Below are 218,676 nucleotides of genomic sequence, written 5' to 3'. Positions count from 1 at the left end.
GAGACCAGGTGCATAAAGAAAGACAGAGACAATCTGAGTCGCGTCAAGGTCTCTTTTATTGAAAGCAGAGCAGGGTTTATATACCCTGAAAAGAGGAGGAAGGGGCAGGGTGGAAAGGTCCAGGGTTGGGTCACACTGCCCTTTTGGCTGTTGTGCTAATCTTGAAGGCATATCTTGTGGTCCTTCCGGGAAATCCTTTGAGTAATGGTTTCTGCCAGGTGCTGTTTACTCAGGACTGAGTTATTCGCTCAAGGCTACAGGATGTTGAACTGCTCCATTTCATGACCTCAGTCTCCAACAGAAAACCTTGGTTGGAAAATTCTGTTTGTCTTTCTGATTGTTGCCATTATCAGTTTCCTCGTCACTATTGTGGTCATTCCAATGATTTGCATATTGGATGAGTGGGGTTGTTTGGATAAATCGTTTTGTGCTCTAACAAACTAATATTGTGTCTGTATTTGTTGTCTGTGAAACGCTACTGTATCTCTATTTGATCCTGTTTAAAAATGGGTCAAACTACTTCAACCCGTCTCTCACTAACCCTCGACCACTGGTCGGAAGTTAAGAAGCGGGGTCGTAATTTATCCCTTATTGTGAAAAAAAAAAAAGGGTAAGTGGCAAACATTTTGCTCGGTTGAATGGCCCTCTTTTAAAGTTGGATGGCCATCCGAAGGCTCCTTCCTCGGTTCCATCCACTGTCTCTCTTTGTTTTTCTCCCCTCCCCAGGACTGAGATGTTACTGAGTCTTGTCAGAAATGAAAAACTCTTTTTTTTTTATTGTAATTAGTAAAAGGGTTACATGATATTTGCCAGATAGAAGGTGCATTAATTCACATACATTGATACCCTTTCACATGTCTTGGTACCCATTTCCCTCCCCCCCCGCCCCCCAAGAAATGAAAAACTCTTGGCCCTCTGATAGCAGTTTTGCAGGTAGGATGGCCTTGGCCAGGCCGCTGTCAGAGAATGGAAGTCTCCACGGGGAGGCACCCCCTGAGAGTTTGCAGGGCCCCAGGTGCCTTCCTCACTGTGACTGCTGCCAGGCATGTCATCAAAATTTGGGGATAGTTAAAGGTCTCTGCTTCTGTCTTGTTTTGTGTGGTGTTTTTTATGCTGTCTGGTTTTGTTTTCAAAATTTGTACCAGTCTTAAATATGGATCCTTGAGATTTTTATATGTGTATAGGTCTTTGTTATTTATTTAAATATTTCTGGGCCTGGTGTGGCCGCTCCCGAGTGCCTGCAGTTGTAACAAGCCCTGGAAAAATAAATTCCAGCTAAGTTGTCTTGTAAAAAGTTTTGTTTTGAACCTGGTTCTCACCTGCAAGAGTAAAATTGGCAAAACTCTCTTGACACTAAAGCTTCCGGAAAACGAACGGCCGATATTAATTTTGTGCGCTTTAAGATCTTTGAGTATGAATATGTGTGAATGAGTGAGTGAACATGTTCAAGGTTAAATTGTCAGCATGCTGTATAAAACAATGGGTGAATTGATACTTAAAAACAAAAAGGCAATTGGGTAAATCTAAGTCTAAACTTCAAGAAAATTATTAGGTTTAAATGTTTTACAATGTTTCAGACGGTTATTGCATTGCTTTAAAGAGAAACTGGTAAAAAGTATTTTTCTAAAGTAGAAAAAGTATTTTCTAAATGAAATTTGCATTAAAAATAATTTGATATTGTAATGCATAGAGCTGTTTACATTATAAACATTGTATCCTGTTTAGTCCAGAGGCATTAGGGAATTTGGAATTTATTTCCCTAAGTTAAAATTTGGAGATAAATGTTAGGAATTGAAATGTGAATTTGTTTATCAATGTCAGAAACTTTACCTATCTTTTAAAACTGTTTAGGTAATCGAATGCTAAGAGAAAGGACGGGAAAACTTAGGATAGTCCTGTGTGACCATCTTTGGGGGTGAGAGGTGAACTGGCAAAGGTGCAGCTCTGGGTTCCCATGCTGGAAAAGGCCCTAAGGGAGGGTCTGTAAGGGTCCGCACTCAAGAAAATCACCAAGAGACACTTCATGCAACAACAAGAGCAAGCTTTATTCGGGCATGCTCGGGCTCCCAGGTACACTTGACCTCGAGATCCGCAAGGTTCGGGTCAGTGGCCGAGAGCCCCGAGGCCTTTTGGAGAAGAGCTTATATAGGGCCATACCGTCCATTACCACAGAACCCACTCATTGACAGCCAATAATTTTAAAGCATTACAGTGAGGTCTGCACGTAGGCAGCCAATCCATTTGGAACAGATCATACATGTTAACCAATCATTTCGGGTAGGAATGCATGTCCTAATATGGGCTAGCGGGGGCCTACGTGTTGAGTTGCACATCTCAATGGGCCCGCGATCTTGGGGGAAGTGACCCTTGTCCTGTTATAGAATTAGTTCCTTTTAAGGCCTGGAGGGTGTAACTGCCGGCCAGCTGCAGATTACAGATAACAAGGCAAACAGGACGTGGGCTTCATCCCAGGACCCGGGGGGGGGGGGGGAGGGAGGGAGGTAGTCTAATTTTTATTTCTATAGCAAAGCATATTCATACAGAAGCCAAAAACAGCTTGGTTAGACTGAGGGGAAAGAGAACAGAATTTTGCTCCCTTACAGGTCCACACTGTTGAAAGAAAATAAGCTGGCATGAGACTGTTCACTAAACCTGGTCAGACTGACTGAGTGGATCATCTTCGTCCTTTTTCTTTGCAGACTGACACTGAAAATCTGATGGTAAAATCTGGGTAATATGATTAGTATTTTAAAAGGAATGTTTAAAAGTTTATCTCTGTATGATTTGGGTTCATGCTACTGGATTGCAATTGGACGTATTTTAGATAAAGAAGGAAACTGAGTCCAGACTTAGACTTTTGGTGCACTGATGATGTTTATAGTTCTTGCATTGAGGAAAAACTTATTTGGGTTTAAACTGTGGGAGTTCTAGGCAGTAATCTTAACTGCAGGAAAAAAAAAAAGGCCTCTTCTAAAAGGCAAAGGGAGTGCCTTGAGCCCTAGGGGGCCTGGAGGCAAAGGGAGTTCCTTGAGCCCTTAGAGGTTTTTCAAATGCAAATAAAGACTAAAGTGTTAAGTGTTTAAGTTAGAAAGTGTAAAAGTCTTAAAGAACATTAGAAATGGACTTTGAACAAAATTTGAAAGTGAAGTTGTCCTAAATGTTTGTTTCGAGAAAGAAGGAAAATTAGGACTACCAAAATGATTGCTTAATTGCTATTTAGCTTGCTCTTGTAAGTTACTTTATAGCAATCTCCAGCAGGCCCATGGAGAAGGACAGCAGATCCTCATTCAGATGTAATTTTGGCCCTCACCAAGTTCCAGGTAAGATCATGCTTAGAGACTATTTCTGAGTTGACCACCTTGTTGCTTCTAATTGGAGTAAAGTGGCCTTTTGTAGGACTCATTGATCTGAAAGCTGCAGTTTTGAGCCAGCCCGAGCAAAGCAAAGTCCCTGTGAGACTGTGGTGTCTAATCTGGCAATAGAGTACTATTGAGGCAGAGTTGCTTTGGAGCTCGAAGCGGCAGAGTGCTAGCTCTGAGCTGAAAAGCTGGGGGACAGCACTCAAGCACCAAGCTCGGAACTCACAGTGGCAGAGTGCAAGCCATGAGCTGCAGAGCTGAGGAGTGGCACCCAGACCCTGAGTTCAAGTCCAGCAATCAACAAAGTGAAATGCCAATGGAATGTTTATCCCTGTGTGGAGAGACACTACTGGGACAAAAAGCCTCTGCTTGGATGGCAGAGATGGTGTCAGGTCTTAGAGTCACTTGTGCTTGGCCATTCAGTATTAATCAGAGCCGGGAGGTCATAGAATAGTTTGTAAGCATGCCTTACTAATGCCCGTGCCTTTCATAACTGGGCAGAAACTTGTCAATCATCTGTGATAGTGGGTAGTTTAAAGTCCTAACTGAGCGAATTTGATTTGACACCAGCCACAAATTCAGGGAAGTTTGTGGATCTGAGGCTTGTGAACCCACTGATCTGTATATAGGCCTACATGGACAACTGAAACATAGTTAAGCTCTCCAGAAAATCAGGAAAATGCCTTTTGCAAATGGGTGTTAAGTAAACTACATTATTGTGGCTAAAGAAAAAATTTGTGCAGTTGTTAAATGTTTCATATGATCTTCAGTTTAGAGTAAAATATTGCTCCTAAAATGTAATCTGGCAACCCCTTGGTAAAATTAGGCTAAGCTTTTAGGGTCCCCAGCTAAGCATAGAGACAGCGCCCCTGAGTCAGCCTGAAGAAGTTATAGAAGATGGATCTTCGCCCATCAACCCCCTTCAGATGAAGGGACCAGAGTCATTTTTGGAAAGTGAGACAGGATAAATTAGAGGTATGGGAAAGAGTAGTAACAGATGTGCAAGAGTGGAGACTGCACTTGTGGGGAATGGCAATGACCACAGGTTCAAGTCTTCTATACCTGTCTAGAGAATCCTAGCCTCATTTAAAGGAAATCTGGTTACTACTTTGAAATTTCAACCCTATACCACCCTGAATACCAATGGGGTGCCAGCCTGCAAAAACAAGTGTGCTCAGGGAAAGCAATTAGGAGACCATTGGGAGAATTCACCAAATTCAGGCCTTAGGTTAAGCTTCTTTATTCAGCATGCAAGAATTTGTAGGCAACTTGGGAGGTGTGACGTTCCATTGGAGCTGCTGCGAGAGACAAGGCTGCTGCTATATACATCCCGTACAGCCTGACTGCACAACTCTACAACTGCTTCCTGACTGGAACTAAACCCTTGGTGGTGGGACACTATATCTGTGCTAAGTTCAAAGTCCCCCCCTAGGTCATGGGAGAGAAAATAAAGTGAGGCTGCCCCTAGCCTGTTGCAGCCATGGCCATCGTGGTGCCTATGGCTTTGTGAGGGGAATTCTCCACCCCGTGATGAGAAGTCTAGGGGTGAGAGGTGTTAAATGTGAATGAGGGCTATGGTCAAATAAAAGAGAGAAAGGTTAGTAAAGGTTTTGGGAGAGGAGTTGAAAAAAAATGGTCTATGAAGGATAAGAAAGGATCTGAAAGGAATTGTCTTCAAGAAATGTTCATGTGAATTATAAAAGGTTTGAGTATGTAGCTAATGGTATGAATATGTCTTGAGTAAAGTTGGTATGCAGTTAATGCAGTAATAAAGTGCACTGATGTGGGAGGTTACTGTGCTCGGATGTATATTTCCTAATTGTGAGGGTTTTTCTTGGGTGCAGAACTAGGAGGGTAAACTGTATGCTCCTCCAAACCAAAGAATGCTGTCTACCTGAGTCTGATAACAATTGTTGCCCCCCCCAGCCATGTGTTATCTCAGCTGGCACTGTTAACCATGATTCAATCCAGTCCTTACGGGCCTTATGGGGACCCACAAAAATTGCCATCATGCACTGTCCCAGTCATCGAAAATGGATTAACGCAGTGACCAGAGGAAATATTTGGCCGATCGAGTTGCCAAGATGATTCTGCCTCTGTGCCTACCCTCCCATTTGTTCAGACCAGGCGACTGGGTGCTCATCTGGAGACACAATCCTAAGACTCTGGAACCATGGTGGAAAGGGCCCTACATGGTGTTGCTGACGACCCCCACAGCTCTCAAAGTAGATGGAGTCACCACCTGGGTCCATTACTGGCAAGCCAGACCGGCAGATCCCTTTGCCCTAAAAGAAGATTATCATGGAGATAGCTGGAAGGCCAGCAGACACCTCTCCATCCCTTTAAACTCTTCTGTTTTGTCTAGTTAATGGCAAGACAGGAGAGGGCTAGATTTATTACCATGCATACTTAATAGGATAGTAAACTTTTTTGCAGGGACAGATTCGAAATGTTAAATTAATGCTTATCAGGCAACAATATTCAGTCTTAAACGACACAGAGAATGTCTAGGATTAGAGATATTCACAAAAAGAAGTGGGGAATGAAGGGATAAAAAGTTGTAAGAAGTTTCAAAAGCTGAAAAATGCAGGCCAGCCAGAAGTAACTGCCAGCCTAACCTGTATGTGTGAATGGGTTTCAAGAATTAGTTTGTTTGTGCAAATGTCAGCCTGTTTCAGGAAAACCCACAAAACGATTAAAGCTTTACAAACTGAAAATTAGGCAGTTTAGATTAAAGTTTTACAAACTGAAAAACAGGCAGAGTTTCGAGAAATGATCGATTAGGAAATTTACTCAGGGTTCCGGAAAACAGTTGTTTGTGCAGATGATGTGTGTAGATAATGATCCAGCCCCCTTCAACTCTGTATGAAGTTTGTTGTTTGTAAAGTATTATAAAAACCCTGCCTGCTTTGTGTTCGGGGCTCTCTGTTCCTGTGTGTTCAGTGAGCCCCATGCATGCTTGGTGAATAAATCCCCTTGTTTTTTGCATGAGAGAACGTCTCTTGGAGTCTTCATTTGTGCGGCGAGCTTCTCGACCCTTATAATACATAGAAAAAAAAAGCCGGAAATGGTGCTGAGGCTCAAGTGATAGAGCTCTAGCCTTGAGAAAGTCCAAGGACAGTGCTCAGGTCCTGAGCTCAAGCCCAGGACTGGCAAAAAAAAAAAAAGAAATTCAGCTGGGTTTTCAGTGGGTCTCTGGGTAATCTCCCTGAATTTATCATAATTGACTGCACAGTGGGCTGCCTTCTGGAGGCCAGCTACCAGGCAGGTTACCATCCTATTTCTTTTAGCCCTTCTAGGAGCATTATTTTGGTAATCCCAATTGGGCTCTTCCCTGGGCACAGCTGTTGCTCTACTGGGAAAGTATTGTCTAGGTGGTGGGTTTCATCAGCATCTGCGTGGGCTGCAGCCCAAACCCTTTCTTTTTCTTCAGAGGTAAGGGTGGAGGACAGGATTGCATATAGGTCATGCCAAGTGAGGTCATAAGTCTGAACAAAGTATTTAAACTCTTTGGTGTAACTCTTTGGGATCTTGGGAGTAAGATTCTAGTCGCTTCTCAATCTGGGAAAGATCTGTCATTGAAAAGGGGGCATGCACACGAATGACCCCTTCTGCCCTGCCACCTCCCGCAGAGAATATAAGGAGGCTGGTGGAGGCTGTGAGCTACCAGTACGAGATCGAGTATGAGTAGCAGGAGGTGAGTCAAAAGGAGATAAAGGAGGAGAAGGTGCAGAAGGTTTAACACAGGGAGGAGGAGCAGAGTCCTCAATGTCAAATGAGGGATTGAACACTTCAAATTCGGAAAGAGGCTCCAGGCTCTTAGGCGATTTGGCAGGGACAGGTTGCCCCCGTGCCAAGACGATAGGGAAAGTTGGGCAGGACTGGCAAAGAGAAGGGCAAGCACGAAGATCAAAGAAAGTCTGAACATACAGAACTTCTAGCCATTTACCATTATGTCGACAGAAGCTAAGCCCCTGAGAGTATTATAATCAAAAGTCCCATTTTGGGGCCATTGAGACCAATTGTCTAGCCTATACTTTTGCCAGACTCGATTGCAATAAATGATGAGCCATTTTGGCTTTATGGAGGCCCTGAGTAATAGAACATCTAGAGATTGTAAGAGATATCCCAAGGGGATAAGACCCTTTGTTGTAAGAAATCGGAAGAGATGAGTAAGTCTAGTGTGGACCCTGGGGGTGGTAGTGTGGCTGGGAGCATGTGTGTGTGTGCGTCGGGGAAGGGTCCCTAAGGATGTAGAGGGAACGGTGGGGGGTCCCTTTGAATATAGAATGCGGGGAGGCTTGGCAGGGAGTCCCTTTGAATGTAGAATGGTGGGGAGGGTGTAGGCAGGGGTTCCCTAAGGATGTAGAGGGGGGTGGTCGGCAGGTGTCCCTGAGGCCGTAGAACAGCGAGGGGAGGGGTTAAGAGGTGTCCTTGAGAATGTAGAATGGCGGGGGGAGTGGTTGGCAGGGATCCCTAAGGACGTAGAACGACCGGGGGTCAGCAGGGTTCCCTTGGGGGGGGGGGCAGGTGTCCCTAAGGACGTAGAACAACAGGGGGAGTGGTCTGCAGGGGTCCCTAAGGATGTAGAACGGGCGGGGAGGAGTGGTAGGATGATGTCAGGGGCAGAGTTGGAGAGTAGGTAGGGGGAGGAATCCACAAGGGTGTCAGAGGCGGGTTTAGTGAGGTCGAGCAGGAACTTAAGTTGAGCAGGAATGTTGAGCGGAAAAGTCAGGGTGGAGGAAAAGTGGGGTAAACTAGACAGGAGAGAGATCTTAGGAATTACTCACCAAGTGCAGACAGAAAACACTGTAGCAGAATGTGCGGCCAGGCCAGCCATAGGAAAAGCAGAGGTGTCGGAATGGAGTTTCCTTTCTTGGTTCGAGGTGGGGGAGGGCAGAAGATTGACCGTCTGAGAAATGGAGGGGATCCAGCGACTCCTGACCCTCGTCACCAAATGTAAGGTTTGCCAAAAGGAAACTCCACACAGTTCAGAAGAGGGTTTATTGCGAGAGGGAGAAAGGGAGAGAGAGAGAGAAATCAGACCTCCAGCTGCACAAGATGGAGTCATGCGGAAGAAGAAGGATTCGTGGCCAGAAATGAGACACAGCGGAAGCGGATGTGACCTCAGAGGATGAAGAAATACTTCAGACTGGGGGACCTCCTACTGCCTCCAGATATGCCAATTGCCAATGTTACAGATTTCCAGGGTGCACAGCAGAGCGCCAAGGGAAGGAATCATTTCTCCCAGACAGACCTAACAAGTAGGAGGATTGCAGCCCAGATTGGAAGAGCATAAATCCTAGACCCTGCCTCAAAATTAACCAGTGCAAAAGCGGCTGACAGTATGACTAAAGTGGTAGGGTAGAGACCTAATGAGAATCTCAGGGAGTCTGTGAAGCTTCTATCTCCAGTTAACCACCAAAAGCTGAAGCAGAGCTGCGTCTCCAGTGGTAGAGCCCACAGCCTTGAGCAAAAGAAGCTAAGGATCAGTACCTACCCAGAGTCCTACCTTCAACGTCTCTCCTCACTCCCTCCCTCTCCCTCTCTCCTTCACCTCCTCACCCCCAGTCTCTCTCCCTCTCCCTCACCCCCAGTCTCTGTCTTGCTCAAAGGCCTAGGAAAACATTTTAATCTTCCTGGAAGATTCTTAATAAAATACAATTTTGTTGTTACTATTAAGATGTTATATAGAGAAGTTGCCTTTTCTTCCCGTCCTGGGACTTGAACTCAGAGCCTGGGCACTGTTCTTAGAGAGCACTTTGCTCCAGGCTAGCACTCTGCCATTTGAGCCATAGCACCAATTCCGGCTTTTTCTGTGTACGTGGTACTGAGGAATTGAACTCAGGGCTTCATGTATGCTAGGCAAGCATCCTACCAATAAGCCACATCCCCAGCTGAGAAGTTAACGGTTTCAAACATCAATCCCTGTTAAGAGAAGTACACAGAAGATAGAACGTCTGAGAGGGAGTTTGCTTGTTTACTATTTTAAAAGCAGTACACAGAAGATAGAACGTCTGAGAGGGAGTTTGCTTGTTTACTATTTTAAAAGTTCTGGTTAAATACATATAAAATAAACAGTACCATCTTAACTACCTCATTACCTGGCCCAGTGTTATTAAGGACACTGGTTGTGACAAACAGTGTTCCTACTACTATCCACAACTCCATACTCCTTAATTTAGGGTGTGTGTGGGGGGGGGGGTCTGTCTTCCTACCACTTGAGCCATACCTCCACTTTTTGCTGCCTTATAGGAGATAAGCATCTCAGGAATTCCTGGGCTGGCTTTGAACCTCAAATTTCAGTCTCCTGAGTAGCTAGGATTATAGGCATGGTGCTTGGCTTTTTTTTTTAATGTTTCAGCACAGCAGCTATATCCACAGAGTACATCCTTGCCCACACATTGGAGTTTCTTAGGTTATGTTTCTGTTTTTTATTTTGATGGAAGCCCTCCTAGTGGCTTTGACTTGAATTACATGGTGGATTTGATTTGCATTTCCTTAAAGCTTAGTGTTATTGAGCATGTTCTCACTAGCTTCTTGGCCTTTTGTATTTCTTTTATGGGGGATGATAGTAGAGTTTGAAGGATGAATGAATCATTTATTCAGCAGAAAGAATAAAGTAACAAAAGCCCCATGTGTGTGTTTGTTGAGGGAACAAAGAACATAGAGCAAGGGGTGAATGAAGTCAGCTTTGGAAGCCCTTCTAAATCTTTGCAGGGGTTGTTTGTTGGCTTGGACCACCCAACATCTACTCCTAACAGCTGCTTACAGAATGGGTATTGTCACAAGCCAGACCAGGGATTATAAGTGGCGAGGTACTATGTTTGCTAGGATTTTGAAGGTTGACCCAGGGTCTGATAAGAATAAGAATCCAGGAGTTGATGAATAGAGTTTTAGTTTTGTCAAATATGAGTTCTGTGGATGGGGGCTAGTGATTGCTCCACACCTGAATATGGTCTTAATGCCACTGAAATACTAGTTCCTTTTTTTTTTCTGCCTAGGTGTGAACTCTGAAGGCCTTGCTCTCTAGCTCACCTGCCTTGATGAGTTGGTGCTCTATCACTTGAACCATGTCTCCATTTCAATATTTTGTTTATTAGGATATATGAGTCTTTATAGATTTTTCTGCCTGGATGGGCATTGAATTGCCATCCTCCAGATCTCAGCCACCTGAGCAGGTAGGATTATAGTTGTAAATTGCCAGTGACTATGTTTGACTTTACATCACTTTGAAATAGGATATATACACACAAATGTGCATATGCATGCAATACTACTTTTAGCATTCATTTCGACACAGTAGCTGATCAAAATATCTCTGCTGCAATCCTTGTTCCTTAAGTTACCTAATATAGTAAATTACTATTGTTTGAATAACGAAAGGGGTGACATTGATTAAGACTCATGCACATATTAACTGATTTGTTGAGTGGTAACATCTTTGTACAGCTGTTTAAAGATACTAAAAATATTTTTAAAAATCCTTCTGTTTGCAATTGGAAGACACACACAGTAGCTGGATTTAGTTTCTTCATGCTTCTATATTGCTGACATAAAATTTGTTCAAGCTGGGTGCTGGTGGCTCATACCTGGAATCCTTGCTTCTCAGGAGGCTGAGATCTGAGGATCATGGTTTAAAGCCAACCGGGCCATGAAAGTCCATGAGACTCTTATCTCCAATCAACTACAGCTCAAGGTGGTAGGGTGCTAGCCTCGAGGTGAAGAGCTCAGGGACAGTGCCCAGGCCCAGAGTTCAAACCCCATGACCGTCAAAAAACAAAAACCCCTGGGACTCATATCCTGAAGTGACTCACTTTTGGAGACAGTGGCAGAGAATGAAGTTTTACTTAACAAAAGGGCATCCTTGGCTAGCAGAAGATGGAATAGAAAAAGGAAGAACCTGAGAGCTTCAGAGACCGCAGCTCTGTCAATACCTTGCTGTTGGTGTCTTTGCATTTAGCACTGTGAGCTCAGAATTCTGTTATTGTTAAATGTGTGTGTGTGTGTGTGTGCACACATGTGCGTGTGCATACACACATGTACACACGTGCTTCTGCCAGTACTGGAGCCTAACTATGGTACTCTAATTCTAGCTTAGCTTTTTCACTCAAGCTCTCTGCTGCTTGAGCCACATCTGCACTTCAGGCATTTTGTTAGTTAATTAAAGAGTCACATGGTTGTTCCTGCCTGAGCAGGCCTCTAACTGTGACCCACAGAGCTTGTCTTTCTGAGTAGCTAGAATAACAGGCATGAGCTACAGTCACCAAGCAGAATTGTGTTAATTTTTAACTTTATTTTGGCAGTGGGGATTGAATGCAAGACATTGCACTTGCCATTCAAATGCTTTGTCACTGAGTAGAGCTGGCCCAATTCTGTTATTTTTAGTACCCAGTTTGTGATCGATCAGTACTGCAACCCAAGGAAATGAATGCTGATGGGAAACACCTCTGAACTCATTAGCTCTGTCTAAAGAGATATGAGATGAACTGAGAGTCTCTGCTTGAGCATCCAGATCTAGGCCACATACTACTTGTGGAGCTTGGGCATACCTCTTCTCCTCTGTTTCCCTAACCTTTTGAAAAAGGTCATTGAGGAGTCCATGTTCCAAAAATATAGCATGGATGGACCAAGATAAGGTATTTCAATGATTTTCCATGGGTTATGAGCAAGCCTTCTTTCAGTCATTTTGTTATGTAGTTTTCTTTTTTTGTCAGTCATGGGGCATGAACTCTGGGGCTGGGCGTTGTTCTTGAGCTCCTCACTTCAAGACTATTGCCCTACCCCTGGAACCATAGCGCCACTTCCCATTTTCTATTGGTTAATTGGAGATGAGTTTCCTGTACTTTAGTGCCCGGGCTGGCTTTAAATTGTGATCCTCAGATATCAGCTTCCTGAGTAGCTAGGATTACAGGCATGAGTCACAATACCAGCTTGTTTAGTTTTCTTGTTGTTATTTTATGCCAGTCCTGGGGCTTGACCTCAGGGCCTGGGCACTGTCCCTGAGCTTTTTTTCCTCAAGGCTAACACTCTACCACTTCTAGCTTTTTTTGTGTGTGTGTTTCAATTGGAGATAAAAGTCTCATGTGACTTTCCTGCTTGGGCTAGTTTTGAACCACGATCATCAGATCTCAGCCTCCTATCTAGAATTACTTTTGTGGTTTATATCACTGTTATGAATAATAGAAAGTTGACAGAGTTTACTCTGCTCCTTACATAGTCCATCATGGGACAACAATTCCATGAGGGAGGTGCCATTTGTCCCCATGTTGTATGTGGAGAAATGAAGCTCAGAAAAGTGAAGTAACTTACCCAGAGCCACCATTGACAACTATGCCATCCTAACACCAGCAGTCCGGTGCTCAATCTCTCCCCCATGTTGCCTGACCTCCCCTTCCCCACCTCCTCCAGCTTCCAACCACCAGAAGTGCCCTTTCCTCCTCTTGAGTGCCCTCTGCACTCAAGAGCGGGACATCCTCTTTACATGCACACATGATGCCATGTTCCTCAGTAGGAATTTCTTCAGCCCCTTTCACAGGTCCTGCCGAGTGACAAACCCACAGACCAGATGTCAAGAGGGTGAGGCCAGGAGTATCTTCCACCTAGACTGTGAGCTCACTTAGACAGAGACCTGATGGAGAGCTCTGTCCTCCAGGGCCACCCTGAACTGCAAGCACTTGTAGATTAATCTATGCCTGCACAGCAAGAGTGGCTTCTTCCCACCACTCTCCCCCAAGTCAGAGCCACTGAGCCCTACCCTCCCCCTGGACCTGCCTGGTCCTTACACTCTTCCTTTCTGCTCTGGAGCCTTCTCTTCTCCCCAGGAGGCAGATGAGGAATTTGGCTGATGCAGGACTAGACTGTTTCCGTCCCCTCCCTCACCAGCCTTTTCCAAGTCACCAAAGCAAGGAGACCACAAAGCTACCAGCTTCTGGATATCACTGTGTCCCTGGGACCGCAGAGGTGTTCCCCAATTCTTGTAATGGACAAAAGTGTATCCCTGCACTCACATATTCCCATGATCTCCTGAAGGGCCACTCCAAATCAGATGCAGTGTCATCCAGTTACTTGGGAATTAGAAATGGGGAAATAATGATTTGAGGCCAGAATGGGCAGCTCAAACCAATTTGTGTGTGTGTGTGTGTGTGTGTGTGTGTGTGTGTGTTTGTGTGTGTGTGTGTGTGTGTGTGTATGTGGCGGGGGGTGAAGGGGGGAGTCATGGGGCTTGAGCTTGGCCTGAGTATTCCCAGCTCAAGGCTACCACCCTACCATAGAAAGGTCAGCTCAAACCCAAATTCTGAGGCCAGCTTGAGCAAAAAAAAAAAAGTTTGAGAGATTTCATTTCAACTGTTGGCTTGCTGTAGGTCAGTGCACACCTGCTATCAGCTATGGAAAAAACAGAATAACCAGGTACAATTGTGCATGCCCATTATCTCAGCTACCAGGGAAGCATAATGGCTAGACATAGAGGCACATCCTTGTTGAAGTAGGAGTAGGAAGATTGCAGTCTGAATTGGACTGGTCAATAAGGCAACAATCACACACACACACACACACACACACACACACACATGCACGCATGTGCACGCACACACGCCTGCATGCACGCTGAGATCTGAGGATTGCAGTTCAAATCCAATTATGGCAGGAAAGGCAGCTTGTGAGACTTACCTTCAGTTAACTACTAAAAAGCTGGAAATGGCGCTGTGGCTCAAAGTGGTAGGGAAATAACAATGAGCACAAAAGCTCAGGTCCCTGAACTTTTTTTTCAGGCCCTAATGCCTCAGACCTGAATCTAAGCCCTAGAACACACACACACACACACACACACACACACACACACACACACACACACACACACACTTGAAGGTGTAGCTAAAGGGGTAGAGCACCTATTTACCAAGCACAGGCTTTCAGTTCATTCTCAGAATTGCTAGAAAACTAATCACTAAAGAAGTTTGGCATCACTAGTTCATGCCTGTAATTGTAACTATCCAGAGGACTGAGATCTGTGTATCAAAGTTCCAAGACAACTGGGGAAGAACATCTTTGAGATTCTTATCTCCCATTAACCACTGAAAACAAGACTGAAGTAGAGCTGTGGCTCAAGTTATAGTGTATCAGCCTTAAGCAAAAGAGGATAAGGGACAACCCTTCCCTCCCACACATACCTGTATTTAAGCCTCAATATTGGCACATAAAAAATATTGTCATTAATTTAACAAAAGGACTGCCATTATTTTCTAAGTGAATTGAGCCACAGGAAACAGGCTGGGAGTCCAGATCACCAATGCTAAATCCACTTGAGAAGGAGTTCCCTTAGGCCGCAGGAGAGCCACCCTCATTCTCAGCAGAACACTGCTCCCTCCCTCCTCTGGGAAAGCCAGCACTTGTGCAGAATTGGCAAGAAGTGAGACTTTCCTGCAGGCAGGGGTCAGCATCTCATTCCCTTTGCCTGTCAGTATCAACACCAGGGCCCAGCCCAGAACAGCAAGCCAAGGAAGGAGGGAAGGGAGGGAATAGGCCACTCACAATGGTCCTGGGATACCCTCCACCCCCCTTATCATGCTTGCCAGCAGGCCCCAATCCCTAATACTCCTGCAGCCAGTGAGGGCAGATTTACAGGAGTGCAAAAATAGCCTTCCTTGCTTTTCCTGTTTTATTTCTTCTGGGTCCCAAGCTGCACCATGGTGCCATCCCAGTTAAAGGAGGGCAATAATTTTAGAAAAGAACTATGGTAAGTTTATTTGAAAGGCGTTTAATTTTTCAATAAAGAAGTAGTCGATATCTGCATTTAGAGATACTTTTCAGGAAGAGCATATTTAAACTTAAGGTACATACATTTGAACGAATGTGTATAACAGCCTTGGTTTTAATAGTTCCTCATTTGAAATAATCCAAAGACTACAATTTATAACAAATTATTGTACTTCCTTAAAGTGGATTTGTACTCTGTAATAATAGCATAAACTATAGCTATTTGAAGCATTATTGTTGATTCAAAAATCACTATTCTGAGGAAAAGAGGCAAGAGAAAGGGAAATGATAAAAAAAAATGGGATGTTTAACTTGACAATTTATGTGCGCAGATCAATAGGGGAAAGCAAAATTGCAGAAGTACCCAAGGACTCTCAGGGATAGAGGTAGCCACAGTGGCTTACACACCTCCAATCCTCTTTGCATAGGAGGTGAACATTACAGGAATATGTTTCAAGAAAATCCAGGGAAAAAGTTGACAAACTTGCTGCTGTCTCAAATATCAGGTATGTGTAGTGATTGTGGATCAGTCATCCAGTTATGAGGAAAGAAATAAGGTGGTCTAGACAAGCCCTGGAGAAAATGGAAGAGAAAAAAATCAATCAAATTTTGGAGATGATGGAAACGTGATTATTGTGATACAACTACACTTTCACAAGTGGACATTGTGAAAAAAATTTTTCTGTCAAAGTATTTGACTTTCTTTCTGTTAATCTTTGAGAGTTCTTTTTCCGAAAGTTTCTGGCGCGGTGGGTTGGACCTTCTTAGTTACATGATTTCTTCCGCTGTTGCATTTTAAGGCATCCTATTGGAAGCTGAGTTTTTGGTACTTCCTGTAGTGAAGTCACATGCTTTTATAAATTGTGAGCAATTAGGAGCTAATGTGACAAGAAGGGTGGGACCTGCTGGGTTAGAGATAAAAAGAGAGCCCCTCTGCTCTGTCAACATCGCCAGCTATTTCTAACAGACTTTTAAAGCTCATCAGATGATACTTGTTAAGGTATACAGATCATTGTGTTTCAAGAGGGGTTCTATAAAGTGGTTGAAAGAAAGCAAAACTAAATAACAAAATATCTATTTGGGGGGGCTGGGAATATGATTTAGCAGAAATGTACTCACCAAGCATGCATGAAGCCCTAGGTTTGATTCCCCAGTACCACATAAACAGAAAAAGCCAGAAGCAACACTATGGCTCAAGTGATAGAGTGCTATCCTTGAGCAAAAGTAGCTCAGGGATAGTGCCTAGTCTGTGAGTTCAAGCCCCAGGACTGACACTATATGTATATAGGTTTTGTGTGTGTGTGTGTGTGTGTGTGTGTGTGTATGTGTGTATGGGTGTGTGTGTATTACTAACTACAAATAGTTGTCTCTGGAACTTTCAACTTAACATGTCCTTTCAAATGTACAATGCATCTTTATCAGCATCTTTTTCTGCACTGAAGGTTCAGAAGACAGCCTTAGGCTAGGATTAGAAGCATTTCAGAGGACAGAGGTTCATGACAGGACACACAGAGGCCAAGGCCCTGTACCCTACCACTCCTCTAAGACAATCCTTCACTTTGTTTGCAGTGGGAGGGAGGGAGTAAATTCTAGAATCCTGCCAACAACTTCTTCTGTATGAGCTACAATGACAATACCTGGTAAGGTACCTGTAGACAGGTGATGTCCCCAGATGCAGCCCTTCCCAAGAGCAACAGAGAAGTACAGGAGAGGAGAGGAAGACAAGAAGGAGCACGGGGCTCAGCCCCAGGCAGGGCTACCACCCCATGTCCTGCAACCAAGCCCACAGCACCATAGAGACTCCGGGAGGACAGAGAGACCACCCCCGACAACTTCCCATTGTTCACAGAATTCTGGGCTCCAGATCCTAGCAAGAGAGTGAGGCACGCGCCAGCGCTCGTATACCTAGGATCGTGTAGCTGTGGACTGTGAGTACTGTACAGAGTTAAAAGACCCATTTTCTGTCCAGAAAGTCAAGGCCTACCACCGCGGACACCAGGGCCCAAGAAGAGCAGGGCCCTGTTCTCCAGGGGGTCCAGGACAATGGGGCCCAAAGGACAAGACAAGCGCCTCTCCAGTACCACCCGGAGCCGGCGTGAGCTGAGTGCCCGCAGAGGTGAAGGCCGAGCCACCAGGCCACATCCTGCTAGACCTGTGGCTAAGAAGGAGACCCTGCATGGGCCGTCCTCCATGGGTACCACTCGCAGGAAGCGTTCTTCCATCAGCTCCCAAGTGGAGAGCTGGACGGCCGAATCACCATCTCCTATTGGGTCCTCCACGCGTCAGGAGGAGACCCAAGAGCACAGGCCCTCCTCAGTGAACCAGAGGCCCGGGGTGGTGGAGGGCAGGGACCCCCGACCTCTATCTCGTGGGGTCCCTGGCACTGCCATGGAGGGGAAGCAGCCCAGGGCCTCCAGTTCCACCAGCAGTATAGATCACTCCTCCTCTCTCGAGGTGGTGGAATGGGGAGGCCTCCGAAGACCAACACTCCGAGTTGAGTCCACTACCAAGGATGAGGAAGTGAACCTGGGCCTGTTCTCAAACGCCCTCAAGAGGGGCCCTTCCTGGGCTGTCCACCCACACAGGACCCAGGGCCGGCTGGCCAGGCCACTCCACTTCAGGGATTGGCCCACCATTGAGCAGGAGTCGTTGCCCGTGATCTTCCCAATTATCACCCAAGCTTTGCAAGCCCCTGTGAGCCCCCCAATGGGAGAGTCCCTCAGTCGACCACCTGCTGGGGGTACCCTCAAAGTGGAGGATATCAACCAGGGCCAGGACTACACCATCTCGATGACCCCCGTGATCCAGCATCTCCTCCAGGAGCATCTGGGAGGAGATCTCCCCATCCCTAAATTCCTGGCTGCCAGGGCCAGTCTGTCAGCCCAGGACACAACAGAACGCAGGGTCACCAACAGTGTGTTCCCCTCACTCAGCCCCCTAAAGCTGGGGGGCCGGGGTGGAGGCCATGCATCTTGGCCTGAGCCTGAAGCCCAGGAAGTTCAGCTTCCCAGGCCTACATGGACCCAGGGGCCTTCCTACACTGTCCATCTCGTGGGAAGCCCCCGGGCAGCAGTCCACACTGCCAGGGCCAATTTCAAATGGGCAGATAGCAAACTGCACCGGCCCACCATGAAGAACGCCGACACCCTGCAGCCCTCCGAGTGTGCCCAAACCATCCATGGCCGGCGCATTAAACAAAACGCTGCCTTGGCCAAACTGGCAGCTGAGAAGGCAAAACAACACAGGAAGGACTTGGCCAAGGTGGAGAACACCTGCCATCTCACAGTTAACGGGGTCAATTCCTCTGAGAGCAAGCAAGAAGCAGGGACACTGCAAGATCTTCCCAAGCCTGATTTCCTTCCCCATCGCACCCCTGATCCCTGCCACCTCTCTTCCCAGTTCTCGGTGAGTGAACTGTATCCATTTCTAGATGGACACTCGCACACCAGGGGTGACCCTGGGAGCTGTGCAGGACCATCACCCCGACGACCCCAGCTAGAAATGCACCCCAAACCTGAGCCCAGTTTCAGGGCAAAGACTATCCTGGCATTGAAGAGATCGGGCCAGCAGGAGAGAAAAATCCAAGTGCACCACATTGATAAAGAAATGTTTGTGAAGGGTGCAAGAAAACCCATTGCAGGAAACATCCACAATACAGCTCAGGAGAATCATGATGAGGAAAAGAGGAGACGACCAAACACACAAGACCCAGCTCTCACCAACAAAAAAGAGTGGGAGGACCGTCAATCCCAGCCACCAAGTCCCAGAAAGACCCAGGTGCATGTGAAGCAAGAGGGAACACCCAGGCAACTAGTGGCAGAAAGAAACTTCCTGAGAGTTCGGGCCACACAAGCTCGCCTGAAAACTGAGATGGAAAACATCATTAGGTTAGAGCGCAAGGCACACAGTCAAATGATTCAACAAAGGTGTTGCTGGGAAAATAAAGATACTAAACTGCTACCACTAAAAGCAGAAAGTAGGAGAGCGAGGGAACAGCCTCAAACATCTGAGAATTACATTAGAGTGGATATGAGGGCTAAACTGGAAGGTGATGTGCAAAACGAACTTGAGAAACTGATCAAACAGTATGAAAACTCCGAGATTACATGGAGACAATTTCTCAAAGGAAAAGAATGTTTAGAAGACAGACGGGATCAACTGAGTTTAACCACACGGAGGTTCACAAGACAAAGGGTACAGACAGCACAATGATCCTCCTGGGAACCCGAGACCAAAGTGCGGTGTCTTTCCTGAACAAGGAGACAAGAGAACTTTGAAAATACGTGAGGAAGACAGTCCGGAGCAGATGGTGGAAAGAGAACTGGGAACCAAGAAAGCTCTTTCCGAAGAACAGCTTCACAGTTCTGGTCATCGGGTTCTCCACATCCAGAGTCACTCCAGATAAGCTGTACTTATACAGAGATATACACCAACGAAACACATTACACACGGTCTAAGAAGACAGAATTAGGTGCCCTCTAGCCCGGCCAGCCCAGGGAGTGTGTGAGCTGCCCCTGAGCTTTCCATGTCCTTTCAGTGGGAATTTAGCCGCCAGGACCACCAGGCCCCAGCCCAGCTGGCCACAGACAGAAGCAGAGGCAACTGGTCACATCACAGAGGGCTGGAAACATCAACGGAAAGCGTGAGTACCCCAGAGAAGACACCCACCACCTCCCCAGAACAGCCTGTGGAAGGAAACCCTCCCCCTGCTGGAAACCTATTTGCACTAGGAGTTTGGCCATTTGGGGAAAGGCAGAAGGAATCTGATACAGTTGCACCATCTCCCTCTGGCAACAAAGGAATGATTCCTTGAAGGAAGGGAAGCTCTGCCCAGGGTATCCAGCTCTGCCCAGAGGGCGGAAGTTCCGCCCACAGAAGCCAGTTCTGCCCACAGGGAGGAAGTCCGGCCCACGGAAGCCAAGTTCTGCCCACAGGGAGGAAGTCCCGCCTATGGAAGCCAGTTCTGCCCACAGGGAGGAAGTTCTGCCCACGGGCAGTCAGTTCCACCTACACGGAGGAAGCCCCGCCCCTCAATTCTGAGCAAGGAGGAACTTGGCATTCCAGGTATATTGTTTGCTTGCAGCAGCCAAGCATCTTGGAATTTCAACTTCAAAACCTCACTGAAATTCAAGAACAAAGAAACTGGACAGGTCGTAAAAGCTGAGAGGGATTTCAGGCCGGGCTAAGAGAAGGATCTCCGGAGCTGGCCCCCACCATATGGCAAAGGAGATTCCAGATGCACCACAGCCCCTCCCAAACCGAAGGGCTCTGCAGAGGCACAGGTGGCAGGTACCACACATCTGCTTCCCCCCGCCCCACACACAGCCTAATCTAGGCAGAGAGGAGGCCCATAAAGGCTCCTAGTTAGTAACACAGAACTTTATTCTGGCCATTCAAACAAGCTGATTAGAGAATTCATTTGAGTTATTAGTAAGGTTCAGCCACACTCCTAAGAAGGCTACTCATTCCAACTATGCCCCAGTCCCGTGCATGGAAGCAGTGCAAATCTCAGCCTACAAACACAAGAGACAATTCCCACTTGTGAAATAGGGAACTCCCTCTCCTGGTGTCACCCAGATGTATAGTGTGTTGTAACAAGGAAAGCAGAAGCTCTATAATAGACTGTATACCAGACATCAGGAGACACAAGGCCTGCCAAACTGGAGAGCACAATTTCCAGCACCTGACAATCACATGAGAGTGAATGAATATGAGGGCTAAACTAGAAGGGGATGAACAAAACAAATTTGAGAAACTGACCAAACAGAAGAAAATTTCTCAAAGGAAATGAGTGTTTAGAAGACAGATGGGATCAATTGAGTTTATCCACAAGGAGGTGCCCGAGACAAAGGGTACAGACAGCAAAATGAACCACCTAGAAATCAGAGACCAAAGGGCAAAGTCATTCCTCAACACAAGAGGAAACACAAGACTTTTGAAAATATATGAGGAAGCTTTTTCTTTTGTTTTCTTTCTTTTTTCTTTTTTGCCATTTTGGGGCTTGAACTCAGGGCTTGTGTGCTGTCCTTGAGCTTATTTTGCTCAAGGTTGGTGTTAAACCACAATGTCACTTCCAATTTTTTCTGAGTAGTTTATTGGCAGTAAGAGTCTCATAGATTTCCCTATCCGGACAGGCTTTTGACCTTGATTCTCAAGTCTCTGCCTTTTAAGTAGGTAGGTTTACAGGTGTGAGCCCCTAGTGTTCAGCTTGAGGAAATTTTTTGACTGGAGATAATTTCTGCAAACTTTGCATGGTAAAAGGTAACTGAAGTTTTCCATCCATTTTTCTGAATCTATCCAGTTAATGATATTTCCTCATAGGGAAACATTGTTGAAGAATGGATTTTTTTCCATCATGGAGCTTGAACTGTGGGCATGGGTGCTGTCCCGGAGCTCTTCAGCTCAAGGCTACTGTCCTACCCCTTGAGAAAGTGCCACTTCCCATTTTCTAGTGACTAATTGGAGATAATAGTTGCGCGCTTTTTTTGGTGCACTAGCTTTCTTTAAATTGTCATCCTCAGATCTCAGCCTCCTGAGAAGTTAGACTTACAGTGGGACTTTCTCAAGGGGTAGGACAGTAGCCTTGAGCTGAAGAGCTCCGAGACAGCACCCATGCTCTTTTCCCATACCTAAGAACATTGCAGAAGTACTGAATCCACCTAGTCCTCTGTCATGGATGCACAAATGAGTTTGGATCTATGATAGATCGAAGTATTTGTGGGACTCACAACTCCTGCTGGGTGTAGGTTCTAATATTTTATTAGGGCTCTGGAGCAGGAAAGGATGATCAACCTTATGTATCCCCCAAATTGAGTCATAATTTTTTTGCCAGTACTGAGGCTTGAACTTAGGGCCTGTGTGCCCCTGAGCTTCTTTTTTTGCTCAAGGCTAGCACTCTACCACTTGAACCACAGCACCACTTACAGCTTTTTCTGTTTATATAGTACTGAGGAATTGAACCCAGAGTATCATGCATGCTCTGCAAGCACTGCACCACTAAGCCACATTCCCAGCCCTCATAAAAAATTTTTTAAGTGTGAATTTCCAAACTTTCCTTTCTGAATTTTTTTTGCTAGTCCTGGGGCATGAACTCAGGGCCTGAGCACTGTCTTTGGGCTTTCTCAAGGCTAGTGCTCTACCATACCACTTTCTGGCTTTTTCTACGTATGTGGTACCGAGGAATTGAACCTCGGTCTTTATGCACACCAGGCAAGCACTCTACCACTAGGCCAAACTCCCAGCCTCTCCTTTTTTACATTTTTATCTAAAATGAATATTTAGGATTATTCTAAAAATGAATACTTCATTGTGGCTGTTAGGGTATAGCCTTACAGTTCAGAAAAATATTTTTTAAGAATATGAACATAAAAGAAAACTTCAGAATTGCTGAATTTTTCTTTAAATGGTATGAAACAAATTATAAGCAATAAATTTTGCAAATAACTTTCAAAGATATGTTATTTTTCCCATGTAATGAATGCATGCCATATAGGATAACAGATACAAATCTTGTAATGTTTTTCCTTACAGCATTAGCAGTGTGGGAAGCTTGGGTCTGGGTGGGAAACAAGGCCATGCCACAGCCACCATCTCCTGGATATCATCTGCCTTAAGGTTCTGGCCTGGCAAAAGCCTGCGCAGCATGGTCACCCTTTAGTTTAAGACCCAAAGACAGCACAGGCTCAGCAGAAGAATTGAGCCAAGTCACCTGGCCTATCCGGGCTTCCCACAGATGTGTTGAAGGAATGAAAGGTAGAGCTATGTCCACGTTTTGTCTGATAGCCTAGACCCCAAATCCGGTTGGATGTGGAGAAGGGGAGAAGCCAGGCATTGTGTTCAGACTATTGGGTAACTCACCTCTCATCCTCACAGTGCCCCAACACAGTCTCATGCCTGAAGTAGGTGTGCTTCAGGGTTCCAGATATGTTATATTTCAGAGATGTGTCACACACAGAAAATATACCATGTAGTATGTCAACATTCCAGAGCATCAGATACCTGTGGTCAAACACACAAATACATTAATGCAGTGAAGTATAAAAATATTCACCCTCAGACAGGTCAGGTATTAATGGCTATTCAGGAGACTAAGAACTATGGCTCACAATCCAGCCAGACAGGAAAGTCCATGAGACTCCAGTTAACCATCAGGATGGCAGAAGTGAAGGTCTGGCTCAAGTAGTAGAATACCAGTGGTGAGCGATAAAATGTCAGTAAGTTGAGTATGTGGCTTAGTGGAGTAGAGTACCTGCCTAGCATGCATGAAACCCAGGATTTGATTCCTTAGTACCACATAAACAGAAAAAGCCAGAAGTGGCTCTGGCTCAAATGGTAAAATGCTAGCTTTGAGCAAAAGAAGCTCAGGGATACTGCCCACACCCTGAGTTCAAACCCCAGGACTGGCAAAAAAAAAAGTTCTCAGGCCCTGAGTTCAAGCCTCAGCAGTGAAACCAAGTAAACAATGATGGTGATGGTGATGATGATGATAATGATAAGAAGAAAGAAACAGCTGCCACCACGTACAGGTAGCTCACACCTATAATCCCAGCTACTCAGGAGGCTGAGGATCTTGGTTCAAAACCAGGCCCGGTAGAAAAGACCCCGTGAGACTCTTCAGCCACTCAAAAACTACATAGAAGTGGAGCTGTGACTCAATGATACAGAGCACTAACTATCCTTGAGCAAAAGAGCTCTGGGACAGTGTCTAGACCCTGAGTTCAAGCCCTATAACCCACGAAAAATAAATGCCTTCAAGAAGTGGGACTTGTCAGGTTCTGCTGTCAAGGGATTTTGTTACACATATTTCTGGTTTTCAGAGGGTAGGGGTAAGGAGATATGAATGCTGTTTCTGAGGATTATAGATGGGAAGTCAGGTACCCAAGTTCCCTTACCAAGAGAAACAGCCTAGGTCAAGGCATAGCTATGGTAGACCCCCAAATCCTTGGTCTTATAGCGTAATTCTGTACCACTTGTCTGTGGCCAGGGAGAGAAATGAAGCAAACACTAAATCTGAAATCAAAACAATGCCAGTGACAGGAATTTCTGAAGCTGCAGTGTCTCCATCTACTGGACATATGTGGAAATGACAGTCATTTAGCTACAAAGCAAACACTGAAAGTTTTGGTAAAGAACCTCAAGGACAGCTGAGTTCTCTTTCTTACTGTGAACTGCAAATGGAATTTCAGGGGCCAGAATGTGACCATTAAATTGCTCCTGCATGTCTGGGAGTGTGGCCTAGGCAGTAGAGTGTGGCCTACCAGGCATAAAGCTCTGAGTTCAATTCCTTGGTACCACATATACAGAAAAAGCCAGAAGTGGTGCTGTGGATCAAGTGGCAGAGTGCTAGCCTTGAGAAAGCTCAAGGACTGTTTCCAGGCCCTGAGTTCAAGCCTCAGAAATGGGAAAAATAGCCTTTTCAAATGTCTGATTCAAAATATTGAAAGACAAGTCAGATACTAGTGGCTTACACCTACAATTCTAGCTACTCAAGAGGCTGAGATCTGAGGATTCTAGTTCAAAGCTAACCCAGGCAGGAGAGTCCATGAGTGTTGGGGTTTTTAGCACTCCTTGCCTCCTGACCCACAGGAAGGGCAAGGAGAACACGTCCCAACTAAGACGAGACCGAGAAAGGTTAGAGCCGACTGGCCGCCTTCACCCAGTCCTCCCTCTCCAGAGGGAAGACACAGACGTGCCAGGGAGACTGTCACAGCAGAAACTTGTTTATTGGGAAAGTACAAGGGGCTCAAGTAAGATGCAGGAGTCTATCAGCATAAAGGTGGGTAGGGTAAGGGGAGGTAGGTGCGGTCAGAGAGGGCGGCGGGGCCAATCCCAGAGTTCGAGGTAGCCTTATTTTACATCACAAACCACAGCCAAACCTCCCAACCAGGCGACAGGCAGGTTGGCCCATTTTCTTAATGTGACATTCCCCACACATGAGACTCTTTAAAAAGCTGAGTACATTTTAATCATTCTCAAAACAATCCTAGATGCTTTAGCTCTAAATTTCCAATATCCCAATTTTCCCACACCCTAGCCTCTAGTAACCATGAAATTCTGCTTTCAGTTAGGCACATTTTGTATCAACAGAACCATGTAGTAGTGTTCTATGAATGTTATTTTTCACTTAGCATAAAAAGTTTCAGGTATATCATCATATGGCATAAATCAGGACTTTTTATGACCTAATAGTATTCCATTACACAGATGTAGCACAATTGGTTTATTCATCAGTTCAGAACCATTTGCATTGTTTCCACAGCCGCTGTTAGGTGTATGCTGCAATGAAGATGTATGCATAGGTTTTTTGAGGACAAATGGTTTCACTTTGCAGGGGAAGGGGTACATCTTGGGTAAACACTGAGCAGTGGAAACTGTTGGGTTGATTATACACACATGGTTATTTTTCTTGTCACATTACAATCCCTAGCCTTGTGCTAAGCCCAACAAGGCTCATGAAAGGTGTTTTAACTAGGCCAGGTGTCAGTAGGTCACACCTCTAATCCTAGCTACTCAGGAGGTTAAGATTTTAGGATTAGGGTTTGAAGTCAGCCCAAATAGGAAAGTCCATAACCAGTCAGCAACTTGTTGTAGGACTTGCTTAACATCAGAAGAAGTTGGATTCGAGGGTCCTTGGAGTAATTGATCAAGGGTTTGAGCTGTTGGGTAGGGAGATCCATAAAAATGTGCACCCAATTTATAGGTTCACATAACTGCTGCAATTCAGTTAAAGTATATTGGGGCTTAATAGCGATTTTTGGCCAATTTGGGGTAATTTTGTTTTGATAGGAAGGTGCAATTTATTGTTAAAAATAACTTCATTTTGGAACTTTTACTTCAGGTTTTTCCATGTGTAACAAACACCTGACTTGGATCACATTGTAGGGAGGACAGGATTCTTAGGAACTGAGGTATAATGGGAGAACAGAGGCAGGTCTGAGGTATTGTGATGGAACAGCATGATCAAGGCCCTTACCACAGAACTTCTAGCATACAGAAGTCCTCAGGTATATTTTCATTGTAGAAAGTCTTCCACTAAATTGTTGAATTCTTTTGCAAAACGTAAGTGCAGGTTGTGTTTGCCTTCTGGCATCGGATGCAACCATCTGGCAGATGTTTAAACTGTGTTATGCCTTCCACCCATTTTTCCCAGGTTCTCGCTAGGTAGTCATACCCATATAAGGACTTCTAGGTGCTTCCTTGCTTTCTCACTCCATTTAGAAACATCTTGGATACCCTGATAAATCCTATCATCTTCATCAGTGATGCAGGCATTCGCTCTCCAAATCACCATCTTGCTGATGTAAGATGGGTACTTTGCAGCAGCAATGAGTGCAGTTATGCCACCATCACTCGAGCCCAGCAGGGAAACTTGCTCAAATCCCAGTGCCTTCATCAAGTCAACAGCATCTTTCACATCTCTTTCAAAAAAGTCCACTGGGCAGTCTCGATCTGGGGATCTAGAATGTCCATATCCTCGGGGATGCCAGGCAATTACTGTGAAGAGCTTCTTATTCAGGCTGCTAAGCTGGGGTGCAAAATCAGTCCCTCTGCTTCCAAGCATCCCAGGAAGCAGCAGGACCGCATGAGCACCCTCTCCTGTCAGCTGATAATGCGGGTGGACACCATTCACAGCCACTTTGGCAGAGGTCACAGTGGTGCTGACATTGGTTCTGCAACCTGAGATCCCTTCAATTCACAGCTCCCAAGGTCCACTGAAGACATCCTGGGCACTTGGCTTGGGACTGTGCCCCTAGGTCCAGGAGTGTGTGGATGCCAGGGGACTTTTCTCTCCTAGCTGCGGGAACTAAATTGAGTTTCTTCTTAAAAAATCATGGTTTGCCTCCTGAAACACTGTGAGACCAGAACATGTGTTCAAGGTGACTTAGCAGGCGCTTCTGTTCTTCCTGTGAGGAAGAACAGGTGGAGTCTCCACTCTGACACTCTTCCAATATCACTGTCCGGCCATGGGGACCAGCGTGGCCCCAGTCAGGCTGTGGCTCGTGGTACAGAGCTCACAGCCCCACATAGGGCAGGAAAACCAGGGCCACCAGTACCAGAGCCACTGCCTGCAGAAGCTGCTTCTCCTGCTGCCACGTCAGGGCCCGCCAGCCTCTACTTTTCTTGCTGCAAGATGGAGCCAATCCACATGTGGGCCAAGGGACTTGGAAGAAAGCCTGGGGTATCCGAGATAAGCATAAGGGGCTTTGATTTGAACTTTTTCGGGTACAATGTGGAGGCCCAATATTGCGAGGTTCTCTTTAAGTAGTGTTAAGCAGGTTTGTATGGTAATAACATCTTTATGCGCTGGCAAAATATTGTCCATATAGTGGACGCAAAAGCATTTAGAAAGTAAAGGCCTAATTGCTTGAGCAACATACATCTGACACAGTGTAGGGCTATTTTTCATACTCTGAGGGAGAACTTTCCATTGATACCGGTGAGTGGGTAATTGACAGGCTTCCATACCGAGAAGGCGAAGTATTCCCTATCATCAGGGTGTAAGGGGATGGAAAAGAAGCAGTCCTTAATATCAGCAATGGCAACAAGCCAACCTTTGGCTATTGCAGAAGGGTGTGGGAGTCCAGGTTGGAGTGTTCCCATCTTTTTCATGTGACTATTAATGGAGCGTAGGTCCTGGAGAATTCTCCATTTTTCTTGAGCCCTTTTTTGGATGACAAAAATAGGAGAATTATGGGGGCTGGTGCTAGGTTCTATGTGTCCTCTTTTTAATTGTTCCTCCACTAGAGCCTGGAGATGGAGGAGCTTTTCAGGAGAAATAGGCCACTGTTTGACCCAAATGGGTTTGGTGGTATCCCATTGGAGTGAGATAGGCTCTGGTCACATAACAGTGGCCGTTAGAATTGGGGGTACTGAGGGTAATTAATGGCTCGATCTGTTATGATATCCTCATAAAAAGCCCTATCATCTGTTAGCACAGTGCCCATATTAGTTAGAACATCTCGTCCCCAAAGATTGCATGGGAGGCCAGGGGCAACAAGAAGTTTAAAAGCCCCGCTGTCTCCGTCACAGTCTTCCTATTTCACAGGCATTGGACCTGGAGGGAGGCAGCTTTTCCACTGACACCCTGTAGACAGGCTCTGGGAACTAGGTTCCATCCTAATCCTCAACTTCCTCTTTTCTAAGGACCGTATCAATGATGCTTTTTTTTTTTTTTTTTTGCCAGTCCTGGGCTTGAGCTCAGGGCCTGAGCACTGTCCTTGGACTTTCTCAAGGCTAGAGCTCTACCACTTGAGCCTCAGCACCACTTCTGGCTTTTTTCTAGGTATATGGTACCGAGGAATCGAACCCAGGTCTTCGTGCATGCTAGGCAAGCACTTTAACCACTAGGCCAAACTCCCGGCCCCCTCAATGATGCTTTTAAATTTTGTTCCATTTATCATAAGTTCCATTCTAGCTTTTCCATTTTGGATGGGGATAGTCCATAGCACTTGGGGGGATGGTTGCTGCTGTTGTCCTCTTGGAGTAGGGGCTGAGAACTGCCCCTTATCAAGTTTAAAGGCTGAGGCTTAGAGCGGCATTCAGAGGCCCAGTGAAAATCTTTTTTGCATTTTGGACATATGGACGGGAGTGGTTTTCTTTTTGGAGGCCCCCAGAGTGAGGGGCAATCTTTTTTGAAATGACCAGCTCCACCACATCCCAACAAGCTCGGGTGCCACTAGGGGGCGCGTGGGTGTTAGTGGTCATAGAGGCAAAAGCCTGTGCAAGCTCAGTCATGGCATGAGTTGAGGTCCCCAAATCCTTGGTGGCCATGATCCCATCAGTGATTTTCCCATATCGCTCTGGTGCAATGGCTTTTCTACATTCCTGGGTGGCTCCCTCCCATATTAGAGTCTTAGCCATAGCATCTCGGGCTACTCAGGAGATTGAGATCTGAGGATCTCAGTTCAAAGACAGCCCAGGCACTAAAGTTCAGGAAACTCATATCTCCAATTAACCACCAGAAAACCGGAAGTGGCACTGTGGCTCAAGGGGTAGGGCAATAGCCTTGTGCTGAAGAGCTCAGGGATAGTGCCCAGGCCCAGAGTTCAAGCCCCAAGACCAACCAAAGAATTTTTTTTAATCAGTTAATAAAAATGTCTTCTAGTTGGTCACGGTGGCTCATGCCTGTAATCCTAGCTACTCAGGAGGCCGAGATCTGAGGATTGCGGTTGAAAGCCAGCCCGGGGAACAAAGTCTGTGAGGGTCTCTTATCTCCAATTAACCAATAGTAAACTGGAAGTGGTGTCATGGTTCAAGGGGTAGGCGAGTAGCCTTGAGCTGAATAGCTTAGGGAAAGTGCTCAGGCCCAGAGTTCCAGTCCCATAACTGACGGGGAAAAAACCCAAGTGTTTCCTGAAGAAACTTTTATCCTGATGGGTTCCAATTTCTTTTTTCTTTCAGTCTTGCTTACATTCAGCTTGAAATGCACAGAGCAAAGAAGATGTTTCCTGTTTGTGAATAAATCTCAGATTACTGAGTTTTATTGCAAGGGTCAACACCCTGAAGATTCCCAGTTTGTGTTGACATTTGACAGTTCACTGACATGTATCCTGCATGTTAGCTGTTACCCACAGTGTCTAGGGATAGGTCTCTTCAGACTATGCATGCCTTGTCTTCCAGCCCCCACCCCTGGGCACACAGGTGACAGGATTTGTACCTTGGAATGGAAACCTTATTTGAGAAAAATAGTCTCTTGTCGAAAGAACCAGAGCTAAGAGTGGTAAAGAGAGGGAGAGAAAGATCTAACCCTGTAGGGGTTGGAGATGTGGCTTATTTGATAGAGGGGCAGCCAGTAATGAAAGTGTCAGGTACTCATTACCTTGGACCTAAAAAAAAAAAAAATTGAGAGGTCCCTGAAGACTGATCAGCCCCTCCCCTCCCCACACACCTCAGACACTGCACCCAGGAAGACCTGTAAGCCCTTGGAATCTAAGCTAGGCAGTACCCAGGAGCCATAGCAAGGGACGTCCACACTAGAATCCCGTACTGGCTATTGCTTTGTTTTTGTGCCTGTACTCTGTCCCTTAACTTGGCCATTCAAGGCTGGTTCTCTACCACTTGAGCCATACACCCTCAGTTCTGACTTTTTGCTTCTCAATTTGAAGATCACGCTCATGGACTTTCCTGGCCTGACTTGGAACTATGATCCTCAGGCCCCATTGCCCTAAGTAGGAGGTTTACAGGCTTCAGTCCTTCCACTGGCCTTGTTCTTTTTGACAGGAGGAGGGAGGCAGGGAAGGGAAGAAATCCAGTAAGAAGAGAGAGAAGAAAACAATCCAGTTAGAGGTAGAGAGAAGATGAGGGTGTATGTGTGACTATTTCTTGGATCAGAAATCCAGAGGATCAGAGAAACAAAATCATCAACAATGTTCCCAGTCCAAAAGTTGGCAAAACAAATAGCTTCCTTTTTTTAAACTGAACTTTGTAACAGGAGGAATCCTCTCACAGGGAGGGGGAGTGTTCCTGAGCCAGGCTTAGGCCGCGGAAACGTTTGCACTGCAGCCTTGGGGAACCAGGCGGCCAGTCCATAAAGGAAAAGCCAGCGCGCAGGAGGACGGGTGGGGACCAGCCCGGAAGCCTTGCGTGGAGAGCTTTAAATCCTTGATTGGCTTCCCGGCGCCACGTCGGGGACATTGGGGTCTCTTCTAGCCCCTGCCCAAGGACGTTTCCTGCTTGATGTCTGGAAGTGCAACGAGAAGTTACAAAGCTTCCTTCTCCCAGTGCCCAGCACCCCTTGCTGGCTTCCCGGAGCCTGTGTGTGTCCATCAGTGGAGCAGAGGAGGGAGGGACTGGCTGAAGCAGGTGGTGCCTGGCTTCCCCCTCCACACCATCCAGGTAGGTCTAGTCGCAGCTTCCAGCCGGGATCTGCCAGGCTAGGATGTGTGGCAAGAGTAAGGCAGGTCTACCCCCATGTTTGTCTCTCCTTCCTCCCTTTCCACCCTGGGGCCACCCAGGCGTGCGTTTCCTTCGGTGGAGTAAATGTGAGTGGACCAGAGCCTAGATGGTGCCCAGGCTTTCCTAGACCAGCCCATCCACTCACCGACCAAGACACCTGCCTTGGGTTTTTATCCAGGCATGGCCCAGCACTGGCAGCGTCCTGCACAACCAAGGCTGTTGCTGAGAACTGGGCAAAGCTTCGGTGGCAGAGGTGCCCGGTGCACCCAGAATCCTGCCTGTGACCTTAGCTTGCCTTACAAATGTGCTCCCCATAAACTGGCAGAAGGGCCAGCTTTGGCAGTGTACCTTGCGACCAGTCCCAGGATGTCTTCCAGCTGTTTTTGTTGTTTGGTTTGGTTTGGGTTTTGACACCCAGACTTCTCTAGGCTTGGGGGTGCTATCTTTGGCTTTTTATTATTCAAGGCTACCATTTAAGCCACGGGTCCATGTCTACTTTTTCCTTGGTTTGTGTTGCTTTTTGCTTATTTTGGCTAATTGGAGTTATGAGTCTCGTGGATTTTCCTCCATTCTCATATCTCTGCCTCCTGAGCAGAGGACTACTTGCATGAGCTACTGATTTCCAACTGGCCTTTTTTATCTGTAGGATACATTTTACTCCATTAGCCACATACTGTCTTGCTTTGGTTCCTGGTGGGTTAAATCAATGAGCACAAGTAAAACAGTGCTAGCTAGGGGTCTTCATGCAGCAAGGAATTTTTCCCGAAGTGGTCACGTGCCAAGCCACGAATATCAGGCATTATCGATATTCTCATTTTGCCTGAGGCTGTAGACACAACAGTTAAAAGCAGAGGAGAGAGTTGAACCGAGGCCACTTGGAGTCCCTGCTGCCAGACTTAGGTAACAGGAAGACTGGAGTTTGAATCTGGTAAACTGTGTGGCTTTAGACAATTTCTTTTTATTGCTTCTCAGCCTTTTGGCAAAGAGTAGGTCTAGACAATTACCTCTGTCTCCGTTTCCTCATCCTGAAACTGACTCCTGGCTGCTACTCCCACTTTCTGTGGTGTGTAATGGAACTATTAAAGGGGCTCTTCTGAGAAGCCCCAGAGTTCTGGGGTGCCAGAGGTGCCTTTTTGAAGGAAAGACAGGTCAGAACTCAGAGTCTTACACTTGCTATGCAATTCAAACTGCATTCCCAGCTCTTTTACTTTATTTTCCAGATAGAGATGTTTTTGCCCTGGGTTGGTTTAGACCATGGTCTTCTAATCCATGTTTCCCTCTATAGCTAGGATCAAATGCCTGCACTACTTCCCTGCCTCATTTTCTAATAGTGCCTTGTTAGGGTTTGGACATTCTGTAAGGGATGTTAGCATACATTTAGACTGAGCTTCAGAAAGGTGGGTTTTGTCATATGTCACTTAAATGCTTTTCAGGGCGTAGTGGTAGAGTGCTCACCTAACATGCCCAAAACCTTGGGTTCAATTCCTCGATATCACATACTAGAAAAAGCTGGAGGTGGTACTGTTACTCAAGTGGCAGAGTGCTAGCCCTGAGCAAAAAGCGTCCAAGGACAACGCCTATGCCTTGAGTCAAGCCCCAGGACCAGCACAAAAAGAAAAAAAAAAAAAAAAGCTTTTTTGAATCCAGGAGTGCGGTCTAGTGGTAGTGCTTGGTTTTGATTCCTCAGTACCATAAACATAGAAAAAGCCAGAAGTGGTGCTGTGGCTCAAGTGGTAGAGCTCTAGCCTTGAGAAAGCTCAAGGACAGTGCCCAGGCCCTGAGTTCAAGCCCCAGGACTGGCAAAAAAAGAAAAAAGAAATGCTTTTCTGGGTAGTGATGATTTGTGCCTGTAATTCTGACTGCTCAGGAAACAAATCCTGAGGATTACAGATTAAAGCCAGCTCAGACAGGAAGACAGAATCTTGTCTCCAATTAACCACCCAAAAGCTGGAAGTAGAGGTATGGCTCAAGTGGTAGAGCTGTAGCCTAGAGCAAAAAGCTTGGGGACCTCATATGTACCCTGAGTTTAAGCCACAGTACTGGCACCAAAAACCAAAAAGAAATGCTTCTTAAATGTGATGTGAGAAGCTCCATGTGGCTTTTTGAAAGGACACCATGCATGTTCCAGACCCCCTCGCCGGCCTCCGTGTATACACTTGCAAACACACATGCGGTTAACTGGAGACAAGGGTCTTAGTCCTGGAATTTTCTGTCTGGGCTGACTTAGAACTATGATCCTCAGATCTCAGCCTGAATAGCTAGGATTAGACATGTGAGTCGAGTGGCTCAAGCTTTATCCCACTTGTGGGTTGAAGTTCTCAGTTGAAAAAAAAATGTTAATTTGCAGAATTGCTGACCCCGAGACAAAGTAGTACTTTCACTAGACTGAAAATGACTGGGGTTTCAATCTTACCCCGTCTCTGCTAGCCTTGGCTCTCCCATTGTCTCCCCCAGTAATCATCTGCCCTGGGGAGTGTGCTGGAGGTGGCAGGCTCAGGAAGCCAGCTCTTCCCTTTTAGATATACTGTCCCGTAACGTGGGGACATACAATGGATAGCTCCCTGGAGAGCATATATGAACACCTGGCCTCCCTTGCAGTCTTTTCTTGCAGGGCCTCTGTGGATGGAGCTTCCAGTTACAGACATATCATTGATCAGAGTAGCTTATTAAAGATCCCTCCTATTGATAGCAACTTACTGTAATGCATAAATTAGTGCATCTACTTCTCACAAAAGCTCTAGGAGGCACAATCTCTAAAGGAAGAGACTTTAATGAATGACCTGCCCATGGGCACTCATTCACTTAGTGGTGACTGTGAGAAGAGGTGCCCCAACCCTCAGAGTCTCAGCCACAGAATCTTGAACACTTGGGCAGCCTTGTTTGACAGAGGCAATAGGATATTGTGCTATAGGGTTTTTTGTGTGTTTTGGCAGAGAATGCTGCTGAGGAAAGGCTGGGAGGAGCAGGGTCACAGGGCCGGGACAGAATGTTCTGTGGAAGGAAGTGTGTTGCTATGAACAAGTGGGGTTTGGACTGTTTTCCATATGTCATCCCTCAGATTTCATGGATGAGATAATGTCATTAAGTAATGACTGTGCCAGTACTTGGGCTTGAACTCAGTGCCTGGGCATTGTCATTAGCTTTTTCACTTAAGGCTGGCACTCTACCACTTTGAGCTGCAGCTCCACTTCTGGGTTTTTGCTGGTTAACTGAAGTAAGAGTGTCACAGACTCCTGGCTTGAGCTGGCTTCAAATCTTGACTCTCAGATCTAGCCTTCTGAATAGGTAGGTTTACAGGTATGGGCCACCAGCACAGGTGAGATGGGGTCATGTTTTTATTCTGCATTGCTGAGGATGAAATCCACAGTTGCTTAGCCCCTGCTCACATGTGTTCACCCTAACCCAGGATGATACTGAGAGTTGAGAAAGTGCCATCTAGCTGCTCATGCACATCCTAGCTCTGCCACACATCCGAGAAAAGTCATCCTGGGCAGGTAACAAGAACAAAGTGTCCTGCTTTTGTTCTTATTCTTTTTCCTCCTTTTTTCAGTGAGCAACTGCTGTTGACCAGGTGCCATTCCTATTTCTACATATAAAATGTAGCTTATTTTTTTAATAATGAGGCTATGACTTACAAAAGAATTTTGTGGCGCTTGCAAAGAACAAATCTGGAGCCTGGGAATGTGGCTTAGTGGTAGAGTGCATGCCTAGCATGCATGAATGAGTTTGATTTATCAATACCACAGAAACAGAAAAGGCTGGCAGTGATGCTGTGGCTCAAGTGGTAGAGTGTTAGCCTTTAGCACAAAGAGGCTCAGGGACAGTGGCCAGGCTTAGAGTTGAAGCCCCAGGACAGTCAAAAAACAAAAATAAAACTAAATTGAAAAAAAATGAACCAATTTGAGAGTATTATCTGTAAGTTAAATTGATAATGATTTGGGATTGGAGATGGAATTCCATACTGGAGTGCTTATCTAGCCTATGTGAAGTCTTGACTTAAATCCTTAGCATGGGTAAGGGGGGAGATGAGTGCAAAGACTTACCCCACCTTTAGAAGAAAAAAGGCTTAGGGATACATCCTAGAGAAGGAGTGCTTGCCTAATGTGGGCAAGGCTATAGGTTCGACTTCAGTAGCCCCCAGTATTGATACATATATACAAAAAAATATAACTCTATACATGTTTGTACTTAATACATTTATTATATATACTATAATATACAGTACATATTTATTATATTTAATATAACATATGATAGATACTACATATCAATTTTAATATGTGGTATATTATATAGAACGTTATATATTATATGCTTATATATTTTTATATTTGTATGTTGCACATGTTTCAGAATATACATGTACATATATGCATAGGCATCTTGATACTGGAATGTATCAGTTTGTCAAGTGAAAACATACATATATACTCAGGGCAGATATAAGTCCACGACTGCTGTTTCTCATGGGCCGCCTTGGGGAAGGCACTCCCTATTTTGTGATATTATTTGGGTGGTCTCCAGGACTGCCTGTCAGGTAGCCCTGTTCTCTTCCCTTGGTACCACATACACAGAAAAAGCCAGAAGTGGTACTGTGGCTCAAGTGGTAGAGTGCTAGCCTTGAGAAAGTCTGAGGACAGTGCCCAGGCCCAGAGTTCAAGCCCAATGACTAGGGGAAAATTGCTCCAAGGCCACAACGGAGGATTCAGCTCCTTTATTATGCAATTTAGGACTCTCCTAGATCTTTGGAACTTTCCGTAGTTTAACTTTCTGGCTAATTATTACCATCTGTGTGGTTGCTGGCAGCTGACTCTTTGCTGGGGCTGGCAGGCCTTTGTTTGACTCCTTGCTGGCCAGCCTGAGGTTTACACACCAGCTGTAGCCAGCTGCTAAAGTCCCCCGAGGTCTTAAGGATGTGTGCCCACTGATTCTTGGCCAGCTGATGGTAAGTGACTTGCTTTCTTGCCTGCTTCCTGACCTCTTGTAGTCGGCTCTCCAGAACAGGTCTGCTTTTCCTGGTTTCCTTTTCCAGCATGCTTGTGATGTGTGTGTACAGTGCACATGGGAAAACACTGCTCTTCCCCCAGAAGGGCTCCACAGCAAGCATGCATTGCATGTGCCTGTGTAGATGCTGATATGTATGTAGTGGAAAATGGCCTGGATGGACTTCAGTAAACAAACAGCTGTCAGAACCTGAGGCTCATTTTAGCCTAGTTTGGGAAGGCATTTAGTCAGTTTCTAGAATCGTAGGCATCAAAGCTCAGAAGGATCTCGGAGACTCTATCCTAAACCCAGTACCAGTATTGTGTAGAGAAAAACACCTGCAGACAGTGAGACCCTAAAGCCACAAAGCCAGGGACCCCCCCCTCTGTGTCATAGCCCTGAGAAGGAATTAAGGTTACATGCCTGCTGGATATTTCCATTTGTCCTGATCTATTCTCCATTTGGCATTGTGCCCAGTGACCTCAATGTCGAGGGGAAGAAAGATGAGCATTCCTCTTGCTCTCGCTCTGCTTGGTTCCCTGGACTGCTGGCTTCTCCACTGGGCTCTCCCTCTTTCCTTCTTAGGCTAAGGTAGTTACAGGGTCTCCCCTCTCTACAGCCAGCTCTGGGGTTCTGTACTTTTGTTGTTGCTGTTGTTGCCATCTTCCAAACAATTCCTTTATTAAACTCTCAAAATAGGGCATTCCAACCTCAGGACACAAGACTGGCTTTGTTTATTAGAGAAGAGGAAATGTAAATGGTAGCTTTACATCATTAGGATTAAATGTTTGCTATTGATCAGTTTCAAGGAGGCTTATTTTGCCTTCCAGTCCCTGGTCTACGGTGAGCTGGCTCCATTATGGTTTTGGACCTATATGGTAAGGCAGAATGGGTGGAGAGGAGTGTGTGTTAGTGCAGAGCTGCTCACACAACAGCTGAGAAGCAAAAAAAAGGGGGGGGATAATTTGCTTCAAAGCCATGTGCCCAATGATTTAACTTCTATTAGGCTCTACTTCTTAAATTTTCCTCCATCTCCTAATAATATTAGAGACTAGTGACCAATTTCTTACCATATGAGTCTTTAGGGGACTTTAGAGATCCAAAACAATTGCTATGAAGGGGAGTTAGCCCTTGTTGTGAGCAGGTGAAGTAATTCACCAATAGGCAGGTAATATGATGCAACACGCTTTGTTGATTTAACATAATTTAGCAGAGTCAACACATCACAGTTACTGTATTCTAATCCTAATTTATCTAATCCTAGCCTGCCTATCCAGCACACCCACTGGGCTCACCTCTCTGACCTCTTTTGGTCCTGAAGTCAAACTGGGCCTACCAGTTGGTTGTTGGACACAGCTCCCAGTCCTGTCATGCTGTGAGCTCCGGAGTCGGAGTCACAGGTCGAGTCTCAGTCCTCCTTAGTCCTCTTGGGCAAGGCGCAGCCTCAGCGGACCAAGGCCCACAGAAGTGCTGTGTCTCAGTCAGAACCCTTCACTTATATCTGTCTTTGGGTCCTTCTTTCTGGCCCAAACTACTCCTTGCTTGCTTTGGGTTGGTTATGCCCAGAAAAGTTGCTTTCTGATTGGTTGTGCCCAGGGGTGTGCTGGTATCTTACTCTGTTCCTCTGTCTCCTGTGGCCAGGTGTCTGGGCTCTTAACGGTTTTATGATTATTCTATCTTGTGTGCCTGGGTTCTGGCTATTACCATGGATACTATATCTTTTACTGCTATATGCCCTCTTCTAGTGGATTTATCTCTTATGGCCACATGCCCTTAGATACAAGTTTGCATTGACAATAGAAGTATTTTAGCTACATTTCAGTCCATTACTTTTCATTCTAATCATATTCATTATGTTAATATTTTCCCATATAGTCATTTAGTAGTTTCACATCATATTCATTACGTTAATATTTTCACATGTTAGTATCTTCCTCCACCTGTTCTACTTTCACATCTTAATTCCCATAACAGCCCTGAAATTTAGGAAGATGGAATATTAGTTTCCTGTTGGTATACTGTAGTAACAGGTGACGGTGAACTGGATAGTTTTAAGCAACATGAATTTATTCCCTTACATTTTATGTCAGAAATTTAAAGTCAGTATCGTTGGGTTTGATTGGCATTGGCAGGGCTGCATTCCCTGGAGAGGCGATAAGATAACCTGTCTTTGCCTCTGGCCTCTGTGAGCTTCTGGTGGCTGCCAGCATTCCCTGGTTTGCAGCTATATCACTTTCATACATTTTGCCATGTTCTCTATGTTGTGTACATTTCTCATGCTTCCCTTTCATAAGGTGTTTGAGATTATATTTTAAGGCCCACCCAGAAAATCGACAATAATCTCCATCTGAAAAATTTTAATTTGCCTTAATAAGGTAACACAAATAAGATAAATTGTTCCAAAAAAAGACTGTAAGGGTTCCCGAGAGAGGAAAGACATGAGGGTAAGTAGAGGTAAAGGAAAGTTTATTAGAGCATGCTCCTGGTAAGACTCCCTGGTCAGGATCAGAGAGGTTGCACTGGAACCTGAGCAGGTTGGATTTTTTTTCCTTTTTGCCAGTCCTTAGCTTGAACTCAGGGCCTGAGCACTGTCCTTGGATTTTTCTCAAGGCTAGAGCTCTACCCTCGAGCCACAGCACCACTTCCAGCTTTTTGCTATGTATGTGGTGCTGAGGAATCGAACTCTGGTCTTTGTGCATGCTAGGCAAGCATTCTACCACTAGGCCAAACTCCCAGTCCCTGAAACATGTATTCTTGAAGATGCTTTTCAACTCCTAATTCTCTTTGGACTTGGCAGCTAGATATTCTCATGACACAATACCATGATTCCCTGCCAACAGATTATTACCAAGCAAAATACCAAGGGAGATAAAGACGGCACATCCCAGGAAAACCGTAGTAAGCTCAGTACAGGGACATTTAGGGTATGGAAATCATTGGATTCAGAAAACTGAATCTTGTACCATAAAAAGTGATAGAGCTGGTGTGCCAGTGGCTCACACCTATAACCCAGCTACTCAGTAGGCTATGATCTAAGGATCACAGTTCAAAGCCAGCCCAGGCAGGAGAGTCCATGAGATTCTTACCTCCAGTGAACCCCCAGAAAACTGCAAGTGGCATTGTGGCTCATAGTAGTAAGAGCACAGCCTTGAGCTAAAGAGCATAGGGACAAGGCCCATGCCCTGAGTTCAAGCCCCTTGACTAACCAAAATAAAAAAGTGTCAGGTTCTCAGAAACAATGGCTGTATCATCTTTTACAGGTGAGGCCTGGAAAAGGGAAATTTCTTATTTACAGCCAGCCAGTGATAGGTACAGGACTAAAATAGAAGTCTTGGGTCCCAGTTTTTTCATCATGCCTCCATCCCTGATGACTGATTGACACGTCACTGTCAATGCGGAGGGCCAGACCACAATGAGATAAAGAGCTTTCAGGAATTCAGACCAACACTGAGCTTCCCTCACTGCGGCAGTCTTGCTATGAAATGAGTCAGCAGGACTAAGCAGGCACTTGAATAATATACATTCAGCCACAGACCCCCCTACAGCACAGAGGTGATAGTCTCTGGCTAGAGCACATGGAAGAGAATCACTTCCCTGCTACATGAGCAAACCCACCCTTCAAATGCGTGGCAGCCATGAGTGATGGGATCCCACTGCACAGATGATGGGTAGACAGTAAGTCCAGATATGGAGCCAGTCTCTAGGAGGAAGCACAACATTGCAGAGGGCTCCTGAGCATAATTTTATGATCGAGGGCTAGGAATGTGGCCAAGTGGTAGAGTGCTTGCCTAACATACATGAAGCCAGAAGTGGTGCTGTGACTCAAGTGGTAGAATGCTGGTCTTGAGCAAAAGAAGTTCAGGGACAATGCCCAATCCCTGAGTTCAAGCCCCAGGACTGAGAGGGAGGGGAGGGAGAGGGAGAGGGGGAGGGTTTCAGAAATACCTGCTATTGTGTATGGCACATGGTAAAAGCACTACCCTCATAGAAAACATCATTTCTACCATGTGTCATAATCGAAGAAAAGCATGAAGAACCCAGAGATTTTTCTGCATAAAGAAGAGAAACCAGGATGGGTACACATTAATGGTTTCTTATGCAAAAATAGTATCATACATATTTCTTAAAATGCTCCTGCTTTCTGGCTGCCTAAAACAAACAGGATGCAGGGAGCCTTCACGTGCTGTAGAACAGAGCTAAACATTGAGAGGAAATCTCTGGAGAGAAGCAAAGTGGAAACTTGTCCTTAGAGGTCATGCACAAACCTTGGTGCTTTATTTGAGGACATTCAGAACCAGAAAGAACTGCCAGCTTAAAAGAAAACAAAAACCAAATACAACAGCTTTTTTGCCTGAAGCAGAAAAGAAGAGGAGCTGCTCTGTCTTTGGCAGTCTGCAAGTTACCCGTATTCCTGTGGAGAAAGCAGCATGGCACTGGTACAATCACACTTGCTGGCGGAAACCCAGGGCCTCTCTGCACACAGGTGAGGATGGCAGAAAATAAAAAGGCCCTCCCTTGCCAGATGTGGCCTGTGCACAGATCAGGAGAGAGTGGCTGCTAGTTTTTGCTTTCACAGGTTCCTGTGGGAGGACACTTCAGTTATTTTTCTTAGTTTTGGTTTACTGCTGTTACTGGCCCTGCACTCGGGGCCTAGGCATTGTCCTTTTGCTTACTTGGCTCAAGGCTGGTGCTCTGCCACTTGGGCTTTAGCTCTACTTCTGGCTTTTTTGGTTATTAATTGGAGTCTCACAATTTTCTTGCTCGTACTGGCTTCAAATTGGGATTTCCTATAAATTTTAGTTTCCTGAGTCCCTAGTATTATAGGTATGAACCACGGTTATCTAGTTCACTCACATGGTTTTGACCTCTGTTCAGCTCCTGGATTCCCATTGCTGTGGATACCATAACCATTTTCTTCAAGGCTGGGGATCTGATGAAGTGTGAACAACAGTAGCAAGCCCCCCCGACTCCATGGAGGGTTCTGATTCTTCATTTACGACTTAGTAAGGTCAAGATGGTCAAGCGGAAGCATGAGCTGACAGTGAGAAACAGAATACTAAGAATATCTGAGCCAAAGCCTGCCAAGAGAGCCACTAGGATCATGTCCAGATCTCACCCAGTGCAGGAATCCTTTCAAGATCTATAACCAGGGTTAGCCAACCTTTGCTTGCAACAATGGAAGATATTTCTGGCTGACACAATTGACTTAGCAATCCATCTTCACAGTGAGGTTAACTAAACCTCACCTGTCATGGTGCACCAATCTCCCCACCCCCCCTTGTCTGTTTCAGCTTTGGAGCTGAGATGGATCTTCTCAGCAGAGCCCACCAAAGCTGAGCAAGGCAGAAGTATAAAGTCTGGGACATTTTTGCCTAGGCTAGGACTCCTCAAAGGGGTATCTTTGGTTTCAAGCTCCCTACAGGGCTAGCAGAGACTTTGTCAGACCTGTATTATAACCTGAATGTTCTCTTGCCCAGTCTTTTTATTTCCTGCTATAGTCTGGATGTAGAATATTGCCTGAAGATCCATGGTGCTGTGGGAGGTGGTAGAATCTGTAAGAAATGGAGCCTATCCTCAGTTTCTCAAAAGACTAAACATAGAGCTTCCCTATGACCCAGCAATTCCAGTACTGGGCATTTACCCACTCGTCTAGAAACAAGGACATACTAATCCACTAGGACAACGATGTGCATTGTAGCACTATTTACCATAGCAAAGATATGGAACCAACCCAGATGCCCTTCAGTTAATGAGTGGATCAACAAGATGTGGTATTTATATACAATGGAATTCTATGCTGCTGTCAGAAAGAACGACATCGCCCCATTTGTTAGGAAATGGAAAGACTTAGAAGAAAAAATATTAAGTGAAGTAAGCCAGACTCAAAGGAACATAGGCTCAATGGTTTCTCTCATTTGTCTTAATCAGTAGAAACCTTGGGCTCTCCTAACAGAGATTTACAATAGAACAAAACCTAGATACATAAGGCCATATAGTATGATGCTAAATGAAAGGACCTCCAGGATATAGAAACAAAAGCCATATAATGAGTGATTGTTGTCTTTAATGTACTATGTTATCTCTCATCTCTTTTGCTGCCCCTTGGTTATCTCATATTGTTACAGTATTTCACCTTGTTATCTGATATATTGGATATATTTGTATTTGGTTATTTGAAATTGGATAGGGAAGGGGGGAAAACAAGATAGGGGGGAGGGAAATGGGGACCAAGACATGAGAAAGGGTATCCATGTATGTGAAGTAATGCACCTTCTATCTGGTGAATATAAAAAAGGTATGGAAAAAAAAGAAATGGAGTCTATCCTGCTTTACCTGACTTTGTACATCACTTTACAATAACCAAAAAGATGTGGAGCCCAGTGGAAGGAAGTTAGGTCATTGCAGGGGGGATGCTTTTGGTTTTGGCCAGTACTGGGGGCTTTGAACTCAGGGCTGGGCTCTGTCCCTGAGACTTTCTATGCTCAATGATAAAGCTCTACCGCTTGAGTCACAGCACCATTTCTGGCCTTTTCTGTTTATGTGGTACATCAAACCCAGGGCTTCATGCCTGCTAGGCAAGCACTCTACCACTAAGCCACATATCCAATCCTGGGGGAGGGGGATACTCTGGAATGATGATTTTAGAGCTCAGTTCCTCCTTTTTTTCTCTCTCTTATTCTGGTGCTCGTCCTAGGGCCTGAGCACTATCACTTAGCTTTTCTATTCAAAACTGGCAATCTATGATTTGAGCCACACGTGCACTTCTAGTTTTTTGATGGCTAATTGGAAATAAGATTCCCCTGCCCAGGACTGGCAAAAAAAAAAAAAAAAAAAAAAAAAAAGCACCCTAAGGGCCAGGCACTGGTGAGTCAGGCTATAACCCTAGCTATTCTGGAGGCTAAGATCTGAGGATCAAAGTTTGAAGCTAGCCTGGGCAGGAAAGTCCGTGAGACTTTTTATCTCCAATCAACCACTCAAAAGCTGGCTCAAAGTTACTGTGGCTCAAAGTGGCAGAGCACTAGTGTTGAGCCAAAGAACTCAGGAATAGCACCCAGACTGGAGTTCAAGCCACACCAGTGACCAGAAAAAAACAAAAAACAACAACAACAACAAAAAAAACACCCTAAGGGTTGAGTGTCAGTGACTTATACCTGTAATGCTACCTTCTCAGGAGGCTGAGAATTTGAAGGACTGCAGTTCCAAGCCAGAATTGGCAGAATAGTCTTTTGAGATTCCATCTGCAATTAGCTCGCAAAATAGTAGACTGGAAACATGGTTCAGATGGTAGAGTACCATCTGTAAGCAAGAAAGCTGAATAAGAAACCCCAGTCCTGGACGCACACACACAACACACACACACAAACACACACACACGCACACATACACGCACGCACGCAAAATGTCCTTGAACTGTTACTTGAATTGTTATTGAGAAATGTAAATGACAAGAAAATGAAATATAAAACAAAAATGTGTCCTTAGAATGAAGACTGAACTTGGGTACTTGATAGTAAGAAACCAGTGTTATAGGTCTGCATTACCAGCTTAATTCTGAAAACTTCTAGGAACTTATAGGATATGCGACAATTACATCACTTTGAAATGAGAGAACAAAGACTTAAAAAAATCTTTTTTTTTTGCCAGAATTTGAGAAGTGTTAGGGAAAAGTCCCACAGAAACTGAAAGGCAGAAAGATTGCTGAGAATTTTCTCCAGGCAAAAGGGGCTGGCAAGTTTCTCTGAAAACTTACCATTTTTCACCTGACTTCATTCTCTTCCAGTCCCAGAGTGTCCAAAGCCAGGAAAAAAAAGAAGAAAAGAAAAAAGTAAGGTCTTGGTTGTGCTATGTTCACCCTTTACAGTAAAGTGAGAACAAATTCAAGGCAAACCAGTAAAGATAATTCCCCCAAACATGATGTAAATGAGTTTTTTTGTTGTGCCAGTACTGGGGCTTGAACTTAGGTGCTGTCCCTTGGCTTTCTTTACTCAAGACTGGTGTACTATCATTTAAGCCACAGCTGTACTTCTTCCAGTTTTCTGGTGGTTCACTGGACATAAGAATCTTATGGGCTTTCTTGCCTGAACTGGCTTTAAATAGCAATCCTCAGATCTCATCTTTCTGAGTAGTTAGAATTATAGGTGTGAGCAACTGATGCCCTTGGTCTCCTAGTTTTCTAGCTTTGAGTTTTCACTATGTTTAGTCAGTGCCAAAACAATAAGTGAGATGGAGATAGAATGTGGGCTTTCAAATATTTCCTAGAGGCTACTGGTAGGCCTCAGGTCTTGCCTACTCATCTTTGTAAAGATGAATCCAGAAGAAGACACATCATGAAAGACTAACTCAGGGCAGACTTGAAGTAGAAGGAACTGGAGGGCTTGTATTAGAAGCACAGACAGAGCCTGGATTTGCATAGTGTCTATGGCTGGAGTGGATTTATGGACAATTTTTCAGCTGGGTTTAAACTGGTTTCCTATCGCCATCTAGTGGTACAACGGGGTAGAGTGCTAACTGGCAGGGCTGCTGCATACAATTCTGCATGTATTTCTTCCAGGCCTCCAGGTTTTACTTCAAGACAACAGATGTTTGTTTTTTTCATGCCCAGTTCAATGATGAGACTATTACATAGGATTTGTTTTGGCTTAACTTCTTTTGTGTGTCAGTCCTGGAGCTTGAAATCAGGCCCTGGATGCTGTCCCTGAGCTTTTTTGTTGTTATTGTAATTAATAAAAGGGTTACATGATATTTGCCAGATATAAGGTATCCCTGAGCTTCTTTAGCTCAAGGCTAGCACTCTACCACTTGAGCCACAGTGCCACTTCTAGCTTTTGCAGTTTATGTGGCACTGAGGAGTCGAAGCCAGAGCTTTATAAATGCTAGGCAAGCACCATTCTACCACCAAGCTACATTCCCAGCCCCTTGGCTTAATCTTATATACATGAAATAGTAATTGCTATATACATATTTTTTCTACATAAATGTATAGTCTCAGGAAATTATTGGAAATAAGTGGTGCCTGTATAATGTAGGTATGTGGTATCGGGGATTCCAGCTTCACCCTTAGTACATGGCTGCTACCACTTTGAGATTAAATATAGCTCCTTGCAATCAGCTAGCTCACCAACATTCCAGTCAGCAGGAAAAAGAAAGTACACCCTCCCCAATAAAAATACATTCCCCCTCCCTAATAAAAAACTCACCTCAAGGCCTGTGAATTTGGTTTAGTGGTAGAGTGCTTGTCTAGCATGCAGAAAGCCCTAGGTTCGAGTCCTTGTTTGCCACATACACAGAAAAGCCACAGATGGTGCTGTGGCTCAACTGGTAGAGCACTAATATTGAGAAAACTCAAGGATAGTGCCCAAGCCCTGAGTTCAAGCTAGGACTGGCAAAAAAAAAAAGACTCACCTTTCCCTTTCTCATTAATGGTACATCCAAGAAATGGAACTTGATACTTCTATTTCTATACCATTGGCTAAGACTTAGAAGGTTTTTGTTTGTTTGTTGTTTTTGTCAGTCATGGGGGTTGAACTCAGGGCCTGGATACTGTCCCTGAGTTTTTGTTTGGCTAAGACTTTAATAGCATGGCTGCCTATCTATAATGGAGAAAAGAAAAGGTACTACTATTCATAACAGCTATGTTTCTATACGGAAATAAGTGTTTTGCTTGTCTTTACTAATAAGGAGAGTACAGCTATCAGGAGATGTATTGTCTATGATTGAAACTGGGTGTTTAGACTCAAAGCCTAAAGTCCAGGAGTCGGAAGTTAGGTTCAATCACTCACCACTATATACCAAATAAAGAGATAAAGTGAAGTGCAGAGAGGGACTTATTACTACATGGAAGCCATGGAAGAGAGCGCGTCTGTATACTTTCAGCCATCTTCTGGTAGGACATTAGCTTCAGATTAAAGGGAGGTGAGAAAGGTATGGACAGTTATAACATTTCCAAACCACAGGTGTGGGCTGGTTGACCTTTAGCTTAGTCTTTGTCCTTGGAGGACATCCTGAGAATTACTATCACTCTATCACTGGACTCAACAGAAACACCCGCTGAATGACCTCCTGAATTTGGGGTTGCCTGTTTAAGGGGCAGTTTACCTTCCACACAAGATGTCTTACAGTGAAACTTTGATTGCAAAGCTACAGTAGCAGAAAATAGTTCAGATTAAAGGGACTTTTTAGTTAATTCACAGGGCTCCACCAAAACATCTTTTAGGTCCCACTGTGCATGACCTTGAGAGATCCCAGACTCTAATCATTCATTGTCATTCCCCATTGCTCAATTCCTTTGGTTTTGTAGTTTATTGAGGTATGGGCTCTGGAGTTTGAACTTAGGGACTTGTGCATTTTAGGCAAGTGGTATGTATATTACTGAGGGATACCCCGGTCCTAGTACAGGTTGGGGTTTTATCTCTTAAAATTCCCTTCAAGTTCCAAAGCAAGTTATTGTTGGTAGTCTTGTAGTTTTGATATTTCAAGTCATTCAGTTTATGTACAGAACCTGGATGGTAAGTCTGGATATTACCATTCCATATGAGCCTTATAGCCCGGGTTCTGCTTTGCAGTTTTCCAGACTATTCTGCCATTCCTCAAGAAAGTAACTTTAAGATGAACAGAGCACTGAAAGTGACTCTCAGGGTTGTGAAGAGGGGCAGGGCTATTCAGCCTTGGCTATTATTGTTTGGCTCGGTGGATTAACAGGTGGAAGTCTGGCAATGGCCCCACCTCTGTGCACTCAGTCTGTCGCTCAGTAGAGACCATACAAAGGCTGTGGGTCCTGGGGAATGAAAAGATGAAGCCAGGACCCCCAAACATGAGGAATCCAGAAAAGGTGTCAAGGAGGAGATGCTTGCAACCATATCTTGGAGATGGAGTTTCCAACTTCAACAAGAAAATTCTCTTGTCTGAAACAATGGAAAAACAAAACTTACCAGAGTAAAAGAACAGAAGCTGGTATCACCACAATTAAGCATTTTATTATTCAAGATTTATTCCTGAATTGCCTGACCTGGAAAGAACAGACACTGAGCAAAAAGCAGGATATTAAGAAAAAGTCTGACCAAGAAAAATACCAAATCTGTTCAAGAGGTGAACTTAAAAGACAGAGGTTTCGGGCCGGGAGTTTGGCATGGTGGTAGAGTGCTTGCCTAGCATGCATGAAGCCCCAGGTTCAATTCCTCGGTACCACATACATAGAAAAAGCCAGAAGTGGTGATGTGTCTCTGGTGGTAGAGCTCTAGCCTTAAGGAGAGCCCAAGGATAGTGCCCAGGCCCTGAGTTCAAGCCCCAGGACTGGCAAAAAAAAAAAAAGACAAAGGTTTCTAATTTGGGTTCAGTGGCTCATGCCTATAATCCTAGCTACTCAGGAGGCTGAGACCTGAAGATCAAGGTTCAAAGCCAGCTTGAGCACAAAAGGACCTGAGACTCTTATCTCCAATTAACTTCTAGAAAATGGGAAATGGGGCTTGGCTCAAGGGTAGCCTTGAACTAAAGTGCTCAGGGACAGTGCCCAGGCCCAGGGGTAGGATTGTAGCCTTGAGCTGAAGAGTTCAGGGACAGTGCCTAGGCCGAGTTCAAGCTCTATGACTTACAAAAAAAAAAGGACAAAGATTTCTTAAGTGTTTTTAATGGTATTAAAGGGTTTGATAACTGTCCTTAATGAAGAAATAAAAGTTTATTTTTTTAAAGCTTGTTTTTGATGAAGCCAAAGAAACTGGAAAATAAGTAGGATGTTTCATTCAAGAAATAGGTAAAAGGAAGTCTTCTTTTCTTGCTCATTTCTGTTTTTAAGATTTTTATCGGGCTAGGAGGTGAGATTGTATTTGTATTTTGGTGTTTAGTATCTATAAAATTCTAACTTGTATTATATTTAGGAAGTGTTTAGTGTTATTTAATTTCAATTTTTTCTCTTTTATTTTCTTCTCTTTGGAGAAGAAAACACTTGTGTTTAACTGATAATTGTGTTCACTTTATTTCCCATCTTTTCCCTCTCTGTTACTAATTTTGAGTAAGTTTGATTTATCTGTTTTAAAGTTTACTTACTTTCTTTTACCATTTCTATTTGACTACTAAAGCCATCTGGTGAGTTTTCTTGCAGATTTTGTGTAGAATTTATGTGAAGAAGCATATTATCAACTGCAAATGGGCTGTGAAAAAATTACAGATGTTGCCAGACTCTAGGGGCTCATACCTATAATCCTGCATATTCAGAAGACTGAAATCTTGAGGATCACAGGTCAAAGCCAGCCCAGGCAAGAAAGTTCATGAGATTCTTATTTCCAATTAACAACAACAACAAAAGCCAGAAGTAGAGCTGTGGCTCAAGTGGCAGAGTGCTAGCCTTGAGCAAAAGAAGCTCAGGGACAGTGTCCAGGCCTGAGCTCAGGCCCCAGGACTGGCAAAAAAAAAAGATTCAGGGCTTTCTATCAAAGGTCAGGAGGAAGGATTATTTGTTTGCTCTTATTGCTTTCACTTAAGTTTGTACGTGTGTGCCTTTCTAGTGCAACAAGCAAGAGGGAAAGCTATACAAATGAAAAAGAAATGCCTTGAGCTGTTCAGTTACAAATGTGTTTCCTACTCAGTAAAAAACCTAAAGTGTCCAGCTTTCTTGCTGACTCCACCTTTCCTTTTTCCTTGAACCATCACTAAAAGAGGCCGCCACACCTTTTTGTGAGAACCTTGCTCTGACAGCAATGTTTTCATTACCAATGATAATTTAGTCATGTTATCACAGTATTGTAGTAAGGAAGTGTGAAGAATCTAAACTTCTTTTGAGGGTGGGTACTGGGGCTTGAACTCAGGGCCTGGGTGCGGTCTCTGAGCTTTTTGGCTCAGTGCTGGCAGTCTACCACTTGAGCTTTTTTTTTAAAGTGAAGCTAAAAGCCTCATGGTCTTTCTTGCCCAGTCTGGCTTCAAACCACAATCTTCAGATGTTAGTCTCTTGAAGAGCTAGGACTATAGGCATGAGACATTTGTGCCTGATGAGAATTTGAATTTTTTTAAAAAAATTGTTAGCATTCGTTCTCTTCCGCTGTTTGAAATATTTTCCACAAAATTTCAGGTTCAGTCTCATGTTTTTACTAAATAGTACTTACCCCCTCCCCCAAGTACGTATGTTCATCTGTGTTCACTGTGGCAGCATTCTGGACCTTTGGGACTGGCTGACTGAGCAGGCTGAACATAATGAAGAAGGCTGTTAAAATTTGACGTTCAACAGGGAGATTAGTTGTGAATATGTCTCTATTATAAACTTTCTAACACCTTTGATCTTCTATAGCTTCTAATCAAGAAAAAGTTAATATAGAACACAATTCTAAGTGCTAGCCACTACCTATTTCATTCAGTTAATACTAATTGTATATAAACCCTGAAACAGGCACTAAAGTAGAATACACAGATAGGAAAACGTTATTTTAAAAAAAATCATTTTTCTGAGTGTTGGTGGCTCACTCCTGTAAATCAGAACTACCCAGGAGGCAGCCGGAGTAGAAAAGTCTGAGTCTCTTATCTCCAAAGTAAAAATCCAGAAGCCAGAAGTGGAACTTTGGTTTAAGATGGTAGAGCACTAAAAATTTAGGGACAGTGCCCAAACCCTGAGTTCAAGCTTCAAGACATACACACACACACACCCCATCACCACCACCACAACACAAAACAACCCAACTCATATAACCTGGGTGAGGATGGCTCAAGAATTTGAGATCACAAAGATCTCAGTTCAAAGCCAGCTTGGACAGAAAAGTCCTAGAGTCATCGCCAAATAACCAGCAAAAATTGGGACTGGAGGCGTGGCTCCAGTGGTAGAGCACTAGCTGTGAGCAAGAAGCCAAAGAGCCCAAGGCCCTAAGTTCAAACTCCAGTAACTACCCAGTAGTGCTGGCATGCATGTCTGTATTCACAGCTATTGAGGAGGCTGTAGCAGTAAAGATCAGCAATAACAAGTTGGATACCAGCCTGGGCAAAGCTGTGAGACATTGACTTCAAGGCAAGAAAGCAAGCAGACAGTGACAGAACAAATTCACTGACTGCATGAGAGACAATGACAGAAGAAGACCGGGTGGGAAAGCGGCAGTCAGCATTGTAGACTCTAGGTTCGCAGTGGGTCTGGAAAGATGAACAGATGTGCGCAGAAAAGAACATTCCCGGCTGCTCCATCAAAAGCTGGGATGAGGACAGATGGCCAGAGGTGGGAATGGCTGAGCGTGGGCCCGAAATCCTCCCAGAAAGGCCCTGGGGTCGCCGGGCAGCAGCTGTGATGGGACAGGTTCCATTCTTTTCCTAGGACAATTCCTTCCTTGCTTGTCAGAGGGAAGTTGCCCGGCTGGCTGGAGGGTGCGAGCGCGCTCCCGGGGTCGCGCTAGGAATAACCCCGCTTTCTGCAGCCCACGCCAGGCTCCCGCCCCCGTGGGGCCTGCAGGGGAGGCCACGCCCCTTCCAGGGGCCGCCGGGGCTCCGGCGCCCGCCCGCAGCGCCCCCTCCCGGCGGCCCCCGGATGACACTGCTCCCCCCCCACCCCTCCCAGCTTCCGAGCCTCAGTCGGTTGCTGACTCCGGGCCCCGGGACCCCGGGTGCGCGCAGCCTTCCTGGCCGCTACACCTGTTGTCCCCCGTCGAGGGCCCCTGGCTGGGAGAGAGGGGCCGATCTGCGGGGCCCACGGCGTGACCCCAGCACTGCATCTCGAGGGCGTCCCCGCTGCGCACCCGGGGCGGGGACGGGGTGGCGGCGGGGTCAGCGCCCGGCCGGCCCGGATCCCGCTCAGCGGAAAGTGAACGGCCGTCGCGGCCGGGTCTTCGGCCGAGGCGGAGACCCTGAGGCCGGCCCCCCAGCCCCACCCGCCTCAGCCCCACCCTTCCTCCTCCACCTCCTGCCGAGGTCCTGGCGCGCCGTTGAGCCGCTGGGGCGTCGGGGCCGAGCGATGGGAGGCGCCCACTCACAGAGCCCGCGGGGCCAGGAGCCCCCCGAAGACCGGCCCCCGAGAGCCAGGGAGGCCGCGTGAGTTCTCCAGCCCTCCCCGGGCTGCCCTTTGGGGTCGCGTGTCAGCCGGGATGGGGGGCGCGCGTGGTAGGGACCCCGCGCGCCGCGGTGGCGGGGCCGGGAAGGGGGTCCCCGCGGACCGCGGTGGCGGGGTCGGGGCCGGGAAGGGGGTCCCCGTGGACCGCGGTGGCGGGGCCGGGGCCGGGAAGGGGGTCCCCGCGGTGGCGGGGCGTAGGTTTTACCCAGCCGGGACACGGTTCCCCGCGGGACACCAGTGGCGCCCAGCCGGGGACGCCCCACAGACGCGCTGCGAGCGCACCCGGCCGGGCCTGACCACTCTCCTGCTCCTGTTCCTGCTGCGCGGACGAAATAAGGAACCCCCCCCCCAGTTTTTCGGGGTCCAGGCAAGCTGGAAATCTCTTAAAAGGGCGCTGAAACATTTGTTGGACAGCTGTTTGAAGGGAGGTGTGGCTACTAGAAATGGGGGGGGGCGGGGAATATCTCCAAACTCAGAGCTGAAGCTGGGCTCGGGTTGCCTTTGGGGTTCGGGAACTGTGAGAACTTCCTCTCTTGTTTCTCCTAGAGCTTCGAGATGATCTCAGAGAAAAGAACTGCATTGTAGCAGCAGCAATCGGGCTTTTGTTCTGGGACAGAAACAATTGGGGACACCAAGTACTGTAAGGCAAGCTGTGAGGGAAGTTTGTAGAAAGCTGGATTTAGAGCAAGCCTCTCTGATACGAACATCTTGACGGAGTGGGTGTGTGGATAGCTGAGTCTTCAAATGCTTGATTTTAATATTTCTTTTCGAGTGCATGGGTGTCTTGGAAGGGAGGCAAAGCCAAGGAATCCGTACTCCGTATTTTAATCAGCAAACGTCAAAGCCACTGAGAGAGATAAGCAGCCAACCCTTGGCTTTGGTTGCCAGGTCTGGGTTGAACTCAGGGCCTGGGCTCTGTCCCTTAGCTTTTTTCACTCAAAGCTAGTGCCTTAACACTTGAGCCACAGCTGCACTTCTGTCTTTTTTGCTGCTTAATTGGAGAAAAGAGTCCCAAATTTGTCTGCCTGGATTATCTTTGAACCATCATCTCCAGATCTCAGCCTCCTAAGTAGCTAGGAATCACCAGTGCCCAACTGGCTTAAATTTTAAAAGAATAAGAGATAAATTTTTAACACTGAGATGAAATTAAAGAGTTCTGGAAGCAGGTAGGTTTTTAACAGTTGCAGGGAAGTCTTGATCTCTTTCTGTCTCAGTTATCCCATTTGTAAAAATGGGAATGATAATGCCTATTTTGTGAACTGTTCTGAGATCAGTGTAAGATTATGTTTGAATCACAAGATATTAGAGTTTTATTTCTGAGCAATACAGTATATGTGTTTAGTCAAGGAAGAAGACCGAGTAATTCTTGTAAATGTGTGGCCAGGTTTACTGTATAAATTAAAAGTAAACAGTTGATCATTCATTCCCTCCCTGTGTACAGTACTGAGCAAGGTTTGTTTGTAAAGGTGGCTTGCCAATAGATAACACATCTGCCTCCCCCTGAGGTTCTTTGTGGATCTTATTTGTCAGAGTTTGCCTTGAAATCACATAAATGCTCACCCTTGCTTTTGCCTATGAAGGAGGCTTTTTCTCCCTAGATTTAAGAAACAGGTCGTCAGGTGGAGTTGTAACTTATTGGTAGAGTACTTTCCTCAGGATGTGAGGCTCAGAGCTCCAGCCCGACACCAAATTTTAAAATAAAAATAAAACAGAGAGGGACCAGAAGTTTGGCCTAGAGGTAGAGTGCTTGCCTAGCATGCACGAATACCCAGGTTTGATTCCTCAGTACCACCTACATAGCAAAAAGCTGAAAATGGTGCTGTGGCTCAAGTGATAGAGCTCTAGCCTTGAGAAAGCCCAAGGACAGTGCTCAGGTTCTGAGTTCAAGCCTAAGGACTGGCAAAATAAATAAATAAATAAAACAGAGAGGGGTAGATTGGTTGGTTTCAGTAAAACCTGTAGACTGCTGCTTAGTGAGCCAAACATAGGTGACAAAAGACATTCCCAGGTAAAAGATCCTTTGGAAAGACAGAGTTCCAGCCTTGTAAAAGCAAAAAGTATGATTGTGTTTTTCTTTCCAAATCTTGCCTGGCCTATATGCACCACTCTCTTGAGGACCCAGAAAGCAGGATCCATTGTTAATATCCCTTTGGGCAGGTTTCCTGTCAGACATGTGGCTGTCCTGGATAACACTGACCTAAGGAAGTACCCCCACTTACACTGGTGTTTTTCTCTTGCTCTTTTAAAAAAAATAATAGACTAACCCATTCACAGAGACATTGGTATTGTAAGGGAGAAATTGCGTTTCAAAATGTTCACTGTTTGTATTTCAAAACGATTTAATCAAGTACTAAAAGGAACCAAATAAATCAATAAATCTCTCCTATAAGGGCTCTATTGTAGAATTGAAACAAGCATAGATGTCCATGAAAAGAAACGCCTGGTTTAAAAATTTATTATTATCAAAAACTGTAGCCGCCATCTGACTCTGGCCCTGACCCAAGGAAGCAAATGGCGAGCTTTGGTGCAGGCTGGGTGAATTTCATTCATCCATTTGGAGTTGGGCCAGTGTGGAGAATGTACAGGCTATGGAGTCAGGAAGACCTGGGGAGGAATTCCTGCTGGGTCAATTGCCTGCCAGCTTAGGTTAGGATGCACTAGAAATCGTTATTTAAACTCTTTGGTGGGTAACTTTCTGCATCGTTAATATGGCAATAGTAATTGTACCTATTTCTGCAAATAGAGCAGATAATTTTGGCACAGTCCTTGTCCTCACCAAGTTATTCATTTACCCAGGCCTATACCAGTGACCCAGATCCTGGGCGTGTGCGCAAACATGTACTGGTAATGGTACTTGAACTCAGAGCCTGGACGCTGCTCTAAGCTTTTTCACTCAAGGCTGGCATTCTACCACTTGAGTCAAACCTCTGCCTCTACCTCTAGCATTTTAGTGGTTAATTGGATGTGAGAGTCTCATGGACTTCACTGCCCAGGCTGATTTCAAACCTCAATCCTCACATCTCAGCCTCTTGAGTAGCTAAAATTATAGGCACAAGCTACTGGCGCCAGAATAGATGAGACTCTTTGGGAAGTTCATTTTCTTTCCATTAATTTCCATAGTTTAACTTTTAGAAAATTGCATCACCAAGACAATGAGACTAGGTCTGGGGGTATGGGAGTTTGGTAGTGTTTAATGAAACTGTTGATCCGTGGAGGATTAGTTTGGGCAACATGGCCTAGAGTAGTAAATGATTTGTGGAGAGATTTGAAGGATGAGAAATACAGATCCTGAGAGGATTGGGAAAGTATGGTATGTGATTGATTCTTCTAGTTTGTGTGTAGCTTTTCTGCCTGGGACGTGATGCATTGTTGTAAATTCTTCTTTCTTTTTTTTGTTTTTAGTTGGTTATGGACCTTGAACTTTGAGCCTGGGCACTGTCTTTGGGTTTTTCAGTTTAAGGCTAGCACTCTTACCACTTGAGCCACAGCACCACTTCCAGTTTTCGGGCAGTTAATTGGAGATAAAGAGTTTCTCGGACTTTTTTTGCACCTGTGCTGGCTTTGAACCACAATCCTCAGATCTCAACCTCCTGAGAAGCTAGGTACAGGCGCGAGCCACAGGTTCCTAGCTGCATTGTTGTAAATTGTTACTAGTTATGTAAAATCTTTACATTTGGAGCTTAACAGACAGTGGGGTTTGTCAAAGTCAAGGGGGATTTCTAAAATCTTAGGGATTTTGCCCTGTGTATCATCCTTCCCTCTGCCCCCGTCCCCACTGCCTACAGATTGAATTCAGGGCCTTGCATTTGCTAGGCTAGTGCTCCACACTTGAGCTAGCCCCCTTTTTCCCTTTGTTATTTTAAAGATAGGGTCTCGATTTATGCCCAGGGTAGCCTGGTCTATGATGCTTTGATTTATTCTTTCCTGAGTTTCTGGGGATGACAGGCATGCGCAAAGGTGCCCATTGTGCTTTTTCTGAAGCTGTGATGATAATTATGTGCCACCAGGCCCACTCACTGAGGGAGATGAAGTCTCTCAAACTTACATGCCCGGTCTGGTTTCAAAACCAAACCCCTCTCTCTTTACCTCCCAAGTAGTTAGGATTATAGGCCTGAGCCCCTGTGCCCCGCTGCAGTGTGTTTTTCTGATTATGTCAAAGAGATTTGCTGTTCTAATTACTGCCAAGTCCTCAATGACAAAGCTGAAGTGTATGGATGTCACAGAGAGGAATTGATGGCTTTGAAACTACAGATGCTTCAAAACATGGCTTCAAAATACGCACATTTGGGGAGCAACTTTCTTAGGCCCATTGTTTCCAAATCCATAATATTCTTCATTTGCTACCTACTCACTGCACAATTTGTATTGACACTAAAACATGTCAACAGCCAAGCACTGGGGGCTTCTACCCCTGTAATCCTAGCTACTCCAGAGGCTAAGATCTGAGGGTGACAGTTCAGAGACAGCCTGGGCAGGCAAATACCAGAAACTCTTGTCTCCTATTAACCAACAGAAAGGTAGAAGTGTAGGTGTGACTCAAGTGCTGGAATGCCAGCTTTAATTGAAATAAGCCAAGCCTTGAGATGAAGTCCCAGTACTGTCACATACAAATCAATAAGCAAATCAATAGGAAAAAACATGTCAGTTCTTACTATTGAATTATTTTTAACTGTTTGTATAAACTGTTTTCCTGTACAATGTGTGTGTGTGTGTGTGTGTGTGTGTGACAGAGAGAGAGAGAGAGAGAGAGAGAGAGAGAGAGAGAGAGAGAGAGAGAGAGAGAGAGAGGGGGGGGGGGGGGAGGGAGAGAAACGAGAAACTCAGAGTAAGTTGGGATGGGGTGGGGGAAGAAAACAGCTATCTAAAGTAAAGTTAAGTGAATTATGGTATTTAATTTAGAGAAGTAGCCCAGGCCATGTAGAAATATATCATTTTGAAGGGATGTTGGCTTGCTCCTGTCTGGTGAAGCCAATGTAACAGGAAATGACTTAAGTTTAGATACTGGATCCATTTTGAGTTTGTTTTACACGATCATCTCTTCGGTCTTTTATATATGGATTCAGTTTTTCTACCACAATTATTGAATGGTATGAACATCCTTGGAACTAAATTGACTATGTATGTGAATTATCACTGGATTCTTTATTCCATTGTTTTATGTTATCTTTTTTTTTTTTTTGCCAGTCCTGGGGCTTGTACTCAGGGCCTGGACACTGTCCCTGAGCTTCTTTTGCTAAGGCTAGCACTCTACCACATGAGCCACAGTGCCACTTCTGGCTTTTTCTGTTTATGTGGTACTGAGGAATCAAACCCTGGGTTTCATGCATGCTAGGCAAGCCCTCTACGACTAAGCCACATTCCCAGCCCAATCGTCAACTTTTAAATTAGAGGTAAGAGTCTCACTGATTTTTTTTTTAATCTGGGTTGGCTTTGAACTGAGATCCTCAGCTCTCAGTCTTGTGAGTAGCTAAGATTACAGACATGGGAAGTTCAAGTCCTTGAACATGGATCATTTAACAGTTCAGGATTGCTGGATGATATGTTTTTGAATTCCATCTCTCTCTTGCTCACTTTTACTCCTGTTTTATTGCATTTTCCCCTTGTCCAGTGACAGCCAGTTTTTGTTTTTGTTTTTGTTGTTTTGGTCAGTCTTGAGACCTGAACTCAAGGCCTGGACACTACCCTTGGGCTTTCTCAAGGCTAACACTTTACTACCTGAGCCACCGTGCTTTTTCTGTGTATGTGGTACCCAGGAATCAAACCCAGGGCTTTGTGCATGCTAGGCAAGCACTTTGCCTCTAGGACCCGCTCCTGGTCCCTATAGCCAGCTTTGCATAAGAAAATATTTCACTGTCTTCAGATGGTGGTATGCAGCCCCAGGATCACTGTACCCCTCTCCACACACACATCTCCATTACCCTCCAGCCAGGCTTATCATCCCAACCAACTTGCCAAGAACTGGCTGTGACCCAGACACTTGGACATTTGATATCCAAAGAGGCCCCAGGTGAAGTCAGGAGCTGAGGTGAAACAGGCAGGAGACTGAAAGTCAGAGTTAGGACAAAGCTGTGTGAGATGAGATCATTAGGTGCAGGGGTGGCCAGGTTCAGCCAGGTTCATCCTCCAGGGAGCTCTGACCTTTGACAGGTTTTCCGTCACAAATGTTTCACCATATCATGTATATATTTGGAGGAAGGGGCTTGAACTCTGGGCCTGGGTGCTGTCCCCGAGCTCTTCAGCTCTACCGCTTTGAGCCACAGAGCCATTTCCAGTTTTCTGATGGTTTACTGATGATAAGAGTCTCACAGATTTTTGCTGGGGCTGGTTTTGAACTGCAGTCTTCAGCGGTTAGCCTCCTGAGTAGCTAGGATTCAGGCATGAGGCACCAGTGCCTGGGCAGTTATCATTTTACTGAGCTCAGAAATGTCATTTTAATATTTGCTCATGGTTTGTTACCTGTAAATACCATTATTTGCAAATGGTTCATATATAATGCTGGTTACAATTTTTTCTATTAGCTGAATTAATAGTCTTACAATTCTGTGTGCACCTCTGGTTGATAACTAGGATTTGTCCCTAAAAGTTTAATTAGAGGCTCAAGAATAGAAATATTTTAAGGGTGCTTTGTACTACTGAGTATTGTCATATTTTACCCATCAAAAACCAGTACATGGCTGGAAGTTTGGCCTACTGGTAGAGTGCTTGCCTAGCATGCACAAAGACCCAGGTTCTATTCCTTGGTACCACATACATAGAAAAAGCCAGAAATGGTGCTGTGGCTCAAGTGGCATAGTGGTAGCCTTGAGGAAAAAGCCCAAGGACACTGCTGAGGCCCTGAGTTCAAGCCCCAGGACAGGCAAAAAAACAAAAACAAAAACAAAAACAAAAACAGAAAAAAACCAGCACAAAATAACCCTAGGCAGTAGCATATGACAATGACAGTTTGTGTGTGGCCTGCATGCCTGTGTGCTGTTACGGGGCTTGAATCAGGGCATGCATACTATTAAAAAAGTTAATCCTTTTAACACTTAAGTCACAGTTCCACTTCTGGCTTTTTGGTGATTAATTGGAGATCGTCTCACAGTTTTTCCTGGGCTGTCTTTGAACTGTGATCCTCATATCTTAGCCTCTTGGGTAGTTTAGAATTATAGACATGAGCTACCTGTTACAGTGACAATCTTACAGCATCTTTTCTGATGCATGGAGCATTGTCATTTTAAATCAAGGCAAAAAAAAGCCAGTCTGGTTTTAGTTTTGATATGAGTAGAGTGAACTTTTTCCCCATATATTTATTAGACATTTTTAATTTAATTTCCTACTTTTTATTTACATTTCTTATCAACTTTATGCTGAAATTATTAATTTGTCAACACATTTGGTAACTGTTCTTTCCATAATGAGTCTGGCTATCATTTATGGAGCATTTACAGTGTAGAGAAGTACGTTATGTGTCTTGCATGTACTCAGTCATAAGCTTCCCTAGTACAGCCTCATAAGCTCGGTGTTCTAGGCTTTGTGTACAAAGAGACAAGCACAAGTCACTCACCAGTGAGGGACAAAACTGGGCTATGATACTTAATTCAAAAATCGACCCCAAACCCACCATTTTCTTTTATTGTTTTAAAAGGAAGATTTTATTTTTTTGTATTTTGCCAATCCTGGGACTTGAACTCAGGGCTTTGACATTTTTCTTGAGTTTTACTTGCTCAAGGCTAGAACTTTACCACTTGAGCCACCTTTTTTTTTTTTTTTTTTGGTATGTGGTACCAAGGAATTGAACCCAGGGCTTCATTCATGAGAGGCAAACACTCTACCACTAGGCCACACTCCCAGCATGAGGAATGTATTTTTAAACTGTACTTTTTCTTACCTTACAGAAAAATTGACGGGCAGGGAGTGTGGCCTAGTGGTAGAGTGCTTGCCCAGCATGCACAAAGACCTGAGTTCAATTCCTTGGTACCACATATATAGAAAAAAGCCGGAAGTGATGCTGTGGCTCAAGTGGCAGAGATCTAGCCTTGAGAATTCCTCAAGGACAGTGCTCAGGCTCTGACTTCAAGCCTGGGAGTGGCAAAAAAAAAAAAAAAAAAAAAGAAAAAAAGAAAGAAAGAAAGAAAGAAAAAGAAAGAAAAGAAAAATTGAACAAATACTCAGATTTCACTATTATTGGTATCCTATATTAATATATTAGGTTTGTTACAGTCATTACATGATACTGATACGTTATTGTTAACTACAGTGAATGTTTCAAATTTTCTTAGTTTTCACCTCAAGTCCTATTTCTGTTCCTGGATTCCCATCTGGAACACCACAGCACAAATTCAATAGTCACAGTTATTTTGGGCATAAATAAATTTATCATGGTTTTTTTTGTGGTTTCTTCCTTGGTCCAAAAAATAGAATATTGGCCAGAAATTTGGCCTAGTGGTAGAGTGCTTGCGTAGCATGCACGAAGACCTGGATTTGATTCTTCGGTCCCATATCCAGAGAAAAAAAGCTGGAAGTGGTACTGTGATTCAAGTGGTAGAGCTCTAGCCTTGAGAAAGCCCAAGGACAGTGCTCAGGCCCTGAGTTCAAGGCCCAGAACTGGCAAAAAAAAAAAAAGAATGTTTTTCTTCTAGTTGTTTTATAGTTTCCTTTGAGCTCCTTTTTCAGTCTGGTGGTACTGGGGGCTTAAATTGGGGGCCTTCTACTTATAGCAATTTCTCTACCACTTGATCCATACCTCCAGCCCTTTTTGTTTTATTTTCAAATAGAGTCTTGGTTTCTGCTTAGACCAGCCTGAACTGCCATTTTACTATTTATACTTCCTATGTGACTGGAAAGCACATGCCACTGAACCCAGCTTTTTACTAGTTGAGATGAGATTTTGTAAACTTTCTGCTTGTGCTGGCCTCAAACTTCATCCTCACAATTGTAGCCTCCCAATTTGCTAGGATTATAGATGTTAGCCAGGGCTCTAGGCTACTTCCTATTTTTTATTAAAGAATTTATTAACATTGATTTTTAATCATATTTCAAGTCTCTTCATATTTTTAGCAAAAAAATAATAAACACTCTGAAATTTGTAGAATCACAGATATGAAAAAAAGTTCTAATAAGTTTTTCAAAATAGCTAATTACTTCAGTAAAAGTATTAAATGGTAAATAATTCTCTGTCTTCCCACCGATTTATACCATTAAAAAATTGCTATTAGGAGCTGGGCACTGAACAGAGTTCCAGGGTCTCAACAGATTGGAGAGAGACTCAATAAATGGGACTACTAAAAATAAAAAGTTTCTGCACAGATAAAAGCATAGCTACTAAAGTAGAAAGACAGCCAACCAACTGGGAAAAGTTATTTACCAATAATACATCAGACAAATGTTTAATATCCAGTATCTACAGGGAACTCAAGAAACCAATCCCCCTCAAACCCAACAAACCAATCACTAAATAGGCAAGGGAAATAGAGACATAAAAAGAAGAGGTTAAAATGGCAGAAAAGCATATGAGAAAATGCTCATCATCCATAGTCATAAAGGAAATGCAAATAAAAACAATGCTAAGACACCACCTTACCCAAATTAGAATGGCCAAGATTCTGAACTCAGACAATGACAGATGACACAATGACGGATTGTGAAGAAAAAGAAACCCTACTGCACTGCTGGTGGGATTGTAAGCTAGTTCAGCCACTCTGGAAAGCAGTGTGGAGGTTCCTTAAAGAACTGAAAATTGACCTTCCCTACTATCCCACCATACCATTCCTGGGCATCTATCCTGAACATCATAACCCAGGATATGATAAGGACACCTGCTCAGCTATGTTCATCAGTGCACTATTCACAATAGCCAGGCGATGGAAACAACCCAGATGCCCTACTGCAGATGAATGGATACAAAAAATGTGGTATATATATGTATACAATGGAATTCTACATAGCCAACAGACAAGATAAAATAATGGCATTCGCAGGGAAGTGGATGAATCTAGAGCAAATCATGTTGAGTGACAAAAGTCAAGACCAAAGGAACAAAAGGCGCATGGTAGCCTTAATATGTGGCTATTGGATCCAAATAGTACAAGAGTGATGACTCAATATTTGTGTACCCAATGCTATGGACATGGTATTGGAAATATAAACACAACTACATAGGCATAAAAATTTATGACTATAAATATAATGTTTTATTACATAGTTTAATATGTATTTATGACATACAAACCCTCAGCCTAATTTTAATTATGTTCTAAAATCTAAGTGCTAGTGATTGTATATAGAGATTCCCTTTTTGAATACTTGTTTGTTAAACATGTCATTTGAAATATGATGTAGAAATCAATGTAAATGAAATTTTTAAATAAAAAAAAGCTGGCACTGGTGGCTCATGTCTGTAATCCTAGCTACTCAGAAGGCTGAGATCTAAAGATCAGTTCAAAGCCAGCCAGGGAAGGAAAGTTCATGAGACTCTAATCTCCAGTTAACCAGCACAAAACCAGAATTGTGGATCAAAATGGTAGAGCACTATCCTTGAGTAAGAGCTCAAGAACAGTGTACAAACTCCAAGTTCAAGCCCCATGACCTACATATATACATATACATATACACACATACATACACACACACATATATATACATATATACAGTATATACATATTCATATAATAACATTTGGGATAAGAATTAATCCAATTAATTTTTTCTTTTCATTCTCAGTAAATATTCAGTTACTTTCTGTGATCAAGAACTGTGAACATTACACAGCAATTTACATGAGCAGAGGAAAATATTTGTAAAACCTATGTTGAAGATGGACATAGGCCCAAGGGGACATGACCTTGACAATGAGTGTGGCTCGGAAGACAAGGACATGTGCAGCAGACTTTTCTTATAGATTCTACACTAGCCCAGTGAATTTTCAGTCATCTCAAGCTTGCATTTTTAAGTGATGGAGCTTAATGGGCTGAAGTGGTGGCATCTGCTCTCTGCTCACCTCTGGGCTTTGTCAAAGCCTTACATTTTTTCACAGATCAGATGTTTGCTGTTCGTAATATTTTGTAGAGTATAGGAGATTTATGTGAGTAATGAAGAATCATTTAATTTTACTCTTTTTTGTTTGTTTGTTTACTAGTACTGGGGCTTGAACCCAGGGCCTCAAATTCTCCCTTAGCTGAAGGCTGGTACCTACCACGTGAGCCACCAGTACCAGCTCCTCTTCTTTGTCTTCCAGGTCTTTACTTGAAGAGACTTGGCAAGCATGGAGAGGTTTTAACAAAGGGAATCATTTACTTAGACCATTCTCCATTCTCAGAAGTCTTGCTGTTAATGATATTATGAATGTAGTTCTAAAAAATTATTGGTGTAGGGCTGGGAATATGACTTAGTGGCAGAGTGCTTGCCTAGCATGCATGCAGCCCCAGGGTTCGAATCCTCAGTACCACCTAAACAGAAAAAGCTGGAAGTCGTGCTGTGGCTCAAGTGGTAGATTGCTAGCCTTGAACAAAAGAAGCTCCAGGACTGGCAAAAAATATTATTAGTGTACATTAATTGTACATGGAAGATTTCATTGTGACATTTTCTTATATGTATACAATGTATGCTATCAACCTCACACCCTCTATTACCCTCCCCTCCCCTTTTCTTCTCTTCTTAAAACAATATCAACAGGTTTCATTGTTCATTCTCCTCCTCCTCCTCCTCCTCCCCGCCCCCTCCTCCTCATCCTTCCTCTTCTCCAACACCCTTGGGGATTGAACTCAAGGCTTAGACACTGTCCCTGAGCTTCTTTTGCTCAAGGCTAGTACTCTTACGACTTAAGCCACAGTGCAACTTCCAGTGTTTTCTGTTTATGTGATACTGAGGAATCAAATTCAGGGCTTCATGCATGCTAGGCAGGCTCTCTGCCACTAAGCCACATTCCCAGTCCCCATTGCTCTGTTCCACCCAGCCAGGCCCTGGTGGCTGAAACCTGTAATCCTAACTATTCAAGAGGATGAGATCTGAGGGTCCTAGTGTGAGGTCAGCTTAGGCAGAAAAGTTCATAAACTTTTTTTTTTTGGCCAGTCCTGGGCTTAAGCTCAGGGTCTGAGCACTGTCCTTGGATTTTTCTCAAGGCTAGAGCTCTACCACTTGAGCCTCATCACCATTTCTGGCTTTTACTAAGTATGTGATACCAAGGAATCGAACCCGGGTCTTCGTGAATGCTAGACAAGCACTCTACCACTAGGCCAAACTCCCGGCCCTCATAAACCTTTTATCTCCAGTTAACTAATAAAAAGACCGAAGTAGAGGTATAACTCAAGTGGTAGAGCACCAGTCATGAGTGGAAAAAGTTGAGCAGGCCCATATTGGTACACCTGGTTGCATGCACACACACACACACACACACACACACACACACGATCAATAAAGCATCTCACCCTTACCTTCTCCATTCACCTTTCCATGTCCTGACAATATTTGACTCCAACAGGGCCTGTGTCCATTTCCTGTCATCCATTCTTTTTACTGTATATTGATTGTACCAAGGGGTTTCACCTTGGAGTTTCACACTTGAATTTATTATATTTCAATCAGAATATTGTTCTTTCTTTCCCCATTGTCACTCTAATTGTTAAATAGTCTTCAGTGAAATTTCTTAGGTCATCTTCACACATAGTTGCAATGTGTTTCAATATATATATATATTTTTTTTTTTCTGGTCCTGGGCTTGAGCTCAGGGCCTGAGCACTGTCCTTGGACTTTCTCAAGACTAGAGCTCTACCACTTGAGCCTCAGCACCACTTCCAGCTTTTTTCTGCATATGTGGTACTGAGGAATCGAACCCGGGTCTTTGTGCATGCTAGGCAAGCACTCTACCACTAGGCCAATGTTTCCGTATTTTTTTAAAAAAAAAACTTCTTTCTTTTTTGCTTATTTCCTGCTGATCAGTTGGAAACAATTGTAGATAGAGTTAGCTTGCTTTAATTTGGACATTGTCTTGGTTTATTTTCTATGGCTATAAGAGAATACTTAAGAATTTGTTTTGGCACTGGTACTGGGGCTTGCACTTAGTGTTTGGTGTACTTAGTGTTGTTTATTTTTTTCTATTTTAGTCTAGCATTCTACCACTTGAGCTACACAGCTCCATTTTTCCATTTTTCTTTTTTTTTTTCTTTCAGGATAATTGAAGATAAGAGTCTCAGGGCTTTTTGTGTCCAGGCCAGCTTCAAAACCTTAATTCTCATATCTCAGCCTCTTCAGTGGTTAGAATTACCATCAACATCCAGCAGGACTGAGAATTTATAAGGAAAGGATTTGTGTAACTCAGGGTCATAAGGGTGGGACTTTAGGATTAAGTAGCTGCATCTGGTGCAGTCTTTCTTGATGAGAACTCTCTGCTAGTCCCAGCCAGCCATCCCATGGCAAAGGGTACACATTTAAGAACTGAGCCAAACCAACTTTGATAGCAAGTCCCACTCCAAAGATGAGCCACAATCCACCAACCCATAGTGTTTATCCAATTGTCCCTTCAAGATGGCACCTAGTACCACGGTTTAATAATTCCCAGTAGGGGCTACATTCACTATGAGTCCTGGAGAGTCTAACTATGGCAGGAATATTACATAGAAACTTAAGAGCCATGTCTGTTTTCTGAAGGTCGACTAACTCTGTTTTTGAGAACCCCCTGTCCATTTTGAACATCTATACAATGTCTTGTAAGCATGTGTGTTACTGGTCTGGATCAAGGATTCAGGGAATCTTGCAAAGATGCTTCACTTTACAATCTCTTAGAAAACATATCTGGGCCTTAGATCCCTTGATGACATGATGAAATCTTCCCATGATTTTCCATATGAAAATATGCATACAGAACAAAATATAAAAGACTCACCATAGACTCCAGAACTTATCTAGGACCCTATAAACATTCTACCATTGTACATATGGGGAAATTAAGGACTAGAAAATTCAGAAACTGGGGCAGGGAGCGTGGCCTAATGGTAGAATGTTTACTTAGCATACATGAAGCTCTGGGTTCTATGTGGCTCAAGTAGTAGAGCACTAGCCTTGAGAAAGCTCAAGGACAAGCCCCAGGATTGGCAAAAATATAGAAAAAGAAAAAGAAAAAAAAAACTTTAGGAGCCGGGAGTTTGGCCTAGAGGCAGAGTGCTTGCCTAGCATGCACGAACACCCGGGTTCGATTCCTCGGTACCACATACATAGAAAAAAGCTGGAAGTGGTGCTGTGGCTCAAGTGGTAGAGCTCCAGCCTTGAGAAAAGTCCAAGGACAGTGCTCAGGCCCTGAGCTCAAGACCCAGGACCAGCAAAAAAAAAAAAAAAGTTCAGAAACTAAGTACAGCGTTAGTAAATAGGGAGCTAAGATTCTAGCCTTACTGAAGCAAAGGAGATAAAATGATTAGACCTTTTCCCAGTGAATCTGCCTCTGTAACTCATGAACTGGCATTAGCTTTTGGAAAATGACTTTTTAATGATTGTTTCCCTACTGATAATGTAGTAAATGTTGGGGAAATATTGGTCCATCTCATTCTATAGATAAATACCATCTACCTTACTGTATTTGCAGGATCCTGCCTTTCAAGGGTTTCTTTACTGAGTTATTTCGATCTGTAAGTCCTGCTTCCCTAACAACTACAAAATGTTATGTTTCTATGGCCACATCGGAATGGTTCTTAAATAAGGATTTGAGAGAACAAAGCAAGGGACACTTGGGAAAAATAGGATGGTGGAAAGAGGACTGACATTTATTGTGTGCGCATGCCTGTACAAGTATAGGTACCAGTCCTGATACTCGGGACCTTGGATACTGTCCTGAGCTTTATTTGCTAAAGACTAGTGCTCTCCCATTAGAACCGTATCTCCACTTCTGGCTTTTTTTTTTAACGTGTCCTAGTCTGAGAACTCAGGGCCTGAGCATTGTCCTTGGGCTTTCTCAAGGTTAGAGCCATACCATCAGAAATCGAACAGAGGTCTTTATGCATACTAGGCAAGCACTCTACCACTAGGTCAAACTCCTGGCCCCACACTTTTGGCTTTTTCTGATACCTAATTGGAGATCAGAGTTTCATGGACTCTTCTGCCTGGGCTGGTTTTAAACTGTGATCATCAGATCTTAGATTCTGAGTAACTAGGATTACAGGCATAAGCCACTGGCACCTGGCTTGGATTGATATTTCTTTTGCCTTTTCAAACCTGTGGATCCACTAGCCTCAGATTGTATTCAAGAATGCTTGCCTAACCTATATGAGTCCCTGGGTTCAATCCCAAGCTAGGAAATAAAACAAAATTATATTGAGGCCTGTGTCCATTTGGATAGCTGTGTGGAACCATGTGTTAGTCATTCTTCTGTCTCTACAACAAAACACCTGAGATAATCAACTTGTAAAGTGGAAAGGCTTATTGTGGTTCAGTTTTAGAGATTCCAGTCTGTGATCATTTGATTATAGGCTTGTGGTAGGGTCAGCACGTCATGGTGGAACAAAGCCACTCAGGAAGCAAACAGAGATAGGGGAAAGGCCTTTCATTGCTATACTCCAGTGACCTCAGGACCTCCCATGATACCCCACCTCAGAGAGGGTCAGCCACCTCCCAGCACCACTCTGTGAACCAAGCCTAAACCACACAGGCATTGGAGGACATGCTACTTCCGCACAGCAGTGCCATAATTCCTACTAGACATGGGAATTTCACAAGTCAAAACCTAAACAATGCGAGCCACATTCAGAGCTGATACCAGAAATAGAGGTTGGCAGTTCCCACAAGGAGAAGACTAGAGCTAAGAGACAGCTTAGATATGTAAAGTTTCTGACAGTGATGGGGAGGGAGAGAGAGTGGGCTGGTCTGTGTATAGTTTATAAGACTGTATGATCTAGAGCAGATTCCTTTCCAACCTGGTTTATACCACCTCCTACTTCTTGCCACCAGAAGGCGGTTCTCCAGTCCTGCCACTAGGGGGCACCAGCCACTAGCCACTTAGTTTTCAACCTGAGGGGAGTAAAACCACCCTCTCCCCTCCTTTACTGGGTGGGAAAGAATGAGAACACCATCTTGATTCTAACTTATATTGATGTAAGAGAAAATAATAATAAACAAGGAGGATGGAATTAAAATTTTGATGCCTCCATTTCCTTCTGAAGGCTAGGATCCCACGTCTCAGGGATGTGTTTTGGGGTGAGTTTTTGTTGTTGTTTTGTTTTGTTTGTCTCCAGGTCTCATGGTTAAGAGAAATTGTTTTTGTGGCTTGTGAGAAGTTGGAAATCTCCTTCCTGTCATTCACTGTCGTGGGTGTTCACTGGTTGAACTGCAGTGTAACTATATTGTGTTGAAGAGGTTCATTGTGACTTTTTGCATTTACAGAATTACAAATTTTGGAGAGATTCTCATAAAATAAAAAAACAAAAAAACAAAACAAAACAAAAAAGTCTTTAGTATGTCAGAGCTTTCTAGTGCCCCCTGGTGGCTGTTTTAGCTCCTGGCCAGAAAACATGCATAGCACATAAACACAGTATTTGCAGAAAGCAGAAGGGTGGCTTCCCCAATCCATCAGGTTGCCCAAACTTATTAAGAATGCCGAGTTATTTTGCTGGGCATAGTGGTTCAGGTCTGTAGTCACAGCTTCTCAGGAAGCAGAAACGGGGATGACCACTTGGGACCAACTTGAGGAGATTGTAGGTCCTTGACTCCAAAAAAGTTAATCCATGAAAGAGAACTATAACTCAGGGACCAAAATGCACACAATGCCAGTATTTACCTGTTCTTCAACACCTTTCATATTTTGTAACTCGGGCTTTATGTTTTATATTTGACCAATTTAGAGGGTTTTTTTCCCCTAACTAAAAGTTGACTATATGTTATTGAAACTTGTCCATTTCTGTGAATGACTAGCCTTTTGGGTTGAGAAAGGACATTGGAACTGGAGGGAGGGAGGGATGGAAGGAGAGAGAGACTGAGAGACAGACAGAGACAGGCAGGCAGGCACACTTACTCTAGATGTGGAGGATATGGACTCCAGGTCAAGAGACTGAGTGGGCAGGAAGGAAGGTTGTGTGTGTGTGAGGTGTTTGCATATGTGACTGAGGAAATGTGTGTGTGTGTGTGTGTGTGTGTGTGTGTGTGTAAGATTGTGGGGGGGAAGTTCAGTGTGTATTAGCGACATATGGTCTGTGCCCGTGTTTAGTATGTATATGTATAAATGACATGTGTGATACAGTCATGCAGTAAAGTTGTTCATATGTGCATGACTGTCAGATCATGTTTGTGACTATAAAAGGCAGGAGTGTGTATGTATGATTGTGTGAAAGACTGTGTAGAGGTAGTGTGGTATACGTGACTCCACTGGGTAGGAGTGATGTGTAGGAATATATGACACTATGTGAGTGTAGTTATAATGTGTATGATTGGAACTGTGTGGCTGTAGGTGTGGTATGGTGTATATGTGTGAGTCACTGTGGAAGCCAGGGAGTGAATGGTATATGGTGTAGGCAGATGTGTAGTGTGTATATTATATACATTAGATTGTGGGGACAGGGTTGTTTGCAATGAGTGTGACATGGTTGTGAGGCATGCTGAATATGAGGCAGAGTGTGTATGTGTGGCTGTGTGAGTCTGCAGGGCAGTGTGTGTGTTTGACTCTGAGGCTTGTGTGTATGAGGTGTGGAGTGTATGTGTGGCCATGTGTGATAAGTTCGTGTGACTGAGAATAGGGAAATGTGTGTGTGTGATGTGTCTGTGATACTTGTGGGGCGATGTGTGGGGTGGGGATGCATGTGTGATGGTACATGTGCCCCGTACTCTCAGACCTGAAGGCTTACAAGTCCTTCCTCAGTTTCTCACATACAGGCAGGGGCCTTCCCTGAGAGCAGAGGACTGGTCTCTGGAGGTGCTTCGCTTGCTGGCACCCCGGCTGACAGTTCTCAGGTCCTTACTCATCCAAGGGGTTCTGATACCCCCCCACCCCCATCTGTAGCATTGCCGGGGCTCCCAGGCGCAGGGGCTTCCTGCCTTGTGAATAATCAGGAGCAGGCTTCTCAGCAAAGAGACCTCATGAGGTTTCCTCCTCCTCCCCTCCTTTCCCCTCCCACTCCCCAGCTGTTCCCCTTCCCGCTGGCAGGCCCTCCAGGGACACTGAAGCAGATGCTTCCTTTTTTGGTCATAGTTGTACATTCTCCACCTTAGTCACCGTTATCCTTGATGTCTGCGCATGTGCATGCTGCTGGGAGCAGCTCCTAACATCCTGCCATCTGTAACAGGCCTGCTGCTGCTTCAGAGAAAGACTTTCCCCTGGAAAGCACCAGCCCCAGTCCTGAAAGCCACTGCTTGGGAGTATGTGAATGAACATGAAGATGCTGAAGATAAAGTGACTCTGGTCATATTATTAAGGAAATAAGCGGAACAAGGAAGTTGGTATTGGCAATCATAGCTAGTATTGAGGCTGAGGTCTGAGGCTCTGGGTTCAGGTTGAAGCCCTGAAAGAGCTGAAAGTAGAGCTCAACTGGTAGAATGTCAGCCTTTAGGGAAAAAGCTAAGGGACAACATCCATGCTATGAATTCAAGCTCCAGTACACACACACACACACATACACACACACACACACACACACACACACACACACACGGGTCTTAAAGACAACTGTTAGGAAAGAGCACACAGTAGAAGGAGGGAAAGAAGGCAGAGACCTCAGCAAACCAAAACAGGCTTTTTTTGGGTGGGGGGGCGCAGTCAGTCTTGGGACTTGAACTCTGGGCCTGGGCACTGTTCCTGAGCTCTTCAGCTCAAGGCTAGAACTCTATCACTTTGAGCCACAGCCCAGCTTTCTGGTTTTCTGGTGGTTAATTGGAGATAAGAGTCTCACAAACTTTCCTACCCGGATTGGCTTTGAACCATGATTCTTAGATCTCAGCTTCCAAAGTAGCTAGTATTACAGGCGTAAGCAACCAGCACCTGGCCAAACAGGCTTTAATCATTGCTGCAGAAAAAACTCTGTGTAACACCAAGCTTGGTTGGAGAAACAAGGAAAGGAGAGTTTAAGATTTTAGACGTTCAAGGGTGAGATCTTTGTGGGTATGTGGGGGGGGGGAGGTTGTGGGGCTTGAACTCTGGGCCTGGGCGTGGCCCCTGAGCTCTTCTGCACAAGGCCACCACTCTATCCCTTGAGCCACAGCGCCGCTTTCTAGTGGTTAATTGGAGATAAGAGTCTCAAGACTTTAGTGCTGGGGCTGGCTTCACACCTCGAATCTCAGATCTCAGCCTCCTGAGTAGCTAGGATTACAGGCATGAGCCACCGTGCCCGGCTTAAGGGTGAGATCTTCTTTGGAATGATTTTGTCCTGTGCTGTTTGGGGTTTTCTGACAGGGGTATCCTTCTGACTTGCCAGTCCTGCGCTTTCAGATAAGGTCAGGGGTGAGGTTTTCCTGGGAGGGGGAGGGGCCACAGAGGACTGTAGTCAGTGGGTCATAGAAGCAGCATAGAGTTGTGAGAACAAAGCAGATCCCCATCAACAACAGAAACCGGAGCCCATCAGGTATTAAGGAGAATGAAAGAAGTTCTCTAGGGGCCAGGAGTTTGACCTAGTGGTAGAGTGCTTAAAGTTCTCTAAATTTGGCCCTTGATGGTTCTGGTATAGAAGAGTAAATTCTGGCAATCTCTGAGCCGGCTTCTGACCAATCAGCTGTCCTTGGAGTTGTAGTGTGAGGGTGAGTAATGTTGTCATATAACCCTGCATCTGTTCTTGTGCCTGCCAGCCTGGGAAATGTCTGTCCCCAGGTTGTTACTTGAGTCTTAGTACAGTGTGTGAATTAAAAGAACCCATAACTAAGAAAATGTCCCTCTCGTGGCTGGTTTGTCCAGTACAGTCACACTTGTGCACAGTGTCCAGTGATGGCCTTGAGGGAGACTCAGCCCCATTCCCCGTGCTCCTGACTGGACATGCTGTGGTCAAGGCTGTGTGTGATGTGGTGGCTCAGGTGGATAGCTTTGGGCATGTCCTCCACACTGAAGGGGCTGAAGTTGTTTAGGAATTCTGCCTGAGGGCCCCTGATTTAATCAAACAAATGGGAGAAAGTTTGGTTGAAAGTGAAAAGAGGGGTCTGGGAATGTGGCTTAGTGGTAGAGTGCTGGCCTAGCATGCATGAAGCCCTGGGTTTGATTCCTCAGTACCCCAGCCAGAGGTGGGACATGGCTCAAGTGGTAGAGCAAAAGAAGCTCAGGGACAGTGCCCAGGCCCTGAGTGAAGCTCCAGGATTGGCAAAAAAGAAAAAGGAAAAAAGAAAATGGGGGGGAAAAAGTGAAAAGAGGGTGTCAGGGGACATGAATTAGCTGGCTTTGGATCCTTGTCTTTTGCTGAGTTAAATGCTCCATGGAAGGGGAGAAGATAAGGAAAGACAGGAATAGAAATACTACAGACAGGCTTAGTCACTATCACCTAGGTAACGGGTCAGGAGGAGATGGAGTGGTGGTAAACTATGTGCTATTGGTGTTTCAAAGAAAATATGGATTAGGGATGAAAGATAAAAGAGGTAGGCAGAGAAAAACTGGAAGTGCCTCTTGCAGCCTTAACCTGGTGTTAAATGTTTGGGGCTGTTGAGTTTTGTAGAGGTGTTAGAATACTGTGGATGAAATGAGCTACAAGTTTTATTCAGTTCATTGATACCCTATGGAGAAGTAATATTGAACTCATACCTGTAATCCTAGCTACTCAAGAGGCTAAGATCTGAGGATTGTGGTTTGAGTCCAGACCAGGAAAAAGAAAAGTCCATGAGACTCTTCTCTCCAATTCATCAAAAAGCTGGAAGTAGAGCTATGGCTCAAGTGGCATAGTAACAGTTTTGAGTGAAAAAGTAAGGGGACTGGCAAAAGACAGAGACCTGGGGAGGGAAGAGGGGGAGAAAGGGAGGAAACAAGTAAAATGTTTGTCTGCCTTTAGTTTGGGTACTGGAGAAATGTTCCCTATTTAGAGTAAGGGTAAACCACATGGTTGAACAAAACCAATTCTGTGAGGCTGTCCCTTCTGCCAGGGCATTACTTGGGAGGTTTGTTACAACAGAAGGCTGAGTTACCCTGAGATTCCCGTCAAACAAAGGCGAGGCTCAAGCATTTCCATTTCTAATGTGTTCCCAGGACTGCTAACCTAAAAGGACCACACATCAAGTAGTACTGATTAAAGGCAAAAGGCAAAGGGTTAAAAAGGACTTTACCCACTCCATTTCCAAAAAGAATAAAAAGTAAATGGTGAACAGAAGGAAGAAGAAACTGGGAGGGGAGGGGTGAGGGAAGAGGGAAGAGAGTGGGAAAAGAAGAAAGGCAGTGATTCAATAAATATAACAAAAATTTCATAAGTAATTGATATCTTTATTGGAATAAAACTCATTATGGTATATTGTTTCATCCATTTGGCAAAATTTTTAAGGATTGATTGAACTCAATATTGATTCAAGTTTAGGTAAAAAGCCTTTTTGGAAATGTGAAGTGTAGGAGTTCTAGGCCTGAGTCATAGGGCTACCTTTGAAGAGGCCTGGTCACTAGCCACAGATATCCAATGGAAAAATGGGAAGATAAAGGAATCAAATACTCCTGCAGCCTTGTACGGATATGAGCTTTTTTTTCTTCTTTCATTTATTTTATTTTCTTTTATTGTGCTAGTTTTTAGGCTTCAACTCAGGGATTGGGCACCATCCCTAAGCTTTTGTGCTTAAAGCTATCACTTCACCACATGAGCCACAGCTCCACCTCTGGCTATTTGGTGTTATTGTGGATAGGAGTCTTACCAACTCCCCTCTCCCCCCACCCCCCAGACTGGCTCTGAGCCATGATCCTCAGATCTCAATCTCCCGCATAGCTAGGATTATAGATATGAGCTACTAGTGCCAAGCGCTGACATGAGATTTAAATTTAAGTGAAGGAAGAACTGGGGTAGGGGATGAGAAGTATGTATAATGGAGCCGTCTTGATCAGACTGTGATTGGTTGATCACCGTTTCAGTTCTGCTTTTACTTTTGGGAGGGAGCCTTAGCTTCTATCCTAGGGTAATTGCTCTCACTTGGGGGCGGGTAGTCTCAGCATGAAATGATCTGCCTTTCAAAGCTTTACTGTTCTTGAAGGTTTAGGACAGTGATTGCCGGTGAAGTGGGGAGGGTCTGGAACAGAATGTTATAAAAGCTAGCAATCACTTGAAAATAGTTCAGGTCCGTAATCCCAGCTCTGTGGGAGGTATAAGTAGGAGGATCAAAGTCCAGATTAAGTTTGACACCAGACTTAGTTACTCTTGTTACTCTTACCTTGGTAGCTTCAGCATTGAAGGAGAATGAGATAATTTAGATATGTATGTACAGTCTTCAGTTGTCTAGTCAGGGCTGAGTAAGCATTTGACCCAAAGTTTAAGGTACTAATAAAAGAGACAGACAAAATGAAGTCATGGCTGGGCATGGTGGTTCACCCCTGTGATCCTAGCTACTCAGGACGCTGAGATCTGAGGATCACAGTTCAAAGTCAGCCCGTGCACAAAAGACAGAGAGACTCTTAGGTCCAATTAATCACTAGAAAACTGGAAGTGGCGCTATGGCTCAAGGGGTAGGGCAGTAGCCTTGAGCTGAAGAGCTCAGGGACAGCACCCAAGCCCAGAGTCCAAGCCCCACTACCGATGGGGGAAAAAAAATGAAGTTATGAAGGGTACTAGTGTTTGATGCCTGTAATCTTAGCTATTCAGGGGGCTGAGATCTGAGAGTCCAGGTTCAAAGCCAGCTCTGGCAGGGAAGACTATGAGACTTTTACCTGAATTAACCACCAAAAAGCTGGAACTGGAGGTGTGGTTTACATGGTAGAGTGCCAACCTCGAGCACACAACCTAATGGACAGTGTCCAGGCCTTGAGTTCAAGTCCTAGTACTGGCAAAAAAAAATGAAAGGAAGGAAGAAAGAAAAGGCAGGGGTGCCAAGCTTTATTCTGCCTTTATCTACCCAAAGGACATCTTTTGGACATGTGAAGAGCCATGCTTCTCAGCAAAACCAGCTTCTGTGACCTTCTTACAGCATAACCTTTTTGGAGGGCAGTTGGCTATAGGTGTAGGGTGAAAAGTGAGCTTGTCTTGATACGGTAGTCCTACTTCTAGGATGTAAGAAGAAACCATCCCATGCATGAGAAGATGTATATGCAAAAGGTTGTGATGGTGAATCCATGAAACCCATGAAATACCTTCATGGGAGAAAGTTGGGCACACTGGGTTCAGAGGCAGCAAAGGCAGGCTAAGCTGCTGAGAGAACATCACTTGAGAATCATGATGGGACTCTCGCGGGAGGCAGATCCCAGTGCCGGGCTAGGAGGGTCTTGGCTGCCTCTCCTGGTTTTCTTCCCCTCTGGGGAGCAGAATGTTACACTGAAAACAGAAACAGTAGTGAATACAGTCCTACTTATGTGAAGGTCTAAGGCACCTACCTGTCTGTCTGTCTGTCTGTCTGTCTCTGTCTCCATCTCTTTCTGTCTATGTGTGTCTCTCCTTCCATCTAATCACATAAATACATGCTTGTGTATGCATGTGAGTTTTTACAAATATTTATAAGCTCTTCCCATTACTAATACCACTAAGCAGAACAAGAGAGATAAGGTGCCTTGAGTTCATGGAGCTTCCTCCTGCTAAGGAAATATACATTGAAAGTATGAAAATAAACATAAATATGCTGTGTGCAGGTTGCTCATACCTATAATCCTAGCTACTCAGGAGGTTGAGATCTGAGGATCATGGTTCCAAGCCAGCCTGGGCAGGAAAGTTGGTAAGACTCTTATTCACAGTAACACCAAAAAGCCAGAGGTGGAGCTGAGGCTTAAGTGGTAGATTGCTACCTATGAACACAAAAGCTCAAGGACAGCATCCTGGACCTGAGTTCAAGTCCCAACACTGATATAAAACAAAAAACAAAAACTGAGACTCACCCTGGGTTTATTCCCAGCACTGAAAAACAAATATCAACAACTTTTGAAAGGATGTAGAACATTATTTGTATACAAACCAGTTCTTTGGTTTATAAGATTACTCAGGATGAGGTGAATCGAATATGTATGTATATTTCTATTACATATATCAAACATGCATATCCTTTAGGGCTGAGAAGTTCAGCATTCTTTCGTATCTTTCCCAAGAATATAAAGTGCAAACTTGGGTGATGGAGTAATTTGTAAATTTGTAATGTGTCAGCTTCCATTGCTTATCTGAAATGGTGCTGTTGGGCCACAGTGAGCATTGATGAATATCCTTTCTAATAGGTCCTAGGTCCTGTGAGAGCTGAGGTCATGCTTTGGTCAGGGGTCAGCGATAAAGTCTCTTTGGACTGTTAGGACAATTCCATGGGTGCTTACAAACAACAAAAGGTATTATGCAGAAGCTAGCAAGTCCAAGTTCAAAGGCCTAGCAGACTGGGGTCTGAGGAGAACCCACTTTCTGGTTCGCAGAGCCACCTTCTGCTATGGAAGGAGATGGGGCGTTCCTACCCTGTCTTGCATGGAGTAATCCAACATAGAGCCTTTATGACCCAGTCACGCAAAGCCCACTCCTACGCCTCCACATCAGAAAAGAAGTTCAATGTTTGAATTGGAGAGGAAATAAAAATAAGCATTTGTTTAAAGTTATTTATTTTTATCTTTTTAATGTAATTTATTTTAAAAAATATTTTACTGTTATTATTAAGGTATTGTACAGAGGGTATACCATTTCATAGTCGGGTAGTGAGTGCATTGCTCTTTTTTTTTGGATGATGTTATCCCTTCCCTCACCATCTTCTAGTTTCCCCCTCCTGGCCTGGCCCACAAGTTACACAGTTCACTTTCCACATAGTATCTACTGAATACTGTGATTACATTTGTTTAACCTTCCTCCCTCTCTTTCTGGGCCCTCTCTTTTCTCCTCCCTTAAAAAAAAGGCAAAGTGTGGGCTGGGAGTTTGACCTAATGGTAAAGTGCTTGCCTAGCATGCACGAAGAATAGGGTTCGATTCCTCAGTACTGCATACATAGAAAAAGCCAGAAGTGGTGCTGTGGTTCAAGTGGTGCTAGCCTTGAGAAAAAAGTCCAAGGACAATGCTCAGTCAGTCGCTGTGGCTGGAGGAGTAGGGCAGTAACCTTGAGCTGAAGAGCTCAGGGACAGCACCCAGGCCGAGTTCAAGTCCTACACCAAAAAAAAAAAAAAAAAAGATACTGATCCAAATTTGCATTACTCATTTGAATTCATGTTTCATGATTGAATCCCAGAGCCATACCTATCCTGCTGGAGGAGCCTGCAAAGTGGGTCTTCTCACTACATGCCTGAGGCCTTGTGAGTACTCAGAGAGCTCTTGGCTAGAGAAATTAGGAGATTATCAATGCCCTATCATAGCAGTCTCAAAGTTCACAGTGCATAAAGTATGCAATGCTAAGAAATCTTAGTTTTTCTTCATCATAGTGTGTGTGTGTGTGTCTGTGGCTCTGTGTGTGTGTCTGTGTGTTTTCAACTGGTAAAAAAGGAAGAGAGCCAGGAATTCTGTTCCACAATCTGTGTAGAAAATATCTTTTGACAGTTTTATGGAGTTTCCAACAATTAATATTTTTCATTTCTCCTGAGAAGGTACAGGAGGGCAGTATGACTGCCTCTTCCAATGAATCAATATTTTCTTTTACTAAGTTAAAGTCATCAGGACCACTCCTGAGATCATGAAGAGGATTGCTTTTGCTGTAGAGCAAGCACTAAGTTAAAGCATTTTAACCTCAGGCTTTTTTTTGTGCTATCTAGGAACTCCCCCCCCCTTTATTTTGCCAGTCCTGGGACTTGAACTCAGAGCCTGAGCACTGTCTTTGGGCTTTCTCAAGGCTAGAGCTCTACCACTTGAGCCATAGCACCATTTCCAGCTTTTTTTTTCTGTGTATGTGTTACAGAGGAATTGAACCCGGGTCTTCATGCATGCTAGGCAAGCACTCTACCACTAGGCCAAATTCCCGACCCTCATAACTTTTTTGATGGTTAATTGAAAATAAGAATCTCACAGACTTTTCCTTTCCTTTGTTTTTTTTTTCTTTTTTTCTTTTTTGTCAGTCCTGGTGTTTGAACTCAGGGCCTGGGCAACTGCTCCTGAGCTTTCTCAAGGCTAGCAGTCTACCACTTAAGCCACAGTACCACTTCTGATGTTTCTGTGTATATGGTACCAAGGTATCAAACTCAGGGCTTTGTGCATGCTAGGTGAACACTCTACCACTAGGCTACATTCCAGGTCCCTCACAGACTTTTCTACCCAGACTGACTTCAAACCTCACTGCTCAGATCTTAGCTTTTGAAGTAGCTAGGATTTCAGGAGAGAGCCACCAGTGTGGCATTTCTTCTGCCTTGGCCTCCCGAGTGCTGAGATTACTGGCACAATGCCACCATCTTTTTAATTTATTTTTATGTTTTGGAGGAACCCAGGGTCTCATGCTCTGTTACCATGTTACTTCCTCAGCGCTGTATTTTCCTTAAAGAGAGTTCCCTAAATTCTTTTTTTTTCAGGCCAGTGCTGGGGCTTGAACTCAGGGCCTGAGCACTGTCCTTAAGCTTTTTCAAGGATAGTGCTCTATCCTTGAGCCTCAATACCACCCTCTTTTGGCTTTTTCTATGTATGTGATACTGAGAAATTGAACCCAGGGCTTTGTGCATGCTAGGTGAGCACTCTACCACTAGGCCATCCTCCCGGCCCTATTTCTTTTTTTTTTTTTTGCTAGACCTGGGCCTTGAACTCAGGGCCTGGGCACTGTCCTTGGACACTTTTTGCTCAAGGCTAGTGCTCTGTCACCTAAGCCACAGCACCGCTTTAGGCTTTTTCTGTGTATGTGGTACTGAGGAATTGAACCCAGGGAATCCTGCATGCTAAGCACGCTCCCCCCACTCCCCTCTCTCTCTCTCTCTCTCTCTCTCTCTCTCTCTCTCTCTCTCTCTCTCTCTCTCTCTCTCTCTCTCTCTCTCTCTCCCTCTCTCTTGTTGTCAGTACTGGGGCTTGAACTTCAGGCCTGGTGCAGTCGCTGAGCTCTTTTGCTCAACGCTAGCATGCTCCACTTCTGGCTTTTTGTGGTTTATTGGAGACAAAAGCCTCATGGACTTCCCTGCCTTAGCTGGCTTTATGATCCTCAGAGCTCAACCTCCTAGATAGCTAGGATTACCAGTGTGAACTACCTGTGGCTGGCCGACTATCTTCTTTTGTGTGGCACCTTGGCTCAACAGGTGCATGACTCCTTGGAGTGAGAGTCTGGTCACCAGACCAGTGTTTAGTGAAACCCCCAGCTGTCGATTGTCATCAACCCCCACCATTGGTAAAGTGGACACCGTGGCTCGAGTTGTTGACAAACACCACCATTGCCCACTCTCCTCCCTTTGTGGTGTTCTGCATGTCATCAGACTCTTCTTTCATGGTGCCCGAGGTGGAGCTCAGGGCCTCACCCATGACAAGAAGCTGCTCCACCAGAGAGCCTCATCCTCAAGCCCCCACAGCTTCCTTCTTACCTTATTTATTGAGGTCTGAGTTTTCTATGAAAGGGCTGCATCGGCTTGAACTTCCTCATCATTAAGCTTCTGTGGATTTCAGTTTTGAAAATTAATCTTCCATCAGCCTAAAATATTCTTGGAATGCAGCCTGACTGCATATGGAGAAGAGGAGGAGAGAGACTGAGGCAACTACATACTTTACTATCTTAGAATGCTTGGATTCTTCCCTGCTAATCCCAGATGAAAATGTAGCCAATCTCACATGTTTTCTTACCCTTTAAAGCCATAATAATATTCAAGGCCCTGTGTTCAATCTCTAGCATCAAAAGAGGAGAGAGGGGAAGGCCACAAAGAAAGAAACAAAGAACTGACAAAACAAATGCCATAAGATCCTGTTTGAGCTACAGGAAGTAGTTCACTTCTCTGTTGGAATTTGAATGATCTTACTGGTTTTCACAGATTCATAAGATAATAAAAATAGTAAACTTTGTTTTCCCGCAGCCTTTCATTTGAAAGCACATATTGAAGAGCTTTACTCTTTCAATGTAGCCAGATATATTTGCACATCCTTATTTTGTGTCTGGTTTCATTAATTACTTTGAAATTGGACTGTTATCCTTCCTACAGAGCTTTGACAGATTCTGTTGCTTCTAGATTTTTTTCCTCTTATGCCTTATTTTTATAATTTAGCCATCATATCCATCTGGAGTTTATCTTGGTATATACTCTGATAGTAAAGGTTTATCTTGATCTTCTTTCTTGTTGCTCGTCAATTATTCTCCTACCATTTAAAAGAGGATCTTCCTTTGGCTGTTGTAACATCTTTAACATATAATAAATACTTACTTTTTTATATACAGATACTGGTACATGAACTCAGGACTTGGGCACTATCTCTTAGCTTTTTGGTGATTCATTGGCGGTAAGAGTCCCATGGGCTTTCCTGCCTGGACTGCCTTTGGATCACGATCTTTCAGATCTCAGCTTCCTGAGCAGCTAGGATTACAGGTGTGAGCTACAGGCTACAGCTTAGTGCTTGCATCTAGTAGGGTTCTTTTCTAAGCATTCTGTTCTTATTTTTAGACTAGTATCTGCCTATAGGGCTATTCCTTTTTTGTTGTTGTTGTTTGTTTCTTTGTTTTGTCAGTCTTGGGGCATGAACTCAGTGCCTGGTCACTGTCCTTGAGCTTTCTCAAGGTTAACTTGAGCCACAGCACCACTTTCAGCTTTTTCTGTGTATGTGGTTCTGGGAACTCAGGGCTTCGTGTATGCTAGGCAAGCACTCTGTCACTAGGCCACACTCCCAATGGCAGGGCTATTCCTTGCTTAACTCTTAGTTGTTTTAGGATTCTCCATTATCACACACATACATACTCACACACAGATGGTAAAAGATGTTCTTAATCCAGGCCCTAATGACTCATGACTGTAATCCTAGCTACTCAAGAGGCCAACATGTGGCAGACAAATTTGAGACTTACTTCTAATTAACCCCCAGAATGCTGGAAGTGGAGCTATAGTAGAGCCCCAGGCTTGAGGGCCGGGGCAAGCAAGAATTTGAAGCCCTGAGTTTAAGCTCTATTCTAAACATGTGCATGCATACACACACGGGAATTGAAAATATGCTTATGGGCTGGGAGTTTGGCCTAGTGGTAGAGTGCTTGGGTAGCATGCACGAAGACCTGGGTTCAATTCCTTGGTACCACCTACATAGAAAAAATCCAGAAGTGTTGCTGTGGCTCAAGTGGTAGAGCGCTAGCCTTGAGGGAACCCAAGACAATGCTCAGGTCCTGAGCCAAAGCCCAGGACTGGCAGAAAAAAAAAAAAAAAAAAGAAAATGTGCTTACTTAGGAATTGAAAATATGCATAGGTTTGAATTTAGCCCTGATACTATCTAAGCAGGTATTTTACTGCTAGAGCCATGTCTCTAGACATTTTTGCTTTTGTTGTTTTTCTAAATAGGGTCTCTAAGGGTTGTCTGCTAGAGCTGGGCTGGACCCCATTCCTCATATCTACACCTCCTACATAGCTAGGATGACAAGTATGTATGTATCACTATGTCCAGATGATTGGTGCAGATGGGTGTCTCACTAACTTTTTGGCTGGACTGGACTCAAACCCTGACACTCCCACTTTCTACCACCTGAATAGCTGGGATTACAGAGTGAAACACTGTTTGGCCACAAGGAAACTTTCAAGAAATATTAATAAATTCTAGGGAAAAATCCTATAAGAATTTTGAGTGAAATCAAACTAACCCCATAATATTGCTGTCTTAATAATATGTTGTTTCATCAACGGGGAATGTGTTGTTTTCTTTTTCATTAATTTAGCTGGCCTTTTAGATTATATTTCTCAGAGAGAAAAATGAGTGATATATAAATATTTAGATTTTAAAAACAGTTCCAACATGAACAGAAAGAAAGATTTCCAAGAGGTAAAATAACGTATTTCTCTTGAGTTTCATATGTATGTTGGGTGCTAGTGGCTCTCACCTGTAATCCTAACTGTTCAGGAAGCTAAAAGCTAAGGATCACAGTTCAAAGCTAGCTGGGACAAGACAGTCTATGGGACTCTCAGCTATTAAAAAAGCTATGGCAGCCAGGTGCGGTGGCTCACGCCTGTAATCCTACCTACTCAGGAGGCTGAGATCTGAGGGTCAAGGTTCAAAGACTGCCCAGGCACAAAAGGACCTGAGACTCTTATCTCCAATTAACCTCTAGAAAACGGGAAGCAGGGCTCGGCTCAAGGGTAGGGTGGTAGCCTTGAACTGAAGAGCTCAGAGACATCACCCAGGTGGAGTTCAAGCCCCGTGACCTACCGAAAAAAACCTATGGCTTGGTGGGAAGTGTGGCCTGTGGTAGAGTGCTTGCCTAGCATGAATGAAACCCTAGGTTCAATTCCTTGGTACCACATACATAGAAATAGCCAGAAGTGGTGTATGGATCAAGTGGTAGAGTGCTATCCTTGAGAAAGCTTAAGGACAGTGCCTAGGCCCTGAGTTCAAGCCCCAGGACTGGCAAAAAAAATTCACTTGGGCCAGGAGCATGGCCTAATGGGAGAGTGCTTGCCTAGAATGCATGAAGCCCTTGGTTCAATTACTTGGTACCACATACATAAAAAAGTCAGAAGTGGTGCTGTGTTCCAAGTGGTAGAGTGCTAGCCTTGAGAAAGCCCAAGGACAGTGCCCAGGATTAGCCCCTTCCTCCAATCCTCAAAAAGTTTTGAGAATAAAAGCTGAAATTTACAGGATGCTGCAGATCATGTATTGTGTTTATTTTTTGTTTTAATCTCACAAAAAAAGCAGGACATTTATGAGTACTGCAATGAAATTCCTTCAGGTCTCCAGGATAATGATTAAGAAGATCTACACGGTTTTCTTCTATGAGATATAGAGCGTCAGATTTTTAGAAATTCACTTTGGAGATGTATAGCTCAGTGGTAGAGCACTTGCCTGGTGTGTCCCAGGCCATAGCCTCCATCCCCCAACATTAAAAAAAAAGAGTTCACCAGTTCAACAGAAGGAAACAAAAGGTGGTACCATCCCCAGAAGGAATGTTAGAAGACAATATTCCTGTTTAACAGGCTCTGTAAATGCACTCATGTTGTTTAGCAGGAAAGACCAAACATATCTATTGGAGTAGAAGGTGTTTCTAAACTTAGCTATGGTTTACTGCTTTAAGTAGATCTTTGGTTTTGGTTTTCTTGTTTTCAACTTTGAATTTGTGGTAGTTGGTAGGAAGACTTAGGGATAATGTTGGAGTTACTTTCTATACTTAGAAAGAATAAGCTGACCTAATTCTGTTTATATCTTTGGCACTCAACAACCTCCCCTCTGCTCCCCTTCCATCTCTTGTTCTTCCTCTCGTCTCCTCTTCTTTCCTTGTGCTGATACTGGGACTTGGACTTAGGGTATTGTACTCTTGCTTGGATTTTTCTGCTTAAGTCTGGTACTCTTAACACTTGAGTCACACCTCTACTTCTGATTTGTTGGTTAATTAATGTCTCATAGACTTTTCTGCCTAGTCAGGCTTCGAACCAAGATCCTTCTGAATAGTTAAGATTACAGTCCTGAGCCACCAGCACATGGCTCAAGCAGGAGTTTTAATAAAACTGGACTCTTGGGAAACTGACCCTGAAGTTCAAGGTGAGGCAAAAAGGGATTAGTGGAGTCTAACTCAGTTAGGTCAATGAGTGTTCAACCTGTTTGTCTGCTTACTAATAATTAATTGTTTTATTTATTTATTTATTGCCAGTCCTGGGTCTTGAACTCAGGGCCTGAGCACTGTCCTTGGACTTTCTTAAGGCTACAACTCTACCACTTGGGCCACAGCACCACTTCCAGCTTTTTCTATGTATGTGGTACCGAGAAATCGAACCCGGGTCTTCATGCATATGAGGCATGCACTTGACCACTTATTGCCAATCCTGGGATTTGAACTCTGGGCCTAGGCACTGTCTGTAAGTAAGCTCCTTTTGCTTTTGCTCAAGGCTAGCACTCAACCACTCAATTTATACCACTGCTGGCTTTTTCTGTGATTAACTGAAGACTCTCATGGACTTTCTTGCCCAGGTTGACCTCAAACTGTGATACTTAGATTTCAGCCTCCTAAGTTGCTAGGATTTCAAGTGTGAGCCACTGATATCCAGCAGTAGTAAATTGTATTTACATACTTATTTATCTTGGTGCTAGAAAATGAACCCAGAACTTAAGATCATATGCTAAAGCCTTTACTGTAGCACTGTGCTTTATATTCCTAGCCCCAGTGAATTGTATTTTAGATTTTCATGGAATATTGATACAGAAGCTTCTATAAGGCAAGAAGCAGAGGAAGGAAGAGAACAAATGGGACTCTTTTTGTGCTTGCGGAAATTTCCAAAACACGTTCATTTCGTTTGGTTACTCATACACATTTGCAGACATTCTGCTCAATGTAGCTGAGGTTGCAAAAGCAAATTATGGTTTATTTTGGTTAGGATAGCTGTTGTCAAACATTGGCTATTACAGGAATTATAGGAAAACTGATACATCAACTTCGTTATTCTATTTCTGGAAAATAAAATCAATGCAGGCTATGGAGTAAGTTATTTTGCCCCTTAGCTGTTCACATTAAGTCAGAGAACTTGTAGAGTGATTTTTTTTGAAACTTAGCCATTTGCTTCTTTAGGTTTCAAGATGTTGCTGCACAAGTTAGGCATTATGATGTTGGAACTGTCACTTGGCCTAGGTAGAGTGCTTGCATGCACCGGTAGCATGCATGGTACCTGGGATCAATTCCTCAGGACCACATACATAGAAAAAGCCAGAAGTGGTGCTGTGGCTCAAGTAGTAGAGCCCTAACATTGAGAAAGCCCAAGGACAGTGCTTAGGCACTGAGTTCAAGTCCCAGGACTGGCAAAGAAAAAGAAGAAAGAAAAGAAAGAAAACAAACATTGCCTTTCATTTTCAGAACAGTCTTAGGGTTGTAGTAAGAGTCTCTCTGAATGTTGGGGAGGTGGGGGGTTGGTGTAATAGGACAGAAAGTAGGAGAAACCAGCATGGTTTCCTAGACTCCACTTGAACTGGATAATGAAGGAAGAGACTGGGAGTTTGGGGTAGCTGGGCATGAGGAGTGGGGTGAAAAAAAGAAACCCTTCCAGAGTGTAAAGTTCTGCTGGCAAAAGAAGATTGCTCTGGAAGCAAGAGCAATTCGTTGGTTCAAACTAGGCATTTTTTCCCCAAATTTATCCTTTAATAACAATTCCTTAAGTACCTGCTGGACTCGAAGGCCTTGCTTGTGTGCTAGACAAGCAAGCAGTGAGACTCACTCCAGAGTGGAGTGTGTGTGTGTGTGTGTGTGTGTGTGTGTGTGTGTGTGTGTGTGTGTGTGTTTAAATTGTTATTGTAAAGGTTACAGTTCCATAAGTCATCTCTGGAGAGGAGGTTACTGGCCAAGTCTTATCGTGTATGCTTGCCCTGTCTTTGTTGTCAAATGTGTAAGATAATCATGATACATCAACCGTGTGCCTGCCAACCCCTTTTCAGTAGACAAGTTTCAGCCTGACTTTGTCCCTAAATTTTGGAGCTGCTGCCTGGAGGAACTCACTGCAGCCATTTCATAGATCCTCTTCAACTCTGGGAAATGACCCCTTATCCAGGCTAGGGGATCTTTAAGCCTGATGAGGGGGTCAGCCTCGTGAGAGACTGCACTATTGTGTGTGGGGGGGGGGGAGAGGGGGGCGGTGGGGCTTAAACTCTGGGCCTGGACACTGCCCCTGAGCTCCTCGACTCAAGGCTAGAGCACTACCCCTTAAGCCCCAGCGCCACTTCTGGTTTTCTGGTGGTTAATTGGAGATGAGAGTCTCATGGACTTCCTTTTGTGTCCCGGCTGGCTTTGAACCGCGATCCTCGGATCTCAGCCTCCCGTAGCTAGGGCTCCAGGTGGGACCCCCCCCCCCCAGCCCGGCTTGCACCATCGTTTTGAGAGGAGCACTCCCTCAATGGAAGGAGTAACTCAAGAGAAGAGGAAAAGCTGTGGTTGCCTCTGGCCTTCCAACGTGAAGGCCCCGTCACCAGGCTTGCTGGCTTACGACACCAGAAATGAAGTCTGGGGAAGACTCGAAAAGAAAGGAAGCGGTTCCGGCTGTAGTGCAACGGGCCGTCCTCCACCCGCGTCCTGGCCTCCGCAGAGCATCCCGGGGTGCGGGCTGGCGCGGGGCCGGGCGTCTCCAGTTCCCCGGCCGCGGCCGTCGCCCAGCTGACTTCTGCATCCCGGGGGTGAAGAGGCCGAAATCCCCCACGCCGTCAGTCCCGGGAGAAGCCAGCCCCGCCAGGGCGAGATGAAATACAAAAGGCAGGGAGGAGAAGGCGCGGCCGGCACGGACGTGCGCGCACACACACACACACCACACACACACCGCATCCTGCCCGCGCCGGGGAGCGGCGAGCGCTCCGGGGTCCCCGGCGGGCCGGGGCGGGGCCGCCGGGAAGCCCCTTTCGGCGGGGAGGACGCATCCATCCAGGCGCCGCGGGGGGACCCTGGCGGGCGCGCGCAGACTTCAGAGGCCCGGCGCGGCGCGCGCCCCCACTCGGCCGGCGCAAGTGGTACGGCCCGAGGGGGCGGCTCCTGGGGCGCGGCTCGGCCGCCGCTGCTGCTGCTGCGCGCCCCGCGGCGGGAAGGCGGGAGCGAGACCCCGACACCCGGAGCCGCCGGGCGCCGCGGGCGGCCCCCCCCCCCCCCGAGAGGCCGGGAGAGGCGTCTTCACCGGCGAGGGAGCCCGGCGCGGGGACCGAGCGCCGCGGCGCCGGGGAGGGAGGACGCGGAGGAGCGGCGCCGCTGCGGGCTGAGGAAGCCCTCCACCCGGCCCCCGACGGCGCTCGTTGAGCCACATCCGCGCCGCGGCGGGGCGACGCGTTCCGGACGCCTGTCACCGTCCCCTCCATTTTGAACGGAGGGTGGGGGGGGGGGGAAGAGGACGGCTCTGCTTCCCGCACGTTCCCGCCCCGAGGAGCCGAAGCCGCGGGAGCCGGGCTCATGGCGTTCAGCCCCTGGCAGATCCTGTCCCCAGTGCAGTGGGCCAAGTGGACGTGGTCCGCCGTGCGCGGCGGGGGCGGCGGCGAGGAGGAGGCCCGCGGGCCCGGGGGCGACCCCGAGGAGGAGGACTCGCAAGCCGAGACGAAATCCCTGAGCTTCAGGCAAGTACACAGCATCCCTGCCGAGACGCAGACGCGCCGCCTCCCCGCCGCCCGCGGCTCCCGTGTGCTTGTCGTGACCTCCCGCCCGTCCGTGCCCGCGCCGGCCACGTCCCGGCCCGTCACCTGCTCCGCGCAGCGCTAGCCCCCGGTCCCGTGTGTTTCCGTGCCGCGGGGAGCTCCTCGGAACCCGGCTCCCGCCGGGTCACGCGCGCGCACACTCACCCCAGGGACTGTGTCACTGATCACGCCAGGTAGAACCGAGCGCGTCCTGGGGGTGGGGGGGGCGTCGCTGCCCGACCCTCCCCGGGCCGCACTGCGCCCCTCCACTGTAGCCCCGGGAAAGAAGATCGCGCGATGACAGGCCGCTGGCAGCTGGTGACAAACCGTGGTCTCTGCCGCGCTGTCACCCCTGTGATTGCGGAAGGCAGGTGACAGCATTCTTAACAGTCCAGCGGAATGAGGTCCTGACAGGTAGAGGCCTACCAGAGAAAAAGGCATGGCCGGAACTGCCGGGGCATCGCTAATGGTTAAGCCTCTGAAGAAGGGGTCTTGTGGGAAAAGGAGTCTTGCAAACCTCCTTCAGCCCCCCTCCCCCTGCACGAAAAGGAAAGATGACCTGAAATATAAATTGTGCTGGAGAGAAGCTCCAGAGAATGGAGATTTCAGGGAGACAGGATGATACTGGGAAGAATCCCAAGAGGGCACCGCCAAAATCCGCAACAGCCTCCACCTCCCAGTTTACGCAGAGGATCAGCTGGTTGTAAAGTTAGACTAAAAAAACAACACCCCCCCCCCCACAAAACCTTTATTCAAAAACCTTTATGTAAATTGTGTCAGGTATAGGAAATGCCGTTGAAAGTGGTAATTCCTCATTTTTCCCCCTTGGCAGCTCGGATTCTGAAGGTAATTTTGAGACCCCTGAAGCTGAAACTCCCAGCAAATCACCTCTCAAGGAATCCTGTGATTCACAACTGGGACTGGCAGGTCCTGGATGCAGAACTCAAGGTAAAGAAAACTTCATTCTTCTGCCTGTTTTGTAAGGATTTTAAAAATGTGTATGAAAGGTAGAAAATAATGTTTACTTTGAACTGTTTCAGTGGGTTTTGATTGTCTTCTTGTCCAGAAAGAGCTCTTTTAAAGCTCCTAGTTTATTTGTAAGGTGCCCCAACCCCCAACCCAACCTTTTGCTCATTTGATGACTAGAAGCCTTGTTTATTCCCTGGTTAGTATTTTGTGCACTTGTAGTTTGAGATTATGATTATCAAACATTTCTGTTGGGCAGTTCTCAGCTTTTAAAAAGTAAAAATGTGTAGAGTAAGGGAGTGGTGAGGTTCTGTTTAGATTTGGTTTCACAAATTCCTCAGGCAATTGTTTAGGGTGTGGCTAGACACAAAAATTATAGGTAAGAGTTGATTTTTTTTTTTTTTTTTTGCCAGTCCTGGACTTGAGCTCAGGGTTTAAGCACTGTCCTTGGACTTTCTCAAGGCTAGAGCTCTACCACTTGAGCTTCAGCGCCACTTCTGGCTTTTTTCTTTGTATGTGGTACTGAGGAATAGAACCCCAGTCTTTGTGCATGCTAGGCAAGCACCCTACCACTAGGCCAAACTCCTGGCCAAATTTTTTTTTTTTTTTTTTTTTTTTGCCAGTCCTGGGACTTAAACTCAGGGCTTAAGCACTATCCTTGGGCTATCTCAAGGCTAGAGCTCTACCACTTGAGCCACAACATCACTTCTGGCTTTTTATGTGTGTGGGGGGGTGTGGGGGTCATGGGGCTTGAACTTGATCTGGCTGCTGTCCCTGAGCTCTTCAGCTCAAGGCTACCAACCTATCCCTGGGCCTGGTGCTGTCCCTGAGCTCTTCAGCTCAAAGCTACTTTCCTATCCTTGAGCCAAGCCCCACTTCTTGTTTTCTAGAGGTTAATTGGAGATGAGAGTCCCAGGTCCTTTTGTGCCTGGCCTGGCTGTGAATCTTGATCCTCAGATCTTAGCCTCCCCAGGTAGCTAGGATTACAATGTGAGCCACTGCTCCTGGCACTACTGGCTTTTCCTAGTTTTGTGGTACCAAGGAAGCAAACCCTGGGTCTTCATGCATGCTAGGCAAGCAGTCTTATGACTAGGCCAAACTCCCAGCCCCCTAGAGTTGACTTTTTTTTTTTGAGTTAGGAATTCTTAAGAGGCAGTTACAAAGTTTCCTACTACTTCTATGCAGGCCTAGTCTATCAGAGCCCAACCTTGACTCTGCCTTTCATCTATAAAAGCTTAATTAGTAGAAAGCTTTTTTGTTACCTAAGCAATTCTGAATAAAATTTTCACCTGTCCTATTAGAAACTGATATGCTCAATCAATAAATAAACAGGAAGCCCTGCTATCAGAGAGCTAACATTTTGGAAGAAGATGAAAAGGGTTAAGCTAAATGTACATGTCAGATTGTGTTAAATACTACAGGAGAGAGTAAGTGGGAGAATGGGGAATGTGAAGTGTGACTAGTTAATGTCCCCTAGCTAAGGGTAATGTGACTAATAAAAGTGATGGTGGCAGAAACCTGAAAGGTAATTGGGGAAGCAACATTTGTAGAAAAGACCCCTCTGGAGAAGAATGAATTCTGCAAAGATGTGAGGTTTGACCAGTGTGCCCTGGGTGAGGCCCAAGGACAGAAATATTTGTGGTCTGACTTCTGTGATGGTTAACAGTCATTAGAGTAACTTTGCCTTATCACATGACAGTCTTTCCCGGTGTGTCTGTATCTTCAAGTGGTACCCCCGTTGTTGAGTTTACTTTTAGGTTTCAGTTGGGTTTTTTGTTGTTGTTGTTGTTGTTTTTTTGGTTGTGAAGCTTAAACTCTGGGCCTGTGCACTGCCCCTGAGCTCTTCAACTCAAGGCTACTGCTCTATCACTTAAGCCACAGTGCCATTTCCAGTTTTCTGGTGGTTAATTGGCGATAAGAGTCTCATGGACTTTAGTGCCCCAGCTGGCTTTGAACCGCGATCCTCAGATCTCAGCCTCCTGAATAGTTAGGATTACAGGTGTGAACCATCTGCCCTCAGTAGTCTTTAACTTTATTACATCTCCAAAGATACTGTTTACTAGGGTACATCTTAGGTGAATAAACAGGCCTTTTTAAATAGATGAGTGTTTGGATTTTCCTTTTTTCAGCACTGGAGTTTGGGGTTTGAACTTTGGCCTGGTGCTTTTGAGGCAGGTGTTGCATCACTTGAGCCAGCTCTACCCTCTTAGTTATTTTTAGGTAACATCTTGAGTTTTCTGTCAAACTTGGACAACAGTTAAGGGTCATCATGCCTACCTTATTTGTGGAAGTAGCCTTTCTTTTTGGCCAGACTGGCCTCTAGCCATGCTAATCTCTCTACTTCTCAGTAACTTGCCTTTGAAGTGTGAACCACTGTGCCCAGCCCAACATTTATTTTTTTATTTTATTTTTTTGCTGTTCCTGGACCTTGAACTTGGCTTCTGTCACTGAGCCTCTCCACACTCAAGGCTAGAGCTCTACCACTTGAGCCGAGGTGTCACTTCTGGCTTTTTGTTTATGTGGTACTGATATGCATAAACACAGGGCTTTATGCATACTAGGCAAGCACTCTACCACTAAGCCATACTCCCAGCACCCAACATTACTTTTTGATGGACACAATTCAACTCACAGATAGAATTTGAGCAGAGGAATTGTACTTTATTTCTCCCCCCCCCCTTAATTTTTAGACAGCATCCCACTGTGTAACTCAACACTGGCTTAGAACTCTTGATCCTTTTGATCCTCTGTCCTAGTCTTCTTTTTTTTTTTTTTTTTGCCAGTCCTGGGCCTTGAACTCAGGGTCTGAGCACTGCCCTTGGTCTTTTTCAAAACTAGAGCTCTACCACTTGAGCCATAGTACCACTTCTAGCTTGCTTTTTTCTATGTATGTGATACCTAGGAATCGAACCTGGGTCTTCATGCATGCTAGCAAGCATTCTACCACTAGGGCCAAGCTCCCAGCCCTATCCTGGTCTTCCTAGTGCAGTAATTGGCTTCTTATTTCAAGGTTCTCTGGCTGTTACATTGAATGAAACTCTAGGATGATTGAACCAGCTTTCAGCTATGTAGCCACCAAAATTTTTAAACTGATTACTACTGCCTCAGATCCACAGTTTAGATATCTTATTCTTTTTAGCAATTTCTTCAGGTTACCTAGGGAAGTCAACCTACTTTTTGGGTGTAACGTTGTTGTTGTTGGTGGTGGTGGTGGTCATGGTCGTGGTCATGGGTCTTGAGCTCTGGGCCTGGGCACTGTCCCTTCAGTTCTTCAGCTCAAGGTTAGCGCTCTATCACTTGAGCCACAGTGGTTCAAGTGGGCAACTGGTTTTCTGGTGGTTAATTGGAGATAAGAGTCTCAGGGATTTTTGTACCCAGGCTGGCTTTGAACGTTGATCTTCAGATCTCAGCCTCCAGAGTAGTTAGGATTACAAGTGCAAGCCACCGGCGCCTGAATTGATTATTTTTTAAAACAAGGACTGGGAGACTGAACTCAGGGCCTAGTGCACCATCAGGCCCCTTTGCAATTTGTTTTTACCTGAAATGAGAGCTCCATGCTCTGTCTTCCTGCTGAGCATCAGGTAATACCTGTTTCATTCTATGCAGGACTATTTGAGAACAGCCAGGTTTGTATACTGGAGAACTGGGTATGTGGCACAAAGCTATGTACCATTCTCACTGATGAAGATACCACTTGATTCTCATAGCTCCCCCTTTCTTCTCACAAGATTGGCAGATCAGAAGGGAGATTTAGAAGCTTGAAAGAACTGTTTTGTGACTTTCTCATCAAATTTAAATAACACCCATAAGACACATGTTAAGTAGCTGTCTGAAAGCCTCTTTGAATTGCCCTCAGTGTGGGCAGCCCTTCCCAGCATTCTACCAGTTGCTAAACTAATTCATTCTGCCATATTCTTGGCCAACTGAATAGAGGTCTGGATGGCCTAGGCTCCCAAAGCCACAGAGACCTAGTTATTTAATCTGTCTAGTACTGATGATGACTCTCACAGTCTTTCATTCTGTCTAAAAAGCTTTCCCTAGACTTTTTCCTATTATGGAATCTTGGATCAGAAAAGCTCTGTAGGGTTCATGACTATAGGCTATAATTGTAGCGGGTGGAGGGTGGTGGTGAATAATCTAGGAAACAGTCCTACACATTATGGAGTCTCTTACTTTAAGGTTGTTAAACAGTAAGATGCTTGCTCATCAGCTGGGTAGTGTTTAGGAGTAGACCAGAGTTTTGTGGCTTGATTGCCTTGCCACACATGCACAGTAAATTTGAAAATACCCCAAAGTACAGGTCTGATCAGAGATTATTTCAGTACAAAAAATTCCTTAAGGGTCATTTTATGTTGCAGTTTAATTTCTGGGACTGAATGGTTTACTTTCTCCTGAAAAATGTTGATTTTTTTTATTGTTTCTAACATCTTTCATATTTCTGTGGTTCCAAGATATGGTTGAACAGTTAAGCATAGACTATGTAAGACTGTATCTTTTAAAGGGGCAATTTAAGACTTGATTGCCAAGAGTTGATGTCAACATTTTTAAAAAAAATTGTTATTCTAAAGGTGATGTGCAGAGGGGTTACAGTCCTCTAAGTCAGATATGAGTTCATTTCTTTTTGGACAATCATCCGCCCCTCCCCTCCCTACTCACAACTTTTATAGTTTGTTTTAAACATAGTCTCTAGTATCACTGCTACATTTCTTCGCCCCCTTCCCCTCCATTTCTATGCCATTCTTTATTCTCCCTAAGACAGATAAATGAACAAGACAAAAAGAAGAGAAAAGAAAAATAACAACAAAGAGAAAACCTCTGTTTCCATTTCTGGAGTTAGTATTAACATCTGTAAATGGTCTTAGCTTTCTGCTATACAAAGACACTCAAATGAGGGGACTACGTCCTATAGACCATATTTCTTTCAATTCAGGGAAGCATGTGACTTTCCTTTTGTTGAAACTCTTTTAGGAACTTAAATATCTAAATTTGAAAAGGACTTTGCCTAAGACAAGTGTTATATGTCAGGAATTAAGCAAAGGATAAAGTTGTGAAATTTTTTTTTTTTTTAAAACCACCAGTAGAAGCTAGTTCCTGATTTCTTAGTGAAATAAAATTCTAGTCAAGGACTGGGAGTGTAGCCTAGTGGTAGAGTGCTTGCCTAACATGCATAAAGCCCTGGATTCAATTCCTTGGTACCATAGACACAGAAAAAGCCAGAAGTGGTGCTCTGGCTTAAAGTGCTAGCCTTGAGAAAGCTCGAGGATAGTGCTTAAGCCCTGAGCTCAAACCCCAGGATCTGGCCAAAGAAAAAGAAGAAAAAAAAATTCTTGAAATTTCTTGAAAATGCCAGACTGGTGGCCATAATGTTTGAACTGCCCTGTATTTGCTGTCAGTCTTCTCTTTCAAAGAGTATTTAAACTGTCGCTCTTGCATTGATCATCTCTTTGCCTAGGAAAGGACTTTGAGGTGGTACAGTTTCCTTCATATCTCTCTGTCCCTCTCTCTCTTTCTCTCTCTCTTTCTCATTCTCTCTCCCTCTCTAAGTGGTCATGGAATATCTAGGAGCTATGGTTTTGTTCAGCTGTTGTAGCCTACAAAACTGCATTAGATTTATTTTTCCAGTTGAGCCTCATATCCCAGTGCTTTCATGCCTTTCTTTACAGATTGCTACCTCCCTTCCTTTTTTATTTTGAGAAGGAGCATCTTAGTTTAGAAAGTGTATATCACCCTGGAATAACTTTAAAGCTATCTGGTTTGAAGCCCAGCGCTGACGACTCACAACTGTAATCCTAGCCATTCAGGAGGCTGAGATCTGAGGATCGTGGTTCAAAGCCAGCCCGGCACGACAGTCTGTGAGTCTCATATCTTCAATTAACCACCAGAAAATCCGAAGTGGTACTGTGGCTCAAAGTGGTAGAGCACTAGCTTCAAGCTGAAGAGCTTAGGGACAGAGCCCAGGCCCAGAGTTCAAGCCCCATGACTGACCAAAAACAAATGAAACCAAAACCTATGTGGTTTGCATATTAATTAGATGCCTAGATTATTTTTAAGGCACATTGGAATCCTCTAGTTGGTATGGAAATAAAGGAGATCAGTTCACTGATACTGCTGGAAGTCTTATAGGGAATGCAGAATGGTTGTGGTTCATCAGAACAAGAAAACCATATTCAGAGGCCAGTCACCTTTTTTTAATATGGTCCTCTGGATAAGAATAGGTTTTATACTTTTAAATGGTTGAAAAAGATATTTTGTGAGAAGAAAATTGTGTGACAACCTTAGTTGAGGGTTCATAAATAAGCTTTATTGGAATATAGTGACACATAACTTGTTTAGGCATTGCTTTTGGCAGTTTTGTACTATTATAGTTGGAGTTGAATATTTGGAAGAGAGACCAAATGTCTAGTCAAAGTCTAGAATATTTGTTGTCTGCTCAGAATACATTTGTCAACCTATATCCATATTGTCCCAATTTCTGTAAAACTGTAAAATTAAGGAATTTGAGATGATGATTTGAATAAATAAAAGAAGGTAGCAGAGTTATAACTGAGTAGCAAATAAAGAGTTGTGCTGGGTGGTATTAGGTTTGTGCTGTTGTAATTAGAAGTCTGGGGTGCTAACAGGTCTGGCTTGTTACTCCAAAGAGAGCAAACAGAAACAATGCTGAAATAATGAGAAAAGCTTCTAATTAACATAGCTGTGCTGGGAACACAGCTCATCTTCAGGGTACTAACTTAAACTTTAGGAAGAATCCTGGGGTAAGAGGTATAAATAGACATTCTCGGTCAAATCTGGTTGATCATTATCTTAGTTCTGGTTCTGCTAGGTTGTGGTTCAAAGAAGTTCTTAACTGCTTGAGGGAACAATCCAGTTCCCATGCTTCTGTTTGTGGGGAGAGAGAGTGATTTCATTATGGGATGATCTTATCTGCCAGGCTCTGCGAAGATGACTGCAGATTTAGGAGAAGACTGGATACTTCCAGGTACCTTTTTGGAAGTCTCAAACAGGATACTGTAAACTGACAGTAAGAAACTTCAGTTAGTCTTAATGTCCTATCTTCAGCCTTGAAGGAGGATAAGTTAACTACCATCACTTCCATGGGTAGGGAACCTTTTTTCTGCAAGGACCATTTAGTATATTATTGATACACAAACTCATTTAAAGGCTAGTCAAAATTATCAGTAAAGGTAGCCTAGAAGAAGCACACATGTCATACACTAAATGATTTCCAGGCTTTATGTGGCCCAAGAGCCAAACATTTCCATTCCTACAGTCACTTCTACTTGACTACTTGTCTCATTATGTGGGAAGATAGATTCAAGGTGACTAGAGGGATATCTGGATTTCATTCTGATTTTAGTTATTCAGTTGTGGGCCAAAATGAGGTGTCAGGTTTTTTTTGGTGTGTGGGTTTGTTTTTGTTTTTGTTTTTTCCAAGTGCTGGTAGCTCATACCACTAATGCTAGCTACTTAGGAGGCTGAGATCTAAGGATCAAGGTTTCCAGGTAACCAGAGCAGATATTTGGACTCTGGCTAATTAACCATCAAAAAGCTTCTGCTTGTGGGGAGAGAGGTGATCTCATTATGTGATGATCTTATCTGCCAGACTCTGCTGGTAGAATACCAGCCTTTAGCAAAAATACTGTGCAAGAGCTAGAAGCCCTGAGTTCCAGTCAAGTACTGGTACAAAGTAAGGGTAAGAGGGGAGATTAATTTTGACAGGCTATTAATGTCCTTTGCAAGTGGCACATAGGCATGTTAGTGCAATTCTGCACGTAGTCATGTTAGCCACTCAGAAACTGGTCATATGTCTCTCTGTCTATGTCCATCTATCCTTTCATCCATCCTTTCATCCATCCATCCATCATCAATCTAATGTATAAAATAAATGTGATCTAAAGCTATTTGAAGTTTGAATGGCCTCAGCACTACAAAAAAGGAGGGGAAATTATATAAAGTTAAAAAATAGTATCTTTTCCTCTGACCAGCTTTAGTAATGGGAATAGTAATGGGAAATCATGGTTGATCTACCCCAAAGAGCCATCTTAGATAAGCTAGGGGTGACTGTGAAATCTTCTTAGAAAGGCTTTGGTAGTTGTGAGTTCAAGATATCATCCTCATCTTTGCACATAAATGAGCCTACTTTATGAGGTCCCCACAAACATAATAGATTCTCAAGATTTAGACTGATGTTGGCCAAACTCAAAATGGAACAGTAATATGTGGAATCTTCTGTTGATTCATAAATTCAAATATATCTTCACAGTTCTATTGGGCAAAGATTCTCCTTGAAAGTACCAGTTCAGCTCCCTCCCCCCACTTTTTTTTTTTTTTTTTTTTTGCCAATCCTGGGCCTAGAGCTCAGGGCCTGAGCACTATCCTTCGACTTTCTCAAACCTAGCACTCTACCACTTGAGCCACAGCACCACTTCTGGCTTTTTTCTATTATATGTGGTACTGAGGAATCAAACCCTGGTCTTTGTGCATGCTAGGCAAGCACTCTACCACTAGGCCAAACTCTCTGCCCCTCCCCCCCTTTTTTATTTGGTGGTGTTGAGGATCTAGGACTACTTATGTGCTAGAAAAACCATCTGCTGGTAAGTTATACCCTCAGCCCCCAAATATCTTCCCATCTTCTCTTTCCTTTTATTTTATTTTCCTTTTTCCTCATTTTTCTTCTCCCCTCCTCTGTATTCCCTTTTCCTTCCTCTCTCTTCCTTGTTCCATTTCTTTCTAACTGCCTGCCTGCCTCCTTGCCTCCCTGTCTCCCTCCAGGCCTTCCTCCCTCCCTCTCTCTCTTCATCTCTTTCTCTCTTCCTCTCTCTTTCTTTCACTCTTTGTCTCTTTCTCTCTCTATCTGCTTGCTTCCCTCCCTCTCTCCCTTCCTCCTTCCCTCTTTCCCTCCCTCCCCCCTCTTTCTCTTTCTCTCTTCCTCCCTTCTTCCCCCCCCCCCCCTCTTTTTCACTACTAGAGCTTGACCTCAGGGCCTGGGTGGTGGCCCTGAGCCTTTTTTTTTTTTTTTTGCCCAACCCCAGTGAGTACTTTACCATTTGATCCGCAGCTCCATTACTGGCTTTGTGGCTGGGGATGGGATGGGGTTGGTAATTGGAGATGAGTGTTGGGGACTTTCCTGCCTGGGCTGGCTTTGAAACTCAGTTTTCAGATCTCAACCTCTTGAATAGCTAGGATTACAGGCAGGAACCACTGGCTCCTGGCTGTTGTTGGGGCTGAATATCACTGTGTAGCACAGGCTAACCTCTTCTAAATCCTTCCTCAGCTTCCTAGGTGCTGGAATTAGGAGCATGTGTTACCCACACTTGGGTCAAGTAGCTACTTTCTATATCATCATTAGAAATTTAACAAGTGATTTTTTTTTCAATGGTCCTGGGGCTTGAACTCAGGGCCTGGGTGCTGTCTGAGCTCTTTTTGCTCAAGGGTAATTCTCTACTCCTTGACCATAGCTTCACCACCAGCTTTTTGGTGATTAATTGGAGCTAAGAGTATCACTGACTTTCTTGTTCAGGCTGGCTTTGAACTGCTAATCTCAGATCTCAGCCTACTGAGTAGCTAGGATTATAGGTATGTGCCACTGATGCCTGGCTACAAATGATTTTTAAGTGAGGTTTAACAAATGACTGACCATGAATTTTCTTTTCTTTCCTTTTTTTGTGTGGGGTGGGTCACAGGGCTTGAGCTCAGCCTAGGTGCTGTCCCAGAGCTCTTCAGCTCAAGGCTACCACGCTACCCTTGAGCCAAACCCCACTTCCCATTTTCTAGAGGTTAATTGGAGATAAGAGTCTCAGGTCCTTTTGTGCCTGGGCTGGCTTTGAATCTTGATCCTCAGATCTCAGCCTACAGAGTAGCTAGGATTACAGGCGTGAGCTACCATGTCCATTGGCCACTGCTGCTGAATTTTCTTTTTCTGATAGGTGTTTGGGAACAGGTTTTGTTTACAGAATTTGATTATAACTATGATGCTATGAGACAGGACACCCATAAATACTATTTCACAAGCTATATAATCAGAGTCAGAGCCATTATTGCTAGTAGTAGATGTGGATGTTGAATTCATCTTTAAACATTACAGATGAAAGGCCCTTTGGAACATGTTTTACATACTTTTTCTCTAGGGAATTTTTGAATTTCTGCCCTCACTATCTGATGAGAAAGCTTAGAAGTAGAAGTTTTTAAAACGTTACTGGAATAGGATATGTGATGGAGAAAGCTTTCTTCTAGGTGACAGTTAAAAACACAACTGGAGATATATCTACCCCATGTGTTAACTTGGCCTGAACAGATAAAATATATTTAGAAATTCTGAACATCAGAAGTTCCATTTAGATATAGATAATAGCCAGAAGTGAAAACCATGACTGGATAAAAAGTTCCCTTGCATTGAAAACAGTTTGCTTCTTTAATGTTTAGCTTCAGCTCATCAATGAAAAATAAAGAGGGGATGGCATATGAGGTAGTTTTGCTTTCCTTCTCTGCCTCAATCATGTTCGGGTGAGTGGAGATATATGAAGCCTCTGCGATTTTCAAGTAGAAGGAAAATATTCTTTTAGCTTTTGTTTTGAAGTCTTATGATTGTATGGGAGCCTCCACCCTGCTAGACCATTGCTCTACCACTGAACCATATCCCCAGCTCCAAGAGGAGTTTTTAAAGAGTCTCATAAGCTGGCACACCTGTGGTTCTAGCTACTTAGGAGGCTGATATCTGAGAATTGTGGTTCCAAGCCAACTTGGGCAGGAATGTTTTTGAGACTCTTATTTCCAGTTAACCACCAAAAAGCAGAAAGTGGAGCTGTGGCTCAAGTGGTAGAGCACTAGTCTTGAGCAAAAAAGCTCAGGGACAACACTCAGTCCCTGAAGTTCAAGTCCCAGAGCATACAGCACCACCCTCCACTCACCCCCCCCCCAAAAAAAATCTTGTATTGGTGAATTCTTGGCACATAACATATTACCTCCAAAATCTGGCTTAAAATAGTAAGCATCTTCCAGGAAATGGAAAATACAAAAACAAAGTAAGCATCTATTTAACATAGTTTTTTGTCAGTGTGGAATTTGGGAGCAACCTTTTGAAGTGGTCTGGCTGAGATCACTTGTGAGAATGCAGTCAAGAACTTGGCTTAGGCTCCAGTAATTTGAAGACTTGACTGAGATTAGAGGATTTTTGTAATGTGGCACACTCATTTGCCTGGCCAGTTGGGCGGAAGCTCAGGAACCACTCTCCTGGGATGCTCATAGTACAGTGCCTGTCTTCTCCACCCCCCCTTCAGTGAGTGATCCAAGACCCAAGCAAGTTACCAGCTGCATTGTCTTTTGTGATTTAGCCTCAAAATTCACATTGTTACTTGTAACCACAGGTCAGTCCAAGGAATGAATGCCAGGAAGTAAACTTGTTGGGAGCCATTCTGGACATTGACTACCACAGATCTTTTTGTATTTCTTCCCTTCCTTTCCCTTTCTTTTCCCTTCCCTCCCTTTTCTCTTCCCTATTTTGCCTGGGCTGGCCTCAGATTCCTCCCAAACTCTGCTTCTGAATTAGCTAGGATTATAGGCATGATCCACTACACCCATCTTCCTTCATTACGTAAAAAAAAAAAAAAAACCCAGCACTAGCACCAAAAGTATTAATGCATTGTGCACAGACATTTGCCACTTCTCTATCTCTTCCACACTTCTTCATTGCCTTCCTGTGGCTCTTTTCCTAGAGTGCAAGAGCAGAAGTGGCAGAAGAAATGATGGGGTCCTCAACCAGGGTTGTCCTGCTTACAGCCAGTGTACTGGCTGCTGTCTCTTTGGAGACTTGTCTCTTGCTGAACATTTGTTTCTCTTTTTATCTAGCACTAGCTTCCCAGCTGTGTGGGTGGTTGCTACTTTTTGAGAGAGGCAGTTGGCATTTTTGAATCCTTCAGTAATTATTTCTGAAGAGATTGCACATTATGGTTGTTTGGCAGCAACAGATTGAAGTTACACAATTTTAGATCTCTGCAAAGGAGTCTCCTCTGTTATCATATATGTGCTTTCTCCCCTTGCTCTTCCTGTGGGGTGAGTTTGCCATAAAGAAGTCCTGTGGGGAGGGGGCTTCTGATTCCCTCCATGGTAGGGGACCTCTACCACATGAAAAATACACTTCAGCAAATCTAGAAGGTTCCAGAAGCAATAGGTAACTTATAAGTTAGAGAAGGCATACTCATTACTGGACATGGCTTCTCTGGAGGCGGCTTTGGTTTCCTAGGAAGCCAGGATTGATTGATGGGCCCTACCTTCTTTCCTTAGAACCTTGGCCTTCAAAGGATACAGTTTTGGTCCATTTTTATTTTATTTTACTTTCTTTCCTTCTATTTAATTTATTGTTTGTATGTATGTATATATGTGTGAATGTATGTATGCATGCATTTATTTTGTTTGTTTGTTTGTTTGTTTAGTGTATGTTGGTCCTGGAGCTTGGACTTAAGGTCTCTGAGCTTTTTTTTTTCTCTGCCAGTCCTGGGACTTGAACTCAGGGCCTGGCACTTTTTGTTCAAGGCTAGTGCTCTGCCACTTGAGCCACAGCACCACTTCTAGCCTTTTCTGTATATGTGGTTACAGGGAATCGAACCCAGGGCTTCATGCATGCTAGGTGAGCACACTACCAGTAGGCCACACTACCGGCTCCTGTTTCTGAGGGTTTTCTTTGCTCAGGGCTAGTGCTTTACCACTTTAAGCACAGTGCCACTTCCAGTTTTCTGGTGGTTAATTGAAAAGTCTCACAGACTTTCCTGCCTGGACTGACTTCAAACCCAGATCCTAGGTGTGAGCCATTGGTACCCAGCTTATTTTACTTTTTGATACTTAGAATTGAAACCAAGACCTGATGCATGCTGATAAGCACATTTCATAAACTGAACTACAGACCCAACCTCTGGGTTTCTTTAATGAAATAAAGTACTGTTTGGGAAATTTAAGTGCTATCTTCATCTGTAGCAACAAGTTTTTTAGTTAAAATCAAGTAGATTTCTAGATTACTTTTTGTTGTTGTTGGTTGTGGACTTGAACTCTGGGCTGGGACACTGTCCCTGAATTCAATTCAAGGCTAACGCTCTACCACTTACAGCCATAGCGGCACTTCCAGTTTTCTGATGGTTAATTGGAGATAAGAGTCTCCGGACTTTTGTTCTGGGGCTGGCTTTGAACCATTATCCTCACTCAGATCTTAGCTTCCTGAGTAGTTAGGATTGCAGATGTGAGCCACTAGTGCCCAGCAACCTTTAGATTGATTTTTATTTCCAGAGTCTTAGTTTGTTGTTTCTTCTTAAGATTTTTTTTTTGCCAGTCCTGGGGCTTGAACTCAGGGCAACCTGTATACTGTCCATGGGCTTTCTCAAGGCTAAAGCTCTGCCCCTTGAGCCACAGCACCACTTCTGGCTTTTTCTATGTATGTGGTACCGAGGAATTGAACCTGGTCTTCATGCAAGCTAGGCAAGGACTCTACCACTAGGCCAGATGCCCAGCTCTTTTTTTTTTTTCTTTTTTTTTGCTAGTCTTGGGCTTGAATTCAGGGCTTGGGCACTGACCCTAAGCTTCTTTTGCACAAGGCTAGGCACTATCATTTGAGCCACAGTGCCAGTTCCAGCTTTTTATGTTTGTGTGGTACTGTGGAATGGAACCCAGGGCTTCATGCATGCTAGGCAAGCACTGTATCACTAAGCCACATTCTCAGCTCCAAAGGTGATTTACAGAGGGCTTTCGGTTACATAAGCCAGGTATTAAGTATGTTTCTTTTTGAACAGTCTTACCCTAGTTTGTTATCTTTTTAAATCAGTAATGCTTTAGAAGGGATATGTGTATTTAAGACTAACTGGCCTTGAATTAAGGACTTTCCTGTCTCAGCCTTCAGTGAACTGGGATTATATGTGTTTCCTACCTTGCATGGCTGGCTTTAGCTTTTCGGGTTTTTTTGTTTTTTTCATTTTTGGTGCCAGTTCTGGGGCTTACACTCAGGGTCTGGGCTCTGTCCCTGAGCTTCTTTTGCTCAAGGCTAGCACTCTACCACTTGAGCCACAGCACCACTTCTAGCCTTTTCTATTTATGTGATGCTGAGGAATCAAACCCAGGGCTTCATGCATGCTAGGCAAGCACTCTTCCACATTTCACATTCCCAGCCCCCCAACCCCCCAGGCTTCAGTTTTAAAGTGAGCCTTTAAGGTTAAATCAGTAGACCAGCCTGGAAGCTGATCCTGTCTTTAAACTTGCCCATCCTTAGATCCTAGATAGTTTTCTCTTGTCTGGTATTGATGTAGGGTTTTTTTTGTTGTTGTTGTTTTGCTTTTGTTTTGATACAAGGTATAGCTGTGTAGCCTGGGCATTGTCTCACACCGCTGGGATTATAGTTCTCTGCCATCAAGCCTGACATTTGTTTGGTGTTTTTATGGAGGGGATTTGGAATATATTGTTCTGTTGGCTGTGTGTGGGGTGTGTGTGTGTGTGTGTGTGTGTGTGTGTGTGTGTGTGTGTGTGTGTGTGTTGGTGTTGGGTAGACCTTAGAAGATACTCTGCCTTGCATCTGTTTCTCCCTTACCCCCATGTGTCTGGGTGGCCTGAGTCTCACTGGTTGTCATGGAAATGGGAGCTCTGTAATATTCCCCAGCTTTTTTATGGTTATTTTAAATCAATGCTTGGCTTGAACTCAGAGCCTAGGCACTGTCCCTGAGCTTCTTTTGCTCAAGACTTGCACTCTACCACTTGAGCCACAGGGTCACTTCTGGCTTTTTTGGTTTACTGTAGAATGGAACCCAGGCTTTCATGCGTTCTAGGCAAGCACTCTACCAATAAGCCACATCCCCAGCCCCTTTGCCATCTTTACCCAGCATGCCAGGGAAAAGCCTTCACAGGTAGTTGGGTGTCCATCCCTGGGCAGTGTCACCTTCATTTTAAGGCTGATTATTGTGATGGAATAGTTTTTAAGAACATGTATATATTTAAAATGCATTGCAACTTTAGGGAAGTCAAATGGACCGGGAACTTGGGGCAACATGAAACTGGAAAAAATAATCCCCCCCCTTGAGTTTTGGACACTTGCCTAAATGCTAATGCATATCTTATTAGCAGTCTCCTCAGATCTGACTACTTGAGCAAAAAGGGTAGTTTCTAACAGAGTCCCATTTATTTCCCTCCCAAGCCTTTGATTCAGCATGGAGGAAGAGGGCCAGGAGGGCAGGGCCAGGCTGAGTGGGCCTGCCGAGAGAGAGGGTCCTCAGATGGAGAATAAATGTTAGTCCTCTCCACAGCTCTTACTACAGAGGGACCAGCTTCATCATTTACTCAGTAGTATGATGGTTTTGTTTTTTTTTTTCTGTATGAGAAAGGTAACCAAGTGAGAAGGGAGTTGTTAATGTGTCAGGTGTTGCTCTGCAGGCACTGAATGAGTATAAATGCTTTAGGGCCACCCAGTTTCTGCCTGGGGAGTACAAAAGAAAAAATGGAGAAGCCAAAACCCCCACCCCCCACTCCCCCCCACCTCCCCCCACTGTGGGGTCCAGAGTGTGGAGGGAGCAGCCTGGGTTTCTAGGCCATTGTCCATAGCACCCTAGGAAGTGTTAGCAGCTGGGCAAGCTGAGCTACTCAGGATGCTGAGATCTGAGGATCAAGGTTCAAAGCCAGCCCTGCACTAAATACCATGGGACTATTATCTCCAATTAACCACTAGAAAAGTGGAAGTGGCCCTGTGGCTCAAAGGGATAAGACAGTAACCTTGAGCTGAAGAGTTCAGGGACAGCACCCAGGCCCAGAGTCTAAGCCCCATGACCAACCAACCCCCCCCAAAAAACCCAAAAAACAAAAAAAATAGTTTTCTCTTTTAAGAAAATTAGTATTAAAGCCACTCCTTCAAACTAGGATGGTGGTACAAATTTATAATCCCAGCACTTGGGAGACTGAGACAGGAGGATTAAGGGCAGCTTTGACTACATAATGATACCCTGTCTCCAAAAAAAAGGAAAAAAAAAGCCCTTACTCCAAAAATATATTCTAAAAAAATTGAAGGCCTTTGGTGTGAACAGATGTCACATTTCTAGGGTGTTTCATGTGCTTAGTTATGTCTGTTGTAGAAGAGAGGGTGTCATTTTCCACCTCTTCTGTAAATAGAGTTTATCTAGCACAATATGGGCCTCCTGAAAAGGAATTTAAAACCCACTGATGTGATGGTGAGATCTGTCGCCTCTCACAAGTGTGTGTTCCCACAAGTGGCACACGAGACTACTTAAAGCGTTGTCTGAAATCTTAAGTCGGAGAAACAGTTAAATGTTGTGCTAGGAGTCAAAGGCCCTGCTTCAGATCCTTTGCTGTATGATCTGAGCCTGATTGACTGATTGATGGTACCTGGCTTTTTCACTCGTAACTGGTACTGTAGCAACTAAGCCATGCTTCTAGTCCAGGAAAGTTGCAGGACATTCCTACTCAGATTGTTTCCAAACTATTATCCTCTAGTTTTCAGCCACCTCAGTAGGATTGCAGGCATGCGCCACTGGCACTCAGCTCAGTATATTTTAGTTTAGCAGTTTTGCTGAGATAAAGTTCTCTTGTCATATAGTTTACCCATTAAAAGTGTGCAGTTAAATAGCATTAGCAATCTAAATTTTATAATATACCTATTATACCTATTAGCAACCATATATCATTTCTTTCCCATCCTGGCCTACATAATCTGTTTTGCATCTCAGTAGATTTACTTATTCTGAACATTGGAATAATATAACAGAATCATACATTATATGCTCTTTTGTCCACTTATGAGATTCAGTTATATTGTAACAAGGACCAGTACTTCTTTTTTTATTATATTGATAATATTCATCAGTTGATAGAGATGTGGGCTATTTCCATTAAGCAGTTATGAATAATGCTGCTATAAACATTTGTATTCATGGACATAGGTATACTTTCATCTCTCTTGGGTATATTCCTATGAGTAGAATTTCTCAGTTACATGATAACTTTATATCTGATATTTTCTGGAATGGCCAAACTGTTTTCCAAAGTGGCCATACCATTTTAAATTCCTGTCAGAGTACGAGGGTTCCAATTTCTCTGTGTCCCTTCTATACTTGTTTTTATCTGTCCATTTGATTGTAGCCATTATAGTAGATGTGAAAGTAGTATCTTATATTAATTTTGTCTTACATTTCCCTAATGGCTAATGTTGCTGAACTCTCCCTCTCTTCTCTTCTCTTCTCTTCTCTTCTCTTCTCTTCTCTTCTCTTCTCTTCTCTTCTCTTCTCTTCTCTTCTCCTTCCTCCCTCCCTCCCTCCCTCCCTCCCTCCCTCTCTCTCTCTCTCTCTTTTGCGTGCGCTCTCTCTCTCTCTCTCTCTCTCTCTCTCTCTCTCTTTCTCTCCTTCTTTCTTTCATTGGTCATGGAGCTTGAACTCTGGGCCTGGTCACTGTCCCTGAGCTTTTCAGCTCTACCATTTGAGCCACAGCTCCACTTCCTGTTTGCTGATGGTTACTGGGGATAAGATTCTCATAGATGTTCATGCCCATGCTGGCTTTGAACTGTGATCCTTAGATCTCAGCCTCCTGACTAGCTAGGATTACAGGCATGAGCTACCGGCACTTGGCTGCCTCTTTTTCATTTACTTACTGAATATTCTTAATGTTACTCTCTTACCTATCTGTTTATCAATCTATCTGTCATCTATTAGATTGAGCATAGTTTTATGAATGCCAGACAAGCAGTCGACAACTGAGCTAGCTATGTGCTCTCAGCTCTACATATTCTTATATTCTCTAGAGAAATTTCTCTTCATATTCTTTCCTACTTTTTAATTGAGTTGTCTATCTTTTCATTATTGAGTTGTAGTGCTGTATGCATTCTAGATACGAATTCCTTATGTAATTATATTTTCTTACATTCTATGGGTTCTTTTCAGTTTCTTGATGGTACTATTATTAAAATACAAAAGGTTTTAATTTGGGGGCTGGGGGTGTGGCCTGGTGGTAGAGTGCTTGTTCTATTCCTTGGTACCACATACATAGAAAAAGCCAGAAGTGGTGCTCAAGTGGTAGACTGCTATCCTTGAGAAAGCAGAAAGTTCAAGCAAGGACAGTGAGTAGGCCTTGAGTTCAAGCCCCAGGACTGGCAAAAAAAAAAGTTTTAATTTTGATGAAGCACGCTCCCCCCTCCTCGTGTGTTTGTGAGGGTGTGTGTGTGTGTGTGTGTGTGTGTGTGTGTGTGTATGTATCTTATGCCTTTGGCATCATATCTAAGAATATTTTACCTTGACAGCATAGCCTGGTGGTAGAGTGCTTGCCTAGAATGCACAAATTCCTAGGTTTGACTCCCTGGAACTATACACACAGAAAAGGCTGGAAGTGGCACTGTGGCTCAAGTGGCAGAGCACTAGCCTTGAGCAAAAAGTGTCCAAGGACAGTGCCCAGGCCCTGAGTTCAAGCCCCAGGACTGGCAAAAAAAAATTTTTTTTAACCTTAATCCACAGTCATAAAATTTTACTTCTGTGTTTTCTTTTTTCTTTTGGTCCTGAAGCCTGAACTCAGGTCCTAGGTGCTGTCCCTGACCCTCTTTGTTTTCAAGGCTAATATTCTATGACTTGAGCTACAGCACCTCTTCTGTGTTTTACTGAGTAGTTTTTTGGAGGTAAGAATCTCACAGAATTTCCTGCCCAGAATGGTTTTCAGCCATGAGCTTAGTTCTTAGCCTCCTAAGTAGCCGAATTACAGGTGTAAGCCACCAGTACCCAGCTTATATTTTCTTCTTGCAAACTTGAACTTACACATTTGGATCTGTGATTTTTTTTTTTTTTTGCCAGTCCTGGTCTTGAGCTCAGGGCCTGAGCACTGTCCTTGGACTTTTTCAAGGCTAGAGCTCTACCACTTGAGCCACAGCACCATTTCCGTTTTTTTTTTCCTATGTATGTATGTAGTACTGAGGAATCGAACCCAGGTCTTTGTACATGTACAAAGGAAGCACTCTACCACTAGGCCAAACTCCCGTCCGGATCTATGATTTTTTAAAAAATTAACTTACTTTATGTTATTGTGATTGTTTTTTAGTTAATTTTTGTATTTGGGCCAGAAAGTAGCCCAACTCCATTCTTTTACATATGGATATCCAGTTGCCCCAGTACTATTTGTTGAAAGGATGAGTCTTTCCTTCATTGCAGAACTCTGCCAGGGTCACAGGAGGACTCTGACCCCATTCAGTTCCTAGCTGGCTAAGTAGCTGCTTTCTTCTCCAAGGAAATGCTGAGCTTAGTGTGACATTGATTTCTATTCTCCCTATCCCTTAGGTACGCTGGCATTCATTTTACCTCTACCTCCTCTTATCATTTTATTGGTTGGTTGGTTGGTTGATTGTTGTTAGTTGTTTTGGTTATGGTGTTGGAACCTAGAGCCTCATACATGGTAAGCAAGTGCTATACACCTGAGCTATCCTACTCAGCACCAGCTTGCTTTGAAGTTATTTGCCAGTCCTGGGGCCTAACTCAGGGCCTGGGCACTGTCCTTAGGCGTTCTCAAGGCTAGTGCTCTGCCACTTGAGCCACAGCACCACTTCCAGCTTTTTCTGTGTATGTGATACTGAGGAATCGAGCCCAGGGCTTTATGCTTGTTAGGCAAGCACTACCACTAGACCACACTCCTAGCCACATTTACTTACTTTATTTTTTTGTGTTAGTCATGTGGCTTGAACTTTCAGCTCAAAGCTAGCTCTCTACCACTTTGAGCCACAGCACCACTTCTGATTTTCTGATGGTTAATTGGTGTTGAGTCTCACAGACTTTCATGGCTAGGCTAGCTTTGAACCGCAGACCTCAGCTCTCAACCTCCTGAGTAGCTAGGATTACAGGCACGAGCTAAAGATAGTAATTTCTAAATAAAAAGAATCATTTTATGTAATGCTTATAGATATGACTCAAAAAGGAAGTGACTCATTTAGAGAGAGAAACTGATGCTGCAGGATAATGACTTTGGTATGAGAAATCCATGGTACTGTGTTCTATGTAAAAAGGTAGCGTCTGAGGGATAATCATATAAGAAGGTCTAGATATTTGCTACAATTCACCATTTGACTATTTCCAAAGGAGTTTTGAGTAGGGCCTTGTCTCCTTAACTGTGTTGTAACATGTGTACTATTTTGTGCATACTGTGTGCTACAACATGGGTCTTTGGTGGCTAGGTTGGATGATTATTTTGGAAAACACTCTTGCGATTTGGTCTTTTGGGGCTTCAGATCTGGATTGAATCTACCACTTTAATGGATTATTTATGCTGATGTTGTAAAGGGTCACTGTTAGTGCCAGCCTTTGCTAGTCTACATGACATCCTCTACATGTCTTTTATGTGGCTCTCAGTAGCACACACCTATACTTAATAATCCAGGCCAATGCCTTGGTAACTAGGTCCTATTCTGTAGTCAGAAGTTTGTTTAATGTGATATATATTATAACCTAAGGAAGTAAATGAGATCACCCACCCCCATGAGGGCAGAGTAGAACCATGAAGTAGGAATAGTCATTTGGAGATTCCCTGACCTCCTTATTCATATGGATTCCTTATTCTCTAAGGGGCCAGAAGCATGGTCCTTCAAATTTGTTTCTAGAACCTAGCCCTCTCATTTCATCCTGTCAGATACTTGCCTCTCAGTGGTGTGGGTGTGGGTATGTCTTCGTCATACCATCTGCATTGAACTTCTCCCCTGGGATCCTTCTTCCTTTGCTCTGATCCCTTTGAGTTTTCAGGTTCATGTCATGAATGAAGAGAGATCATATTAATGAAAATGACTTCAGTATGATTTGGGGGCTCTCGAGCATGTTTGAGCTATGACATGCTTTTAAACTAGACTCTACGAATGTGCCCATTGGCATTGGGTGAAAAGGTGTGGCCGATTGGGTTCAGAATGAGGGTCCTGGAAAGAAATGAAGACAGAGAATCTCAAACTTTGAGAATGAGGTCAAACTTATAGGGTTAGAATAGACATGTGCTGTTTTACAAAAGGTGTTTTTTTTTATCTATTCTTAAATGAGATTATGCATATAAAAGCAACCAACAACATAATTTTCTTTACAATTTTTAAGTTTTATTTTTATTAGAAAATCATTTATTGTAGTAACTGTACAAAAAGGTTGTAATTCTGCAATGAGTACAATGCATCCTGATTAGTATCACCCCTCCATCATTCTCCCTTTTCCCTCTCCAGTTCTTACCCTCAGATTACATACTTCAATTTGTACATAATCTACACTAAATATAATGGGTGCACAAGATAGATTTTCATGCTTACTGATTGAATGTACTTCTCTGAATTTCAAAATTATTTTGTGATGACATTTTCTTTTATCTGAAGTTTTAAGAAGGCTTTTCAAGCCAGACACCAATATCTCATGCCTATAACCCTAGCTACTCAAGAGGCTGAGATCTGAGCATTGTGGTTCAAAGGAAGCCTGGGCAGACAATCCAAGACTTTTATTTACAATTAACTAGTAAAATGCTGGAAGTGGAAATGTGGTTTATGTGGAAGTTTTCCAGCCTTGATCAAAAAGCCAGGAAGAAGCTGGATACTGGTGGCTCATGCCTATAATCCTAACTACTCAGGAGGCTGAAATCTGAGGATCGAGGCTCAAAAGTCCATGAGACTCCTATCTCCAATTAACCACCAGAAAACAGGAAGTGGTGCTGTGGCTCAAGGGGTAGGGCAGTAGCCTTGAGCTGAAAAGCTCAGGGACAGTGCCCACACCCAGGTCAAGCCCATGACTGACAAAAAAAGAAATAAAGAAAAAAGTCAGGGAGATTAAATGAGTGACACCACTCTGGAAAGCAGTTTGGAGGTTCCTCAAAAAAAAATATTCTGTAGACATATATTGATCAATATGTATCTATGACATATACTCAGCCTAATTTTAATTATGTTCTTAAATTTATGTGCCAGTGATTGCATATAGAGATTCTTTTCTTGAATACTTGTTTGTAGAATATGACATATGAAATACGATATAAAAACTCATTATTAATGAAAAAAGAAAAAGAGCACCACAAAAAAAGATGCATTGTACTCATAAACATGTTGAAGGCTCTTTGTACAACTAGTTAAAAATAATAAAAATGTAAAAAAGAGTACAGACTCAGAGCTCAAGTCCCAGTACCAGGGCAGGGGGCAGGGAGAAAGGCTTTTCATGAGCTTGCCTTTTTAAATTTTTTTTTTGCCAGTCAGTCTGGGGCTTGAACTCAGGTCCTGGGCTCTGTCCCTGAGCCTCACCATGTTCAGCTAGCACTCTACCATTTAAGCCACAGCAGCACTTCTAGCTTTTTCTGTTTATGTGGTACTGAGGAATCAAAGCCAGGGCTTCACTGAAGCTTTCTAAGCAAACAGTGTATCCCTAAGCCACATTGTCAGCCCTAAACTTGTATTTTAACCCAGAATATTTTCAATATAGAATCTAGAAAGTTAATATCATTTACCTCAATGCTTACAAATTTTGCACTCATGCCCTTTCTTTTAAAAATATTTTAAAATGGAAAGAAGACTTTTTGTAACAACGAGAACAGTTTCTATCTTGACTAAGCACCAAAGGCATCTGCTGAAGAGCAGTGGGCTATTCATACCATCTTTTAGATTTAAAGACTGATTATTGAAAGGAAGAGTTTCATTAATGTGGCAGAAGTGGAAATGGTGTTCTATTTTTGGATTTCTTCTGTATGTGCTTTGAATTCATCTCCTACTCTGATCTAACCAGCTGTGGTCACCAAGCCCCCCAGCAATGCTGTGCTTGTCAGAATCCAATTCTAGGGAAAGAGGCACTCAGTGTTCTGGAAGAAGGGTTTTGTATAAGTGAAATGATGCATAAAGGTAGGCTAGTTACATAAAAGTGCCTTTAGACTTGAAGCAAGGACAGGCATCTTAAACCTAAATCTCTGAATTGGTGGAGGGTTGGAGCTGGTGTTTTATACTTGCTTGAAAGTTACTTGTGGTGTGATCGTCCAAGTTGCTTATAGGACAGAGCTAGGTATGTGGGTCAGCTGGTTCTGGGACATTTGCCGATGGATAGTGCACATGCAAATACAATCTTTGGCAAACATTCCTTTTTAAGTTGTGTTGCTTATTATTTTCTTCCTTCAATTTCTCACAGCTTCCCAAACTGGTATACTTGAACAAATAATCACCTTCTACTCACACTTCCACCCTGTTAGGACCTTTTATTGGTGAGAAGACACTGGACTGAAGTGAGGTCCACAGTGACTAGGCAAATTTGATTTACTTGCTCTTGCCCTGGGTTAGCCATAAAATGACTAGGGAAGGGTGCCTTGTTGGCAGGATTCCTTTAGCATCTGCTCAAACTGAGGACTGAAGCCAGAGGAAGGATGTTTGTTTTCCTTTGCCATTCTTTCATGGCAGGCCAGCATGTTTTATGATGTAGCCAATATGGCTTTGGTGACACCCACTCAAACATTGGAGAAGTCTCTGCATCCCCAGCCACTTGACTGCTAGATGTGGGAACACAGATAATGAGACTAGCAACATATAGGAGTGAGACTGCTTTGTACTAAGCCCTTTGGTCTATTCTGTATTTGGGACTGCCCCCTAAGGTACAGACTGAGGAAGATGTTTGGCAGTGAAGGGGGATAGTCTTTCCTTAATAGTCCATTGAATGTTTCAGGACAAATGCTAGGGAAGGCCTGGTATGAGAACTCAACTCATTGAAGTAGGTGCTTCTTTTAGGCCCTTCTTTACCACTCTTCTTTCTTCCTCTGTCCCTGTCACTAAGAGGTACCATCTTTCTGTAGTGTCAGACTCTTGGCTTGGCAAAGTCATCTGATGGAGATGGGCAGGGAGAGAGGATCTCAATGTATGTGATCAGGAAGACTTTTAAGTGAGCAGATTAGGGCTGGAGTCATATTGCTAGGAGAGAGGTAAAAAGTAGATGCCTTTCTTTGGGAGGTATAAGACTGATGATAAAGGAGTCTGGGGAATAGGAAAAAACTCTAGAAAGTAGATGAGAATGAGACTTGTAGGAAGAAGCGTAGCTCTACCAGCTAGTAGTTACACTCTACTACTCTCCCTGTCTTGTCTTTTTCCAGAAGTTTTCTCGAGCAGAAGACAGAGAGAGAGGGCCCAAGGGCCCAGGCGATGGTAGTGGTAAAGGTAAATATTTAGGAGTTAATGACAAGGAGCAGAAAATGGGAAAGAAATTAGTGACTTAAAAAAAAAGAAGAAGAAGAAGAAACCAGAGCCAGGCTCAGTGTCTCACATCTGTAATCTTCACTACTTAGGAGGCTAAGATCTGAGGATCACAGTTCAAAGCCCTGGAGCCCAGGCACAAAAGTCCCAGAGACTCTTATCTCCAATTAACCACTAGAAAACCAGAAGTGGTACTGGGCTCAAGGTATAGGGTGGCATCCTTGAGCTGAAGAGCTCAAGGACAGTACCCAGGCCCAGAGTCCCATGACGGACCAAAAAAAAAAAAAAAAAAAAAAGACAAAAAAACCTTTAAAACTTTTTATTTCCTCCCTCTCTTCCTTGTCTATGATGGGGCTATAGAACACAGAGCCTTATGCATGCTAAGCTATCTACCACTTAGCTCATACCACTAACTCCCAAAACTTTAAAAAGTATGATCACTTTCCAATAGTTTGCAAAACTAGAAGTCTTCCAGACAGGTATATGCCAATAATCCCAGCTACTTTAGAAACTGAGTGAAGAGGATGACTTCTGTTTAAAAATTTTGGATTTAAATTATGTTAAGGTTCAAAGATACAGGTGTGGAATGGAGATCACCTGTAATTATGTAGTAGTCAGGTAGTACTCAGTGTGCCTCTCTCTCTGCAGATCATGGGGCCTTGAACTCAAGGCCTGGGCGCACTTTCTCTGAGCTTTTCTGAAAGCTCAAGGCTAACACTCTACCACTTTGAACCACAACTCCACTGTTTCTACTGTGACTGTCCCCCCCCCTTCCCCTCTCTTCCTTCCCTCCTTCCTTCCCAACCCTCCCACCCCTCATCACATCTACTGCCCTAGCTTCGGTTAGGCCATATATTATTCCCAGACCACATTGCCTCTCAGCATCTTCACTTCATAACTCTCAAAGAACTGTCAGCATGTCCAGGGCCAAACTCAGGTTCCTCCTCTCTTAAGAGCTCCCAAGATCTTTCATTAGTGTTTCCTGAATGTCATCGAATGGTGCTACTGTGTTCTGATTTCAAAAGCAAAAAACTTAACAATCATTGTTAACACTCATTGAAACTTAGTCCCATACCCAGTCCATGTTTAAACCTTACCGATCTTATCTCTATTTATTCTCTCAGATATTATAAGACTTCTTTGTTTATTAGACTGACCCTCCTTGAAAGCTGCACAATAATGTAATTTTATTTATTCCATTTTGACCCCTTTCAACTCTTTGTGCATGACTTAGTGCTTAAAAACTCAGGGATTTTTATATTGCTATAAGGATAAAGCCAAGTCTTGCAGGATTTTGCAAGCCTGATGCCTATTTTGTAGTTTGTTTTTTTCTTTTCTTCCCTTTCTTTTTTTCTTTCTTCCTTCCTTCCTTCCTTTCTGTCTGTCTGTCTGTCTTTCTTTCTTTTTTTTTTTAATTTTTTTAACCAGTCTTGGGGCTGGTTAAAGGACTCAAGGACTAAGCACTGTCCTTGGGCTTTCTCAAGACTAGAGCTCTACCACTTGAGCCACAACACCACTTCCGGCTTTTTCTATGTATATGGTACCAAGGAATCGAACTCTGGACATTGTTCATGCTAGGCAAGCACTCTACCACTAGGCCAAACTCGCAACCCTGTTTTTGTAGTTTCTTTCCTCTCACATTCATTATTTAGTTAATATCTGTCTTCTTCATTAGAAAGGTGCCTTCTTTGTTTTTTGCTTGCTAATTTTATCCTTAATTAAGGCCTAGCATAGAAGCCAGTGTGTAAACAACGTTCATGTATTTGTTGAATGACCCAGCGAATCCTGAATGAAGTGGGTAGGTTTACCATCTGGAAAACATGCCTATAAGGTTCTAATGTGAAAAGATTCACCATTTAATCACTGTATGTATCTTCAATTTCTAGATTCTTAAGGCTGTAAAAAAGCCCCGAAGGTTTGTTTGTTTGTTGTTGTTGGTTTTTTCTTGTCCTGGGCTTGAACATTGGGTCTGGATACCATCCTTGAACCTCCTTATATGCTCAAAGCTAAAACTCTACCACAGTGCTACTTCCAGCCTTTTCTATGTATGTGGTATTGAGGAATTGAACCCAGGGTTTCATGCATGCTAAGCAAACACTCTACCACCAAGCCACATTCTCAGCCCCCTGAAGGATCTTTTCTTTTTTTTCATTAAAGAATTCATTAACATTGATTTTTACATCATATTTTAAATGACGTATTCAACAAACAAGTATTCAAAAAGGGAATCTCTATATACAATCACTGGTGGATCTTTTTATTTCAGACTTTTATCAGTGAGAAAACTGAGGCTCAGAATGCTAAACTGTGACTTGTAAAAAAGTTCCCAGAGTGATGATCACAAAAGTTAGTACTGTTGCTCATTTCCTCTAGTCTCCAGTGCACATATTCTCTGTTAACTGAGGCATCGCTCTTTATGCATATAGGAAGGAATTCATTCGAAAAGGCCTCAGGGGCATGAATGTCCCTTGGTATGGAAACTATTCTTAATCTTCTGAGAAGTTAGTCATTGGCTTTTCTGCAGCTACTGCAGTTTTTATTGGTTCTGTTAATTTTTTCTTTCTCATACTACCTCAGAATCTACCTTTCTTTCCCAGATTAAGTTGGAATCTGCTTTTCTTTTTTAAAATTATATGTGTGTATATATGTACATATAAATGCTATATTATATAAATTTACATTTATAATATAAATATATGTATATTATATAACACATAGTAAATATGTAATCTAAAATAATGCAATATATTACAGATTACATATATAAATACGTATATACTATATATGTATGTACATGTATATAGTGTGTATGCGTGTGTGTGCATGTGTGTGTGTGTGCACACTGATGATACTGGAGCTTGAACTCTGGGCCTCTCTTTCCTCACCTAGCTTTGTCCATCCATAACTGGAACTTTACCACTGGAGCAATGCCTACAGTTCTGGCTTTTTGCTTACCAATTGGAGATAAGGGTCTGTTGGCTTTGTCTGTCCTGGCTGGCTTTGACCCATGATCCACAGCCAAGATCCTCTTGAGTTGCAGTAATCTTTATTTTACCTTATAATGCCACTAAGGCCTTATATGAGTAGTGATGCTGGTAACTGGATATGGCAAAGAGAGGTCTTAAGTGCTTCAGTGATAGGACAAATGAACTTAGCCTCCTGAGTAGCTAGGATTACAGACTTGAGCCATAGGTGTCCAGCTTTTCTCAATATGTGACCATATAATTCTAATTTTGTCCTCTGATGTGACAGTAATTTTATTTTTTTAATTTATTTTTATTCTTCTTCTAATTATTATTATTTTTTTGCTAGTCCTGGGCTTGAGCTCAGGGCTTGAATACTGTCCTTGGATTTTCTCAAAGCTAGAGCTCTACCACTTGAGCCTCAGCACCACTTTCAGCTTTTTTCTATGTATGCAGTACTGAGGAATCGAACCCAGGTCTTCGTGCATGCTAGTCAAACCACTAGGCCAAACTCTTGGCCCCAATGTGACAGTAATTTTAAATTTAATTCCAGGCAGTCTTAACTCCTTTATTTTAGCACATTCATTTTTTGGTGAATGATTGTTTTTTAAGATAAGGAATTTCAGGCTTTAATTGAATTCAGAGTCCTACCCCTTAGTAGTGATTTCACTTTCTAGTTTTAGTAACCTATAGTCAACCATTGTTCAGAAATATTAAATGAAAAATTTTATAAATAAACAGGACTTTAAATTATGCACCATTCCTAGTAGTTTAGAGAAATCTCAAGCCATCCCAGTCCAAGGTTGTGAATCCTGTCTTTATTAGCTACCCTGGCATCACTGAATTATCATGTGGGTTATCAGATCTTCCCAGATCACAGCTCTTGAGTTGCAGTAATCTTTATTTTACTTTCTAATGGCTCCAAGGCCTAAGAGTAGTAATGCTAGCAATTGGATATGGCAAAGGTAGACCTTAACTTCTTAAGTGATAGGGCAAAGTACACTGATGTTTCACACATAACAGTCACATTATATGTGAATACTTAGGAAAGAAAAGGCATTCAATCATAAGGGTTGGTACATTCCATGGTTGCACTCATCTACTGGAGTTTTGGGAATTAATTCCCCGTGGTTAAGTGATAACTTCTGTATTCTAGCTGTCAAGCGGTGATCTAACATACATATGGTTCAGTAACTAAGCTTTGGGGTTGCACAGTTTGCATGTTGGGCAAAGCTATTGTTTACATTAAATAAAATGATCTAGATGCATTCATAATAAGTAGCACATTTACCAGCCCATAAAGCCCTCAGTGCATTTTCCTTAATTTTGTTGTCCTCAGCGTTGTCAATCTAAATTTTAGAGAGATTCTCTAAAAACCAGTATTTATTTATGAATAGCAGAACGTTGCAGTGGGAAGAGTGAATGCAGTTAGTAAACTAGGAGATTGAAGCAACAGGAAGTTTTTTGTTTATTTGTTTTGGCCAGTCCTGGGGCTTGAACTCAGGGCCTGAGCACTATCCTTGGACTTTCCTCAAGGCTAGAGCTCCACCACTTGAGCCCCAGTACCATTTCCAACTTTTCTATGTATGTGGTACCGAGAAATAGAGCCCAGGTCTTCATGCATGCTAGGCAAGCACACTACCACTAAGCCAACCTCCCAGTCACCATTGCTGAGTTTTAAAGCTGCTTAATACAAAAACAGCTTGCTATACATCTAGGTAAATTTAGATAGTATAAAGTATGTACCAGAAAGATGATTCTTTAATACATGGCTTTTTATTTTTCTGTTTTAGAATCACAAGAAGCTGAGGAACAGCTGGTAGCAGAAGTGATTGAAAAATGTTCATCTGAAACTTGTTCTAGACCTTCAGAAAATGAGATACCACAGCTGGCCATTGATACTCATTCAGTCCAGGATGGCAAAGAAGAGCCTGAACATGATAGTAGCAAAATCTCGGTAGTAAGGCCATTTTCAATAGAAACCAAGAATTCCATAGATATCCCAGCATCTCTTGGAACAAAAGCAGCTTATGGCTGTGTAACTGTAGTCTCAGGGGAGGCTTTGCCTTCCTGCCCACCAGAAGCTACCCAAGACAGGGCAATGACAGAAGGCAACATGGGGGTTACACTTGAAGCTTCTGCAGAAGCCAACCTGAAGGTCAGCAGCTCCTGTCCAGAGCCCGTGACCAGTAGAAGCAAGCTAAGAAAGCCTAAACCTATCTCCCTGAGGAAGAAAGCAACTGGAGGAGAGTTTTCAGAAACAGAAACTTCCAGAGAAGGCACAGCTTTACCCAAGTCATCCTCCCAGTTCCAATCGGATGAATCTGATGAAAGCACACCTTCTGTGCTGGGAGCTACCAAGAACCAGAAATCTCCTCCTGACTCGAAAGAAGCTTCTGGTACTCTCAGCAGTGACACCAATGACTCGGGAGTTGACCTGCAGGAAGAGTTTAAGAGTTCACCTCTCAAACTCGAGTTTGATTTCATAGAAGTGGAAAATGGAGAGGCTAGGAAAGCCCTTCCAAGGAAATTTGGCAAGAAACTAGGAAACAAAGTGATGCCCAAGATGCAAAAAGATGGCGTCAGTACACCAGTAGGGGTAGAACAGATTGCAGAGCCAACAGCCAGAGACACATCCCAAGCATCCCCTAAGAGAGACCCTAGTCAGTGGGATCACCCCAAAGTTAATCCCTTTGGGGGCCACTCTGTACTGCAGAACTCCCCACCTCTGTCCTCTAAGGGCTCCTACCACTTTGACCCAGATAACTTTGATGAATCCATGGATCCCTTTAAGCCAATCACAACTTTAACAAGCAGTGACCTTTGTTCTTCCACTGGTAATCATGTTAATGAAATCCTAGAATCACCTAAGAAGGCAAAGTCTCGTTTAATAACGTGAGTGACCATGGGCTCTTGGTGCTGTGTCTGTGTATTCTCTGTGAGTTCAGCAGTAGCTACTTTTGGATTTGGTTAGCTATATTTATCTTTGAGGTGTAGTGGGGCTATACAAAGCTTATGATTATTATGTACTCCAAGAGCTTTTCCTTCATAGGTTTTCAACTAATTTTTGAATCCTTGGCTTATTTAACTAAGCTCTTTTTAGGTATTTCTTACTCTTCATAGTTCTTTTTTTGTTTTGTTTTTGTCCACCAGCATCCTCCCCACCCCCATGAACTTCCCTACCTGGGCTGGCTTTGAACTGTGATCCTCAGATCTCAGCATCATGGGTAGCTAGGATTACAAGCATGAGCCACCAGCCCCTGGCACTGCAGTTTTTTGTTTGTTTGTTTGTTTTTTGTGGGTCAGGGGGCTTGAACTCATCCTGGGCACTGTCCCTGAGCTCTTCAGCTCAAGGCAACCACCTTACCCTTGAGCCAAGCCCCACTTTCTATTTTCTAGGGGTTAATTGGAGATATAAGAGTCTCAGGTCCTTTTGTGCCTGGGCTGGCTTTGAACCTTGATCCTCTGATCTCTGCCTCCTGAGTAGCTAGGATTACAGGCGTGAGCCACCATGCCTGGATTTCTGCAAATTTTTTTATGTTAAAAAAAATTAGGTAGAGATAAACCTCAGTCAAGATTATTTTGGATACAGAATTCAAATTGTAAGTGCTCTGGGAGTGTGTGTGTGTGTGTGTGTGTGTGTGTGTGTGTGTGTGTGTTGGTGAGGCTTGAACTCAGGGCCTGGATGCTGTCCTTGAGCTTTCTTGCTCAAGGCTACAGCTGTACCATTTAAACCATAGCTCTCCTTCCGGCTTTTTGATGGTTAATCAGAAGAGTCTGGTGGATTTTCCTGTTCTGGCTGAATTTGAATCGTAATCTTTAGATCTTAGCTTTCTAAGAAGCTAGAAATACAGGTTCCAGCCACCAGTGGACCTCCCCTGCCCCCCGTATAAACCTAACACAGAAAATGGTGGTGAGAATTCTTGTCTTCTTGTATAGCTTGTAGTTCATTAGCAAGAAATTGAATTTCTGATTTTAAAAAAAAGGGTGTTTCAAGGGACCTGTTATATCTGAATAAATTACTCAATTCATTTTCTGTCTTATGCTACCTCCAGCCCCCATTTTCCTGAGAAACCTGGATGAATTTTGAGAAGCTCTCGAGTTCCCAGAGCTTCTGTTTAAGTTTGTTGCAAGATTACCTTAATTGAGTAAATGACAGTGTATCTGTTTGCAACTCTGACATTTTTTTAAAAGACAAAGAAGGATCAAGTGACACTAAAGAATGAAATGTGAAATGGAAAGATAAAGAGACCATACTTATAGCTGTCACTTCATCAGTTGAGGAAGTGCTTCTCAATATTACTGTCACTTGAGTGAAAATACCAGATGGTGACTTATACTGGAAAGGAAAATATCTGGAATAAAGAGAAATACAGATTTCAAGACCAAGCAGACTGAGCAACGTTTTCCTGAATATCTCCTATGAGAGTAAATGTCATTAGTAGTTCTTGGTCTGACTGTATATGAGTTGTTGAAGAACGATATACATTGGGTGTTCGCACAGTCTTCTTTTGTGGCTTTCAAAGTTAGATATCTAGTCTAGACAGCACTGGGGTTACATACTGGGCCTTGGTACTTTGTCCTCTAAAGGTGATGCTTCTCACCAGTTGATAGGAGTCATTTGGAAGCTGTGTCCAGTTGTATTAGATGAAATTAAATCTGCACCAAAGAGGCCACATACTTAGTACCAAGAAGCTTCTTGACTTGAGTCCTGCCATCCTCACTTGATAGCATTTTCCTTCTGATTTTATAGAATGGACTTTTTTTTAAATCTAATATGTCTCATACATTAAAAAATTGGTACACAAGCAAACTCTTTTCTTTCTACAAGAAAGACCTCTTATTTTATATAATGTTAGGATTTGGATGGCCAGAGCCCTTCATTTGTAGAAAGGACTGAAAACTGTATTTTATGGTAACATCTAGTGGGTAATTAGGAGTTTTATGAAACGTTCAGAAAGATGTATGTAAGCCAGGTGCCAGTTGCTCAGGCTTGTAATCCTCGCTACTTAGGAGGCTGAGAACTAAGAATCACAGTTCAAAGCCAGTGCAGACAGGAAAGCCCATGTGAGACTTTTTTCCCTAACTAACAAAAATGGTAGAAGTGGGGCTATGGCTCAAGTAGTAGAGTGCTATCCTTGAGCACAAAAGCTCAGGGATAGCACCCAAGCCCTGAGTTCCTAGGGCTGACCATACACAAGAAAATATGTATGTATGTGATTCATGTTTGGGTTATTTTCTTTCCTTTTTTTTTTTTTTTTTTGCCAATTGTGGGTCTTGAACTCGGGGCCTGGGCGCTGTGCCTGAACTTCTTTTGCTCAAGGCTAGCACTTTACCACTTGAGCCATCACCACTTCTGCCTTTTTCTGTATATGTGGTACTGAGTAATCAAACCTAGGGCTTCATACATACTAGGCAAGCATTTTATTTATCACTAAAGCCACATTCCCAGCTCCATGTCTTGATTTTTCTATGAAATGGACACAGAATAGTATGGTTGGTATTTTGCAGACCAAATAAGGTAGTTGATGTGAAATAATTTTAAGCAGTTTTTGGGTTTTTTTTTTTCTCCCCCAAGACAGGATCTCATTATTAAACCTAGGCTGACCTAGAACTTGTGGTTTCTCTTGCCTCAGCTTCCCAACTATTGGGGTTTCAGGTGTGCATGCTCAATTAAACTTGGCTGAATTTTTTTTAGTGGTTATATATCTGCTAAAGAGATATTCAGAATTCTTTTTAATTATGTTTTTATTCATGTATTACTTTGGATCTGGATGATGAGACAGTAAAAAGTATAGACGTTTTCAGTAGTGAAATGTTCTTTACATATGTTTTATATATATTTGGAGGTGTACTTTTCATCTATTGATTTGCATATATGGCATTTCTGAGTGTTTACTACTCTCTTAGACCATTGGAGCTGAGGCCTTACTAGTCATTTCCTCACCAGTGCTAACATTCAGGAATACATTTTAAATCTGTATCTCATCTCATAGAGAAAAACCTATTTTACATCTACCAGAATCAAGATATTCTAGTCTTTACATGATTTTTTTCTCCATCTGTCTGTCTCTCTTGTCTCTAACTTTGTTGGTGCATCAGGACTACTGAGCAAGTGAAATTTCTCTGTTTTCTGTTGTAAGTACTCTTGCTGTTGTTGCTGTTTGCCCCTGGGACTGCTGACAGTCCCTCTCCTAGCCCTGCTCCACTGACTTTTCATAGCATGTTGGCTTTTCTTTTTCCAAGTTCCCTTTTTGATTATTTTGTTTTTCTTTTGCATTTCATTTGCCCCCTCATAAATTGGCTTAGCCTTGCAAGTCATACCTAAGGGAGTGAAAATGACCCTTTCCACCTTAGGTGGTAGAGCTTGTGTCCCCTGGCTTGGCACGCTTTGAATACCAAAAGCTGGCTTGGCCCCAGAAAGTGCTGTGGCTTGGCTATAGCACTGGTTAGAGGGACTGCTCTGCTGTATCAAGGGAATGACTGGATAGTTTTGATAGGTTAAGGCTACTGGCTTGGAACAGGTTATATCCTATAAAATTTACTGGTAAATTTCACTGAGCCATCTTGAGTTACATGGCAGAGAGTGGCACTCAGTAAGAGCATGGGGGAAAGGCAGTGGACTAGTAATGATGTACATTTTGGAAACTTGCTACTTGGCTTTGTATTTTTTTTTTTTTTGGCCAGTTCTGACACTTGAACTCAAGGCCTGGGCACTGTCCTTGAGCTTTTTCAAGGCTAGCACTCTACCACTTGAGCCACAGCTCCACTTCTGGCTTTTTCTGTGTATGTGGTGATCAAGGAATCAAACCCAGGGCTTCATACATGCTAAAAAAGCACTCTACCACTAGGCCAAACTCCTGGCCCCAGCTTTGTATTTTTTACAACATAGATAAGCAAGTTGCAAGTATTTTTTTTCTTTTTTTTTGTTGGTCAGAGTGGTATTTTTTTTAATAGTTATTATTAAGTAGTTATACAAGAGAGTTACAGTTGGGTTTTCTAACTGAAAAATTTAAGCTTATTAAAACAGCAGAATCTGAGTTAATCTTATGATCACAGATTATGAACTATATAATAGGGTTGGGGGGGCCCAAGTTCACCCTAGTTGTGGCTTTGTATGCTCTACATCTTGTTCCTCTCCCATCTTGCTGTATATAAGAATGGTAATGCTTTGATTTTTCATACTCGTTGACCACAGTTCTTTTCTGTAAATACCCAGCTCTGGACTAGAGCTGTCTTAGGAGGTAACCTTGTCAGTGGCTTTTAGGGCAATAAAAACTTTTTAAAGACTTTGTGCAGTGTGGTGATTTTCCTGATGGATATGAAAGTCAAGGGAATAACAATAAGACTAGAATGTGTGTAGGCTAAGGCTGTACTATCTGAAAGGCTTTGGAGATGTGTAATGAAACAGTGTAGGAGTCAGCACACTGGTGTTGACAACACATGGAAGCACTGTGAACTCATCTTTCAGAGAAGGACCCCAGCTGTCATTCTTTGCTTACCCTGTCTCTTGGGAGAAGATTCAGAGACAGCAAAGGTGTCTCTGTCTCTACCATGCACTTGTGTGACTTGTGTGGTGCTGTTTGCTTTGGCTTCTCTTTGCAACACTGCCCTCTGCTCCGCCTCATACTTTTAGAGTTGTTATTGTGATTCCAAACTGGCTTGCCTGTTTTCCTCTCTTTTCTAGGAGTGGCTGTAAGGTGAAGAAATATGAAACTCAGTCTCTGGCTGTGGATACTTGCTCTCAGGTAAGTCTGTGCCCTTTACCAGAATGATTCTTAAATCAACTGGCCTCTGGCTAGAATTTGTATAGAGATAGCTCAAGAAAAATCTGCAGTGGCTGCCTGAGTACTCAGTATGTCATGATTGTATCCTGAAATCCAGGAAGGTCCTAGAAGAGACGTAACTATTTTTCACAATGAAGAGTAAAGTCTTGCCTTGTTGTTGTTGTTAATTTCTGAATCTGAGTCTTACAAAGGCTTATCACCACAGATTGTAAAACCTTCCGAGACATCAAAAAGAGGAAAGATGAGAAATAGTGGTTGGTGTGGGAATTGACTCTGTTCCCTTCTTAGAACCTACATGATGTATTTAATAATTTTTTAACTCAGGTAATTTTCCAATTCATTGCTCTCAACAACATGGAGGACCTGAATTGTAGACCTTAGAGATGATTAAAAATAAATTTTGGTGACAGGATTTCTTGGCATACAACTTGGAAAAGAATTGGAAGGCATTTCTATTACAAAATTTTGCTTCTGTTAAATCTCTTTTCTCTGTAAATATGGGGTTTTATTATAGTTCTAAAATTGGAAACCATGAATAAAATTAATTCCATTTTTTATTCCAATAATAAGTTTATCTAATAAATATTTGGCTCATGTCTATATAACAAGGAAACAAAAAACCTAACAACCCCCAAAAAACTCGAGTTCAACTAATTGCTGTGAGATACTTTTAAACGTGTATTTCAATCTGGGCACTAGTGGCTCACACCTATAATCCTAGCTACTCAGGAGGCTGAGATCTGAGGATCAAGGTTCAAAGCCAGCCCAGGCACAAAAGACCGTGAGACTCTTATGTCCAAATAACCACCAGTGAACCAGAAGTGGCGCTGTGGCTCAAGTGGTAAAGCACTACCGTTGAGCTGAAGAGCTCAGGGACAGAGTCCAGGCCCAGAGTTCAAGCTCCATGACCTCCCCCCCCAAAATGCATTTCAGTGTAATTACAGAAATATTTCACTCATAACAGTGATGAAACACAATTTAAGATCATTCTGTGCAACTTGTACAGAAACTTATACATAGTTTAAGATGTTTAAACAACAACAACAAAAAAGCCTGGGAGGTACTTGTGTTATTTTTTGAGTGTTAAAAATGTATAAAAGCGGGGCCGGGAGTTTGGCCTAGTGGTAGAGTGCTTGCCTAGCATGCATGAAGACCCGGGTTCGATTCCTCGGTACCACATACATAGCAAAAAGCCAGAAGTGGTGCTGAGGCTCAACTGGTAGAGTGCTATCCTTGAGAAAATCCAAGGACAGTGCTCAAGCCCTGAGCCCAAGCCCAAGACTGGCAAAAAAAAAAAAAAATGTATAAAAGGCCAAGAGTGTGGCCTAGCACGCATGAAGACTGGGGTTTAATTCCTTGGGACCACATACATACAAAAAGCTAGAAGTGGTACTATGGCTCAAGTGGTAGAGCACTAGCCTTAAAGCCCAAGGACAGTGCTCAGGCCTTGAGTTCAAGCCCCAGGACACCCCCCCCCCAAAAAAAGGAAGAAATGTATGAAAGTTCCTCAGATTTGGCACATCAGGTAGCAAGGACTTGGAGGAATTTACTTTTGATTTACTAAAAACAAAAGTTCCTTACTTAATTGCAAAAGTTTGAAAAATTGGTGCAATAGCTACTTTGGGGTTTGATAATTATAACAACTTGCACTAGGGACCAGGAGTATACCCTAGTGGTAGAGTGCTCGCCTAGCATGCATGAAGCTCTGGGTTCTATTCCTGGGTACCACATATACAGAAAAGGCCAGAAGTGGTGCTCTGTGGCTCAAGTGGTAAATCTCTAGTCTTGAGAAAGCTTAAAGACAGTGCCCAGGCCCTGAGTTCAAGCCCAGGACTGGCAAAAACAATTGTATATTAGTAGTTGTAATAGTAATTCTTCAGAAGAAAAAACCCCAGCAGTTTACACTTAGGATCAAAGAAAAAAATGTTTTAAAGATAAATTTAGGATAGAGAAAGAGCTTAAGACTTTTAATGATACAAGCATATTTCATCATGAAGTGATGTAGCATTACAAAGTGAAGTAGAATTACAAACTCAGAAATAAGAATAATGTCTTTCTGACAATTGAAGAACTGTTTAGCTGAGCTCACAGTGGCTCACATCTGTAATCCGCTCTTGGTTCAAGGCCAGCCAAGATGGAGAAGTTCTATGGAGAAGTTCTAGAGACCCCTTCTTAATCCTATAGCTTGTTGCAATGACCCACACAAAACTCCGTGGGAAGCTGAGATTGGGAGGCTCATGGTTTCAGGTCGGCCCAAACTGAAAAGTCTGAGAGACTCTTATCTCCACCAAGAGAAGCTGTGGGCATGTTGTAGTGTGCCTGTGACCCAGTAACTATGAGAAAAGTAAAATAGGCAGATCTCAGTCCAAGTAGAATCCTGGCAGGAAATGACCTTATCTTATAAAGTAACTGGCAAAAAACAGCTGGAGGCATGGCTTCGCAGTTAGAACATGGCCTGGCAAGCCTGAGGCCCCAAGTTCAAACTCCAGTACTGTTCTCACCAAAAAAGAAGACACGTTTGTATAGTTTTGTGAGAGAGTGTGCATGCCTGAGCGTGTGCATGTGTGTTTATCCTGGGGCTTGAACTCAGGGTTTTGAGGCTTTTTGGTTTTTGTTTTTTGTTGTTGTTGTTATTGTTGTTTTTTACTCAAGGCTAGAGCTGTACTGCTTGAGTCACATTCCCAGTTTGGCTTTTTGGTGGGTAAGTGGAGATAAGAGTCTCTTGGGCCAGGCACGGCACGGCACGGCACGGCACGGCATGGTGGCTCATACCTGTAATCCTAGCTACTCAGGAGGCTTGAAATCAAGGTTCAAAGCCAGCCCAGGCACAAAAGGACCTGAAACTCTTATCTCCAATTAACCTCTAGAAAATGGGAAGTGGGGCTTGGCTCAAGGGTAAGGTGGTAGCTTTGAGCTGAAGAACTCAGGGACAGTGCCCAGGCTAAGTTCAAGCCCCATGACACCCCCCCCCCCACACACACACATACACAAAGAGTTTTGGGGGCTGGAAGTTTGGCCTAGTGGGAAAGTGCTTGCTCACCATGCATGAAGACCCAGGTTCAGTTCCTCGGTACCACATACATAGAAAAAGATAGAAGTAGTGCTATGGCTCAAGTAGTAGAGCTCAAGAACGCCCAAGAGCAGTGCTCAGGCCCTGAGTTCAAGCCACAGGACTGGCAAAAAAAAGTCTCATGAACTTCCCTGCATGGGCTGGCTTTGAACTGTGATTCTCAGTTCATAGCTTCTACTGAGTAGCTAAAATTACAGGCATGGACCACTGGTGTCCAGCTGGTTTATGTACTTTTTTTTTGTCTTGTTTTGTTGTTTTGCCAGTCCTAGGGCTTGAACTCAGGGTCTGGGCACTGTCCTTGAGCACTTTTTTTTTTTTTTTTTGTAATTAGTAAAAGGGTTACATGATATTTGCCAGATAGAAGGTGCATTAATTCACGTACATTGATACACTTTCACATGTCTTGGTACCCATTTCCCTCCCCCCCCCACACCCCCCACCCGTCTTGGTTTTCCCCCCTTCCCTATCAAATTTCCTTGAGCACTTTTACTCAATGTTAATGCTCTGCCGCTTGAGTCATAGCACCATTTCCAGCCTTGTCTGGGTATGTGGTACCAAGGAATCGAGCCCGGGGCTTCATGAATGTTAGGCAAGCACTCCAGCCCTGGTTTATGTACTTTTTCTTTCTTTTTTTTTTTTTGCCAGTCTGGGCTTGAGCTTAGGGCCTGAGCACTGTCCTTGGACTTTCTCAAGGCTAGAGCTCTACCACTTGAGCCTCAGCACCATTTCTGGCTTTTTTCTATGTATGTGGTACCAAGGAATTGAACCCGGGTCTTCATGCATGCTAGGCAAGCACTTTAACCACTAGGCCAAACTCCCGGCCCGGTTTATGTACTTTTTAAATGTGTCACTAGCTGTTAAATTACTGGAGTAATTTAAGTTGCATTAAGCAAGTATATTCAGAATTTTCCAAGTATTACATTCTTTGATATTTAAAGATAATTTATTCTTATAAAGATATTTAATTATTGGGGCCAGGAGCATAGCCTAGTGGTAGAGTGCTCGCCTAGAATGCTTGAAGTCCTGGGTTCGATTCCTGGGTACGACATACACAGAAAAAGCCAGAAGTGGCACTGTGGCTCAGGTGGCAGAGCACTAGCCCTGAGCAAAAAATTTCCAAGGACAGTGCTCAGGCCCCATGACTGGCAAAAAAAAAAAGATATTTAATCATTGTAATTTAAAAGGTACTTATTTCAAAAAGATTTTAAAAGTGGCTTGAAAATATACTGAGTTGCATGGATTTCCAAAAATAATTAGGAGGTATATGAGCAAGAAAACTTGAAACCTGTTTCCATTTGCTTAATTAAGTTTATAAATTTAAGTGAAGGTTAGAAAGCCAAGCGCTTATGATTCCTACCTGCATCCAAGTAGCATCTTAGAAGGCTGAGATCTGAGGATCACATTGCAAAGCCAGCATCAGCAATAAACTCTCTAAGACTGTTATCTCCAGTTACCCATCAAAGTGAAGAGAAGCTGTGGCTGAAAGATTAGAGCACCAGCTGTGAATATAAAAAGCTAAAGGATAGCACCCAAGCTCTGAGTTCAAGTCCCAGTACTGACCCCCAAAATTAATTAGAAGGTTAGGCATCAATGATTCATGCCTGTAATCCTGGCTACTCAGGAGGCTGAAATCTAAAGATCAAGCTTTGAAACCAGTCCAGGCAGATACAGGTACAGCTATGAGCAAGGAAGATGAAAAGGATACAAGGCCTAGTATTATGAAGAAATAAAGAAAAGCAAACCACAAACTCAAGTTACAGAAGCTAAGTTCTAGGAAGTACCACCATTCATAACTTTAGGCTTAAATCTATCATTAATTCTGTGTCTGTATGGAATTATGACCACTTGCTTCATTGCTGACTTGTTTTATTACTTGTCTCCTAACTGGTAGTGTCTGCCTTTGCACTTCCAGGGTGAAGGAGCAGTGATCTCCCAGATTCCAGACATTTCTAATAGAGATGGCCATGCAACTGATGAGGAGAAACTGGCGTCCACATCATGTGGTCAGAAATCAGCTGGGGCCGAGGTGAAAGGTGAGCCAGAGGAAGACCTGGAGTACTTTGAATGTTCCAATGTTCCTGTGTCTACCATAAATCATGCGTTTTCATCCTCAGAAGCAGGTATGGAAGCATCTCTTCGTCTTCTAATGTGCATAAGTCTAGAAATGCTTAAAGTTAAAGCAGGAGGTACCTTAAGAGAGATTAGAGAATTGGGTCACTTGAATAGATTAGGATGCTGATCTATGCTTTGCAGTAGCAAAGCTTTTGTAGACAAAGCATGTCGACAGACGAGGACTGCAGAGTGCTTATCCAAGTACTACAAACATATAGTTAAGTGTGGGAAGATGTTCAGGAGACACTGAATTCCCCTATAATTTTGCATTAGTCTGGTATCATAAATCTGCTATGCATTTGGCCTTTTTGCAATTGAACTCATTATTTAACTCACAGCAATTTTAACAACCACCACTGTAGCACCAAACCACATATACACATTGCTCTGAGTGCTTTACCTGTATTAACTGGTATGCTTTTCCTCATTCCTCTGAGAAATAGAATAGGCACAGAAGTTGAGAAACTTGACCAACCTCATTGGCTAACACTGAAGAGGAAACGAGTATTTTTTTTACTCCCATTATAAAGTTCATGTCTGAGATCTCTGTCCCCAAAATGAGACTAATTGGAAAAATGTACAAGTTAATCTAAGGGCTTTTGTTTTTATATTTGCCAGTCCTGGGGCTTGAACTCAGGACTTGGGCATTGTCCTTGAGCTTTCTCAATGCTAGCACTCTACCACTTAAGGATTTTGTTGTTGTTTGTTTTTTTTTCCAGTCCTGGCCTTGGGTTCAGGGCCTGAGCGCTGTCCTTGGACTTTCTCAAGGCTAGAGCTCTACCACTTGAGCCTCAGCACCACTTCTGGCTTTTTTCTATGTATGTATGTATGTATGTATGTATGTATGTATGTAGTACCGAGGAATCGAACCTGGGTCTTCATGCATGCTAGGCAAGCAATCTACCATTAGGCCAAACTCCCAGCCCTTTTTTTTTTTTTTTTTTTTTTTGGAATTAGCATCTTATAACCTGTTTCCAGGGGAAACATGCATCAAGGGAGAAGGATGGAGAGACCTTCCTGCTTCTGCTGCTTCCTCAAATGCTGAGATGTCATATTTGGAGTAGCATGTTCTGAACACTATTACTTGTAAATGGTAGCATTAGATTGCAAGCTAAGCAGTCAGCTTCCATGGCCTTTAACACCAATACTAAAGTGTGAGGTGATTATTTTCGTCATACTAAGCTACTGTGAATTTTCCTGTCACAAAATACTAAGTTGACTTAATTGGTATACATAAAATCCTTACCATTCTAACAGGATCTAGCCTTGTAATATATAGCACTTTTATTTATTTATTTATTTTGATCTCTTTTTTTTTTTGTGGGTCATGGGGCTTGAACTGTGGGCCTGGGCATTGTCCTTGAGCTCTTCAGCTCAAGGATACCACCCTACCCCTGAGCCACAGCCCCACTTCTCTTTTTCTAATGATTAATTGGAGGTAAGAGCCCCATGTTCATTCTTTGGTGCCTGGGCTGGCTTTGAAAACCTTGATCTGGGCTGGGAGTTTGGCCTAGTGGTAGAGTGCTTGCCTAGTATGCACGAAGACCTGGGTTCAATTCCTCAGTACCACATACATAGAAAAAAGCCGGAAGTGGTGCTGAGGCTCAAGTGGTAGAGCCACTGTCCAAGGACAGTGCTCAGGCCCTGAGCTAAAGCCCAGGACTGGCAAAAAAGAAGAAAAAAGAAAAAGAAAACCTTGATTCTCAGAGCTCAGCCATTTCAGTAGCTAGGGTTACAGATGTGAGCCACCTCACCCTGCTCACTTCTGGCTTTTTTTTTTTTTTAATTGTCAGGGTAATGATTAAAGTTATATTCACCAGGTAGTAGATGCATTACTTCTCACACACTGATACTCCTCCTGTTTTTGTCCCCATTTCCTTCCCCCCACACTTCTGGCTTTTATACTTAGAAGTTTTAAAGTTTTGATCCAACTAGGAAAACATGGGAAGTTACTTCTTTGACCTCCCTGTCCCTCAGATCTCAGTTTCCTACCTGATAATGAACTTTCTGTTGCTACATCACCTACCTGAGACAACCCACTTGTGGGCTAAAGGCTGATTTGGTTCATTGTTCTAGAGGTTCCGGTCCTGATTTGGGGGTGGGGAGCAGGAAACCTCTTGCTTTTAAGCCCGCGATGGGGAGGGATCCTATCCTTGAGCAGAACTGCTTACCTCTTGGCTAGGAAGTAAAAGAAAGGGAAAGGGGCCTGGAGCCCCACAGTCTTCTTCAAGAACTTGTACCTAATAACCCAAAGGACCACACACTAGTTTCCTTTTGAGGGTCCCATCACCTCCCAATAGCGCCACCCTGGTGACCAACCTTTTAACACAGGATTTGGAGAAACGTTCCAGATCCACATTTAATAAAGTCACTGTACCAGCAGATACAGTAATTTCTTTCCCAAAGCCTTGTTCACTGTTGTCCTAGATACTCTACTTCTCGAGATTAATCCTTAGTACTCTTGTGCCTGCTTTGTTTTTCCACATATCTGAAACATCTTTGACATTTCTTACAAAAATTCTGCTATTCTTTCAGGTGTGTCATGAAAGTTCCTTGGATCCCACTGTACTCTCTGCTCTCACCAGTTTCTTCTATTCCACAACACTTCATGACAGCGTTCCTTGTAGAAAAGGGACTTACAAATCCTCCAGGTCAGGGATAACTGAGAGGCCTGCCTTTGTATTTCCTCTGGTACAAGTATATGGCAAATATTTTTGAAGTGTATTCTTCCTCCTCGGAGGAAATTTCTTGCACAGGAGTTATTAAAGACAGCTCTAGAAGCTATAGTGCTGTCCTCAATACTGGTAAATTGGCTGGCTGTCTTTGGAACTGTGGTAACATTTAAACAAAAATGTCTCACTGTGACTGATTACCTCTGTCAAGGAGTAGGCAAAGGCTGTGGGTGATGGGTAGAGGGTTGCCATTGGCTCTCCTGTGAGACTTTACTGAAGAGAATCCAAGGAGAAGTAGATCTTGATGGATATGTACATAGTTCTCCAGGAAGAATGTCACACAGCCTGGGACACTGCCACATTGGTAAAATGCTCCCTGGCTTTCTTCATGTACAGGACAAGTAGAAATGGAGACTAGTGAAGAATTTGGGGATGCTCTGAGAGATGAGAGTAGTAGGAAAATGGTCATATTTGTGTTTTAAATGATCATCTACTAAAACAGTTACATGAAGGATTATGACTTTTAAGGATTTTTTTTGTTTGTTGTTTCTGTTTTTTGTTTTGTTTTGGTTTGGTTTTGGTTTTGGTTTTGTTTTCCAGTCCTGTAGCTTGAACTCAGGGCCTGGACTCTGTTCCTGAGCTTCTTTTTGCACAAGGCTAACACTCTACCACTTGAGCCATGGCACCATTTCCAACTTTTTCTGTTTATATGGTACTGAAGAATCAAACCCAGGGTTTCATGGCATGCTAGGCAAGCACTGTACACATTAAGCCACATTCAGCCCCATTGTGGGGTGTTTTTTTTTAAATATCTTTATATCTTCTTCAACAAGAACATAACCTGTTTTCTTTGTTAATGACAATTATGGTGGTAAAGTAAAAAATAGAACTGATAGGGGCTGGGAGTTTGGTTGAGTGCTTGCCTAGCATGCACAAAGACATGGGTTTGATTCCTTGGTACCACATACATAGAGAAAGGTCGGAAGTGGTGCTGAGGTTCAAGTGGTAGAGTGCTAGCCTTGAGAAAGTCCAAGGACAGTGCTCAGTCCCTGAGCCCATGCCCAGGACTGGCAAAAATAAAACAAAAAAAAAACTGATAAAAAGAAACCAGTTAGAAAAGTATATAAAGGATAATGGATATACTGTTTTAAGTTTTAAATTGAAAGAGGATCATATTTCTACTTCATTAATTACATTGAGGGTGTCCTTCCAGTTTGGAACTTCAATTCATTTAGACTTGGTAATGAAATAGTGTTCAGTGAGTGTTAGAATTTCCTTCTGAAATAATTCCATAGTAATTACAACTCATGGGTTAAGCTTCCAATGGACACAAGGGGGCAGCCTCGTGCTTCTTTTTGCAGCAGGATTTACTGCATTCTTCTGAAGTGTGGGTGATTTAACATGGGACGAATAGAATGCCAGTGTGCCTTTAAAAATCTTGAAATGCTCTTAATGTGTTCATAGTCATTTCTGGCCTACATGGAGTCCCTGAGCTTTTCACCAGTAAGGGAAGGAATCAGTTTCTTGGGATAACTATAAAAATAACTTTCTATATTTTAGGCGTAGAGAAAGAGATGTGCCAGAAGATGGAAAAGGATGGCTCCATTGTGCTTGTAAGTTCCTAAACTGGGACGTGTGGGGTGGAGCTCAGGTTTCTTTCAGTAATTGTTTTGAAACCCATATTGATTTGTTAAAAATAAATTCGAATATATAATGCAATGGGTGTCTGATTACATGGCAGATAGGAGAAAGGCTGAATTTGGGATAAAAACGAAATCTTTGTTTTCAACTAAGCTTAGACTTATAAAAGTAATACTTGTATAAGTCAGCCAGCCACTGGTGTTCTTACCTATAATACTAGCTATTCAAGAGGCTGAAATCTAAGGAGTATGGTTCAAAGCTAGTCTGGGCAGATTGGTGATACTCTTATCTCCAATTAACTGTCAGGAATCCATTCATCATGACTCAAGTGGCAGGGTGCTAGCCTTGGGTATTAATACTCAGGGACAGTGCCCAGGCTCTGAATTCAAGTTCTAGCTCTGGCACATAAGAAAAGTGTCTTATATGTATTTCATTTATTGTCTTAAATATTAGTATTATATACAGCTATGCATATACATATATACTATTCCTTAGTTTCTTCACCTAAGGAACTTACAGTTTATGTAAAATGTTTCATACAATAGCCACTGGTCATGTGATGTTTTATTATTTTGTTTTGTTTTTAGTGACTCTGGGGTGAAGAATTTAGGGTAAATCAGCCTTCTTTTCTTGAGCCCATGGCTAGAACCAGTCTTTCAAAAGATGATGGCAACTTTATAACCAGTTTTACTATTTCTAGGCTTGGTCTCCCCTCTTTTGGCATAAGCTAGTTCCTTTTAAAGTTTGCCAAGGGTGACACTTCCTAATAACTTTAGTTTGTAAAAACAATGAAGGAATGATTAGAGAAGGTATGTTCAGTAGACAAAATATTGTCTATGTGGCTACAAAACCAGGTAGTTTGCCCAGTACTTGAAACCAGCTCTTTTAAATATCTTGTAACTCATGCCATCTATAAAGTGAGCAACAGTACCTATCTGCTTCATTTCTAAGGAGAGCATATGGCCAATTTTTTTATTAAAAGATTTTATTAACACTGATTTTTTGCATCATATTTCAAATGCCATGTTTAACAAACAAGTATTCAAGAAGGGAATCTTTCTGCAATCACTGGAACATAACTTTTAGAATATAACTAAAGTTAATCTGAGACTTTGTATGTCATACATACATATCAATCTATATAACATTATGTCTATAGAATATATATCCCATCACAGATTTTTATGTCTGTGTAGTAATATTTATATTTCCAAGACCATGTCCATAACCTTGAGTACCTGAATATTGAGTCCTCGCTCTTGTACTGTTTGGATCTAATATCCACATATCAAGGAGACCATGCACCTTTTGTTCCTTTGGTCTTGACTTATCTTGTTCAACATGATTTACTCTAGTTTCACCCACTTCCCAGTGAATGCCATTATTTTATCTTGTCTGTTGGCTATGTAGAATTCCATTATCCATTCCTCTGTATTGGGGCATCTGGGTTGTTTCCATTGCCTGGCTATCGTGAGTAGTGTAGCAATGAACATGGCTGACCAAGTGTCCTTATCATATCCTGGGTTATGATGCTCAGGGTAGATGCCCAAGAGTGGTATGGCTAGGTCTTAGGGAAGGTCTATTTTTAGTTTTTTGAGAAAGCTCCAAACTACATATGGCCTTTTTTTTTTTTTTTGCCACTCCTAGGCCTTGAACTCAGGGCCTGGGCACTGTCCTCAGGCTTTCTCAAGGCTAGAGCTCTACCACTTGAGCCACAGCACCATTTCTGGCTTTTTTCTATGTGTGTGGTACTGAGGAATCGAACCCAGGTCTTTGTGTATACTAGGCAAGCACTCTACCACTAGGCTAAACTCCTGGCCCCATATGGCCAATTTTTATGCTAGTAGATTCTATGTATTTTCCACATTTTTTTTTTTTGCCAGTTGTGGGGCTTGAACTCAGGGCCTGAGCACTGTCCTTGGACTTTTCTCAAGGCTAGAGCTCTACCACTTGAGTCACAGCACCACTTCCAGCTTTTTTTTTCCCGCTATGTATGTGGTACCAAGGAAACAAACCCAGGTCTTCCACTAGGCCAAACTCCCGGCCCTTTGCTTTCCACATTTTTTAAAGCAGAAAGTACTAGGAAACTGATGAGAGTAGCTAAAATAGTCACAGCATAAATTCCTGCCTCAACTACCCTATGACATTCTTCACAGAAATAGAAAATTAAAACGCTAAAATCAATATGGAAATATAAAAGATCAGAAATAGTCAAAGCAATCCTAAGCAATGCTTAGAGGTACCATAACATACAACTTTGATTCATATGACCCAGCCATAGTAACAAAAACAGCCTGTGTTGATACATGGTCTATTCCATGTAGATGAAAGGAATGGAATATTAAACCCAGGCATAAGTAAATAAATAAACTCAGGGCATAGACACTTGAACTTTTTTGCATAATAAGGCTTGTGCTGTACCACTTGAGCCATAGCTCTACTTCCAGCTTTCTGGTAGTTAATTGGAATTAAGAGTCTCACAGACTTTTCTGCCCAGACTGGCTTCAAAGCATTATCCTCATTTCTTACCCTCCTGAGTAGCTAGGGATAAAAGGATGAGCCACCAGCTCTGGCCTTATTTTTTATTTTTATTTTTTGAGAAACCTCCATGTTGATTGCTATAGTTGTTACATTGATTCACATTCCACCAGCAGTGTACAAGGGCTCCTTTTCCCTATGCTGCTCTTCCTGACATTTGTTGGTGGTGTTTTCTTGGAGATAGCCACTGTTACTGAAGTGATATCTGCATAGTTTGGCTTTTTCTTTATGGCTAAAGATGTCGAAAACATTTTTTTCTGTTTCTTTGTTGAACTCATTTGCCCATTTATTGATTGGATTATGTGTTCCAATATCATTGCAATTTTGATGGGAATTACTTTGAATCTATAGATGCTTTTGATAATAGTCTTTTTCACAATATTCTTCCCGTAATGAACATGGATGTCTTTCCATTTCTTAGAAAAGGTTTTTCTTAATTCTCTCTTTTCCGTATTTATTGTAGAAGTCTTTCATCTCCTTGTTTAGCTTTAGTTTTTGGTTTTTATTTGCTTTAGTGTTTTGGGTTTTGTTTGTTTGTTTGTTTGCTATTGTGAATGGGATTATTGTCATGATTTCTTTTTTTTTTTTTTTTGCCAGTTCTGGGGCAAAAACTCTAGGCTGGAACACTGTCCCTGAGCTTTTGTGCTCAAGGCTAGCACACTAGCACTTGAACCACAGCTCCACTTTCAGGGGTTTTTTTGGTTTTTTTTGGTTTTGTTTTTTTTTGCCAGTCCTGGGTTTGGGCTCAGGGCCTAAGCACTGTCCCTGGATTTTCTCAAGGCTAAGGCTCTACTACTTGAGCCACAGCACCACTTCTGGCTTTTTGCTATGTATGTGGTACTGAGGAATGGAACCCAAGTCTTTGTGCATGCTAAGCAAGCACTCTATCACTAGGCCAAACTCCCGGCCCAACTTTCGGCTTTTTTTGTAGTTTAGTGGAGATAAGAGTATCTGGACTTAGCTGCCCGCACTTGCTTTGAACCACAATCCACAGACATTAGCCTCTTGAGTAGCTAGGATTACAGGCATGAGCCACTGGCAATAGCCAGCGAAAAGCTATTGATTTTTATTTATTTATTTTGTATTTGGCTACTTTGCTGAAAGTGTTTATCAGATCTCCAAGTTTTCTGGTAGAGCAATAGGACAGTTTTTGGATAGGAAGCCAGGCATGAGCTGACCTCCATGTCAATACTTAGTGGCATAAACAGCAAGTATTTATTATTTCATTGTTCCTACAGATTAGGAAGTTTGTGGCAGTTTTGCTGGGTCCTCTCGCTAAGAAACTCTCAGGATCAAGTTGTTGACAAAATTGTAGTCAATTTTGAACTTGACTTAGGTACATTCACTTTCAAGCTCACTCAAGTCATTCATGGTCACATGAGCCTTTCCATAGAGTTTCTCAATACACAGAAGCCACAGTCTTTATGCAACCTCTTTTCAAAAATAGTATCATAGGATATGGCTAAAGTCATATGAATCCAGATTCATATAGATTCATAAAGTCACTGAATTAGGCTATCTTCCCACAATTGTTGCAGGAAAATAGGCTGTTTCAGCTGGTAGCCTTTGCCTTTCTCTCTTCTGTAGCCTGTCTGAGTTTCTGTGGATGAGATGTATGCTAAAATTTATGTGTGTATGTGTGTGTGCGTGTGTGTGTGTAGCATTTAGAGAGTAGGTAAGGCTATAAATTTGGATTTGGTCTTTGTTCAAACAAGATACCAGACAAGAACTGATTATAAATTAACAACTAACCTGTCAGTATACTTATATCCCCAGTTCAGGCATTTGGATATTCTCCAACTATTAAATCAAACATGTAGGCAAAACTTCAGCTCAGTTTTTTCACTCATAGTAGTACTCTACTACTTGAGCTACACTTCCACTTCTAGCTTTTTACTGATTACTTCGAGCTAAGCCTTGGAATTGTTTACTGGGCTTAGCTTTGCACCCAGATTTTCACATCTCAGCTAGAATAACTAGGATGATGGACTTGATCCACTGGTGCTAGGCTAGAACCATATTTCTTTATATGATATTGTAACTAGATTGTTATTTTAGAGCTATCTTGCTTTTTTTTCTGCAAGCACATTTTTAAGAGGTGTTGTGAATTTTGTTATAAGGAAGTTTTTGAAAGATACATAGTGTTGGGACTGAGAGTTTGGCCTAGAGGTAGAGTGCTTACCTAGCCTGCATGAAGACCTGGGTTCGATTCCTTGGTACCATATATATAGAAAAAAGCTGGACGTGGTGCTGTGACTCAAGGGGTAGAGCTCTAGCCTTGAGAAAGCCCAAGGACATTGCTCAGGCCCTGAGTTCAAGGCCCAGGTCTGGCAAAAAAAAAAGTGAAAGCTAAACATACTATGACTCTTTCCCCACAGGGGATGTTTGAGTCCTCTGCAGACAAGGCCCCAGTATCCATAGAGTGTGGACGTGAGAGCTCCCTGGATGGGATCTGCCTAAGCGAATCTGATAAGACAGCGGTACTCACCTTGATCAGAGAAGAGGTAAAGGTCTACTTGTTCTATCTACTTGTCACTCTGTTTCTTTGCAAAGCCCATTTGCCAGCCCCAAATTCCATCTGGTGACTCATGTTACCGCATCCTATAAGTTCTCACCCTTGCAGCAGATGAGCTCACTTAAAGTCTCCCTATAAAAAGTAGTTCTGTGCAGAAGTCTGACATGCTGGAGCTTAGGTAAAGAGCAGATCTTCTCTGAAACACACCTAGGAATTTTGTATACTTCACTTGTTACTCTGAATTGTTAAACTTTACTAATTCTGATCTCTTGTGTAGAGGATATATGCACATAGACTTGTTAAAATACTCCCTGATACCATTTCTTCTTTAAATAATTCAGTTCTTCAGTTCATGTTTAAGATAGAAGACTGCTATGCTTTTCTAGGTGACTTGAAAATTAGCAAAAGTACTCATGTATCAGTTAACACTTCTGGTCTATTATATTTCTGTGCTGTATTTTACATGTTTGGTTTGTGTGTTTCTTAAATATCCCCACCCCTCTTTTTAAAGAAGGCCTAGCAATTTTATTTTTACAGCGTTGACAAAAGTAGTTAAAGTGTCTCTGCTATAGTTCTTTGAAAGCTAGCTATAGAACTGGCTCAAATGGCAGAGATCTGCCTAGAAAGCACAAGTTCCTGAATCTACTTTTTATAACAGCATTATGCTGGCAGTAGGGGATGTCTTCTGGTCCTGTGGTCAAAACCTGAAAGTATTCGTTATAGGGCTCCCCGCTCATTCCATCCTATGAGTGAGGGAAATGACTTCATCTTCTTCATAAGAGTTAGGCTTTGAGTGAACACTTAATGGATCAAAGTAAAGATGTACTTGGTCACCTAAAGCACCAAGATGGCTTCTTGATTCTTGAGATCTTTACTGAAAGCAATTGGGAGAATAAAAGAAGAAAGCACCATAAGGAAATATAGTGAAAAGTAAGAGTGGTCCAGTAAAAATAGAATTGAAGTGTAGCTAGTTTAGAATATTTCTTTATCTTTAGCAAGAACATCCCAAATATGGAAGTGGGTTCTGGTCTGAACAACAAGATGCTGTCTGAACTGATGGCACCATGGTATATGCATCCTGAACCCTCCTCTGACTCCATTCTTTTCTTTTTTGTTCTTTCTTTTTTAATCTCTCTCTTCTGGTACCCCAGTACCAGGCTTAAACTCAGGCTAAGTACGTACTATGTCTTAGCTTCTTTGCTCAGGATGGCATTCTACCACTTAAGCTCCACTTTGAGCTGTGCTGGCTAATTGGAGATAAGAGTCTCACAGATTTTCCTGCCTGGGAATTTGAACCACTATCCTCAGATCTCAGCCTTCTGAGCAGCTAGGATTACAGGCTACTGCCGGACCCAGCCGGCAGCAAATTGGGATTCCTGAAATAGGGGGCAGGGACTAGGAAAAAATAGAAGAGAGACAAACAGATGGGGTCCAGGAGGTCTGCAGCCCAGGAAAGACTGCAGCCCAGTTTATTTCAAGTTCTGACCTTAAATACTCTTCTTAAAACTAGGGAACCGCCAGAGGCTACATTCATACAAAATAATAATCAAGTCACAAATAGGATAAATGAGAAGCGATTAACATTGCCCAAAGTCATCTTGATAAGAAGGGATTGACATTGCTTAAAGTTATCATGATAAGAACTACTTCCTTGTGTACACAATTGTGTGGGTCCAAGGTCACTGACCCCACAGTCATGGTCACTGACCCTACAGTCGGTCCCCAACAGGCTACCAGCAGCCAGGTGTTTCTTTATTAGCATATGTTATAGAAGAAAGTGTTCATTGTGATATGTATATAATATATCCCAAACAACTCCCCTCACTTTTTTACTCTTCCATTTCCTCTCCCTTTTAAAAACAATTTTGACAGGTTTTATTGTTCTATTTTCATATATGTACATAAACTGTATTCTTCTAGTCTAGGAATTTGGCTTAGTGGTAGAATGCTTGCCTAGCATGCATGAAGCCCTGGGTTCAGTCTCTATACCACAAAACCATAAAAAGCGAGAAGTGTCACCATGGCTCAAGTAGTAGAGTACTAGCCTTGAGCGAAAGAAGTTCAAGGACAGTGCCCAGGTCCTGAGTTCAAGCTCTAGGACTGGTAAAACAAACAACAACAACAAACTATATCCTCTTAATGCATTCTTATCAAATAGTTAGATACCTCTATCTGCTGCTGGGGCATTGTACATTACTGTAATACTAGCATTTTGAAGGTTGATACAGGAAAATCAAGAGTTTAAACTTAGTGAAACAAATTCACACAGGTTGTAAATACCACATCATCATCATCATCATCGAGAGTCCTGGGACTTGACTAAAGGTCTGGACTCTGTCCCTGAGCCTCACTGTGCTCAAGCTAGCACTCTACAACTTGAGCCACAGCACTATTTCTGGATATTTCAGTTTATGTGGTACTGAGCAATTGAAGCCAGGGCTTCATGCATGCTAGGTAAGCACTCTACCACTAAGCCACATTCCTAGCCCTACCACATTAAGTTTTGGGAAATATTCTACACCCTTCCATGGTGGCTCTGTTTCAGTATCTTAAGACTGCACTTTTCCAAATGTTTATAAACATGATATGTGACACTGAGGTTTCTTATTCATAGTATCAGTGTAACATCTTGTGTTACTTTTAGTCTCTAATCTCAGATTCATAGTCTAATAGATTGACCGGTTAAAACCAGCCTCTATTATAATCTAGATAATCACTAAAGAGATTGAAGCAAATGAATGGAAGAAAAAATATGAAGAAACCCGACAAGAAGTCTTGGAGATGAGGTTAGACCAGAGGTGGGGGTGGGGACTGATACCATTGTGCTTTGTTAGATATGATACAGAAGTACTTGCAGTTGGTGACAACTTGAGAGTTGTGGTTCTGCACCCTGTGAATGTTATATAGGTTGTTACTGACTAGTCACATATTCAAATATAGCTTATTTGAGTTGCAAGCAGAATTGCATAATTCTTGTCTTTTTTTAAAAAAAGAATCAACACAAATATACAGAAAAAAATAGCCACTTGGAATACAGAGTGATAAGATATATTGATAGTTATATTTAATTTGGGAAACACGTTGTAATACTCTTAAAAGGTTAGTTATGCATGGTAGCTTCAAATTATATAGTCAAATTTTGTTATTGATGTTTTGTTTTGTTTTTTTGTCAATTGTGGGACTTGAACTTTGGGCCTGGTAGCCTGAGTTCTTCAACTCAAGGCTACCACCCAACCCCTTGAGCCATGGCCCCACTTCCGGTTTTCTGGTAGTTAATAGGAGATAAGAGTCTCAGTGCCTGGGCTGGCTTTGAACCTCGGTACTCAGCCTCCTGAGTAGTTAGGGTAACAGGCATGAGCCACTGTGCCTAGCTCATAATCAAAGTTTTAAAAGCTTGTTTACACTGCAGATGAATGGTACAGAAAATGTGGTATATATATACAATGGGATTCTACATAGCCAACAGACAAGATAAAATAATGGCATTTGCAGGGAAGTAGATGAATCTAGAGTGAATCATGTTGAGTGAGACAAGTCAAGACCAAAGGAACAAAAGACGCATGATATCCTTAATATGTGGCTATTAGATCCAAACAGTACAAGAGCAACGACTCAATATTTATGTACCCAATGCTATGGACATGGTACGGGAAATATAAACACAACTACATAGACATAAAAATCTATGACTATAAACATAATGTTTTATTATGTAGATTAATATGTATCTATGACATACAAACCCTCAGCCTAATTTTAATTATGTTCTAAAATCTAAGTGCCAGTGATTGTATATAGAGATTCTTTTCTTGAATACTTATTTATTAAATATGTCATTTGAAATATGATGTAAAAGTCAATGTTAATAAATTTTTTTAAAAAGCAAAAAAAACTTGTTTCCAGAAAACAAAATTGACTTTTAAGTTGAAATATTTGTTTTTCTTGTTAACTCTTGAGAGTGTGAACCATTGAATAGTTAAAGATATTATCAAGGAAGACAGGTAAAAAGTATGGATAATTCTTATGCGACACAGCCAGCACTTTTGTCATTAAGAAATGTTTGAATTAACACCATTATAACCTGTGGCAACTATACTACTTGGTTTGGGAGCATTTCCTGGGTGTTAAGCCTTTTATTGCACCCAACATGGTAGACACACAGTAAGGGACAAGACAAAGAGTAGTCATTCTCACTGATGCAGCCACAGGAAAGAGCACTGCACTGGGCAGGATCAGAGGAGTGTTGCACTTCACTGTGTAAAAGATTAACCTGAGTGAGTGAGGCAAGCACTCTACCATTAAGGCATATTCCCAGCCCCAGAGCACTCACTAGTCTTGAGCAAAAAAAATCTCAGGGACAGCACCCAAGCCTTCAGTTTAAGCCCCAGGACCAGCATGCACACACATACACATACACAGGATTGATTTGTGTAAGTAGAATTAACCATCTGTCTTGAGGTATTCAGATAGCTATGAAGAAAAAGTGAGTGTTTTTGTTTCTTCAAATGGAATAAGACTTATTCTATTCAAAAAGAATAAAAGAATAAATATAAAATCTTAAGGAAAGCTTTTTATGACTAGGAGGTGTAGCTGAGTAGTAGACCACTAGCTTGGCATATATGAGGCCTTGGGTTTAGTTCTAAGCACTTAAAAAACAACAAAAGAAACACAACCACCAGATTCTGTGCTGAAAACATATTTGAAGTTTAGTACATATTATATAAGGAAAACAACAGAAGGATACAAAACAAATGGGCCATGAAAGTTGTCAGTATATATTAATATGTTTGTTTGGGACAGCATTCCTCTTCCATTGATGGAAAATTCTCTTCTGATACTGTTTCTTTTTTTTTCCCTCTTAGAAAAATTGTGGCTGAATATGAAAAGACCATTGCCCAAATGATTGGTAAGGAAAAAGACTTTTTCGTAGGTCATGAGCCATGGGTCCTGCCTTAGACATTAATTCTTCTCAATTTGGAGGTTAGGTGTTATACAAAATCAGGACTATGGTAGGTTCTTGTGTCTGGCAAGAGACTGACCTCTTAGTCCCTTCTCACTCCATCGTCCCATGGTGGCCAGAAGGGCTACTAGCTCTCCAGAGTCTCTTTTTAAATTGATACCTAATTGTGATTAAAAATGATGATGGGGGCCTGGAAATGTGGCTTTATTGTTCCATTTTCATATATGTACATAAACTATATCCTCCTGGTCTAGGAATGTGGCTTATAGTGGTAGAATGCTTGCCTAGCATGCAAGAATCCTTGGGTTTGATTCCTCAGTACAACATAAACAAAAAATAAATTAGGAGTGGTGGCTCATGCCTGTAATCCTAGCTACTCAGGAGGCTGAGATCTGAGGATCAAGGTTCAAAGTCAGCCCAGGCACTAAAGACAATGAGACTCATATCTCCAATTAATCACTAGAAAACGGGAAGTGGTACTGTGGCTTAAGGGATAGGGTGGTAGCCTTGAGCTGAAGAGCTCAAGGACAGAGTGCAGGCCCAGAGTTTAAGCCTCATGACTGACAAAAAAATTAATTAATAAATTAATAGAAATAAATAAGTAAAAGAAATGAAAGAGAAAAATTCATTTAAAAATGAATATGGGACACAGTGTGATAAGTTGATTTATGAATCCAGTGTGGGTAGAACACATCATTTTTTTGTGTGTTAGGACCCAATTTGCTGTATTCTTTCTAGTTCTTTATAAAATATAAATTCTGATTGGAAACGTGGCTTAGTGGTATGAAGCCCTGGGTTCAATTCCTCAGTATCACATAAACAGAAAAAACAAGTAGTGCTGTGGCTCAGGAGTAAGACCATTAGCCTTGAGCAAAAGTGCTCAAGGACAGTGTCCATGCCCTGAGTTCAAGCCCCAGGACTGACAAAATATATATATATATATATGGTATATTATTATATAAGAATTCATATATCATATATAGTATATATAGAATAGAGTTATATAAATTCTTTAAAATGATAGCCACCTTACTACACTATGAAACACTGACTTACTCCTCCTACATTTTGGGGGCTTGTTACTCACCTTTTTCCGTCTCCCACACGTACAACCTTGGTACAACGGTAATCAATACTTACTAGCCTCCACTTTTATGATATTGGCTCCTTTAACCTCCACACATCACTTAAACTACACAGTATTTACCCGTCTGTGCCTGGATTATTTCACTTAACATAATGTTCTTTGATCTAGGGTTTGAAAGGCAGGTATGGGCCAAGACAAGACCCTCAGGGACCTTCTTCCTTCCCTTAGGCCCTGTCTCCCAAAATTACCACCACCTCCCAAAATAATGCTACCAGCTGGAAAACCAGTGTTCACTTTAGGAGCCAATAGATGAAAAATCTTAATCAAACTATAATACCTCTTCAACCACCTCACACACTCTGTCACTTTGGGAAGTTGTTTTCAATATACAGATAGGAATTGGGGGCTGGGAGCATAACATTCAGATCATAGGGGAAACCATAGTAGGTATTTATTTCTATATTTATAGCAAACACTGAATCAAAACAAACACATGGCTTTTAGGGAACATATAGGGCTAGTTTCCTGTAAGTCACTGCTTGTAAAATTCACCAGTGAATTGATATATAACTTATTTGTGTGTGTTTCTGTTTACAGAGGTCTCACTTAATATAGACTGTTGACTCATTAACTTGTAGCCAGCAGTGCTTTAACTTGAAGGAAGAGACACCAGACACTTCACCATCACCTTAGAAGCCACTTTAAACAGCACCAGCAGCAGAAATACAGATCCATGGCACTAAGGAGACTATAGCAAGGATTCTTGTTTATAGTATGAGCCAAAAAAGCAGCACATTAGCCTTAACCTCCAATGTGAAAGTGTCCATTAAATGAATATAAATTCCAGTTACATGTCCACAAATAACTGTGGAAGCCCCTGAGTACTGATTTGGGAAATCAGTTTTAGGTAATATACAAAGTCTCAGATACGGACTGCTAGTAATGAGCATCTGCTGAACTTAGGTTCTCTGGTTTTGTTGTTGTTGTTGTTGTTATTTCTTGGTTTTGTCTCTTTAGAAAAGCCTTCCATGGGCACTAACCTGTAGGGAGTGAGTCCTTTGTTTTGCAAGTTCATATTTCCCTCCATCAGACTCAGTAGTGATTCATCTTGTGTTGAATTTGGAGCCTCTTCTAATGGCTATTGCAAAAACAGGCTTCATGGGGCCAGGAGTTTGGCTTAGTGGTAGAGTGTTTGCCTAAAATGCATGAAGACATGGGTTCGATTCCTTGGTACCACATACATAGAAAAAAAGCTGGAAGTGGTACTGAGGCTCAAGTGGTAGAGCTCTAGCCTTGAGAAACTCCAAGGACGGTGCTCAGACCCTGAGCTCAAGCCCAGGACTGGCAAAAAAAAAAAAAAATGCATCCTAAATCAAAGCAGTTCTGATATTCTACACTAAAGCACTGAAATGATACTTTCTATTATCCACATCACCAGTTGCCTTCACAGCTCAGCCTTGGCTATGGCTGTCGAAATCTCTAGACTATTCTCTAGGTAGCAGCATGCTTTTACCCTCAGGGATTTAAGGTTTCTATTGAGATCTCCTCTTAAGAGAGGCCACTCTTTAGATTAGCACTTCTCCATCCTATTCCTCTTGCCTTGCCTTGCTTTTTCCCAGCACTGATCACTTCATATTTCCCCCTTAGCAGTGGGAGTGGGGATTTTGTTATACCCATGGCTCTGTTCCCATCGCTGAGGCAGAAGGCAACTCTGACCTTCCCAGATGCTTGTCTAATAACTAAAGAAGCTGTCACCTTAATTTGTGATTCCCAGAAGATGAACAGAGGACAAATATGACCTCTCAGAAGAGCTTTCAGCAGCTGACCATGGAGAAGGAGCAGGCCCTGGCCGACCTGAACTCTGTGGAAAGGTCCCTTTCTGACCTCTTCAGAAGATACGAGAACCTGAAAGGTGTGCTGGAAGGCTTCAAGAAGGTAGTGTGTCTCTTTCTACCTGTCGGCTGGCCAGTGGTATGGCTTCTTGGTAATAGTCAGCATATATGGCAAAGGACTGGTAGCCTTCCTTAGGAAGCTCAGGGCCTGTTGGCCTTAACATTTCTAATTTAAAAGCTTTGCTTCCCACCCCCTTTCTCTCTGAGGTCACCCAGGCAGCTGGCTGACAGGGTAACATGTCTTTCTCATTCTACTGGGTCAAGCCAGTGATCCTCAGACACAGCCAGAGCATGGAATTGGAGCCCTCAGGTCTTTGGAGGATTTTAGATGTACTCTTTTTCATCATTCATCCTTCCAATATCACAATATTAGTAACAGTAGAAAGGATAATACTTGGATTTGAAAAAAATTAACGTTGCTTATTATAGAATAATCATTTAGTTGCATGTTATTGACAAGACAAGTTTACAAGCAGTGGTGTGTGTGTGTGTGTGTGTGTGTGTGTGTGTGTGTGTGTGTTGTGATGACAACTGTTGTTCCCAAGGCTTCATATACACTAGACAGACATTCTACTCTTAGCTATATGCCCAGGCAGAATTCCTTATTTTCAGCTTAAAACAACCCCCTTTGTGGAGCTCCTTAAAGACAACTTTAAAATGTTAAAGAATAGCTCATTCTTGAGACAGTACTCTTGATGCTGAGGCTGGAAGAATCGAAAATTCAAGCATAGCTGGGGCTACAAAATGATTCCATTTCAGAAAACCAAAACTAATTTTTAAATAAGAATGTGACTAGCCAAGTTATAGAATATGGACCAAGCTACTGTTTAGTATTAGTAAATGAACAGTATTAAAAAATCAGACAGGGCTGGGAGTTTGGCCTAGTGGTTAAAGTGCTTGCCTAGCATGCATGAAGACCCGGGTTCGATTCCTTGGTACCACATACATAGAAAAAAAAGCCGGAAGTGGTGCTGAGGCTCAAGTGGTAGAGCTCTAGCCTTGAGAAAGTCCAAGGACAGCGCTTAGGCCTTGAGCTCAAGCCCAGGACTGGCAAAAAAAAAAAAAAAAAAAAAAAGTCAGACATCAGGAAAGTACAATAAATTAGTGATGCTTTCCCATTTAAAAAAGATACATGGTACATTGATGTTCAAGAAAAATAAAGATATCAGTTTGTTTTTAACTTTTATTTTGAAACAGAATGAAGAAGCCTTGAAAAAATGTGCTCAGGATTACTTAGCCAGAGTGAAACAAGAGGAGCAACGATACCAGGCCCTGAAAATCCATGCAGAAGAAAAGCTAGACAAGTAAGTGCGTGTAAATTTGAGTTTCCCCTTTCATAATATCATAGGAAAATTGGTAGAGGCAAAAACTTTGTTTTTCATCTACAAATTAATATATACTTACATATTTTGCTATTTAAATTTCTATTTTTAAAACTAAAATTCAAAGCACTGAAAGTGTTCTACAAATGTTTGTGAGTGTGTAATGTTTCATTTGAGCATTACAAAGTATAAAAAGGCATACAAAGCCAAGTGTGGTGGCTCATGCCTGTAAATCCTAGCTACTCGGGAGGCTGAGATCTGAGGATCTTGGTTCAAAGCCATCCTGGGCACTAAAGGAACCTGAGACTCTTATCTCTAATGAACTATTAGAGAACAGGAAATAGGGCCATGGCTGAAGGTGTAGGATAGCCTTGAGCTGAAGAGCTTAAGGTCCACCCAGGCCCAGAGTTCAAGCCCTACCACCCCCCCAAAAAAAGGCATACACCTCCTCTTCTTATCCTGATTGGCTTCTGCTAGTGTCTCATAGCTTTTGCTCCCTGAGAAATCATTTTGTACATAATGGGATAGACAAGTATGCTCTTGGATCCTACCTTGTGAATATGACGTTACATATATCCAAATGGCTCTTGGCTGAAAAGAGGTTCCCTATTTCTGCTGATCACTGATACTCCTTGGTAATTAGTGTTAACTTCTATTTTTCCTTCTAATTATACATTTCTTCCCTCTTCATTTTCAGTTATGTGTGCGTGCGTGTGTGTTGGTAGGTATTGAACACAGGACTTTGTATATACTAGGCAAATACTCTACCACTAAACTATTCCAGCCCTTCCCTCAAAGGGATGATAGCATCCCTTGCTTTTCTGCATGATAATGTAATTTTGAAAATATTTTAGTATCTGTTTGTGAGAAACTTCCATATGGTGTTTTATTGTTGAAATGTATCATTTATTTATTGAACAAATCCCTCTTGATAATCATTTAAAATATTTTTCTACTACAGTGATTCAGGAAATTGCTATAGATTACTCTTTTGCATATAAAAATTCCTTATAGATTGATACTGAAATATTTAACATTGCTAACTTGAGCCACACATCTACTTTCAAAATATTATTGAAGGGAAGGGGGGAAAACAGGATGATTGCGAGGGGGTGGGGGGAGGGAAATGGGGACAAAGACATGAGATGGGATATCAATATTTTAGAAGTAATGTACCTACTACCTGATGGATGTAACTGTAACCCCTTTATACATTATCCCAACAATTAAAAATATTATTATTATTTATTATTTATTATTATTATTTTGCCAGTCCTGGGCTTGAACTCAGGGCCTGGGCACTGTCCTTGGGCTTTCTCAAGGCTAACGCTCTACCACTTGATCCACAGCACCACTTCTGGCCTTTTCTGTATATGTGGTACTGAGGAATCAAACTCAGGGGTTTGAGTGTGCTAGGCGGTGCTCTCAGCCCCAAAATGTTATTTTTTTAAGTAGCAAATGCACCACTAGGCCATGCTCTCAGCCCCCAAATGTCATTTTTTTAAAGTAGCAAATGCATCCATCTTTTTTGCCAGTCATGGGGCTTGAACTCAGGGTCTGGGCACTGTCATTGGACACTTTTTGCTCAAGGCTAGCACTCTGCCATCTGAACCATAGCGCCACTTTCAGCTTTTTCTATGTCTGTGGTACTGAGGAATTGAACCCAGGGCTTTGTGCATGTGAGGCAAGCACTCTACCACTAGGCTTCGCTCCCAGCCCTGCACCAGTCTTTTCTCAGTTTCTGAATTCCATGTCATAGTAACAAAGAGCTTACCTGTGCTGGGTAGACAGTATTCTATCCGTTTTTCTTTTAAGTGCTTTTTTGGCTTAATTTTTTTTAATGTTCAATCTCCAAATGATTGAGTATTCTGATTTGTCTCCCCTTCCCTTTTCCATTCATCCACCCACTCTTAAGTGCCCCCCTCACACACACATGTAAGCTATACTTTTAGCTTCCTGATTGACCTTAATTAAAAAAAAAAAAATTATGCCAGTCCTGAGGCTTGAACTCAGGACCTAGGCACTATCCCTGAGTTTTTGTGTTCAAAGCTAGCCATGTACCACTTGAGCCTCCACTCCACTTGTGGCTTTTTTGGTGCTTACTTGGAGGTAAGAGTATCATAGACTTTCCTTACCTGGCTGGCTTTGAATCTTGATTGTTACATCTCAGGTTCTGGAGTTGCTAAAATCACAGGTGTAAGCCATCAGTGCCTGGCCTGGCTTAATTTTTTTTTTTTTTTTTTTGCCAGTCCTGGGCTTGAGCTCAGGGCCTGAGCACTGTCCTTGGACTTTCTCAAGGCTAGAGCTCTACCATTTGAGCCTCAGCACCACTTCCGGCTTTTTTTTTTCTATGTATGTGGTACCGAGGAATCGAACCCGGGTCTTCATGCATGCTAGGCAAGCACTTTAACCACTAGGCCAAACTCCCGGCCCGTGACTTAATTTTTTTATTCCTTAGGTTCAGTAAAATTTTAAAAATTTATCCAAGGAAAGTAATGTATTAACTTCATTATTTTTCTAAAAAAAATAGGCACATATGTGCTCATTTTTCCATAAACAGTCCTATTTATAAAACCTTTTTTCTGCTTCCATAGGTCCCATTATTGTACAGTATGTTTATTGTAGGAGATTTATTTATGTATTCTCCTACTTTTTTCTGTATGACTTTACAAATAGTACCCAAAATGTTTTAGCATCCCTTGTCTGCTTGTACTTAAAATATATATGTGTGTGTGTATACACATAATAGTGGACTTATTACCTAGATTTTATTTTTTGCTTTATTGTAAGTCAAGGCCATTTTCCCATTTTACTTTTACTTTGCCAAGTGTCTGCATTTCGTGCCTGTAATCCTAGCTATTCAAGAGGCTGAGGTCTGCGGATCCCAGTTTGAAGTCAGCTTGGACAGAAAAGTCTATGAGACTGTTACCTTCAATAAACAACCAAAAAGTTAAAAGTGAAACCAGATCTCAGTTTCAGCAACAGAACTAAAGAAGAGTGTCCTGGCCCTGAGTTAATCTCCAGTACAAGCCTGCGTGCGCACGCGTGCGCACACACACACACACACACACACACACACACACACACACACACACACACACAGGAACGTTTAATAGACTATAGTAACATCTTTTTTCTTAAATTGGTGGGCATGTAGATGGTTTCAAATCATTTTTCATTGCAAACAGTGGTAAGTAAGCCAAGAGTATTTGTGTGAATAGATAGCTGCTGGGTCAGAAGGTATGCACTTTATTCTGGGGCCTCAAATTTACCAGGCAAGTACTCCACTACTTGAGCCACTTCCTAGATGTAAAAGTTTTACATTGTCCTGGTTCTCACCTTTTTGCCCCCCAAAAGAAAGTTTTTATCCTCATGAGCACATGATTCTTTCTTTGTATCTCCACCAACAGAGGACAAGATCGTTCTTGTTCATTTTTACTAATCCAATGACCTTTTTTTTTTTTTTTTAGCCAGTCCTGGGCTTGAAGCTTAGGGCCTGAGCACTGTCCTTGGGTTTTCTCAAGGTGAGAGCTCTTTTCACTTGAGCCACAGCACTACTTCCAGCTTTTTCTATGTATGTGGTACCAAGGAATTGAACCTGGATCTTTGTGCATGCTAGGCAAGCACTCTACCACTAGGCCAAACTCCGGGCCCCACTCCAATGAACTTTTAAATCTTTGTCTGGGAACTGAGTGTAGCTCGGTGGTAGAGTGAGTAGGATTTGGGAGACCCAAGATTTAATTCCCAACATCAAAAAAATAAGAGACTTCTGTCTTTAATTTGAATGTACCTGATTACTACTAGTGAGATTTTAATCAGTTAACAGGCTGTTCATCAACTGACGTTTATGGTTTTTAAGATTTCCTTTTGCATCTCACAAACAAAATTGCTTCTTTGAGCTGTGTTTTATAAACAATATTGTTTTGTATCCTGACTGTTTAGCTATGATAATTTCCAAAATGATTTGACCTGCTATTACTATATTGGATTAAAGTATTTAAGGTTGCTTAAAAATTCTAAAGGGACTGGGAAGGTGGCTTAGTGGTAGAGAGCTTGCCTAGCGTTCATGAAGTCCTGGGTTCAATTCCTCAGTACCATATAAATAGAAAAAGCCAGAAGTGATGCTGTGGCTCAAGTGGCAGAATACTATTCTTGAATAAAAGTAGCTTAGGGACAGTGCCCTAAGTTCCAGCCCTAAGACTGGCAAAAGAAAAAAATTAAGGTTGCTATGAGAGTTACATAATTGGGTTTATTATAAAACACAAATTTTGAAGCACATTGATCATTGAGATTGATCCTGTCATTGGTATGTGCCATGGAAATTTTATTAGGAGTTATAAAGAAACTGAACTATTCTGTGATGATGCAGTCAATGCTTTTGAGTATATATTTTTAGGAAATCAATAGTTAATATCCTGATTCTAGCTGTCCCAATGGCTAACCCTGTGCTTTTTGTCTCTTTTATTCTAAACAACAACAAAACCCACCATAAACAGAGCCAATGAAGAAATTGCTCAGGTTCGCACCAAGGCAAAGGCTGAGAGTGCAGCTCTCCACGCTGGACTCCGGAAGGAGCAGATGAAGGTGGAGTCCCTGGAGAGGGCTCTTCAGCAGAAGGTACAGCAGAGGGCTGGTGTAGACAGTCTCTGAAATGCTTGCTTGTCCTCCACAGAGGCTCAGATGGGACCTGGTGATTAGTTCACCATGGGTTTGGATGAAAGTGGCCTTGCCTTTCTAACTCAGACTCTCCCAGTGATTCAGGGTAGACTTGTGATATTAACCTTTTATGCAGGTCTCATAGAAGTCTATTGCTGGGGGTTCAGAGAGAAAGTTGAGGTTTAATGAACATGCAGAGAATCAAACACTTAGTGTAGTCACAAGGCCTTTCATTCCTTCTGCATGTTTTTATATAATACAGGTAGCCACCTTCCCCTTTCATTGCTTTAGATCACTGGCTCTCAATTAGGGATAGTTTTTCCTGATATTAGGCAGTGTCTGGAGATTAATTGGCTGTCATGACTGGGAGAAGCTCCTGGCATCTAGCATCTTACAGAGCAAGATTGGCTCTACATTTACAACATACCTAGCTGTAGACAAATTAAAGTCAGTGTTAGTATTGGCAAACCCAAGTCTGACTGCTCCCTACCTGATGACAGCAAGGAAAATGACTTTATTCAAAGGCTAGCAAGGAGAAGACACTTATCCAAGATCTATCATCGAGTGGTACATGATGGGTGTTCCCAAGACAATGGGCACCTTTTCATAGCGAGTAGACCAGACTGTATCAGATTGTAATGTAATTCCGTTGTTGCACATCTTAAGAATACATCATTTCCTCGGGCTTTTCTTGTCACTGATTAGCTTTGCAGTTCCTTGTTACAAGTATACCAGTTAGAGAGGGTAACTGCCCCAAGGCCAAATTGACTGTAATGGAAGAAACCTTCCTCAATGCTGGGTTCTGGTTAACAGTATCCTATTTCCTACTGGTAAGCGGTTTTTAGCTCATCGTTTTTATGTCTACTATGTTTTGCTTACTCCATCTCCCAAGAAGCACTTAAGCTGGTGACAGCCACAGAGCTGGCAGTCGGCAGCCCCTCAGTGTCCTTGAGACATGCAGACTCTAGAATCCAATCCCTGGACTGCTGATGGCTGAGTGAGACCCTGATACTTGTATTTTTAGCAAGTGCTCCCCACAGTTCCTGTGATAAGAAGAAAAGTAGGAATGGAAAGGTTCATGAACAGGCTCCCGGGTGCCATTGCTGCTCTTACTCTTGACTTGGTTTAGCACAACACCATAAGTACCTGCATATATTATCTGGACTGAAAGTGCATGGCCTCCCTTTCCTTAGAGATGCAGAGAGCAGAGTATCACTAAGTTGAGATGTCTAGGTAGGTCTGTCCAGCAGTGATTACCTTTGTTTCAGAACACACAGGGGCCTGTGTAATTGTATTATCTATCTTTCAGAACCAAGAAATTGAAGAACTGACAAAAATTTGTGATGAGCTGATTGCAAAACTGGGGAAGACCGACTGAAATTCCTCCCGTTAGCTCAGCAGATCTGCCATGATTACCTTGCCTTACCCCAGGAAGACAGTCCCTTTTCAGAGGAAGAAAAAAAAAAAAAAAAAAGCACATCCTCCTCCTGCTGCCTGTCCTGCTTTGCTGCCAGTGCAACAGCCCTGGAAGACCCAGAGTCCAGCCTAAACAGGAAGGAATATAACCTGCTGTGCCAGCCGTGAGGCTCCCAGGTGTGGGTTCTGTCACACAGGCTGTTTGTGACTATCGTTAGTTCATATGCACATCATTTTTTCTTTTCCCATGTTTAATTTCTGATTTTGTGGCTACTGTTTGGGCTCTTATCCTCTACTAGATATTTTCATGACCTGTTTAATCTTTTCATTTCTAGTATCAGTGGATTTACTGCAGGAGAGACTTTGACCTATTGTTATTTCTAGTTTATAAACAAGGATCTCTGAGTACTTATATGCGCATACTTGTATCTATACATGTATATCTTATCTATGCTGCTGCTTTTTCCCCAAAGCATAATTAAATGAGAACTTTTCTATAGAAGAACACACTTCCATATTTAAAACCCCTACTTTAAAATAGAGCCCTGACTCCAAATGTCAACTTAGCAATTTAGGGATTGAACACGGTGTTATGTGTCTGAAGTTCCAGCTACTCAGGAGGCCGAGGCAGGCAGATTGTTTGAACCCAGGAGGTAAAGGCCAGCCTGGGCAACATGGTGAGGTCCTGTCTCATAAACAGATAGACAGATAGATAGGTAAATAAATAAATAAATGTATAATTAGTTGTGGTAGCACATACAAGAAGTGCCAAGCCAGCCCAGTCAAAACTAGCAAGGACTATCTGAAAAATACAATACAAAAAAGCCAGGGGTGTGGATTAAGTGTTAGAGCACTTGCCTATGCACAGCTCTGGATTTAGTCCTCAGTACCGCTCTATTCCCACAGGAGAGTGAATATGTGAAGGCTGAAGACTTTTTGCTGTGCTGTTTTGTTGCCATGGTATCTGGACAGCCCTCTGCTTTGATGGGTGCAGCTCTTAGTCCTCAGGCTCAGTGAATGTCTGCTTTCCTTATAAATAGCAGTGTTTGCCTCGCTCAGAGCTGGACTTGGATGAATCCACCCTGGAGTCATTCTGCTTTAATTTTCTGATACAAAATTGACATCCCATTTGTTACCTATTTGAAATATGCAAAAGAAAATCAACTTGTGGAATGATTAGATGATCTTACTTAAATAAAAGGTAACTCTAGTCCCATTACAGTTGTTAGGTTGAAGGAACCAGTGGTTGGTTGTCTTTATTACATGGTGCATCACTCAGTGTTTTTAAACAATGGCAACAAATGATTTCATACTTCAGATAGAATTTTTAGCAAAACAGACAGTAAAATAAGTTCTGTGTGCCACTCTGGGAAACATTGCAAAAGATAGTTTGAATACAGAGGAGGGAGTAAGGGAGGAAGTCCACACAGACAAAACTAGCCTCCTCAGACTCATTCTGAATCCATTCCGAGTGATGGAATGGTGACCCCAGAATAGAACCGTCTCACATTATGCTAGGGAGTTATTGGACAGGCAAAATGAAATACATTCAAGTGCTAAAGCACTCTTTGTCTTAATTGTGCACCCCCAACTCTCCATGGTGTTATGCACTATATTCAGTTACATCCCTGTTTTCCTGCTTCTGCAAAACTGTTGCATGAGCCAACTTCTGCATTGAATTGTGCCTCCCAGAGAATCGCTAAATATTGCAAATGAGTATTTCTTTAGTAGTATATTGTTCTTGTGGGTGTGATGTTTAGCCCCAGATAGGTCAGTAATGTTTTTTCAAGGCAGAATCCATGTTTTACCAAAATGCATGTATCACAATGGGTGCTTAGGCTGTATTTCAAAGACCATTGTCTTAAATTCTGTACAAAAAAACAACAGCATTTTTTTTTTTTTGTGGTTGGAGAACTGACTTGACAATCATTTGGACTCTTAAGTGTAGTCACTGTGGCTTAATGTAAATGCTCTACTGGCGTCCTAGTTCCAGTGCAGTGTCTTCTGGTAGTATAACCAGTCTCTTCTCAGTCCTCTGCTACAAGGCAAATGAGCTTTGCATTTTGCAGAAATAGTACAAAATCATTCACTCTGCGTTTTGGTGATTTTCTCCATGTTTGCTTACTTAAATATTGATTTATTTTAATACAAAATGTCTATAGTGGTCTCCATTATACATCCACAGTCATCTTTTTTTTCCTTGCAATGCCAGGGTTTTGCACATGTTAGGCTTACATTATATTCCCAGCCCCATGGTCATGTTTGAGCTCATTGTGTATTGTGCAAGTACAGCTATGCCATGTGTGAAAATGGATGACAACAATTCTTCCCTAGCACATTGGTAGAAGAAACTTCAAAACTTGACCTCTGTGAATGAAGATGCTGCCTACGGGAGCTAGCAAGGGCCCTTGGGAAGGGCCTCTCCATTGGAACTACTGTGAGGAAATGCTTGCCATTTTGGTTTGACAGATGAATCCTTTCCAACAAGAATAAAAATGTAGGTTTTACAACTGGAAAATCAAGGGAATATACTAAGAATAAGATATATTTTTCTTTAAAAAAAAAGTCTCCCTTCCCCCACCACCCCACAAAAAACTTTTAGAACTCCAGAGAGTAAGAATATAGTCAAGTTTACTTCATCACATGTGGAAGCCAAGTTTCTTATTTGTTAGGCAATTAAAAAAAAAACCCACAAGCTCTGGGTGTGGTGGTCCACGCCTGTAATCCCAGCACTCCAGAGGTGGAGGCAGGATGACTGAGGGCTTGAGGTCAGCTTGGGCTATGTAAAGAAATCCTGTGTCACAAAATCAAGGACTGGGGGTAGAGCTCTGTGGTAGAGCACTTGCCTAGCAGGTGCACGGCCCCCTGGGTTCCCAGGTCTGATCCTCAGCACCTGCGTGCACATATGTACACACACACACACACACACACACACACCCTCTAACCAAAAAGGGGGGTGAGGATACCAGCTTAGACAGTGGTTCAGACATTTTAGGTGATCTTACCAATCACCTAAATCCATAGCTACTTCTTTGGATTTTTACTTTGCTAAAGTAACTAGAAGACAGTTTTTCCTGATGGCAAGACAGTTCCAGTTAGACTTCTCCACATTTACTTTTTGGAGCAGCTCTGTGAAGCCCACGATTTCCCCTAACTTTTCTCTGCTGATTGGCTCTGGACATATTGAGAAGCACCAAATTAGGAAGTGCAGAAGCCATGGTGGTGAAAAGCTCTGAGCCACTGGCTGCCATCCAAACGGTATGGAATCTAAGCCCTCCTGTCATGTGAAGCATAGCTCAAAGTGAGTTTTCTTCCCAGCCAGGGTTCCCCTCTCCCTTTTCATAAGTGGCACCACTGCCACCAGAGTGGCTTAGATATTTATTAGGCAGCCACAGTGAGGTCTGTCTAATAAGCAGAGCATAGACTGCTCCAGGCATTCTGAGCTAAGCCGCCAGTTGAAGCACTCACTTGCAGAGACGGTAGCAAAGGGCAAGGAGGTGGGGAATCACCACGGTCCCGAGAGCAGCCGGGAAAGTCCATGAAATCTATGTGCCCAGGCTAGGAGTGAGGCCGCCCTTTCTTAGTGGAGAAAATAGTCTAAAATCCCTTTCTGTTCCTTTACTTTTTGTTTCAGCCATCTGCCATCTCATCATTCTTGTGTGAGTGACTGTGAATGTGTTCTCAGAGAGGTTCTCACTTCATCTTCTAGGCAAGAGAGACTAGTGGTGAAAAATTAAATGATTCAGGCACATTTTTTAAATAAAGGTATATATATGTATATGTATATATATTATGGTGAATTTTAAGAAGACAAATTAAATATTGCTTAGTGAGAAACAAAATAGTTTCTGGGAATGCCAGAATGTCAAGCCAAAGGTCTAAGAAGTCACCTCTTTTCAAAGATTCTAATAATAAGTTATTCTGAGGAGACTTCTGTCCAGATTTCACTGGCTTCAGTTCCAGTTATTTTTCAAAAGCATTTTACTGGGGCTGAGGATATAGTTCAGTAGGTAGTTTTCTTTCCCCAGCATGCACCAGGCTCTGTTCCATTCCCAGAAATGTAAAAAGGAATCAAAACAGCATCTTACTCCTCAGTCTTTGAGTCTCTCATACAGTGTAGAGGTGAAGGAAGTAAAAGAATCCACTCCTCTGGCGGGGGTCTCCTCTGGAGAATACACACACAGCACCCTCCAGTGAAGACCCTCCCTAGTACCAGAGCCTGCATTCTGGAAACTAAAGATTTATTGCACTTTTTGCAGGGTGTGTGTGTAGTGTGTATGTGTGTATGTCCAAATGCAATCCCATTTCTGTGCCTCTTTAGCATGCAGTTAGATTTGGACATACAAGATTCCTAAGGAATGACTTTATTAACTATAATATGGTTACAGCTATTATACAATGATGTAGACTCTGGTTCTAGTTCTAATACGGAGATGTTGTGTGCAATGCTGGCCTGTAACAGTCTGTGTGATCTGTATGATGCTTTCACTGTTCAGAGGAGGCCAGGCTGGGAGCTGAGGTGTGGCCCATGCCTTCTCTGTGTGGACTTTGCGCATGCTGTCAGGACACCTCTCTCTCCCCCTCTGCCTTTAGTGGCATCTGGAATATCTGCTACACCATCAACCAATATGCTCTATTTATGAGTAATTTGCAAATGGACATGATAAAAATCTGAACTCTAAAACTACGTCCAGTCCAGACACAGTGCAGCATGTAGGTCACACCACAGCCTTGGCCTCCCTCTCGGCCTCGATCCTTACCTGCCTTGTGAACAGGATCCAGGTGTTTTTTTTGGTTTGTTTTTTTAACTCTCAGAGATAGCAGTAAGCTTGTCAGTATTGCCGTTAGCGAGTATGTGTTTGCCAATAGATCCCCCTTGTACACCGTGCCAACAAGTAAATGCCTATTGCACACTGGCTCCCACTACTGTCCTCACCTGGCAGGTTAGGGCGTGTCCCTGCTAGGAGGGCGGGAGTGGATTCCTCATCTACATAGATTTTATATTCATAGTAATTTCCCTTTTTTATATGTCAAGTAAATATTTGTAAAAGTTATACTCACACAAATGAAATTATTATAATGATTAATATATTTTTTCCATGTTTCATTGCCTGAATAAAAACTGTTTACCACTGTTAGGTCTGGGTGTGTGTGGTGGTGTTTTTCCTGGCTGTAAATCATTTTTCTCTCTTGAGTGAAAGTTTATGGCAGCCTCACTTTTATGAGTTCCATATTTCAGTGTAAAAATAGAAAAGATGACATTTTCTCCACACTCATTTTGTGGTTTTATGCATTTGGTTGGGTGTGTAATTAAAAACAAAACAAACTTGAGAACTCAGACCTTGCCTTATAAATGACCATTACTTTACATCTGTGCAAACAGACTCTAGCCGAGGCTTGGTTTTGCCTAGAGGCTGGTTGTTCACCCTTGCAGTTTTCCAATCCTGGGAAGCCAAGTTTCCTTATGCTTTCTGACTTGGTGAAGAACACGGGATAAGTCAGAGCTGGGTAAACATCACAGGCTTCAGAAAAATAGTTGACATTCTATGTTTCTTCTAGGTTACTATCAGGAAAAAACTTCCAATACTGGCCAGGCAGCTTTCCATTCAAAGGGGTAGGCAGGAAATGTTGTGTTATATTATTGGAAAAGGTAAGCAAGAGGATTCCAATGCTTCATTTCTCACCATGGGTGGGGATCCCTGAGGAAATGGGGACATTGTCCCTTCCACATTGCACGAAGAGACTGCAACCTATGAGATTCTTAAAAGGAAAATGTCTCATCCAGGTGTTCCCTGAACTGCAAAGAAAATCCAGAAAACTCACTGAAGGAGGGGACACGAGAATTACTGGGGAAAATATGACAGAAGTTTACTCTCTGCTATTTTAGTTTGGTTCTTTAAGTTTGTATTGTCAAGTTGTTTGGTTTTTTGTTTTTGTTTTTGTTTGTTTTGTTTTGTTTTTTGCCGGTCCTGGGCTTGAGCTCAGGGCCTGAGCACTGTCCTTTGACTTTCTCAAGGCTAGAGCTCTACCACTTGAGCCTCAGCACCACTTCCAGCTTTTTCTATGTATGTGGTACCGGGGAATCGAACCTGGGTCTTTGTGCATGCTAGGCAAGCACTCTACCACTAGGCGAAACTCCCAGCCCTTTTTTGTTTTTTTTAAAAATAGTTTAAGACCACTGGTGTTTGCTTCTTACAGTTGTAAAAATAGACTATGGCCAAACACCCATGCCTACAATCCTGGCTACTCAGTAGGCTGAGACCTGAGGAATCTCAGTTCAAAGCCAACCAAGGCAAAAAATGTTTGCAACACTTCCATCTCCAGTTAACCAGCAAAAAGCAGGCTTGAAGCCTGACCCAAGGCTAGAGTACCAGCTTTGAGCAAGCAAGCTAAGTGAACGTATGGCCCTGAGTTTAAGTCCAAGTAGAAGACCATGAAATCAGTGGGAGATAGTCATAAATGTTTAAAATTTCTAGTTGCATCATATGCAAAAATGGGCATATTAAATTGAAACTTCTTTGTACAACTACTTGAGGATAATAATTTAAAAAGAGGTGAAGGAAAAAAATTAACATTAGGAGATCTAATCCATAGCTGGAAGTAATCAGTATTTTAAGGAGAGAAAAAAAATTATGGCTGGGTGCCAGTGGCTCATGCCTGTAATTCTAGCTACTCAAGAGGCTGAGATCTGAGGATTGAGGTTCAAAGCCAGCCCTGGCACGAAGGCGATGAGACTCTTCTCTCCAACTAACCACCAGAAGTGGTGCTGTGGCTCAAGGGATAGAGCAATAGCCTTGAGCTGAAGAGCTCAGGGACAACGCCCAGGCCCAGAGTGACAAGAAAAAAAGAAGAAATAATGACAACTACCAGAAGCTGCTGCAGCAGTTTCAGACAAGTACTGGTTTGTGAAATTTGCTTCAGATACAAATTCATGTGCATTAACTAGCTCATGACAAAGTTTTTTGTCACACTAAAAGAAAGTATGAAAAAGCAATCTAGGCAACTCGGGTCATTTTACAACTGGAATGAAGAAGAAGGTTGTCTGTTAGAAGATACTAAATTGATTCATTTACTCAAGATGGGCACATTCACAATTTAAAGTAAAACATGAAAGATTTGGTGAGTTGAGTTGGTTAGAAAAGTTTCCACTTTTCTTGGGAAGTGGGGTAGTACTTATACTTGAACTCAGGACCACCCTAAGTTTGCTAACTGCTGGCATTCTACCACTTGAACCACACTGCCAGCCTGGCTTTTTTGCTGGTTAAATTGAGGCAGATTCTTCAGGACTCAGCTTCCTGAGTAAGTAGGGTTAAAGTCTTGAGCCACCAGTGTCTGGGCTGGCTTCTATGTTTTACTGAAGCTTTGTTTAAATGTGCGTAATGTGGGGCTGGGAGTTTGGCCTAGTGGTTAAAGTGCTTGCCTAGCATGCATGAAGACCCGGGTTCAATTCCTCGGCACCACATACATAGAAAAAAGCCAGAAGTGGTGCTGAGGCTCAAGTGGTAGAGCTCTAGCCTTGAGAAAGTCCAAGGACAGTGCTCAGGCCCTGGGCTCAAGCCCAAGACTGGCAAAAAAAAAAAAAAAAAAAAAAAAAGATGTGCTTGATGTGCTAGTTAAAACTCCTTGGAAGGCACTGGTGGCTAAAGCCTGTAGTCCTAGCTACTTGTCAGGAGGCCAAGTTCTAAGGATTGAGGTTCAAAGCCAGCCCAGAAATGAAAGTTCATGAGGGCTTGCTTGTTTGTTTGTTTGTTTATCTTCAACTAACCATCAAAAACCCAGAAGTGGAATGAATGGTTCAATTAATAGGGTGCTAGCTGTACGTGAAAAAGTTCAAGGACAGGACCCAGGCCCTGAGTTCAAGCCTGGGGATCAACATAAAATAACAAATAACCAAGAGCAAAACCTGTATTCTTACCCAAAAGTAAGCCATTATTGGTCTACATTTCTAAGCTTCTTAGGGAAATGCATATTAGTTTTTATATAATTAAGCTTTATATACTTTGATCTGAGGGTAGAGTGGTCTATGAGATTAGTCTTAAACCTCAAAGCAAAACATGATCGTTTGATTGGCTTGTATGTTCAGATGGACAAACAATCCAGGAAAAAGGAATATGTAACAAAATTACCACATGGTAAGCACTGTAACAGAGTAGTGTTGAGTAAATTTCCCACTAGCTGCTCAGTCATTCCACCTTCCTGGGCTTGAGTTTTCTGAAATTCTAGCCTATAACAGTTCCTACTAGACAAAGTGGATAATGAGGACTGCAACAATGTTCTCAAAGTAAATAAGCCCTTATTAATGACTATCATCATTATCTAAAGCCAAAGTTGAAGACATTTTCTAGGTTTGGATGTGGTAGGGCAAACCTGTACTATCAGCTACTCAGGAGACTGGAAGATCTCGGTGGGAAGCTGGCCCCCAGCAGCTGTATAACAATAACTAAGCAGGGATTCTTTATCTCACAGATGTTCCTGCTCCAGCTGACTTGAAATGAATCCTCTTATATACGTGCTCCAGCCTAACTAGCCCAGCTAATTAGGAGGATTGAGGTTTGAAGTCACTAGGCAGAAAAGTCCAAAGAGACTCTATCTCCAGTTAACCAGCCAAATAGCTGGGCTGCAGGTGGAGCACAGTTGGTCTGAGCCAGAGTGATACCCTGAATTGATACCTGAATGTAGCTGAGCCAGAGTGATTCCCTGAATGTACTAGGCAAGGGGGACAGGGATGACGCTGTGATGAGCTTGAGTGACAGAGTACCTGTCTTGAGTTCACAGCCCATTAAAAAAAAAAAAAAAAGGAACCAACCAAAACATTCAAATGGTGACTCCTCTTTAGAGCCAAAAACATGATTAGTTTTATTATCTCAAAAATAAGAAAGCTTTGGGAACGCAGGGTTGTCTAATCTTGTAGAAGGTGAAGGAATTGAGAATTTGCTGACGACAAAAGGTTCCAAACTTAGGGTGTCTGAGGTATAAAATAAATAGGAACCCCTCTTTATGATTTACTGACCAGCCAAGATTGCCCAGGCCTACACCAGCTATAAAACAGGACATTTTGGGAGTCTTTATTTTTCCTTTGCCAGCTATAAAATTCCTTTAGAAGCTTAGGTCTCAGACTTAAGATATACCTCAGTTAACAAATAATATTTTAGCCAATGTAAATGCAAGGAACATTTGAATTTCCCATGTGCACTCTTCTTTAAAAATGTTATGTACAGGGACCGGGAGTTTGGCCTAGTGGTTAAAGTGCTTGCCTAGCATGCACGAGGACCTGGGTTCGATTCCTCGGTACCACATACATAGAAAAAAAAAAAAGCCAGAAGTGGTGCTGAGCCTCAAGTGGAAGAGCTCTAGCCTTGAGAAAGTCCAAGGACAATGCTCAGGCCCTGAGTTCAAGCCCAGGACTGGCAAAAAAAAAATGTTATGTACAGACTCTTTCTTGTAAGTAGATTATTCTCAAAAGTAACTGGAAAATAAAGCAAAAAAAAAAGCATGTAAAAACAAAATAGCTGGAAAGTTGAGCTGGTAATGTTTGATTTTAAATTTGTTCTCTTTAGTTAGGATTTGGAACATATTTTGGGCAGTATTGTTCAGCATTGTACAGGAAAACACTATTCATTGTGTGAATTAGTTCTCTTTCCTCATCCCACATGGAACCATTTCATTGTAGTACACAGGTGTGTGCGCATGTGTGTGTGTGTGTGTGTGTGTGTGTGCATGTGTGTGTGTGCGCGTGCGCGCGTGCGGGCACACACACACACACACACACGCACACACACACACACACACCCCTTTGCATAATCTTATCACTCATTCAGTGGTATGGGCTCCTAAAGCCTAGTCCCAGATGAAGAGTTACCATATCTTTGCCGTGCAAAGCCCTTGTTTGTGGTAAGGGCTTAGGGGTGGAGAGCTGGAACATAGGCTCTGGTCAGCTACAATGGGCAGGTCCTTAATGCCCTTGTCTGGACTAAAACCACTACAAGGAACTTTCTGGTTTTGTGATTTTACAAGTTCCACTCCAGTGCTAACTATGAGACCAAAGGATCCCTGGATTTCCCTTTTGAAGTCACTAAATACTTGCTTGAGGTATGTTGACTGATACCATAGGCTGATGTGAACTTTCCTCATGTTTGCTTTAGCTACAAAATTCTAGGAGGTGAAATAACTAACTACACATTATACAATAAGGGGAAAGGCCTGGCTTCAAGTCTCCAGACCAGGTTTTCATTTGTTGTTTCTAGAGCTCAGTTCTGATGCCCTCCTCTCCAACCATGAAGAAGAGGGCGTCTCCCAAGAGTCATTGACTCAAGCAACACTTAAACTTCTCCCTGAGATGCCCCCAGCTCCAGGAGAGCCAACCTGGACATTCTGCATCACTGAGAATCAATGAACGGCCTGGGCACTGTCCCTTAGCTTTTTCATTCAAGGCTGGCAGCTGGCACTCCAATTTCAGCTTTTTGTTGGTTAATTGGAGATAAAAGTCTCATAGACTTCCTTGCCCTGGCTGGCTTTGAACCAGAACCTTCAGGTCCCAGCCACCTGAGTAGCTTAGACTACAGGTAAGAGTCACTGGTGCCTGGCTAGACAGGCAAACTCATTATAAATATCCAGCCACAAAACTTGGGAATTCTGTTCTACACAAAAGACAACTAATTTTGTGCTTTCAGGCACAATTAGCTAATTTGATACATTCAGGCAAAAATGACAATATTTTGTGGTTATGTGCAACAATGAATGGGCTTTCTATTTCATGGCAAGGCTGGCCTTGACAATAATTTGTCTCTCAAGAAGCCTTAGATTTTCCAGTCACTTGTTTCCCTTACTTTCAGTTGATTTTTACCTCATCAATTTTCAGCCCCCAAAAGATGTGTAAAATAGGTTTGACTTCCAGCAGCATTTGCCATGCAAATATGTGGAATGGCCACTAGAAGGTGCCATTCCCAAGATTTGGGGAGCTTTGTTTTTCAAACCCTGGAGACCACAAGAGAAGAGAATAGAAAGGGATTGATTTTTGTATAAATAGTAGGTAAGTACTGTTTCATGAAACTTATTACACTTTGTGTGTGTGTGTGTGTGTGTTGTATATTTTTAAATGTCTTATGAGCTTAAAAAGTTTAAAAATATTTTTGAAAATTAAAAATCCAGGAGCCAGGAGTTTGGCCTATTGGTAGAGTGCTTGCCTAGCATGCAGAAAGACCTGGGTTCAATTCCTTACTACCACATACATAGAAAAAGCCAGAAATGGTGTTGTAGAACTCTAGCCTTGAGAAAGCCCAAGCACAGTGCTCAAACCCCAGGACTGGCAAAAAAAAAAAAAAAAAAAAACCCACCACCACCAACAAAACAAAACAACAACAACAAAAAACCCTATGAAATTTAAATGTTGTAGCAGTTATCATTTTTTTCAGTAAAGTTTCACAAATTCAGCACAACCTAAGTCACTAATTTTTGTTGTTGTTGTTGATCATGGGGCTTGAACTCTGGGCCTGGGCACTGTCCCTGAGCTCTTCAGCTCAAGGCTACCACCCTACCCCTACACCTTGAGCCACAGCACCACTCTTGTTTTCTCGAGGTTAATTGAAGAGGGCTGGTAGCCTGTTTGGGTTCCCAGTCTCCTTTGGGGCTTTGTTCCCATTGTCAGAAGTATTCTTCCCTTCCCACTGGAAAGACAACCTGTGGGCTGGGGCTGTTGCTAAGAGCTGGAACCTGGGCTTGAGAAGCTGGAGACCCTGGGTTTATTCCCAGTACTGCAAAAAGAAAAAGATACTAACATGAAAGTCACCTTTCCCATTTCCTTTCCTCCTCTTATCCCTGCCTCCCTCCTTCTTTCCCTCCTTGTCTCTCATCTTTTCTCAGTTCAAGACACTAAACCAAGGCCTTCTGCATGTTAGGCTAGCAGTCTACCCCTGAATCCACTCCCCTTTTTTCTTCAGACATTTTCTTCACATGGAAGATACTTCGTAAGGAAGTGGTGAGCTCTCCTCCATTTCACCAGAGCAGTTACTGTGCTTATAGCATATGTTATCCATATGTTATAGCCATATGTTATCCAATGGACGAGGTATGTTTAATGACTTTTTACAAAGCTAGGAAAGGATAAATTAATATGTGTTAATTTGACCTAGATGAAAGAAAGGTTTCATTCAGTTTTTTCTCTGACTATTCTCTGTAGACTGACATTCAGAGAACTGGCCAGGGTGAGTGACTGGCCTGTGTGTTGAGCCCTGGGCTGTCCAATTAATCTTGCTGATTCCTTTCTTGACACCTGTGTAACAGCAGGAGTTTGGACTGGCTCTATGAACTCTGTGATCTTTCAAAAACTATGTTCAATCGTTGGAACACTAGCATTTGAACGTTATCTTAGAACTTGAGTTCTTTTCAATTTGTAAGATTTACCTTTAATTCTATGCATAGTCACCTGTCACAGCTGTTTCATTTATTTGGCTTTAGTTCCACATTGAGAAATGTGACTTTTTCTGGAATCCCTATTTGAAAATCTACCATCTGAATTAACATTTTCAGCTCAGTGCTGGTGACTTACATCTATAATCCTAGCTACTCAAGACCTGGAAGACTGTGGTTTGAAGCCAGTCCAGGCAGAAAAGTCCCTAAGACTCCAGCTCCAATTAACCAAAATAAAGCCAGGCTGGATATGTGGCTAAAAAAGCCATTCAAGACCTAGAATGAGGGAAAAAAACCCACAAGTTAATAATTTCTAACATTATAGACACTAAGTAATTAGGAGATAGAGAGGTAGGTAGATGAACAGATAGATATATAGGCAAAAAAATACAATAGTGCCTTTGTGTGTAACTTCGCAACTCAGTGTTCAGGAAGCAGAGGGCTGTTGGCAGCGACAGGCAGATGCGTTGTCCCCACCTGGTAGGCTGTGAGGGAGCTGAGGGAGGCTTGAGTACCTGGAGACATCTTTTGTAGGTAGCATCTGCAGAGCCTGGTTGGACCCATTTCATTTCTGTGGGTGGATCAGATTCTATGTCTATCTGTGCCTTTGGGCACTCATCTGCCTTTTCATTTTTCCCCCTAGTTCTGGTACCATCCTAGTTCTGGTCTATAACACTGACCCATAGTAGTATTCTAATAGCCCTTGACCATTTCTTTTCCTAGCTTGTCTAGGTATCGTGTCAGTCTGGCCCCATTTTATTATTTATAATTGTCTTGTAAAAAAATAAAAATAAAAAGGTTTATGGCAGGGTATAAAATCTTCTGCATCCCCTAAGATTCCACATAGCAACGACCTGACAATGGATTTGTATGCTATTGGGACCAAACACTGATGCTTCATCTGCACAGCAAACACAGTCCAGACAGACAGCCACTTGTGTGCACTGTGAGCCAAAGCTTTCTGAAGTAACTTAGTGAGTCATTCTCCTGAAATCTCTCCCACTGGCCTTTAGGCATTTGTCACTTCATTTGAAGGAGTATTATTGTCAAACGTGGAAGGACTAGAACTAGAGGGATATGCCTCCTAAACTACATTCAGCTTTTCTTTCTTTCTTTCTTTCTTTTTTTCTTTCTTTCTTTCTTTCTTTCTCTCCCTCCCTCCCTTTCTCCCTCCCTCCCTCTCTCCTTTCCTTCCTTCCTTCCTTCCTTCCTTCCTTCCTTCCTTCCTTCTTTCCTTCCTTCTTTCCTTCCTTCCTTCCTTCCTTCTTCTTTATTTCCATCCTTCTTTCCTTGTCTCTCTTTTGTCTTTATGAGCCCAGGCTTAATCCTTCTGCTCCAGCCTTCTGAGTGCTGAGATTAGAGTCACAACTGGTTATTTATCCTTAAGTGATGGCAAAATCCTCCCCAGTGCTGCTGGAAGATGCCTCTAGGCCTGTCTGTTGCTCCTGAGCCTTCTCGTAGGATGGATCCTGGGCAGAAAGATTGCCTGCCAGGATGTGTTCTCACTCCCTGATTTCTCTGACCTTGGCATCTTAGTAGGCCTAGCTTTGGCTGCAGCCACAGAAAGACAAACTTCAAAAGGGAAATGTCTGGGGCCGAGAGTTTGGCCTAGTGGTTAAAGTGCTTGCCTAGCATGCATGAAGACCCGGGTTCGATTCCTCGGTACCACATACATAGAAAAAAAGCTGGAAGTGGTGCTGAGGCTCAAGTGGTAGAGCTCTAGCCTTGAGAAAGTCCAAGGACAGTGCTCAGGCCCTGAGCTCAAGCCCAGGACTGGCCAAAAAAAAAAAAGGGAAATGTCAAACTAGGGGCTGATGGTTCACACCTGTAACCCATCTACTCAGAAAGCCGAGATCTAGAGGATCAGGATTCTAAAGCAGCCTATGCTGAAATGCCCAGTAGACTCCACTTCCAAAATAACCAGCAAGAATCTAGGCTGTCAGTATGGCTCAAAAAGTAGAGCACCAGCAGAACAAGTCAGCTGAGCAAGCTCAAGGCTCTCAGTTCAAACCCAAGAACTGGGGGAGGGGACAACGCAGGGATTTCAGAAAGTAGGGTGACAATATTTTAACAAACTAATGGAGCACTTGAGGGGTGGCTCCGTGGTAAAGTGCTTGCCTAATATATTCAAAGCCCCAGATTCTACCCCCAGCATCATAAAATCAAAGAAAGAAGAAAAGAGGGAGGAAAGGATGAGGAAGGAAAGAAGGAAGGAAGGAAAGAAGGAAGGAAGGAAGGAAGGAAGGAAGGAAGGAAGGAAGGAAGGAAGGAAAGAAGGAAGGAAGGAAAGAAGGAAGGAAGGAAGGAAGGAAGGAAGGAAGGAAGGGAGGAAAAAGGCAAAAGGTATTAATAGACAGTCTGAATTTGAGTGTCTGAGAAGTAGGAAAGTTGGGGAGAGAGACTGGATCAACTTGGGAGTTTGGGTGAAGGAACAAGGAATCCATTTGACTAGACTTTCAAAAGTCTCCTTAAAATGTGAAAATAATTTTGCTGAGGAATGTTTACACAGAAACTAATCTAAAGAAAAAACAGAGTACACCCAAGAATGGAAATGTCACTTGGTCCCAGGGGGAATGAGCTCACCAATAAGGGGAAGGGATGCTCTCCAGCTAGCAACTGCTTTTCAAAGATCCCTTGGGTTTACATTTGTTCCCGGAAGCAGACAGGCCCTTAACCCCAGAGGAGACGTCTTTGCAGAAGCTGTGTTTAGAATGGGGTGCAGAGGGAGGAGAAGCCCACAGATATTTGAAATTTATTTTACAGTGATGAGTTCAGCAAGAATTCCAGCCAGATTTTGAGTTCAAATATCAGAAACCTGAGGATGGCCTTTGTTTTGAATCTGCTTTCCTGGCCACAGCCAGGCCAAGTTCATGGTGAGTGATATCACCAAAAGACTCAGAAAGCAGCTCCAAGTTTTCTAATAGGCTTCTGAAAGAAAAATAGGAGGGTGGGTGGGGTGGGAAGGACAGAAGCAGACATGCCATGGTCACAGCGTGGTCACGGTGGAAATCTCAGGTCAGGGAAGAAGAACCAGCTTCCCAGTCCTGCACTTTTAGTATGACCTTGAGATGTAAGTATGCCTAGCAAATATAAAAATAGCTTCAGAAATGATGTTGAGCCTGGCATGGTGGTGCAGGCCTGGAATCCCCAGCATTTGGATAGCTGAGATTTGAGGATCATGGCTCAAAGCCAGCCAGGGCAGGCAAGTCTGTGAGACTTATCTCTAGTCAACTACCCCAACTCTGGAAGTAGAACTGTGGTAGAGCAGTAGCCTTGAGCAAAAAAAGCTCAGGTACAATGCCCAGACTCAGAGTTCTAGCCCCAGACCAGGGGTGGGGCGGGGAGAGGGGAGGACTACAATTAACTGCAGGAACATTTATACAGAAACAGTTATATTTGCCAGATAGAGGGTATATTACTTCTCACACATTGATACCCCTTCTCATGTTCTTGTCCCCATTTCCCTCCCCCTACCTCTCCCAAACATCTTGTTTTCCCCCTTCCCTTTCCTATTTCAAATAAACATATATACAATATACCAGGTAACAAAGTCAGATACTGTAACAATATGGGATTAACCAAAGGGCAACAAAAGAGAAGAGAAATAACATAGTACATGAAGAACAACAATCACAGGATATGTTTCCATATCCTGGAGGTCCTTTCATTTAGCCTCATCCTATAAGGCTTTCTTTATCTTGGTTTTGAGCTATTGTAATCCTCTGCTAGGAGAGTCCTAGATTTGTACTAATTATTACAAATGAGGGAAACCATTGAGCCTATGTTCCTTTGGGTCTGGCTTACTTCACTTAATACAATTTTTTCTCTCTTTCCATTTCCTTTCAAATGATGCAATGTTGTTCTTTCTGATGGCAGCATAGAATACCATTGTGTATAAATAGCAAATCTTCGTGCATGATCCAATCATCTACTGAGGCGCATCTGGGTTGGTTCCATATCTTTGCTATGATAAATAGTTAACCACAGGAACTTTTATTTCCCTTTCTGTAAAAGCACAGACTTTGCAAAGCCTGTGCTAATAGCTTCATTTGTTGACTGTGGACACACTGTGTTTTAGGATAATAGGAAGATTTTGGGTTGAGGCCAGCCAGGGCAGAAAAATTCACAAGACCCCTTTTCAACATCTAGAAAATGTTGCTAAGTACTTACTAAATGCTCTCTGTGTACACTAAATAGGGGGAGGAGAGGAAGAAATAGCAGGTTCCTACCTGTGGTAGAATTTCACCATCAACATTATCTTTAAAAAGCATTCTTTTTTTTTTTTTGCCAGTCCTGCGCTTGAGCTCAGGGCCTGAGCACTGTCCCTGGACTTTCTCAAGGCCAGAGCTCTACCACTTCAGCCTCAGCACCACTTCTAGCTTTTTCTATGAAAGTGGTACTGAGGAATCAAACCTGGGTCTTCGTGCATGCTAGGCAAGCACTCTACCTCTAGGCAAAACTCCTGGCCCCTCAAAAGCATTCTTAAGACAGTGGCTCACACCTGTAATCCTAGCTAATCAGGAGGCTGAGATCTGAGGACCACAGTCCAAAGCCAGCCTCAGCAGAAAAGGTCATGAGACTCTTATCTACAATCAACCACCAGAAAACTGTAAGTGGCGCTCTGGCTCAGGTGGTAGAATGCTAGCTTGAGCTGAAGAGCTTAGGGACAGGCTCAGAGTTCAAGCCCCACGACTGACAAAAAAACCAAAAAGTATTCTTAATTTATTTCTAGTCTATTATTATTAAGGTGTTGTGTAGAGGAGTTACCATTTCAAAGAGCATTTTTTCACAATAATGATAGCCACTTATAAAAATATATGACCTAGCTGAGTGCTGGTGACTCATGCCTATTATCCTAGCTACTCAGGAGGCTGAAATCTGAGGATCACACACACACACACACACACACACACACACACACACACACACACACACAAATCCATGTCCCAATACGGTTAATGTAGTTTATTTGTATATATGAAAATACATTGATGAAACCTGTTGAAATTGTTTCAGAAAGGAAGAGTAGGACAAGGGAGAGTGATAGATGAAGTGGTTTGATCAAATATAGTATACATATATATATATATATATATATATATAAAGTCACAATGAAGGGGGCCGGGAGTCTGGCCTAGTGGTAGAGTGTTTGCCTAGCATGCACGAAGACCCAGGTTCGATTCCTCGGTACCCCACATACATAGCAAAAAGCCGGAAGTGGTGCTGAGGCTCAAGTGGTAGAGCTCTAGCCTTGAGAAAGTCCAAGGACAGTGCTCAGGCCCTGAGCTCAAGCCCAGGACTGGCAAAAAAAAAAAAAAAAAAAAAGAGAGAAAAAAGAAAAAAGAAAGTCACAATGAAAACTGTGATTACAACTAATGTATGCTAATAAAAGCATCCATGGCTGCATACATATTTCCAAGTACTATATGTTCATTAAAGAAACAAAGCCAAAAAAGCCAGCACCAGTGCCTTAACCTGTGATCCTAGGTGCTTAGAAGGTTGAGATAGAAGGATTTGGGTTTAAGGCCAGAAAAGTTCCTAAGACCCCTTCTCATCCCAGGGCTGGGTATAGTGGTTGGATCCTAGCCTGGGAAGCAAGGATCCAGTTCCAGATTAGCTTGGAGCAGAAATTCTGTAATATTTTATTTCAGTAGAAGAAAGCTGAAAGTGGTGGCTTCTGCCTGTCATCCCAAATTTGAAGGGAAACCAAAAATAGGCAGATTATGGTCCAAGAAATGAACCCTTACCAGTACAAAAAAGAAATGGAAGCAGTCCCAGCTTGGAATACTTGCCTATAAAGGTGAGGCCCTGCATTCGAATCTTTATACCACTAAAAAAGAAAAATAAGTGGACCAGCCATAAGAAGCAGAAACAGAAGGATCACAAATTCAAGATCACAGAACAAGATCTTTTTTTCAAATAGCAAACAAAAGAAAAGAAAACATGCAAGAATCCATAAAGGCTCACTGAGGACTAATTCTGTACACCATAGAGTTGCTGAGCAGATGTGGATTCCTGTCAAAATTGAACACAGGAATCACTAAAAGTAGCATAGAACTATGGGTTACATCCTCACATGTGCAGACTAAGTCAACCTTAAAAGAGTCAAGAATTTGGGGCTGGAAGTTTGGCCTGGTGGTAGAGTGCTTGGTTAGCATGCACGAAGGCCAGGGTTTGATTCCTTGGTACCACATACATAGAAAAAAAGTTGGAAGTGGTTTTGGGGCTCAAGTGGTAGAGCTCTAGCCTTGAGAAAAACTCCAAGGACAGTGCTTAGGCCCTGAGTTCAAGCCCCATGACTGAAAAAAAAGTCAAGAATTCCCCTCCAAAGCTCTAAGGGTAAGGCACAGTGGAGAGCAGAAATTTATCAAGCAAGAAGCAATCTATTGCACCAAATATACAAATAATTGCCCAACTTTACTTTTGCTTGTTTTACTCCTAATCAAAGTCCTGGATGTTTCTGATTCTTTCTTTCTCTACAAAGTGGTGATCACTGGGTATCAGATATGCCGTGCCAACCTCTCTTTCATCTCTCTTACCCTCTTGTTTTTTTGTTGGTCATGGGGCTTGAACTCTGGGCCTGGGCGCTGTCCCTGTGCTCTTCAGCTCAAGGCTACCCCTTGAGCCACAGCATCACTTCTGGTTTTCTAGTGTTTAATTGGAGATAAGAGTCTCATAGTCTTTAGTGCCCAGGCTGGCTTTGAACAGCAACCCTCAGCTCTCAGCCTCCTGAGTAGCTAGCATTACCGGTGTGAGCCACCGTGCCCGGCTTTCTTCCCTCTTTACCTAATAACAATTGCCCAGCCTGCTTGACAGAGACCCCCAAAGGGATCATTAAGGCCTACCAGACCCCAAATATTACTGAGTGAAGCCCAAGTTTCTCAGGAATGGATTCACACTCCCCCTACTTTGTTAATATGTCACATGGCTCCAGGCAAGCTCACCTGATGGGCCATGAGGGAAAAGAGAGACCATTCTAAGACCCTCTAGTCAAGCACTCCTAGGAATTGAAGCCTTGTCCTGGCAGTCAGGCAGAGGGGAGCTTTGATGTTCCACCTCTGACCTTTAATTCTGGAACCCTGGGTCCCTGTCATATGTCCCAAAAGGCAATGTGACCATGGCATCTGCTGCATGAACAGATGACTCTGGGAAGGACAGGCAACAGCCTGTGCTATAAATAAGCACAGTGTTACTCCTGGATGAGACACCGGCCTCCTCCCGACTCCCTCCCCAGCCTCTCAGTGACTGTCCCCCAAGATAGCCTGAGCCAAGGGATTAGCACAACCACAAGGCCAACAATAGATTTTCTCCTGTCCATAAATACTCCTGGAGCCTCTTAGTCACAAGCTCTGCACTGGGAGGGGGGAGAAATGTAGAAGGAGGGAGAGAGGACTATCTTCTATGGTGGGGCCGTTTTTATTTTTAAAACCTGACTCTCCTCCTGAATCTAGGAAGGGGGCGGGGTGGGGGAGGACCATTTCTGTTCCCACAAAAAGAAATCCTTTTCTTTCTAGAGTCCCTATCTTGATCCTCGGAACACAGCTCTTCCAGATTTTTGTTCAAAGAAACTCAAGAAGTGATACCCCTGTAATTTCAGAATCTCTGTTGCCATTCTCAAAAGATTCCATTCCCAGTCTCAGGTAGACAGGAGGAGAGCAGGGCTAAGGAAGGGTTTTGTTTCTAATTTTGGATATGTGGACCAGGAAAACCAAGAGGTGATTTGTCACAGAGCCATTCAAGAGGTTTCTGACACCCCACTTGCCAAACATGGGTACTCTGTGTGGCAACCAGATTCAAACACCACGGTGGGGGCAGTGATCAGGGCACAAAGAGCTGCATGTGGGAGGGAGCGAGCTGCCTAACAACACTGTGCCAAACAGAGAAGGGCACGATGTGCTGGTAAGGGTGCCACATACAGATACTCTGCACTTCTGCCAGGCAGAGGCGAGGACAGGGGGCGGATGAGTTTACTGTCACCATCAGAGCAGCTTGGATGAATCACCCCGAGCACTTACAGTCTCAAAACATTTAAATAAGGATGCTGAGGCAGGGAGACGCCACTAATGAAAGCTGAATGTTAGTACATTGTGCTTAGACCTTGTATATAGATAATGATATCTAGGGTTATTGATTCTTTTGGCTCCATTTTAAGGAGAGACTACTACTAAATGGATCCTAGAAGAAGGCAAAAATTGCAGTTATTTTAGGTGATATGGCCAGTGTATACAGCTAACCAAAAACCAAAACCAAACCCCAAATCAAACTACCTAAGCCAAGTATCTGTAATCCTAGCTACTCAGGAGATTGAGATCTGTGGATTTCAGTTCAAAGCTGATAAGAGCAGACATAATTGAGAGAATCTTATCTCCCAATTAAGCAGCAAACATGCGGGAAGTGGAGGTGTAGCTCAAGTGGGAGCGTGCCAGCCAGTCTTGGACACAAAAGCTAAGCAAGAGTTTGAACTAATCCCTGAGTTCAAACTCCAGAACTGACACACACAAAGTTTAACCAATTGAACAGGGTCATAATATATATAGTTTGGATACTAAGTGTCCGTCACAGGCCCAAGTGTTGAAGGTGGCTCTCCAGCCTGTGGCCTTGGGGGTAAGTGGTAGAAACATTAGGAGGTAGAACGTTGAGTGAGCTAGGTCACAGGGGTGTGTCTTGGAGGAGATATTAAGACCATGTGTCCTTCCTGCCTCTTCCTTTGTTCCTTAACTTCCATGAGGTGAACAGATTTTCTCCTTCTTGTGGTTCCACCTTGAAGTATTGGCCTGCGTGGGCCCCAAATAATAGAATGAGGCAGCCTGGACTGCAGCTTCTGAAATAGTGAGCCAAAATTGTTTTCCTTTGGGTTGATTATCTTAAGTATTTTGTCAACCTAGCAGAAAGCTAATATACAAAATTTTACTGTATATCTTTGTTTTACTTTTTAAATCCTGAATTTAAATTCTTAGTTTCAGGATTGTTAATTTCCTGTTGGTATTTTATAGCAGAGTTAGAATCCTGCTTGCACTCCCCACTTTCACACTCACTCCTCATTTGATCCCATTGGGTGGGCAATAGATTTGCCAAAAAGTGTGCCAACTCTTATGCACAGAAAAACAGCTGAGGGTAAAGAGTATATGTTTACGATGCATGAAAGCTTTGGTTCAGTCTCTGTCAGAGCACGAGTGAAAGATGGAGAGTGAAAGAGGAGGAGAAGAAACAAGAGGAGGAAAAAGGAAGGAAGGGAGAAGAGGAGGGAAGAGAAGGGAAGGGAGAGGAAGAGAAGGGAAGGGAGGGGAAGAGAAGGGAAGGGAAGAAAAAATGATGCCGAATCATAGAATTCTCATTTGCCTTTGAAGACACAGGGTTTTGTTTTTTTGGTTGTTTGCTTGTTGTGAAGACACAGGTTTTACCTCTGCAGAAAACATGAAAGATTATGATCAAGCAAATGGGACTGCAAGAAAATCTGTTGCCTAAGATGTTTAGAAGTTTCCAGCTATTTAAACATAACTATTAAGAGTTTTCTAGGCAGCCATTGGGCTTTATATAGACTCTATATGTGGGGATATTTAATCCATATTAAATGTCTTAGCCAGGCACTGTGGCTCACACCTGTAATTCTAGCTACTCAGGAGGCTGAGATCTGACAATCAAAGTTCAAAGCCAGCTGGAGCACTAACGACCATGAGACACTTCTCTCCAATTAACCACTAGAAAACCAGAAGTGGCGCTGTGGCTCAAGGGGTAGGGTGGGAGGCTTGAGCTGAAGAGTTCAGGGACAACGCCCAGGCCCAGAGTTCTAGCCACATGACCGATAAATGAATAAATAAATAAATGTCTTGCTACAACTTCATAGTGACCCCATATTTCATACAAACTTTTTTTGGGAGGTCAATTGTGGGGCTTGAACTCCGGGCCTGGGTATTGTACCAGAGCTCTTCAGCTCAAGGCTAGCATTCTACCACCACAGCAACACTTTGGTTTTTTCGTGCTTAATTGGAGATAAGAGTTTTATGGACTTTTGTGCCCACGCTGGCTTTGAACCACAATCCTCAGATCTCAGCCTCCTGGATAGCTAGGATTACAGGTGTGAACCACTGGCACCTGGCTCATGCAAGCTTTTGATGTACAGTGAACTACATGGATTCCTGCTTGATTTGAAAACCCCATGCCTTTTGTACAAAATTGGATCGGCTAGTCAAGAAACAAATGCATGGAAAACTTAAAAAAGTAAAGCCAACTGAATTTTTTGTACCACTAAATGAAGAGAGTCATGGACTTAAACTTCACCAAGAAGCTGTGTTTCCTTGCTGCTGAAGTGATACCACTGCAATTAGGATTTACAGAGGGCCTGGCTCCCATCATCTGTAATTGGCTTTGAATTCACAAATCTTCAAAAGTAGGCAGGGATGACATCTCCATGAACTCCAGACAGCTGCCCTCAGTGAAGGTTGCTTATTGGCAATCTGGACCAGATCAAGATGTTTTGTTGGCAACGTTTTTGCAGTGTAGCTCTTTGGAGAGGATGAGAATGTGTTCCTCTGGCTACCACTATAGGATCACGCTTGCCTTTGTGTCTGTAGGAGTTTGGATCTGGAATATTCCCTGAAGTCACTTGTGTGGAAGGTTTGGTCCTCAATCTGTAGTGCTTTGGGAAGACAGTGGAAACTTGAGAAAGCAAGGCCTATGAGAGAGAGTTAGGTCATTGGGGGTGTGTCTTCCAGGAGGATTATGGGAGTCCAGCCTCTTCTTATCTTTCCTGTCATGAGCTGAGGAGTCTCCTCCACCACTCTCCCACAAAATGTTTCTGTCTCACCACAGGCCTAAAACAACGGAACCAACAGGCCCTAGTCTGAAACCTCTTGCAATGGTGTGCCAAAAATCCCTTTCCTTCTTTGTGCTTCTAGCTATTCATTAAGAGGAAGAGAATGAGCAGTGCCACATTATAACTTGTTTTCAGTGAAGAACTCACCAAAAGCAATTGGTGATACAACTCCAGGTCCTTCCCAGCAGAACTGCACAGGCAGCCACTGGTCCTGTGTCCCATGGTTTAGCAAACTTTGCCACCCCTTTGTTGTCCAGGTCAGTTTTTTTTTTTTTAGGTATGTATGTATTTATTTATTTTTGCCAGTTCTGGGGCTTGAACTTAGGGCTGGGCACTGTCCTTGAGCTTTCTCAAAGCTAGCACTTTTCTACTTGAGTCACAGCACCACCTCCAGCTTTTTCTGTGTATGTGGTACCGAGGAATTGATCCCAGGGCTTCATGCATGCTAGGCAAGCACTCTACCACTAGGCCATGCTCCTGGCCCAGTTTTTTTTCTTTCCTTTTTTGGTACTGGGTACTAGGGATCAAATTCAAGATGTTGCACTTGCTAGGCCAGTTTTGTTGCAATGGTTTCTGAGCTGCAGCTCCAGAGGAGGCAGGGCCAAGAAACAGTCTCAGTGTATGGAAAGAAAAGGCTATGAACATTGACCAGTCACTTTCTGGACTAGCCTGTGATAAGCAGACATACCATCAAGGTCAAGAGACACTGGAAAACTTTTGTAGCCTTGGGAGAGCTTGAGAGGAGGAGTGACATTGTCCCAAAAGCAATATACTTATTATCTGACTTTTGTAACTGTAACACCTGCATACATAACCTTTATGCCTATAACATACAATACAGTCTTTGGTTACCTAGTCCTAGGTGATTTTCTAAATATGTCTTGCCTATTAGTGAATCTATTGATAAAAATCAATTAGTACTTAGTGGGCCCACATGTGCAATCCTATCTACTCAGGAGGCTGAGATCTGAAGATCCCAGTTTGAAGCCAACTAAGATAGAAATCATGTGGGAGACTCTTATCTCAATTAACCAGAAAAATGCCAGAAATAACTGTGGCTCTAGTGGAGCAGCACCAGGCTTGAGAAAAAAAAGCCAAATAAAGAACCAAAGCAGAGTATGAGGCCCTGAGTTCAAGACCTAGCACTGACACATTAAAAAAGTCAATTAGTGTCTTCTGTGGACATTGTCATGACTACTCCCCTTTCCCAAATATCCAAAGCAAATTATTTACTTCTGGCCTCCCCTTGAGCTCAGGGACTGAGCACTGTTCTTGGACTTTCTCAAGGCTAGAGCTCTACCACTTGAACCTCAGCACCACTTCCGGCTTTTTTCTATGTATATTGTACCGAGGAATCAAGCCCAGGGCTTCATTCTTGCTAGGCAAGCACTTTAACCACTAGGCCAAACTCCCGACCCCATGTGTTGGGAATCTTTAAACACCTTTCTCCTCGATCTCTATAAAATATAAATTGTTGTGAATACCCCACTGTGCCGTAGAATATGTATTTCCTTACTTCCTCTATTTGCATTCCTCAGTGCTTAAACCCTTAGAGTGGCATGCTGAAGGATCAGATCTCATCTCCCAACAATCTTTCAGGGGTAGCTACTGGACCAGCAGCAGAACTCAGTGACAGTGTTGACATTGTAGGCTGAGAGGTGGCCCACAAGTAACTAGGTTTGTGCGCCCCATGTGTTTTCACTTGCTCAAACTCTTTCCTAGTTGCAGTCTTATCACTGAGGCCTGCCTGCTGATGTAGCCAAACACGAGCCTGCCGGAAACTCAAGGACTTCTGAATGTGCCACTCAGCACAGCAAAGTCCCACCTACCTTAAAAATGCATATGAAGCTAGGAGCTGGTGGCTCAGGCTTATACTCCTAGCTACTCAGAAGGCTGAGATCTGAGGATGAAAGATGGAGGGTAGAAAAGTCTCTGAGACTCTGTCTCCAGTTAACCAGCACAAAAGCAGGAAGTAGATGTGTGCTACAAGTAGTAGAGTGCCCTGGCCCCCACTTCAAGTTCCAGTACTGGCTTAAGCAGGCATGCACACACACAATCCCTACAGAGCTTTGAGCATCTGAGCACCTGTTTCTTTGGCAGAGCAATCGTGTGCACTCCAAACAAATGGAATAGCAGAAATGCAGTGTCTTTATGCAGTAAACAGTTCAATCTTTACACTGAGAGGCAGGGAACAGCTACGAGTACGGAAGGTTAGGTGTAAACACAGAAAGGTTGTCGAGAGCTAAAGGAATTAAGCTAGAAGCCTGGCCACTGCACACTGAGCATACAGAGGAAGGAAGGAGCCAATGTGGGCGATGTGACATTTGATCTCTGTCTTGAAAGATAAGAGAGTTTTGTTTGGTGCTAAAGTAGGGATGCCTGGGTCTGGAGGTGATGCATCAAGAGTAAAGTCTCAGTAGAACATATTAAGCCATCCCAAGGTTGCTTATGACCAAGAGGACTAGGAGGCACAGGAAGAAATAGAGATAGTGAAAAACATCTCATGAGGTTAAACTATTCAACAGCTTCCACAGGCAAATGTCAGCCACCGGACCTTTCTAACTTCCAGAGAGACATAATCAGATTTTTGTCACAGGCAGATCAACATGGAAGTCTGTGGAAGAAATATTACAGGGATATGAAAAAGCTTAGGAAGACATCTTGCTTCCCTAGTTAAAACCATTAAAGAGCTAGGCACTGGGCCAAAGCCAGCCAATATAGGAAAGTCCATGAGACTCTTATCTCCAAGTAGCCACCAAAAAGCTGAAAGTGGAGACCAAATGGTAAAGGCCCAGCCTTGGAAAAACTAAGGGACAGCACCCAGGCCCTGAGTTCAAACCTCAGTACACTCTCCCCACTCTCATCCTCCACAGACAAAAGTCTTTCAGGAGCTTAAAACCAAATCAGGATTGAGGATGTAACTCAGAGTGCTTACAGAATGAAGACCCAGATTTGCTCCCAGTATCGCAAAACAAGCACATACAAAACCAGACTTCTGGTTGTCCAGCAGATACTGGCACTTTCTCCATACATTAACCATCTTCCAGCTGGGGAGATCTTGCAGGGAGCAAGTGCTTCTCGCCTTGGGACCTTTGTATTTGCCATTTCTGTTGCTTGGAGCTTGTCCTTGGACTCTTTCTAAAACTCTTCTCACTTCACTTTCTTAATTACAGTTCAAATCTTTCAAGGGTACCTATGTCCTTCCTAACACATTCGTACACTGAAAACTTTCTCTTCTTTCATTTGCTAGATTATTGGCTTCAATGACCTCAAATGGACCTTTACTTTGGGAGGAGGGTCATTTTTGTTTCATTTACTAACATGTCTCTATACCCTGAGTGGGTGAATGATGAGCTAGTCCAGCAGTGGTGCTCACGCTGTGATCCTAGCTACTACTCTGGAGGCTGAGATCTGAGAATTGTGTTTGGAAGCAACCCACAAAGGAAAACCCACAAGATTTTTATAGCCAATAAACCACATAGAAAAAGCATGAAGTAGTTGGGCTCGGTGGCTCACGCCTGTAATCCTAGCGACTCAGGAGACTGAGATCTGATGATCAAGGTTCAAAGCCAGCCCAGGCACAAAAGGACCTGAGACTCTTATCTCCAATTAACTTCTAGAAAACAGGAAGTGGGGCTGTGGCTCAAGGGGTAGGGCAGTGGCCTTGAGCAGAAGAGCTCAGGACAGTGCCCAGGCCCTGAGTTCAAGCCCCCAAATCAACCCCTCCACCTCCTCCCCCTGCAAAAAAAAAAAAACAACAGGAACAAGGAGGAGGAAGGAAGAGCCGTGAAGCCATGAAAATTGATATGGCTTCATGCCCAGCTAGGTGTGAGTGCGAGAGAGGAAGAGGAGGAAGGTGGAAGGTGACATAGGGAGGTGAGAGGCACAGCCATGGAGCTCAGTTTCAGGCACTTTCAGAGATAAAAGCTTAGGTGAAAATAGGATGTGTGTGTGGGAGGGGGAGGTGTCAGGAGTTTGGCCTAGTGGTTAAAGTGCTTGCCTAGCATGCATGAAGACCAGGGTTCGATTCCTCAGTACCACACACATAGAAAAAGCCAGAAGTGGTGCTGTGACTCACATAGTAGAATGCTAGCCTTGTGAAATCCCAAGGAGAGTGCCCAGGCCCTGAGTTCAAACGCTGGGACTGGCCAAAAAAAAACCCCAAAACAAAAGCAGGACGTGGGGGGACAGGAATGAGGCCTAATGGTAGAGTGCTTGCCTAGCATGCATGAAGCTCTAGGTTCAATTCCTCAGTACCACCTACACAGAAAAAGCCAGAAGTGGTGCTAGGGCTCAAGTGGTCGAGTAGTAGCTTTGAGAAAACTCAAGGACAGTGCCCAATGCCCAGACCTTGAATTCAAGCCCCAAGACTGGCCAAAAGAAAAAGAGAGAAAGAAAGAGAGAAGGAAAGGAAAAGAAAAGTCCTAAGCTCAACGTTCAAGAGTTGACAAGCTACTGAGGAGACTGAGATCTGAGGATCACTGTTCAAAACTAGCTAACGAAGGAAGATCCATGAGACTTTCATCTCCAAGTAATCACCAAAGAGCTGACAGCGGAGCTGTGGTTCAAGTGGTAAAGCACCAGCCTTGAGAGAAAAAGTGAAAAGAGAGCACTAGACCCTGAGTTCAAACTCCAGGACCGGAACAACAATAAAAAAAAAAAAACGTTGTCAGTCAAAAGGCTAATTCAAGAGAGAAAGAGAGAGAGAGAGAGAGAGAGAGAGAGAGAGAGAGAGAGAGAGAGAGAGAGAGAGGGAGAGGGAGAGGAAAAGGCAGGGAGTAGTGACAGTGGGGAAGGATGGTGAGTGCAGTTCTTGCTGGGAGAAAGTTCTGGCTGCCAAAGTCCTGTCCCACTGCAGGAGCACTGGTGGCAAAATTCATGGAACACTTCAGGGTCACGAGGAGACATTTTCCCTTGTCTTGCCAATCAAGATGAAAGAACAAAAGACTTCATTCCCCCCAGGGCCAATCAAGAAGTGGCTGGATGGTTGATGCCAGAAGTGATGGGCTTAGGGCAGGGATTTTTCTTCTAGATGTGGCCAGGAGACCAAGGACTAAACCCTGTCTGAAATAGCTTCTTTTCCAAGTTTTCTCTCCATAGATACACACACCCACCATTGCAATCCCTGATTTTACCTGTTAGCTTATTTATTTAGAGGTGCCGAGGATGGAATACAGGTCCTCAAGAGTACTAAACACACGCTTTACCACTGAGCTGCAGCCCCACCCAAGAGTTTCATTGAATAAGTTATGTTTCCTCAGTCTCCTTTCCCCACCTCTCACCTCTCACCTCCCACCCCTTCCTCTTCCTCTTCCTCTTCCCCTTCCCTTTTCTCTTCTCTTTCCCTTTTGTGGTGCTGGGGATTGACTGATAGGCTATACTTTAAAAAAATAGTAGTTTAATGAAGAAAAGTAGATATAAGCAATAGTAAAAATAGCATAAACTAATGCTACATTTTAGCCAGGTGGGCGTGGTGGCTCACACTTATAATCCTAGCTATTCAGGAGGCTGAGATCTGAGAATCGCAGTTCAAAGCCAGCACAGGCACTACAAAGCCAAGAGACTCTTACCTCCAATTAATCACTAGAAAACAGGAAGTGGGGCTGGGGCTCCAGGGGTAGGGCGGTAGCCTTGAGCTGAAGAGCTCAGAGACAATGTCCAGGCCCTGGGATAGGGTAGTAGTCTGGAGCTGATGAGCTCAAGGACAGCATCCAGGCCCAGAGTTCAAGCCCCATGAACCCCCTCTCCCCCCCAAAAAATAATAGTGCTACATTTTAGCTTGGAAGCAATAATTTATACCTGTAATTGTAGCTACTTGAAGGCTGAGATCTGAATATCCAGATTCAAAGCCAGCCCAGTCAGACAAATTCAAGAGATTCTTAAATGCCAGAAGTGGAGGTACTGGCTTATTAAGGAAAAATATGAAGCCCTGAGTTCAAGTTATCGTACTAGCACACAGAAAATAAGTGAAATAAAGATGTTAGTGTTAGCTTTGTTTCGTCTAGGTTGCGTTTGTTGGTTTGTTTTTGCCAGTTCTTGAACTCAGGCGTGGGCACTGTCCTTGAGCTTTCTCAAGGCTAGTGCTTAACCACTTGAGCCACAGCACCACTTCTGGCTTTTTCTGTGTATGTGGCACTGAGGAATCAAACCCAGGGATTTGGGCATACTAGACAAGCACCCTACCATTAGGCCACATTCCTGGCCTCTAGTGCTTTTTTTTTATTCCTTCTCTAGAGCTTATAAAATATAGTTAAAACTATACATCTATATCTATATATTTATATGTATATATGGATCAAGGCTCTCCCTAGTGATCTCATTTTAAGGTAATCACACAATAAAGACTCTACATCCCAGTAGAGTCACATTTTGAAGTATTGGTGGTTAGATTTTTAGTGTATGAATTTAGGGTGGAGGTCTCAGTCCAGGGTATATTACCTTTATTTCCAATTTTTTTTGCCAGTCCTGGGCTTGAGCTCAGGGCCTGAACACTGTCCTTGGACTTTCTCAAGGCTAGAGCTCTACCACTTGAGCCTCAGCACCACTTCCTGCTTTTTTCTATGTATGTGGTACCGAGGAATCGAACCCGGGTCTTCATGCATGCTAGGCAAGCATTTTAACCACTAGGCCAAACTCCTGGCCTATTTCCAATTTTTTGAGTAGGCTTCTTGAGCCAGAGTCATTGTCATTGGAATATATATATATATATATCCACTTTCATTTTTAAAACTATTATTTAAATTTTATTAGGTGGTGTACAGAGGGATTACAGTTACATAAGTCAGGTAATGAGTACATTTCCTTTTGATTTTGCTCAGTTATACCCCCCCCTCGTGTGTGTGTGTGTGTGTGTGTGTGTGTGTGTGTTAGAGAAAGAGAGAGAGAGAGAGAGAGAGAGAGAGAGAGAGAGAGAGAGAGAGAGAGAGAGAGAGAACTCTTGAGAATTACTTTCTCCAATTTGAACAATTGATGTTGTTACAAGATATGTCAGTTGTTGGTTATATCAGTGAATGAACCATTTCTATCTCCTTTCCCCTTCTCTCTGGTCTCCTCCCCTTCCTTCTCCTCCCTTCTTTCTTCTATACATCTGCTCCCTTATCTTCTCTTATTTGTACCTCTCTTCTAATTTTTGCTCCTTTCATCTTTCCCTTTTCTCTTCTTTCCTCCCTCCTTTTGTTTTCCCATCCTTCCATAGTTGACTAAAACTAAGAGTCAGATCAAACTTTACCTCCCTTGTTTTCTCCAATATTTGTTATCAAATAGCATCAAAATACTCCTCCACTACATCCCACTATACACACTTGAGAGTCTACATCTGCGCCTTTCTTTGGTTTGTGGAAGCCCTTAGCACACATCAGATTTTCTGAAAAGTCTAATTCCTCAACAATCTTCAGTATGCTTTGCTATGAGAAAGTTGCTCCAGTGCCTCTTAGACCCTCAGACTTGCTTGATACTCCACTAGACCCTCTCTCCTCACCCCTGCATCTCATCCCTTCTACACATTCTTTCACACAGACCATTCATTCACTCTCACATTAAAGCAAACTTTTTTTGTTTGAAAATTATAATCAAAAGTAGGTTTTTAATTATTTGTATTACCATATATATATATATTTTTTTTTGGCCAGTCCTGGGCTTGGGCTCAGGGCCTGAGCACTGTCCTTGGACTTTCTCAAGGCTAGAGCTCTACCACTTGAGCCTCAGCACCACTTCTGGCTTTTTTCTATGTATGTGGTACTGAGGAATCCCACCCAGGCCTTCGTGCATGCTAGGCAAGCACTCTACCACTAGGCCAAACTCCCAGCCCCTGTATTACTATATTTTAACAGCAATATCCATATTTCACAAAGCATTTAAATTTACACTGAGAATTAGATTGTAATTCAATTTTACCTGAAGTAATTTTATATGTATGTAAGATCATAATTCCTTTTTAAACTTTGCATGATTTACAATTTCTCAAAAACACAGCAAAGAACTAGGAGCGTGGCCTAGTGGCACAGTGCTTGCCTAGCATACATGAAGCCCTGGATTTGATTCCTTGATACTACATACACAGAAAAAGCAGGAAATGGAGTTGGGAGTATGGCCTAGTGGTACAGTGCTTGCTTAGCATGCACAAAGACCTGGAATCAATTCCTCCGTACCACATACACAGAAAAAGCCAGAAGTGGTACTGTGGCTCAAGTGGCAGAGCTCTAGCCTTGAGCAAAAATGCTCAAGGACAGTGCCTAGGCCCTGAGTTCAAGCCCCAGAACTGGCAAAAAAAAAAGAAAAAAAAACATAGCAAAATGTTAGCGTACATTAAAAATGTTGGGGGGTGAGGGAAAGGGAGAAAAACATGGGAGAGGTCAAACTACCCAATATATGCAACTAGAACCCTTCTGTACATCATCTTGACAATAAAATTAAATTTTTTAAAAAGTTGGTGCTACCAGGCAACAGTAGCTCATTCCTGTTATCCTAGGTACTTAGGGGCTGAGATCTGAGGGTCATATTTCGAAGCCAGATGGAGAAGGACAGTCTATGAGACGCTTACTTTCTTTCTTTCTTTCTTTTTTTTTTTTTTGCTAGTCCTGGGCTTGAACTCTGGGCCTGAGTGCTGTCCTTGAGCTTCCTCAAGGAAAGCACTCTACCACTTGAACTACAGCACCACTTCTAGCTTTTTCTGTGTAGGTGGTACTGAGGAATCGAACCCGGGTCTTTGTGCATGCTAGGCAAGCACTCTACCACTAGGCCAAACTCCCAGCCCAAGACTCTTATCTCAAGTAAACTTCTCAGAGAAATTGGGAAGTGGTAAAGTGGGAGAGTGCTAACCTTGAGTAAAAAGAAGCTCAAAGCTTGAGTTCAATCCCCAGGACCAGAAATAACAAAAAGCAAGTCAATTTTTTAAGTAATACATTAAAAGGGATTCCTATATCACCCTATTTTAACATGTATTCATTATACATGAAAAACAACAGATCCTTAAAGTTATTTGCAAAGTTTTTTTATTGCTTATAGTTTCTTCAAAACACAAAAGTACATTTTTTTTACCAAATTGCAATTCTGAAGATATATCTGAACAGTATTTATGTCCAATGCTATTTTAGATGAACTCATTTTTTCAAGTCTGAAACAAAGTTTTAAGTCAGAAATTTTAAAGTTTTTCATTGTGTTCATCTCATTGAAAAATAAATATTTTACAAAAATGTATAAATACGTATTTTATAAAAAATGAAAAGCAGGACCTCAAAGGCACGGTAAAGTATTCATTTTTAGAACAATTTTAAATAAACTTAGAGAAATAAAAGGGACATTTTTGGCAACTCATATTTGGAATTTTCTATGGCTTTCAATTTTTTGTCACTCCTGGAGCTTGAACCCAGGACCTGGGCACTTGTGTTTTCTCAAGACTCAACCACTTGAGCCACAGCACTATTTCTGGCTTTTTCTGTGTAAGTGGTACCATGGAATTGAACCCAGATCTTCATGCATGATAGGCAAGCACTCTACCATTAGGCCACGCTCCAGGGAGAAATGTAACTTAATTTCAGAAAAGTGTCTTTTGTCAGTTTGTTTGAATGCAGGACCTCGTGGTAGAGCGCTAGTCTTGACCATATAGAAGCTCAAGGACACTGTTCCACCATTTCTGTGCTTTGTCTTCCACTCCTCAGATAAACTAATATATAAGACAAAGGGTACAGAAATCAAAAACAGAGACAAAAAGGAATAAAGTGAAGGTGTGGGGGGGACTGAAAACAGTACAACGAAAAATTTTTGTTTCCATTTCTTGGAGTTAATTTTGATAATCATTTCATATGATCATATACACATAACTATTGAGCCCTGCTGATCCTCTCCTGAGAATATCCTTTGTTCTCACTGTGTAAATGTTTAGAGCATTGTTTAATTAATCATGTCCAAGTGTAATATTTTGTCTTATACTATCCATTGGATTTACTTGTAGATTTATAGGCACATTCTAATTATTACAAATGAGGAAAGTGGGTCTATGGCTCAATAGGTAGGGTGGTAGCCTTGAGCTGAAGAGCTCAGGGGCAACGTCCAGGCCCAGAGTCTAAGCCCCACAACTGACAAAAAAAAGCATAAATAAAATGCAAATGAGGGAAACCATACAGCCTATGTTTCTTTGGGTCTAGCTTACTTAGCTTAATTTATTTTTTTCCAAGTCTTTCTGTAGCGAACTCAGAAGCTGAGCTATGAAACCTGGGAAAGGTTTGAAAGATTGGAACGTGGCCTCAACTGTATTCAGAACACTGAGAGCTTGGCATGGAAGGGTTAAAACAGACATCTCTGGACAGTGTTAAGAGACTGGACTGCTGCCACCCCATCACCCATCTCCCCTTCTTAGGCTGGCAGCTGTGTGGGAACCTTATAAGCTGGACCAAAGACCTTATCCTTGGACTAAATAAGTGGACTTGAGTCTGGACTTGCCCTGGGCTGCAATTACCTGTCTCAAAAGAATAAGTGACACAGTGTTGCTCACAAACTCTGTTTGAACTCTCATAGTAATATTAATATAGATGGTTTATTTTTTTTGCGTGTATCTATGGTAATGTTCCATATGTGAACTCAAATAAATGTGCTTGCTTGTGGGAACTCGGGCTCAAATGCCAGTGAGCGTTGGGATCTCCTGGTTCCTGAAGATTGTTACCTCTTCTCTATATATATCTTCTCCAAATTTTCTAGTTTTCCTGGGCCCTCTATTGTTGTGCTGCTTTGGGTTGTGGTTAGCATCTTTCCATTTCCTTATGAATAATACATTATTCTTTCTGATAGATGAGTAAAATTCTAGTGTGTGTGTGTGTGTGTGTGTGTGTGTGTGTGTGTGTGTTCTGTTTTCTTGATCCATTCATATACTGAAGGGCATGTGGGCTGATTGCATTTCTTAGTTATGGTGAACAATGCTGCAATGAACATGATTGTTTTGGTGACTTTAGTATGTCCTTGTTTCTGAACAGTTGGGCAAATGCCCAGGAGAGAGACTGCTAGGTCATAGGGGATCTCTATGTTTAGTCTTTTGAGGAATTGCCGTACTGCTTTCCAGAGTGGTAGAAGTTTCCATTCCCAACAGCGTAGTAGTGATCCCTCTGGGCACATCTTCACCAGCACCTGTTATTAGATTTCTTGATCATGGCCATTCTAACTGGAGTGAGGTAGAATCTCAATGTTGTTTTGATTTGCATTTCTTGTATGGCTAGAGATGTTGAGCATTTCTTCACCTGTCTATTGGCTATTCTTATTTCTTCTTTGGAGGTCTCTAAACTTTTATCCCACTTATTAATAGGGATGCTGTTCTATTGAGAATTTGATAAGAGGCCCTTGTTTGATGTAAAGATCTCCAATTCTGTGAGCTTTCTACTTATCTTGCTAGCTATGTTTTTTGCCAAACAGAAACTCTTCAGTTTGATGTAATTCCATTGATCTCATTTTGATTTGCTGTGACTCTGGATCTTTACACAGGAAGTTTTGACCTGTGCCAAGGAGCCCTGTTGTTTCCCCTATCCCTCCCTGTAATAATTTCAGGGTATCTGGTCTTACACTGAGTTCTTTAATTCATTTGGAATAGATTCTGGTGCAGGGTGATAGATAAGGATCTAGCTTCAGTTTTCTGCACATATATAGTCAATTCTACCAGCACCATTTGTTGAAGAGACTCTCTTTCTTCCATCCGATGTTTTTGACTCTGGATCTTTGATTCTATTCCATTGGTCCTCAGGCCTATACTTGTGCCAGTACCAAGTTTTTTAAAAATTACTACAGCTTTGTAATAGACTTTGAAGTTAGATATTGATATTCCTCCATAATTGTTCTTCCTGTGAAGGTTTGTTTTGCTATTCAGGGTCTTCTATTATTCCATATGAATTTTTGTATTGCTTTCTCTTCATCATTGAAGAATGCTGGGATTGATGGATGTGCATTGATGTATATATAGATAGCTTTGGACAGTATTGCTATTTTCTCAGTGTTAACACTTCCAATCCAGAAACATGGGTGTATTTTTTCCATTTCTTTAAATTTACTTTAAAAATCTTTTTCAAGTTTAAAAAATTTTCATCATAGAGGTCCTTCACATCTTTGGTTAATTCTGAGCTATTTTTTTGAGGCTATTTATTTTTTGAGTTGCTTTCTTGATTTCAGACTCACTCTTCTCATTGTTGGCATGCAGAAGAGATACTGATTTTTTTCTGGGTTAATTCTAAACTCTGCTACTTTTTTCTCTCATATTGCAAATAACTTGGGAGAGGGATTTATGGGGTTCTTTAAATAAAGGATCATGTCATTTGCAAAGAAGAATTTTTCTTATAAAGGAAGATCTCCTTTGTATTTGTTTCTTGCCTTATTTCTCTAGCTGGGAATACTGTATTGAAGAGTGGAGAGAGCAGATATACTGCTCTCATTTCTGATTTTAGAGGAAATGATTTTAACTTTTCACCATTAAATATAATGTTGGATGTAGGTTTGTCAAATACAGCCTTTATTTTATTTTATTTTTGCCAGTCCTGGGCTTTGAATTCAGGGTGAGCACCATCCTTAGGCTTTCCTAAGGCTAGAGCTCTACCACTTGAGCCACAGCACCACTCCCGGCTTTTTTCTATGTATGTGGTTCCAAGGAATCAAACTCAGATCAACTCAGATCTTTGTGCATGCTAGGCAAGCACTCTACCACTAGGTCAAATTCCCAGCCCCAAATATAGCCTTTATTATATTGAGGAATGTTCCATGGATTCCAGCTTCTCCAGAGCTTTTATCATAAAGCGCTGTTGGATCTTGTCAAATGCTTTATCTGCATCTACTGAGATGATATATGATTTGTCCTTGTTCCTGCTGATGTGTTGAATTACATTAATTGACTTGTGCATATTGAACCAACTTTGCATCTCTGCGATGACTCCTGTTTAAATCACAGAGTATGATTTTTTGAGTTAGTTCTTGAATTCAGATGGCCAGAATTTTATTGAGAAGTTTTGCATAGATGTTCATCAAAGAGATGGGTCTATAGTTTTCTTTCCTTGATGAGTCCTGCGGTTTTGGTAGTGCTGGCTTCACAGAATGAGTTTGGAAGTGATCTTTCCCTTTCAATTTCATTGAAGCATTTGGTATTTGAGTTCTCTTTTGAAGATCTTACAGAAATTGGCTGTGAATCCATCAGATCCTGGGCTTTTCTTGGATGGGAAGCCTTTTATTTCCACTTCTAGTTCATTACTTTTTTCCCCCAGTCCTGCGGCTTGATCTCAGGACCTAAGCACTGTCCCTGGGCTTTTCTCAAGGCTAGTGCTCTACCACTTGAGTCACAGCACCACTTCTGGCTTTTTACTATGTATGTGGTACCGAGGAGTAGAACCCTGACCTTCATGCATGCTAAGCAAGCACTCTACCACTAGGCTGAATTCCCTGCCCATAGTTCATTACTTTTTATAGGTTTATTTAGCTGGTTTAAATCTTCTTGATTTAGTTTGATTATATCAATATTTGCCAGAAATGTTTCCAGTTTTCCAGATTGTCCACCTTGTTAGCAGAAAGATTTGCAAATAGTCCCTTATAATGTTCTAGATGTTGCTTTGTTTTGGTCATGATGTACACATTTACGTGCCTAATTCAATTTATTTGAGTGTGTTCACCTCTTTTTTTTGGTAAGAGTTGTTAAGGGTCTGTCAATTTTGTTAATTCTATGAGTAGTTTTGGTGTCTCATGTTTTTATTTTTTTTCAAGTTCTGGGGGTGTGAACTCGGGGCCTGAGCACTGTCGTTGGGCTTTCTCAAGGCTAGAGCTCCACCACTTGAGCCACAGCACCACTTCTGGCTTTTTCTATATATGTGGTACCAAGGAACCTGGGTCTTCATGAGTGCTACACAAGTACTCTTTCATTAGTCCAGAATCTTGGCCCTTAATTTAAACTCATTGTTTCTGACTATTGGTTTGAGGTTTGGCTTGTTCTTATTTTACAAGAAGCTTAAGATTCACCTTTGGATTGTTGATTTGCGATTTCTCCAATTTGTTGATGTAGGCACTCAGAGCTATACATTTTTCTCTGAGTATTGCCTTTGCTGTGTACCAGAGAAGCTGATATTTTGTGTACTTTTGTTAAGTTCTGTAAATGTTTGAAATTGCATTCTGATCTCTTCAATGAGCCACTGTTCATTAAATCATCTGTTATTCCGTCTCCATGAGTTAGAGAATTTTCTATGATGGCTTTTGGTGTTGAGCTCTAATTTCATTCCATTGTGGTCTGACAGAATTCAGGGAATAATTTAAATATTTCTGAATTTGCAGAGAATGTTTTTGGAGACAGTTCCATGTGCTGATGAGAAGAATGTATATTCGGAGGCTTCTGAATGGAACATTCTGTACATATCTGTTAAGTCTAGGTGCTCAATGCAATTGAGTGGTTTCTCTGTTGAGTTTTTGCTGGGTTGATTTCTCCAGAGGTGACAGTGCCGTGTTTAAAGTCACCAACATCAATGTGTTTGGATCTACGTGTGTTTTTAGGGTAAGTAGTATTTGTTTGATGAAGTCAGGTGCTCCTGCATTTGTTGTATGGATATTTAAAACTGATATCTTCCTGTAGGAGAGATCCATTTTTTGGTATGTAAAGACTTCCTTTCCTTTTATATGTTTTATCTGATATTATATTGCTGCTCTGGCATGTTTATGGGGCCATTTGCTTGATAGATTTTTATCTTAGTCTTTCACTTTCAGAATGTTTGCTTTGTGGGCAAGATGTGTCTCTTGAAGACAGTAGATGGATGAATCTTGCTTTTTGATCTATCTAGGTCAGTTTAATTGGAGAGGCAAGTCCATTAACACTGAGAATCAGGCTGAGAAGTGTTTGGTAGATCCTGCCTTGTTATTCACCTTCTTAAGGGCTGTGCCTCATCATTTCTTACTATATTTTTCTGGTTCTCTGGTACAGGTTCATTTCTCCACCAATATCATGTTCTTAATGGTTTTTCTATATGTAGTACATCTGTAAGTATCTTCTATAATGCTGGTTTAATGGAGCTAAATCGATTCAATTTTTCCTTGCTGTGAAAAGTTTTTGTTTTGTCCCTCATTTATGAAGAAGACCTTTGCTGGGTACACTATACTGGGTTGATCCTTGTTTGCCTTTAAGGAGTGATATAACTCATTCCAAGTTCCATTTGTTTTCATGGTCTCTGCTGAGGAATCTGTACTTAGTCTGATTGGTTTTCCTTTACAAGTCATTGATCTTTTCTCCCTGGAAGCTCTAAAGATCCTTTCCTTGTTCTCTATTTATCTTGTGTGGGTAACAATGTGGCCATGGAATGCTCTTTTTTGGACTAGTCTTTTGGGGGTTCTAAAGACTTCTTGTATCTGAATGGGCCCATCATTTCAGATGTTGAGGAAGTTCTAGTAGAACTAGAATTCTGTTAAACGTATTTCCTATCTTTTTTACCTTCCTTTCCTTGATCTTTTTAAACACCTATTATATCTTCCGATTGATTTCTGAAGTTCCTGCAAGCACTTTTCCTGTTTCTATGGTTTGTTCTGAATAATTTTCTGTTCTTTCTCTGTAATATATAGTCTATCTTTGATTTCAGAGACTATCATCTACTTCACCTAATCTGCTGTCAAGAATATTTTGTGGGGTTCTTTTGCCTTGTAATTGATAATTTTTGATGGCCTCAATCTCTTCATTGAATCTTTGTTTTAGGTCTTGTATTGACTTCTTTAATTTGATGTTCTGTGTCTTCTCTTATATCCTTTAGCTGAATGATTATTTTTGCATTGGAGTCCTTTTCTTTCTCATGGAATTCAGTGAGCTTTTTCCTTGTCAATTCTATGAATTTCACTAATAATCTTTGGTTAGTTTCATCACACTCATGGATACCTTGTGTAGGCTCTCACACTTTTCATTGTATATTTGTCAGTAATAATTTTAAAGCATTTTTGAGAATGATCTTCTAGATTCTTCATTAACTAATCTATTGCCTGATTATATTGTGTCAGAGATGAGGTTCCTTGACCTGCCATTTTTCTTGTGTTTCTATGATTTGTTCTGCTCATTTGGGAAAAAAAGCAAATGCAAAACACAAGAAAACACCATTTAATGTCAACAATAAAACCAGAGTCCTGTTATTGTAAAGATGTTAAGTTAGAATTTTAAATTATAAATAGGTATTCTCCTATCTTTTGTTGAGAGGGGATAATTATTGTGCTGGAAAGATATATATAGTGCAGCCAATGAGAAAATCTCTTGTTGGGGGAAATTAATTCAAATAAAAAAGATAATAGGTTGAGCCAATTAGACAGATTCAAAATGGAAACAAATACAATCTAGCTCACAGAAAATTTGGGATCAATGGAATAAGAGAAGGGCCAGAAATCAAGGAAAATAATTTAAAGTGAAATTAAAAGAAATAGATATAATGAAAAATTAAGGAGAAAATGAAAATAGAACAATTTTTTTAAAAAAAGGAACAAAAGGAAGACTAAGACCAAAATCTTAAAATAGAAATTTAAAAAAGAAAATTAGTTAAAAGATACATAAAACAATATACTATATATAAATAATAGGAAAAATAAATAAAAATAGAAATTGAGCAACAAAAATATAGGCAGAGTTAAGAGTTAAGACAGAGGCCTAGTAATCGCCATGCATTGTATATCTATAATTAAACAGAACAAAAAAAAGAGAAAGAAAGAAAGAGGAAGGAAAGAAAGAAAAAGAAAAAAGTAAAAAAAACAGGCCTTGTATCTCCGGATGTCTGGTATACAGTCCCTATTATAGAGTCTCTGTTTTCCTTGTTCTAACATGCTGTCCGTGTAAATCAATATCTGGGTGACACCAGGAGAGGGAGTTCCTTATTTCACAGGTGGGAGTTGTCTCTGATGTTTGTAGACTGCAATCTGCACTGCTTCCTTGCACGGGATTGGGGCACAGTGGGATGGAGAAGCCTTCTGAGGGATGTGGCTGTTACTAGATTCTCCCACTCAGGCCTGACTGAACCTTACTAATAACTCAAATGAATTCTCTAATCAGCTTGTTTGAACGGCCAGAATAAAGCTCTGTGTTACTGATTTGGAGCCTTTATGGGCCTCCTCTCTGCCTAGATTAGGCTGTGTGTGGGGCGGGGGGAAGCAGATGTGTGGTACCTGCCACCTGTGCCTCTGCAGAGCCCTTCGGTTTGGGAGGGGCTGTGGTGCATCTGGAATCTCCTTTGCCATACGGTGGGGGCCAGCTCCGGAGATCCTTCTCTTAGCCCGGCCTGAAATCCCTCTCAGCTTTTACGACCTGTCCAGTTTCTTTGTTCTTGAATTTCAGTAAGGTTTTAAAGTTGAAATTCCAAGATGCTTGGCTGCTGCAAGCAAACAATATACCTGGAATGCCAAGTTCCTCCTTGCTCAGAATTGAGGGGCGGGGCTTCCTCCCTGTAGGTGGAACTGACTGCCCGTGGGCGGAACTTCCTCCCTGTGGACAGAACTGGCTTCCGTGGGCCGGACTTCCTCCCTGTGGGCAGAACTGGCTTCCATAGGCGGGACTTCCTCCCTGTGGGCAGAACTGGCTTCCATAGGCGGGACTTCCTCCCTGCGGGCAGAACTGGATACCCTGGGCAGAGCTTCCCTTCCTTCAAGGAATCTTTCCTTTGTTGCCAGAGGGAGATGGTGCAACTGTATCAGATTCCTTCTGCCTTTCCCCAAATGGCCAAACTCCTAGTGCAAATAGGTTTCCAGCAGGGGGAGGGTTTCCTTCCACAGGCTGTTCTGGGGAGGTGGTGGGTGTCTTCTCTGGGGTACTCACGCTTTCCGTTGATGTTTCCAGCCCTCTGTGATGTGACCAGTTGCCTCTGCTTCTGTCTGTGGCCAGCTGGGCTGGGGCCTGGTGGTCCTGGCGGCTAAATTCCCACTGAAAGGACATGGAAAGCTCAGGGGCAGCTCACACACTCCCTGGGCTGGCCGGGCTAGAGGGCACCTAATTCTGTCTTCTTGCACCGTGTGTAATGTGTTTCGTTGGTGTATATCTCTGTATAAGTACAGCTTATCTGGAGTGACTCTGGATGTGGAGAACCCGATGACCAGAACTGTGAAGCTGTTCTTCGGAAAGAGCTTTCTTGGTTCCCAGTTGTCTTTCCACCATCTGCTCCGGACTGTCTTCCTCACGTATTTTCAAAGTTCTCTTGTCTCCTTGTTCAGGAAAGACACCGCATTTTGGTCTCGGGTTCCCAGGAGGATCACTGTGCTGTTTGTACTCTTTGTCTTGAGAACCTTCTTGTGTTTAAATTCAGTTGATCCCGTCTGTCTTCTAAACATTCTTTTCCTCTGAGAAATTGTGTCCATGTAATCTCAGAATTTTCATACTGTTTAATCAGTTTCTCAAGTTCATTTTGCACTTCACCTTCCAGTTTAGCCCTCATATGCATTCTACCGTGATGCTCAGATATTTGAGGCTGTTCCCTCACTCTCCTACTTTCTGCGTTTAGTGGTAGCAGTTTAGTATCTTTGTTTTCCCAGCAACACCTTTGTCGAATCATTTGACTGTGTGCCTTGCGCTCCATCCTCAGGATGTTTTCCATCTCAGTTTTCAGGCGAGCTTGTGTGGCCCGCACTCTCAGGAAGTTTCTTTCTGCCACTAGGTGCCTGGGTGTTTCCTCTGGCGTCTCCTGCCCCTGGGTCTTTCTGGAACTTGGTGAGTGTGGTCGATGGTCCACCTGCTCTTTCCTGTTGGTGGGAGCTGGGTCTTGGGCCTTTGGCCTCCTCTTTTCCTCTTCATGAGTCTTCTGGTTCTCCTCCTGAGCTGTATTGTGGATGGTTCCCACAACGGGTTTTCTTGCACCCTTCACTAACATTGCTTTGTCAGCGTGGTGAACTTGGATTTTTCTCTCCTGCTGGCCCGATCTCTTCAATGCCAGGATAATCTTTGCCCTGAAACTGGGCTCAGGTTTAGGGTACATTTCTAGCTGGGGTCGTCGGGGTGATGGTCCTGCACAGCTGCCAGGGTGGCGCCTGGCGTGTGAGTGCCCATCTGGAAATGGGTACAGGTCACTCAGCGAGAACTGGGAATAGAGGTGGCAGGGATCAGGGGTGCGATGGGGAAGGAAATCAGGCTTAGGAAGATCTTGCAGTGTCCCTGCTTCTTGCTTGCTCTCAGAGGAATTGACCCCAATAACTGTGAGATGGCAGGTGTTCCCCGCCTTGGCCAAGTCCTTCCTGCGTTGTTTTGCCTTCTCAGCTGCCAGTTTGGCCAAGGCAGTGTTTTGTTTAATGCGCCGGCCATGGATGGTTTGGGCACTCTCGGAGGGCTGCAGGGTGTCGGCGTTCTTCATGGTGGGCCGGTGCAGTTTGCTATCTGCCTGTTTGAAATTGGCCCCGGCAGTGTGGACTGCTGCCCGGGGGCTTCCCACAAGATGAACGGTGGAGGAAGGCCCTGGGGAGGATGGAGGCCTGGGAAGCTGAACTTCCCGGGCTTCAGGCTCGGCCCAGGATGCGTGGCCTCCACCCCGGCCCCCCAGCTTTAGGGGGCTGAGTGAGGGGAGGGCAATGTTGGTGACCCTGCGTTCTGTCATGTCCTGGGCTGCCAGACTGGTCCTGGCAGCCAGGAGTTTAGGGGTGGGGAGATCTCCTCCCAGATGCTCCTGGAGGAGATGCTGGATCGCGAGGGTCATCAAGATGGTGCGGCCCTGGCCCTGGTTGATGTCCTCCACTTTGGGGGTACCCCCAGCAGGTGGTCGGCAGAGGGACTCTCCCGTTGGGGGGCTCACAGGGGCTTGCATAGCTTGGGTGATAACTGGGAAGGTCACGTTCAATGTCCCCTGCTCAATGGAGGGCCGAGGCCTGAAGGAGGGTGGCCTGGCCACCCGGCCCTGGGTCCTCTGCGGGTGGACGGCACGGGAAGGGCCCCTCTTGATGGCACTGGAGGAGATCAGGCCCAGGTTCACCTCCTCGTCCTCGGTAGTGGACGCAACCCCGAGCGTTGGTCTTTGGAGGCCTCCCCACTCCACCACCTCGGTAGAGGAGGAGTGATCTGTACTGCTGGTGGAACTGGAGGTCTTGGACTGCTTCCCCTCCACGGCAGTGCCAGGGACCCCACGAGATAGAGGTCGGGGGTCCCTGCCCTCCACCACCCCGGGCCTCTGGTTCACTGAGGAGGGCCTGCGCTCTTGGGTCTCCTCCTGACTCGTGGAGGACCCAATAGGAGATGGTGATTCGGCCGTCCAGCTCTCCACTTGGGAGCCGATGGAAGAACGCTTCCTGCGGGTGGTACCCACGGAGGCGGGCCTGCGCAGGGTCACCTTCCCAGCCATGGAGGCGGGTCTAGCAGGAGGTGGCCTGGTGGCCTGGCCTTCACTTCTGCGGGCACTCAGCTCATACTGGCTCTGGGTGGTCACTGGAGAGGCGCTTGTCTTGTCCTTTGGGCCCCATTGCCCTGGACCCCTGGAGAGCAGGGCCCTGCTCTTCCTGAGCCCTGGGGTCCGCGGTGGTAGGCCTTGACTTTCTGGATAGAAAATGGGTCTTCTAACTCTGTACAGTACTCACAGTCCGCAGCTACACGATCCTAGGTATACGAGCGCTGGCGCGTGCCTCACTCTCTTGCTAGGATCTGGAGCCCAGAATTCTGTGAACAATGGGAAGTTGTCGGGGTGGTCTCTCTGTCCTCCCGGAGTCTCTATGGTGCTGTGGGCTTGAATGCAGGACATGGGGTGGTGGCCCTGCCTGGGGCTGAGCCCCGTGCCCCTTTTTGTCTTCCCCTCCTCTCCTGTACTTCTCTGTTGCTCTTGGGAAGGGCTGTATCTGGGGACATCACCTTACCAGGGATAGTCATAGTAGCTCATACAGAAGAAGTTGTCTGTTGTTGGCAGGATGCCAGAAAAAGAACACCACTCCCTAATCACACACACACACACACACACACACACACACACACACACACAGAGGAAAAAGAAACAAACAGTGGGATTGTCTTAGGGGATTTGTAGGGTGGTATTTGGAGCTAATAACCTTTTATTTAGTTCTGTTTTCAAACATTTTATGGAACTCTACTTGAAACACAATAAGTTTTATTCAATATGTGTATCATTTGATGAGCTTTAGTTGTCTGTGAGAAACAGTTTGGGATATTGGCATGCAGGCAGAAGTGCTCCTTTTATATCTCTAACTCAGCAGGCCCTACCCCTTTGTTCACATTGGCTCTGCTCAGGGTCACAATCTGCAAAAGCATGTGGCTTAATTACAGGATGTAACTGAAACTCAAGGAGCCTCTAACAGGATGCTTAATTAAAATGAAACAGACAGAGAAAGGATGTATATAACTAAATGTAACTAACAAGAGCCAGGCCACCTTGCCAAAGGAGGGACTTTTCAGAAAAGTAATTCTTTAACGATTTATACAAGGAAAGTTAACAATAACACTTCAAATAGCCATAACTGGTTCTGTTATACAAGTAAAGATTCACTTCAAAGAAGTGCTATAATTTATGTTTGTGATCTTTGGATTATTTCAAATGAATTATTAGCAAAAAATAGTTTTATGCACTGGTTGAAATGTATATTTCTCATATGGAAAGTCTTACTTTCATTTCTACTCATTCTCCCTATTTAAATCCGTAATATCAATATCTGGAAAGACTGCCATATCTTTCTCAAATTGAAAACTAGCTTCTTTATCCAGTGATAGTTACAGTGTCTCGTTTCTGTAATCTTAGGCATTCAGTTGTTGGAAATCTAGAGGTTGGCAGTTTGAGGCTGATGGGTACCATGCTGGTTTAATGGAGGTTCAGGAAGCTTTTGAAACCAGATGGTAAGGAGCCTGTAAGTTTCCAAATGCCGTGATACCATTCTTCAAATTTAAGGGAAAGGGAGGTGATAAAGTTTGGGTTTGTTTTGCCATGTGTATTCAATTCTGATTCGGCCCAAGCTAGTTTCCTCAAAAGTTTTTAGAGGGGAAATGGCTCTGTGGCTTAAGTTGTAGAGTGCTAGAGTACTTGCCTATCATGTAGGAAGCCCTTGGTTTGATTCTTCAGTACTACATAGACAGAAAAAGCCAGAAGTGGTGCTGTGGCTTAAGTGGTAGAATGCTAGCCTTGAGCAAAAGAAATTCAGTTACAATGTCCAGGCCCTGAGTTCAAGCCCCAAGATTTGCAGAAAAATAATAATAATTACTTAGAAGGTAAAGACTGATGTATAGAGCATATTTGAAAAGCTCTTATTTTCTCATAAAATTGTATATGGTATAGTAGAATTTGCCATATGAACAATGTGATCAAGAATACATTGGGCCAGGAATGTGGCCTAGTGGTACAGTGCTCAACTAGTATGAAGCCCTTGGTTCAATTCCTTGGTACCACTGTAATAACTAGAGAGTAAGAATATCCATGGAGGCACAGTTAAAGGTAACAAGGAAATTTTATTAGTTAGTCAGCAACCACCAGGGACGAGTTGTTTATTTTTTTTCCCTTCTGTTCCTCAGGCCTCTTCTCCATGTGAGCCTCTTGCTCTCTTCCTCTCCACAGTCTGTCCATGAGCCTCTCCCCTGGCAGCAGGCATCTCACCTCTCCACAGGCCTCTTGCCTCTCTGCAGGCTTCTTGACCTTCTGCAGGCTTCTCTGAAGGCTTCTTGTCTCCTGTCTCTCCATCTCTCCCTTCCAGAACCCGACCCACTATGTCTAGTCCTCATCCTCACACACACACATATACACCAAGTTTCCATTTCTCTAAAATCATTTGTGTTTGGAGTCCTGAAGCTCTCCTGTCTTCTAGTGATTCATCAAGCAAATAGTAGCCCCCCTTACATTGTGCAATGCAGTACACTGAATTTTTTTTGTCTCTTGGTTTGAACTCAGGCCTTGGGCATTGCCCCTGAAAAATTTTGCTCAAGGCTATCACTCTACCGCTTTGAGCCATAACACCACTTCCAGTTTCCTGGTAGTTAACTGGAGATAAGAGTCTTGTGCATTTTCCTCCCTGGGATTGACTTTGAACTAGAATCCTCAGATCTTAGCCTCCTGAGTAGCTGGGATTATAGGCATGAGCCTGGCCAGTAAGAAGACCACTTGAACACAGTCTGGTACAGGAACAATTTGCCAGCTGAGGGTGACAAGGCCACCTCCCCACAGGAGGAAAAATAATGCCAGTCCTTTATTCCGGGTCAAATTCATATTCAGAGGGGCTTGGAGTGGGAAGTAAAGGAAGTCTGCTGCATGCTGAATGCTAAAGATGGCACATAGCTGGGGCAGAGTTTTCTGACTATAACAGTTACGGTTTGGCAGCATTCCCTTCTGCTACCCAAAATGGAGCCAGGTGGAGCAAGAAGGCTTATGGCAGGAAGTGAGAGATTAAATAGGGGGAGGGATATAGCCACAGTGGAAGTGGATGTGATCTGAGAGGGTGGGGAAATACCTCAGATTGGGGCATGTCCTGCTGCCCCCAGGCATGCCAGTTGCCAGGGTTACAGGTGCTGGGCATCTGGGTGTAGGGTGCAGGGGGAGAGAGCCAAGGGAAGTAATTTCTTTCAGGCAGACCTAATACTAACCACTCTGACCAGCTCACCATAACTTCTTTCCAGATTTCCTTTACCCATCTTATTCCCTTCCAATCTCTTTACCAAATAGCCCCCACTCCTCCATATATACACGTAGTTACCAGTGGTCCCCTTCAAAGTAAATGAATCACATAGGGAAAACTATTTGCAGAACCATTTTCTGGAATTTCTGGGCACGTGGTGCAAACTTTGAAGGCCCAGGAAGCCTTCTATTAGAGTGACCTGAAGTATAAATGGACCACTCCTTTCTTCGTGGATCACCCCACCTGCAGTTTACTTGCACATTATGACTGTTTTTCCCTTCCTTCCCTTTTCACGTTTGGTGCCTGGCTCCACCTTCTGTCACCTGATGCTATTCTTCCTTCTCTAATAATTAACAATGCCACTACCATTCTCCCATTCAGAGTGGCAAGTCCTCTTCTCATTCCCACCTTTTGTAAATAGTCACCACTTTGAATTTTGGCACTAGCAGCAGGACTTGTAGATCAGCTGATCTACAGGTTCAACTTTGATTTTTGTAGGAGTGGAGAGGTAAGACTACATGATCCTGTGACTCAAAGTCACCCAGGGTATATTGCTAATGGCAGAGCATGGATAAAGTCTTAGTGCTTTTTGGTTCCTAATTCGGTAACACTTCCAGGAACCAGACAGTATCATCAGTAAGAAGTAGAATGGAAATATGTGTGCTTAGCAAAATGTAGTCCCTAGGTTCAATCCTCAAATATAGAGGTGACACAGAAAGCCACAGAAGCAATTCCTCATGCCTTTGTTTGTTTTTGCCAGTCCTGGAGCATGAACTCAGGACTGAGCACTGTCCTTGGCCTTTTTCCTCAAGGCTAGCACTCTACCACTTGAGCCACAGCACCACTTCTGGCTTTTTTCTGTGTATGTGTTACCAAGGAATTGAATCCGGGTCTTTGTGCACGCTAGGCAGGCACTGTACCACTAGGCCAAACTCCCGGCCCCCTCATGCCTTTTTGACTAAAACATCCTCCACCCATTTTATTCAGTTACAAAATAAACTCTACCTCCATCCACAGCCAAGCAAGACCACTTGGCTTGCTCTGCATAGCTACTGAGTTGTGTAGAGCTCAGTGGGAGGACAGCAAGCACCTTGGTTATGGTCTTGGTTCATTTGAGATACTGCAACAAAGCACCTCACACTGGGTGCTTTGTTTATATAATTCTGGAGGCTGGGAAGTCCAAGGTCACCTGCAGATCCGGTATCTGGTGATGCATGTTCCTTCTCTCTGTGTCAGGAAAACCGAAGGGGCAAACATTCTCAAGAATCCTGTGTGTGTGTGTGTGTGTGTGTGTGTGCGCGCGCGCGCGTGCGCGCGTGTACCAGGACAGGGACTTGAACTTAGGGCATAGGTACTGTCTCTGAGACATTTTTTTTCTCTACCACTTGAACCACAGCTGCACTTCAAGTTCTTTGTGGTTAATTGGGAATAAGAGTCCCATAGAGTTTTCCTGCCTGAGCTGGCAGGAAAGACCTGGGTCTTTGTGCATGTTAGGCAGGCACTCTACCACTAGGCCAAACTCCCAGCCCCCTACCCAGTTTTTAATCTTCTTGTTTTACTCTCTGATAGATCCCCTCAATGTTATCTTCTTTTAACTTTACCTATTGAGTTTTTCCCCTGTCATTCCATTTCTTATTTCAATGTGCTCTTCCTTATTTTCTGAATGTTCTAAGGAGCCTCATGATTTTTATATATATATATATGCACTTATATGTATATATACATTAGATAATAGCTACTAATTATATAATATATAATATTTTTAATTGTGAGGTTTTTCTGTGCTGGAGATGGAACCCAGGGCCTTGAGTATGCTATCATAAAAATTAAATTTAATTTTAGCTGATACATAGCATAAGAAGCATGTATTTGCCTGGCACTAGTGGCTCATGCATATAATCATAGCTACTTAGGAGGATGAGATCTAAGGATCACGGTTCAAAGCCGGCCCGGATACAAAAGTCCATGGGGGCTCTTATCTCCAATTAACCACCAGAAAACTGGAAGTGGTAGAGTGGTAGCTTGGAGCTAAGGAGCTCAGGGACAGTGCCCAGGCCCAGAGTTAAGCCCCACAACCAACAAAATAAATAAATAAATAAGCACATATTTAAGAGATACATATGTGATATTCTACTACATGTATATATTGTAGACATATCTACTTTTCAAACAATGATCATTTATCTGGCAATGGTGGCATTTGCCTATAACTCTAGTTCTTGGGAGGCTGAGACAGGAAAGTTAGGATTGGAAGCAACCTGGGGCTACATAGAAAGGCCAGGGATTCAAAGCTAAAAACAAACAAAACTGTCATCATTTCTTCATGATGAAAACATTCAAAATCCATTTTTCAGCTTGATAATGATGTACATATATTTCATTAGAATTATTTTAAAATGAGTGTAGTATCTTCTTTCACCTCAGTAAGAACTATTTTCTCTTTCCCTCCATGTTCTTCTCTTTCATGTTCTTTCTTTGAGTGGACTGCAGGGCTGGTGGATGCTTTGATTATCATAGGGACTAGAAAGAGAAGGGTCTTTGGTACAGACATCTGAACTCTCTCCTAAAGTTAAGAAAATAGATGGAGGCATGACTTATACAGTAAGTCAAATAACCAAATTTTGCTAAATTACCAGTAGAGTGGAGCAGATCTAGAAGAGGTCAGCCTTAGTGAACAGGAACTGAGGAACACAAGGAAAGTTTGGGCTAAGCCTTTTCTGGAGAACACTCGGGACCTCAGGGCAGCACCAAACCTTAGAAGAGATGATATAGTTGGGCTTATCTATTTTTAAAATTTTGTATCTATGGGCTAGACTGTAAAGACATACATTTACAAATTTTATATTGATTAGTTTTTACTCTGAAAGAAACTGTTGCTCCCTGTTCTTTTTTTTTTTTTTTTTTTTTTGCCAGTCCTGGACTTGAGGGTTTAAGCACTGTCCTTGGACTTTCTCAAGGCTAGAGCTCTACCACTTGAGCCTCAGCACCACTTCCAACTTTTTTTTTCTATGTATGTGGTACCGAGGAATTGAATCCGAGTCTTCCTGCATGCTAGGCAAACACTCTACCACTAGGCCAAACTCCCGGCCCCTGTTCTTTTTTTTTTTTTTCCACTGCCATCCTCATCTCATGACCTGGATGCTGTCCTTTAGCTTTTTTACTCAAGGTGGATCCATAGCTCTAACCTTGGCTATTTTTTTTTCCTTTCTAGTGATTGGTTGGAGATAAAATCATAGGATTTCCCTGCCTGAGCTGGCTCCATATTTTGATCTTCTGATCAGCAGATTTCCCCCTTACCTAAATAGTTAGGATTATAGGTGGAGCCACTGATGCAGACTTCAGCTAAGCTGTTTCTCCTTCTCCTTCTCCTTTTGTCAGTCACGGTACTTGAACTCTGAACCCAGGCATTGTCCCTAAGCTCTTCAGCTCAAGGCTACCTCTCTACCTCTTGAGCCGCAGTGCCACTTCTGGTTTTCTGGTGGTTAACTGAAGCATTTCATGGACTTTAGTGCCCAGACTGGCTTTTAACCAAGATCCTCAAATCTCAGCCTCCTGAGTAGTAGGATTACAGGCGTGAGCCACCAGCACCCAGCCCTTTATTCTTTTTTGGTCTCAGTTTTTCTCTTCTCTTAAAAAGAATGAGGTTGATGACATGTTGTTGCCAGACAGATGTGGGACACCCAGTTAATTGTAATGCAGACAAATAGCGAATAAATGTAAACCTTACATTACAATTCTGTGCATCTGAGGCAGACTATTTGAGTCAAGGTATCAATATGTAAAGGAAGCTGGCTTTGCATTTGCACTTTCCCCTGTCTCATTCTGCCAAGTGCTAGGATTAGACATGTGCACATTCTGCCCAGTGAAACAGTTCTTAAGCTACCTACCACAAATAGTGTTTAAATGGCTGAACTTAAAGGACATTCAGACATTCAGGACATTCATGTCTAGATCTGTCTGAGACAGAGGGAGTGCTTGTTTTCCGCTAGGTCTCTACTTGCCACTTATCTCTTCTGAAAAAGGAAATTCAAGCTCCACCCTCTGTTGTAAAATTTTCAAGGCCAAGGTAATGAAGGATTTATAATGACATGTGTCACAGTAATAAAAGGATTTATAACTAAGATACAAATCATTTCACAGCTTATTATTTTCCAAAAATCATGGTGAAAAACTCAACTGAAGCTGGGTATTAATGGCTCAGGTCTGTAAGTAGCTAGAGTTACAGGAGGCTGAGATCTGAGGATTGAAGTTCAAAGCAATCCTATATTGGGCAGAAAAATTCATGAGACTCTTATCACTAATTAACCTTATAAGGCTGGAAGTAGATTTATAGTTCAAGTGGTAGAGCGTCAACTTTGAGCAAAAAGGTTAAGAGAAAATTCCTAGGCCTGGACATCTACCCAGAACACATGAGCTAGGATACCATAAAGATATTATCCATGGTCATTGTTGCACTGTTTACAATAGCCAAGTTGTGGAAATAGCTAAGCTGCCCTATAATGAATGGATCCAATGGAATTTTACACAGTCATTAGAAAAAAATAATATGTCATTTGCAGGGAAGTGGATGCACCTAGAACAAATCAGTGAGGTAAGTCAAATTCAGAGACAAATGGTATGTATTTTCTTTCATATGCAGAAGCTAAATCTAAAATATGGGGGTACAACGAATTATAGAGGTCTACACCCAGTAAGACCAAAGGAAGATACTATGAAGAGAGGAAAAGCATAATGCCTATGTGTATATCTGATCATACCAAACATCAAAACGAACTCCAGGAATTAAAAACCAAAGGTTTTACTTTCTTTCTTTCCTTTTTATTTTATTTATTTATTTTTTAGCCAATCCTGGGACTTGAACTCAGGCCTGGGCACTGTCCCTGAGCTTCTTTTACTCAAGGCTAATAATATTCTACCACTTGAGCCACAGCACCACTTCAAGCTTTTTCTGTTTAGGTGGTACTGAGGAATTGAATTCAGGGCTTCATGCATGCTACTACCAAGCCACATTCCCAGCCCCACGTTTTTTCTTTTTTGCTGTCTGCCTGCCTGCCCACCGTCCCTCCTTTCTCCTCTCTCTTCTTCTTTCCCTTCTTCCGTTCTTCCCTCCCGCCCTCCCTCCCTGCCTTCCACTTCCTTCCTTTCTTTCTTTCTTTCTTTCTTTCTTTCTTTCTTTCTTTCTTTCTTTCTTTCTTTCTTTCTTTCTTCCTCTCTTCCTTTCTTTTTGTCCCATGTGGGGCATGTCATCACTCAGGGCGTGGGTGCTGTCCTTGAGCTTTTGCACTCGAGGCTAGTGATGTACCACTTTGAGCCACAGTGCCACTTCTGGTTTTCTGGTACTGAGATAAGAGTCTCTTGGATTTTCCTTCCCTGACTGGGTTGGAACCATGATCCTCAGGCCTCAGCCTCATGAGTAAATAGGATTACTGGCATGAGCCACTGGCCACTGCTTCTCTTTTTGTGCTGCTTGTTCATTTGTATGTTTTTGGTAGTGTAAGGGGAGGCACAGAAAAGGAGGGACGAAGGTTGAACAGATGCAGCAATGGTTCTCACTGGGCACTCTGTTAAAAATGAACTCTACACCTGTGTGTAGGAATGGGAGGGAAAACCTGGAGAGAGTAAAGAAAGGTGACATTTCCAAAAAAAAAGAAATATACTCCTAGCTAGGAACTGGTCTTATTTATCTTTTTTCTTCTTTCTTTCTGTTATTTTCTTTTTTCCTTCTCTTTCTTTTTTTTTGGCCAGTCCCAGGGCCTGAAACTCAGGGCCTGAGCACTGTCCTTGGACTTTCTCAAGGCTGAAGCTCTACCACTTGAGCCACAGCCATTTCTGGCTTTTTCTATGTATGTGGTACCAAGGAATTGAACCTGGGTCTCTGTGCATGCTAGGTAAGCACTCTATCACTAGGCCAAACTCCCAGCCTTATTCATCTGTTTAAGAAAATAATTTCTAGCTGTCACGGATGGCTCATGCCTGTAAACCTAAGAAGGAAACCTCCAGCCCAAGCAGGAAAATCTGTGTGAAGGCATTGTCTCTTCCTTCTTGGCCCAATCATTTTATGTATCCAAAGATGGAATATGAAGGATTGACCTCCACTTTGTTTTCACAGATGCACTCAGACATCAGGCAAGCCACCAACAATATGCACAGTCTGCCTAAGGCAGGCAGGGCAATCTACCTAAGCTTGCCTGTAAGCATTCCGTTGTGGGCACAACGGAAAAGCCCCCCACCTCCCTAGGCCTAATGGCTTTTGCATGAAACTCTGCCTCCTTGCTCAAACCCTTCATGCTCAGCTTCTGTCCCAGCTCTGACACACAGTCTCCAAGCCCATGGGAAGGCTGTGTCCTTCACTGCTGTATGTCAATAAACAGTCCTTACCTGTGGAAGATCAAGTCTGACCTGTTCCCTTCCTTTCCCCTTCATTTTCCTAATACTGCAAGCATCTTATCTCCAATTATTTACCAAAAAAGCTAGAGATGAGGAGGGCTCTGGTGGCTCCAATATGTAAACATAGCTACTCCGGAGGCTGAGATCTGAGGATTGTGCTTAAAGGCCAGCTCAGGCAGGAAAGGCCATGAGACCCTGCGTTCAAACTCACAATTGACAAAAAAACAATTAGGGCCAGGAGTTTGGCCTAGTGGTAGAGTGCTTATCTAGCACACCAAGACCTGAGTTCAATTCCTCAGTACCACATATGTAGAAAAAGCTGGAAGTGGTACTGTGGCTCAAGTGGTAGAGCTCTAGCCTTGAGACATTCCAAGGACAGTGCTCAGACCCTGAGTTCAAGCCTCAGGACTCTTAGAAGTGGAGGTGTGGTCTAAGTGGTAGAACAGTTCTAACTGTGAGCAAAAAAGCTCAGAGATAGTGCCTAGGAGTTTAGTTCCAGTCCCAGAACAAAAGAAAGGAAGGATGGAAGGAAAGAATTTCCAATGCATTTTTTTTCTGTTTTAGGTTTAGTGGTATATTAGGTTGGGGAAGTAGCTTAGTGGTAGAGTTTAACTAGGGTGTGTGAAGCCCTAGGTTTGATCCCAATCACTGTAATAAATAAATAAGTAGTGAGATCCACATAGACAGAGTCATCCTGTTATTCATCATTGTAATGCTTGCTTACTCTCAATAAATGTTTTAATACCAAGAGCCTGTGGACCAAAGATGTTTTCTTAGATTGTAAAATCAATTTGCATATCTATTTTTTGTTTCAGAAAATGACTGGACAATCAATAAAAGCTGTTGAGACATAAAAATCGCTGACATTTGGTTCCTGGTCTTAGGAGATGTGGAATAAAGTGAGTCTAATGAGAAAATGAAAGGATTTATACACTTCACACTATCACAAGGTTGCTTTTTCACTTGAAAAATGAATGACAGTGTCAGATTACTCTGGCACTTAGATTCTAATGGATATACTTAACACTGAGCTATCAGTTTTATTTTTAAACAATGCCATGCAAACGATCAGCAGAATGCATTCAAACCTGCCATGAAACGTACAGATTTCAACTGAAACCTATGTGAAGAGACTGTTTCCAGCATTTTATTTATTTATTTATTTTCGTGCCAGTACTGGGTGGGGATTGAACTGAGTCCCTTAGTCTTTTTGTTCATGGCTGGCACTCTATTACCTGAGCCACAGCTCCATTTCTGACTTTTTTGGCAATTAATTGGAGATGAGTCCCATGGACTTACTTGCCCCTGATGGCTTTGAACCATGATCCTCAGATCTCAGTCTCCTGAGCAGCTAGGATTATAGACATGAGCCACCAGTACCTAATTTGGTTTTGAGCCTTTTGAAGGAAATGGCAGACAATGAAATGAAGGAATGACAAGGAAATGAAGACAGTGCTTTCAACTACTCTCTTACTTGACATCATCCTGCCATAACACCCAGTTCTTACTTTTTTTTTCAATATCCTAAACACCAGCCATGATGGGTTACTATGTTTGCAATTTGGTCAGTGGAGAGGGAAATCCTCACCTGAGGATTTTTGGATTTCACCCTGATGCACATCTACTTTGAACTGGGGAGAGAGGAGTAGTTACAGGGTCATAGTACCAGGGCTTAAATTAGAGAAACTAAAAATAAAGCAGCCCTGAGACCTCATGGCTGAACTATTTCAAGAATATGCAGTTCCATTTCGGTGGGCATGATTTGACTCATAGCCCGTACATGGTAACATATAATTACCAGCTTCATTCTAACGGACTCCAACCAAATGTGTGCCACTGGCCTTCTGAACATGGGGGCTGGGAGAAGCAGCAGTGGGTTTTCTGGTAACTAACTGAAAATGATGGAACCCTTCTGTAGCACATTTGGTGTCAGAGTGGGTTTCTGGAACACTAAGTAAAATTCTGCTGTAGCATCTCCAAATTCTGAAACTTTCTTTACAGAGAAGGCACACAATGGCCAGAAGCAGCCGTGGTCACCCAAATGTTTGTGGAAATGCTTGAGGGGGCAGCGTTGTGATGGATATAGTCGTGGGCTTGGGAGAAGAATGAAAGTCCCACTCTCTGTGTAAGCGCTAAGGGAAACCTGAGGTCACTCTGGTTAGTATAGGCACTTCTTTGTGTCATGGAGGACTGGCTCAGGGTCACCGGGAGGCCCTTATTCCATTGGTGGCTCACACCTGTAATCCTAACTGCTTAGAGGGTAGACTGAGATCTGAGGGTTGTGCTTTGAAGCCAGTTCAGGTTAAAAAAAAAAGTCCATGAGACTCTTATTTCCAATTAACTGATAATAGCCAGAAGTGGAGCAGAAGTCAAGTGAGAACATGAGGCCCTAAGTTTAAGCCCCAGGACAGGCATGCTCTCTCTTTCTGTTTCTCACTTACACACAGAGATAATTATGTTGCACTTGTATATAATATATGTACAACGTCTGGTACACTTTAAACTATTTCTGTATCACTGATAACATTAATGCGATGTAAACACCATCTACATACATGTTTAGTACAGACAAAAGTTATTTTAAACAATATTCTCAGAGGGTTTGGGGCATGATTCTGAGCATCTGCCTATCCAGCATGAGGTCCTAAGTTCAAACCCCAACATCCACAGAAAAAGAATATTTCAGTATGTGCTTGGTTGAATCTACAGATGTAGAAGCCATGGACATGGAGGACTGAATGTACTGCTAGCCACACTATGTGGGACTGTGCTTAGTTTGAAGTTTATAAGTGACAGTACTTGAGTTGGATAGGACAAGAAGGACCTGTTTCAGCGTAAAGGATTTTCCAAAATAGGCCACACCCATCTACTCACAGAATTCCCATAGTATTTCTTTTGGCTTGAAAGTTCTTTAATTGTATTTCCTATTTAGATATAACTAGCTTTGCAAGCAAGTTAATTCATGGCTAAGTGTATAACTTGGAAATAGAGGGCGTGCTTAGCAAGGCCTAGGTTTCAACCCAGCACTACAAAACAAACACAAAAGAGACAAAGAGGGAAAGAAAAGAAGGAAGGGCAAGGGAGACAGCAAAGAAGAAAAGCAGAGGAAAGGAAGGAATCAGAAATGCCAGCAAGCAAGAAAGAAAGGAAATGGAGGGAGGAATGAGGGAAGGAGGGGAGGAGGAAAGAAGGAAGCAGGGAAGAAAGGAAGGAGAAACTTTTCAAATGTAGGGAGATCTTGTTCACCCAATATCCTCTGTCCACTTTTCCACCACAGGATCAGCTGCTGCATGTGACAGCCAGACATCATACCCAGTGAAGATCTAGCGTGTTCACAGAAGCACAAAATCCGTCTTATGCTTTCATAACCACACCTACTTCCTCTATACTGCAGCTCCTTACCCATTGGGAACCACTATCTGTTCTAGTTCTCCATTTCTCTATTTTATCACTTCAAAATGTTACATAACTGGAACGAATGCTTCAGTATGTGAACTTTGGCTCTTTCACCCACTCTGCATAATTCTCCGAAGATTCATTCCATCCTTGGGTTTATCAGTAGTTTGTTTCTTGCCAGGTGCCAGTGGCTCACGTCTGTAATCCACTTTGGAGATTGAGATCTGAGGATCGTGGTTCAAAGCCAAACTAGACAGAAAAATCCATGAGACTTTTATCTCCAATTTGCCAGTAAAAAGAGGAAATGAAGAAGTGGTGCTTGACTCAAGTGGTAGAGCACTAGCCTTGAGCTGAAGAGCTTAGGGACAATGCCCAGGCCCAGAGTTCAAGTCCCACAACAACAACAAAAAGGTGGAAGTGAAACTATGGCCAACTTTAAGTGGAAAAAACGAAGGGACAGTCTGGGCTCTGAGTTTCAGCTTCAGTACTAGCATTAAAGAAAGAAAGAAAGATTTCTTCATATTGCAGAATGCTAATGGAAGTACCTCTGAATTGTTTTGAGTTTAAGGTTACTAGGAATAAAGAAAGCTACTCGATAGACTTCTGTGTGGTCACAGCCTTCATTTCTCTGGGATAATGTGTAGGCGTGTAATTGTTAGGTCATATGATAGTTACATGTGTAATTTTTTTGGAAACAAGACCTCATTATATAGTCCAGGCTGGCCCTGAACTTGAGATCCTCTTGCCTCAGCCTCCTGAGTGCTGGGAATTTCGGTATGCACAGCTATACTAAGCCTGTATCCTTAATTTTTTTTTTTGCCAGTCCTGGGCTTGAGCTCAGGGCCTGAGCTGTCTTTGGACTTTCTCAAGGCTAGAGCTCTACCAGTTGAGCCTCAGCACCACTTCTGGCTTTTTTTTCTATGTATGTGGTACCAAGGAATCGAACCCGGGTCTTCATGCATGCTAGGCAAGCACTCTACCACTAGGCCAAACTCCCAGTCCCTGTATCCTTAATTTTTAAAGAAAGTGTTGGCCTGTTCTCTAGAGGGGCTGTACCATTTCATATTACCACCATCCATGATCCAGGGTCTTTGTGCCCTCATCAGTCTTCCGTTACCACTCTTAGTTATTTCAGCGGTGTGATATGTATGATATCTTCTTGTAGCAAAGAATTTAATATTTATACAATTTTCCTTTCACAGACTTTTACTTATAGCATTTTTTTCCTGTGGATATTAGTGAAACAATTTTATTAAGTAAAAAGCAGGTAACATTAAAAAAAAAACAACCAAGAGACTCTGAGTGAATATGAAATCTGCGTTTGTTACTCAGTGGGTGACCTCCTCTCCGTTGAGGCTGCCATCCCACCCCCCACAGCACAATTCAAGCCCTTGTTTGTACTTCAAGGGCGTTTTGGGGAGTGAGGAAGATTGTTCTGAGCCCGCGGACATGCTGAGGTTGCCAGTTCATCTTTCTTCTGCTTTGCTGGGTCAGCCCTTCCATTTACGGATGTAGGATTGAACCGGATACAGGACCTCTCCCCATGCTTTCTCCATCTCCAATGGCTCTCCACCAGCCTGCTATTTCTAATTTGCTGAGGGCTGGGAAACTATATAACTGGCCTTTTGAAACTAAATATTCAATCAGAATCAAGAAGCACTTTGGCTAGCTACTCAGAGGCCTTTCTTCTGGGCTCAGACTTGTAGACACTGAAGTTGACAGGTAGCTTTTCTGAAATTCAGGTCTGACAAATTCAGAGGGTAAAAGTACACATGGATATTTATGGCCATTTATCTAATTAGAGCCCTCATAGCGTCATTAAAGATTAGGTGTAAGAGCCGCTTATGGGTGGCTCAAACCTATAATCTCAACTACTCAAGAGGCTTAGATATGAGGATTGAGGTCCAAAGCCAACCAGGGCAGGAAAGTGTGAGACTACAAAAAAACCCCAAACAAACAGGGCTGGGAGTTTGGCCTAGTGGTAGGGTGCTTGCCTAGCATGCACGAAGACCCAGGTTTGATTCCTTGGTACCACATAAATAGAAAAAAGCCGGAAGTGGTGCTGAAGCTTAAGTGGTAGAGCTCTGACCTTGAGAAAGTCCAAGGACAGGGCTTAGGCCCTGAGCTCAATCCCAGGGCTGGCAAAAAACAAAACAAAACAAAAAAAAACCCCAAACAAACAAAAAAACAAAACCATAAACTAGAAGTGGAGCCGCAGCTCAAGTGGTAGAGTGCTAGCTTTGAGCAAAAAAGGCTCAGGGACAGCACCTAGGCCCTGACAAACAAAAGGATTGGGTATAAGGACAGATTTAGTTTGCTATTGTTTAGTTGCTAAGTGAAGGAGTTAAGTTAGACTGGGCTTAAATCTCCTGCCTAGTGATAAACATATATAACTGTGTGTGCACGCACACTGGTACTGTGGCTTGGACTCTGGGGTCTCATGCTCTTTCTTGGCTTTTTCCTCTCAAAACTGACTTTCTACCACTTGGGCCACAGGTCCATGCCTGGCTTTTTGTTGATTAATTGAAGATAAGAGCCTCAGGGACTTGTGCCTGAGCTGATTTTGAACTCATGTTTTGATCTCACAATGCTCATTATTCATATTACAGATGTGAGCCACTGGTGTTTGGCTTCTGCTTGCTTTTTTTTTTCTTTTTTGGTAGCAATCCTGGGGTTTGAAGTTAGGGCCTCGGCTCTTACCCAAGTTTTTATTTGTTGTTTGTTTGTTTGTTGTTAGGCTAGCAGTCTGACACTGAGCCACAGCTCTATTTCTAGCTCGTGGACTTTTCTGCCCTGGGCTGGGTTTGAAATGTGATTCTCAGTTCTCAGCTTCCAGAATACCTGTGCCCAGCAGCCTTTCACTTAATTTTAATATAATTTTGATAGATCACTTAATTTTAATATAATTTTGATAGACCTGTGTGGCTACCAAAGAGTGCTGACATTTGAAAGAAGATTCCTGAGCACAATTTTTTTGTGTGTTTGGAGAGTTTTCCTAGTGAATCATCTCACTCTCCCAGGCACTATTTGTTCTCACCGGGATAGGAGGACTTGTTCCGAAGAATTCTGATTCCTAGTGATGCAGTCTACTGCACTTATTCAAACTGACAGAGAGACAATGCCATCAGCACAAATCAATAGAGGCAGTGCATTTGGCCAGCACACTGTTGTTTCTGGGGACAGGATGCACACTTGGTTTGGTGGTTTATGTTCACATCAGATTTGGCACTATCGCAACGATTCCCAAGCTTTGTTATTAGGAAGTAATTTTGACATTATGTATGCACTCATTATAGATGTATGTATGTATACATATCTCCTGTTTATGTTTTGCATCTGATTTTATATACAAACTTCCAGGTGTTTACTAAAATCTAATCTTTCTTGATCATACTTTATTCCTGTCTCTTACTGGTGATTCCTTATTCTATAAACAGAAATTTCCGAAGTTTCTTCCACTTCCCATTTTTCCTTATTCTGAGAAGTTGAGCTAAGAGACAGTCCTTGGCCTAGGATTGTCTAGGGTTCACTGAACTGTAACTCAGAGCTCACGGATTCAGGATATGTGATTCTGAGATTTTTTTTATCTCTTTGAAACCTAAATTTTTCCCGTGGTAAAGCACAATTAATAATCTATTGTTAGATTACCAATCTTTGTAAGGGTGTGTTGAGAGAAAAGTTAGCTCTTTGTAATAAAAGTTTCAGAGTAAAATGCAAAGACTTTTATTAAAGGTAGGATAGTGATTTTTGGGGGGTGGGGGGCTGTTTCTGGGGCTTGAAGTCAGGGCCTGGGCACAATCCCTGGGCTTGTTTTGCTCAAGGTTAGCACTCTAGCACTTGAGTCATATTTCCATTTCTGCCTCTCTCTCTGTGAGTGTGTGTGTGTGTGTGTGTGTGTGTGTGTGTGTGTGTGTGTGCGTATTTGGCCTGGTCCTGAGGATTCTATTTACTTTTTTTGTGCCAATGGTCCTGGGGCTTGAATTCAGGGCCTGGGTACTGTCCCTGTGCTCTTTTTCTTTTTTTAAATTTTATTGTCAGGGTTACAGTTACATTTGCCAGGTAGTAAGTGCATTACTTCTTTTTTTAATTTAAACTTGGTTGCTTTATTTTGTATTTTTTTAAGTTTACAAAAAGCTTTACAACATCTGCTTTTCCTCTATTGATCATCAAGGCTTTATGGTAAGACAATAAATGTTTTCTCACATCAGTTGGGCATTACTCAAAACCAGTAGACAATCTACAAATAAGAACATACAGCAAAATACACTGTCTAGAACACATCTGTATATATCTATCCTAAATTAAACTTTAAAAAAGGGATTTAAAGAACAAAAACCAAATAAGCTGTTTAACACTGACAACTCTAGCAGAATACTGCTAATGCCAACAAGCTGTGTGCAGCTTTATGTCTAAACTGAAATATGTTAGCAAAACACTATTTCAATAAAAACAAATAACTCCTTAGTCTATTACGGTATCTCAAATTTTACTTTTAAACTTATAAAACCATCTCGATTAAAGGAACTGAATTCTGGAAGTAGACTTCCTGTAAGGGAAAGAAAAAACACTGGGAGGATTAAATAAAATCAACATCAGTGCCTTCTTGATCTTTCTAAAGTGAGCAACACTGCTGTTCACATTGAAGAATAGCAGGGAAAATGTACGGGATGCTTACTAGGCTTATACTTTATCAATGCTGGATAAGTCAAGAAGTTAGATTTCAAAGAGAGGAAAATTTAGGTGGCCTAAAAAAACTTATGTGGCCTTCATCAAGCTTTTAAATTTGTAAAATGGCATAAAACATACTTTGAATAGGTGCATTACTTCTTATGCATTGATACCCCTTCTCATTTTTTGTCCCCATTTCCCTCCCATCCCCTCCCAATCATCTTGTTTTCCCCCCTTCCTTTCCCTATTTCAGATAAACAAATAAACATATATACGATATACCAGCTAACAAAGTCAGACTCAGTAACAACATGAGATTAACCATAAAGGAAAAAAGAGAAAAGAAATAACATAGTGCATTAAGAACACCAATCACAAAGATAAATCTTTTGTTTCCATATCCTAGAGTTCATTTCATTTAGTCTCATCCTATACGACCTTGTATGTATAGTTTATGAGCTATTGTGAGCCTTTGCTAGGAGAGTCCAAGGTTTGTACTAATTATGACAAATGAGAAAACCATGGAGCCTATGTTCCTTTAGGTCTGGCTTACTTCACTTAATGTGATTTTTTTCCAAGTCTTTCCATTTCCTTATGAATGGGGTGATATCATTCTTTCTGATGGCAGCATAGAATTCCATTGTGTATAAGTACAATATCTTTCTTGATCCAATCGTCTACTGAGGGGCATCTGGATTGGCTTCATATCTTGGCTATGGTAAATAGTGCTGCAATGAATACTGGTGTCTTAGTAGGTTTAGTATGTCTTTGTTTCTGGACATTTGGGTAAATGCCAAAGAGTGGAATTGCTGGATCATAGGGGAGCTCTATGTTTAGTCTTTTCAGGAACCGACACATGGCTTTCTAGAGTGGTTGAGTTTACACTCCCACAAACAGTGTAATAGGGATCCCTCCTGGCCATATCCCCGCTAGCATCTGCTGTTATTAGATTTCTTGATAATGGCCATTCTAACTGCAGTGAGGTGGAATCTCAAAGTTGTTTTGATTTGTATCTCTTTCAAGGCCAGAGATATTGAGCATTTTTTTCATGTGTCTCTTGTTCATTCTTATTCAGAGAAATCTCTAAGTCTTTAGCTCACCTTTTAATAGGATGGATGGTTCTTTGAGGATTGGTTTTTGAGAGATTCAATTTCTTGAGCTGTAGGTATATTTTAGATATGAGGACCTTGTCTGTTATATGGCTAATGAATATCTTCTCCAGTGTGTGGGCTTTCTATTCAACTTGCTGGTTATTGCTGGTTATGTACTTTGCCATACAGAAGCTTGACAGTTTAATGAAGTCCCATTTGTCGAAACTTTCTTTAATTTGTTGTGTTTCTGGATCTTTATTAAGAAAGTTTTGACCTGTGCCAAGGAGACCTAGTGTGTCTCTGATGCTTTCTTATAAAGTTTTCAGGGTATCTGCTTATACCTAAAGGTCTTTGATCCATTTGGAACTAATTTTGGTGCAGGGTGACCCAACTTTAGTTTTTGTACAGGTGCTTAACCAATTCTGCCAGCACCATTTGTTCCCTGAGCTTTCTTGAGCCACAATTCTACTTCGGTTTTCTGAGCTAAGTGAGCCAGGATCCTCAGATCTCAACCTCCTGAATAGCTAGTATATACAGAAGTGAGCCACCAGCACCCAGGCTCTCAAGCTATTTTGCTCAAGGCTAGCACTCTACCACTTGAGCCACAGCACAACTTCTGGCTTTTTTGGTGCTTAATTGGTGGTAAGAGTCTCATGGACTTCATTGCTGGGCTCTAGTTGTGATCTTCAGATCTCAGCTTCCTGAGTAGCTAAGACTACAGGGCATCACTAGTGCCCAGCCGTTTCTGCTTTGGTGGTGGTTAATCATCTTTGTAGTGATTCAAAGTTCTCAGATTTGAGTAGCTAGGATTGCAGCATGCCATTGGTGCCTGACTGTTTTGTTTTTCATTTAATATTTGTTTGTTTGTTTGTTTATTCATTCATTTAGCAGTGCTAGGAATAGGACCCAGGTCCTGGAGAATGGTAGACAGACACATCACTACTAAGATCCATCTTCAGCCCCTGATACTAAGGTTTGAAATTTAGCAGGCACCCTTAGTATTCACCTTACCCTAAAACATTAACTCACCGAATCCTCAAGCATATGAGACTGTCACCTATTGTTACCACCTTCCCTATATGTTTTTCAGATAGAAACACAGAGATGGAAAGTATGAGGTTCCTTGGCTGCTGAAGTAGTTACTGCCAGAGTCAGGGGTCAAACCACGCTTGGTGCCAGGGTCTGATTATGACGCAGTTCCGGCTGTAACACTGCTGCTGACCTTCCTTGATGAAAACAATAAATTCAGAAGCCTCTGCTTAGCAATAAAGACCTTCCAGTTACTTTTTTCCTGTCCTGTTCCCCATAATAATATTTAGTATTGAGCAGGGGTGTTGGTGGCTCATGCCTGTAATCCTAGCTACTCAGGCGGCTGAGATCTGAGGACTCCAGTTCAAAGCCAGCCCGAGCAGAAAAGTTCGTGAGACTCTTATCTCCAATTAACCACCAGAAAACCAGAAGTGGTGCTGTGGCTCAAGTAGTAGAGTAATAACTTTGGGCTGAAGAGCTCAGGGACAGTTCCCAGGCCCAGAGTTCAAGCCCCAAACCCACAAATAAAAAAAATTAGTATTAAATAGCCCCTCCCAAATGGAAAGACTTAGAAAAAATCATATTAAGTGAAGTAAGCCAGACTCAAAGGAACTTAGGCTCAATGGTTTCCCTCATTCATCATAATCAGTAGAAACCTTGGGCTCTACTAGCAGAGATTTGCAATAGAGCAAAATCTTGATACATAAGGACATATAATGTGAAGCTAATTGAAAGGACCTCCAGGATAGCGAAACAAAAGCCATATAATGAATGATTGTTGTCCTTAATGTACTATGTTGTCTCTCATCTCCTTTGCTGTCCCTTGGTTATCTCATATTGGTATAGTATCTCACTTTGTTATCTGATTTATTGAATTTATTTGTATTTGGATATTTGAAATTTGATAGGGAAGGGGGGAAAACCAAGACGGGTGGGGGGTGGGGGGGGAGGGATACGGGTACCAAGACATGTGAAAGGGTATCAATGTATGTGAATTAATGCACCTTCTATCTGGCAAATATCATGTAACCCTTTTACTAATTACAATTTAAAAAAATTAAAAAAAATAAATAAATAGCCCCCCCATCCTCCTGGATCTCCCAACTACAGAGCCAGCCACCACATCCAGCTTGTTGGCTGAGATAGGGTTGTCACTATCTCTGCCTCCTGAGTAGTAGGGATTATAGCTATGTGCCATCTTCCCACCAAACTTTATGTAGGACAGAATATTATTCCACATAGAATAACTAGGTGAGGGGGAGGGAAATGGGGATCAAGACATGTGAAAGGGTATCAATGTATGGGAATTAATGCACCTTCTATCTGGCAAATATCATGTAACCCTTCTATTAATTACAATAAAAATATATGAAAAAAAGAATAACTAGGTGAGATGGAATGGAGAGTCTCAATAATGATGCACATAAAAAAAGAATAGAGAGGATATAGTCTGGCTTTGTCTCTCTCAATCCTTCACAAGGTGTATCGTTGCTTAAATCAGGTGAGTGCAGGTATAAGAGAGCGGGCTGTGGCATCCGGCTGTCTAGGTCTATACCGAGGGTTACCATAAATGGGAAAAGTATTATATATGTCAAGCGATGATTGGTAAGTGCCTGGAAAGAGTGAATAGAAAGTATACTGGAAGAGTATAATCATACAGGTTTTCATAACTGGCTGCTGAATAAGGCTGCACAGTACAATGGCCATTGGAGGACACAGAACCATTTGTAGTGGTACAATGAGTAACGTGTTTCCAAAATGACCGGGGAATGTTAGAGGTTTGGTGTGTAGCCTTGAAGCAAACTTAGCTGGTTTGAATAGGATCGAGCCAAGGACTTTGGCCTTTTCTGTCCACACTTTCCCCGAGGGGACGAATTGGCCTCAGCTATAGCTGGAACATTTTCCCATCCCTATCTTAGCAAACAGACAACAGTACAGTCTCTTCAGTGCCTTTATTGGCTGGCCCTGAGGGTTATTAGGTCATCTACTTAGCTAATGGCTAACACTGAAAATGGAAGCCCCTATCTTCATTGAAAGGTTTCTCCATCAATATTGGGAGCTTCTGAGTTGTCGAACCAAGTCATTTACAAACCAGCTCAAAAGCTGAACTCCAGCTAAGTGCTGATGGTTCACATTATCCCAGCTACTCAGGAGATTGAGGTCTGAGGATTGAAGTTCAAAGCCAGCCTGGGCAGGAAAGTCTGAGACTCTCCAGCACAAAGCTAGAAGTGGAGAGGTGTGGCTCAAGTGAAGAGTGCCATCCCTGAGAAAAAAGGCCAAGGAACAGTGTGAGGCCCCGCTTTCAAGCCCTAGCACTCACTTTACATTGGTTCAAGAAGCCCCTTTCCTCACAGACAGCCTAAAATCAGACCCTGGAAACTCTCAAATCAAAGTCGATTCGAGAGATATTGAAGTCTATATTGTATGAGTCCATCTACATGAAATATCAAAAATCGACAAGTCCCGGGGTTGTAGGGAAAGCAAGCTAGTGGCCCCTAGAGGTCAGGAGAAGAGAGGAATGGGCGTGACCATTTGACAGGTATGGTATGATGAAAATGGCAGTAGATATTGGTGACAGTTACATAGCTTTGTAATTCATCTCTCTACTCCCAACTTTATGCTGGTTAACTGGGGATAAAGGTGTCATGGACTTTTCTGCCCAGGTTGATTTTGGCCAGTGATTGTCAGACCTCAGCCTCCTGAATCTCAAGGGTTACAGATGTGTGCTGCTATTCCCCAGCCCAATCACCTTTATATCCTTCCAGCCAGACCCAAGGAAGGCCTTAGGTTTCTCTGCTTCCCAGGCATCCAGTACAGTAGTGCTCATAAAACATTTGTGGCTCAGTGACTGGTGAGTCAGGCAGGCCCCCCTGGGAAGAGTGGATGGATTTTAATAGGATCCATACCATGAAATCTGACACTTCCACCACCTTATTCAGACGGGACCATCAGTTCCAGTGGGGATTGCTCAGACAGCAAATCCCACTGTAATTGGTTTATAGCATGAATTCCCTAAAGGAACTGTGTTCCATTTCACCCTAAAAATGATAAGTTTTATTTCAAAATTAAAAAATGATACCACCCTTATGTTGGAATGTAAGGTCTGCCAGTGTCGACTGCACTTTTGAGTGAAGTGGATGTAAGTAAACTGAGTCAGTGATTGTCTAGATGGGAGCTAGGGAATAGCAGGGCTACAACTCAAAGTCGGGATATTTGGCTTCAGTGAAGATGCCCACTCAAAACCTAGAGAATCGCACTCGGGGCAGGCGTGTGTATGCACACACACACACACACACACACACACACACACACACACACACACCACGCTGATGTGTGTATTTTGGGGCTTCTTTCCCTTCTCTTCTTGCATCTTTTCTTTCCTGATTCTGGCCAAAATATTGCGAAGCAGTCTTTTTCACAC

General features: G+C 42.9%; 1 protein-coding gene and 1 pseudogene across 7 annotated transcripts; one reads left to right on the top strand and one right to left on the bottom strand.

The window, feature by feature from the left end:
• Nucleotides 1-26,085: 26,085 nt before the first annotated feature.
• LOC150049096 (serine hydrolase BPHL pseudogene) lies at nt 26,086-27,716 on the bottom strand (annotated as a pseudogene).
• A 23,187-nt stretch (nt 27,717-50,903) lies between these two features.
• Nucleotides 50,904-157,081, top strand: Tacc1 (transforming acidic coiled-coil containing protein 1). 7 transcript variants are annotated; one of them, XM_090353894.1, is made up of 14 exons: nt 85,843-86,123; nt 87,013-87,128; nt 116,069-117,170; nt 120,378-120,413; nt 121,963-122,023; nt 127,045-127,252; nt 131,477-131,529; nt 136,474-136,599; nt 139,320-139,396; nt 141,473-141,516; nt 144,432-144,592; nt 145,747-145,853; nt 150,368-150,488; nt 151,837-157,081. In XM_090353894.1, exons 1-14 carry the CDS (start codon nt 85,963-85,965, stop codon nt 151,903-151,905), a joined length of 2,442 nt encoding a protein of 813 aa, XP_090210020.1. In that variant the 5' UTR covers nt 85,843-85,962; the 3' UTR covers nt 151,906-157,081. The 7 variants fall into 7 exon arrangements, with proteins under 7 accessions (XP_090210019.1, XP_090210020.1, XP_090210021.1 ...); XM_090353892.1 differs by having other exon boundaries at nt 85,889-86,123; nt 127,045-127,165; XM_090353893.1 differs by lacking the exons at nt 85,843-86,123; nt 120,378-120,413 and adding an exon at nt 50,904-50,981.
• The last annotated feature ends 61,595 nt before the right edge of the window (nt 157,082-218,676 follow it).

This window comes from Megascapheus bottae, chromosome 20, assembly GCF_031878675.1.
Source record: "Megascapheus bottae isolate mThoBot1 chromosome 20, mThoBot2.hap1, whole genome shotgun sequence".
Lineage (NCBI taxonomy): Eukaryota > Metazoa > Chordata > Mammalia > Rodentia > Geomyidae > Megascapheus > Megascapheus bottae.
The sequence above is the reverse complement of the archived record's forward strand: the minus strand, read 5'-3'. Positions and strand labels throughout refer to the sequence as shown.

Excerpts from the sequence above, each read along its gene's own strand:
- Tacc1 (XM_090353894.1), top strand. The coding sequence starts at position 85,963 with ATGGCGTTCAGCCCCTGGCAGATCCTGTCCCCAGTGCAGTGGGCCAAG. Across the intron at positions 136,600-139,319 it reads TCACCTTGATCAGAGAAGAG|ATAATCACTAAAGAGATTGA; the intron begins GTAAAGGTCTAC and ends ATTATAATCTAG. Across the intron at positions 150,489-151,836 it reads AGAGGGCTCTTCAGCAGAAG|AACCAAGAAATTGAAGAACT; the intron begins GTACAGCAGAGG and ends TCTATCTTTCAG.